This window comes from Pongo abelii, chromosome 1, assembly GCF_028885655.2.
Source record: "Pongo abelii isolate AG06213 chromosome 1, NHGRI_mPonAbe1-v2.0_pri, whole genome shotgun sequence".
NCBI lineage: Eukaryota > Metazoa > Chordata > Mammalia > Primates > Hominidae > Pongo > Pongo abelii.
Genome location: NC_071985.2, coordinates 44,497,344 through 44,785,701, shown reverse-complemented (window position 1 = coordinate 44,785,701; position 288,358 = coordinate 44,497,344). Strand labels below are relative to the sequence as shown.

The 288,358-nt window shown below is 47.2% G+C and overlaps 1 protein-coding gene and 1 pseudogene across 21 annotated transcripts; both read left to right on the top strand.

Moving 5' to 3' along the window:
- Window positions 1-86,171: 86,171 nt before the first annotated feature.
- On the top strand, window positions 86,172-274,264 carry NFASC (neurofascin). Of its 21 annotated transcripts, none has more exons than XM_054522310.2 (32): window positions 86,172-86,302; window positions 176,338-176,446; window positions 199,901-200,081; window positions 206,317-206,334; window positions 207,774-207,879; window positions 209,932-210,128; window positions 210,571-210,693; window positions 213,379-213,549; window positions 223,956-224,067; window positions 224,497-224,681; window positions 226,317-226,448; window positions 228,974-229,117; window positions 229,814-229,925; window positions 230,292-230,458; window positions 230,906-231,053; window positions 232,312-232,436; window positions 233,322-233,366; window positions 234,630-234,731; window positions 235,024-235,221; window positions 236,032-236,102; window positions 237,459-237,681; window positions 239,691-239,806; window positions 241,561-241,765; window positions 243,067-243,189; window positions 244,288-244,461; window positions 246,932-246,946; window positions 252,804-253,040; window positions 256,813-256,929; window positions 258,234-258,386; window positions 265,095-265,226; window positions 268,333-268,402; window positions 271,829-274,264. In XM_054522310.2, exons 1-32 carry the CDS (start codon window positions 86,196-86,198, stop codon window positions 272,058-272,060), a joined length of 4,350 nt encoding a protein of 1,449 aa, XP_054378285.1. In that variant the 5' UTR covers window positions 86,172-86,195; the 3' UTR covers window positions 272,061-274,264. The 21 variants fall into 21 exon arrangements, with proteins under 21 accessions (XP_054378285.1, XP_054378185.1, XP_002809609.2 ...); XM_054522282.2 differs by lacking the exons at window positions 239,691-239,806; window positions 241,561-241,765 and adding exons at window positions 144,454-144,505; window positions 217,826-217,876 and having other exon boundaries at window positions 86,224-86,302; XM_054522207.2 differs by lacking the exons at window positions 239,691-239,806; window positions 241,561-241,765 and adding an exon at window positions 217,826-217,876 and having other exon boundaries at window positions 86,176-86,302.
- Window positions 200,162-206,304, top strand: LOC129048232 (large ribosomal subunit protein uL13-like; annotated as a pseudogene).
- Window positions 274,265-288,358: the final 14,094 nt, after the last annotated feature.

The following is a 288,358-nucleotide window of genomic DNA, read 5'->3' as shown; positions in this document are numbered from 1 at the left end:
CTTTTACTATGGGGAGAGGGATGATTTGTCCAAATGTTTTCTTACTATTTGCTGATGAAATGCATGAGGCAAAAAGAAAATCTGAGGACCTCACCATTGTGTCATTCCTCAGGTCCCAAGGTCCCTTGCCAGTTTTCCTGTTACCCTCCACCTTTCAGAGTCTCCTTGGGTTAGTGTCATGTGTAATGTCCAGGGTGTTTAGATGTACTGAGCAGGAGGTATAGGGAAAAGCATGTCTATTCCATTGTTCCAGAAGCAGAAGTCCCCAATCCGTTGTTTTTCCTATTTCACAAATGAAGTAAAAGACTCATCTATGTGTGCCCCAGATCACAGGATTTGGAGTAGAATGTGGAGTGATTACTATGGAGCTTTTCCTCCTGCCAGAAACCAGAGGGCCCAGAACATGTAAGAACCAGCAGTAGGGGCCCCAGTCATTCATAGGATGTTATGTGCCCCAAATCACACAGCAGGTAAATAGCAGAACTAGAATGTCATCTCACAAGGTATGGTTCATAGACCACCTGCATAAAAATGTTAAGTATGTCTGTTAGAAATGCAGATACCTTGGACCCTAGCCTAGACCTTCTGCAGAAGGTGATTTTGTTTGTGTGCCCTTTAAAGGTTATTAAGCACTGCTATGAGAAAAAAGAATTCCATGATCTCTTGGCGCTCCTTAAACTGAGACTCCATGATTCTCTTGAAGCAATCACCCAAATCGCCCTGCATGGGTGACAGCCCATGCTGCTTGTTTAATTTCTGGTAAAACTAGCCTGGCAAGCAAGGCCAGCCCTGGCTTACGGGAACACACCATGAGCCGTGGGGGTCAGAGAGCTTTCTCCATGGGAAGGAAGACTGGGAGGGGGTGCGGCGGGAAACCTAGTCAGAAGCAGCAGACAGTGGAAGACTAATGGGATTAATACTTGGGATTCATTAGCCAAGGATTCTGGAACTTTTCCAGTCCTCTCCAGCAAATGGCCCAAACTGCCCCCTTAATAGCATTAAGTGAAATTACAAATCAGAGACGGTGGCTGATCAATCTCCTTGGGGCTTCTCTGCAGCTTTTGTGCAGTGGGGGTGGGGACAGTCCTTCAGTGGAGCCACTGCTCCTCTGCCAGCAGCTGCAGCACTTGCTCCACTTGGTCAGTTTCCCTCTTCCCTGGCCTGGAAGAAAGGAGCCAGAACACACAGGTCTGGATCACCATCAAAGCTTCTTCCTCACCCATCTTACTCCCTCCCATCCCACAGCACAAAAGCCACCAGTCAAAGGGGAGCCAGGCAGAAGCAAAACGCTCTGTCCCAGAAATTTCCACGGTCATAAAATTTAGATTGGGGTGGTGTCCTGGGCAGAGGAATCACGGTAGAATGGTGGCAGGAAAGGCTTTCTTTTTCAAACGTAGCTGAGCCTACATGCCTTGCGAATCTTAGAGGCTCAAAGAGAGAAGAGCAGCCTTCATCCCCTGGGTACCACTTCTCCTTCCAAGTCCAGGCTCTGGGGCAGGGAACCCCCCGGATGGAAAGTTTCTGATGGAATCTCCCCACAGAGGTCTTGCTGCCTCATCTGATCACCTGCTCACATTCTCCACCTCCTTAGCCTAACAGATGGGGTTTAGTGGTCATCCATCATTCTCTCTCTCCTTCCCAAGACAAGCCTTGATCACTTCATCACCCACATCCTTCCTTTCTTCTAGGAAGAAGGATGGGAAATAAATTAGTCAAAGTTCTCCAGAGAATTAGAACCAGTAGGATATGTGGATATATCACAGGAGATTTATTCGGGGAATTGGCTCACTCGAGAAGTCTTGAGATATGCTATCTGTAAGCTTGGAGAACGAGGAAAGCAGTGATATAATTCAGTCTGAGTCTGATAGCCTGAGAACTGGAGCTCCAGTGTCTGAGGGAAAAAGAGGATGGATGTTCCAGCTCAAGAAGAGAGTGTAAACTTGCTCTTCCTCTACCTTTTTGTTCCATCTGGGCCCTCAGTGGATTGGATGGTGCCTGCCTACATTGGTGAGGACGATGGTTTTTACTCAGTCCACTGATTCAAATGCTAATCTCTTCTGGAAACACCCTCAGAGACACACCCAGCAATAATGTTTTACCAGCTATCTGGGTATCCCTAAGTCTAGCTGACCCATAAAATTAGCCATCACAGGAAGATAACCAAGGCAGGTCCTGAAGTGAGAGCAGATGGGTAAGCAGTCTGTGTTGTTCTGCAGTGGCTGAGCCCCTGAGGGGACCAGGGCTGCTGTGCCAGATGAGGAGTGCCCAGCTCCAGGGATGCTTCTATGTTGGCAGCAATCATTAAATCTGCCTGCCTGAATCTCACTGGCCAGGCCTCGTCTCCTGCCAGGTACAGCGTCATTGCCCCTCACTGAGACCAATCAGCAGCACAGTCAGCAGTAGAGTGGGCCAAGAGCAATTTCTTCATGACATTTACAAAAGGAGGGTGGGATTTAGCACATTGTGCATTTCTCTGGGCTCCCTAACGGTCTGATGGCATCCAAATCCCAAAGGTGGTGACCACACATGTGAGCATATGCAGTGCCTGCTGAAGCTGCCTACAAACAGATGTGCATGTGTGAGGAAGCTCGGGTATTTCCGGGTACCCAATAAATAATCTTATCTATAATACATCAAAACGGGAAATCAATTCTGGTAATTACCCTATTTTCTTCATTCTAATATACCATTGATTATAAGTTGCATCACTGATTTAACAGCTGCCTCAAAAAGAAACTTTACAATAAACATGCAGGTCTATTTTAAGACACATCCCCATTTCAGAAATGTTAAAATGTGTACAAGGAAGAGGGGAGATGCATATTATAATTAAGAGAAAATGGTAATGGGGAGATAGTCAAACCAACCGCCTGATTGAATTAATCAGTAAATGCAGTTAGTGTGATTCATTGGAGGGTTTTCAGTGTGTTGGTGGGCACCCTGACTCAGCCACCCTGAGATAAATTATTGTGCTCCCCTCTTAGCCAGCTCTCAAGGGTCTCTTCCCAGAGTAACTCCTTGTATTCATTGTCACATCAGGCATCTGATTCTAACTAGGTGACTCTCAGAAGAATTATAGGCAAGAAGATGCCCTCCTCTCCTTTCATCTGGCATTGACTTTTGAGCTCAGTTCCTCCCCTCTATTCCCCAGGGATCCAGATCTCCTGGGGTATCACCATCATGAGATGCCCATACCTCTAAGCTCCACCAAAAAGCACTGGGCATTCTCTTCCTACCCGTTGTCCAGGTGAGGAGCGAGACCATTATCATTTGCCTCCAGCCTGACTCTCTCACATCTGTCCCAGTGCACCCCAGTGTGGAGCCTGTAGCCACCCTGTCTGTCCCTATCTCTCCAGTGCTCTGGGATTCCTCTTGCCCCCACTCTTCTCCAGTGCTGTTCTCCTAACCCTGAGGGCCTTGATGACCTCGATCACCACCTCAACTATTGCTCTGAAGATGAAATAATGTGGGCTCTGGACACATATTGGATCCTGTGATGGACCAACAGCTGATAACAGGCCAGCAGGACACCAGGAAGGTCTAAGGCAGAGGTGTCCAATCTTTTGACTTCCCTGGGCCACATTGGAAGAAGAAGAACTGTCTTGGGCTACACATAAAATACACCAACATTAACAATAGCTCATTAGCTAAAAAAAATTGCAAAAAAACTCATTATGTTTTAAGAAAGTTTACAAATTTGACTTGGGCTGCATTCAAAGCCATCAGGGGTCACATGCGGCCTGTGGGCTGTGGGTTTAAAAAGCTTAGTGTAAGGCTGGGGAAAAAGCACATTTTTGAGAAAATAAAAATCATAATTTTTTGTTTTTGAGACAGGGTTTCACTCTGTCACCCAGGCTGGTGTGCAGTGACACAATCACGGCTCACTACAGACTCGACCTCGCTGGACTCAGGTGATCCTCCCACCTCAGCCTCCCGAGTAGCAGGGACTATAGGTGTGTGCCATCAGGCCTGGCTAATTTTTATATTTTTTGTAGAGATGAAGTCCCACTATGTTGCCCAAGCTGGTCTCAAACTCCTGAGCTCAAGCCATCTGCCCAACTCAGCCTCCCAAAATGCTGGGATTACAGGCATGAGCCACTGCACCTGGCTGAAAATCAGAAAATTTTGATCCACACTGGGGACAGGGAATAACTGGTTAGAAACTGAGTGAACAACAAGGAGGATGGAGTGGTCTAGAGAGAAACTTAAGAGAAAGAGAGAGAGAGGTCATATGCAGTGGTTCATGACGGTAATCCCAGCACTTTGGGATGCTGAAGTGGGCGAATCGCCTGAGCCCAGGAGTTTGAGAGTAGCCTGAGCAACATAGGGAGAACCCTGTCTCTACAAAAAGAAAAACAAACAAACAAAAAATTAAAAATAGCCAGGCGTGGTGGGGCACGCCTGTGGTCCTGGCTACTCAGGAGGCTGAGGCAGAAGGATTGCTTGAGCCTAGGAGATTGTGGTCACAGTGAGCTATGATCATGCCACTGCACTCCAGCCTGGGTGACAGAGCAAGACCCTCTTTCAAAACAAAAGACAAAAACAAAACAAAACCCAACCAACAAAACAAAACAAAAACAAAAAGAGGAGACAGTCTTTATGAGGGTGCTACAGAACAGCCCTGCTATGAGGAAGGTAGAGCACATTTCAGGAGTCCCTTATAGTCTTCTTTAGATTTCTAAATTTTCTATTTTTATTTGGTCTTCCCATCTTCCGTTCACTGGTTATCAACCTGGGTTTAAGGTACTGGCCCTGCCTAGGAGTGTTTGGAAATGCCTAGGACAGTTGTGGCTGTCACAACTGGGGCTCTACTGCCATGCAGGGGGCAGGGCCAGGGATGCTAAGAAGCCTGAAGCTCTTGGTATTGCAGGTGGAAAAATTGCCTGTCCCAAAGACAAGACACAGATTGAGAAACATAAGTCCCTGCACTACCTCACCTAGCCTCTAGGGGTGCTCTTCTCCCCCTGCAGAGCTGGCCTGAGTTTGCCCTGACTCTGCCATCCCCTATCAAACTCAGCCTGATTTGGAATTTTCAAATGGAAATTTCTAAAGAAACTAAGAAGACAGATGGGAAATTATCAAAGAAAGCAACAAAGCATAAAAAAAGAGGAGCATCAACAGATTTCTGAGTCTAAGGAAGCTCAAGTCTATTTAGTCTAGTCTTTTTTTTTTTTTTAACTCACAATTTTCCTGATTGAAACAATTTACTAGGTGCAGAGGCCTCATTTCTTTCCTTATGCTAAGGACACTACAGCCAGTCACAGCTCAGGCTGGCCCTGATACTGGCCTGGTAGAATGTTTAAGCTTTCTAGAGGCCAGTCTCTGGATCTTTTTCTGGGTATGCCCCAGAAAGACCATGGGCTCAAATCACTCCAGTCTCAAGCTGCTTTGGCCTTCTGGCCTTTTCTCAGTCTTTGACCCCTTGCACTGGCCCCACACATCAGGTCTTTCTGAGCAAGGTGTGGCCTTCTCTTTGCCTTTAGAGTAAGGGTCAAGTAATGCTAGCAGCTGTGATGGAGTTCTCATCAACGCTCATGGTTCCAGACAAGAACAGTTGCTTTTTCACTCACTTACAGCCTAAAACCAGTGGTACCAATTGGTGGCAGGTCTCCTCCAAGTGGTAATTCTGAACCCTAGGCTCTTTTCATCTGGTGGCTTCTCCATCTTCATCATGTGGTTTCTCCACATGGAGCTTGCAGAAGAGGAGAGGGGATGGAGGATTGCCTGAACGTGGTTTTCATGGGCCAAGCCTAGAATTACCACACATGACTTGTGCTCATATTCTACTGGCAGGAATGGAGACACATGCCCCCAACCCCCAGCTGCAGGAGATGCTGGGAAATGTAACCTAGCTGTGTGTTCAGGAAGATGAAGAATTGGGTTTGATGACCAGTCAGCAGTACATTTCTCCACCTCCCCAGGAATGGGCTTCTAGAAGGCCTATTTTCCTTTTTCTCTACAATTTTTTGGCAGGTCTAAAGCAATGTCCTGGTTATGAATAAGTGGCTGGTTCCTCAAAAAGTTAAACATAGGATTATCACATAATCCTACAATCCTACTAAGCTTATACACAAAAGAATTTAAAACAGGTACTCAAACAAATACATGAACGCACATGTTCGTAGTAGCACTATTCACCCTAGCCAAATCCTTATCGATGCAATGAATGGATAAACAAACTGTGGTACAGATATACAATGGAATATTATTCAGCCATAGAAAGGAATTAAGTATTGATACATACTACAATGTGGATGATTATGCTAAGTGAAAGAAGCCAGACAAAAAGTCACATGTTGCATGATTCCATTTGTATGAAATATCCAGAATAGTGAAACTCATACAGATGGAAAGAAGATTGGTGGTTGCCCAGAACTGCGGAGTAACTGCTTAATGGAGACCCTTTGGGGATGATGAAAATGTTTTGGAACTGGCTGAAGATGGTTGTTGCACAATGTTGTGAATGTATTAAATGACACTGAATTGTTCACTGAAAATGGTTAATTTTATGTTATGTAAATTTTACCTCATTTAAAATTAAATGATTCTAAAAGAAAGAACAAATGAATGGATTTTTTGCTTTGTTTTTGTTTTTAATGAAGCCTAGTTTTTACGTATTATTTGTTGTTAATTTTTCTGGTCTGCATCACATAAGATGGTTCTTAGCACTTGACCTGCTCCAGCAACTTAACTCCATCCTGTACGCCTTCTAAAGACATTGGAGAACCAACTAATTTTTCCTTAACTCCATGGACTCTCTCCTTGAGTTTGGTTTCTGATCATATAAAATGCATTTCTGATACCTAGAATAATTATGTTAGAGTGTTCATTTGCTGAGCAATGACGATTGACATACCCAGGGCTTAATTATTTTTAAATTTAGCTCATAGTCTCACTTCCATCCACTTCTCGAGGCTCCTCAGCTTCTTTCCTCTCCTTCCTGCCCTCATCTGATAGCTGCCCCCTTCCCCCACCTCTGGGTGCTGCTTAGGAGGTGGGAACCTATAACGTTTTCAAGCTTTCCTCTCACCAGGTCCCAGTCTTTCCTGGGCTCATCAGTCTAGTCAAATATCCCCTATAGTACTAAAAATAATTTTAAAAATCAATCGTATTCTACTTATGCTTCAAATAAAATAGCACTTAGCATGATGTTTTGTACTTCTTTTGATATAAGACATTTCATTCTTCTAGACTATAAGCTCCTTGATGGTAAAAACCATGCCTGAATTACGTTTATATTCTTAGCACTTAACACAGTAGCTGATTATATAGTAGTCGCTCAATAAATATGAATTAAGTGAATGAATAAAATGTAATAGCATACAGATAAGAGAAAGGCTATTTTTTCATGTGAATAAACAACCCAATTGAAGCCATTCTCTTGTAGAGAGAGCAGCTTTTTACCTGAAATCAATGGATTGTTCATTCCTGGAGACCAGCACAAAAGAACCATTATCTAGGGCTGGCATGAATTATAAGCAGGCAGGCTCAAGGAAAAGAACAAGCTTCGTTATAATAAATGGGAGTCTAGAACTCAGTAAACAGTGAAAGGGGGCCAAGGAGGAGAGATCAGAATAGAGAAACCAGTCCCACTCACTGGGGGAGGGTGGGCAGGCACTGCTATGGACAGTGGGAGACATTCCAGCCAGGGCGTGTACTACTCTGAGTGTGTGTGGGGGCATAGGAGGCCTATCAAAGGGAAAAAGAGAGGGTCCCAGCGGTGCTTGACCATTGTGTGCGGGTGAGATGGTGAGGTGCTGTAGCAGGCACCAAAGGAGAGCCAAACAGGCAGGTGGTCAGCATCCAGGGGAACTGACAGCAGGCTGGGCCCTGGGCAAGATTTCTGGGACGAATGATGGGATTAAAGAATCCTGGGAAGATGAATGAGAGTAAGGCCGGGCTTCAGCCTTGGAGGAACTGAGTTCTTACCAGGTTTCCTAGGCAGATATTCAGGCCCAGGTAGGGGTGTTTAGTGAGAACTTGGACACAAACAAGGCCTTAGAACTAGGTCATGCAGTCAGAGCAGGTCTGGGTGACTGACCTCCTGGACTAGGTAGGGCTCCTTAAACTCGCTGTGACTGAGGCCTGGATATATCTGAGATTGAGACAGGACTGGGCATGCAGATGAGACTCAAGTGCCTCTAATGTGGAAGGAGGGGCTTCAGGGAGAGTGGAGTCATTATAAGCTAATGGCGAAAATCAGACTTAAGTGGTTGCCAAGCTGGATTCAGTGATGAGGCTGTGTACCTATAAATTACTCCACACGATTTAATGTGTACACATTTTAAAGATTTTCTTTCCCCATAGCAAAGTAGATTTACAGTCTGAATGACTGAGCTTCTTAATTCTAATAACCTTTTTTAGAATAAAAGTATATAAGAGGATGGGAAGTAAAAGCCTATGTCCTGAGGTCCAAGAAGGAAGAGGAGCCCTCTCTAATCCCTGCAGTGGTAAGTGCGCCTGGGTGTGAGTGAAGAGGGCCTGCTGCTGACCTCAGCCTGGAATTCCGGTTTCCAGTGCCTCCTCTCCCCACCTGTCCAGCAGGCACCCTCCTTACCTGGGGTCTCCAGACCAGTAACACTCTCTGTTCTCTTACTCAATGGTTTGTTTGATTGATCTACTCTTCCTGGTTGTGTTCAACCGAGATCTCAGCAGAACAGCTCCAGGACAGTATCCGAAAGACCCTCAGCACGTTCTGAGTGGAGGGCTGTCTTGCCAGAGGTCAGGCTGCCCCCTTTCCTGCCTGTTATTTGAGCAGGGTACTTTAGTCATCTCAGCAACTCTGTGAGCTACCAGTGCTTTTTCAATAAATCCCCTTTTCAGATTACATCAGTCTAAGCCAGTCCTGATGTTTGCAATCAGGAAACTGAACAAATATAAAAATTGGTGTCTTAAGGGATGGCAGGAAACAGACACTCAGAGAAGTAAGGTGTGTCAGGGCTTGCTATCTGCCTAGTTGGAGCTGAATGCAGTGAAAACCCAGCAGGGAACTCTAGCAGCCTATGGCCCAAGTGAGGAAACAGCTCCTAAAGTTACCCAGTGGTCCCAGACTGAAAAAGCCACTTCAGGCAAGGATATGGAGGTCCCATAGCAGATGGTCTTGGTATCTGCGCCATGTCCCCCTTGTTCTCCTGATTTCAGTGCAGCTGTGATGATCTTGTTCAAGCGTGTGCCAGTTTCTCTTTCTGCTTTTGTGCCTCAAGCCTTTCTCCAAATCAGTGCAGCTAGCCCCCAAGTGGGAGGAACTTACCATCCCTGAGGGCAAACCTCAACCCAAGTGGGATGGGAGCTGGTGGATAAATGCTCTGATTCCTTTCCATCCCAGGACAATTCTGAGGTGCCTTCTGCAACATGCTTCAGAAGACCCCCGGTGGAAATAAGCCCACACATTAAGGAGCTCAGTCATGCTCCCTTTGTTATAAAAATTTTCCATCCTTTCCTGTCTCCCTCTCCCTGCTCCCTCATCTGCTTTTTGACCGACAGCCCAGATAAACGACCTGCAGCCAAATCTGTGTCTCGAGCTTTCTTTCAGGAGAGCCCAAGCTACTACCTGAAAGTGCGAGAAGAGAAGAGGAGTTAAAGGACTAAGTGGGAGATGGGAGATCGGGGGTTGGCAGTAGCGTTGCTTCTTCCAGCACTGGGAAGCTTAAGGAGAAAATGAAAAACTCAAACTCATGAATTTCAGCCCAAGGCATAGACAGAAACCCAGGGACTTTCTAAGACCCACTGAATGGGGTTCATATTTATTTATTTTTAGAAACGAGGTCTTATTATGATGGCAGTGGCTGTTGCCATCACACTGGCTGCAGCAGGGAGGCGCAGCTGGGGCCGCATACTCCATGGAGCCAGTGGGAGCCCCGCCCCTTCTGAGTTGGGACGCGAACTCCCTGGGTGCTGCTGTAGCAGCCCAACCCGCAGCTACAGACCCAGGCCTCCTGCTCTATGGAGTGGGCTGGAACCCCAGCCTCCTGGGCGGGGGCTGCAGGCGGCCAAACTGCAGCAGTGAATGGGAGCCTCCCTGTGCCCTTCGGGGAGGACCAGAAGCAGGGAGGATCTGCCTTCCCTGGTGCGGCTGCCACGCCCTCCCAGGCTCAGGAGCCGGGTGTCTCTGCAGCCTGCACCCTCGGGGCCCCAGGAGGAACCCCTGTCCCTGCAGGTTCCGGGGTGTCTTCTCCTGCTGCCTGGCCCCTCTCCACTCCCAGTGCCTGCTCTGATCTTGGAGCCGGGTTTGGGGCCGAGCCTGGGGGCTATGAATAGCAGCAGAAGGCAGATTGATTTCTGGGTGGGGAAGAAGGGGAGTCCCCAATAAGGCCCCACCTTTGGGTCAGGGAGGGCTTGAAGGCTGGGGGCCAGGCTGCCAGTCCTGCTGACTGGAGTGGGGACTCGTGGTGCCTCTTCTGGGCCTCCGTTGGCCACCCCTGGACCTATCAGCACGGACGGACGCACTTCCTCCCCTCTGAGGTCCATAAAAGCCCTGGGCTCAGCCAAAGCAGGGCTGAGGATGGCCAGAAGACGAAAAGAGCAGAGAGACTGGGATGGGCAGACAGATGGATATGGGATGGGATGGCATGGGATGGGATGGGCTGACTTGCAGAGAGGAGCTACACTGTCTGCTGAGAGCTTCAGAGACCTGCAGAGATATCCAAATGACTTGACTGCAGAGAGGAGCCACCCTCTCCAGGGCCTCCTCTCTGCTGAGTGTGAACACTCGTCAGGAGGACTTCCCTACAGAGAGGAGCTACCTACTCCTCTGAGCTGTTCTAACACTAAATAAAACTCTTCTCCTTTTTCACCCTTCACTTGTCTGCATACCTCATTCTTCCTGAATGCAGGACAAGAACTTGGACAAAAGTGCCGTGGTCACAGAGGGTTCCAGCCAGAAAAATCAACACCCCAGAGATCCTGTAACAATTATGTTGCTCAGGCTGGTCTCGAACTCCTGGCCTCAAGCATCCTCCTGCCTCTCAAGTAGCTGGGATTACAGGCATACACCACCACACTCAGTTCAGAATGATGTCTTATGGCTCATAGTTGCAGGACTGAGATAGTCAAAACCAGTCACAAAGTTTGATCCTACAGGTGGTCAAATTATAAATCTAGTTAAAAATCACAGCTTCTCCACATTTCTAAAGTGAAAGATAGAAAAGACTGATCAGAAAAGAGGGGGACCACAACAGTTGCAACAGGATATATGGGAAGATTTGACTGGGCTCGTAGTACCTTGAGCTTCTCACCCAGGCTGAGCCTGTTTTGCCAAAAGCAGTAGCTCCTCCCCTTCTATCCAGTGAGGCTTATCCCTGCCTTGCTTGGAAACTTTATATGAACCCGCCTTATGGAGCTACCTTGCAAGGGGAGGAGCCACTACCCTTTTTATCTCCATACTGGAAAAAATAATTAGAGACATTCCAGCATGGGGCAGTGGTGGTGGTGGTGAATTACATAGTTAAACTCTGGAGGAGAAAACATACACACCACAAGTGTTGTATGACATTATTTATTTGAATCATCAAAGATCTGGAAAATTCATGTAGGAATGGATTATAAAAAAATAAAATAAAGCCAAGGAGAGAACAATAGAGTATTGAAGTACCTGGATTTGAAGATTTAGGGACATTTGCTAGAAATTCTACATTGAATGTTCTGTTCTAAGTTGCTAGGAGTGGTTTTAATTCTGTTTGGTTAGCTGAAACATAGGCTCCACATTGATTCCCACTAAATGGAGTTGAGAAGCCAGAAATCCCTTGGATGTAGGGAAGAAATGCATAGAACTTAGAAGATAGAAATGGATTTATGTGAAACCCACCTATTCCCTCTGAGAAAACCCAGAAGAGTTTACTTTCCCCATGTTCATCAGGATGTCTAATAGGACACGTCCTGCTGTTGGAATTATAGTTAAAGTCAATGCTTAGAATAGCAGATGCTAAGTACACACATTCTAATTTTTTTTTTTTTTTTTTTTTTTTTGAGACAGAGTCTCACTCCATCACCCAGGCTGGAGTGCAGTGGCATCTCTCGGCTCACGGCAACCTCAGCCTCCTGGGTTCAAGCAATTCTTGTGCTCGGCCTCCCAAGTAGCTGGGATTACAAGCACTCACCAACAGACCAGGTTAATTTTTTTTTTTTTTTTTTTTTTTAGATGGAGTCTCGCTCTGCCACCCAGGCTGGAGTGCAGTGGTGCAATCTTGGCTCATTGCGACCTCCACCTGCCAGGTTCAAGCAATTCTTCTCCCTCAGCCTCCCAAGTAACTGGGACTACAGGCACACACCACCATGCCCAGCTAATTTTTTTTTTTTGTATTTTTTTTTTAGTAGAGATGGGGTTACACCGTGTTGGCCAGGCTGGTCTTGAACTCCTGGCCTTAAGTGATCCACCTGCCTTGGCCTCCCAAAGTGTTGGGATTACAGGTGTGAGCCACTGTGCCTGGCCACACGTTTTGAATTTAGAGTCAACAGCCTCTATAAATGGCATACTGCAGGGTACCACACCCCCACCCCCACCCCGCATCCCCACAATGTTAGCCTGTGGGGAGTGTAGTGTACACAAGAAGAAATCATTCCCTCTCTTCACGCCCTTGTGGGAGAGGAAAGGAGAAGGGGTACTTCAAGAAGATCCCTTGTAGAGACAGAAGCAGAGAAGATGGCTGTTTCCTGTCCTGGCTGGAAGTCTGCTTAGCTGACCTGAGCAAAGGAAAGGAGACATGGAGAAAGATGATGAGGTGAGGCGTGTGCGTTGTTGGGGGAAGGGGCAGTAAAGCAGCCTCCTCCCACCACTTGGCATGGTAACAATCCAGGTGTTTCCCCATAGCTGGGTGGACAAAGCGGAAGGGTGAGGGAGCTGGTCTTGAGTGGTCAGTGACACCACACAGGAGGACTGCAGCCCACCAAGGGGTCCCGGCAGCTGGAGCCCAGGGTTGATGACATTAAGTGGGGGCTGAAGGGTGGTGGAGAAACGAGGCTAGCCCAAGTCAAATCTCCAGGGTCAGGGAAATGAGCAGTGCAGGGTCCCCACAGGGTCCACCAAGAGCTCACATACAGAGCAGACACCCAGCATTTGATGCCTGCCCACAAGGGGCTTGAGGACTGGCCAGAGAAACTGCAACAGCAGACCAAAAGAAGACTTCAACCTCACTCAGTGAACAAGGGAGATGTCTGCCTTTTTCCTTCTTGTTCCTCTTCACTCAATTGTTTAATATCCCCAAACTCCAGGACTGGCAAATAGAGACCTGATTTGAGCTATGATGGAGGGTCACGGCTCCTCACTTCTTTCCGTCCCTGATTCAGTTCACGGACGTGGAGTTTTTAGCAATGGGAAGGCCAGGTACTCTGGAGGGAAAGTGCCGCAACAACAGCACAGTAATGCATTGTGAGTCTTCTTCCAGCTCCCCTAAAGGGGTCTGTGGCCATTTACCAGGGTAACTATGTATTGATCAAGGTAACTGAATGACCCAGACCTTTCAAGGATTATTGACACTGGATCTGGTATAACATCAATCCTGGGGACCCAGAACCCTTTATCCATGGGTTAATATGAGGTTTTTGAAAGCCAGGTGATAAATGGATTTCTACCTGAGTCTGTGTCATGGTAGACCCAGTAGGGCACTTACGCCATCCCATAGTTATTTTCTCAGTTCCTGACTAAACTATTGGAATAAATAACCTCAACTGGCAGACTCCCCACCCTGGCTTCTGACCCATGAAGTAAGGGCTATTTCCACAGGAAGGACCAAGTAGGAGTCTCTGGAGCCCTTCCACAGCCATGGGGAATAGCCGAGATTAATGGCTTCTGCTTTGAGAGGGGCCCAGAGCAAGAAAAGTTTCTGTTGCACGTCCAGGTTGCCATGCAAGCTGCTCTGTCCCTTGCCTCTCATGACCCAGCAGATGCAATGATGATCAATGTCTGTGGCAGATCAGGCTTCCATATGGAGCCATTGGAAAGTACCAATGGGAGAATCACGGTGGGGACCCCTGGAGTTTTGGGACAAGGACATCATCTCTTTGCAGTAATTGTTCATGTAAGAAACAGCTCTTGACTTTCTACTAGACCTCATAGACTGAACACAGTACACCTGGTGACCATGCAACCCAAGTGGCTCATCCAGAATTGGGTATGATCTCATCAACAAGCCAAGAAGGTCATGCCAAGCACCACCACATCATCAGGTGGGAACAGTTTATTTGGAACTGGGTCAAGCAGGTCCTGACAGTATGAGTGAGTCGCATGTGCTTCACTCTCCCAACAGCCCTGCTCCTGTTACACTGCCACCCCACGCACATACCTGTAGCTTCACAGGGAGTTCCCTGTGACCTGTTGACTATGGAGGAACAACTGCAGCCTGATTTACAGGTGGCTCTGCACAATGTGCTGGCATCACACAGCTGTGGACTGCAGTGGCATTAGACCTGCCCTCAGGACCAGCCTCAAAGGACAGCAGAGAGGCACATCCTTCCAGCAGTACAGCATGACCACTATTCTTAAAAGAAGAGATGGCCCGAGGTAAGCGTCTAATGTGATTCATGAGCAATAGCTAGGGATTTAGCAGATGGCCAGGGACTTGGAGAAATCATGATAGGAGAATTAGGGGCAAGGTGGTTTAGAGAAGGGGTCTGTGGATGAACTCATACCCCCAAATTACAATAACTTATAGTCTTTCTTCCACCTCCAATACATCTCCCACTCTGCCCTCCAAGCGATCTTGCTAGCAGGCTAATCTAATCATGTCATTCCCCTGACAAGAATTTTAATGGCTCCACATTGCTTATGGGATAAAATACAAACCCTTTGCAAAGCCTGCCCCTTGTCTATCTAGCCAACCTCATCTCTTACCACTTCCTTCCCTAATACTTTGTGCTCCAGGCTGATTCCCAAAAGCATGCCTTTTTTTCTTCAGGCTTCTGAACCTTTGTCTGTGTTTTTTCCTCTGCCCAGGTGGACTCTGCCCTATTCATCCTCCAGGTCTCAACTCAGAGGTCACCTCCTCCTAAAATTCTTCCCAGATTTGCCCAGGCAGATGCAGGACGGTTACTGTAGTAGACTCCAAAGCCAGACTGCTTCAATCCTGGCTTGGTTACTTACTAATCGTGTGACCATGGACATATTATGTAACCTTACTATGCCTCAATTTCCTCACTTGTAGAGTGGGCAAGGTTGGTGTGAGGATTAATTAGTATATAAATATTATTAGTAATAAAATAATAATTAGGTTTTAAAATAATACAACATAAATATTTAAGTAGGGCTAGGCAGCGTGGCTCACGCCTGTAATCCCAGCACTTTGGGAGTCTGAGGTGGGTGGATCACCTGAGGTCAGGAGTTCAAGACCAGCCTGAGCAACGTGGTGGCACTCGCCTGTAATCTCAAGTACTCTGGAGGCTGGGGCAGGAGAATTGCTTAAACCTGGGAGGCAGAGATTGCAGTGAGCCAAGATCATGCCACTGCACTCCAACCTGGACAACACTCCATCTCAAAAATTAAATATGTATATACACACACACATATATATACACACACATATATATAATATATATATTCCATCTCAAAATATATGTATATATAAATATACTCCATCTCAAAAAATATATATCTATATTTATTATTTATTTTTATATATAAAAATATGTATTTTTAAGTAAATAATACATAAAGAGAAATATAAAAGCAGAAGTGGGCCTGGCCTAAAGTGACTGCTCAGTGTATGTCATTGCTGCCAGTGAGTGCTGTTTTCCCTACACAGCCCCCAAATTTTATGCACATGCCCAGGCAGACAGGGTAAGGGCACTCTTCCCCCTTGGTGTCTTTAGTTCCCAGCAAGTGCCTGGCACATAGCAGGCTCTCAATAAGTTCTTACGGGATGAACAAATGACATCTGGCATCAGAATCAGAGGTACAGTCCCAGTTCTATCATTTACTAAAAACCTTGGACAAATTATACACGATTAAAAGCCTCAGTTTCCTCATTGGCAAAAAGACAGCGAAAGCACAAATATTACTTTGAACCATATGAAAGTGCCATTTCTGCTGGTCAAAACCAACTGAACATCAGCAATTTCATGTGATTCAATATAATTCTTCCAGCTTAGAGCTGAAGGGAGGCCCAAGTGAGGTAATGGATATGAGAGTGATTTATGAGCTGTAAAGGGCTGTACAATGTCACTATTGATTATTATCATATATGTGTGGCAAACTAGAGATGATGTATTTGAGTAGAAGAATCATTTCATTTAGTTCAGTTTGTATAATAAATAGCAATCTGGAGAGACAACTTTAAATTTTAGATTCACATGACGGTGTCATCAAAGCGGATTTGAACTCAGGACTCTTGCAGCAGAAGGGCCATGGGTTTGAGTGGGTCCCCACACCAGGGGAGGAGCACAGGGATGTCCTGTGGAGAGTCATGGATTGCAAAGAGGCAGTGGCCTGCTTGTCTGCCTGCCTGTTTGCATTTAGCATTCTATGGCTCTTGGAACCCCCTCAGGGATTTTTCCAGCACTCTATTTCCTCCAAGAGCACACATTATATTTGTTCACACTCACTCCACCTCTCCCAGATTCCCAAGGTGACAGCCTCCCTGGAATTCTTGATGCAGCAGGAGCTCCACAGGTGAATGTCAATATGCACAGGTCCACAGGAGCCCACAACTTGTAGACAACCCTCCATACCTAGGGATTCTGGTGAAAGAAATCTGTTTGCAGACTTAGGCTTCTCCCAGAAAATGCCCTTCTTGCTGTCCTTTTGTTGGCTCAGATCGGTGACTATGTCGGATATGATATGAGGAGAAGGGTTGTGCTTGATGGACTTCTGAGATCCTGGCAGCCAAGCAGAGTCAGTGTCTAGCAGAATCAACACCAAGCTTGCTTCTATATTCAGAGCCCCTTAGTTGCAACCTTTGTTTATCTTTTGCCCTCTGGAATTTCCTATATAAAAAAGACTTTCCTATGTAAAGAAGACTTTCAGCCAGCTGTGGTAGCTCATGCCTGTTATCCCCACTTTGGGAGGCCAAGACAGGCAGTCACCTGATCACTTGAGGTCAGGAGTTCGAGACCAGTCTGGCAAACATGGTGAAACCCCATCTGTACTAAAAAAACAAAACAAAAAAAAAAACAAGAAAATAAAAACCTAGCTGGGCGTGATGGCATATGCCTGTAATCCCAGCTACTCTGGAGGCTGAGGCAGAAGAATCACTTGAACCCAGGAGGCAGAGGTTGCAATGAGCCAAGATTGCGCCACTGCACTTCAGCATGGGTGACAGAGTGAGACTGTCTCAAGAAAAAAAAAAAAGACTCACAATTACTTAAACTTAGTGTGTGTTTAAGTCATAGAATCATGCACTGCCAGAGCTGGAAGGGTCCTCAGAGATCATCCCATAATTTACAGCTGAGAAAACTAAGACCAAACCAGAGTTAAGAGGCTTGACTAGAAACTAGGGTTATGGAATTCCAGACTAGTACCCTTGATGCTATACAATATATTTTAAAACAATAGCTATCATAATGTGGGTGTATGCCATATGATAGTTCTGCGTTCACCTAAATCTGCCCCTTACCAGGTGTGTGATCTTGGGAGAATCACCTGATCTCTCTGAAAGCCTCAGTTTTCTCATCTCTAGAAAACTTCTCAGTGTTGTAGAGAATGAAATAGCATGTGAAATGTCCATGATACACGGAGTGCTCATTAAAAGTAAGTTTCATTTCACTGTGGAACAAAAAGCAAACTTAGTGGAAGGATTGAGAAACAAGTAAGAGGATTTGGGGTAGCCCTGGTTGGGAGAAAGGGGAAGGGGAGTAACACCCCAACATATGTGATGTCAAACCATTTTATCCTGCTTTTGTATAAGACTGGGATTTTCCCCCAATTCAATTAAATTCAGAGAACATTTATTGAGCACTTATTATGTGCCAGACCAGGTTAAATTTTACGGGAACAGACTATAAGACAGTGTCCCTCCATTCTGGATGGTGAACATCTAGCTTGGAAGACAGATGGGTAAAGAAATAGCTGTGATGTTATTCTGCATATGATGTGTGCTAACAGAGGAGTGTACAATGGAAAGGGCATTCCAGGCAGAAGGAACAGTTTGAACAAGTGCCTGGAGGCATGAAAATCAATTGGAGAATGTACCAGGTAGGCATAGGCTTGGCAGCCAACAATAGAAAACTCAAAATAGCAGTGGCTTAAGTAAGCTAGAGGTTTATTTCTTTCATACATAAGAGAAGTGCAGAGCTAGGCAGCCCGGGGCTGGTGTGGTAGGTAGTTCCTGAGTCATGAGGAACGCAGGCAATGCAAGATGACTTCTTACAGCACGGACTCCAGAGTCACACTGGCCTGAGTTTTAGTTCTTTCTCAGGCCATGAGATTTTGAGGAAGTTACCTTTCCTCTCTGCTTCCTCATCTGTAAAATGAGGATAATAAAAGTATCTATCTTTGAGGACTGCTCTGAGGATTAAATGATTTAATAAAGGAAATGTGTTTTGAACAGAACCTGGTGCAAAATGGTGCCATATATATCTTAATATTCCACTTTTCTGCTCCACATCCTTAGCACATGGCTTTCATTCTCAAGGTCATCTCACGGTCCAGAATGGCTGCAGGAGCTCCAGCCATCTCATCCCAATTCTGGGCAGCAGAAATAAGAAAGGGAGAGAAGGACAAAGGCCTCTCCCTTCAGCTGAGTCAGTTTACTTTAAACAGCTTTTCAGAAGTCTCACATTTCTCTTCTGTTTAGACATCACTGCCAGAACTTAATTGCATGGCCTCCTGTTGCACAAAGGCTTGGAATCATGGTCTTTTAGCTAGATTCTCTTAGAAAGAAAGAATGGAGATGGATTTTGATTGGCAATTTGCAGTCACTGCCACAGGAAATAATAGATAAGCTCTAATAGTTGGGTTCCACCTTAGGGGTTTAGGGTGAGGTCGCAGGAGATGAGGCTCAGACAAAATTGTGGCTAGCCTTGTCTGCCATATCAGAGATGCGAGGGATCTGTAGGGAACTGAGCTTGGAGCTATTTTCTGGCAAGTCATCAGAATACAGGTAGTATTTGGAGCATTGGGGGAGTTGAAGATCCCTTAAGTATCACAGGCAGGAGTGAGAAGAGAGATAAGGAAAGAGGCGTATTCAGGTTCTAACATCACAGAGTGCCTGCCTAGGGGCAGGGATTCAATTTCTGGTTGGTGAAGGGCAAGTATGTGAAAAAGGTACCTTCCTTTGAAAACCGTCTCCCCACATCTTACAGTACTGCTGCTGCTTTTTTTTCTCTTGCAACAATTGTGAAATCTTTTAACAGATTTTCATCAGTCTTAATATTGACATCCAATATATTACTTTAAAAAATGAAAGGTGCTACTTTTCAGGAATGTTCTCTCTTGCACTTCCCTCACTCCCAATGAAGACAGAAGCTTGGAGAACACCAGCATCTAGAGGAGAGGAAAAAGAGGGGTTAATGCATGTGGTTAGGACTCTGAGCACCCAGCTTACTGGTTACGTTTACGGAAAACACCTGTATTCTGCACAAGCGAGTTTGCTAAGCATGGGGGTGGAGTGGGCCAGGTGTGCCCATGTTCATCCTAGCTGTGGTTGATGGCAGAGTGGTCATCCAGTTGGAGACCCTCTGGAAACCAGGCCTGCATTTGATGCTCTACTTTTATGCTCAGGGTCCTAGGACCCTCCCCATTCTTTGAGAAGTAGCAATCACTTACTGACACCACTGGCAGCTTCTCTGCTGAGCCCTTTGTAGGATAAAAGGTCAGGTCAACTTTTCTCCAGGAGCTGAAATTCTTTGTTCTCAGAGCACTGCTCCTGACCTGGCATCCCCTGCTGCCTTCACCCAGGACAGCAGACAGACTAGCCAGGATGATGCAAGCAGGGTATCCAAGCTACATTTAACTTCAGGGAGATGGAGATACATCAAGGAGATGGAGTGTATTCATTGTCTGTTGCTGCATGTCTATTTACCCCCAAATTGATTAGCTTAACATAATAATAAAAACATACATAATAAAAAAAATAAACACAGTGTGTGGGGGTCAGGAATCTAGGAGAGGCTTGGCAGGGTGGTTCTGGCTTGAGTTGTCTCAGGAGATTGCACTCCAGATGTAGGCTGGGCTGCAGTCATCTGAAGGCTTGATTGGGGCTGGAGGAGCCACTTCCAAGGTGGCTTACTTATATAATGGGTGGTGCTGGCTGTTGGCAAGGAGACCCAGTTCCTGTCCTCATGGACCTCTTCGGAGGATGCTTGGGTGTCCTCATGACATGGCCATTGGCTTCCCCCAGGGTGAGAGACCCAGGAGAAAGAGATTCAGGCAGAGACTATCCTTTTTATGATCTAGCCTCAGAAGTCACATGGCTTCACTTCCGCCACATTGTATTCTTTAGAGAGAAGTCTGGCTCACATTCAAGGGGAGGAGAATAGGCTGCACCTTTTAAAGAAAAATGTATTTTTAAAGTTTGCAGAAAAATGTAAAAACCATAATATAGGGATTGGACCTTGGGAAGCCTGAAATGAAGCAGAAGGGAGACTTACAAACTTCACCCTCAAGCCTCTAGGACTTTAAAGACAATGGTGGAAAATTATGTTGGGTTGGGTTGTCACTGGAGGATCCTGTGATGTAATCCAGAAATTTCCACATGCCAGGTGGCTCTGATGTTGTCTCAGTAAGGCCTCTATTTAGTTAATGCTAATGCTCCAAAGCCCTCAAATTACAAATTGGTATTGCTGTCAAGGTCTATTGCTTTCTTACTAGAAGGTGGCTTCTTCTGGTATGGAAAGGGAAACTAAAGCCTGGAGAGGTTAAGCAATTTGACTTCTAGTCCTTTATTGAGGCACAGGCAGTGGTGGGGAGGGTCCTGAGTCAGGCAGTCTAAACACTGACCTCTATACCCCACCTCTCCAAACCACAGCATCTCTCTCCTGATGCTCTGAGAAGCTAGCATTTGTGGGAAACTTCCAATATGCCCACAGTGTGCTGAGTGCTTTTATGTCATTTTATTCTCCTAACCACCCACTACGGTAGGTACGGAATCCCCCATTTTACTGATGAGGAAACTGAGGCACAGGTATAACAGGTATAAGCAGCCCAAGGTTATTCAGGCACTAATGTGTAAGGCTGTGATTCTAAGGCAGACTGACTGACTACAAAGCTAATGTTCTTAATTCCTAGACGCTCCCACCTTCCAAGTGTCCTGGCTCCTAGAATTCCATCTGTTCTCCCCCTCCATGGCTCCATGGAACCTGGACATCTCAATTTCCTCCCCAAAAGCTGGAGTTCTCCAAGATGCAGAAGCCAGAGGGCTGATGTTCCTGTGCAGGAAGAAGCGACGTCCACGCCCACTGCCCCCACTCTCTCAGCAGATTCTCATTTTCAGAATCCTGGAAACCAGAGCTAGAAATCTGCCTCCCTCTGTTTACCCAGAGTACCAATGTCACCAACCCCCTTAATTAATGTTAGGGTGCTGGGTCATGCATAGCACAGTCAGTTCGGTCTCCAGTTCTGGCAGCAGCTGCAGCCAAGGTCAAGAACAATGGGGCCTGGGTTAGCTCTTACTCATCCACCTAAATGCCACTGCCCACGCTCTCCGCTCCCGCCCCACCCGCTGAGCAATGGCTGCCAGGGCGGCAGGAAGTCCTTCTCCCCGAGCCTGGCGCCCTCCAGCGGTGGGCGCAGAGCCCTAGGCTCCAAAACTAGGAAGCTGGCTCAGCCTGCAGCTAGGCAGCTGGGGCATCTTCACACCTAAACCAGCCTCTAAACGGGCGCACCTGGACAAAAACCAGTAATTTAGAAAAGCCTGTGTTTCTAGACATCTCGCACTGCCAGCATTCTCCACGAGAAAGGAGCTAATAGGATCATCTTTTCCTATACGCTGGAGACTTAATGAGTCCCTCACCGACCCAAGGCTGACCTGTAATCTGAAAGATGACCACGAAAAAGAGGAAATTTCAAGCCTAAAGAAAGGACCCCACTATGCTGACATTTAGGCATGAGTGTGGGTGGCATTGGGGCAGGAGTCCTATGTGCTGCTCAAATCCCACCATAGAGTCAACTGGCAGTGCGGCCTCTGTCTGACACAGCTCAGGCTCTCCTGCTCTGAGGGAGTTTAGCAGAAGGTCCCTTACCCCACCCAGTTCTGCAGCCCCTCTGAGAAGTCACATAGCTGATGCCCTTGGGGGCTGGGTGTGTGCCTTCTCCCACCTCTCACGCTGCCTGTGGTTCCAGGAGCCAGCTGCGTTTAGTCCGATCTCTGTTTGTGCCAGTTGTACTCTTTTGTAATCACATATTTTTAATTAAATACTATATAACTTGATGAAATACAAGTAAAAAGAACGTTTCTTTAAAATTTTTTTATTTTAATTTTTGTGGCTACATAGTAGGTGTATATATTTATGGGGTACGTGAGATGTTTCGATACAGGCATGCAATGTGGAATAATCGCATCACGTAAAATTGGGTATCCATCCCCTCAAGCATTTATCCTTTATATCACAGGCGATCCAGTTATACTTTTTTAGTTATTTAAAAATATACAATTAAATTATTACTGACAAGAATTGGGTCTATAAAAATTAGTCTGAATACTTTGGAAAGAGCCTCTACAGGCAATTTATCTTTTAAAAAAAGAGTAAAACGTTTTCTGTTGAGGTGTGGTTGAATTGTCTGTAAAAGATTAGTGGGAGTAGCAGTGGGGTGGGGAATTATAAAAATCCCAAGGACTCTGCATTCAGGTTGCTACACAAGCATTTTCTTTCTTTTTAAAATATATGTATATATATTTATTATACTTTAAGTTCTAGGGTACATGTGCACAATGTGCAGGTTTGTTACATATGTATACATGTGCCATGTTGGTGTGTTGCACCCATTAACTCGTCATTTACATTAGGTATATCTCCTAATGCTATCCCTCCCTACACAAGCGTTTTCAAGTCGCTGGGTAGAATAGAAATGAATCTCAGCTGATGTATTATGGGTACAGTTTATGAAAGAAAGATGAGGGGGAGGAAAGTGCATCTATACTTATAAAAAAGTCACGGTCTGACATCAAGAAATTAGCAAATGCCCATTTATAATTTTCAAGGTAATGTTTAAGGTAGGCAATATTTTTTGCATATGTAGATGGCAGCCTGTGCTTACAGAGCCTAACAAGGGAAGAGGGCACGGCAACCCCAAAGTCTAATTAGAAAATCAATGCATCCAGCCCTAATTGACAATGCTAATCATCTCTTTGAACTAAAGTGTCCTAGCTGCATTAGAATCATTAGAGCCTGTCAGCAAAAGATAAGAGTTTAAGATTTCTGCAAGGAAACAGGGTTTTTTACTCAGCAGACCTGGACTTAATCAATATGTCCAATATGATGACCCACGACCTTCCTCCAGTTAACAAATGCTTATGCTTGGTAATAGACTTCACACTCTGGACTCCTGATGGCTTTGCCTGCTGTGAGGCTGCCTCCCTCTGGACCTGCATGGCCATCTTGGTGCCTACAACTGAGCAGTGCAATGAGGTTGGAAGAAAACTTTACCAGGGAACCTGCTTTTACTGTAAATTCTTGACCGTAGCCCTCAGATTGGCACCCAATACTGCCTGGCAATTGCACTGTTTGTTTTCTGGGGAAAAGTTTAGCACTATAGGAGATGACTATTTGATACCTTTTCTTCTCACTTCAAGCTTCTCACCTCTGTTCCTTCACTGCTTACTCTCCTGGAACAAGAGAAGCCATCTGACATGCACTGTCTCATCTTTCTCAAACTTTGTCCCTTTTCTCCACTCTTCACTTTCTCTTGCCTTTCTGTTACAATCAAGAAAGTGCCATGTGGGCAGGGACCATCTCTGTGTTATCTTCAATAACTAGCCCAGTGCCTGGCACATAAAGGGCTCTCAAAATTGATGAATGAACAATATGGCATCCACTAATAATATGGCATGACTTATCAGGTCACTCAATTGTTTATGATCTTCGGGAGGAGAGGAGGGAAGACCATAGCATGTTGACTTCGGTATCCGAGATAATAAATAAAAATAGACTCACTGCTGTCTTCATCATTTATGGATGCTGTACTCAGCTCGCCTTTCCAGACTCACTCAAGCTTTATTTCATCTGTCATTGTGTTTGTGTGTGCTTCTCCCACAAGGTTGTGCTCTGTATGTCTGGATCCTCAGCATGTAGCAGTACAATGCTTGACACATACATAGGTGGGGGCTCTGTGAAAGAGAGATGAATTGTTGAGTGTCCCCAAACCCTACAAGTCACTCTGGATTCCTTTCTTTCCTGCTCTTCTCACATCCAATCCATGAGCAGACCCATTCACTTTTTATCTCTATGCAGGATCAGCACACTTTTTCTTATAGGCATGTGGAACATGGTCTCCATTGCAACTACTCAGCCCTACCATTATGATATGAAAGCAGCCACAGACAACGTATCAATGAATTGTCATGGCTGTGTTCCAATAAAGCTCTATTCACAAAAACAGGTATGAGGTCCGGCGCAGTGGCTCACGCCTGTAGTCCCAGCTACTCAGGAGGCTGAGGCAGGTGGATGGCTTGAACTCAGGAGTTTGAAACCAGCCTGAGCAACATGGTGAAATGATGTCATTGCAAAAAAAACAAAAACAAACAAAACGAAACAAAAAAGCAAAAATTAGCCGGATGTGGTTGTGTGAACCTGTAGTCCCAGCTACTCAGGAGGCTGAGGTGGGGGAATTACTTGAACCCAGGAGGTCGAGGTTGTAGTGAGCCATGATTGTGCCACTGCACTCCAGCCTGATTGATAGGGCCGGACATTGTCTCAAACAAACAAACACACAAACAAACAAAACAGGCATGAATGGGATTTGGCCCCGTTTGCAGACCCCTGCTCTATAGTACTGCTTATCTCAAAACTGTTGTTAGCAAAAGAAAATAATACTGAGAAAAGAAGACATCCTCAGTGTCTTCCATTCTCTCCCAAAAGTAACAGGGGAAGAGTTATTTAACCTTACATGGTCATGGGTATGTGCTTAAATTTAGAGGGGGAACTTCCCTTCACAGATCAAATAAGCTCTTTCCCTGGCCCACGAATAGGTCTCCCATACCCTTCTTCCCTGATGGGCTCATGTATTCTAGACACAAAAGTTGGTGCCCAGCATTGCCACTTATTAACTGGGTGACCTTTCCTAAGTTGTTCAACCATTAAGACTCTGTCTTGTCTCATTTTCAAAGTTGGAGTAATATTGCTACTTTCCTCATTGAGTAGTCCCAACAGTTAAGGGTGATCATGCACATACCTAAAATGCTTAGTACTGTGTCTGGCGTTGAGCAAGCACTCCATAGCAATTGTAGTGGTTGTTATTATTATTATCATTACATATTGATATATATTTCTCCATATATAAACACAGCAGAGCTCTGTGGTTAAAAGCATGGGCAATTGAGCCAGTCTGCTAAGGTTTGAAACCCACCACTTATTGATTGTGTGAACTTGGGGAAATTTCTTACTCAGTCTGCACCTCTGTTTATCTAACTTGTAAAGTTGTTATGAAGATTAAATGAGTTATTGTATATAAAGTGCTTTGAAAAGTGCCTGGCAAACAGTAAGCACTGTGAAAGTGTTTGCTATCATCACCATCATCATTAACATCAACATCATCATCAGGACCAGGACAGAGTCCCAGAATCCCCTGGCCTTCAGCTGCCTTGGGGTCCAGGCATCATGTTAATTGCTCAACTCAAGGCGTTCCAGTATAAACAGTAAGTGGACCCTCCTTCTTGCTTTGACAGTGTCTGAGCTCCCATGCCCTCCTATGCAGAGCAGGATTCAAAAGCTTCTTCCATTTTCCTTTCCATCTCCTGCCAAGAAAGCATCTTCTTCTTTCCTGTCTGCTTTAAGCCGGTGGGTAGGGTACCCTCTCTCTCCATGCTTCTCTCCTCCCCTCACCCCTTCCCCCGAGGTTATTTGTGTCCCTGATATTTATTTAGCTCCTATAATCAAACTGCTTGTGCTGTGATGATTGGAGTCATACACACTGAGTAAGAATAGAATTCAGTCATTAGCTTCCTTGGAGACCTTACTCACTACTACTGCTCACAGCCTGGCGTAAGGGGGTGGGGTTCACCCCTCTCCTGAATTCTTCCAGCATCCGCTGAAGTAGTTCACCCCCCTTGGCATTAAGTACTCAGAAAACTGCCTCCTTTGCCCTTTATACCAGATAGACTCCGCTCCTACTGGCCTTTCTTTCTTTCTTTCTTTTTCTTTCTCTTTCTTTCTTTTTGAGATGGGCTCTCACTCTGTCTCCCAGGCTGAAGCGCAGTGGTGAGATATCAGTTCACTGCAACCTCTGTTTTCCAGGCTCAAGTGATCCTCCCACTTCAGCCTCCTGAGTAGCTGGGATTACAGGCACATGCCACCATGCCTGGCTAATTTTTTGTATTTTTGGTACAGATGGGGTTTCGCCATGTTGCCCAGGCTGGTCTTGAACTCCTGAGCTCAAGCGATCCCCCCACCTTGGCCTCCCAAAGTGCTGGGATCACAGGCGTGAGCCACTGCGCCTGGCCCCTACTGATTTAGAGTCTCCATTGTGGAATCTGTGATACTCCCACTATTCATGGGGGCTGAGCATCTTTTAAAGGTCAATGGATGCTCTTTAATTCTTACAGGTTTCTGGAGACAGATCTCTAAGTGATCAATGCGGCCTGATTAAGGTCAGCATGAGAGCAGTAGTTGGACTACTTCAGGCATCGGTGGAAGAAAAAAAAAACAGGATATAACACTGGATACATTCTCGTTTTCCATTTTAAAACATTTAATTAGCGAATGGCATGGAAAACTCTTCTTCTTAGAAGGTATGAAATACTCCAGTTAGAGAAGAGTTAAAAGAAATACACCTCCATAGCACAAAATGAATGCTCTGTCATTAACGAAACTGTTATAAATTTCATTTCTCTGAACAGTTGCTTGTTTATCTCTTCTCCCCACCTCCAGGCAGCCTTGGGCTTTTTCAAAAGTCTAATGCAGCTCGTGTGCAGTTTCTGCTTAGATTACTGATGTTAATTATCTCCTCAGCACCTCTGCCTCTTTGTTCAGAGCTCCAAGTCTCAGAGGTTGGCCCCATTTCCAACTTGCCCCAAATAGCTCTGAACTTCTTTCTAAAAGAGGTACTCCCGCCAGTGTCTTCCCTCGGCTCTTTCTCCCTTGCCCACTCAGGTTCCTTCCTTTCAGTGAGAGAAATCTTCACTTTATCATCTGACTTCTGAGGGAATCAGGCCTTTCTTCCTTCTGAATAGCCATCAAACAAAACAGAACATGAATTAAACGAGCCTCTTCCCACTCAAAGAAGGAGCTGTGTGCTGTAAGAGCAAGAGCTGAGGCTTCTTGGTTAACAGGGTGCACGAAGCAAATAGAAAAGAACTTTACCTCGCCAGCCCCCGCCCCTTCCAAACACATGGGATCATGGATAAAACAGAACTAAAGAGAATTTGAAGACACAGTCAAACTCAAAATTAAGAGAGAGAAGTCCCCAGTGCTTGAGTAAGAGAGCAAAAACTCAAAGTCAGGGTAGTCAGAGGTTGCTGAATCCAAAATGACTCATGGAATGATCAAATCAACTGGGACTAGGGTTCCAATACCTGACTGGGGAGCAGGGTCTTGGCTGCAGGCCCCATGTGGTGGAGTTGAATGGTCATAAAGGTAAAGATCATGAGAGCTGGTGTACCCATGAAACAAGAATAAGAAAAACCCCACAGGCCATCTTGAAAGTTGATGAGGAAAGTTTGATATTCACTGTGGCCATGGGTATTATAACAGGTCTCTATCAGTCCATTCTTGCACAGCTATAAAGAAATACCTGAGACTGGGTAAGTTATAAAAAAAGAGGTTTCATTGGCTCACAGTTCTGAAGGCTGTGCAGGTAGCATGGCTGGAGAGGCCTCAGGAAACTTTCAATCAAGGCAGAAAGGGAAAGGGAAGCAGGCATGTCTTCACATGGACGGAGCAGGAGAGACAGAGAATGGAAAGGTGCTACACACTTCTAAACAACCAGATCTCATGAGAACTCACTCACTCACTATCATGAGAACAGCAAATCTTCCCCTATGATCCAATCACCTCCCACCAGGCCTCTCCTCCAACCCTGGGGATTACAATTTGACATGAGATTTGGGTGGGGACGCAAATCCAAACTGTATCAGGTAATGATAGCCATTATGAATAAATTGGCATCCTGAACCAAGTGATGGGCTTGATTTCTAAGTTCCTACTACTTACATGAGAAGGAACCTCAGCTGAGAAATCAAAATTTAAACCAGCCAGAAGCAGTTGAACCTTGTGGGGCCCTACAGATGCCTTGTGAGAAGTGGACACTTCTGGACACTTCCAAAGCCCAGGGCACATGGGAATCCCATAGGAGGTAATCTCTACTGAAGAGCTACTCACCATCAAATATCATAATCACAGAAGAAAACAAACCACCGAAAGGAATTTTCAGCAGATACATCAAATCCAAGAATTTATACCCCAATATCTGGACAAAATAAAACCATTTGAAAGAAATTTTAATAAGTACCTTTAAAATGTTAAACTATTAAGGAAGAAAGAAGCACTAAGATGATATGAATAAGACCATACAACAAAATATGTAATTGTCAAAAAGAACATATAAAAATTCTGGAAGTAAAAATCCAATAGTGAAAACCTAAAAATTCAATGGAAGGATGAATAGCAGCCTTTTCAAGGCCAAAGAGAGAATGAGCTACGTTTTTAAAAGACTAGATCTGAGATAACAACCTAAAGTCAGGTTAGGTTAGTTAGGTCAGGAAGACATGATATGGGAGAATGTTGGCCCTGTTGGAAGCCTTAGAACCCATTTTCAGGTCCAATAAACCCCTGGATCTCCTCCTAGTCACTCCTCCTACCTCCTAGTTCACTAGGAGTGAACTTCCTCATACACATTGATTTATGCATTCGCTCTTTCAATGTATTTTTGCTGAGTATCTACTATTTGTCAAGCACTCAAAAAGCTCACATGGTTTTCAACAGTGTTAGACATAAGAATCACACCGAATACCTTGCTAAAAAAATGCGAATTCCCCGAAAGATTCAGATTCAGTGGTATAGTCCAGGAACACACATTTTTAAATTAGCATGCCAGGTTATTCTGATATGAGCGATTCTTGACTCACACTTTGAGACACACTGGCCTAGTTCTTCCACAGGCTCAGAGTGGCTCACCATTTATTCCCTGTGCCACCAAAGCCTTCATTCTGCTCAGGCTTTCTGTGGAGACTGCAGAGCCAAGAGAGAAGGTGTGGAGTCTGGTGGCCTCATTCTCAGGAATGTGGGCCTCCTTCCTCTCCCACCTTCCTCTACAGAGGAAATCACAGCTCTGGGTGTAGGTGTGTTCGCAATGAATGGGCCCTAAGACTTTCTATAGGGCCATCAGCCACATGCTTTTTCTTTGAGCCTGTTTGGCTGCTTTACTAATGGACTCTGATATTCTTGTCCCCCCTGCTGTTCCCCCTGCTCAGATATAATGTCTCCAGCTATGAGTTCTGATGTCCTGCCTTCACTATCCTCAGAGGAGATCAGTGATTCTGCTTGGTTTCACTGGACTAGAGAGAGAGGTTGAAGCTAGGCTTTCTAAGTACAAGAAAGCCCACTGGACCACATGTACACATGTGTGACAGATTCAACCTGTTTGCAGAGACACTGATGCCAGGCAGGCAAGCCCCAAAGTGGGGCTTAGTCCGTGAGGGTTCTTGGCTTTCTCCAGAAAAGAATTCAAGGGCCAGCTGGTGGTAGAAAAAAATAGCTTTATTGAAGAGGTGTTACAACTCTGACTACTCCTGCAGAGTGGAACTACCCCGCAGGCAGTGTGCAAAGGGTAGCTCAGGGCAGTTTTGCAGTCCATTCTTCTTCTTGGGCTTTGTCAGCTGCTTGGGAACCCAAATTCTTTCTCTCCTTCTCATGTTTTGTCCTTCCTAAATTTCTTGCCCACTCATCTATGCCTACCTGGTCCTTAGCTTTTTATAGATATGGCCCACAACAGATTAGTTTCTCTTTAGAAAGACAGATTTTCAATCCATTGACTGTTGTATTTTAAGAAGTTTTAGAAATCATCTAACAGAACTAACTACCCTGCCTCAACCTTCTCCTCTCCATTTTACAGGTGTGAAAATTGATGTACACAGAAAAAAAGTAACTCCTTGTATTTATTCCGTTCACAATCAAACATTAGTGTATCCCTCATCCTCAATGTCAGTTAAACCCAAGGCAAAAATGTGTAAGATAATGTAACAGATGCAAATAACAGGCAAACATTTGAAGAGAAAGAGGCCTCAGAAATCTGCAGATAAATTATCCGCTGAATCTCTAAGAGTGACTTGGTTGTCGTTAGTCTCCTGTTTCTAAAAAGCACAAAATGTCTTTCTTTTCACATGATCTCATTTATTTCCAGAGTAGTCTTGGAATTCAAGAGGGTCAAAGATAATTCTTCCCTTCTGCATGCATGAGAAATCAGCTGAGCCCCAGAAAATTCATTTGATCTGCCCATGGTTGTATTGCCAGGGCTTTGAACCCAGGTTTCTGACTACCAAGTCCTTGTCCTTTGCATCCCTGGTTATTCCACTGTGAAGAGCCACTTTGACAGCCCAGAAAGACAGTTTCCTTCCCTTTGGGGAAGAAGCAGGCTGCAAAAAACACATCCCATTGGCCAGTGTCCTTCTCCCAAGGTGGAGGTGTCTCTGACTTTGTTCTCATGGCTGACTTTGTCTCCTGATTTTGTTCCTTTGATCAAAGACCTGGCCAAGAATGTCAGGGTAATGGCAGGAGATTGCCACTGTGAGAGAAGAATGTTACTTGCACCATGTAGCCCGGGGCTGTGGACCATGGGGCAGGACATGTCACTTCTAATTCTACACACAGGAGTCTGGGGGAAATCCCTTGGCTTCTGTCCACTCTTTCTGCAGCCCAGCTTTCCCCTTGCAATGTGATCACTATATTGAGTTTTTTCTTCCACTATTTTTTTCTTTCTCAAGATCCATGAAAACAGTCTGTCTTCTTCCCGTTTTCTAGACCTAAGAAAATACCCCAGAACAGAAACCAAATAAATGGAGAGCAGCAATTCAAGAGATTTGTGATCTAGTCAGCTGCCACCCAGACGTGGGGAAAGTCACTTAGACCCTGTGTGCCTTAGTTATTCTGAATGTTCAGGGGGAAAAGCAAAATATGCCTTTGCCATTTCAAAGGCTGATGTGAGACTGAAATGCGAGCATAAGTAGGAAAAAGGCGTGAAAACATGAGCACCATATAAACACAGCATCAGTGGATCACAGCCATTGTCATGACAACAATCAATCCTCAGCTCCTAGAAAATTTCTGCTAACCAGAATTCCTTCAGGGCTCCTCTTTCAGCAGGCAAATGATTTTGAATCAAGCTGATATTGGGAATTTATCTTTTGATAAAGTAACTTCTGTCCTGTGCAGTTCCTTCAGCCCCATCACCTTCCCTGTCTTTATCTACATTATCACCTTGAGACTTGGTCTTCTGGAAATAATCACCTTGAGGGCTTTTAAGATCTCCGCTCATCAAATAAAGCATCAACCATGCTCACTAGGCTGTGCTTATGGTGGGAAGAAAGCAGAGTCAGACGTTTCAGAGAGATATGTAACGAGAGTTTGCAGAATAAAACTTAGTTACTTAGAAAGCTCAATTTACCAGAACAATTCATTTCATGAACATTCCAGTTAGTTGTGCTGCATTGTTACCTCCAAAGGTTTTCCAATAAATGTTTGTTGAATTGAAAGGAACTCCACAAACCTTCTCTTCTCACTCACTGGGGCTGAAGAAGAATGAAGAATGGAGCCCTGCCAGGGCCCTCCAGCCTGTGCTTCTCCCATTGGCAATGTCTCAGTAGACAGTACTCTAGAGCCACCTCCCATGAGGCCCTGAAACAGCCAGTAATCCCAAGGTATAACAGCATCCCCGTGTCCTATTGGCAACTAGAACCAGTCACCTAGCCGGATATGGGATGACCTTATTGAACCCTATTGGTTCAGTGAAAAGAGGAGCCCAAATGGCCCGGAGGAGTATCAACTTCCAATTTAATGAAAACATGGCTGTGTATATGAAATGGTTTGGATTTGTGTCCCTGCTAAAATCTCATGTCAAGCTATAATCCCCAATGTTGGAGGTGGAGCCTGGTGGGAGGTGATTGAATCGTGAGGGTGGATTTCACCCTTTGATGCTGTTCTCCTGACAGAGTCCTCAGGAGATCTGATTGTTTTAAAAGTGTGTGTCATTTCCCCCCTGCCTCCCCATTCTCTCATTCTCCTGCTCCGGCCATGTAAGATGTGCCTGCTTCCCCTTCCCCTTCCGCCATGATTGTAAGTTTCCTGAGGCCTCCCTAGAAGCTGTTATGCTTTCTATAAAGCCTGCAGAACCATGAGCCAATTAAACTTCTTTTCTTTATAAATTACCCAGTCCCAGTTATGACTTTATAGCAGTGCAATAAAGGATTAATACAGTGCGTATCTTTGTGGAAGCATTCCTCCCTTAGAAACTAGGACCTCCAAACCTGCCAAGAGCAGGAGAATGTGCCCATCAAAGAAAAATGCAGTAAGTGTATGATTAGGTGTCATTGTGAGCGGTATCACTCCCACCTCTTCCTCTTGGGTTTCAGCCAAAATATATCTTGGCTTTGAGGAAAATGGCACTATCTTTTGGTCACAGGTTTAAAGCATATGTGGTATCCTATAGGATGACAGCCCAATCTCTCAGAGTGTTGTCACCCAGCTCAGGTCATAAGTGAGCCTCTACTGATAATTTTCCTTGTCTATCAGATCAGCTGCCTCCAGATGATGGGTACAAGGCAAAATATGAATTCTATGGGCATGAACCTATTACTGTTCTACTTTTGTATTAAAATGAGTCCCTTTGTCAGAGGCAATGTTGCATAAGATACCATAATGATGAGATTCTGTAGGTCTCCAGATGATAGTGTTGGCAGAAGAGTTTTGAACAAAGAAGGTAAATCTACATACAGAATGTGTATCTATTCCTACGAAGACAAAGCCCTGCCCCTCCAAGGTGGAAGGAATTCAATAAAGTGAAGTGATAGGCTGGTTCCCACAGGGATTGTGTGTGAGCAGAGCTCAGTGTTTTGCTCTGCTACTGGCAAGCTGGGGACTCAACGGTGGTGATTGACAGAGAAGCCCTGTGAAGGGAAGTGAGTGCACTTCTGCACTCACTTCTGCACAATGGCCTCTATACACATGGGCCGTGGAGCAAGCAGCAAAGTGGCTGGGGAAAGAAGTCGACCACAGCTACAAGGACTGTCATCTTATCTAACTTGTTTTTGGAAGCTTCCTCTGCAGTGAGGGCTCTTGGCTTAACGTTTCCCAGGGTCATAAATGTCTTCACCACCTTCACCTACTCCAAGAGTTTTATCCACATACTTTTTCCCAGATCTCTTTGTCATAGCAATCTCCAACTCTTAGTCTTTCCAAGCCCCTGACCAGTCAAGCTAACCTGTTAGCCACTGCCCATGAGACTAGATAGATTCCTACTTCAATCCACCTTTCCTTCCAAGCAAATCAGATATTTTGCCCAAATTTCTGCCCACTGGGTAAGTTTTCTTTATCACTGCCTTTCAGGGCCATCCCTGAGTAAGGTTATACAGCATCAGCCATTCACTTCTGGCTGGTGCCAGGAGACAAATAGACTTATCTATGAAGCAGGCCTACAATTTTTCCTTCTTCTGTTAACTGATCAGAGAGAATTTCCCATGTGGCCATTTATGTGGGTTGAGATGGTGAAATAGTGGATGTGGATGCAATGGGACTCTCAGTCAATGTATCCTGTGCCTCCCAGACCTACTCAGGCCTGGTTTCACATAGACAAACTCTACTTAACAATGGAATGCTGCTGCACACAGCTAATTTTATGATTTAGAGAATGAGACAACACTGAATTCATAATGAACAGCTCAGGTCACGTAATCATTCAGTATCATTTAGTCAAATGTGCGGGATCACTTGGTATTCTTTAGTCAAAGTATCTGAATACTTTAGGTACCATTGGATCTGCTGGGTCATAAGACCTAAGTGGTACAGCAACTTGTACATCATCCTCTATTGCTCTGGGACCAGCCCTAAAATGGCAACCTCATGATTACTGAGTAAATGGGCCAGAGTAGAAGACCCACATGTTTCTTTCAAAATTCAGAGAGATCCACCAAGTACTGGGCCTTTTTCTTTGTGATGCACAGTACAAAATGGAGGAATTTAACTTTAACTTTGGAAGGGCTACCCCAAGGCCGTCTAAACCGCTGAATCCCCAGGAATTTCATTCATGTGTCAGCATCAGGCTCCTAATGTTGTGGGGTTTCTCTTCCTCCCTCTGTCATGCCTGTATCTCACAAAGGCTTCAAAGGCTCTTGGGGCATCCTGGCTCACCCATTGCAGTTGACATAATGCCATCAATATATTGGAACAGCATGAAGTACTGTGAAGTATAAAGGCTACTCTGGATTATATTAGGATAGAAAGCAGCAAAGTTGCATAACCCTGAAGATCATGAGTATATACTGTATAGACTGCTTCTGATTGTTCTTGCTAATTAAGACGGAGGGAAAAAATCATTTTTCAAGTTAATAGCTATATACCAGGTGGCATTGCTCTAGTAAAGATACAACCATAACAGGAGCTGTAGTCAGCAACAGTGACCTAATTAAGCTCAGACAATCCATAGTAATTATCCACAACCCATATGATGTTTCCCCTAACCAAGTAGGTATTAAACAGGGATATGGATATGATTGGAGCCATCATTCTCTTTTTTTTTTTGTTTTTTTTTTGTTTTTTTTGAGACAGTCTCGCTCTGTCACTCAGGCTAGAGTGCAGTGGCAGGATCTTGGCTTACCACAACTTCCACCTCCCCAGTTCAAGGAATTCTCATGCCTCAGCCTCCTGAGTAGCTGGGATTACAGGCGGGTGCCACCGTGCCGGCTAATTTTTGTATTTACCAACATGGTTTCACCATGTTGGCCAGGCTGGTCACGAACTCCTGACCTCAAGTGACCCGCTTGCTATGGCCTCCCAAAATGCTGAGATTACAAGCGTGAGCCACCACACCCAGCCCATCCCTTCATCTTTTAAGGTTTTGATGGTGACTCTAACCTCCAAATACCCTCAGGAATGTGGCATCGCTTTTAGTTTATTATTTTTAGCCGGTGGGAAGATAAATACTGTCAGCTTCCCAGAGGCTTCCTCTTGGCCTTTCTCACCTTAATAGTTTTCATTCCATGGCACAGGGAACCAGCGTGGGATTCTCCCAGTTGCCATTTATGTCTATTCCGGTTACACCTTCAGGTACTGGAGAAATAACCACAGACTCAGTCTCCGGGCTTGCTAGAGTCATTGTAAGGCAGCTCAAGACAAGATTTCATTTATCACCAGACCCTTGCAAGTCCCCACTCTGGCTGATGGACCATGGTGATTTTTAGGATCTCCAGAGATTAGCATCACTTCAGAGTTAGTATCCAATAACCTCGGCAAGGTCTGCACATTTCCCTTCTCTCGTGCCCAGTCACCCTAGCAAATCGCCTGTCAGGTATCTCTGGGGAAGGCATGGAGGAAATTTACTGAGTCCCCTGTGGTCATATTTCAGGGCTCTTTCTTAAAGAGACCTGACCTCTCTCTAAGTCAAAGGATTCTAAGCTTGTGAACCACCTTATCTTTGTGAACTAGGTGAAAAGTTTTTGGCTTTATGTCTGCCTGAATCAGGTTTCTGTCCACCATAACTATAATTTTCCCAATTATATGGATCTATGCTATCTAATGTGGTAGCTGCTAGTCACGTGTGGTCATTGAGCACTTGAAATGTGGCTAGCCCCAATTGAGATGTGCTTACATGGAAAATACACATTGGATTTCAAAGACCTAGTACAAATAAATAATATAAAACATCTCATTAATAATGTTTTATGTTGGCCAGGCATGGCTTACGCCTGTAATCCTAGCACTTTGGGAGGCCAAGGTGGGAGGATCGCTTGAGCCCAGGAGTTAGAAACCAGTCTGGGCAACACAGGGATACCCTGTCTCAACAAATAATTTAAAATCAGCCAGGGCTGGGTGTGGTGGCTCATGCCTATGATCCCAGCACTTTGGGAGGCTGAGGCAGGTGAATCACTTGAGGTCAGGAGTTCAAGACTACCTTGGCCAACATGGTGAAACCCCATCTCTACTAAAAATACAAAAATTAGCCAGGCATGGTGGCACATGCCTGTAATTCCAGTACTCAAGAGGCTGAGGCATGGGAATCGCTTGCACCTAGGAGGCAGAGGTTGCAGTGAGCCGACTGTGCCACTACACTCCAGCCTGGGTGACGGAGTGAGACTCTCTCTCAAAAAAAAAAAGGAAAAAAAATTAGCTGGGTGTGGTAGTGCATACCTGTAGTCCCAGCTACTTGGGAGGCTGAGGTGGGAGGATCACTTGAGACTGGGAGGTTGAGGCTGCAGTGAGCCATGATCGTACCATTGCATTCATGATCTGCCTGGGCAGCAGAGAAAGACCCCATCTAAAAATAATAATAATAACAAATGTTTTATATTGATTACATGTTGAAATGATAACTCTTTAGATATGAGTTAAAATACATTATTAAAATTATTATCATCTCCTTTTTTAACTTTGTTAATGTGTCTACTAGAAAATTAAAATTTACAAATGTGGCTCACATTACATTTCTTTTGGGCTATGCTGATAAAGATCAATTTGCTACTACCTATGATCAATGTGCTGCAACCATAAATCCATGTGGGACAAACAGTCTGATTACTGTTCTATCCTTCTGTCATATTGGAGTAACTGGGCCCACCTTGTCTCTGATAGTCAATCACTGTTTCTGATTGTCACTGTGAGTTCCTATTACTACAGTTAGTATTACAGACCGTAATGTAATGGCAACATCTCACTGTCATCCCTAGTCTGTAGAAGCTACCACAGAACTTTTCAAAGATGCTGGTGTTCTTACTGACGAATTTTTAAATATTTTGTAAGGGAAGTGTCCTCTGTGCCTCAGGGGAGGGATTCAGCAGATTATATAATATATAATAGATACATTTCAATTTCCCACCTCACCAAACTTCCGATTCTTTGATTCTTTCCACAATATGCTAGGGAAGTTCTGGCATACTCAGCCTCATTAGATGTAGGGCATTGTTATATCAAAGATTGAATTACTTAACCAGGCAAACTATTAGAGCCATTCCCAGCTGCTTAAGCTACATCTTGAATCCCAGGTGAATTCACCTATATTGCCAAATTTGAGCCAATCCAACTAGATTTCATCCTGCTTGGTCTACTACTCTTGGAATCTACTCCCAAACATGTTCACCAGGTTTCTGCTAATACAACAAAAAGACATTGTAATTCTTTTGGAGTATAACTGTCTCCTTCTGGAGAAGATCTTTCATTTTTTTCCTCTAAGCCATAAGATTTCTCCTGGGCCTGGAGGCAATGAGATAAGGTGGGGCCAGGTCTTTAGGACAATAGACTGCCTCTTGCAAGGCAACTACCCTATGTGAAATAGAAAAGTCTATGCAAGGGACTACTTTCTCCAGTAAGGGTAATTCAGGGGCACTTAGGGGGCCAATTATCTCAGTTTGTTTGTTTGTTTGTGACAGAGTCTCACTCTGTCATCCAGGCTGGAGTGCAGTGGTGAGATCTCAGCTCACTGCAACCTCTGCCTCCCAGGTGCAAGCAATTCTCGTGTCTCAGCCTCTTGAGTAGCTGGGATCACAGGTGCGTGCCATCATGCTCAGCTAATTTTTGTATTTTTAGTAGAGACGGGGTTTCACCATGTTGGCCAAGCTGGTCTTGAACACCTGGCCTCAAGCCATCCACCCGACTCAGCTTCCCAAAGTGCTGGAGTTACAAGCTTGAGCCACTGCTCCCAGCCAGGAATTTCAGTTTCATTTGTGTCATTCCAAATGTCCTCTTCCCAATCTCAGGGCCCAATTCTAGCACAGACGAATGTTAGATAAGGTTGTACATTTAAGAGGCATTACAAATCTTCAACCCCCACAATTATATCTTAGGCCTGACCCACAGCTTTGTCTTCCCTGAGGCTTCATGAGATAAGGAATTCTTATAAGGCCTCAGTAGAAACTTTCCGGTTCTACACCCATGTCTTGAGTTGCAAGTTCAAGGTTCAAAGCTTCTCTCTCTTTCTCTCTCTCCCTCTCTCTCAAACTCTCCAGCACAGTCAGAACTAGCCAGCCCATCCTGTAATTACTGTAATCACCACTGACTGTTGCCATAACAGTGGTCACATAAAACTGCACCTTCCACTAGCTCTCCATCCTACATCACCATCAGTAATAATATGAGTCATCTTAATGCTACTTCATGCCACACCATGTCCAATTTCCATCCACCATAAGGTCATTTATGCCTTCATTAGGTAAGTGAGAAACCTAGTTCCCAAATCTCATTTTCAAGGTTGTTCCTAGGACCACTTCAGTTACCAACTATTGCATTAGTCAGGGTCTCAGCAGGAAGCAGCATCTACACCAGATGGTTTAGATAAAGGTATCTTAATGAAGAGCTATCACAGAGGCATGAGCAAGGTTAAGGGGGCAAATGCGGGATGTTAAGGAACTAATGGCTTAGCAACTGTGTGAAGCCATCACTACTTCAAGGGCTGACAGTGGAAGCAAATAATGTCACCAAAGGAAGAAGTCAGAGGTAGTCGTGGAGGAAGGGACACAGGGCAGGAGCTGCAGTCCACGGAGGGCCACAGCCACTGCCAGAGATGTAATACACATGCAGGGAAGAACTACTCCAACCTCACTGCCAAAGACAATTGGAAGCCAGAAGACAAAGGAGCCTCGGCAGCGCGATCCAGAAAAAGGGCAAGTATCCTGGGCCTCAAGCAGCATAAAGAAGGGCTGAGAGTGCATTTCAGGTAGGAGGGCAAAAGCTCTCCAGCTCTCCAGGTATGGCACTATACATGAACCATCTCCCTTAATCCTTCTAACCTAATATTAATAAGGCATAAACTATTATTATGCCCATTTTACAGATGAGGACATACACTCAGAGAATAGCTTGCTCAAGATTATACAAATAGTCAATGGTGGGGCTGCAACTTGACCTGGGCAATTTGAACTTGAGTTTTTGTATCATGCTGAATGAGATGAGTTAGGCTAGAGTAGAGGGTTCCACTAGAGGAGAAGTGGAGACATTTGGGGCCAAAGCATTGAAGACTTGAAATCTGCTCTAAGGAATTCTGTAGCTTTCTCTCCAAGTTGTAGGCAGGTACCACACCTGTTCCTGCAGTGCTTAATCAAGCCCTGCAGGAATTAGGAAATTTATTCACCTTTGCTGCTGCTTCTTAGTAACCTGGGCCAGATAGTCAGCCTTGAAGAAACTGCCTCTTGCTCCTGAGTGTGGAAGATGTTGGCCGTTTGTGCTCCCCATTATCCATATCCTTTTATGAAGTATGCTATCATATTACTCTGGGGGAGCCTCCACCATTCCTCTTGGGTCGTGAGTTTTGGGTTGAGGTCCTAAGCAAGTCAGCATATGGCATTTTCCTCAGTGACAATGATTGGCCCAAAGATGGATCCAAGCTCCTCAGGAGACTGAGGCAGGAGGACTGGTTGAGCCCAGGAATTCAAGACCAGCCTGGAGAAAACAGCAAGACCCTGTCTCAGTAAATAAATAAATAAATAAATAAATACATACAATGGGCATATGACCCAAGTCAGGCCTAAAGGAGCCAAGAAAAGTCAATTCCTAGAACTTCATCAGAGTAATAATCATCTGAAAAGAATTTGGGGCATGGCTTTTACTGCCAGATTTCTACAGATGAAGCCAAGACTGAAGCCAACACAGAAGAAAGGCGAACTGAGACATGACCCACATCACATCCCTATAACAGGCTTGAGCCTTCATCCAGCCATAGCCACAGCCTGGCAGATCCCTGGACTTTTTGTTACATAAGCCATCAATTCAGTTTTTTTGCTTACGACAGTTTTTTGCCTTTTGTAATCACAAGGCAAATGTGGCAAGGTGAGCAGCTGGCCCCACCTTCTCCAGAAAGTGCTCCAATATTTCCCTTTATCCCACAGATTCTAGAAGCCTGAGGAGTGAGTCCCAAGATGGAAGAAACCTATGTGATGGCAGAGGGTGAGACGCCCCGGAGAAGAGGAATATATCCCCTAGGATGAGAGACAAGATAAACGCTTGAATCAACACACTCCTCCACAGAGGTATATTTAGTAAACTTTTTTTCTCACAGGGCTTGAAAGATCAAGATTGCTTTTTAAAAAATAATAAAAAGAAGCAGCCACTGTGGTTTCTTTTGACACCAGCCCAATTTCGTGCCTGTCACAATACTTCCAAATAACATGTGTAAGACTTCCCTGGGCTGTCTCTTTTTCCATGAAACCCAAAGCAAAAAACAACAACAAAAGTCTGCAGTTCCAGCTGCATAATAACGTTTGGTCAGAGGCTTCCTGAGACCTCTAACATTCCTGGATGGTTTATAGGACCTGATGTTTTCCCTGCAACTGCAAAATGGCTTTGCACAAATAAAATGTGGGCTAACAGTGTGAACCCACACTGACGGCCTAAACTCCCAGATTCATAATTTAGTGCCCTTGGAGAGCCTCCAAAATCTACCTGGTCCATATTTACACCTAAAAAATATAGAGGCCATCAGAATCTTCCTCATGGAAGACAGAGCCATTGGGCTACTGAACTTATGTTTCATTGTAGCCCTCAAAGACTTCCTGCTCCACCCCACTTCCCACCCTATTCCCCTCCGTGCAAAAATACTCCCCAAAATAGCTATATTCTCCTGCACTCTCGGTTTCTTTCTTCTAGGCACAAAAGTATATCTTCCAGAAAAAAAGTGTATCTTATGCCAAATTTGCCCTTCTATTTATAGTTTTGATCCCATTTTACACTGAGGACTTGGTCTTCAGTTACTCATTTTCTCTAATTTTTAAAACAAAGTATTTAATCAACTTTATGGAAGTATAATTTACATACAGCAAAATGCAACCACTTTAACAAATGGGTGAGTTTTGGCAAATGAATACATCTGTCTAACACTTAGCACCACAATCAAGATATAGAACAGTTCCATCACCCCAAAAAGCTGCCTCATGCAATCAATTCCCCTTCAAATCTGCCCCCCACTTCTCAGTAACCACTGCTGGGGTGTTACAGATCTGCCCTCCATCATTATAGATTAGTTTGTGCTTTAAGAGAATGTCACATAAATGGAATAATACAACATGTAATTTTTTATGTTTGACTTCTTTTGCTCAGCATAGTGCTTTTGAAATGCATCATATTGTGTATGTCAGTAGTTCACCCTTTTTATTGCTGAGTGGTATTCCATTGTATAGATATGCTACAATTTATTTATTTTTAACTCTGCATATTTACAGGGTACAGTGTGATTTTTTTTTTTTTTTTTTTTTTTTTTTTTGAGACAGAGTCTTGCTCTTTCGCCCAGGCCAGAGTGCAGTGGCACTATCTTGGCTCACTACAGGCTCCGCCTCCCAGGCTCATGCCATTCTCCTGCCTCAGCCTCCCGAGTAGCTGGGACTACAGGTGCCCACCACCATGCCTGGCTAATTTTTTTGTATTTTTAGTAGAGACGGGGTTTCACCATGTTAGCCAGGATGGTCTCAATCTCCTGACCTCGTGATCCGCCCGCCTCGGCCTCCCAAAGTGCTGGGATTACTCGCGTGAGCCACCGTGCCCGGCCTACAGTGTGATATTTTAATACATGTATACAATGTGTAAAGATCAAATCAGGGTAATTAGCATATCCATCACCTTAAACATTTATCATTTCTTTGTGTTAGGAACATTTAAAATCTTCTCTTCTAGCTATCTGAAAATATACAATAAGTTGTGGTTGAATAGTCATTCTACAGTACTCTAGAACACTGTAACATACTCCTCCTAGATAGCTGTCATGCTATAACTGTTAACCAACCTTTGGCTATTCCCCTCACCCACCCCTACTTTTCCCCTGCCTCTGGTAACCACTCTACTTCTATGAGATCAACTTTTTTAGCTTCCACATATAAGTGAGAATATGTGCTATTTATCTTTCTGTGCCTGACTTATTTCACTTAACATAATGTACTACAAGCTGATCCATGTTGCTGTGAAATGACAGCATTTCATTCTTTTCTATGGCTAAATAGTGTTCCATTGGGTATATATACCGCATTTTATTTTTTATTTTATTTTATATTACTTTAAGTTCTGGGATACATGTGCAGAACGTGCAGGTTTGTTACATAGGTATACACGTGCCATGGTTCTTTGCTGCACCTATCAACCCATCATCTAGGTTTTAAGCCCCGCATGCATTAGGTATCTGTCCTAATGCTCTCCTTCCCCTTGCCCCCACCGACAGGCCCCAGTGTGTGTTGCTCCCCTCCCTGCGTCCATGCGTTCTCATTGTTCAACTCCCACTTATGAGTGAGAACATGTGACGTTTGGTTTTCTGTTCCTGTGTTAATTTGCTGACAATGATGGTTTCCAGCTTCACTCATGTCTCTGCAAAGGACATGATCTCATTCTTTTTTATGGCTGCATAGTATTCCATGGTGTATATGTACCACATTTTCTTTATCCAGTCTATCTTTGATGGGCATTTGGGTTGGTTCCATGTCTTTGTTATTGTAAATAGTGGTGTAATAAACATACATGTGCATGTGTCTTTATAGTAGAATTATTTATATTCCTTTGGGTATATACTCAGTAATGAGATTGCTAGGTCAAATAGTATTTCTGGTGTTATATCCTTCAGGAATCACCACACTGTCTTCCACAATGGTTGAACTAATTTACATTCCCACCAACAGTGTAAAAGTGTTCCTGTTTCTTCACAGCCTCGCCAGCATCTATTGTTTCTTGACTTTTTAATAATCGCCGTTCCGACTGGCATGAGATGGTATCTCATTGTGGTTTTGATTTGCACTTCTCTAATGATCAATGATGATGAGCTTTTTTCCTATGTTTGTTGGCCGCATAAATGTCTTCTTTTGAGACGTGTCTGTTCATATCCTTTGCCCACTTTTTGATGGGATTGTTTGTTTTTCTCTTGTAAATTTGTTTAAGTTCCTTGTAAATTCTGGATATTAGACCTTTTTAGATGACCTTTGTTAGATGGGTAGATTGCAAAAATTTTCTCCCATTCTGTAGGTTGCCTGTTCACTCTGATCCTAGTTTCTTTTGCTGTGCAGAAGCTCTTTAGTTTAATTAGATCCCATTTGTCAATTTTTATATACCACATTTTCTTCATCCATTCATCTGTTGATGGACACAAGTTGATTCCATATCCTAGCTATTGTGAATACTGCTGCAATAACCAGGGGAGGGCAAACATCTCTTAACATACTGGTTTCCTTTCCTTTGTTTTCTTTTTCTTCATTTTTTTTTTCTTTTTAAAGGACACAGCCTCAGGAGGTCCTGACAACCTGTGCCCAAGGCGTTCCCCTTTCCTTTGAATATATACCCACTAGTGGGATTGCTGGATTGATATACCACAATTTATTTATCTATGTATCTGTTGATGGACATTTGGGTTGTTTTCAGCATATACAATCTTTGTGTGGCCATGTTTACATTTCTCTTGTAGAAATACCTAGAAGTGGAATTTTGAACCGTATGGTAAGTGTATGTTTACTTTGTAAGAACCTGGCTGGGTGTGGTGGTTTGTGCCTATAATCTCGGCACTTTAGGAGCGCCAAGGTGGGAGAATTACTTGAGCCCAGGAGTTTGAGACCAGCTTGGGCAAAAAAGTGAGACCCTGTCTCTACAAAAAATTTAAAAATTAGCCAGGCATGGTGGCACATACCTGTAGTCCCTGCGACTCAAGAGGCTTGAGTCGCTTGTGCCAGGAGTTTGAGGTTGCAATGAGCCGTAATCATGCTACTGCACTCCAGCCTGGGAGAAAGAGTGAGATCCTGTCTCAAACAAAAAGAGAGAGAGACGGAGAGAGAGAGAGAGAACCTGACAAATTGTTGTCCAAAGTGGATATACCATTTTACACTATGCCAGCAATATTGAGAGTTCCAGTGCTTCACATCCTAACCAACACTCAGTATTATCAGTCTTTTTAACTTTTGCCATCTTAGTAGATCTGTAGCAGTATCTCTTGGGGTTTTAATTTTCGTTTCCCTAATAACTAAAGATGTTGTGCATCTTTTCATGTGCTTTTGACCATTTGTATCCTCTTTATTCAAATCTTTTGCCCATTTTTTTGTTCTCCTATTATTGAGTTGCATTAGCGTTTTGTGATACTTATGTATTTGAGAGTATGTATAAATATGACAATATATTTATATGAAATATATAAATATTTTCAGTATTTGTATTATATACATATGTCTTCATTTATGTTTGTTTTCATTTTCTTAACAGTATCTTTCAAAGAGCATGATATGGTTTGGATGTGTGTCCCTGCCCAAATCTCATGTCAAATTGTAATCCCAATGTTGGAGGAGGGGCCTGGTGGGAGGTGATTGGATCATGGGGGCAGATTTCCTCCTTGCTGCTCTTGTGATAGTAAGTGAGTTCTCCTGAAATGTGGTTGTTTAAAAGTGTGTAGCACCTCCCCCTTTTCTCTCTTCCTCCTTCTCCAGCCATGTGAAGATGTTCCTGCTTCCCCTTCCCCTTCCACCATAATTGTAAGTTTCCTGAGGCTTCCCCAGCCATGCTTCCTATACAGCCTGCAGAACTGTAAGCCAATTAAAGCTCTTTTCTTTGGAAATTACCCAGTTTCAGGTATTTAGGTGTTTTTTTTGTTGTTGTTGTTGTTGTTTGACAGAGTCTCACTCTGCCACCTAGGCTGGAGTGCAGTGGGATGATCTTAGCTCACTGCAACCTTCACTTCGCAGGTTCAAGCGATTCTCCTGCCTCAGCCTCCCAAGTAGCTGGGATTATAGGCATGGGCCACCACACCCAGCCAATTTTTGTATTTTTAGTAGAGACAGGGTTTCACCATGTTGGTCAGGCTGGTCTCGAACTCCTGACCTCATGTGATCCACCTGCCTTGGCTTCCCAAAGTGCTGGGATTACAGGTGTGAGCCACCACACCCAGCTAGGTATTTCTTTATAGTAGCAATTAGAATAGATTAATACAGAGCACAATTTAATTTTTATGAAGTCTAATTTATCTCTCTTATATTTTAACTTTTGCTGGTTCCTTCCCTTCAGCATAGAAACACATTCGAGTCTTGTCTAATAACTAACAAAACTAAGCCAAACAAAAACAAGATAACCACCACCTCCAAAAGCCCTTTATTGAACTCATATCCCTTTCTAGCTACTGGCATGTCCTATTTCCTCCTTTCACAGCCAAACAGCTCAAAGGAAAAGTCACCTTTTACTGTCTGGACATCTTCTAAAACCTCATTCCATCTTGAACCCACTCCCACCACTCCACTGCAACATTGGCAGAGTCTTTTTAGATTCAGAAGTATAGCCACATTCTAACATCTAGGGAAGCAAGTGCATACAAATATTACCACCCTTGGTTTGCAAGGGCAGGGCTGACAGCAAGGCTGGACAGAGGTGGGGCCTGTGCAGTTGGGTGGTGGGGACTGGAGAAGCCCTTTGACTACTTTCTCTTCATATTTCAGAGTCTTGCTTTCTCTTGGTTTCTTCTCATATCCTTTGTTGCTGTCTACATAATCATCCCATCAACACATTACCTTAAAAATGATTGATGAAGGCTGGGTGTTTTTTGACAGGCCAAGGCAGGAGGATCACCTGATGTGAGAAATTCAAGATCTTCCTGGGAAACATAGCAAGGTCCGAAATCTAAAAAAAAAGATGAGGAGTTACCTATGGAGATGCACTTGATGAGGATGATCTTTCCCTGCTTCCACTGCTTCCTCCCAGCCCTTTGGCTTCACAAGCCCACGGCTCTGTTCCCACCCACTCCATCAAGTAGACTTCAGGTCTCATCTTTCCTGACTTCCTTACAGTGCTGGTCAGTGTCAACTACTTTCTTAATCTCTGTCACCTCCTCCTTCTTGCCTAGAAACACATATTGAGTACCTATTGTGCAATAGCTCAATGACAAAAAATATTCACCAGATTATGTATCTGATGATGAGAGACACAGATCCTGCTCTCAGGAAGCTCATGTCCTAGTTGGTGAGCCATCTTTCACCGTAGTATGATATACAAGGGTGCAGAGGAGTAGCACCCAAGTCAGTTTAAGGGCATTAAGTCATTACGGGAGCTCCAAGCACTGGGAACAGCACCTTCAAAGGTGTGTGAATGCAAGTGTAAAATAAATCAAGTGTGAGAGAGCAAGTCATCTACAGAAAACAGTTCTGATGGGTGGGGCTTAGGGAACTGGTGGGAAGTGGCACAGGATGTTAAGAATAGCACTGCCTTTGTATTGCAGAAGTGCCTATCTAGCCACCAAAATCCAATCTCCTAGAGATGGCTGGACTACTGGACTATTGCAACAGTCCAATAATTTAGGGGACTATTCCCCAGCCTCCCTTGCTATTAGGTGGAAACACATGGCTATGTTATCATCAATGGGTTGAGAGCAAAAGTGGTATGTGTCACTTCTGAGCCAGGGCTTTTTAAGAGAGTGAGTGTGCCTCCTTCTTGCTCTCTTTCACATTTGAGAACTGGATAGAGACAAAAACAAGGCCCTAAGGAGACAGTGGAGCCATAAAATGAGAACAGTTCAGATTCCCGAATGACTTTGTGGAGCAGAGCTTCGTTGCAAACCTGAACAACTGGCCAATATTGTTACATGAACAATTAAACTTCTAATGTGTTAAGCATGGAAAGTGTTAAGTCATTTTTGTTGTTTCAGTATAACCTACCCTACCTAATACATTCTGATTATGGTGCATTTGTGAAAACTTTATAAAAATAAATATATATATGTATATATTTAAAAATTGAGTGAAATACACCAAAATGTTAGTAATGATGGTTGTCTGTGGGTGGTGAAATTATGGGTGGATTTTATTTTCTCTCCAGTTTTCTGCCTTTTCCAAATTTGCTACAATGAGCAGTATTGTTTACAGTCATGACAATGTTAAGTTCTCTAAATTTACAGAGTTAAGAAAGTTACAGAGTTAAGAAAGAATCTCATTAATGGATGCATATAGATATCTATTCAAGTAGTAGATTTAAGGGTAGGAAAAAAAAAAAAACAGAGGAAAAGGCAAGAAAGCAATTCAGTTCCACGTGTATTGAGGACCTAGTCTTGTAAAGACAAGGAGTAGGGACACAACAATGCAAAGCTCCCAGTCCCTGCCTCTCCTGGATTCTTACTCTCCAGCCCCCAAGCCCAAAACATGGCTCCACCCCATGACACGCCTTGTTGCTGCTGGTGGGTGGCAGGGAGGAAGGTTTTCTTTTAGCTTCCTTTTGTGTTTTCCTTCACATAGTTTAGGGAGGCTGAAAATACACATGAAGTTGACAGAGAGAGATGGGGGGACCAGAAGATGGAGAAGGGAGAGCCAGGTGTTGGAAAGGGGAATGCCGGTGGGGCTTTACAGATGGGACACACACTTCCTGTCCCTCCCACTTCCTTCCTAAAATTTGCTACTCCCTTGGCTTCTGTGAGAACACAAATTCCTAATTATCCGTCTACCCCTCTGGCCACAGGCTGCTTTTTCTCTGTCATATTCTTGGTTACTCAAGCATCCATCTGAGGTCTCCTCTCTTCTCACACTGCCTTCTGAAGGGGTCTCATCACACCAGCGTCACCCCACGTCTACCCTCCAGCTTAGCAACAAGTCCAGATGGAAAACTGCCAAGGCGGCAACACAGTGGAATTCCACCACCTCCCTCCCTCCTTCCTACCCATAAGCCTAGCTCACCACCATTTTATCCAACCCCAAAGAAACCCAGGTGTTATCCTCAATCTTCATCCCTCTCCTCCACTGATTACCAAGTCTGTTCCTTATAGTTCTTTAAGATCTTTTGAAAGCACCTAGTTCCCTTCATCCCCACTGCCATGGCATCTATTCAAGGCACATCATCTCTTGTGTGAATTTCTATAACAGTCCCTGAATTCATTTTGAGACCCTCAAGTCTCTCCATTTTTCACACATATCCAAGAATGTATGTTTCTATGTTTCTCTGCCTTTAAAACTATGAATTATTTTTCTTTCTTTCTTTCTTTCCTTTCTTTCCATTCCTTCCTTCCTTCCTTCCTTTTCTCTCTCTCTCTCTTTTTTTTTTAGAGACAAGGTATTGCTCTGTCACCCAGGCTAGAATGCAGTGGCACAATCATGGTTCACTGCAGCCTCAACCTCCTGGGCTCAAGCAATTCTCATACCTCTGCCTCCCAAGTAACTGGGACTACAGGAACATGCCACCACACCCTGCTAATTTTAAAAAAAAAATGGTTTTTGTGTAGAGGTGGACTCTTACTATGTTGCCCAGGCTGGTCTCACATTCCTGGTCTCAAGCAATCTTTCCAGCTTTTCCTCTCAAAGTGCTGGGATTACAGGCATGAGGCACCACACCTGGCCTGAAATATTTCTTCTATATGGAAAAGGACATTGGGAATAAATAATACATTAACATCAGTATACATACCATTCAGAATTAACAAATGAGAACATTTTCTGCCGGTTTTCTCATAGGTATTTCTAAAACACAGATTTTAAATTTTTATAATGTTACTTTCTTGATTAAAAAGTTTCAGTGGCTCACATATACACCATGGAATACTATGCAGCCATAAAAATGATGAGTTCATGTCCTTTGTAGGGACACGGATGAAGCTGGAAACCATCATTCTTAGCAAACTATAGCAAGGAGAAAAAACCAAACACTGCCTGTTCTCACTCATAGGTGGGAATTGAACAATGAGAACACATGGACACAGGAAGGGGAACATCACACACCGGGGTCTGTTGTGAGGTGGGGGGAGGGGGGAGGGATAGCATTAGGAGATATACCTAATGTTAAATGACGAATTAATGGGTGCAGCACACCAACATGGCACATGTGTACATATGTAACTAACCTGCACGTTGTGCACATGTACCCTAAAACTTAAAGTATAATAAAAAAAAGTTTCAGTGGCTCTAAATTGCACTCAACATAACTTCTAAGCTCCTTAACCTGTCTTTCCGGACCACCTGTGGAAGTATTTTGGTCAATAAGCATGTGGGCTCTGGAGTGTACCACCTACCAGCTTATGTAACCAATCAGTGACTTAACTTCTCTGAGCCTCAGTTTCTTGTCTGCAAAATGGGGATAATATTGTGGGGCTGTTGGAGGATTAACTGAGATGTGCAAATTGCCTAGCAAGGTACTTGGACCAAGGCGCAAGAAAAAGGTGGAAAGAGGTGGAGAGAGGAAGCTTTTGAAGGAAGGGGAGAAGAAAACAAGAGAAAAAGATCAATAGAGTTTGAGGAAAGAGTTGGACAAGAGGGAGAAAGAGGATTAGAGGAGAGATGTCTAAATGGAGGTAAAGAAAATGGGAAGAAAAAAATGTCAAAGGAGGAGCTACCTTTCCAAGAGAAAACAGCCCTTCTCAGGATGAAAGGGGACTGTGAAGTCTGGGAGCATTTAGTATGATAATTAGGGCTGCCGAGCCTGGGGTGGATGTGGGTGAGGGCTGTGCTGGCATGGGTCCTATCCCAGGGCTAGACCAGTTCCACTAGGGGGCAGTGTGGAGCTCTTGCTCTTTGGCGGTAAGTAATTCACCTTCTCCCTGAGGGTGCTGGGGAAACAGCCTCCGTTGATGCCAAGTCACTTGGATAGATTCTGCTACTTGTTATTTGAGGGATAGGACAGGCATCGAGCTTTCTGGAGATTAATTTTTGATTTATTGGTGGTAACAATGATTTATTCTGATACACCCCCAGGGCAAAGAAAGGGCTGTAAATATTTTAAATGCTGTTAGTCGGTGACAAGAAACATAGCCGGTTGGGGAGCAGAGCAGGTGGGAATTTCCAATGCCTTGCCTAAATTACTTAAAGCAAACTGTGAACCCTAGCTAGCTTGTTTAAGACAGAGGCTGGGGGAGGGGGTGAGAAACATATTAAATTATTATCTTATTAACTCAGACAACATCTTATGTTTTCTCCGCACAGTCCATTTGCTTTCCTTACAAAGGCATTGGATTGGATTTCACAGGCTGCTGAGGCAATGCAAGGAGGCAGCTTTCAGACTCCTGGAGAGAGGAGGCTGCACGAGCGTGATCAGGACAACAGCCACGCGGCCCATGCTCTCCAGCAACATCCAAGGAGCCCAGGATGCAGAGCAGGGCCGGTGGTGGGGAAAGCCCTGAACGAGAATCCCAGACTGGTTGCGTGACCTCAGATGAGGCACCTTGACCCTGAATCTCAGTTTCCCTACCTGTAAAATAGGATGATAATTCTTGCTGGTGTGGCGGAGTGGAAACTAAGTCTGGGAATGTTTGGTTTGAATATTAGAAGAAACAGGCCAGGCACAGGTGCTCATGCCTGTAATCCCAGCATTTTGAGAGGCTGAGGTGGGTGAATCACTTGAGGTCAGGAGTTCAAGACCAGCCTGGCCAACATGGCGAAATCCCGTCTCTACTAAAAGTACAAAAACTAGCTGGGTGTGGTGGTGCGCACCTGTAATCCCAGAGTAGGCTGAAGCAGGAGAATCGCTTGAACCTGGGAGGCAGAGATTGCAGTGAGCCAAGATGGCTCCACTGCATTCCAGCCCAGGCGACGGGGTGAGACTTGGTCTCACAAAAAAGAAAAAGAAGGAGAAGCAGAAGAAGAGGAAACAGCCGCATAGAGTAGGCTTTTTCACCTTCTTCTCCCTGGGTCCTCATATCAGCCCTGATTGCCAGGAAGAAGAGAGGTGACGATTTCCTCTCACATAATAAGGAAATTGTGGCTCAGCGATGAACTCCAGCTCACTTGGGGAGTGAGAGGAATGCCAGGAGTCAGTCGTGGGTGATGGGCAGCGCCGGGCTCTCTGGGAGCTCCTGTGGTCATCTGGCTTTATCCCTCCTCAAAGAGCCGGGAGTAGGGGAGTGAGGCACTTGCCTCAGGCATGCAAAATGTAAGGGGGTGCCAAAAAACTCAGTAATCAAGATAAATAATATCTTAATGTGATATTTTTAAAAATCAAAATTAGTGCAAAAAAATCCATAATGAACAAAATATCTAATTTTTAAATAAAGATAAGATCAATCCTTATCTCATAACACAAGCTGTCTCTTCTGCCTGAGCACAAAGGCAGGGATGCCCTGGGATGGAGGAAATACTGCGTGGGACTCCATATTGGGGTTTTATTCATCTTGGCCTCTCAGTTCAGGGGGTGACTCTTTTTTTTCTCTGACCTCCAGCTTTCCCACCAGAGGCAGGAGAGCCAAGCAATCTGCCCTTAGGCTCTGGAGTAAGGTAAGCCTGGATGTTAATCCCTGCTCCATTACTTATTAGCTAGGGGACCTTTGGATAGTAGCTTGGAATAGTGGCTTAACATCCTGTAAACCTCAGTTTTCTTTCTTTCTTTTTTTTTTTTTTTTTTTTTTTTTTTTTTGAGATGGAGTCTGGCTCTGTCACCCAGGCTGGAGTGCAATGGTGTGACCTCGGCTCACTGCAACCTCTGCTTCCTGGGTTCACGTGATTCTCCTGCCTCAGCCTCCCGAGTAGCTGGGATTACAGGTGCATGCCACCACGCCTGGCTAGTTTTATTTTTAGCAGAGACAGGGTTTCACCATGTTGGCCAGGCTCGTCTCAAACTCCTGACCTCAGGTGATCCACCCACCTTGGCCTCCCAAAGTGCTGGGATTACAGGCGTGAGCCACCGCGCTCGGCCTTAAACCTCAGTTTTCTAGTCTGTAAACCTCAATTTTCTAATCTGTACCTGCCTGGCTGGGTTATTGTGAAGATTAAATAAGAAAATGTGCATATGACACTTAACAGAGGACCTCTGCCATTATAAGTGCTCAATAAACATTACTTACTGTTTTTCCCTGTAAATTAGGTATCATTGTCCTCAGTCCCAAAGTGAGATAAATGATATGCTAAAGAGATATGATAATACCTAGAAGGAAGGAGAAAAAAAAATCAAGCACAGTGTCCCATTCCACTGCTTGACGCCTCCCGGAAGACAGTACTATCTACACATCTCTCTGTCTCCTGAAAGAATTCTGGGCATAGTCTGGGTGTTTCAGCCAGGCCACTCCCAAGAGAAGTTCAAGGTTGAACCCAACCTGCTGGACCACAGGGAGTCTCCTAATCCCAGCCACACATTCCCCAGAGCAGGTGCCACAAGCCCAGAGACAAGTCACCATGGGAAGGTGGATGTCAGGGCAGCTGAGCCCTGAGGGTCTTGGTAATGAAAAGCTCCCACCAACACTATCACTGGTCCTGCTTCCCTTTTTGAATTAGATGCTAAGGAGCCTAGAGCTAAATTTACAGCCCATCTTTAGCAAGCACATAATACTTCACTTCATACATTTGGTATGGAAACCTCCATCTACAATTCCTGCTGTTATTTTCCCTTTGTCTCATTTCCTCTCAACTTGTTTTAATGTACTTTACGCTGCCTTAAATCCATTTTGGAACAAGGTGGGGAGTAGATAAATACATCCTAACTGTATTTAAACAGCTTTCCATTGTCTATGTATATATTCTTGTGTATCTCTTTTCTAAAAATTACTGCCTGCTGATGCCTGCAAATGGCTGTGTTTGCGTGTGCTAATTGTGTAACTGACTGGATTTAAAATTGAGAGCTTTGATGAGTACCCAGGAAGCAAGGAAACAGGGTGTTTTCATTTTCAGTATAAAAGGGAGGGTTGGGCCCAGGTGTCTGCCTTAGGAATAGTCAGTTTAAGGCAATGCTTCTCAACTGGGGCCAGTTCTACCTCCCGGGGGCGGGGCGGGGGGGGCGCTTTTGGCAATCTCTGGAGGCATTTTTGGTTATCACAACTTAGAGGGCAGGCATCCAGCATTGCTACTGGTATCTAGTAGGTAGAGGCCAGGGATGTTGCTAAACATTCTACAACGCACAGGACAGGCCCCACAACTAAGAGGCACCTAGGCTGAAACATCAATAGTGATGAGGCTGAGAAACCCTGACTTCAAGGTAGATGAGTTCTAGAAGGAAGAAGGAGCAGAGGCTTGCAGGTACCGAGGCTGCTCTGGGAACCCTCAGGGCCAGGAAGAGGAAACAGCGGAGAGGGCCCCAGCTCCTTAGTTACCAGGAGAACCCAGAATCTCTTACGGGCCATGGGAGAAAGAAGAACAACTCATGAATGAAACAGATTCCTCAGGTGTCCAGGAGGAGTGAGACTTTTGTTGTCTGGGAAGGGGGAGCCTTTCATCTGACACCAGATAGCTTTTTTTTTTTTTTTAAGACAGGGTCTCACTCTGTCATCCAGGCTGGAGTGCAGTAGTGCAATGTAGGCTTACTGCAGCCTCAACCTCTGAGGACCATCTGCTACACTGAGTCCACCAATTCAAATGCTAATCTCTCTGGGGCCCAAGGGATCCTCCTACCTCAGCCTCCTGAGTAGCTGAGAGCACAGGTGTGCGGTGCCATGCATGGCTTATTTATTTATTTATTTTTGTAGAGATGAGGGTTTTCCTATGTTGCCCAGGCTAGTCTTGAACTCCTGGGCTGAAGCGATTCTCCTGCCTTGGCTCCCCAAAGTGCTGGGATGAAAGTGTGAGCTGCTGCACTTGACCTCAGCAGCAGATGTCTTCTAGTTGCCCCTGTTCCTGCCTCCACTGGGATCTCTGCCTCAAGAAGCTTCCAGCTTTGTTCAGCCCCAGCAGAGAATGAGAAAGCAAAGAAAACTGAAGAAGGGGCATTGATTTCCTGGCCCCTCTCCATGGGGCTGCCTCAGGTCAGGTGAATTCCTCCACTGAAGTCACAGCTCCTCTCAAGGGGTCCCTCTCCATAATAATATTTCCTTACAGGCTCTGGTAATGATTTAGTGTCATCTTCTTTCATCCTTCTAGGTTAGGGATGGTCACAGCCCCCCACTTGACTAGTGCTGGCATATTATGCCATGTCTCATGGTTTCCCCATACCCTGCCGTATTAGGGTTCTCCCGAGAAACAGACCCAACAGGAGACAGACAGATAGATAGATAGATAGATAGATAGATAGATAGATAGATAGATAGACAGATAGATAGATAGATAATAGATAATTAGATAGATATATGATATATTATTAGACAGATAGATATATAATTAGGTAGCTAGATGATAGATACACAGATGGACAGATAGATTATACAGATATTAGGTAGATAGATGATAGAAAGATAAATAGATTACATAGATGATAAATAGATGAGATAGATAGATAGATAGATAGATAGATAGATAGATAGATAATAGATAGTGATATAGTTTGGCTGCATCCCCACCCAAATCTCATCTTGAATTGTAGCTCCCACAATCTCCACATGTCATGGGAGGGACCCAATGGGAGGTAATTGAATCATGGGAGTGGGTTTTTCTCAAGCTGTTCTTGTTATAGTTAATCAGTCCCACGAGATCTGATGGTTTATAAAGGGCAGTTCCCTTGCACACTCTCTTTTGCCTGCCACCATGTAAGATGTGCCTTTGCTCCTCCTTTGCCTTCCACTATGATTTGAGGCCTCCCCAGCCATGTGGAACCGTGAGTCCATTAAATCTCTTTTTCTTTATAAATTACCCAGTGTCAGGTATTCCTTCATAGCAGTATGAAAATGGACTAATCCAGATAGATAGATAGATAGATGATATATAGATAAATATTGGTTCACACAATTATGGGGGCTGAGAAGCTCCACTGTCTGCTGTGTGCAAGCTGGAGACCCAGGAAAGCCTGATGTAGTTCGAAGGCCTGGGAAGTGGAGGGCCTGATGATGTAGATTCCAGTCCAAGTATGAAGACCTGAGAACCAGAAGTGCCAAGGGCAGTAGAAGATCAATGTCCCAGCTCAAGCTGTAAGACAAAAAATGATTTCAACCTTCCTCCACGTTAGTATTCCGTTCAGGCCCTCCATGGACCGGATGGGCGCACCCACATGAGGGAGGACCATCTGCTACACTCAGTCCACCAATTCAAATGCTAATCTCTCCTGGAAACAACCTCATAGACACACCCAGAAATCATGCTTAACTAGATAGCTGGGCATCCCATGATCCAGTCAAATTGACACATAAAATTAACCATCACACCTGCCTATACCTCGTAAATAGTCCCTTTATTAAACTTTCCTCAAATTCTCCTCATTTGAGTGTGCCATCTGTTTCCTTCAGGGATCTTAGATGACACATATTCATTCATTCGTTTATCAAATGTTCATTGAATGCCTCCTGTGTGTTTAGACACTGTTTTAGGTGCTTTGGCTACACAGATAAACAAAATAAACCTCCCTGTTCATAGTCCCCTCACCTTCTAGACAGCACAGAGTAGCGCCTGAGTCTGTCTCGCTTCTGGTTGGACAGTGTCACTGTGCCTGCCTCAGCTCCATGCCTGAAGAGTGTGCGGCCTGAGTGAGGGCTGCTCGCAGGCCAGCTGGGCAGCATGCAGAGGTAATGGGCCCAGGGCAGCAGGCAGCAGGCCACAGCCCTGACCTTCACGGCTCCGCCACCAGCCAGCTCTGCACCCTTGAGCAAGCCACTTGGCCTCTTTGGTTTTCATTTTCCTTGTTTCCAAGGTGAGTGACTGCACTAGAAAACCGATTTGCAGATTTCCAGTATTTGGAATGAGAATTTCCTGGTCTGAGTCGTGCCCAAATCCTGGTTTGGGGGCGGCAGAAGCAGGCATTCTGTGCCAGCTGTATATATCCTAAACATTCCAGAAGGAGCCCTGGTGAGGGTGAGAGAAAGCTGAGATTTCCAGGTCCTGCTGTTGGCTGTCAGAGATAAGGCCCCTGCTTACCTTCTTGGGTACAGAGGTAGGGCAAGTTCCTCTGTGTCCTCTGAGTACCCCTGACTCCCTCACCCCTGCCATGCCTACCATTCCTTTCTCTCAGGGCTCTATCTGTTCTTCTAGGTCCAGGTACTGCAGGCCAGGAAGCTGCAGGAATGCAGGGAAGGCAGTCCCTGGTCCCCTCAGCACACCCAGGGTGGCCTTGCTTGTGCCAGCTGGCAGGCCCAAGCAGCTTAGGCAACCATATGCACAAAGCTTTCTGTATGCTACCAGCCAGCAGGGCCTGCCAGAGGCAAATGGTCTCCCCTGCCTTGAGGCAGTGTTGCATCCAGCCATCTCAGACTTGCAGGCATCTCTTCTGCTCTGATAGACCTTCAGGGCTGGACCCAAGCAACCTCATTTTAGAAAGCCAGTAGAGATTGAAGAATGGGTAACTGGGCCACCAGCAGTGAGCAGTGATCCATGCTGGGAATGAGTAAGCAAACATTTGGTGAGTCCCCTGCCAACCACTCCTTTCATTGTGCCAGGCACCTTCATAGACAGCATCTCACTTAACCCCACAACTCCTTGGTGAGGTGGGTAATCATACAGCCCTTCATGGATGAAGACACTGATCTTAGAGAGGAAAGTGACTTTTCCAGGGTCACACAGCCAGCAAATGGAAGAGCAAGGATTTGAACCCAGGACATTGGGCTCTAAACCCAGAGAGCTTCCCATTATACCATATGCATCTCACTGTACAGAGACAACACTCTGCTCCCCAACCCCAGCTCCACCCTGCTGCAGGATCTGGTCCCTAATCTGACTCCTTGGTCCCATGGGAAATGGTAAAGTTAAAGTGGGAGCTGCTGCTTTTCGGCATCTAATCTATCAGGACTCTCTAGGCTCTCAAGCACCTTCGAGCCAGTCAGTTTAAGAGATGGGGGCCCCTTCAGGAAAGCAACACCCCTGAGGGCCTGCCCCTTGGCATGTAGCCTTCTGGCTAGGGCCCACCCCATCTAATCCTGGGCAGATAGATGGTCAGGTCCTGTGGGCATCTTCTCCTGACATCTTCTAGTGAAGAGAGAGAAAGACAACCGGGGCACTGGCCCAGGGTCTAAGCAATCTCCTATCAGCCTGGCATCAGCCTGGGCTGTGGCTGTAGCAGGTGAATTTTGCTAACCCATCAATCAGGGACAAGGCTACTTTCTCCTTTTGAGTCTGCAAGAGCCCAAAGGTGAGAAAATGCTCTTTTCTTTCCATCTAACCTCTTTTCTAGGCTAGGATGGGAGATTCCCTCCTTCTCCCACCTCTCTCTCTGTTCCTTTCTTCATTTTTTCTCTTCCATCCATATCTTAACCCCCCTCTCCAATACAGACTTAGTTATCAACTTCCCTTTTGCTCTCAAGAACCCAGTGCATGCTTTATCATGGCCTTATCATCTGCTGCTATAATTGCAACTTATTGTCTGTCTCCTCCAGCCTCTGAGCTCATGGCTCTGCCCTGGCCCAATGCCTGGCAGAGTAAGGGTCCCATACAAAGAACCCTTGGGAGACCCCAGTGCCTCTGTTTGCTTCTGTCCACTGGTGTTATGAACTGCCTGCTCTGTGCCTGGCTCTGGGCTTGGGACTAGAAGAGACTTCTTGGCACTAGAAGAGGGAGGAACCAGAAGACTGGTCTCTGCCTTTGAGGCTTATGGACTACACATCAAGACCCTCCTACTACCATCAGGAAGGGCTTGTTCAGTAATCTAAAAAATATTATTTAGCCTTGCAGAAGGAAGAGATCAATGAGCACAGAAGTTGTTAGAGAAGGCATTGAGGAAAAGGTGGAATCCTGAAGAATGTGGGAAGTTGGATCAGTGAAGAGGTGGAAAGGAGAGGGCACAGTCAGGGCGGGGTAAATGGAAGTGACTAGTCTGGCCAGGTCAGGCTCAGCTCTGGCGAGAGGTGGGAGAGGATGTAAGGTAGGTTCCTGTTTAGTCCCTGGGTGTCGAGCACCTACTATGTGCTGCACACTAATTGAGGCATGTCACATACAGGCTCTCACCTGCTCCTGAGAGCAGACCTATGGGGGAAGGCAGAGCAGGTAAATAGCAGGGGATGTAGAAGCTCTGAGCAGTTCAGCAAACTATTCAAGGTCAAAAGACAAAGGCACAAAGTCAAAATCTAAACCAAGCCCTTCTGGTTTTGTGGTACTGGGCTGCCTTACTCCATTCAGGCTACTATAACAAACTACCATAGATCTGGTGGCTTCTCAACCACAGAAATGTAGTTCTCACTCTTCTGCAGGCTGGGAAGTCCAGGATGAAGGTGGTCGTGGATTTGATGTCTCGTGAGGCCTGCTTCCCTGGTTCACAGATGGCCATCTTCCTACTGTAACCTCACTTGGTGGAAGGGGTGAGGGAGCTTCCCAGGGTCTCTTTCATAAGGGCACTAATCCTATCCATGAAGACTCTGCCCTCATGACCCAATCACCTGCCAAAGACCCCACCTCCTAATACGCTTACATTGGGGGTTAGGATTTCTTCATTCACTTTATGAGAGACACGAACATTCACTGCACAGCACGATGCTCAATGGATGATGGCAGTGGTAGAACAGGAGCTGGACATTCATGCATTCATTCAACAAGTATTTCTTGAACACTTAATAGCTGGGTGCTTGGGCTATGGCAGTGAGCAAGACAGGTAGAGTGCTGCCTGCATGGTGCCTGCAGTCTAGCAAGGAGGCGGGCTTCAGATTTCAAGAATTATAAAAATATTTAATGGATGTAATTTAAATATGTACTTTTTGTAAACATAAACCTCGTTTTAAAAATAAGACATATATATATAACTTTGAACAAAAAGCACAGGGTTCCATGACATTGCGTAACATGTACCAGTGGGTTCAGAGTTCTCTATAGAATGTACTTAAGGACGATCCTTGGAGGGGGCTAGGGATCTTTTCTTAAAGCTTTATTGCATAGCAAGCATTTTGTTCTCATATACAGTGGTGTGCTGGTAAATGTTGAGCAACCTGCTGGGGGATGGGGAGAATGATTTGTAGTGTGTGCCAGTTTCCTTAGTGTGGAGGCTCCCTCCATGGCCAATTTCATGCTACCAATGTGAAATCTGAAAGCAGCATTGAGAACAGATGCACACAATCAGCTCTTGTGAGCCAGCTCTGCCACACCACTGAATTATGCTTATTGGGGTGGGGAGCTTTGAAGGGATTGATGGAGATTATGGGGCTCTAAGGCACCCCCAAGCTTCTCCTTAGTGCTGCCTCTGGGCTATCCTACTCTGGAGACACAGAGAGGATTGAGCCTGGCCTCCTCCCTGGGTCATGTTTGGGGACTGTGCTGTGGGTCACCTGATGACCCCTGCAGATGAGCACGGAGTCCCAGCCTTGGTACTCTCCAGACCCCGTGCTCCCAATCAGGGCGTCAGATCTGGTGAGGTTCCTTCCAGGCCCCCATACTGTCCACACACGGCACAGTCCCTCTCACGCATCTTCAAAACACTCTGCAGCAGGTGGCCAGGGTGAGTGAGATGTCCCTGCAGACAGCATTTGTGACATTGACAATGTTTGTGGTATGTGGGTTGATGGGACAGGCGGTTGCCTCATAAAGAAAAGATAATTGGTCTTGGAGCCAAGAACTTGAATTTGAATCCCAGTTCTGCTGCTTACGGCTCTGGAACTACAGATAAGGCAGGTCACTATTCTAAGCCTCATTCTCCTGCTGTGGGAGTTGAGGAAATGGGTGATATTAATCCTTGGGCATTGTGGAGGGCAGAATGAGATGGCATCTATGAAAGCATCTGCTTGGTGCTGGGTAGGTAGAGCTTGAGTCCTGGGCCTTCATGTTTAGTTAACTGTAATCCATGCTTACATTTACCTCCCACCAAGTCACAGAGTCACAGAATCTGGGCATTGGGGTGGCCTGAAGGGGTTGTAGATTTCTTCTTCCCACCCTATTAAGAACTCCTGTTACAGTAGCCCTGATGGTAGCCACCTTGTCTCTGCTTGATTAAGTCTAGAGGTTGAAGTTGGCTACATGTTGGAGACCCAGACAGCACTCAGGGTTAGTAAGTTCTTCCTTTCACTGACTTGAAAGCTTCCTCCTCTGTGTCCATCAGCAGGCCTTCCCCTGCATACTCACATACACTCTGACACACATCAGTACGAGCATAAATATTTATGACATGTAGCTAATGCAGTCAGCTTATAGGATTCCCGAAGCTTCAGATGGGAGCTTTTTACACGAGAAGCCCTTTATCTGGGGAGGGGTTCTGGATGGGGGAGCGGTAGATGCAGGCTCAGAGATGGTCCTCTTGGCTTCTCTGAGTGTTCTGGAAGCCTGCCCTTCACTGCGGCAGCCCGAGTGTCTGAATTTGCAAGGAAGGTTAGCTGGCAGCTGCCACTGTAGGCTCTGAGCACTGAGAATCAGCCAGCCTTCAGAAGCTTTCACTCAAGAAGCCCCTCCTGGGTTCTGCAGGACCAGGCCTCAGGAGGATGGATCCCCGGTCAGAGGGTCTAAAGTGCTTCTCACCCTGGCCTCCTTGATGCAGAGCCCTTTGAGAGGGTAGAACAGAGGGCACTTACACTCACCCCCACTGGCTTCTAGATTTCCTCCAGAGCTGAGTGCCGGGAGGAAGTCTTAGATGACTGCCTCTAACCCTCAAAAGGGCCCCTGGTAAAGTCACCCCAGCACATAGCCCACACACCAGGAACTGCAAATATTACAAAGACTTCATATAGTGTAGCTCAGGGCTCATCCACACACAGGGTCAGTTCCTCCCGTGGATGGCTGGTCAGTGCCCACCGTGTGGCTGTATCATCCTCTAGACTTGGGGGTGGGGCTGGGGGTGAGGAGTGGTGGTCAAAGGAGTGAGAGAGCGAGACTCCCTGAAGAGCAGTCAGGCTTGGGCATGAGGGTGCACCTGCCCAGTGGGATCTTTTCTGGGGAGCATCAGCAGGGTAGAGCTCGGGCTAGCCTGGCCATTGGAAACTGTGCCCAGCCTGAACTGGAGAGGAGAGTGCTCCCTGGAAGGGAGGAGAATGACTTCCAGCTGGACTCTTGATGAGGAAGGTTTTAGTCACCCCAGAGCCCCACTTCCAATCCTCTCCAAACCTGCACGCTGAACTGCTACCTCTCCCTTCAGGGTCTTACGCTCTGCACATCTATTTTACCAGGATCTAAACTCATTCCTTTTGCACCTTTGATGAAACTGGTCTCCTTTCTCCCACCTTGGACAGCTAGGCTGAGAAAAGGGAGAGAGCAGAGTATCCAGGCTGAAAAAGACCAGCTGTGTGAGCTGGACTGGGAGCCCCAGGTTCTCATTCACCATTAAACCTGAGCCAGAGAACCATCTCCTCCAGAAAGTCCCTCATCCCCCCACCCACAAAACCAGTGCAATTCCCCCACCCTCTGTTCTCCTAGCACCCTGGCCAGCTCCCAATCGATCACTGCTAACAACATTGCATTAATTTTGTTCATGTGACTGTTTTCTCCAAAAGACTGTAAGCTCCTTAAGAGCAGCATCTGCACACTGTTTGTCTATCTTTGAACTCAGAGTGCCGCCAGGGTTCAACACATAACTATTCATAAATATATAGTGAAAGTTTCCCTGAACTTGCGAAGTTCACAAAGGAAAATTTAAGCCTCAGTATACACATATTCATGGTTAAGGTAGGGGTGGGATTAAAGTGCGGTGAGAAAGAAGAGACCTGCCTACATTTTTACATTTTCCAGGGGGCTGGTAGGATGAAGCTGAGGAACTGGGGCTACAATGATGGAATAAGGTGCGGAGTTCTGAACTCCTGGGCACACGACCAGCTACAGGCCACCCCTCTGCCTGTGTGTTATTTCCACAGCGGGAGAGGACCATGGTCTTGCGGCATAGAAAGCAACTAGACCTCCAGATGCCCAGGACCAAGTGCTAGTATCCGCTGGGTGACTAATAAAAGCAGCAGTGATGTTTTTTTTTGTGTTGAGTGACCTTCCATCCATCACCTGGGAACTCAAGATGTCTCTCTGGGGTTCCCACTCTGCTCTCAGCACTCAGCCACCACAGAGGTAAGCAAAATCCAGGCCCCTACCTTCTAGGAGCTCCCGGTGTAGCTGGGGTGAGACTCCTAGTGCTCTGATGGGAAATTTGCCAGGGTATAATTACAGAATGCATTGTGTGGTGTGACCGTGAGTGTTCTGGGAGGTCAGGGAAGACAGGAATGACTCTTTACCAAAGGCAGATGGCATTCTTGGTGATCGAAAGAAGTACAACACAATTCTCATGGTAGATGTACAGAAGCAACCAAGGCACAGAGCAGCAAAAAAAGAAAAGAAGAAAGGAAGGAAGAAAAAGGAAAAAAGGCAGGAAGCAGGAAGAAAGAAAAGGAAAAAACAAAAAGAAAGAAAAAGAAAGGAAAGAAGGAAGGAAGGAAGGAAGGACGGGAGGGAGGGAGGGAGGGAGGGAGGGAAGGAAAATTCCACAAGCTACATGTTGACAGCAGGGAGAGGCCACCTCTATGGGCTTGAGAGAAGGAGTCAGAAGCTTGAATGAGCCTTGAAGAAAATAAAGTATTTAATTAGGGAGAGAAGAGCAGAAGCAGCAGGGCAGATCCAAAGATACGTGGGTCACTGAAGGAAGAGATAGGAATATGGGTGCTTGGTCTGTGCCTAGAGACTTGCCTCCCTGTCAATGAATTTTTTTGAAGAGTTTGAAGTTAATGCATGCACACCGTAAAGAATTAAAACAGTGTAAAAATAGTATTGATTCAAAATCTAAGCTCCCTCCCAGCCTGACTCTTGGCCCACAGTTCCTTTCTCATGTTAAACTGGTACCTGTCTCATGGGTTATCTTTCCAGATATTTCTAGGGATATAAAAGCTTATATTTTAATGCAAATAGCCACATACTACACATAGTGTTCTATATCTTGTTGGTTTTTTTAAAGAGATGGGGTCTTGCTATGTTGCTCAGACTGGAGTGCAGTGGCTATTCACAAGTGCAATTACAGGACACTATGGCCTCAAGCACTTGGCCTCAAGCAATCCTCCCATCTTGGCCTCCCCAGTAGCTTGGACTACAAGTATGTGCCATGACACCCAGCTTGTTGATCTTTTCCTTATTGATTGGTAGGAGCTTTTACTCATTAAAGGAACCTTTTGTTCATGATGTTGCAAATATTTTCTCACTCTGTCATTCACGCTTTTATTTTTTTATGGTGGTTTTTGCTACCATAGTGGAAATGTATGATCTGAGCTTATCAGTTTTTTCTTTTATGACTTCAGGGTTTGAACCATACTTAGATTGTGCACACTTCAAGATTGTAAAAATATGCTCCCAGATTTTCTTTTGGTACTTGTATAGGTTCAATTTTATTTTAAAATATTTGATTAGTGATCTAGTACTAGTTTTTCTTTTTGACTTTTGCTTAAATTTTTTATTTAATCCTAAATTTATTTTTAATTATTATGGATACATAGTAGTTGCACATATTTAGAAGTAGTTTCAATTTTAGGAATGACTCTGCTTTTTTAAGTTACAATGTATCTTGGATTTCATCCTTACCATTTGATGAAAGTCATCTCATTCTTTTTCACTGTGTTAATAGTTACTCTATCACATGGACTTACTATAATTTATTAAGTATGGTGACTCATGACTGTAATCTCAGCTTTAGGGAGGATCACTTGAGGCTAGGAGTTTGAGGTCAGCCTAGGCAACATTAAGACCCCCATCTCTAAAAATAAATAAATAAATAAATTAGCCAGGAGTGGTGGCACATGCCTGTAGTCCCAGCTACTCAGGAGACTGAGGTAGGAGGATCACCTGAGCCCAGGAGTTTTTCAGTGACTTATGATCATGCCACTGTGCTCCAACCTGAGCAACAGAGTGAGACCCTACCTGTTTAAAATAAAAGGGGAATAAGGCTGGAAGCATCACACTATCTGACTATACTACAAACGTAAAATGCACTACAAAGCAATAGCAATCAAAACAGCATGGTACTTACTGGCAGAAAAACAGACACACAAAACAACAGAACAGAATAGAGAGACCAAGAATAAATCTATGCTCTTACAGCCAACTGATTTCCAACAAAGGCATCAAGAACATGCATTGGGCAAAGGCCAATCTCTCCAATAAAGGGTGCTGAGAAAACGATATTCATATGCAGAAAAATGAAACCAGACTCCCTATCTCTCACCATATCCAAAAATCAAATACAGATGGATTAAAAACCAATGTAAGGCCCGAAACTATGAAACTACTGGAAGAAAATTGGGGAACCCCTTCATGACATTGGTCTGAGCAAGGATTTTTTGAATAAGACCAAAAAAGCACAAGCAACAAAAGCAAAAACAGGCAAATAGGATTCCATTAAACTAACAAGCTTCTGCACAACAAAGGAAATGATCAGCAGAGTGAAGTGACGACCTACAGAATGAGAGAAAACATTCATACACTTTGCATCTGACAAGGGGTTAATATCCAGGACACACACGGAACTCAAAGAATTTTAAGTCTTAAACGATGGCTTTAAACAAATTTTGTGAAAATTTAACCATCAGGTCTGGTATAAGCCAGCTCCAGGACACCACTGGGAGGGTCCCTGTTTTGGAAGTTGGACTCTGTCCTCCTCTTGGTGCCCTCGGAGATAGCAAGCGAGGCTGCTCTGTTCTGGAGGCTCCGTGCCCCTGAGGCCTTTGACTCCCTTTACCTGCGTTCCTCCCAGTGAAGCCTGGCCCCGCTCTCCCAACACCAGTGTTCTGCTGCCCCCTAATGGCAGCTTCTGCCATCTGCGGCTCTCCGGGAGCTAGAGCTACCGCAGAGTCCACCAGCTCCGCGCCAGGATCAGAGACCCCTGAGCAGGTGAAACAATCTTCACCTTCCACTCCAGACTTTTGGAACCCAAGGAGGGCTGGGTCAAAGTACCCAGGACCTCAAGCCCCGCTGCCCCTTGTCCATCCCAGAATCGTGGTTTCCCACTGCTCTCTGCAGTGCCGCGGCGAAGTGATGAGCCCGGCACTGTGGCGCCACCTAGTGCCTCTGCTGGGTCAGTGGCACCTGCACCTGCACTGCCAGCCCCGTGCTGGGCGTCCCTGAGAATTCCGACTCAAGAACTGTAGTTTGTTGGGTGTTGTTTTTGCTTTGGGGCTCAGTGGGAAACTCTCACCAGTCACCTGCATTACAGCCTGGGGCTTCCTGTCACTTTAGAGCAGATAAGAAGAGGAGGGAAAGAAAAGACCTCAGATGCACAGCACCAGACCTTCCTCCACTTGGTGGGGCCTTCTCACCACGAATAGTGAATAGTCCAACTAACAACTAAAAGCTCCAGCTAGGAGGACCCTGGAGCTCCCCTGAGCCTGTGGCCGTCAAACGGTACTGACCAAGCCCATCAGTAAGCAGTGCATTTTACAACGCAACAGTCCAGGACACCCCTGCGTTGAAAGGGCTCTGGAAGCAATACTTACCTTTACTATGTATGCATAGCGTATTTTGACACTTCCATTACTTTCGATTCTAAAAAAAAAAAAAAAAAAAAAAAACACTTGCCACAACTTAATAACTGAATTCACAGTTCATTAATGGGTCACCACCTACAGTTTACAAAACAATAATCTAGCCCTCAGTTCACTGAGAAGAAACAGAGGACAAAGAACAAATTTGCCCAATAGCAAATTAGGGGCAGATTCAGATCTAGGATCTAGAATCCAGGTCTCTGATGTCCAGTCTCATCACTTCAAGGCCTCCTCTGGGCTCTGTACCAAGTTCCTTTTGCACTGAAGCACAGAGCTCTGTCTCTCTCTGTGGCCCAGATCTATATAGGGCAGACTGTCAGGATCTGACTGCAGGCCCCTCTGTGCCCTGGAAGTAAGGGGCTGTCAATTGCTGTTTCTCTTATAATGAACCTCTCCTGTTCTAGCACAAGGCGGCAGCAAAGAGAAGCAAACGGCCTTGATAATTGGGAGGAAAAAGGAGAAAGTAGACTCTGGGCAGTTCCGGCAACCTAATAAGTAAATGAGTAGCATTAGCGTTTTGCTTGAGATCAAAAGCCAAAGGGCAGTATTTTGTCAAAGACCCTTGGAACTTGGAACTTAATTTTAAAAGTTAAGGAGGGCCAGGCACGGTGGCTCACACCTGTAATCCCAGCACTTTGGGAGGCTGAGGCAGGGAGATTCCTTGAGTCCAGCAGTTTGAGACCAGCCTGACAACATAGCGAAATCTTGTCTCTACAAATAAAAAACAAAAAATTAGCTGGGTGTGGTGGTGCACATCTGTGGTTCCAGCTACTTAAGAGGCTGAGGCACGAGGATCCCTTGAGCCCAGGAGGTCAAGGTTGCAGTGAGCTGTAATCATACCACTGCACTCTAGCCTGGGTGACAGAGCAAGACCCTGTCTCAAAATAAATAAAGGCTAAAGGGTGTTGGGAATACTCTAGTGTGAACAATACCTGATGCACTGTTTGTTGCATGAGTGTTGATAAAAATATAAATCCATAGTCTTCCTAGAGAGTATATGAATTTTATTTTAAATTTTTTAAATGTTCAAACCCACTGATGCAGAAATTCCACTAAAAGTTATATATAAAGTGCTAATTTTATACATACAAAGTTGGTCACCACAACATTTGATATTTTTTGACAGAAAGAGCTAAATAATATCTACATGGAATTAGTTTTAAATCTTGTGTACACCAAAACCAAAAATGTAATACTATGCAGCCACTAGGTAGGATGATGTAGAATGTGAAAAGCAGTTTACAAAATACTATGTGTAACATACTCCCATCTGTGTAAAGCGCCCAGGGATTCTCTAGGTACTGGGGTGAAAGTGGGGTGCCTCTCTGAAGAATGGAGTCATCATTCAGAATCACCTGGGGAGATTTTATAAACCACAGTCTTCCCCAACCACTCACCCCAGGAAAGTGTGATATGCCCCTTTGGGAGATATAGTTACATTTGAGAATCATTGCAGGAAGGGAAAAGGATAGAGAACGGCTGGAAGCGTACACATAACCATTTCTGTGTATATGCATGTGAGATAGTAGGGGGATGCTTCCCAGAATGACAGCATCAGTTTTCTCTGAGTGGTGAGATTTTCAAGTGTTTTTCAATAATAATAATGATAATAATGATACTTAGAATAATCATGATAAAAATAGTTTGTTTCATCATCTACCTGTTGACGGACATCTGGGCTATTTTGAATTTTCACCTATTACAAATAAAGCTGCCATGAACACTTGGTGTACAGGTTTTGGTGTGAACATAAGTTTTTATTTCTCAGATATAAATGCCCAAGAGTGCAATTAAGGCTTGTTTTATGGCCTAGCATATGGCCTATCCCAGATGTTCCATGTGCACTTGAGAAGGATGTATATTCTGTTGTTGGATAGAGTGTTTCATAGATGGCTGTTAGGTTCAGTTGGTTTATAGTGTTGTTACAGTTTTCTATTTCCTTGTTGATCTTCTGTCCAGTGGGTCTGTCTATTTTTGAAAGTGGGTTGTTGAAGTCTCCAACTATTACTGTTGAATTGTCTATTTAATTTCTGTCAGGTTTTGTTTCATGTATTTTGGTGCTATGATATTAGGTGCATATATGTTTATAATTGTTACATCTTTCTGATGAATTTAATTTTTGTCATTATAAAATGCCCCTGTTTGTCTCTAGGAACATTTTTTATTTTGAAGTGTGTTTTGTTTTATATCAATCAGTATAGCTGCCCCAGCTTTCTTGTGGTTGCTGTTTGCATAATATATATTTTTTCCACTTTTCTACTTTCTATTTGTATATTTAAATAAAAAGCATGTTAGATAATCTCTGTCTCTAGGAACAGGAAAAGATTTCATGATGAAGACACCAAATGCAATTGCAACAAAAGCAAAAATTGACAAATGGGATCTAATTAAACTAAAGTACTTCAGCACAGCAAAAGAAACTATCAACAAATTAAACAGACAACCTACAGAATGGGAGAAAATTTTTGCAAACTATGCATCAAAGATCTAATATCCAGCATCTATAAGGAACTTAAATTTGACCTTTGTCTAATATCCAGCATCTATATATAAGTTCCTTATAGATGCTCTCATTGTGTAAAGGGATTCTCTAGGTCGTGCACATGTAGCCCTGAACTTAAAATAAAAGTAAAAAAAAAAAAAAAGCAAGTCTACTGTAGACAGCATATAGAGTTAGATGATGTGTTTTTTTCCCAGTCAGATAATCTTTTGATTGAATTGTTTAATCTATTCATATATATTGATATGGTTGGATTTACATCTGCCATTTTACTTTTTGTTTTCTATGTCTCATGTCTTTTTTGTTGCCCCATTACAAAGTGGGCAAAACATGAACAGACACTTTTCCACTTTTCAAAAGGAGACATACATGCGGCCAACAAGCATATGAAAAAAAGCTCAACATACTTGATCATTAGAGAAATGTAAGTCAAAGCCACAATGAGATACCATCTCACACCAGTCAGAATGGATACATTAAAAAGTTGCTGGCAAGGTTGCAGAGAAAAAGGAACGCTTATACCAAGTTTGTCCAACCTGCGACCCCCAGGCCCCATACGGCCCAGGACGGTTTTGAATGTGGCCCTACACAAATTCATACACTTTCTTAAAACATTATGAGATTTTTTTTTTTTTGCAATTTTTTTTTTTTAGCTCATCAGCTATTGTTAGTGTTAGTGTTCTTTTTTTTTTTTTTTTTTTTTTTTTTTGAGATGAAGTCTCGCTTCTGTCACCAGGCTGGAGTGCAGTGGCGCGATTTCGGCTCACTGCAACCTCTGCCTCCTGAGTTCAAGCGATTCTCCTGCCTCAGCCTCCCAAGTAGCTGGGACTACAGGTGCCCACCACCACGATCAGCTAATTTTTTGTATTTTTAGTAGAGACGGGGTTTCACCATATTAGCCAGGATGGTCTTGATCTCCTGACCTCGTGTTCTGCCCGCCTCAGCCTCCCAAAGTGCTGGGATTACAGGCGTGAGCCACCGCGCCTGACCCGTACACATCTTAAGTCATCAGGATTACCTTTAGGTTTACACTAGCTTAATTCCAGTGATACATATAAATGTTTCTCATATATAGTTCTATTCCCTTTCCTCCCTCTTCTGTGGTATTATTATTAAATCAGATGTCTTATTTTTATTTTATTTTTTTTTTTGAGAGACAGGGTCTCACTCTGTTGCCTAGGCTGGAGTGCAGTGGCATGATCATGGCTCACTGCAGCCTTGAACTCTTGGACTCAAGCAATCACCCTGCCTCAGCCTCCCAAGTTGCTGGGACTACAGGTCCCAACTAATTGGCCACGACGTTTATATAACTTTTAAATTTTTTGTAGAAGTAGGGGTCTTACTATGTTGCCCAGGCTGGTCTCAAACTCCTGGGTTCAAGTGATCCACCTACCTTGGCTTCCCAAAGTGCTGGGATTACAGGTGTGAGTCACAGCACCTGGCTGAGGAGATTTTTAAACATACAGATTTCTGGACTCCACCCTAGACCTACAGAATCAGAATCTATATTTTTTTAAAGCTCCCGGGTGATTCTAATGATTGGCAAGTTTGGGGATCTCTTTTCTAGAAGGTGAGGAAACTGAGGCTGAGATGTAGCACCAGCCATACTCCCAGGGGATGACCAGCCTGTGCCCAGAGCCCAGGCCTCCCAGCTCCCAACCCGTACTCTTCCCCGCACGCCCTGCTGCTTCCCCATGTGACTGCCCTATGACCTCTCTGTCAGTTTCCTGCTTTTGGCTCCTGCCAGCTTCTCAGAGAGGTAAAATGGATTAGGAGGGGAATCAAGTGCCTTGTAGATTATTGTGCCTTCATGGAAATTTGAGGGGAAAGTTGGAGACCTTGTACAACCTTTTCCATGATGACCAACAAGGACCTGGATGAGTCATTCCAAGAAAGGCTTACTCCCCTTTGTTATCTATGAGGAGCTAATATCATAAACTAAAGAATAATCCACCCACTCATTCATCATTTATTAAGCATCTAGTATATGCCAGGAGTTAGGGCAGGCATTATAAATAAAAAGATGAATAAGATGCAACTCCTGTTTTCAAGATGCTCATGAAGAACAATGAAGTAAAGAATACATGGAAAATATTTAACCTACTCAAAAAGTTTTGTAAACAGATTTTTTTTATAATAACTTATGTGGTAGCAACATCTGATTAACCTGAAAATATTTGGTAGGAAAACCTGAGCTGAACTGACATAAGTTAAGGAAACGAATCATAGCTGTATTCATCTTACTTAGTGTGAATATTCATACATTTTACTGCATACATATTAATGTGTTTGATTTACAAAGTTATGCCTCAGACCTCACTGGAGTTGTGACATAGTGTATAGTATCTGAACCAAATAATCTTTCTAAAATCTGAAAAATTGTGAATTCTAAAATACATCTGGCTCAAGTATTTCAGATAAGGGATTATGTATCTGTATTTTTTAAGTTCCCTTTGGTTCAGGAGGAATTCCAGAGCTTTGAAGTTCATGGCCATGGTATAAGGCAGAACTTCCAGAAAGAGCCTCTGAATGACCACTGAGATACACATGTAAGAGCTTCAGCATTTCTATGTGGGTCAGCCAGGCTACAGCCCTTTATCTTCTATTGCTACAGAGCACTGGACTAAACTTGGCTGGTGAATCTTCTACAGCATCGTGCCATAACCTTGGATATGGTCTCACCAACTTTGGCAAGGGGCCAAAGAAACAACCGGGACTGTATTGACCCCACAAAGCCAGGGCGGACCCCTCTGCAGGTGCTGGGCAGTGATTCTGAGCCTCTGTCCAGCAGTCAGTGCCCAAGTCAGGTTGGGGTCTGACAGGAGGAAACAATTTCCCCAGCAGCTATGTGCAACTCAGCAATGGGAAATCCAGGCATGAAAACATGGAGAGTCCAGGGTGAGAGGTAGGCAGCAAGGTGCAACTCTAGACAAGGGGCTCAGGACAGGCCTTCGGTCCCAGATAAGAGGACAGGCAAGGGCAAGCAAGGACTCAGTCTGAGAAGCTGCCAAGGCAAGAGCTCAGTCAGTGGGGACAGTACAGATGACCAGTTACCTGCCTGAGATTAAAGCAGGGACTGGGCCTCAGGTACGAGGCTGGGCCTGCTCAGTATCAAAGCTGCCTGGATCTGAGTTGCACTCTAGAGAACTAAGTCTTTCCCTACTAAGGTCTAGTTCGACCCCTGAGACTGAACATGGACCAGATTCAAGGAAGGTTCCCTCTGTGGGCAGGGCCTGGCACCAGAGACCAAAGGTCCACAGAGAAGAGAGATTAGAAATCCCTCCAGTCCTAGATACCCTAGTGACTTGATTTGGTCCCTGTGCAGTAGAGAATGACCTTCCCCACAGAAAGGTTTGACTCTTGCCCAGATGCTGGGAGGTAACCCCTAAGCCCGTAGAATATCCTGCCTGATAAGGGTTTGTTTGTTTACCCGCAGGTCTGTGGCCATGCCGGGTAGTTTGAATGCTAACAATGCGGTATATGGAATTGGGGGCAGGAAGAAGGTGTTAAACCACCCAGTATCAGTTTGGTTTCTGGAGGGGCTGGAGACTAAGATGAACCATGTGTGCGATCAGCCACACCTACATGATTGACTCCCAGTAAAAAGCCCTGGACCCCAAGGCTTGGGTAACCTCCTCTAGCTGGCAGTACTCTCCGTGTGTTGCCCCATATCACTGCTGAGAGAAGTAGGCACTGTCCACAAGTCTTTCCTGGGAAAGGACAACTGGACACTCATACCTGTTCTCTCCTGGCCCAGCCTTATATGTGTAATGGTTTTTGTAAGTTCTCCAGGTCCTTCTAGTAAATCACTGAAACTGCAGGTGGTCTTGGGGAACTCCCAAACTCCCAAATGGGGCAGTCCCGTTTTCCTTCCTAAAACAGACCCCAGATGGACCCTGAATGCCAGGCCTTTTCGTGTCATTCTTATTCCTCCAGGCGCTCCACCATCTCAAGTGCCTCAATGACCGGCTGAATCCCTCTGTAGATCAGTGTGCCGTGGCAGCCAGTCTCTTCATCCCCACGACTGGGGCTAGGGGGAGACAGTGCAGCTATGTGAGTGTTCCATCTGCACCCGGTCACAGAGTTCCGTGTCTATTTCTGGCTTCCAGGCCACTTTCCAACAGGAAGTCCAATTATGGAACTAAAATGTGACTTGGACATTGTATATTAGCAATGATTTTATGAGTTCCTATATAAATAACTCACCCTTAACCCCCCCGCTCCCCGCTCAGTGGAGGAGCTGCCTGATCACAGTGAGATCTCCAGCAAGTCCCTTCTCATCTCCAGGCTTCAGCTTCCTCCCTATAAACTAATACCTACCCTGCCGACTCTATAGCTCATGAAGACTAATTATAACCTAGTGTCTGTAAGTGCTTTGTGATATGAAACTTCAGGAAAGGACATTTTCAGAGGGAGCACAGAGGGTTCTGCCCTGACTAGCTTTAGGTAAAAGCCAGAACTTTTGTCTATGTTTCCTATGTCTCCATTTTCCTTAGAAAAATATTTTATTACCAGCAAACTAAAATAACAACTTTCAAGAAAATTTAAAAAATAGAATGTAGAGCCCGAGAGTACATTCACTTATGCTTTGTGAGTTACCCACCCCTATTTCTTTATAAGCATAGTTTTGATTGCCTGTAACATGGAAAAAGGCTCTCTTCCCTTCACATTTTCACCTAAACCCCTTCTTTTCACCAAGGGAAGTCAACCTTAGTCGTGATTTCACTTTCACTGTGATCCTTGCCCCGATCGCCATAATTCTTGGGGCTTTCCTGCCCGCTAGTCCCTACCCTTGGTTGTCCCAGCTGATCCCTGCATGGCACAGACACAGCATTATCATTGGTGAAGCGTTTTTCCAGAGCAACCACAGCCCAGGTGGTGAGATAGGCGTCATTACCCTGTGGGCTCCCTCAGGTGCCACAGCCTGATCCCTCTCAACTTCTCTAATGAGCTGGAAGACAGGAAAAATAACCTCATGAATATGCAGGTGCCATTTCCTGAGATTGGGATCTGTCCTCATCTCTTCTTCCTAAGGCATCCTTGCTCCCTCTTCTATTTCTTCCCCACGTTGCTCCCCACCCAGAAGAATCAATAAAGACAAGAGGGATGAAAAAGCCTTTTCACCACCAACCCCCAGGAAAAGAAGCAATTCACAAAAAGCTAAAAATCTAAAGTTTTAGCCCAAACAGTCATGCAAACTTTGCTTTCTACTTTAAAATGTATCTACATTTGCTTAAGACTTATGCAGTTGGTCCTTGAGCAATGCAGGGTTAGGGACCCCTGCACATTCAAACATTTGTGTATCTTTTGACTCTCTAAAAACTCAATTACTAATAGCCTATCATTGACCGAAAGCCTTACCAATAATGTAAGTAGGCAATTAACACACATTTTATGTGTTAATGTATTATATGTACATTGTATATATATTATAGGTTATGTGTATTATGTACTGTATTCTTACAATAAAGTAAGCTAGAGAAAAGGAAATGTTATTAAGAAAATCTGGCTGGGTGCGGTGGCTCATGCCAATAATCCCAGCACTTTGGGAAGCTGAGGAGGGCAGATCACCTGAGGTCAGGAGTTCAAGACCAGCCTGGCCAACATGGTGAAACCCCATCTCTACTAAAAATACAAAAATTAGCCAGGTGTGGTGGCGGGCACCTGTAATCCTAGCTACTCCAGAGGCTGAGGTGGGGGAATCGCTTGAACCTGGGAGGCGGAGGTTGCAGTGAGCCGAAATCACGCCACTGACCTCCAGCCTGGGTGACAAGAGTGAGACTCCACCTCCCCCACCAAAAAATGAAAATCTTAAAGAAGAGAAAATATACTTATTTACTATTCATTAAGTGGAAGTGGATCATCGTAAAGGCCTTTATTCTCTTGTTTTCTTCATGTCGAGTAGGTTGAGGAGGAGGATAAGGAGGGGTTGGCCTTGCTGTCTCAGGGGTGGCAGAGGTGAGAGATAATTCACATATAAGTGGACTCACACAGTTCAAACCCATGTTATTCAAGGGTCAGCTGAACAGCCATATCTCATTTTACTGTGCTTCATTTTATTTTACTTCCCAGATACTGGGAAGATGCCATCTAGGACTTTCATAGCTACAGAGGAAAAGTCAATGCTTGGCTTCAAAGCTTCAAAGACTGACTCTCTTGTTATGAGCTAAGGCAGCTGGTGACTTGAAGTTAAACCCAACACTCATTTACCATTTTGAAAATCCTAGGACCCTTAATAATGATGCGAAATCTACTTTGCCTGTGCTCTATCAGTGGAACAGCAAAGCCTGGATGACAACGTATCTGTTTAAAGCATGGTTTACTGAATATATTATATACATGTGCCTGTGTGTGTGTGTGCGTGTGTGTGTAGGGGGAGGGGGGAGAGAGAGAGGGAAAGAGAGAGAGACAGGGTCTCACTCTGTTACCCAGGCTGGAGTGCAGTGGCACAATCTCAGCTCACTTCAGCCTTGACCTCCTGGGCTCAAGTGATCCTCCTACCTCAGCCTCCTGAGTAGCTAGAACTAGACACACACCACAACACCTGGCAAATTTTGTTTGTTTGTTTGTTTGTAGAGACAAGGTCTTACTGTGTTGCCCAGGCTGGAGTTTACTGATTATTTTAAGCCCATTGTTGAGACCAACAGCTGAGAAATAAAATCCTTTCAAAATATTATTGTTTATTGACAATAACAATAAAACTGGTCACCCAAGAGCTCTGATGGAGATGTACAAGGAGATGAATGTTGTTTTCATGCCTACTAGCTCCATATCCATTCAATAGCTCACGGAACAAGGAGTAATTTTGACTTCTGAGTCTTACTATTTAAGAAATATGTCTTCTAAGGCTATAGCTGCCAAAGATAATGATTCTTCTAATGGATTTGGGTAAAGAAAATTGAAAACATTCTGGAAAGGATTCACCATTCTAGATGCCATTAAGAACACTCATGATTCATGGGAAGAGGGAAGAATTTGGTTCCAACCCTCACGGATGACTTTGAGGGGTTGAAGACTTCAATGGAGGAAGTAATTGCAGGTGTGGTGTAAACAGTAAGAGAACCAGAGTTAGAAATGGAGCTTGAAGATGTGACTGCATTGCTGCAATCTCATGATCAAACTTAAATGAATGAGGAGCTGCTTCTTATGAATGAGCAAAGAAAATGTTTTGTTTCATTTTGTTTTGTTTTGTGACAGAGTTTTAGCTCTGTCACCCAGGCTGGAGTGCAGTGGCACAATCTCAGCTCACTGCAACCTCTTTCCTCCCGGGTTCAAGCAATTCTCATGCCTCAGCCTCCCAAGTGGCAGGGACTACAGGCACCTGCCACCACAGCTGGCTAATTTTTATATTTTTAGTAGAGACAGGGTTTCACCATGTTGGCCAGGCTGGTCTCAAACCGTTGACCTCAAGTGATCTGCCCACCTCGACCTCCCAAAGTGCTGGGATTCCAGGTGTGAGCCATCACGCCTGGCGAAAAGTGGTTTCTTGAGATGAAATCCATTCCTGGTGAAGATGCTGTGAACATTGTTGAAATGACAATAAAGGATTTAGGATATTACATACATTTAGTTGATAAAGCAGTGGCAGCTTTTGAGAGGACTGACTCCAATTCTGAAAGAAGTTCTACTGTGGGTAAAATGCTATCAAACAGCATTGCACGCTACTTTAGTAAAAGGAAGAGTCAACTGATAGGGCAAACTTCATTGTTATTTTAAGAAATTGCCACGGCCATCCCAACTTTCAGCAACCACCACTCTGATCAGTGAGCAGCCATCAACATGAGGCAAGACCCTCCACCAGCAAAAAGATTATGACTCGTTGAAGCCTCTGATGATTGTTAGCATTTTTTAGCAATAAAGTATTTTTAAATTAAGGTACGCACATTGTTTTTAAAGATGTGCTATTGCACACTTGATAGACTACATTATAGTATAAAAGTGACTTTTATAGGCAGTGGGAAACCAATAAATTTGTGTGACTTGCTTTATTGAAATATTCCCTTTATTGTGGTGGTCTGGAGCCAAACCTGCAGTATCTCAGAGGTATGCCTGGTAGTTTTTGGTTAAAAGCACAGACTCTGAGGCCGGGCACGATGGCTCACACCTGGAATCCCAGCAATTTGGGAGACGGAGGCAGATGGATCACTTGAGGTCAGGAGTTAGAGACAAGCCTGGCCAACATGGTGAAACCCTGTCTCTACTAAAAGTACAAAAATTAGCTGGGTGTGGTGGCACATGCATGTAATTCCAGCTACTCAGGAGACTGAAGCAGAAGAATTGCTTGAACCCGGGAGGCAGAAGTTGCTGCAAACTGAGATCGTACCACCGCACTCCAGCCTGGGCAACAGAGGAAGACTCCATCTCAAAAAAAAAAAAAAAGTACAGACTTGGAACCATACCACATAGGTTCGAATCCAGCTCTTCAGTTTGCTAGCTAGGAGACCTTGGGTAACATATTTAACCTGTCTTTAGCCTAGGTTTTCTCATGACATTGTAGTAATGATTCAATGTGTTTTATCTGTTATCAAGTTCTTAGAGACATGCATACGGTAATCACTACTTGCCTTAGCTATTATTATTTCAGTATAAAAATACATAAAATTACCTACTAGCTAGATTACAAAACTTTCCCTATTCTACCCATGTTCTCATTAAATCTGAGCCAAAATGATCCATGAAGATAGTTCATGTTCTAGAACTCTTGTTGTAGCACTGATACCCCATGTTGAAACGCACAGAAGTAGAGAAAAGTTGGCCCCAGAGCAATCCCCGCCAAAGTCCCTGTAGCAGCGTGTTTGATGCCAACCGGACCAATGCTAAAACCCTTTTGACTGGTGCCAAAGCCCAGCCCAACCTTGTGTGACCGCAGGTTTCCATCTCTTACTGCTCCTGAACGCAGGCCTGTTTGTCAGCCTTGGTCCTGTCTTTGCTCATGTTGAGCTCAATTTGGTGCATATTTACTGAAGAAGGGAATGTGGAAAGCAGGATAAAGGAAGTTGCCAAGCCAGGATGTGTCCATGTAAAGGCACATCAGACCTTGGCCTGATTCACAGATACTCCGAGTGTAAGTCCTCCGAAGAATAGTCCTCCTTGAGGCAAGGGGAAGGGCTTTGTGTCCCTTGTAAGTCATCATTGGCCACTGCAACCTCCACGCATCTCAGGGAGAGGCAGGTCCTACAGTGGGATCAAGGCTTCGGGGAGGGACACAGGTGTGACCCCTTCCCCATTAGCTGCAGCACTCACAGCAGCTGGGGGATGGGAGCACCAGCTCTAAAGTGGATATGGCTGGGTCACTAGCAGTGTCTATGTCTGGTTTCCACTTTTTAAGAACGCATCATGCATCATGAGGTTGCTGTGGGAGCTATGACACAGAAATTCTAAGCTGGAAGTGGCAATAACAACAGGGACACAGACATGTGACTGAGTGTCCCCAGGGCAATAATGTGCTGGAACCAGCTTATGCCAGCTCACAGGAGCCAATTGTTAAATTTTCAGGAACTTTGCAAGCCAGCTGTGAGAGACAGCCATCAGGAGACATTAAATTATATAAACTTACAATTAAATAATTACATTAAATGAAAAAGTAGAAATAACTCAAAATCCACCATTTTCTAATGATTTTACTGTGTTTTACTATTATCTATGATCTTGAGGTTATTTACGTTCATAGTAGCTGTATGGTGGAAATGTGATATAATGGTCTCTCCTTCATCACATTGAGTGACATCATGTTGTCATCTTGAAGTTGACTATGGCAGGGGAATTTACACCACAGAAATCAGAAAATGCTACACCTCAGGGTTTTTTTCTTTCCAGTGAACCAGTTGTTAAATATTTACCAGCACACCACTGATTCAGAGGGACTCATTCTTCCCCTAATATGCACCAACACACACAATAGCTGAATGCTTATCCATGGAGAGGTTCTTCCTGGGCAAGGATGGATGAGCAGCTTTTGTTTGCTCTTGGAGTTTTTTAAAGCTGAGTCTGAATAACAAAAGGGGTTTCTTTTCTCTCACTCCCATTATCTTTGCAGGTAGGATTCACCTGGTCATAGCACTTGGTTCATATGAAGCAGAGGGAACTTATGGCCCATGAAAATGTCTCAGGTACTTTTAATATTTTCCTTAAATAATGACTGTTCATCAATTTGTTTAAAATGCTCTCTTATGTCTGAGAGGATGTGGCACCACTTATTTCAGTCCCAGCTTCAATGAGGGGGTGAATGATGAGGACTTATTACAAGTCAGAAAGTCCCTAAGGAAATATAAGGAAAATATCATTTACTCCAGCTCCTAACACCTAAGAACTGAAGGAGTGAGTCCATTTGGAGCCCTGAGAAGGAACAAGATTTAATTGTTAAGGCTATGTTATTTATAAAGCTTAATAGAGAAATTCTTTGTTGCTAATGAAGTCTTAGAGGACCCTTAAAAGGAAGCCTGCACAATTACATGTAAAACTGTGACAAATCTTGTATTTGGAAGCATGCACCATCCCATCTGCCACTGTCAGATCCACTCTCCCAGGTCTACCCAGAGGAGGTGGGAGGCAGGAAGGCCACCCACCTCGGGCCTGGCCTCTCAGGTGTGGAGTTTGCAGACCTGAAATATGAAAGCTTATTTTAAACAGACAACTCCTCCTGCCCACTTCCCAGGGATTCTGTGCTAATAAATTGGCATTAATAAGATAAACTAATTGGGGGTGTCCAGGCCCACAGGCTGGGTTCTCAGCTGCGACCTCCTGGCTCCATGCCCTACTCCTGCTGATCCTGCCAGCCAGCAGAAATTGTGTTGGGGGTGGAGGCAGGGGCAGGACAGGATAGAAACAGACGAGTCTGGGGTCTGGGGTCTAGGGTCTAGAGACTGGAGCACAGTACCCCTGACTTGCTACAAAGTGAAGGCGAAGTCTCCTTTCCTTTTCCCCAGCTGGGTGGGCTGGCCCAGTGCAGGAGACATCCTTAACCATTTGGACTTACAGTTTCTTTAGCAGAATAAAATAATAACCTACAGGAAGTGAAAAAGACCCTCAAGGTACAGGGACCACATTTTCCTGATAGAAAGCTGAGGTACTTCTGGTAGGTACTAGCTTAAAAAAAGAAAACTGAGACACTTTCTGTGACAAAGGATTTTCAGACATTTGCTATGTGCAAGAAGCAGTGTCAGAAAGACAATTTAGAGGCTGAAATGTTGCAATAGATAGGACATTTCCATGGTTTATTGAAAACAACAGAAAGACCATCATAAATCTTACCTTACCCAGAAAAATCAGTGGTTGCCATGATGGAGACCTTCTGTGGTTGCTACGTGAAGACAAATATTTTCTTTGGCTATATTTCAATAGCCAGCATGGTTATTTCTGTCTAATATGTTTATTTCTCCAGGAAATAATTCTAGCCAAGTAATGTCCATTTCAAGAAGGGAAACAGACACTAGTTTTTAGGCTATGAGGACGTCAAACCTCTTTGTATTTCCCTTCTTCGGTCTGTTCATTCTCTCTATATTTGATGATACCTACCCATAGTCTGTTTACTTCATTCGGCCTGTATTTACTCATCGAGAGGCCATTCTTTACAATGTGTTTTCAGATGTTCTCATGCCTGTCTTAGACTATAAATGTCTGTGTGTAATTCTTTGATCAGCAGCTAGCACAGCACCGCACACAGGGAGGTACTTCATTCATATGGGCCCACTCTGAACAGTTGTGCAGGTCACAGCACTGCACAACTTCAGCTGGGCCCATCATAATGTAGTCCAGTGCTGTTCAATAGAACTTTCTGCAATTATAGCAATGTTCTTTAATCTGTGTCATTCAATACAGTGGCCTCTAGGTACATGCAGCTCTTGTACACTTATAATGTGGTTAGTGTGACTGAAGAGCTGAATTTTTAATTTTAGTTAATTTAAATTTAAATAGTCACATGTGGCTAGTGGCTACTGTCATTGGATAGCACTGTCTATATTCATAGCAGCTCTGCTTTTATTCATACTTTTATTCATCATGCACTCATCCATAGCTTCAGCTATGAGCAGTGTATAGTGCGGGACTCTGTAGATACACTGAGAGGAAGATGGTCCCTGTTCTAGGAAACTTCCAGTTGGAAATGCAGTGCAGTAAATGCTATGAGGGAAGCCCTTACTGTGTACACTGCTGCACAGATGAGAGGCTGAGTCTGGCAGAGTAAGAGTTTTTTGTTTTGTTTTGTTTTGTTTTTCACACCAGAGATGTTTAAGCTGAGTCTTTAGAAAGGAGTATATCACAAAGACAAAGTGAGTAAGGGCTTTCTGGACAAGATATTGTTTTAATATATTTTGTTTTGGGTTTTTGTTTGTTTGTTTGTTTGTTTAGGGACCAGAATGTCTCACTATGTTGCCCAGGCTGGAGTGCAGTAGCTATTCACAGAAAGGATCATTGCACAATGAAGCCTCCAATACCTGGGGTCAAGCAATCCTCCCACCTCACCCTCTCAAGTAGCTGGGACTGTAGGCATGCACCACCCCACCAGGCTTTTAATATGTTTTAACCATTTGATTAAGATGAAATGAATGCCTTTGTGGTTAGCCGGGCACAATCACTCTCAAGACTATTAGCACAAATATGTTTGCGAGACAACTGCAAAAGGAAAAGCTCTTTTGATAAAGGTTTTCTAAATTCCAGGGTTCCCACCTGGGGAGGGACCATATTTCCCTGTCTAGGGACAGGATTATGAAGCAACCCACCTAGAAGATCAGTCCTCAAAGTCCTCCAGAAAACCAAGGTTTCATATGTCTAGAGAGAGAGTTTGCGGTTGGGCTTTTCTTGCTGGTTGGCTCATTAAAGGTAAGAGAGAGAGAAATAGCTTCTTTTACTACTATTGTTAATAAACAGGTGTAGGCCTGATATGGTTTGGATCTGTGTTCCCACCCAAATCTCATGTCAAATTGTAATTCTCAGTGTTTTAGGTGGGGCCTGGTGGGAGGGGATTAGCTCATGAGAGTGGTTTCTCATGGTTTAACATCATCCTCCTTGGTGTTGTCATCGCGATAGTGAGATCTGGTTGTTTAAAAGTATGTGGCACCTCCCCTTCGCCTCTCTTCTTCCTGCTCTGGCCATGTGAAGATGCCTGCCCTTCTGCCATGAGTAAAACTCTCTGAGGCCTCCCCAGAAGCTGATGCTGCCATGCTTCCTGTACCACCTGAAGAACCGTGAGCCAATTAAACTTCTTTTCTTTGTAAATTACCCAGTCTCAGCTATTTCTTTATAGCAATGAGAGAACAGACTAATACAAGGCCTTTCATCATGGTAGAGAAACACTCCAAAAATCCTACTCTTTCTAATATATTTATGCAGGTGAAATTCAAAGGTAGTCTTTAAAGGTGGAAACATGCTCTGTATAAAAGCAGGCGGCGGGGCAGTTCCATCCTTTGTCTCCCTCACTCTTGGAGCAGGGACAGGTCTAATACCCAGGCCTAGAGTCAAGGTTGGTTAATGGCTGTTCCAAAGCTTCTCTCTCCTCCTCTCTAACTTCCCCATTCACTGCCCCATCTCAACCAGGAATGGAATTTCTCCTACGTACAGTGGAAGACTAATTCTATGTACCTTGGGGAGGTCTCTGCATCTGGAAGGTAAAAGCTCTAACATATGCACATTTCCAAGTGACCTCATAAACTGAGCTCTATGGCTGGCCCTCAGCAGTGGTGGACAAGAGGCAACTCCCAAGGAGATTTTTATTTTTTAATTTCAAAGTGGGAAGTAAGAGAGCAGATGGAAAGATGCTCTCCAGCTTGGAGATGGGCTGACTGCTTCCTTTCCTTTGGCTACTCCCCAGCATGGGGGGAAGAAAATTCTAGGCACTTAAGAATGTGACAGGTGTTGGGGGGTGATGAGGACCTGCAGACAGCATGGGGTCTCCACATCTGCCACTGCTTTGGATCACCAGCATGTGTGCACTGGCCAAATGGGAGAAGGACCAGAGCCCGGCTCCTGGATCCCTCCCTCCTTCCCTTAATGCTGTGTGCAAATTAGGATGCAACCTTCCCTCTTGGCCTAGGGAGAGACTAGAAGATGCTGAGGGAGAGATGAGAGAAGAGATCAAAGAGTCTAGTAGCTTCTTGGGGGACCTATGGGAAATTCCTAGTGGCTTTTCCCATTGGCTTTCACTGCACCTGTCTTCCTGCCCTCCTGCATTATGGGGGGGCCTATATTCCTGGAAGTTTCTAAAATTTGCCCCTCTACATTCTTTCTGAACATGCTACTCTGCTTGCTTTTCTGCATCCTCATCCACCTGCTTTGCTAGAGCTCAGCATGACTATCACTCTGCTCTTGTTCTTCCTCATGATAGTGACACACGATTGCTCCCTTGACCCCCTTTGTGGCCAGGAACTGGAGTGGCTCGTTTCACTCAGCCTGCTGATGGCCACTCCTGGCAGAAGGGAGTGTGCAAGTGAGTGCGGGAACCAGAGTGAACGAATGCTAGAACTAGCCGGTCACTCCTCTCTGTTGGGAGCAAGCTCTGTGTGGGCCCTGCAGCAGCATCCAAGTGTGTTGCAATGAATGCTCTTTCAGCTCTGCTGTCCAGAGACGGCCAAGTGTCAATCAGCTCAGTGGAAGGTCAGGGTGGCAGCCCCTGCCCTCTCAGCACCCGGGTTCTTGTCCAGTGTCCAGGAAGAATCAGGTCCCATGAACTGTTTGAAAGGTGATGAGTGCGGAAGACTTTATTGAGCAGTGGTTGGCTCTCAGCGGAAAGGGAGCCTGGAAAGGGGATGGGAAGGTAATCTTTCTCTGAAGCCTGACCATCTCCATCTGGGCCCCTCTCTGAAGCCGTACTGTCTGAAGTTAGCCATGTCTATCCATAGTCTCTGATGTTCAGTTGCTTCTCTGCTCACCACTCAGCCACTTGTATCCTTGCCACTCGGCCACTTGTGTTTCTCTGTCAGCTAAAGTCTTTTATGGGCACGGGATGGGGCAGGGCAGGCCAAAAAGGCAACATTTGGGAGGAAAAGTAGGGTCAGCTATATCCACTTAGGGCCACAGTTCCAGGCTTAAGGGCGGGGTTTAGCCGGGAGCCCAGCCCTTTTGTATCAGTGGCAGAGTTTCTGTCCTTTGGCACTTGTTATACAACAGGTCGGCATAAGGGAGTGTTGTGCAGTGGGAGAGGGTACACCCTGGAGACTCTAAGATCTTTTTCCAACTCCCAATTCCACCACTTACCATCTACAGAGTTAGGAAGCAGTCCCCGAAAGCATCCTTACTTCTGACCAATTGCAAGCTCAAGCATTCCCAAGACCCCTCTTAGGTCAGTAATTTACTAGAAGGACTCATAGAACTGAGAGCTCATAGGCTCATAATGGTGGTTTATTACAGTAAAAGGATACAGATTAGAATTAGCCAAAAGAAGAGACAGGTCAAGCAGAGCCCAGGAGAGTTTCATGTGCAGAGATCGCAGTTGTTCTCTCTTGATGAAGCTGGGGACAGCGCTAAAGTCTCCCAGGAACAATGTGTGACACTGCATGCAAAATATTGCTAATCAGGGAGTTCTTCCAGTCCTTAGTGTCCAGGGATTTTATTGGGGCTCAGTCATGTAGTCATGGCTGACCATCCAAGTGGTTGACCTTAGCTTCTAGCCCCTCTGGAGGTTGAGCTGATACATGCCCAAAGACCCCACCATCCATCATTGTTGGCATAGACTACCTGGTTTGGCCCAAGACCCCCAGGTAGATAACAGCACTCTTATCAGGTGAGATAATCCAAGGACTCAGAGATGACCTCCCAGGAGCCAAGGACAAAAGTCAGATCTCTCTTGGGGCAAAGCTAACACTATACCACATCCCATCTGTGTGATGCTGTACTTTTATTAACCTCACTGGGCATCTATTTCCTCATCAGTAAATTGGGGACAATGATCCCCACCTCATTGGGGTTTCTGAGGATTGAGTGACATAATATATGCAAAAGGCCTAGTATGTGAAAGGCTTCAACAAAAAGTAGGTCCCTCCTAGTATGCTTAAGGGCCTTTGCTCTTATCTTCTAAACTAACCCAGGGCATCATTCCCTCTCTCCTCTTCTTCCCACCCTGTCTCCCAATTTGCTTTCCCTTTTTCCCCAGAAAAGGATAATACCTTTCTTCCCTGTATGTCATTATTAACTTGCTTTTTAAAAAACAAATGTGTGTGTGTTATCATTGTTATAATTTTTAAAACTGTGCTATTGCATGGATTATTATAATGGATGTAATCATTGTCCTCTTGAGCCGCACTGAATATCCTTGTGCATACACATCTTTGTGGATTGGGCCAGTGATTTTGAAGGCTGGATTCTTCGAGGTGGCATTGACGGATCAAGGGTATAGTTAAAGTCTTGATGGTACTGTTGTATTGCTCTCCCAAAAAGGCCATACCAAGTTAAACCTCCACCAATAATGCACGAATCTGCCAGTTTCCCCACACTTCCTAGGGACCAGTGTGGAAGACGATGGCTTCAAGTGTCTGAGACTCATGCCTGGGGCTTTCTTTTGGTCTGAGCCCAGGATGAGGCAGGGCTTATGGAATTTCGTTGGGAGGAATGAAACACTAGGGAACGTGAAAATCCTGTGACTTGCCATTCACCATGACAGAGGACACAGTGAGTGGGGTTTCAGGCCCGGGTTAAAAGTCCATACCTGCTGAGGGTTCCAGCCAGAACTAGAGGTGCAAACCCAGGGAAGAAAAAGAAGCAGGAAAGCCAGATAAATATCAGGAAAGAAAAAAAGCAACCACTTTCTGCCCTCGGTCCTGAGTGAGTCTGTTCCTGACACAGCAGCAGAACAACCTGCAAGGTGCGTAGGCCCCTCTTAGTCCCCAGAGTCCATCACCAGCAGGGGGTGCCTCTCCCTCCATCAGGACTTGCCTGCAGCTCTGGGACATCACCCAGGCCAAGGAAACACCTTCACCCTCAGGGCCTCTGGGGGTCTACATGCTCCCTTCAGGCCCAGACTTAATTTCTTTATACTAAGGCCATGAAACTTGAGTCCCAATTCAGTTTCAACCACCAAACCACTGTGCGGGGTCCATCTCTCTAGGCCTTCGTGTATTTGCTGTTTAAAAATAATGAAGAAAGGGGAGGGAAGGCTGAACAATAATTAACATTTGTAAAGAACATTTTAGTTCAGTACCTTATCTCATTGACGCTCACTCTATGCCCATTTTACATATGGGAAAAAGACTTAGAGAGGTTAAGTGAACTGCCCAAGTTTACCCTGCTGGTAAGCCAGGACTTTCTTGGTAAATCCCGTGATCCTTCAACTTGACCATATTAGAAGATTCTAGTATTGGTGAAATCTAAAAATCGTAGGGCCCATCTTAAAATAGCAAAGTAGTTTTAACTAGGCACTCTCAGATGCATCTGGGCTTTGAATTATTATTTGGGCAGGTTCCTTGAACTTTGGTGTTCTCATTCAGAATAAAAGACAGTGGTGCCAGGGTAGGAGCTATGAACACAGAAAAAGTAGCCCTTGAATGGGGCCACAGAGGGGTGCTGCAGGGGACTGCAGTTTTGGATGAGGAGCTGAACTAGAAGCTTCCAAGTGCTCTTCCAAGACTAAGATTCTATGATTTCCTAACTGGGATCTTTCCACTGTTTCAGGTGGTAATTCTGAGCTCAGGTCCTGTGCACAGGACCTAATGCAGTCTTCATGTCAGAGCTAGAAGAGACCTTGGGCGACCACCCAATCAACTTTTCATGGTTCAGTTGTGGAAACTGAGGTCCACAGAGAAATGTCTTGCTATCATGTCAGATAGTTCTCCAGCCACGCTGAGGTCTGAGTCCCCCTAGGGCAGAGGAAATCTCCCATTTTTAAAAGAAAGCCCTGCACTGTTCACAGTAGTCACAACCTCTCTCACATCCCTGAATCAGAATCCAACGACTTGCCAATCAACAAATGTTGCTGGAGAGTTTACCACCAACAAGTCTCTGTGCTAGGTCCTGAGAACACAAGCTGTCCGGCAACTTCCTACTCCCTAAAGTCACAGTCTATGGTGGAGCAGCAGACACGCGATCCTGTTGGGGCTTCAGCGTACTTGCTCCTGTGTGCTTCGCACGTAGTAGGTGCTCAGCGAACGGAAACGGGGGGACTAGTTATCACTCTCAAGGCGAGCCCGCAAAGAGGCCTCAGGTGAAAAGAGAAAGGAGGATTTTTTTTCCGGCCCCGGCTCTGCGCTTCGCTCCCCAGCGCGCCAAGCGGGGCTGCGTCCGGAGCATCCTTCCCGCCGCCTCTGTCCTGGTCCCCGCTCGGCGGCCGCTCGGCGCGCGAAGGGAGGGGCACGGGGGCGCGCACGCAGGGTGTCGGGGGCGCGCCGGCCGCCCGGGGACGCGCACGGGTTGGTCTCTGCCCTAATGCGGCGGCTGGCGGCGAGAGGCGCTGCAGGGGACGCGGGGGAAGTGGCGGCGCCGGCAGCGCACAGCTCGGACAGCGCCCAGGGCCGGAGCCCGAGCCCTTGGAGGTAGGCGAGCGCGAACACCGGAGAGATGGGGGTAGAGAGTCATGGAAACCCACCTAGCGACACCCCCTTGTTCCCGCCCTCCTCTGTCTCCATCCCCTGACCTGTCCCCCTCCCCCTCCGTCCACATTCCCATCCCTTCCCCTCTCCACACTGTCACCTGCCCCGAATCCATCCGATTCTGTCCGTATACCCACCCCATCCCCGTCCAGCTCCCAGCCCCCTGCCCACCCCAACACCCTTTCTATCTCGTTGGCCGTGTCCCCTCCCCCTTCCCGCATCCTCAACCCTTTCCCTTTCCTCTCTGTCCCCGCCTCATCCGTGAGCCCTGCCTGCCCTTGTACTTCTGTTTACCTCGACACCCCACTTTGGATGACCCCATGACTCCTATTTTTCCCACCGCACACATCAGCCCCTTCTTGCCTCCCCTATTCTCTTCCCCATCTCATGCACCTACCAGTTGGTGTCCTGTCTCTCCATTTGCTGCCTCAGTTTCTGTCCTCCCCCGGTTCCCCCTTGCACGCCCTGTCCCAGCCCCTTCCCAGCTGCCTCTTGGTGTCCTCCTGCATCACAGTCCCTCTCAAGAACCCCGCCTTCTCCCCGCTTTGGCTGTTAGCTGGCCTGACACCCGTCACCTTCCCTCACTGCCCTTCCTGGTACTGTGTGGAGCCATATAGCCTGTACCCAGCCCTCCCTCAGTGGCCCCTGGACCCTCCTTCCCTGCGTGGGGATCTTGATTGTGGAATATAACCCCTTTCTGCGTGTTTGATCCTATCTGTGGCTTGGGGAAGAAGAATGCTGGGGTTAGTAGGCCTCTCTCTTACGTTCCTCTCCAGCCATGCAGCCACTCCACTCCTCTAGCTGTTCAGGTTTGTTTCCTAGATGGATTGGGGGAGGGGGTGCTAGGCATTGGGAAACTAGGATGGGGAAGGGGCAGGGTCCAGGCGAATGACTGAGCAGACTCCTCCTGGGGCTTGGCCTGAGCCCTGATGTAAAGGCCTGGATGAGGAGCCCTGCTGGAGGGCTGGAGAATTTTGGATTTTAGAAAAGATTCTGCTTCAGCCTCCAAGTCAGCACTTTGGCATCTGGAGCTGTCATGAGTGTGGCCCATGGGCTGGGCCAAGAGTGGGCAGAGTGCTGAATCACCTAGAATCTGGTCCCCATGGCAGCCCCCATCTTGTCCTGAGCCAGGTTCTGCTCCTGACTCCTTCCTTGGCATTTTGGCATGGGGTGTGTGTGTGTGTGTGTGTGCATGCATGTGTGTGTGTGTGTGTGTGTGTGTGTTGAGCAGAGATGCCTCATCCCTCAGTGTGGGGGAGAGGACAACAATACCCCTTTTCTGCCTGCCTGTGTCCCTGGCATGAGGGCCTACTGTGTCTCATCTACCCTTGGAAATGTGCTGGGCCCTGCTGGGCCTCAATCAAATCTCCAGCAAGGCAAGGGCAAGCCACAGGGCTTTGAGACCTGGTTGGACAGGAGTTTAATTGTTTGTGTGGAACCAAAGCCAGCCTCAGAGCCCACAGAACTTAAAGCAATAGGAGAAAAGCCCAGGGAAAATGTGTGTGAAGAGTGGAAGCCTCTGGGGATAGGGGCCATACCAGCTGTGGGGTGGGGGCAGTGGAGGAAGGCAGGCAGAGATCTATCCTCCTTCTGGTTTGGGGATGATTGGATGTGGTGGAATTGCATTGCAGGAAGAATTGAAGGAGATGAGGGGCCTGCTACGCAGCTAATACATTTCACCTTTTGTCTTGACTGAGCTGGCACTTCGGAAGGAGTAATTTCTCCCCTTGTCTTTGGATTCAACTGAAGGGGTGTGTGTGTGTGTGTGTGTGTGTGTGTGTGTGTTGTGTGATGCGTGTATAGAGAGAGAGAGAGAGAATTATGCCAATAAGGAAAGAGACTCACTCCCACTTAGCCCCAGAAATTGTGGTTGCCACTGTGGAACAGGGAATGGCAGCCTGATTCCTGTCTTGGGGGCTTAGACGAAACCCAGAGGCTTAAATTGAGGCGTTAAGAGCAAATTGCAGACAACAGACTCTGTCCCTTCTCTGCAAGGCTTTCTCACTTTAGGAATCCAAATGGTTGGACTCCTTCAGCTCCTGTGCAGTAAACTCTGAATGGGCCTCAGGCAGTGCCCAGCAAGGGGATGTACTGCTGGGGGCACTGGCTGCACCTTGCTTTGTCACCCTTCTCCGTCCCCTCTCCAGCGTGAGAGGGGGTGGGGCTGGAAGCTTTCCCTGGCATCAGTGCCTAAGGGCTGCCAGCTTTTCCTGGTACAGGGAGAAAGCATTACCTGCAGCCGTTGTTGAGAGCTGATTGGATTAAGGTTCTGATGTTGAAATGCTTGATTGGAGCTCAGGTGAAGTGGGGGATTCTGATAACAATGTACATATTTCCTAGTTTTGTGCAATGAATCTCACCCCTCACCCCCTCGTTTGGCATCAGAAAGAGTATGGAGAAATAAACCAAGGGAGCTGGAGCAAGACCTTCCAATTGTACCTAGCCAGCTCGCTGTGGGCTCAACTGGCTGAGCTCACAAGGGCTGGTTCTTTAAGGCACACATTGAAGAGGCGGCTGAGAGCTGGGGGCAGGGTTCTGGCTTTGCATTTCTGGGGTGGGTGGGCCAGAGGAGGGTCTGATTGCTGTGGTGAGTGAGAGACAGGATTCCAAGGCTCTGATCAGTCTATTGCAACTTGTTTCCTACCTCTGGCTCCACTCTTCTCCCTCAGGCTTTTTTGGAGGCCAGAGGCACCCTGAGATCTTCAAGACCATGCAGGAGCTGGAGTGTGAGAATCATCCCTTTGTCTTTAGAAAAAGAAATTCTTAGGAAATCAGAGAGGGGGAAGCAGAAAAATTCTGTTCTCAGTCTTTTTGGCTGGGGTGATGTTTGGGGTGGGGAGGGGAGAAGTGAGAGGAACATAAGGCCAGTTTCATACTTATTTAACAAAGATCCATTAAGCCCTACAGTGTGCTGCTCTGCTAGGTGCTGAGACCATAGAGATGAAAAGTAAGCCAGGGTCCAATCTCTCCGAGCTCCTGGGCAGTGGAAGAGGAAGACAGATGATCAGACAAATAACATAGATAAGCTTGAGCAAGAGCATCCAGATAAGGATGTTACACAGCCGGATCTTTAATTCCAGTGGTATCAGCACCCTGCTCTCCACAGCTATGAAGAGGGCTTGGCTGATCCTATCCAGAATGGTAGCTCAGGGCTGACCCTGAAGTTGACTGTCAGGAAAAGGGTAGGGGACAAGATGAGTTTCAAGGTGTTGTCAGATCCCCAGCTTGAAGGGCTAGAGGGGTAATGTTCTGTGTGTAGGTGAACCCGGCTAGATGTGGCTAGAGCCTGATAGGGGAATACCCAAAGGGAGCTCTGCGTTGAGGTAGAGGCTGCTTAACTCTCCCAATCCCATCTTCTAAGCTCTTGTATTTTAGGAGTAAAGTGTGGCTGGATATGCTTAGAATGTCAGTGAGTCAGAGGAAAGAGGCTCTGGGAGCTACTCGCGTGTAGGCAAGATGCACAGGGATGTGCTCAGAAGCAAGGCGAGGAAAAATATTGTGAGCCCTGCAAGGTTCACACACCTGCAAGGTGTGTGAAAGGATTTGGCATTATGGGGAGGTCAGAGTCAGGTGGGAGTCATTGATGGGGAGGGCAAGTTGTTGGTAAGCAGAAGTCCTTAGAAGCTATACACTTGACCACAGATTCCCGCAAATATCCATAGCCAAAGTGGGAAAATAGCCTAAGGAGAGAGACTCTCAGTTTCATCTGTCTGAGTAGCCCCTCTTTTCCCCCACACACCCATTTTTGTTCATTTCATCAATATGTCCTGAGCCTTTGAATCTGTCAGGTACTGTGCAAGCGATTGGGCATGTAAGTCAAATTGGAGACACAGAAATGAAACCAAATTAAAACTCAGCACAAGAACTGCTGTAATTGAGGTTAGATGAATTCCTGGTGTTGTAGGAGCATGGCTGAGGGGTCATAGTGAGCAGTAGGATCTGGAGTGATTGCACCAAACTGTCTGGACAGACCCCTGCCTTGGCTTGAGCAAGTTGATGACAAACCTTTGGGCACTTACAATGCCCAGCTAAGGCCCAGGCCTAGCTGCAGGGGCCCAGGCATAACTGTAAGGGCAGATGTTGGATGCATATGGCCTGGTCCCTGGACTGCAGAAGAGGGCCCAGGAGTTAATGGCTGTGCGGGGTGCTTGAGTAGGCACTTCCACAGCTTTGCTGACCCAGGACATTGGTTAGATTGTGCCAGCTTGAGAACTCTCAGGCCACCCTTTTTTCGTTAGGTCTTGAGGCAAGCCAGAAAAAATAAAAGTGGAATAATAACAATAGTCACCATTATCGAGTTCTTTCTATGTGCTAGGCACCCTACTCTGTGCTTTATATGCATCATTTCATTTCATCCTCAAAGGGTTAACCCTACAAATGAGATATTGTTAAGTTGCTGGTTTTATAGAAAATGACAGATTCAAAGAAGCTGTTACTTGTTGAAGATTACAGAACAGGTGAGTTGCAGAGCTAGAATCTAAACCTTTATTTGTTTGACTTCAAAGCCTGTGCTCCTCTCCCATATATTGTACTAAGCCCCACCTCCCACCCCCCACCCCCGCCCCCCCGCCTCCAACCCCAGGTAGAAAAATAAAAAGCTAGGATGTTTTATCCACATGCACAAGGCTTTCTAGGAAAATCTGTTAGAAGGATTCAGTTAGAAGGCATTTTTGAGTGCCTTACTTTCTTCTGAAAGATAGAAATGTGGTTCCTGCTTTCAAATAGAAGAAATAAGACTGAGACAGGTAAAACACCTTGAGAACAAGACAATACAGGGTCTAATTAAACCTTCATTCGTGCCTCAGACCCTGGACAGTAAAATTTCAAAGAAAAGCATGATTTGTTAGTTGGATTAGGTTGTTGGAGTCATGGAGGTGACATGGCATAGTAGAAACCATTCAGCCTTTGCAGCCAGACAGATCTACGTTCAGACCCTGCTTCTTCTACTTGCTAGCTGCATAGCTGCAGCTCATCTGCAAAATGGGGATATTAATATGAACCTTGCAGGGCTGTTACAGAGATTAAATGTGAGAGGATAGTGAAAGGCCCAATGTAATACCTAGCTGGTAGTAAATATTCATCAGATGCTAACTGCTGTACACAGAGGTGTTGGGAATGGAACTGAGCCTCGAAGAACTGGCAGAATTTGGATATGCAAGAGAAGCAGAGGGTATTCTAGATGAAAGAACCAACAGGTGTATAAGCAAAAACTTGGGTTCAGATTCTCTGGGAAAGAAGTGACCTGCCTCATCCTGCCCGTTCTCCCCTACCCTCGCCCCACCTTCTCCCTAGTCCATGCAGCAAAGTCTTGCAGGAAAAGGACATCATCCTAAAAGGCATGAGGGGCCTTCAACTTCTGGCCCCATTGTTAACTGAAATGGATTTCTTTCTCTGTAAAATTACAAGATTGCTGCAAGTTCCTGTCCCACAGCCCGTGTTTCTGGGATTTATATCATTGATTAATTTCTTGTCGTGGCTTTCCTCTCCCACATGCAGTGCCATGAAAAAGTTGGAGTGCCTGGGGCATGGTAGGGTCATCCCCTCACCCCCCTATCATCCCCTCCTGGCTCCTGCTGCTCTCTTCCTCCAGGAAGCAGCTGTCTTAGCATCTGCCTTCTCCTCCTTCACCTGCTCCTCCTCACTCCTCCCCTCCCAGGCTGGCCCAGCCCCTCCTGAAAGGCCTCCCTGGCAGCCCCTCTCCCCGTTATTGTGATGCTAATCATGTTGTTATTTTTTTTGAGATCCAGAAAGAAGGCCCCAATCTGTTCTAATGAATTTAATTAGAGAGGGGCTTGGAGAGCTTCAGAACCTCTTACCAGGATCACAATAAACAGAGTTAACAAGATAAACAGCCTGGGATCAGCCACTCAGGGGTTGGAAAGAAGGATTTCCCGGTCAGTCCTAGAATAAAAAAGTCGTTGGCACCCAGAATTGGAGGAAGGCTGCGTGAACAGTGGTCCTCCAAGTGGGTTCCCTTTTGGCCTGTTTCTGCCTGCCCCACCCAGCCCCTCGTACTTAGCTTCATACCTAGTTCTGACTTTAGGTGGCAAATGAACCTACTAAGAAGGTCTAATTATTCTCATCATCATCACCAAGCACCTGCTATTTGGGTCAGGGATACCCATCATCTCCTGGAGCAATGTGGAGGCTTATGAGACCCTGTATCCTGCCCTAGAGGTGGTAAGAGATATGTGTCCAAATACAAGTAATATTTGCTAATTCCAGAATGTAAGTTCTAGAAAGCTGACGGAAGATCACATTGGGCTCGGGTGATCTGGAAAAGCCTCTTGCAAGAGGAAGTACTTGAGCTGGGTCTATTTTTATTTTATTTTTTTTTTTTGAGACGGAGTCTTGTTCTGTCACCCAGGCTGGAGTGCAGTGGCGCGATTTTGACCCACTGCAACCTTGCAACCTCCACCTCCCAGGTCAAGCAATTCTCCTGCCTCAGTCTCCCAAGTAGCTGGAACTACAGGCATCCACCACCACACCCCGCTAATTTTTGTATTTCTTGTAGAGATAGGATTTCACCATGTTGGCCAGGCTGGTCTTGAACTCCTGACCTCAAGTGATCCACCCACCTCAGCCTCCCAAAGTGTTGGGATTACAGGCATGAGCCACCGCGCCCAGCTGGTGGATCTTGAGATATCAAGACTTGAAGACTTTCTCCAAGACTACTGGAGAAAAAGCACGTGCAAAGGCAGGACTATGCAGAGGATCTTTGATTCATGAAGGTAAATGGCATGGTTTGGGTGGTGGGTGCATGTAATTCAGTAATGAGGGATGTGTCTGGAGCAGTATATGGAGACAAAAATCATAGAGAACCCTGAGTGCTGGTCTTTACTCTTCTAACCTGGTTGCACTGCCATCTCCCTGCTTTGCTTCTCTGAGCACATACGATGCCCAGCTCTGGGAAAGGCCTTCTAGGATGGGAGACTTCTGGCCTTCATGCTGAGCTAGCTTTCCTGGATCCAGTTTAGGCCAATTGGAGTGGATTGAACAGATGCTAAGTTTTGTTCTTAGATCTTGTGATTTTCTGGGATGAGAGTGAATGGCTGGCAGAGCGATTCCAAGAACTTTTCTCAGTGATGAAAATTCCCTTTTTCTTTACTGATGCTGGCCAATTTGCTTTGGCAGTAACATTTTAAACAACTATTTGGTGAAAGCTCCAATTTCAGGGTCAGAGAATTTCATCACTCTTTTCTTTATATTACTAAGAATTCTCTGAGTTGTGTATTTGGATATGTGTGTGCGTGTATGTCTGTGTGTGCGTGTGTGTGTGTGTGGTGCCTATGTTAGAAGAATTATTCCAACTAGGTCTGGTTCTAGTTTTATCTTTATTTGCAGGGTAAAAGTCATTAAATATTTCTAGGCCTTTTTTCTTGTTCAAAGGTGGAAGAATCTCCCCTAAATCTTACTGTGTGTTGACCATAAGCCAATTATTTGAGAATAACAGGATGTTAATTATGAGGAGGTATTATAGCTATCTATCATTTTGACAGGAGGTGTAATATTGAGGTAAAATTTTAAGTCTGTCTCTCTGCCACCTAATTCTTGGAACATCTTGACTCATGAGACCAGCCAGAGTTTTATTTGGGGGCACCACCAATGTTTATGCTTCTTGTTACTTTTCCTAGTCTGTCTGGGCTTGTATGTAATTAGTAAATGAAGTTAGTACATTTCTGTCAGGTGTTGACTGACCTATATAAGATAAATTTATATGCAAGACGTTGTCACTGCCATTGTTATAATACCCATTGTGTGGTATTTTTCCACATGTTGGAGGTGAATGCCTTTATGGAGGAAAATGCCTCCAAGGCCATAGATGATATTTCTATGCTGACGTAGGTAAGGGCAGAAACTAGATATCTTTCCGATTATCATCACACACTGAGTGGAATTGAAGCCTTTGTCATCCACATTGGGAGCTAAACCAGGATTCTGTGGCTGGTCTCAGCCCTGGGATGTGCCCTGGTTTTGTTTTTATAAGATATTCATTGCATTTGCAGTTATTATTTGGAGACCCTGCTATGTGCATTGCACTCTTCTAGGTGGAAACTTGTTCTGAGAGAAACATCAACTTAAAAAATGTTAGAAATGTTTTAGTTCAAGATGGTTATTTTGCTAATCAAGAAATGAAGACTCAGAAGTGTGGCATGACTGACTTGTGGCTGCATGGCTGGTTGCTGGCAAAAGCTAGTTCTGGCAAAACCCACATATGAACCTGGTAATGATACAAGATGATTGATAGGTAATTAAGTTTCTGAAGCACAATCTAAACTAGAAGTGCTTTGGGTTATCAGAGAACAGAGGAAATCAGTGTAGATTAAATTCTTTGGGGAAGGTTCTGAAGAGAAGTGGGGGTTGGCTTGGGCCTCTAGAGATGGGTAGGACCTGAATAGGCAAAAATAAGAAAATGGCATTTCTAGTGGGGAAAGGAGTGCCCACTCAAAGGGATAGAAGAGGGAAACAGCTAGTGTGGTCAGGCATGGTGAATTGGCCAGGCTGCAGCAGTGGAAGAAGCGGTCTGGGGCCAGACTGTAGCGAACCTTGGCTTGCTAACTGAGGAGTGAATTTTTTTGGAGTTGGTGAGGAGTATTTGAAGCTTCATAGCTGAACACTCTCTTGCTCTGAAGACAACAAGATTGTGGTGTCAGAAGAAGTGGGTGGGAAGTCCCTTCCCAGGCACCTGGTGGTTTCTGAGGGGATAGTTCCTTCTGAAGGGTGTTTGGGGCAGAGGGGAGTGCTGAAATACGCTGGGAAGGAGCTTGTCGCTGTCCAGAGTGCTGACCTGACCTGAGAGATTTTTCTCTTGAGTGATGCTGCACTGGAAAGTAAAGTCGGGGAATGCTTACAACCAGCCAAGTGGATCTGGAGAACGATTCTGCCTAGGACTAGGCAGCATGTGGGCTTTTTGTCGGTAAAATAGTTACGGTATCTGACTTCATAGTCCTTGTGATGAAAGCAAAAGTATGGAGAGACTGTGTGTCCACGTATACATGCTAAGATGGCCCAATTTGTAGCCTTGTAAGTTTTGCCTTAGAACTTTTGTGTTTACATGAGAATTCCAGCACATTGCTTCTTTCCTTATGAAAATGCACACCCTCTATTCAACATTCCACGGAACACCTAAAGCCTCCCCAGCAAACCAGGGGAGAGCAGCAGAACTTCCCAGAACACCCTACTCATTACTTCAAATGAAACATCTGAATGCTTTATATTAACGCTGTCCAATAGAACTTTCTTTGATGTTGGAAATGTTTTGTATCGGCACAGTCTAACATAATTAAGCCACCAATTACATGAGCACTTGAAATGTGGCTAATATGACTGAAGAATTGAATTTTGAATTACATTAAATTTAAATTTAAATAGCTACATGTGGCTAGGGCCTACTGTATTAGACTTCACAGCTCTATAGAGTCAGAATCTTTGACTTTTGCCACTTACCTCTCCTTATTGATCCTCATACCTAAGCCTCTTTGACTTAGATTAAAGTGGACTTTTGAGTGGGGGTAAGTTTGACAAATTGTTGGAGAAAGCCCCATGCTGAATCCAAACTGAAGTCTGTGCCTGGCTGTGAGTTTTGCCCTGACTTTCTTGTTTTCATAATGAGAAAACAAGAAAGTTTTCCATTCAAAAGCAGAGGGAAGGCTCCTTGGATTCTGTCTGGGGTCTCAGGGACCTGATCTAAGACTTTTTGGAACCTGGAACGGGAAAGCTATGCGGTGTTTATGGCCCTGAAAAGCTGGCCATGGGGTGAGGTGGGGTGGGGTACAAATAATGTGCTGTGGTGTCAGATGTTTGCAGGCATCTCAGCAGAGAAAGGTTCCCAGTCCTGATCCATCTCCCACTGCAACTCTATGTATCTTTACAGTCATCCCGTTTGTCTGGTATAGTGGACATGGCCCAGGGTGGGGGTACAGGTGAGCCTTTTTCTGTTTTGTTTTTGTTTTTCTGAGCCATTTTTGCCCCAAGGAAGAGTGAGTGTTAGAAGTATCAAAGGGTGATAAATGCTTACAAATGCCAAGCAAGAGGTAGGTAATAATAATCTGTCAAAAGACTGGAGCAGAAAATTTCCATAGTGTTGGCACATGCCAGCCTCCATAGGCCTGCCTCACCTTACCATAAACATGCTTGATTTCCTGTGTCTCTGGTCTTAGGCTTGCTATGTATAAGTCTGATTTCCTAAACCAGGATGCATGCTTTTTGAAGGTATTTCTTATTGTCTTCTTGTTTTCACCAATAGAATCTCAATGTGCTCATAGTAATCCCTAATAAAGACCTGCTTGTGAGTCACTCTTTGTTAGCATGGAGCAGTGGGTTTGACCCCTAGAAACTGTGTGCACATGAATACAAATAATATTTATTGAGCCCCTGCTGAGCATAAGTCTCTGTGCTCAGTACTGCGGGCATTGACAAAGGAGGAGCTGAAGATGGTTGCTCCCAGTCTAATGGGAGAGCAAAGGCAGGCACGTATGAAACACACACCACACACGCACACACACACACACACAACTGATAGGGAAAAACAAAGACAAAGGCAGTAGCGGGGATCCAGAGCTGCGGGTGGGGTTCAGGGTGCTGGAGGGGCCAGATTACATGTGTGTCCCTGTCTGGCCTCTCAGGGATTCCCTCCTTCATGAGGGAATGGCTTAGCTGGTACCAGCCACCTCCATGCCTGCAGTGACAGAGCTGCCTTTATGGTTGGTCAGGCAGCTTGCTCTCTCACTGGGCTGTACCAAGGTAGGGCTGTCCTGAGCTCGCCTCTTCTCTTCCATGGTGAAGAGCACTTAGAAGAGGGTAGGGACAATGGGGAAGAGGGCTGTGGAAAGGGAAGAAACTTGTTTTTCTTTTTGTCACTTAAATGGTGACAGAGCCTTGCTCTCAGACTTCCTTTTAGTCACAGAAGAGATTTGATGGGTCTCCATCAGCTCTGGCACATGGATCCCCGGGATGCAGGCCCAGGTGCAGCTCTGAAGGAGCAAGAGAAGCAGAGCTTGGTAATGTGGCTCCCCGTGATCACCCAGGCCCCTGGCTCTACTGTCTTGAGTGTGCCCTTCCTGGTGGGGAGTGGGTGGGCTGCATATCCCAGTTGGGATTGGGGAAGGACTTCTCTGGCTGCCTCACAGGGAGGAGTCTGCCCTTCACCATCATCCACATAGTGCTTCTCAGTCCTCCATATGCACACAGATCACCTGGGATCTTGTTAAAATGCGGGTACAGAATCAGCAGGTCTGGACTGGGTTTGAGATTCTGCTTTTCCAACAAGGTCCCAGGTAATGCCAGTACTGCCCGTCTGCAAACTGCGCTTTGATGGACAAGGCCCTATGCATGGGTTCTCAACCCTGCCAACATGGTAACATCACTTGGGGAGATCTTACAATATGCTGATACCTGAGACCCAACCTGTGCCAAAGAAATTGCAATCTCTGAGGGTTGGGTCTAGGTACTGGGATATTGTAAAGGCCTTCCAGGTAGTTCTACCATGTAGCCCAATCTGAGAACCACTGGACAGTTTTTCTCCTCCTTCTGCTGTGCTTTTCACGTGGCTATATCTTCCTTACAACAAGAGACTGTAAGTGGCTTGAGGTCAGAGAATGTCTTACAGCATATTACTAACACCTGCACCACAGTAGTAGTAGTTCTCTGATGTGTGGGTGGTTAGTTCGGTTGATTACAACATGATGCCAAGGGCTCTGTCACTTGGTGCCACGACTACCACTTGCACAACTACCGCTGCCCTGGCCACCACTCCTGTAGATCCACCATCACCCATGAGGGATCAAAGAATGCAGCTGGCTTAGAGCAGGCTAGCTCTACTCTTGGAATAGCAACTCTAAGTGGGTGTCCAGTGCCTGGAACTAAGTCAACTTTCAGTAAATATGTACCAAATGGATGATTATTCCGGTGGTGGGGAGGGCAGAGACTGAATTAGGGATCAGAAGGCTGGGGCTAAAGCGACTAGCACAAACTGTTCAACCTTCCTTAGCTTTCATTTTCTCAGTTGTAAAATGAGGATACTAATGCCCACTTAATAGGATGATTTAAGTAATCATAGAGAAGTGGTCCTGTAAATGCTAGTGTTGTACAGATAAATGGTTGTATAAGAATTCGTTTCCAAAGTGGCAGGGCTAAGCTATAATGTTAACCCTCTGACTCATGTCCTAACAACCCTCTGGGGTCTCACTATGTGTGCCTGCATCTACAGAATAACAAGAAGGCTATGGGACATGCAATTGACTGGATACCTACTCTGTATCAGCGACTGTCCTAGATGCTTGACTTTGTCATCTCATTGACTCATCACAACCCTGATTGGATGTTATTATTCCCATTACACTGAGAAAATGGAAGCTCAGAAAGGGAACCACCTTGTCCCACATAGCACATGGGTGTGTCTAATTCCAAAGTCTCCTAATCCCAGCTCATTACCCATCAGGAAACTCTGGGTTCCAGCACAGGTTGATGATCCCTTTGTTTGAGAAGCCTCCTTGTTTGGCTGTTGCTTGTATTAATTAGTGAGATAAGAGTCTGAGTATCACAGAGACTCCAATCTTCTGTTACGGAATGTTAGGATCTGACAGCATGGGTGCTTTGTGAGTCTTGGCTGACACCATACCGTAAAGCCACTGTTCAGTGCTCCTGAGGCCCTGAGGCTGAGGCTGTGACATTTTCCCCATAGAAGAATCACCACCTGCCACCACTGTCCTCTCTCTGCTTGACAGAGCCATTGAACCCAGCATTGGTCTGTTTCACTTACAGGTTTACTTTTGATTGCGGTATTAAAAGAAAATGGGAACATGCAAGGGGGACAACCCCATGAGCCTTCCCTAACCATCTTACTTCCAGGTGTGATGTCAATAGAATGTTTGTATCACCTGGTGCCAGTCCCCCCATCCTGAGGGGTCGGTGACTCCTCTCCTCCAGTAGGTTTGGCACTGAGAGGAGGCCTGATGTCTGCTCTCCTCCTGTCCACCCCTTTGGCTTCTGCAGTGATGCTATTGCAAGGGCACTTCCTGGCAGAAGTCACTCTAGCTAACCTCTTCAGAAAAGGAAATAGGGAGGGTTGATTTGCATGGTCTGACCAGTTAGCGGGTGGAGCCCCAGTCCAGCTGCTTATCCATCTATACCTGGAGTAGATCTTTATCTCAAGACCTTATTAGGTATTTGCTGAGGCTAACTGAACCCACACTGAAAAGAGAACAATATATAGCTCACCAGACTGGAAACTCAAGCCTGACTACCTAGGAACTGCAGACATGCAATGGGCTTCCAATATACATTTCTAATGCTTCTCCCCGAGGTCTGACTAAGCGTATCTGGTCCACATTTGTTCTCTTTATATCTTCTAATTTGGCTGATTCTTCTCTTATGTATTTCATGAAATTCTTCAGGGCCAGTTTTACACCATCCAGAACTTTCTTAAGCTTTGCTTATGAATTGTTCAAAGTTTACTTAAAGTACAGAGGGTTTAAGCACTGTATTGCTTCAATTTGTTCTCTGCTAAGTCCCTGCTTTTACATTGTGGCTTTCTCCTCCTTGTTTCTCTTTGAGTGTCCCTAGAGCTTTCTCTGTCTGTAAACTCTTTTTCCCATTTTTGAGTGTACATGGTCAGTATGTTGCTCCTCTGGTTGGAATAGAAACTTCCAGTTAGGCCTGGGCCAAAAACAAATCCCCTGTCACCCAGAAGCCTGGCCCATTCTGTGTAACACCATTAAATGCTCCATCTGACCACAGAGGCCTGGGGTTTTAATGCTTAATCTTTTTATTCCCACTGACCTGTGGTTATTCCAGCACAACCTGTCCTTTTATTTTAGGAATCAGCATGAAGCCTAGTAGGCTCCTGGGACATGGATGGGCTTCATGAACTACTGGGGCTTGGATGGGTTTGGCTGGTGGGCCCCCAGGATCATGCCTCCTTTCCTCCTCCATCTGGCTGCCCTCAGCAGTAGGGCCATCAGTGTGTTGCCTTGCTCAGACACCTGGGATGGGAGTTGTCTGCCATTGGTGTGGAGGGAAGCTGAGGCTTAAAGGAATGGATGCTGTATGCTGGGCCCTCCTGGAAGGCTGATGTGGGAGTGGGTCAGGGCTGGGTCAAGTGCTGGCTCCATTCTGAGTCAGAGTAGGAAAATCCTCTTTGAATACATCCCATGATTCCTCTGTGTTCCTGAAACCTTGACAAATAAAGAGAGAGCTTTTATATGGCACCATAAAAAGTTGCAGCTGGGGCTTCTGAGAGCAAGAATCCTTTGTTTCTCAGCAGGCTGGTGACATCATCCAGGGTCTACCCAGATGCTGGTGTGTTGGGGACAGACCAATATAGGCCAAGGACTACTCAGCGGTGGCTAAAGATATTGTGCTTGCTGGGACTATTTCCTTTTTTAATTGAACATGTTATTGAGATGGTTAATCTACTTAAGAAATAATACAGAGAGATCCTATGTGCCTTTACGCAGTTTCTCCCAGTGGTAACATCTTGCAAAATCATACTACACTCACAACCAGGATATTGATGTTGATACAATCCACCGATCTTATTTTGACTTTTCTAGTTTTACTTATACTAATTTCTCTGTGTGTCACTCAGACTGTTTTTGCTCCAAATCATTTGTCTGCCTTCTCCCCTTTCTTCCCTCTCCAGGTCTGTCTCTCTCTCTCCCTCCCTCCCTCCCTTCCTCCCTCCCTTCCTTCCTTCCTTCCTTCCTGCCTCCCTCCCTCCCTTCTTCCCTTCCTTTCTCCCTTTCTCTCTCTTTCTTTCTCTCTTTCTTTCACAGAGTTTCACTCTTGTTGTCCAGGCTGAAGTGCAATGGCATGATCTCGGCTCACCTCACTGCAACCCCTGCCTCCTGGGTTCAAGCAATTCTCCTGCCTCAGCCTCCCGAGTAGCTGGGATTACATGCATGCACCACTATGCCCAGCTAATTTTGTATTTTTACAAAATTAGTAGAGACGGGGGTTTTTAGTAGAGATGGGGTTTCTCCACATTGGTCAGGCTGGTCTTGAACTCCCGATCTCAGGTGATCCGCTCGCTTCGGCCTCCCAAAGTGCTGGGATTACAGGCATGAGCCACCGTGCCCAGCCCCAGGTTTGTTTCTCTAAGGTGACATTGTCCAATGCCAGAGTGCATGCATCTGGTCTTGGAAATAGAATATGGAGCAAGAGCCAGGGCCTGGAACCACACTGCCTGGGTTTCCATTTGGCTGTGTGTTCACCAGTTGTGTGATCTTCGGCAAATGACTTACATCTTCCCTAATTTTCATTTGTAAAGTGGAGAGTTAAGTAGGGCTTACCCTTCATGGGTTGTTAGGATTAAAATAAGTAATGCACATTAACCCCTTTGCCTAGTGCCTGGCAAATTAGAAGTGCCCTGTGAAAGTTAGCTGTTGTATTCTTGCCCCACTTCCCTTCCTGAGGGTAGCTTCATGCTCTGCCTTATTCAAGTACACCTGATGGCTTTGGTGAGCAACCATAAAATGTTTTTGAGCCTCAGATAAGTGCTCAATTGTATGCTAGATACTGTGGGTATTACAGTGGAGACAAAGAGGCAGTTTTTGCCTAAAAAACCCTTGTATTCCAGTAGAGAAAGTACGCCAGGCATCCATGCATGGTAAAGATAACTACACAGGTACTAAAGGACAACTGCAGGCCGGGCGCGGTGGCTCATGCCTGTAATCCCAGCACTTTGGGAGGCTGAGGCAGGCAGATCACTTGGGGTCAGTGTAAGAATTAAAGAAAGAGGAGAGAAACAAGAAGGATGGCTTTTCAGTCAACAGGGACAGGTTTATTTTAAATAAACTTGAGAGGGGCAGCTGGCTGAGTTAGGTCAGAGCCACACTCTCTTACAGACTAAGAGTTTTTAAGGATTCTAGGTGGGAGAGTTTATCAGAGGCTTGGACTGCTTCTGTGCCTCTTTGTTGTGCTTATTTGGGAGGGAGAGTTGTGTGTCTGTTCCCATACATCTTTCTGTAGGCGCAGGCATATCCCCGAGTCTGCTTTTAGCTTCCCTATCTTAGTGCACCTGAAGAGAAAGGAATGTGTTTATTAAGGCCCACTGTTTTACTGGGGCCCATTGTATGAGGGTGAAGTTTGGTAGTTACCCAAGGGACTTTCCCCCTACTTCCCTCTGTGCCTGAGCTGTCTTATCTGTGTTTTACTGTCCGCTCTTTCTGGCTGCTTGTAGTTAGAAGAGAAATGTTTTCCTTGAAAGCATGAGGCTAGAAAGGGAGCTGGAACTTAAAGTGGGGATGTATGTCCAAGATGACGGTGCTCCTGCTCTGTTAGTCAGGAATTCAAAACCAGCCTGGCCAACATGGTGAAACCCCGTCTCTACTAAAATACAAAAAAAAAAAATAGCCGGGCGTGATGGTGAGCACTTGTAATCCCAGCTACTTGGGAGGCTGAGGCAGGAGAATTGCTTGAACCTGGGAGGCGGAGGTTGAAGTGAGCTGAGATTGCGCCACTGCACTCCAGCCTGGGCGACAGAGCGAGACTCCGTCTCAAAAAATAATAATAATAATAAAATAAAGGACAACTGCAAATGGCTGGTTCAGACCACAGGAGCTCCTGGAGTTTAGGAAAGGGAGAGGGCATTTTATTTTAATCTGTGGTACCTAGAAAGACTTAAAGGAAGAGATATGGGGTGGAACCTTGAAAGATGGAGCTCTGGCCAGGCATGGTGGTTTACACCTATAATCCCAGCACTTTGGGAGGCCCAGTCAGGAGGATCCCTTGAGGCCAGGAATTTGAGACCAACCTGGGCAGCATAGCGAAACGCCATTTCTACAAAAATTTTTTAAAAATCAGCTACGCGTGGTGGCGCACCTATAGTCCTAGTTACTTGGGAGGCTGAGGCAGGAGGGTCACTTGAGCCCAGAAGTTTCAGGTCACAGTGAGCTATGATTGCACCACTGCACACCAGCCTGTGTGATAGGCTGAGACCTCTGACTCTTGCTCCCAATAAGCTCATGAGGTTATGTCTCCATGGGAGAGGGGCTGGAATTCAGAAGAAATGGACAGTCCAGTTATCCTCAAGCCCTAATTGCCTTCGTGCTGGCCACACCTACAGGGACAAAGGATGGAAGGAGGAAGGGATGACTTCTGATTTAAAAATAAGGCCCGTGGCTGGGTGCCATGGCTCATACCTGTAATCCCAGCATTTTGGGAGGCTGAGGTGGGAGGATTGCTTGAGCCCAGGAGTTTGAGGCCAGCCGGAGCAAGACAGTGAGAAGTGAGACCCTGTCTATACAAAAAAAAAAAAAAAGAGGGCCAGGGAGGGTAAGGAGACTGACACAAGAAGATTAGTCAACAAAACAGGTAGAAGTGAGGTGTTATGTTTCAGAGTAGGGAATTGGAATCCATTTCTCATAGTAAGCCATTTTCCTGTGATCTAATTGTATCCTTATGCCCTTGTTCCACCAGGTTAATACACTAAGCCAATATATTATTTCCTCCATAGAGATGGGGAAACTAATGGTGGCCATTCGAGAGTGCGGCATGAATTAGGGTGGGGCCATGCCACGGTAGCCATCTCCTGACTTTGGCCTGTGGATCTCTAGCCTAGTTCTCTCCTGGGCCTCTGTGACCCAGGTCTCAGCTGGTGTCTAGCCTGAGGTAAGCTCTGGATTCCTAGGTGGGGGATGGAGGGTAATCCACCTAATTTAAGACCTCTTCCAGATCAAGCAGCCCTGGCACAGAGAACCATGTGACCATCACTGCACCCTCCCAGCTGTGGCAGGGTTCCAAGCCCTGGTCTCAACAGCCACGGGACTTGGTGGCCAAGCCTGGGAAGAGCCCATTGTCTTCTTGCATCACCACTGGCTGTGTGGCTGCTGGCTAGCTTGCTTGTTCATTATTTGTTTTGTGGAGGCTGCCCTGAGTCCTATATTCAGCCACAGCTGGGCAGCTGGCACTTGCTCAACTTTTGCCCCAGTCTACCCTAGAATCTCAGTGGTGCTAACGGAAGACTGCTGCCTGTCTGTGTGTATGCGTGTGTGTGAGTGTCCGTGTGTGTGTGTGTGTGCGTGTGTGTGGTGTGTAGGAGAAGAGGGAGAAAAGAAGGTGTTAAGCCTCCTGAAAAGGTAGGAGATTTCTGTCTCCACTGGGGGCCTGGTTTTGGGTTGAGAGAACTCAGATGTGTATAAGTTGACCACGGTTATTTGCCTTAACCACCAGTGGGAGGACACATGGGCGGTCATAGGGTCTAAGTGTGAGTGGCCTGTGACTACCCCATCCTGGCTATTGTCATAGCAGCAGCAACAGTAGTAATAATAATAGTTAAGTTAAAATAATGGCAGCTACCAGATATTCAAAGCTTACTATGTGCTAGACAATGTCCTAAGTGCTTTAAATATATACTATCTCACTCCACATTCTATTTACGACATTTTTTCAGCTGCCCTGTTTTCCAGGCAAGGAAGTGAAGCACAGGGCTACCTTCCCATCTGGTAGCCCAGGGTTCTCTAGCCCTGATCTATTTGTAGGATACGTTTGCTTCCCCATGCCCCTCCACCTGCCTACCTAGGCTGCCTATGTGAGACAGAGTGAGGAAGGAAGGCCAGGTCTACTTCTTTTCTTACCTTGGGGCTGCCGACTTGCTCTGGCTGCAGAGACTCCTCCTGGCTCTTTCCCAAGGCTACCAGCCTCTTTTCCTTTATGTCTGCTCACTCATTGGCTATGCATTTGGGAAGTCAGGGGGTTGCAGAGGACTTGATTCTCTCCTGCCACTCCCCCTCATCTACCTTTTTTCCCCAGAAAATTCCACAAACCCAGTGGGTTAAAAGTGGCTCCTCCTTGGCCCTGTGTTGGATCCACTGCCATCTCTGTTTGGAGGCAGACCACTTGATATTTTACTTCTTTTCCCATGAGTGGTGGGCGTGAGTGGTGAGGGGAGTATTATTCAGTTCCTCTGTTTGTCCCATTCTGAAGTGAAAGCTCACAGGATCCCTCCAGGTCAGAGGAGTTCAAGGACATTAGTCACAGTTAATGGTGTTGATAAGAAGATGAATACAAAGAGAGGGTGGAGGGCAGTATGGGGTGGCAGTAGGGGACTCACCTCTGGCTCTGCTTTTGTCTTCCCATTACCCCTTTGTACTGGAAACAGTATAATTCCCCCATTTCCCAGCAGGAAACACTGAGACTTAGAAGGGCCCCAGGAGGGAAGCCTGGAGAACCCGTCCTTTCCCTCTCATCCATTCTCTGTCCAGGAGCTGACACTGCCTCTTAGCAGGTGCTCAGTTGGTAAGGCCCAGTGAGTTGGATGCAGTCCCCTTTGTCATCACTTTTGGCAATTTTGTATTTTTTGAAACAGGATCTTGCTCTGTCACCCAGGCTGGAGTGCAGTGGCACAATTATAGCTCACTGTAATTAACCTCCCCGGTTAAGTGATCCTCTCACCTCAGCCTCCTGAGTAGCTAGGACCACAGGCATGTGCCACCATGTTTAGCTAATTATTTATTTTTTAGAGACGGGATCTCCCTATATTGCTCAGGCTGGTCTCAAACACCTGGGTTCAAGCGAACCTCCTGCCTTGGCTTCCCAAAGTGTTGTGATTACAGGCATGAGCCACCACACCCAGTGCAAATTTTATTAAAGTGAGACATACAGTAAAGTACACAGATTTATACTTTCTACTTTTTAAATGTTATTTGTCTGATTATAAAGGTAAAAATCATAAACTTTGAAAAGTGACAATCAAAAAACCCCAGTTGCTTGGGAATAACAACCATTAATACTTTATGTGTACTTTTTCTGTTGGTCTTCTAATTTGAGAGTTGTTGCTAGAATCTGGCTGTTGGGAACAGAGCAAATAAGGACAGGGGTCATGGAGGGCTCGTTGCCCTCTTCTCAGGATGTTTCCTGGCTACAACCCAGCTTCTGATCTTCACCTGCAGCTTAGAAGCAAAGCGTTCATGATCACCCCAGCCCAGCTGTTAATAAGTTAAATAATCTGCGATAATACCGCAGAGGCCATTATTTATTGAACAGCCTGCTTTGTTCAAAATACAAAAGTCAAGTTTGACATGTGGAATGAGATTCCTAGGGCTTGGAGGCAGGCCTGTCCCTGGGGACACCAGTTGGCCTAAGTGAATTCTGTGTGCTCACACACCTCTATTAATAGATTGGTGTCTACCTTCAGTCTGCTTCTTAGGCCTCCCTTTGGGGCTTGTGATCAAAGCCAGAGGGTGGGAGCCCTGAATGGGAAGATGTGGCCCCATTCGTGGACTTAGCAGCCTCAACCATGTGTGTCTGAGCCTCCCTACCAAAACTGGCTTCTGCTGGGGCCTTGAGTTATTTTATGTGAAGTGCTCACAAGAGTGCTTGGCACATTTTGAGAACCTTGTGTTAGCGAATACCATCACCATCAAGGTCACCATCATCTCCTTATCCAGGCTGGGATAGAAACTGTCAGAACTTCAAGAGACGTTAAAAACAGTCTCTTCTGTGGTTCTCATGCTTTAGCCTGCATCTTGAGGCACTGGTGGGGAGGTGGGGGGTTGTTAGAACATGGATTGCTGGGCCCCGCCCACACAGTTTCTGAGGCAATAGGTATGGGGTAGGGGTCAAGAATGTGTGTTTTTGACAGGTTCACAGGTTCTGCTGATGCTGCTGGTCCAGGGACCATACTTGGAGAGCCACTAGTCCAATTCCCTCATTTTGCAAGTGGGAGCCTGAGGGAAAGAACTCAGTAGGGAGCTTAATACTATTTGGTTTCAGAGCTGGAACCAAACCCAGGTCTGCAGCCCAGTGCTCTAACCACATGATGTTCTCGTCATCCATCCCCCTGGTTCTCGTCATCCATCCCCCATCCGCCCGCAGTTGGGTGGTAAGCGACTGCCTTCCCAAGATTGAAATTGTCTCAACTCTGGAAAGCAGGCAAGAGCAGGCACAGCAGGCCTCTGAGGGCCAGGAGTCCCAATCCTAACCCTGCTGTGGTCTCTCTTTTATGATGTTTGGTCATTCATCCATGTATGTATCCAATAGCGTTTACTGATTAAGTACCTTCTGTGGAAAAAGAGCTGTGTCTGGCGCTGTGAGGATACCTAGACAAACAGGGCATAGGAACATCTCTTCCTGTTCAATCCCTTGGCACTGCCGTTTCCTGCAGTGGGCTCTGGAACCTTCTCCTGAGGGGCACACAGTGAGAAGAGAGGACTTGGAGTAAGGAGACTGGATACTAATCCTTGCTCTGCTCTGACTTAATGGGTGACCCCAGGTGACCTCTCTAGGCCTCAGTTTCTTCATTAGAAAATTCAGTGAGGCAATGAGTGAAGTGATGGTGAACAGAACTCCTTTCCCAGCCTGAGATTTTACAACTCTGGGGGCTTTCAAATAGCTTGTAATGGCAGCTGTCTTGGCTTCAATTTTTAATCATTTATTTAGTACCTTGTCCCATGTTTTCTTCCTTAATATGGAACAGACCGGACTCTCCTGGTGTATAAGGTGTGAGGAGCTAGAGGAGGCAAGATGCCTCTCATGCCTCCACCTCTCAGGTGTCTTGTTATCTGCTGAACACTGCCAGCTGCAGTGGTGGTTGATAAAGCTTGGCTGTGTGTCTCCACCTAAATCTCATCTCAAATTGTGATCCCCGGGTGTCAGAGGAGGGGCCTGGTGGGAGATGATTGAATCATGGACACAGACTTCCCCCTTGCTATTCTTGTGATAATGAGTGAGTTCTCACGAGATCTGGTGGTTTAAAAGTGTATGGCACTTACCCCTTTGCGTGCTCTGTCTCCTGCTCCGCCGTGGTAAGACGTGCTTGCTTCCTGTTCACCTTCCGCCATGATTGTAAGTTTCCTGAGGCCTCCCAGCCATGCTTCTGTACAGCCTGTGGAACTGTGAGTCAATTAAACCTCTTTCTTCATAAATCACCTAGTCTCAGATAGTTCTTTATAGCAGTGTGAGAATGGACTAATACAGTGGTTTTGCCCTCATAGTTTTAATTTGCTTTTCTTCTTAGTCTATTGTTTATTTTATCCGTAATGAACCAGGAAACATATGGAACTTCATAGAGTTAATGAGGAGCACAATAATAATAATAATTCTACAAATTTGTCTGAAGATGATGGCTACCAGATTGTATTCATTTCACCAGAATTTTTACATGACACATCAAGATGTTTCAGTACTAAAAAAAAAGTGATAATTATATCTGAAGTGGATTTTCATTTACTGGGAATAAACACTATCTACAACAAAGAAGTGCATGTAAATCAGTCTGAAAGCTTCTCTTTTTTAGAAGCAAAATTTAAAACTGACAAAGTACCAAGTGTATGAATTTCCAACTTCAGCATGTGAGAGCAGCTTTCAACTATTTTAAACCTTAACATTTGATGAAATTATTGTAATATAATTTGACCCCCAAGCCTGATGTAATATGACATCTAAAAATGTGTTAACAAATCATGCTTTTCTTTTTTTTTTTTTCTTTTTTTGAGACGGAATCTCACTTTGTCACCCAGGCTGAAGTGCAGTGGCATGATCCTGACTCAAGCGATTCTCATGCCTCAGCCTCCGGAGTAGCTGGGACTACAGGTGCATGCCACCATGCCCAGCCAATTTTTGTGTTTTTAATGGAGATGGGGTTTTACCATGTTGGCCAGGCTGGTCTCGAACTCCTGACCTCAAGTGATCTGCCCACCTCGGCCTCCCAAAGCACTGGAATTACAGGCATGAGCCACTGCACCAGGTCAAATCATGCTTTTCTTATCTAGTTAATCTGAAATAAATTGAACAGTATGTGCCATTGCTAAATGGGGATAAAGTTGAAATTTGCCTTCATGCATATAATAATCAACATTAAATATTGTGTTAAAACTACACTTTATAAAAAATTTTCATAGTAAGCTGATCTAAAATTACATATTTTAAAACTTAAAATAACAAACATTAACCAAATATTCTAAAATTCCCTTGGGGTGATCACAAGATAAAAAAGATGAAAGGATTAGAGAGAACAATCTCCAGGATTCTGGCTTTGATGCTCTGGAATTCTAAGATGGTACAGGGTCTGAAAATCATGAAGAACAGGCGAGTATAGTAGTTTGCTAGGAGTGAGGGATGTAATGTGCCACCCATGCCCTAGGATTGTTATTGGAAACAGGATTAGACACAGTCTTTGAGAGTCTAGATAGCAGAACTAAAACCAAAGAGCAGCTTTCTGTCCAGTTTATCCAAGAACTTTCTAACCATGGGAATCACTGGATCTTAGAATTGGAAGGAGCATTAACGATCATCTGATCCCATTAGAGCTGCCCCCAAATAGAAAGTGGAGTAAGACTGGGTTTGATGGTTCATGCCTGTAATCCCAGCACTTTGGGAGGCTGAGATGGGTGGATCACCTGAGGTCAGGAGTTCAAGACCAGCCTGGCCAAAATGGCGAAGCCCCATCTCTACTACAAATACAAAAAATTAGCTGAGCGTGGTGGCACGTGCCTGTAGTGCCAGCTACTTGAGAAGCTGAGGCAGGAGAATCTCTGGAACCTGGGAGACAGAGGTGGCAGTGAGCTGAGATCGCGCCACGGCACTCCAACCTGGGTGACAGAGGGAAACTCTGTCTGAAAAAAAAAACAAAACAGAAAGTGGAGTGAGAACCCTTGTGAGAAGTAAGCGCTGCATCTTAGGATGTGTTTAAGCAGAGGCTGGTTGACCCATGCCTGGGACAATGGCCTCTGTTTGGGCCTTCATGGCTGGAGCCTGCCTGAGGCTCAGAAATGAGCATGGCCACATGGGCAGTATTCCCTTCCATCCTCTCCTACCAGCTAAGAGTTATCTTTGGCAAAATTCAGTCCATAGATGGGTGAGCTCAGGGCCTGGTCCTGGGACTCCGGGGGTACTGCTGTGGCACCATGGAGCTCTCACCAGCCTCCTGGGCTTGCCTCATCTGGGTGAGCTGGCTTGTGTGTCTTCAGTGACATGAGAATTTTAGGTACATGTTTTGGGGGCGGGGCAGTGACCTTTGAAAGAGAGGCTGATGGTCTGGTCTGGAGGCAAGTCCCATGGACTTGAATTCAAGACACACCTGGGGCCTTGCCTAGCCCACAGCATCTACTGCCTTGTCAATAGACAGTGTTCCCATGCCACCTCCTCCCAGCCTGGCTTGATACTTTTATGACCCCACTAACAGATGGGAAGCAATGCTGTGGAAAGCCCAAACCCCAGATAATCTACAACCCCCATTTGGTTTAGGAATGATCTACTGGATGTCATTTCTAAAACACAGATTATCCTTCCTAATTTTTATTTAGTCGAGGCTGAAAAAAATATTTTAATATACTTGGAGTCCATATTAGAAGTGGCTAGCCTAGAATGTGTTCAGGCTCAGAAAGAAGCTGTCCCAGACCTGAACATTTGCTGCAGATAATTGAGGATTGCTTTTAGTTCCCTGTAATCACATTAGCTCATATTTTTGTATGTTAATCCTCTTCAACTTTGGTTATTTCCTCTGTGTGTATGTGTGTCCCCCATATCTCCCATTTAGACTTGACTGGCTTCCCAGAGCCGCAGCCTAGAGCCTTCTTTCTGCATCTCTTTTTACCTAGGGCTTAGTCACTGGCTCCTGTAGTACTTTGAGGTGTAGTTAAGCGGAAGCCAACTGAAACATAGGGTTTATAACCTGGAGCCAGTGCTTTGTGTTCTATTCCTATCTGGGGAGACCTTTGTTGGGTATATGTGCATGTGTCCTAAACACAGCTGTTCACACAGCTGCTATCTCTTGGTATTGTGCCAAACCCATGCCAGCCCCCTATATTGCACTGAACTGAGAGAAGACTCTGATGCTCTTGGCTTGTCCCACTTGGAGAGAGAGAAAGGAGTCCCCATGGTGAAGGTGTGAATGAGTTTCTCAGCTGGGTTTCTCAAAACACCCCCTTTCTGCCTGCTATTCCTTCCCATTGGGGCCAGCTAGGCACACCCCTGGGTCTCTCCTGGCAAGGGGGAACCCATCTGTAGGGGAGAGAGGGGGAGGAAAGAGACAGGCCACAAGAGAGCTGATTGTGGGGGCTTCTGCTTGGCTTCTTTTCTGCTCTTCCTTGGGAAGGGCTCCAAGAAAGCCTCCTGCCTGTCTCACAAACCTAGACGTAGCCATTAGCATAATCTCATAGCTAAATTGTTCACTGACTGCCACTAGGCTGCCCATTCCCCACCCCCACCCACCAGCCTTTTTGCCTGACCTATTCATAGACTCTCAGCAAGAGCCAAAACTCTTGGCCAGTTATCAATGTCTCTTGTTTGCTCTGTTCCTTGGGTAGTGGGCTCATCAAGGGGATGCACGAGTTGGGGGCTGCGTGGGAGTAGCCTCACCTACTTCCATCTCTGTCACGTCAGGCCCCTTCATTTTGGGTTGATGCCTAACCCAATAGATGAATGCCTGTCTTGCCGGTAAGGAAGCTGGCACCTGGGAACTTAGCATGAGACAGTAGACCCCGGTTGCATTGCCTTCCCCCACCCTCCTGACCTGGTAAATCCTCTAAGCTGACCTAATTACCTGCAGTAGGGAAAGCATATGGATTCCCAGCAGATGCTGCAGTTTGAGGAGGGGGGAGACCCTGGGACAGGTGGGTGTGCACATGACTCTGGGATTAACCCTTTGGCTGCTGCCTCCTTAGGATAGCATCTCCTTTCACTTTGCCATCCTTGTGGGAATGAACAACTCTGGAGTTCTTTCAAGTTGGTTAGCCCTCTCCAGGGCATTCATCTCTGGGACACAAAGCATCAACTTAGTGCCAACTTAGCACTGACTTGGGGGACTTTCTGCTCCTTTCACTTGGCACTGATCATCAGTAGATGGGTCTATTTAGCCAGAAGCCCTAATCTTTGCTTCTTCAGGGTTCCCTGTTCAGTCCCCTGGCAAGTCCTTGATAAGAAGTAGTTTTCCTCTGAGCCCTCTCCTGGCCTCACTCTGGGCTAATAGCTGCTTCTCCAAACCCAATACCATCAGAGAAGCTGAGATACTTGGGAGTGGTATACAAGGTACCTTCACCCAGCTCATCACGCAGTGATTGAGTGTGTGCTTTGCTAATAGTGTCTTATATTGTCACAGTGCTCTTTTACTTGCATTGGAGAGCTTCCTGACAGCACTGCAAGGTACTCTTGGGAGCCCTCACAAGGACTCCTGAGACTCAGGCTCCATCAGTGAGTGAGGGATAGAGCCAGCATCTATCTGCTGTTAGTGCACCTGACTCCAGCAACAGTGCTCTTCGCACTATCAGAGCTGCTGCATTAGTGTAGATAGAGCATATGTATGATGAGACTTAGCCTTTTACCTCAAGGGCATTATCTTAATTTGGAAGCAAGGTTTACCCATGCAGAAAAAGACTTAAGAATACTATTCCATGCTGAAACACAACTGATTGTATAACTGGGAACCAAGGGACAGCAATGGGATTGGGAAGGAGAAAGGCCACTGTTGACTGGAGTCATTGGGGAAGGCTTTATGGAAAAGGCAGACTTTAAGCTAGACCTTAAAAGATCAATAATATTTTGATACATGGTGAAAAAATGAAAAAAGACTTTAGAAATTAGGACCTAGGAAAGACTGTGGTGGGAATGGGGTGGGTGAGATATGGGGAGAAGGAATAGTAAAGAGACCTCTGAGCACAGGGCAAGGTGTATTATTGAGCAGAGGGGCACTGAGTGAGGGCTGAATTCCGAGGTCAAGTCAAACGCAGTTGGACCCAAGAGACTGGAGGAGAAGAGGCCAGGGCTACCTCACACAAGGACCCTTAGAACAGGGACACAATTCTAAAGTATTGCCTTGGACCTCACCCTCCAACCCTTGCTGCTGTGGTCCCACCTGCCCTCCATGCTCCTAGAAGCAGGAGTTTTAGACCCAGAATCCCTGCTTGTTGACATAGCTAGAGATCCAGCAGATATTTTGAGACCCACTGAATGAGGTCTCCAAAGTGGAAACCATGTAACTGGGATTGGGCAGGAAAAGCTTTCAGGGAGGAGAAGCACAAGAAAAATATTTATGAAAGACCATCCTGTTGGACCTTTTATATATGTTTCATTAACTCTTACAATGACCCTATGAAGCAACTATTATCATTATCCTCAGTTCACACAAGAGGAAGCTGAAGCTCAGAGAGATTAGAGTAACTTGCTCTTGGTGACACCGCCAGTCCACGGCTAGGGCCTTTTGACTCATAATTGCTGTTCCCTCCTGCTTCCCTGCTTGTAAAAAGAATGAAAAGGTATGGTCTTTGCCCTCGAGAGCTTGCAGTCCAATTGGAAGAACAAGTTCAAAAGGCCAAGAAGACCCCTAAGAGTACTGGGCAACAGGGTGGGGAAAGTGAATATACAGACAGATGGGAGAGCCATTGTGAGCTGTTGCAGACAAAGCTTCCTAAATGAAGCTACACTTTGGGACATCAGTGAGGGTGGTGGACAGGGAGAAGGTCAGTTCTGATGGAGTTGGTCACAAAAGTGCCAAGGAGAGATGCAGAACAGGTGTGTGTGTGTGTGTGTGTGTGTGGCTGTGTGAAGAAACGTCTGCCAAACATATGTAAAAAAGAAACTAGAATGATCCCCCATGTACCTAATGTCTAAATTTTAAAAATAATTTATTGAGGTAAAATTTGCATGACATAAAATTAATAATTTTCAAGTGAACGATTTAGTGACATTTAGCAGATTCACAATATTGTGCAACTATCTCCTCTCTCTAGTTTCGAAACTTTTTCAACATCCCAGAAGATCACCCCATACCCATTGAAAAGTCGTTCCCCATTCTCCCTCTTCCTATCCCCTGGCCATCACTAATCTGCTTTCTGTCAGTATAAATTCGCCTCTTCTGGATATTTCATATTAAAGAAATCATACAATATGTCGCCTTCTATAGCTGGCTTCTTTCACTTAGTTTTCACTAATGTTTTCAAGGTTCATCTACATTGCAGCATGCGTCAGTACTACATCCCTTTTTATGGCTGAATAATATTCCCTTATATGTATATACCAGGATTTGTTTCTCCATTCACCTGCAAATAGATTTTTGGACTGTTTCCACCTTTCTGCTATTATGCATAGTGCTGCTATGAACATGTAAGTACATGTGCTTATTTGAGTACCTGCTTTCAATTCTTTGGGGCATATATATACCTAGGAATGGAATTGCAGGGTCATGTGGTAATTCTGTGTTTAGCTTGTGGAGGAAATGCCAAGCTGTTTTCCAGAGGCTGCACCATGTTATGTTCCCACCAGCAGTGCATGAGGGCTCAGTTTCCCCTCCTCTTCCTTGCTAGTGCTTGTCTTTTGACTGGAAGATGACCCCTTACAATTTTACACACTGAACTCAGCACAGCAGGTGCCACCTTTTCCTCAAAGTGGGCCCAAAATCCCACCCAGCTTGGGCCAGGAGCCTTGGCTGCTTCTCGATTCTGCTCCCATACTCGCTCTGGCGTCGTCAGCCCTGTCTTCTCTTAGGTTGGGAGACTGAAATTCTAGAAGTTGGAATATCCTGCTGTGATGGTCGTCGGAGCAGAGAAACCCAAAATATATGCAGTTTCCTGCACGGCGTGCCCCTGCCTGCCTAGCAGCAGGTCAGTTGGCTGGTTTCTGGGCTGGGCTGTCCTGCCTGCCCCTCGAGTGCCCTCTGTCTCCCCTGTCGCAGCCCCCAGAAGCCCATTGTGTGACCACATGGGATCTCAAAGTCTGCTGATCCTGCTGCTGGGATGTTTTCAGTCCTGCTTGGGTGCCCCAAAATGTCAGCTGGCTTGAAAGGGTGTACATTGCTACTAGGGTGGTGTTTTTGTTTGCTAGGGCTGACAAAACAAAGTACCACAACCCTGGTGGCTTCAGCAACAGAAACTTATTTCCCCACAATTCTGGAAGCTGGAAGCCTGAGATCAAGGTGTTGACAGGGTTGGTTTCTTTTGCAGGGTTCTCTACTTGGCTGCAGATGGCCACTTCTCCCTGCGTCTCCATGTGGTCCTCCCTCTGCAAGTGTCTGTGTCCTAATCTCCTTTTTTTTTTTTTTTTTTTTTGAGATGGAGTTTCACTCTTGTCACCCAGGCTGGATTGCAATGGCGCGATCTCAGCTCACTACGGCCTCTGCCTCCCAGGTTCAAGCAATTCTCCTGTCTCAGCCTCCCAAGTAGCTAGGATTACAGGCGCCTGCCATAACCCCCAGCTAATTTTTGTATTTTTAGTAGAGATGGGTTTCACCATGCTGGCCAGGCTGGTTTTGAACTCCTGACCTCAGGTGATCCACCTGCCTCAGCCTCCCAAAGTGCTGGGATTATAGGTGTGAGCCACCGCGGCCGGCCTAATCTCCTCTTCTTATAAGGATACCAGTCATATTGGATTAAGGCCTACCCATGTGAGCTCCTTTTACCTTAATTACCTCTTTAAAGGTCCTGTCTCCAAATACTGCTCAGTCACATCCTGCACCCATATCGGGATAGAACACCAAATATGCATAATAATAAGGGAGGGGGAAGGGCATCTGGGGAGGCCTTGTGGTTCCTCTGGGCTCCTGTTTTGGTCTGAGTGACTCATCCAAGCAAATACAGAACAGGTGGAGGGGAAGAGAGTCATGATGGCAACGAAGAGGGCGCTGGGGACTTCGGGGAGGCGGGAGAAGCAGTGTCCGTGATCAATAATTTATTCCTGGATACTAGGCAGGAGGGCGTTGTCATGGCAACAGGCAGCTCCAGCAGGGACTCCTCTGGAGTCCCCTCTCCTCACTCCCTCCGCTCTCCCTCCTGCCTTCCCTGCTTTCTCTTGCCTCTTCCCTTCCTCATCATTTTCCTTGACTGTCTCAGGAGCCTTTTTGCGGAGTGGAGACTGCCTGCACCTGCTCTGTGTAGGAGCTCTGGGGCTCCCAACAGCCATAGCAGCTCCTTCCCCCACCAGGGTCGTAACCCTGACTCTTCTTTCTGGAAAGACCCCAGTGAGGGGCCATCTCACTGATTCCCCACCACCAGGCATCTTGATTTAGTGGAAGCACATGGGGCACTCCTTTATCTCACAGCCGGTTTTACCACCTGTCTCTTGCCCTCCGCTATTCAGTTGAATGCACTGACATTTTTTTTTTTTTTTTTTTTTTTTGAGACAGAGTCTTGCTCTGTCACCCAGGCTGGAGTGCAGTGACGCAGTCTCAGCTCACTGCAGCCTCTGCCTCCCGGGTGCCAGCGATTCTCCTACTTCAGCCTCTTGGGTAGCTGGGATTACAGGCGCATGCCACCACGCCTGGCTAATTTTTGTATTTTTAGTAGAGATGAGGTTTCGCCGTGTTGGCCAGGCTGGTCTTGAACTCCTGACCTCAGGTGATCCCCCCACCTCGGCGAATGCACTGACTTCTAACCATACTCTGCTCACTGTGCCAGGTGCTTCTGTCCTCAGAGAGATCCCCCAAGCCAGGCAGCCGGGCAGGGTCTTCTCCCACCTTAGCCCCTAGATGGGACCATCCTTGGGACTACTCATCATTGGCCACAGCAGTTGGTCCTTCATCTCTTCCTCCTGGCCTCAGCGGATAGGAAGATGCCAGGAGCATATGGCCAACCAGAAAGTCTGTGTACCTCACTATACTCTAAGCTCCATGGCAGGGATTTTGTCCTTAGTGCCACATAGTGGGTGCCCAGTAAATTATCTGTGCTATGTTGTGGAAAACATGAGACAGGTCTGAAGGATGTCTGAGACAACAACTGGGTCTTGGGTCTCTAAACCAATATTTCCCAGAAGCTGGGTCTTGGGTCCCACAGCTGCACTGAAGGAATCCATTGAATATTTAAAGTTGTTTTTTATGCACATTAAAATTCACTGCTCCCCTGATTTACTGGCTGTCACAACTAATAAGGGATCTGGGCCTAAAATAACCATTTAAGACTTAAGGTTATTAGTCTTGTAATTGCTGCTAAGGGTCTTGTCTTTTCTCTGAGTTTGTAAATCCTCATGCACAAAGATTAGGAAAACATACCCCTAAGCTGGAGGCTGCCAAGGGGGCTGGGCAGTTGGAGACCAAACTCAGCTGCCTTCCTGGTGTGTTGGTTTCCTAATAAAGCCTTGAGCTGGGGGTGCAGATATAGCCGTGGAGCATCTGTGAGCATCCTTTGGGATCAGGGAAGAAAGGGAGGGGTTACCCGGCAGAAGAGTGTGGCGTGGGCTGCCCTCATGACAAGCAGCTGCCAGTGGAGAAAAGAGCCTTATCTTCAGGGAAGGGACAGCTCCTTCCCAGCCTACAGGCTCACACCCTGATGGCCCAGAAGAGATAGCAGTGATGTTGTAATCAGATGGCCATGATACTGCAGGCAGAGATTAGAGTCACCAAGAAAACTAGCTGTATTGGAAATGTCTTCCTCTGGCTTATCTCAGGAACTGTTCCTGCTTCTCCCTGCAGGGGATCATTTTCCAACATGCCTCTTTCTAATCCTCATCAAAAAGCATTTATGAAAGGCCTGATAAGTTTTGGTGTGGTGAAAGGTCAGGGCACATGGGCTGACTGTCACTGGAGTATGGGCCAGTGTCCCCTGTGCCACCCTCACTTGTCTGCCACCTGTGAGGGTCTCAACACTGCTGCCTGTGAGAGCTGCCAACCAGAGCCAGCAGCTGCTGCTCTCCCATACCAGAGCACTCCTAGCAGAATTTAGCACAGAAATTCTGCCCACTTCTTTTTTCTTTGGGGAAAAAGGTAAAATACACTTCACATAAAATTGGTTAAAATTTACCATTTTAACCATTTTAAAGTATGCAATTCAGTGGCATTTAGTACATTTACAATGCTGTGCAACCACCACCACTATCTAATTCCTTAAGACTTTTATTACCCCAAAAGGAAACCCTCTACCCATGAAGTGGTCACTCCCCATTCTTCCTTCCCCTTAGCCCCTGGCAACCATTAATCAGTTTTTTCTCTATAGACTTGCCTATTCTGGACACTTCATATCAGTGGAATCATACAATATATGGCTTTTTGTGGACTTAGTATCATGTCTTCAAGGTTTATCCACATTGTAGCATGGATCAGTCCTTCATTCCTTTTTGTGGCTGAATAATACTCAATTATCTGTATATGGCACATTTTTGTTCCTCCATTCGTCCAATGATGGACCATTTGGGTTTTTTTTTTCTACCTTTGAGCTATTGTGAATAGTGTTGCTATGAACATTTTGTGTACAAGTTTTAGTTTGAATACCTGCTTTCCTTTTTTTTTTTTTTTTTTGGAGACAAGGTCTCATTCTGTCATCCAGGCTGGAGTGCAGTGGTGCAATCATCTGTCACTGCAGCTTTGACCTCCTGGGCACAAGCAATCCTCCCACCTCAACCTCCTGAGTAACTGGGACTACAGGCATGCACCACCACACCCAGCTAATTTTTGTATTTTTTGTAGAGGTTTCTCCATGTTGCCCAGATTGGCCTGCAACTCCTGAGCTCAACTGATCCACCTGCCTTGGCCTCCCAAAGTGCTGGGAGTATAGGTATGAGCCACTCCACCTGACCTGAGCACTTGCTTTCAATTCTTTTGGGTATATACCTAGGAGTGGAATTGCTGGGTCATATGGTAATTCAACATTTGGCTTATTGAGGAACTGCCAGACTCATCTCACTTCTTTTTTTTTTTTGAGACGGAGTCTCACTTTGTTGCCCAAGCTGGAGTGCAGTGGCATGATGTCAGCTCACTGCAAGCTCTGCCTCCAGGGTTCACGCCATTCTCCTGCACCAGCCTCCCAAGCAGCTGGGACTACAGGCTCTCGCCACCACGCCCGGCTAATTTTTTGTATTTTTAGTAGAGACGGGGTTTCACCATGTTAGCCAGGATGGTCTCGATCTCCTGACCTCGTGATCTGCCCACCTCGGCCACCCAAAGTACTGGGATTACAGGCGTGAGCCACTGCACCCGGCCTCTTCTCACTTCTTGACACATGCCAGTCTCTGTCTTCTTTTGAGCGAGTGGACAGCCTCCCTGTACCCACTCCAGACTCATGAACTTTGGCAGCCACTTTTGGTTCGTTTCTGGTTCCCAGCCCCTGGTCAAGACGCAGTGACGTGAGTAGACACAACATGGGGATCTAGCATTAACAATGGGGTGATTTCTAATTATTTTTAGTGGTGTTACCAGATCTTATTTACTCATACATGTGCTGTCCTCTGAAACTGTACCATGTTGCGGGCTGCATATTTGTTCCTATAATGAAGCCAGTGCTCAAAACCTTGTTTCATCCTGTGTAGGAATAGCCTTCAGAGTTCTTGCCTTGATAATCATTCTTTGCTTTTGATACTAAACAGTATTCCCAACTGCATCACCCACCATCTTTCCCGTTCTTGGCTCTATCTTTCAACTTAAGAAAAAAAATTACCATCTACCCTCATAGGATAAAGATTTGCCACCATGGGGTCCCATCAAAAGAATATACTGTAGGCTTGAAAGCAGTTCCAAAAGAAAAGCTTCTGAAATGTTCTAAGCACTGGCGGGTGCATTGTTGGAATATGTATATAGCTTCCCAAGGGGACTTCTTTGAAGGAGACAGCACTAATTTAAATGTATAAATTCTGGTGTGTTCATTTAAAAGTTCAGCTGGAAGGCTTTATAGGCATATAATAAAAAGTCGATGTGAATGGTTATTGAATTATGTACACCTCCAGGAAATCAAAGAGTTTTACTTTAGGAGTTTTAGAGAGATCAAGTTTAAAATATAACCTGGGAGTTTGGTGGGATGGTTCACACAAAATAGTATTACCCAGCTGCTAGAGAGGAGAAGGGTCAGTGGGGAGACCAAAGGCTTAGAACAAGCATCTCATCTTCATAAGGGTTAGGAGGTCACTTAGGTAGTCTGGCTAGGAAGGGGACGTTGCTATTTTTATTATTCTCTATCTTTGGAGGGCAGTGTGAGGAGGGAGGCTGGTGAGAAGTACAGGTGAACTGGAACCTTGGTGAGTTAAGTTTTAAAATTTTTTGAATAGCACATAGAGATGTGCTATAGCCTAGACTACTCAAGGCTTCCCTGTAAACTTTAAATATTTTAGCCAGCTTTGGAAGCCTGGCAGAGAAGCTTTGGACCAAGCACATAGGCCAATGTGCTGGGTATGTTTGACCTACTGGATGTGATATTTTTCCTCCTCGTTCAAAAACTAAAGTCAGCAGAGAATGGGGTAGAAGTAAAGTCATCTGGAGAGTAGACTGGAGGGAAGTGATGGGTCGGAGTTTAGTCTGGTTCTTTCGAGATTTCAGAGGTACACTGGAGATTGGTGACACTGTCCCCATTTGACAACCAGGCCTGGGAAGTGGATGACAAGGTCAGCGGAATTTCAGAGCCAAGAATAGATCCCCAGCTCCATGCCATCACCACAGTAACTCACTCCGGGGTTTGAAGAATATCGCCCTCTGGGGAAATAGCGCTTCTGAAAACTGTTTCATGTCTTTGTCTCATTTATCCCAGCAATCATTTATTTGGGGTCAGATATTGATGGATTTGACAGCAAAGTAGGGAAGGATGTTGCAGTGATTTTTAAAAACATTTTTATTGTGATAAAACACAGTTGTCTATATAATAGAAAACTTGCTATTTCAACCATTTTGTAGACATACAACTCAGTTACATTTAGTATATTCACAATGTTGTGTAACCATCACTACTTTTCTGTTTCCAGAACGTTTTCACCCCAGATAGAAACTCTGTAACCAGCTAGGCACAGTGGCTCAGGTCTGTAATCCTAGCACTTTGGAAGGCCGAGGGGGGTGGATCAACTGAGGTCAGGAGTTCAAGACCAGTCTAGCCAACACGGCGAACCCTGTCTCTACTAAAAATACAAAAATTAGTCAGGCGTGGTGGCGGGCGCCTGTAGTCCCACTACTCAGGAGCCTGAGCCAGGAGAATCGCTTGAACCCAGGGGGCAGAGGTTGCAGTGAGCCAAGATCGCGCCACTTCACTCCAGCCTAGGTGAAAAAGCAAGACTGTGTCTCAAAAAAAATAAAAAAAGAAAGAAAGAAAAGGAAGGAAGGAAGAAAGGGAAAGGAAAGGAGGGAGAAAGAGAGAAAGAGAGAAAGAAAGGAAAGAAAGAAAGAAACTCTGTAACCATTAAGCATTAACTTCCTATTATCTACTCCTCCCAGCCTTTGGTAATCTTGAATCTACTCTCTGTCTCTATGAATTTGTCCATTACATTACATATATTTCACATAAATGGAATCATACAGTATTTGTTCTTTTGTGTCTGGTTTATTTCATTTAGCATAATATTTTCAAGGTTGAAATGTATCAGAACTTCATTCTTTTTTATTGCTGAATAATATTCCATGGTATGAAGGCACACCATTTTGTTTATCCACTCATCTGTTGAGGACACTTGCATTGTCTCCATCTTTTGGCTATTGTGAACAATGCTGCAATGAATATTGTATATAAGTACCTGTTTGAATTCCTGTTTTCAATTCTTTTGGGTATACGCCTAGGAGTGAAATTGCAGGGTCGTATAGTAACTCTATGTTTAACTTTTTGAGAAACTACCAGGCTGTTTTCCAAAGTGGCTGCACTATTTTACATTCCCATCCAGCAGTGTACAAGTGTTCCAATTTCTCCACATCCTCACCAACACTTGTTATTTTTCATTTTATTGATTATAGCCATCCTCCACACATCCTATAGTAGGTGTGAAGTGGTATCTCATTGTTTTGATTTGCATTTCGCTATAATGATTAGTGATATTGAACATCTTTTCATGTGCTTCTTGGCCATTTATGTGTCTTCTTTGGAGAAATGTCTGTTCAAAGTTCCTTGCTGTTTTTAAATTGGCTTTTGGTCTTTTGTTGTGGTTATTGTTGTTGGGTTTTAGGAGTTCCTGATATAGCCTGGATATTAAACCCTTATTAAGTGGAATAAGCTGTATCTTCACAGCACAAACCCTCAGCCTACCCTAGAGAACCTTGGGATTTGCATCTGTTTTCTCCCATTCTGTAGGTTGTCTTTTCACTTTATTGATAACATCCTTCAATACATAAAAGATTTACATTTTGATGAAGCCCAATTTATCTCATCCTTGTTGCTGGTGCATCGGTGTTACATCTAAAAGTCCATTAACAAACCTAAGGTTATGAAGTTTTACTTCTAGTTTTCTTCTAAGAGTTTTATGGTTTTAGCACTCATATTTGGGTCGTTGACCCATTTTGACTCAGTTTTTATATATAGTAGTGCCCCTTTATCCATGAGGGATACATTTCAAGATCCCCAGTGGATGCCTGAAACCATGGGTAGTACTGAACCCCATATATACTATGTTTTTTCTTATGCATACATAGCTATGTTAAAGTTTAATTTATAAATTAGACACAGTAACAGATTGACAGCAATAACAAATAATAAAATAGAAAAGTTATACTGTAATAAAAGTCATGTGAATGTAGTCTGTCTCTCAAAATATCTTAATGTACTGTATTCACCTATTTTCAGACCACAGTTGACCTTGGGTAACTGAGACCTCAGAAATCAAAACTTTGAATAAGGCAGGGGAGACTACTGTAGTGTGAGGTTTGTAGTTTGGGGTATAACTTCATTCCTTTGATGTGGAAATCCAGTTTTCCCAGCACCATTTGTTGAAGAAACTGTTCTTTCCCCATTGAGTGGACTTGGTACTCTTGTCAAAAATCAGTTGACCATAGAAATATGGGTTTATTTGTGGACTCCCAATTCTATTCCATTGGTATAAAAGTTTTTCCTTATCCCACTACAACACTGATTTGATTACCATAGCTTTGTAGTATGTTTTGAAATCAGGAAATGTGAGTCTCTGACTTTATTCTTCTTCTTCAAGATTGTTTTGCCTAGTTGAGGCCTCTTGCAATTTCATATGAATTTGAGTATAATCATTCTTGAGCATAGTGCTGGTTTCTGTTGGCTGAATACCCAGAGGTAGAACTGTGGGGCCACAGGATAGAAGTATGTTCAGCCTTAGTACACACTGGCAGTTTTACAAAGTGATTGTGCCAATTTACCCTTCTGCCAACAGTGTATGAGAGTTCCATTTGTACCACACCCTTATCAATATTTGATATGCCAATCCTTTTGTAAAATTTAACCTTTCTGGTAGACTGCCCTAAAACTATGAGTCAAACATTGCTATCTCCTTCAAGGGGCAGCCAAAGTGCAGTCATCCACAACTTTGCTCAAGTGGACTTTCTCCTAGCACTGAGTCTTGGAGAGTGCTTCTTGCTCCCTTCCCCATCAGCAGCAATCAGGGTCTAGCTCAGCTCTGGAGGCTGGAGCTCTGGCTGGCGGCAGAGGCAGAATAAGCTGTATACTCACACTGCCAAACCTCAGCCCACCTGAGAGAACCGTGGGATTTGGGGTGTGTGCGTAGTAGGGGCAGAGAGGATGATCAAGGGCTGCTAAAGGAAAAATGGTAACTGGATGCCGTCTTGGCTGCAGGAGTTGGATATGATTCCAGTGTGGATGGGGCTTTTGGAGCTATGCCGAGCCCTTGAGAGGTCAGTTCTTAGGTAACCATGCTTCCAAGAATTAAGAAGCTGGCAGACCTGTCTCATTTGACCTTGAAAAGGCTCTTTCAGCTACCTATCCTGAGTCCGGAAAGCGCAAAAGGCTTTTCCCAGCCCTACAGCACCCTGGGGCTGGAAACTCTCAGGCCTGTGCCTTATACTTGCTCAGCTCTAAAGGCCTTGAGGCAGTGAGCACTCTTTCCACTCACAGCTTGCTGCATAGCTGAACTCAAGTTTAGTAAACATTCACTGCAAGCCTGTGTGTGCAATACATCAAACTAGGCACCTTGGAAGCTGCAAAGGACGTAATATGAACTCTCTGACTATAAGTTTTTCATCATCTGGTAGAGAAGGAAATATTTGCACATATCACTCCAATGAATCTTTGCTTAGTGAGGGAGATACATAATGTCCTTTGGAAGCCAGGGCAGGAGAGTTCGTGTCCCACACTGAGAGATCTGGTGCACCATATCCATGGTTAGTGCGTGGACATGAAGGGTTGGATTGGCTTCCTGGAGGAGGTGGCATTGGTACTGGGCCTTAGAGGATGAATGGGATTTGTTAGGCAAATTTTACTCCACAGATGGAGTAAAGGAATTCTAGGCAAAGAAACAAAAAAAGCAGCAGTGTAGATGTTACTATCCTGGACATTTGGAGAAAAACAGGTGCAGTCAGATTACTGAATGCTGACAAGGGGGGACCCCTAGATGTCAGCCTGGAGGAGCTAGATTTTATTTTGCAGAAACAGGGAGTCCCTGTAGGATTTGCACATGGAAGATTTATTTAGTGTTGCTCCTAATTGGAGAGCATTCTGGTAACAACAGGGAGACCATGGGACTCCTCCACCCACACAGAAACAGAAATACAATACCCATATCCAGATAGACATATGTGTCCACAAACACACATACAGGAACTAGGACAAACAAACACACTGAGACCTAGAGACCCACATATCAAAACACATAGCCATACTATCAGAACTCACCACACACACACACACACAGACACTACACAATCTGTAAACCCAAGAAAACACACATTCAATACCACACGCATGTCCTGAGATACCTATAGACACATGAAGGCTGACAGGTGCCCACATGTCCTGAGTCACACTAAAGCACACACATACAAGTCAGATAGATCCCCTGTGCCTGATAGACACAAATGCCCACCAAGCCTGGCAGGTATACATGCACATTTAGACTTATACATACACCAAGACGCTTACACACACACACGGCGAGAACATGCTCACACTCACTGAAGCCCCTCCCCAGAGACACACATGCCATCCATGCACTTACAGTTACTCGCTCATGCATAGGCATAGTCACAGGCAGACCCACACAGCAGCCACTCCAAGCAGAGACAGAGACAGGCCCTGGCAGGTACCGATTCAGCCCATGGCTACCTGGTGGCACCTCACACCCTCCTCCAAGGCTCCCTTCTAAATGACTTGTCTCTTGGCTTCCAGCCCTGGGTCATCCTGGGGTCTCAGCCCTGGACAGGCTCTCAAGGCAGTCGCATCCTACCTCCCACTCAGTGCTGAGATTTCTAAGCTCCTCTGACAGGGTAACTTAGCTTCTGCTTAAATATTTCAGACAAAATACTTTGTGGTGGCAAGTTTCCCGTTGTAATAGCATTCACTTTCCATGCTGGAAAGTGGGGATTATGCACCCAGGGATGAGACTGGACCCTTTGCTGCAGTAGTTACAGTCAGTGAGCAAATCCAGCTGGAGGGCCTCTGGCCTGCTCAGTCCACCCTGTCCCCAAGTCCCTGTGGGCTACACTTGGCCACAAGATCAACAGTTCCCCTGAGTCATTGTATTGCTGATCTCTTCTGGTGTGAGAGAGCAGGTGGGCTGGATGTGGCACACCAGACCTCTTTGGAGGGAGCTGTGGCTGGCAGGGGAGTGAGCCTTGGGGAATGGGGGGAGCACGACCCGGCTGCCCTGTCTAGGATGCCTAGGACGTGCTGGCGCTCTCCCCCAGGCAGGCCAGCTGTTACTAGAGCCACTCTGCATTGGCGCGGGCTGTCCTCTGTGAATGTGACCCACATTCAGGCCTGCCCAGCAGCTGTCTTCCCCCACCACATCCCTCTTTCTGGCTGCCAACCCCTCCTGGCTTCCCGTTCCCTATCGGCATTCGGCTCCCTGGGTTGAGAAGGGGGCCGCTGTCCACAGGTGGCTTTGGGAGATGGGGTGGGCTGGTGTGGCTGCCGGTATGAGGAGAAAAGCCACAGAAACTGCAAAAGCAATGGCTTCCAACACTGAGCTGAGCTCAGAGCAGGCAGAGAACAGGAGGCAGGAGCATGGGGGCAGCTACCCTCTGGGTCTGCCCACCCCTCCAACCCCCAGGCCATCCAGCAGGGGGTCATCTGGATGCCACCTGATTTTCTCAGCATTTTATCCCCTTTTGTTCCTCTTCAGTGTGTGATCAACCTGATCTCTTCATTAACCCCTCTGTACTTTGCTGATATGGAAAAGGGCTGCCTCTTCTGGGGCAGGACTTTGCCCCTGACCTAGGCTGCTCACTCTGTTCTGGCTCTGAGTCTTAGGGCCAATGCCTTCCATCCTGGTTGTGCCTTTCCCCTCTATCCTTCCCATTCCCTTACAAACTCCGTTAGCCCTATATTCATTATAGGCAAGAGAAATGGCTCAACAGGAGCCCCTGTGAAAAGGCCGGATGGGGGCTAGATGTGGGGCTGGAGGGAGTCAGGGTGGCAGTGCGGACTCTTGACTTGAAGCTCAGTATAAGCCAATAGTGGGATGTGGTGGTTGAAGAAGCATCACAACATGAGCCTGTCCCAAAGGGCTGCCCCATGCACCCTGTGTGGGGAAATTATGCCCTGCCCTGGGCGCCATACCACAACAAGTACTTTATCTTGTTAACAGAAGTGATTTATGTTGACATTGCAGAACACTTAGAAAAGATAAATAAGCACAAAGGGGAAAAAAAGCAAATTATCCATAATTTCACTGCTCAAAGATAGTCATTCTTCTCCTATATTTGTAATGTTTTTCACTCAATCTTCCATTTTATTAAAATATTTCACTATATTATTTTATCATTTTGATAAAATATATCATATTTCATTGCTTATGAGAGTATTAAGAGTATAGGCCAGTTTCTTAGCATTTACCATACGTATTAGGTATTGTCATTTAGAGAATCTTTGTAACTCGAGTTGATACTGTGATCCCAGTTATACAAATAAGGAAACTGAGGCACAGTTGTCCAAGGCTTGCCCGCACTAAGTAACTTGCCCAAGGCAACACAGCCAATAAATGGCAGAGCCAAATTTTGAACCCAGGTCGCCTGCTCCAGAGCTCTTATAATCTCCACACTGTACTGACTTTCAAACCATGGGCGTGCCGTAGTTTGTTTATCATTTCCAGTAGTGATGGTTGTTTAGGTTGTTTCTAACTTTTTCTTATCATTATAAACAATATTCTGCTGAATATTTGTGTGACTTAAATATTTTAATTATCTTTGATTATTTAAGATCCATTCCCAGAAATGGAATTTATGCAATGAAGGGTATAAACATTTTTAAGATGTTTTCATGTTTTTCCAAACTCCCTTCTGGGAAGGCTGTTATCAGGGGACGCCTCCTCCAGGAGGGTAGGAGAGCTGAGCCTTACACTCTAGGAGAATCTCTGACCCAGTGAAGTTTGTCCATCTCAGAGGAAGCAGGACAATGTGGTGAGTGGAAATAGTTTCATGAGGGGAGGTTGAAGGGACTGGAGATATTTAGCCTGCAGAAGATAGGGACAAGGGCCACACACATGGCTGTAATCAAATGTGTAATGGGCTGTCAAGTGAAAGAGAGAGGTTTGTCCTGAGGCTCTCGAGCAGAAGTGGACCGGGGGACCAAAGTTGCGGAGAGCCATTGTTCTGTGCGGGAGCCATTGTCCTGTGCAGGGCCAGCACACAGCCCTGGATAGAACAGGGTGGGTATTACATAAAGGTTACATGACCAGCTGCCACCCCTGGCTTGGGTTCATGGAGGACGTGTGCATGGGGGAGGGCCAGGACCACCCCCGCCACACTGTGCTCCCCTACAAAACATGACGTCTCTGAATCTTAACAGGGGGTCTGCTCCCCACCCCACCCCCGCCTTGGGGAGCCTGGCCCGGCCTGGTACGTCTCTCTGTCTATCCCCTCAGGAGCACAGCCTGGCTTGTGTCATGGGCCACACAACTCTTCCATTATGCATAAGGGGGACCCAGCGGTGAGCGAGTGAGCAAGCTGGCCGAGGGAGGGGTGAGTGGTTATTAATAAACAAGTGTATTGTGTGGTGTTCCATTCATGGCATTCTCAGAGGACATGGTGGGCTTGAGATAATAAAGCCCTGTTTATGCCATGGAGGGCTGGGGAGGTGGCCGGTGGGGGGTGACAAGGACCAGGGAAGCCAGGAATTATTTTGATTCCACCCAAGTCAGGGCTGCTGTGTTTTCTCTGAGGCCAATTTTCAGGGAAAAGAAGGATCTTGCTGGGATTTTGCTCAGGCCTAAGTCTGCCAGCTGGGATGGCCTGGGGCCTAAGAAATGCCTGGCTTCCCTCCCCACCTGTCCCCATGGAGGGAGACTGAGAAGATGCTGGATGAACCAGACCATGGCTCCTTCAGGAGAGAGGTAGGATGGCCAACTCTGCCCTCCCTCTTGGCCTCTCATCCTTACCCCATTCCTCCTGCTTTGGCCTTCAAAGACTCTGAAGCGGTGTGTGCTAGGATTGTGCATACTTTCCCAACAAAGCTAAGACTGTGGTTGTGCACAAGGGCTGCAAGAATCTTCCTAGCCCAGGGAGTGGATTGGTTGGGGTTAAGATCTGAAATATGAAGTAGGCAGGCTTGAAGGGGAAAGAGGTGGTGGTACTGGTCTCCTGTCCTAAATAAGCTGACATTTTAGGAGGAAGGGAGGCCAAGGACAAGGCTCCAAAGCCCCTGTATGGGTGGGCAGGGGAGCTTTGATTTGAGGAATGAGGGTGTCTGGAAAAGTGAGATGCCGGAGAGCATTTTGGAGGAGGGAGAATCAGTGTTGTGCATCTAATTGTGAAGCCTGTGTTAACTCTGTGGCATGTCTCTGTCCTATGTTAGTCTTTTCCTGTTCCCTCCTTTGGCCATTTGCTCTGGGCTCCACCATCTCAAACCAGCTGTCTCCCTCCTAAGTCTCGGCATCTCTGGATCTCTGGATCTCAGGCCAGGAATGCGGAAGCTGCTGGTTGGGAGGAAGTGAGAATAGTCCCTTTTGCTCTCAGCTGGCTTCTAGGGATGGAGAGCAGTTTCTGGGTCAGAGGAGCCTTGGTTTCCTGTCACTTCGTGCTAAACCAAAACAAGAGTGAAGACAGAGCCCACACAGGCTTGTGTCACCTGGCCTGGCTGATGATGTTCACTTTGACCTTTGGAAGTGGCTTTGGTCCAGAGCTACTCTGAGTTAGGAGACTTTCATGTCAAGACAGCTCTGTCTACAGAGATGTGTACTGGTTTGTTGTTGGTTGGGAGGGAAAAAGGAGGCTAGTGGAAGGGACAGTCTGTCTTGTCCTTTTGGGTACAGGGCTCCCTGAAGCAGGGGTTTGGATCCAGTGACTTTAAAGTTTTGTTTGGGTTGAAGATTCAGTGACCGTACTTAACCCAGGAAGGTTCGAGGCTGCATTAGGGCCAGAACAAACTGATGATCCCAGGTTATTGGAGTATTGCCTGCCTGGCTCAGACCAATTCAACCTTCCCAGAGGCAGCCAGACCTCACCCCAGGATACAGTGTCAGGAACATTGCGGAGTGCTCCCTCAACCGTTTACACAAAGCAAACGGTACAGTTTTCCCTGAGCATCACGCATCCCGGGCCTGAGTGCCACAGGATGATGAGGAGGCTCTACAGAGAATTGCAGCTCCTTCCTGGACTTTCCTTGGCTCCCACAGGCACTGTGGACACTTGCTTCCCATCTCCCTCCCACTGTCTGAAGGAGCAGTGACTATTTTTAGAAGCATCTGCATGCTCCTGGGAGCACTGTTTCTGTGGTTTATTGCTGGGCTGAATGCACAGGAGCTGGTGAGACAGCTGGGGCTGGGGAGTGCAGGCTTGTGTGTGGTCAACTCAACTGCAGTCAGCCGGCTGGGCACCTGGCCTGGAGGAATGACCCAGTGTCCTCCACCAAGCTTTCTGGGGGCTCCTACTAGCTCTGTTGTAACATTGTCATTTGCTGTGGGAGGCTTCCTGGAAGGTGAGGGCCTTCATCATAGAGTTGGGCAGGCTGAGTCATCCTTGGACAACCCTCTCTCTGAGGCTGATGTGCTCAGGGTGCAATAGGAGGAATTGATGAGATGGCCTCCCCCAGTGATGGCAACACCATCAACAACTATAATCACAATGGCTCCTCTTCACTGAGAGCCTTCTCCATGGTAGGCAGTGCTCTGAGCATTGGATGTCTGTCCTCATATAAACCTTCCAACAACCTATGCTATCTTCATTTTAAAATCCAGGATCCTGAAACCCAGAGAAGTTAAGCATGTTGCCTAGTGTCACACTGTCGGTGACTGAGCCAGGCCCAAGAACCTGCTCTTTTAGAGCCCCTATGCTTGGAGTCTCTTGGAGCTTGCTGCCATGTTGCCTTTCAGTAGAAGGCAATAAAGTAGGTTATTTTGGTGTCCATAAGAAGGACTGAGGTCAGATGCAAGGAAATACTTCCTGACAGTGATGGGGGCTGTGTGAAATGTTCTTCCTTCCAGATCTTTGAGAGGCACCTTGCATTTCAGAAGGGAGCTGTCTTGCAGGCTGGACTCTGGATTAATGACCACTCAAGAGATTTTCTCTCTTGGGATTTTGGCAGCTCTGTTTTCTGGACCCTGGGCCAGCAGTGGCCTGCCATAAAAGATGCTGGACCATGTGTCGGTAAGAACAGGGAGCAACCAGCCAGCAGCTCTGGGTACACCAAGTACCTGGCTGGGATTTAGAGTCCTAGGAAAAGGCCAGGGAGGCCAGAGAATCCCCCAGGCTTAGAGAAGAAGCCCGAGAGAGAGAGAAACCACTCCCGTGGTTTAGTGGACATTTCATTTCTGCCTTTGAGTCAGATGTGCCTGTTCACCCAGAAAGAAGCCTTTGGCTTCTGCTGGGGCCTGTGTTCCTGGGCCTCCCACCACAGAGCACACAAGAAGCTGGACAGATCCCGGGGAATGCTTCGTTCTTTACCTAGGACACAAGCATCTGTGGGTCATGTGTGCTGGGGACAGCTGCTGGGGGCCCTCCAATCTGAGGCAATGAAGAAGCCAGAGAAAAGAGCCCCTCAGTGGGCTTGGTGAGCCATCTGGATGGGGATGGGGGACTCTTCTTTGCCAACCAGCTGGGCTGCTGTAGCTTTTACTTCCCCTCTGTCACCCTGATCTGTACCATGGCAGCAGTCTCAGGAGAATGTTCTGGGGGTGGGGTAGGGGCTGTGTCGTCTCCCTCCAGGAGCTGCAGTGGGGAGCAGGGCAGCTAACACCCTGCAAGTAGCATGGCGCAGTGGGTGGACAGGTGGGGGTGGAGCCAGACTGCTGGGGAACTGTCCCAGTTCAGCCCCTAGCTGGGTGACCTCTGGTTTCATCATCTGTCAAGTGTGATATTAATAGCATCTGCCTCTTGGATTTTGAGAAGATAAATGAACTAATCCATGAAATCATTAGAACAGGAGTAGGAAGGAGGAGGCTCTCTGTCCAGTGCTATGCAGCCTTCGTTCCCCTTCGTTCCTACCCTGCCGAAATCTTCCTCCGCTGGGGGACAGGCCCATGTTGGAGGTGTCCTCACTGTGTCTTCTGCTGCTCGGCTTGGCTCAGGTTAAATAACCCATGGTCTCCACGTTGCTTCCTGCTGCCACTCCCTTTTGTCATAGGAGCCAGTGCAAGGCCACATGCTAAATTCCAGTTCTTCTGCCCCCTGGGCTGCCTTTGGCCCCATTTTGGGTCTCTAGAGGTGAGCATCGTCTTCTGTTGTATGCCAGGCTTCTGACTTCCTGTTCTTCCTCCCAGCTCAGTAGTATCTGGCTGCTTGGCGGCCTGGGAGTGGAATCACGTGGCTTTATTCCACCCGCTCTGCCCTGTGACAGGCTCTCCAGGGCCCTGCCCCCAGTTCCCATTCCTGCACTTCCAACCCACCATCCTGAATCTACTTCCCTCCACCCTCGGGCCCTGGGTCCTGATGGCATCTGCCCCAGATCCTTCCCGCCTCTGCCGGTGCCCTTCTACCCTTCCCACCTAGGCCTGGGGCCTGGTCTGAATGTCATCTTGGTTTAGACTTCTCAGGGATTCAAGCACAGTTTGCATGCCTAAAGCAAACTTCTCTTGACATTTAAAGGGGGGCCCGGTGATAGAGTCAGCCCCACATTTATAATCCCTTTGGAAAAGGAGAGGTAACTTTCCACTTTGCTGTAGACTGAATAAGGTCAAAATGAGAGGGGTGGGTGGTGGGGGCAGGTAGCATCATACTTTCTGGCTACCCTCAGTCACTGCTCCATTCTTTGATATGTCTTTATTTAGTCCCTCAGTAACCTAATGGAGGCAAATACCACAATCCCCATTTTGTAGATGGGGAAACAGGTTAAGTGACTTGCCTAAGGTTACACAGCAATTAGGTAGAAAAGTCAAGATTTGAGTGTGGGTCTGCTTTGTTGTGGTGGTTGTTGTTGTTGTTGTTTTTTGAATCATTCAGCCTCTAGAAGAAAGTGGGTTGGATAAGGTGCTCATATTGATGTAGACACATCTGCATTTTGATTACCCTTAAGCTGGATTTCTGACTGTGAACAAATCCAAATCTCCTGTTCACATTGCATCTTCCTCACTCCCCATCCCTTGGCTATGGGCCCTTCTCTCATAAAGAGGCCTGGGAGGCACTGAAGGGAAGAGGGGAGACCCCAGCCTTCCACTGTTTTCTGTCAGCCTCCAGGTTAGACCAGGAGCCTGGTGACACTACTGAGGCTGTCTGCCTCCCAGAAGTCACATGTGCTTAAGAGGTGACTATATTTTGCTGGAGGAAGTGGAAAGAAGAACAGAGTAGGGAATCTGGAGGTGCCTGAGTCATACGGGATTAGAAAGTTAAGGTGCTTGTTTTCCCTAAAAACAGTCTAGGAGGAAACATTCTGCAAAATGATTGCAGATTGTTGGGAGGCCTCGAGGGCTGGAGAGGTGCAGTCCAATGAGATTGCTCGGATCTCCAGGCCCGGGTTCTCTTCTGAGCACTCCCCTCCGCCCCCTCTCCCTGCCACGCCCCTCAGGTCCCCTGCTGTGGGTTCTTTGTAGGAGAAGATGTAAGTGACATGGTAATGGCCCTAAGCACACACCAGAAGCCAATGGTAGATACCAGCCACCCTGTTCCTCCCCACTCCCACAAATCTCCAACCAAGACAGGATGTTATTAACTAGTTTTTGAGGGAACATTTGGAACTCTAACTTCTATCAGCCTGAGGAGAGGTCTGATAGGGTCTTTGTTTGACTGACTCTGAAATTCCGGGGTTGGTGGAGAAAAGTGGAAGGAGGAGGGGTCTGCAACCCTCTTAGACTCAGCCTAGAATTGCCTGGTAATACACAGTCATTTGGGATGTATTGTCTTCCTTCCTGAGCCTTTAAGATAGGCATCCTAAATTATTAGTAAGGCATGGGGCTCTCTTGCTTTATTTCTTAGGGATTTTTTGTTTGTTCATTTTTGTTTTTTTCTCAACTTTGAAAATCAACTGTATCAAGGTGTAATTTACACTCAATAAAATGTACTCATTTTAGAGTACAGATGCATTTTGACAAATGTATATGCCCCATGTAACCACCACTCCAATCAAGATGGAGTATATTTCTATTGCCCTCTAAAAATCTCCTCATCCAGTCTACAGTCCACCCCCACCCCACAGCCCCTGCATATTTTAAGGATGCTTTCAGCTCTAGGGAAAAAAGGATATAAACTAAAGCCAAAATGTTGCCATTATGATATATCTTTCTTTTCTTTCTTTTGTCATTATTTTCTTATTTCGTCATGGTAAAATATGCACAACATACAATTTACTGTTTTAACTATTTTTAAATGTACAGTTTGGTGGCATTAAGTACATTCATTTGTTATATAACCATCATCACTACACCCATCTTCAAAACCCTTTCATCCTCCCCAACTAGAACTGACCATTAAACACTACCTCCTCATTCTCCCCTCCTTCCAGCCCCTGGCAACCACCATTCTACTTTCTCTCTCTTTGAACTTAACTACACTAGGAACCTCAATAAGTGGAATCATACAGTATTTGTGCTTTTGTGTCTGGCTTATTTCACTTAACGTAATGTTGTCAAGGCTTATTATATTGCAGCAAGTATCAGAATTTTATTCCTTTTCCAGGCTGAATAATATTCTACTGTATGTGTTGTCAACTGAAGAATCATGAGACTCATAAATGTGGAGAGGAGAGCTTTATTTTTTATAAAGAGTTGCAGCAGCTTGTAGGCTCGGAAGCATAGCCTCTGGTAGAAACCAAAAGCTGGCACTTTGATGGAGGGAAGGGTAGAACAGGAATTTATGCCAAATGAGTTGGCTAAATATATATATATATAATATATTTATATATTTATATATAAATAATATTAAATGTTAAAATATTAAATAATATATAAATATATATTTAATAGATTATAGGAGGAGCTGTGAATTTTCACAAAACGGGGGATGCACACATGCACAGTAAGCAAACATGCATGTTACATACATCTCATGTTCACTTTGGAATGGAGACTTCACATTTAAATGCATTAAAATTAGGCTCTGTACACCCAATGGTGAAACGGAAGGCACAGAGGCATCCTATACACAGCGTCTGTGAAAAGGCCAGAACCAGTGCATGTCAGTGGTCTCCTGTTGGGAGGCAATGCTGGTCACTTGTATCAAAACTGCAAAATGGAACAGAGAGGCAGTTGGTTGAAATCGGGGGTGGAGCAAGTCTTTGGAAAGGGCAAGTTTCTATTTAACCTTTAGGAAGGAAACTCCGATAGTAGTTATTGAGGTGGGAGGTATAATGAGGCATGTCTGACCTTCCATCCCGTCATGGCCTGGAACTCAATTTTTAAGGTTTCTATGGGGGTCCCCTTGGCCAAGAGGGGTTCCATGCAGTCGATCGGGGGGCTTAGGCTTTTGTTTTTATTTATCAATATATACTACATTTGTTTATCCATTTATCCATTGATGGACATTTGGGTTGTTTCCACCTTTTGGCTATTGTGAGTAACGCTGTCATAAACATTGGTGTACAAATATCTATTCGGGTCATTATGGTATTTGAGTGCTCAGCAGCTCCTCCTAGCAACTTCTCCTGGTTCAACCTGCCCTCACACCAGGACCTGGAGTGGGATGCATTTCTGCTTCTCATCTGCTGCCCTGTCTCCTCTGACCTAGTGCCTGTGGCAAATGATGTTTCAAATATTGCAGCCCTTGATGGGTACTTCCGGACCCAGGCTTCCCAGGCAATAGAGTTTGGAGTTCCTTTCCCCAGAAGCTTTCTTTTCAGTGTGTCTAGGTTTCTCCTGGCCAGCAGCTGACTTTCTGGAGTTTGACTCCATTAAGCTTCTTAATGCAAGAATACAACAGAACGTCTTTGTTTCCTCAAGGAAATAAAAGAAACTAAATTTTATCAAACATCTATTAGGTGCTGGTTCAAGGTGTCAGCACTAAAAACTTCACCTTCTTTTATACAGCAGCCCTGTGAGATAGGGTCAAAATTTGTTTCAAGGGCAAAGAAACTGAGGAGAGTCTCAGAGAGGTTAAGTCGCTTGTCCAAGATCACAAAAGCCAACACTCTTTCTCTACACCAACTAAATATTAGTAAATGCAGTTTTTGCCATTAAAAAAACATAATGGCAAAAACCGCAATTACTTTTGCACTAACTTAATAACTCCCTGGTCTTGTAAATGCAAATGTGCGAGAGAAATTTCCTGGACGTTTTCTTTTACAATGGAAATCAGGCCTGGAGTTCCCCTGATAATTTGGAAAGAAAACCCCTTGGACTTTCTTGCCCTAGTTCTGGTAAAATATGGAAGTATAATTAAAGTTTTGTTTTGTTTTTCAAAATATACAGAAGTAAAGAGTGTAGTATAATGAATCCCCACGTGCCCATCACTCAGCTTCAGCCATGATCAACACTTGGCCAGTCTTGTTTCATCCAGCGGATTCTTCTCTTTGATCTGTGGGATCCTCCCAATTCATGTGGTAGCAGTTGGTGTGTTTTGGAAGAGGGTAGGAGAGTCAGCAGATCTGGGCACCATGGAGCTAAATCCTTCCCAGCTGGAAGAGTGTTAACTGCCACCAGTTGAATCCCCTCTGATGGTTCATTATTCATCTGGTTACTGAACACCATCCAGGAGGCAGGGGGACAGATCTTTGGAGAGGCCTGGCCAGAACTGGTGGGGTGGGATGCAGAGAGGCTTCCCTTTTGAAGAGCAATTTCTTCCTACAGTTTGATTTTTATTGGAGATTCTTCTGAGTGGAAAAAAAGAAGGTTATTTGAGGATAACCTCCCCCTTAGGGGAATAGCACTTGAGCCAAGCTAATCTGACGGCAGAAGTAGGGACCAACCAGTGCAAAACAAGTCTGTGGCTTCTTCAACTAGATTTAATGAACATTTTTATTTTGTAAATGAAATTTAAAATATCTGCAGCGTGCCAGACACTAGGTGCTTTGAATGCAGCTATGACAAGTTGGTTAATCTACTCTCAAAAAGTTTGTGGGACAAAAAAATAATAGCAAATAACTAACGTTTGTTATGTGCCAAAGTACTTTATGGAAATGTGTACATTGTCTCATATTACTACTCATCTCCCCCGCAAAACAGTCATCTGTAGGATAGGGTACAGTGATCTCTGTTTCATAGACAAAGAAACCAGGGCTCGGGGGGCTACTGAACCCACGCAGCAAGCAGGGGTGGAACCATGGACTTTGCTGCTGCTGCTGTCTGTGCAGGGTGAATGTAGGACAGGGAGGACCAAGGGATGGGAGACAGGAGAGATGACGGGAACCGTCTCTTAGGCTGCAGAAATGTGGTTATGTAAAAATCTCACCAGATGTGCTTTCTCATAGGATCTGGGGGCAGCCAAATGGTACATTTTTCTCTTGACATTATAGAGGACTGTGGGATTTATTTTTATTTCGAAAACAGGGCAGTTCTTTTGGAAATGGGAAGGAGTGAAGGCTGGAACTTGAGAAAGTGTTCTATCCTGAGACTGCAGAAAGGGGTGGAGAGAAAGGAATTCAGTTGGGTTTGTTTGTTCTGCTTTTATTTAAAAGAAGATTTAGCATCTTTCAAGGGAAAAGAGCTGTGGGAATAGAAGAGGTAGTATGAGGTATAAAGGGCAATTTCTGATCTGGTTTGACCTTGCTCAGTGATCAGATGGTTTGGGGTTCTCATGCTGTGGGCTCTCGGCTGTGGGCACAGCTGGTGGTGCTGGCCCTCTCATTCTGGGGTGAAGCAGCTTGGCAGGCTCATTCTCTGCACGGAGGCCTACCTTGTGAGTGTGAACACATTTTCTAGAGCCAGAACATTGACTCAGCTAGTTATCTCAGTAGCAGGGGGAGTGCACAATTTATTTTAAAAGAAAACCTGAGAACCTCTTTTCTTCTCATCCCAGGAAGCCCCTCATCCCTGTCCATGTTTAAGCCATCACCTACAGGGTTTAGGTTAGACTTAGACAGCTCTGCCTGCGTGAGCTAAGAGCGAGCTGAAACACTGAAGTGAGGCCCAGTATGGCTGAAATATCTTAGGAATGAAGAAAAAATAAGTGTAGTAATTGGCATTTTAATGTAATTTTTTTCCCATTGTAATATTTAATTTCTTTTTTTTTTTTTTTGAGAGAGAGTCTCGCTCTGTTGCCCAGGCTGGAGTGCGGTGGGGCGATCTCGGCTCACTGCAAGCTCCGCCTCCCGGGTTCACGCCATTCTCCTGCCTCAGCCTCCTGAGTAGCTGGGACTACAGGCACCCACCACCACGCCCAGCTAATTTTTTGTATTTTTAGTAGAGACGGGGTTCCACCGTGTTAACCAGGATGGTCTCGATCTCCTGACCTTGTGCTCCACCTGCCTCGGCCTCCCAAAGTGCTGGGATTACAGGCATGAGCCACCGCACTTGGCCTTGAGTTTTTCACTGTGAGATGGGAAGAGGTTTCATGTGGTTCAGAGGTAGGGGAATGAAACCTCTCAAGTTCCTTCCAGCTGTGGGATTTGGGGTTTTTCATTTTTTCCTAGTTGACCCCACCCTGAGTTCCCAGGTATTTTAAAAGCAAAATTTTGTGCAGGATCAGCTTCAGAGAGAACCCAAAAGAAAGTCCTATCTTTTGAATGTATGTATCATGTCAATTTGCACCTTGCTGACTGAGACAGGAGGCAGATGAAAGTGGATGAGGACACGTCTTTCAGGAGTTTCAGGCCTCCCAAGCTAGCCAGAGAAATGCCTGTCTCTTTTCAGAATAAGGGAAGAGTGTAGCAGCCCTCCTGCCCTCCCTCCTGGGACTGAAACTCACAAATGTCGGTTGCTATGGATACGGGCAACTGAGGCTCCCCTGGGGCAGGGGCAGAGGTGGAGGTTGTTTGTGGCAGTGATGCAGGGTGGTGTCGCTGTGTTCCCCACAATGGTGCCTCAGCATGGCAGGCAGGGACCAGCTTTGCTTGAGCCTCTACCTTGGCCTAGGGAACCCAGGTTGACCAGCAGGTGCATCTGTTGAGCCACCCCTGGGGGCATGTGCACCTGAAGTAGGTGACACCTGTGCAGAGCTGCTGGGCATTAAGTGGCAGGTAGGGCACAGTTCAGGTTGGGGAGGCCTGTCTATTGGTGACAGATGCATAGATCTCTCCTCTTTTTTCTGATTGTATTAAAAGTAATGGCAAAAATTGCAATTACATTTGCACCAACCAAACAGAGCCTGCCAGGCTAATGCTAGTAGTTCCTCTGCTCCCTGGAGCTCATTTCTGGGTTGGAGTCACTACCCAGTTGAGCTTTACTATGAGTGGGGCCTTGTCCTGAAGGCAGAAGGCAGCAGCAGAAGGTAGGGAAGAGCTTCTGGTATGAGAGTGGAGACAACCCCTGCCCTCAATGAGCTTCAGTCTGATGGGGGAACCACGGGTTCCTGAAGAACACAGGCTAGTGGACAAAAGACAGAGAAAGAAAAACCTATCAGTCCCTTGTTTCTGACAAAGATTCTTTGCTTGACTAAACTTTAGCCAGGTTCCTGAACCTTCCGCTAGGCCTACCTCAGCACTTCCTTGTAAAATCCAGTTTTAACAAGAACCCTGCTAAGTCAGTTTGACAAGAACCCCCCACCTTGGGTATCTGATCACCCTTGATATCTGACCAGGTTCCTCATCCTCCACCAGGATGATGTCTGATCATCCTCCCCAGGTGATGTCTGATCACCCTGGCCTGTTTGCAGCAGGAATCCTGTTCGGTCTGTTTAGCCAGAATCCCCCTTACTCCTGATGTTTCCTCTTAGTAATTTTCCATCCACCGACCCCCACCCTGCTTCTTGGCTACAAATTCCCACTCACCCATGCTGTATTCAGAGTTAAGTCCAGTCTCTCTCCCCGACTGCAAGACCCTGTTGCAATGCTCCCTGCACCTATCTAGATGGTCCTGAATAAAGTCTGCCTTACCATGCTTTAACAAGTGGCATTGGATAATTTTTTTTCTTTAACATTTCAACCCACCCCAACCCCTGGCCATGCCTCCCTTCATGCTTCCCATAAAGACAGACTCATCTCCATGGTATACAAGGCACTGCATGATCTGGCCCTCCCTACCCTGCCTCACAGTTCCCCCTGCTCTGCCAGGCTGTCTTTGGGCTTTTCCTCAATGTTCCAGCCAGCTCTAGCCTTGGGGCCTTTCCTTTTTCTTCCTTCTGCCTTAAGCTGTTCCCCCCATCACCTCCCAGTTCGCCCCTTTATTTTATTTAAGTCTCTCTTTGATATCACTTCCTGAGCACCCTATGTAAAATCTGCCCTTTCTTTCCCCACTGTGTATTTCTTCACAGCACTTCCCCACTACCTGCACTTCTGTCTCTGTTTATTGTTTCCTGGCCCGTCTCCGCCACTGGAAGGTCGGCTCTGTGAGTGCTGGGACAATGTCTTGTTTACCTCTGAATCCCATTGCCAAGAGCATTGCCTGGCACCTGTGAGGCCCTCGATAAATATTTGATGAATAAGTGAAAACTGTAGCTCAGTGTTTCTCACTGAATTCTGGGAGAATGTTTACCATGTGCTTTTCTATGATTTTACCAGTTAAAAGACAAAACTTCTGTTTTACAATTCTAATTTGAAATTGAAAGATGTTTTTCATAAAAGTGGATTTTGGTTTGTTAGGATAGTGTTTCTCACACTGGGGTATGTAGACCCCCGGGGTTCTCGGGTATGCTCATGAGAGTCTGGGAGGTATTCTTTCCTTTGGAATATACCTACATATGAGTCAAGTTTGAGAAAACCCGTGTATAGCTGCTGGAGGCCATGGATAAGGGCTGAAGGTCAAGCATAAGGGCTAGAGGTAGGGTGTGTTGGAGGTGTCTCCAGAGGACTTTCTAGAAAGCCGATCTTAAACAGTAGTTACAAGGAAGGGGTGAGCCTCAACACAGGATAGAATGGCACTGGATAACTTGTACTGGGAGCCCAGCTTATGTGAATGCAGAGAAGCCGTATGTGGCAAGCACTATAGGTCATAAGGGGCTTGGCTGAAACGCGGCAGCCTGTCTGAGTAGGAGTTTCAACTTGGATAGAACAAGGTGCAGAGTTGAGTTGAGGGCACTTCATACCCCCAAAGTTGAAACTTGAGTGACAGCTGTGCAGGGCTGGGACGGCACTGGAGCAGTGACCCGTAAACTCTGCTTTCTACCCCTTCCCCATCACTTACATCCCATTGAAGTCATGTCAGCATGAAGGCCCCACCAGGGAGCATCGACCCCGCTCCGTGGCCTGTGCAGCTGGGGTGTGGAGTGTATGTGCGCAGGAGTCAGCTGGCAGGTGGAAGATGACCCAGCCCTCCGGAGGATGGTCCCCAGCTCACCAGCTTGCAGTCCTTTGTTTAACTGGGAACCTAGCAGGCCAGAGGTCAGCATTTTTCTTGGAAGACTGTCAAAGCATGCCTGTAGCTGAAGAGGAGCAGGGTCAGATTCCCAGGGAGTGGGCCAGCATAAGGTCCTATCACTGCTTAGCTCTGCACCGTCTGCAGTCTGGCTGGTGCCAGCAGCATGGGATTGGCAGGGCAGCTTCCATAGTCTGGCCATAGAACCACAGGCCTGAGCTGCTGGAAGTCCCTTTACAAGCCACATAGTGACCTCTGTGCTACAGGGATGAGGTACCTGAGGCCCAGAGAGTTACTGGAAGATCTGGGACCTGAACCCGGATGTCCTGACACCTAGCGTGGTGCTCCCTCTGCCGTCTCCTGATCAGGACAGGGAACCCAGGTGGGTAACCCAGTGGGGAACCCAGCATAACAGTGCCTCAACACCTTGGTTTTTCCCTCCCCTGCATCTCACACAGAAGTATTAAGGTGACGTTGGGAGGCTGAAATAAATGCATCCTATTCTCTGTTGGAGTGACAGTGATTCTCCTTGGACATGTAGCTATAATGTGGCTCTCTCACCCTGTCAGGGCCTTGGGTGCTTTCAGGGGTGAGGGGTGTGCGTGGAAGGACTGTGATTCAGGGACTTTCAAGCCTCAGTGTAGCATCTATATGTGGGGCAGCTTGTACAGAAAGGCTGCTGGGCCGGGGGAGAAGGAGGTCTGTGCCACTCAAGGTGCTACCTTTTCTCTGTCAGCTGCTTTTTCCACCTCCCCCTGGTTCTTCAATGGTCAGCAATCTCATTGGTGGTCCCTGAAGTCAATACCACTTGGATATTGAGAGCCTCTTCTTCCCTGGCCCCAGAGTTTAGGAAGGCAGGCGAGGGAATGGAGCTGAGGTAGAGAGAACCACCTGCGGTAGAAGATAGGCTGAGGGTGTGTTCTAACTTCTTAACTTGGCAGGGAGTGATGTCTGGATGTTAAGACCTCTGCTTTTGGAGTCCAGGACACCTAGATTTGTACCTGAGCCCCTCCCCTGACCTTGAATAGGCTACTTACTTAGCCTTTGTGAGCCTCAGCTTGAAAAATGGAGTTAATAGCCCCTCGCACATAGTACTGTTCCGAGGATTAGCTGAGGTCATGCATATCAGCAGAGTACTTGTTTGAGTGCCCAGCGCACAGTAGGCATATGTGATCATGTGATAACGTCATCATCACCATCACCACGTGATGGCTGGGTGCCTGCACTGCACCCACCAGCATGCTGGGTGCTGTGGGAAATAAAGAGTGCCACACTTCAGCCATAGAACGCATAGTCTTACTAGAGAGAGAATCACACAGGAAAGAGAGGATGTGCCAAACTAAGATTGAGAGATTTAGATTATGGGATGTTGGGGAGAGATCCATAAAGAAGTAGCCAGGCACAGTGGCTCACACCTATAATCCCAGCACTTTAAGAGGCTGAGGCAGGAGAATCACTTGAGGCCAAGAGTTTGAGACAGGAGGATCACTTGAGGCCAAGAGTTTGAGACAGGGGGATCACTTGAGGCCAAGAGTTTGGGCAGCATTATGAGACCCCCGTCTTTTTTAAAAATTATGTAAAATAAAATAAACTGGAAAAGATGATTTTAAAGACCTTTTGAGGAGCCAAGGGTGGGATAAATATTCAAAATAAATATTCAAAATAACATTTCACTTTTAGTATCTCCTCCCACCCACCCCTCACCCCTAAAGTGAACATTTTAGAATAACACAGTGTGGAACAAGGAGAAAATCGTTCCAGCCGTGGGCCAGCAGAAGTCCTGAGTGGCCAGGAGCCCGGGGAATAGAACCTTTCACCTTCACCCTCCCCTTTGCCCTGCGGGGGGGAAGCATGGTACACTGGACACCTCCTTGCCAAAGACCAGAAAGTCTGCGTGGCTAAATGGAGAAAGAATTTTCCACCCTCTTTGCCCTCACTGGACTTTGTGGGATGCTAGAAATATTTTGCAACCCACCGTCAGAGAAAGAATTGACCAGGGCTGGTGCCAAAATATTCAGTACATTCAAAAGAGTCTTTTGTTTTGTGAAGAAAGTGACTGGGCTGGGAGCCTCGTCTTCTGATTTGACATCACAGCCTGGTGGGTGGGGCCTTCTGCTGATCCTGTCCCCACTCCCTGGTTCAAAGTTCCTTAGCCTAGTCAAGATTCTTTAGGAAAGCTAAGTTCTGGTTCCATTTGTGAGTTCCACAACCTTAGACACATTCTTCACCCTCTTTGGCCTTCACTGCTCATCTGTGAAATGGTGAGACTATTTCACTCCTGTTGAAGGGTGAGTTCTTGTTCCCCAAGAATGACCTCTTGTTCCATTTCCAGCTCTCAGGTCTGAGCTTCCATGAAGTGAGTGTTGCCCCTTTCCAGATGGGCACTCTGTGATGTCAAACATGTAATTCTGTCATTATCCGAAACACGTCTGAGCTATGCTTTGGAAATCGCTTTTGAGGCTGCAGCACATTCTTTGAATATCCTCAGGGATGGGCAGTCTTCTTCCTTTTAGAGGGAATTTGATTTCTGCAAGCCGCCTAATCAGGACAATAAGTCTAGGCTCAAGCTAAATGAAGATACTTTTAGTTCCAAACAAATGAAGCTGATTTTGTTCAGCTTCTAAACTGACTCAGCAGTCAGTTCCAAATAAAGTTTCAAAAATGCTTTAAGCAAGAACTGCATCATTAAAACAGCAGGTGGTAGGCTATTATAACTTTTAAGGACAGCACTCATTTGGACTTTTAAAAATTATGATTTTTTAAAAAAATTAATTTGCTACTTTATATTTACATCTCATTTTTGTAAAAAGTAATTATCCTCTTTATTCTTATTCATTTGCTAATGTGTTTTTATGTGTCTGGCTGTTTATGCTTTTTATTTCCATAAAAATGTGGCTTACTCAGATCACTATTAGCTATAAAAACATAAAATGTCCTAGCTCAGTGGTTCTCAAACCTATCTCAGCTTGTTCAAACCTAGATTGCTGGGCCCACACGCAGAGTTCCTGATTCAGGAAGTCTGGGAGGGGCCCAATAATTTGCATTTTTCATATGTTCCCAGATTCTGCTGCAGGACCACAGGTTGAGAACCCCTGGTCCAGCTGAGGTGCTTTGGTCATCTAGTTCAACTCCCTTGTACAAATCAGTAAACTGAGGCCCAGGGAGATGCAACTCCCTTGCCTGGTGTTACAGAACTAGTTACTGACAAAGTTGGAACTAGAGCCCAGGGATTCTGTATGCCCATTCTAGTGCTCTAAAATGATCATTTCTTGGCTGAAGACTTTATAACATGACTGTAGGTTCTTACCATTTTGCAGGACCCTATCGAATTCGAATATTCCAGCCTGTTATCCTTTTTAGTACAACTGTGTCATGATTTTTATTTCATCACAGGAAGAGCCTGTGTTTGATTTGCCTCATTAAAAAAAATTGTGATAAAATATACATAATATAAAATGTACCATTTTAATCATTTTAGTTGTATGGTTCTGTGATATTAAGTACATGTATGTTGCTGTGTGCATCTACATTGCCACCATCCATCTTCAGAACTTTCTCATCTTCCCAAAACTGAAACTCTACTCATTAAACAATAACTCCCTATTCCCTCCTCCCCCCAGTGCCTGGGAACCGTCATTCTGCTTTCTGTCTCTATGAATTTGACCTCTCTAGGTAAGTCATATGAGTAAAATCATATAATATTCATCCTTTTGTGAGTGGCTTATTTCACTTAGCATAATGTCTTCAAGATTCATCCAGGTTGTAGCATGAGTCAAAATTTCCTTCTTCTGAATACTGAATAATAGACCTTTATTTGCATGGATATACCACATTTTGTTTATCCATTGTCAATGGACATTTGGGTTGTTTCCACCTTTTAGCTTTTGCAAATCATGTTGCTATGAACATGGGTGTACAAACAGCTCTTCAAGTGCCTGCTTCCAATTATTTGGCATATCTATACCTGGATATGATATGGAATTGCTGGATTATATGGTAATTCCATGTTTAATTTTTTGAGGAGCCTGATTGGCTTTTTTTTTTTTTTTTGAGACGGGGTCTCACTCTGTTGGTGTCACCCAGGCTGGGGTGAGATCATGGCTCACTGTAGCCTCGAACTCCCAGGCTCAAACAGTCCTCCCACCTCAGCCTCCCAAGTAACTGGGACCACAGGTGTGCACCACAACGCTCAGCTAATTTTTTATATTTTTTGTAGAGACAGGGTTTTGCCATGTTGGCCAGGCTGGTCTCAAACTTCCAGGCCCAAGAAATCAGCCTGCCTTGGCCTCTGAAAGTGCTGGGATTACAGGCATGAGCCACTATTCCTGGCCCCTGATTGGCTGTTAATTCTGGGAGTTTGAAGCTGGAAATACAGATCTGTTATTAACAAATTGGTGGGTAAACAGAGCCTGAACAGTCCCTGGCTCTTACCCATCTGGTGCTACTCTTGGTGCTCCCCTGAGGCCTTGTGATAAAAGAGACCCTGTTATTCACAGTTCATGGCCAGAGGCTGCAAATGGTCTCTAGGGTTTTCTCTCTTCTCCCCCTTGGCTGTCTTTGATTTCCGTGTCACCAGTTTCCATTCATATTTGTCTCCCTCTTTGCTTTTGGGCAGTTATCTGCTTGTATTTCTGTCTACCAAATCTAGCCAGCCCCAAAGCATTCCCACTGTAGTGCAGAATCAAGTCTGGAACCAATGGGTCAACCTCATTACACTTGTCAAAAGACAAAATTACAACAAATTCAGTTAAAGATCGAATTGCCTTTTATTTGTGATCCTAGAATTGGGCAATACCTCACTCTTTAAAATAGAATGAATGTTCCCATGACCTGAGCAGAGGAGGTTGGCTTTATAGGCAGAAAAAAGCTGAAGAAAACAGTCACAAAGAACAAAAAGCAGATTGGTCATTTCAAACGAACTGTCCTTCTAGGGTTAAAACAGAGAAGACTTCCTTATGCTGCTCAGGTTGGCTGGAATCTTCTGGATTTTTGAAAACTGGCCCATTTCAAAGTTCGGTTTGATTCCATGGCACTGAGCACAAGTGACCTCGCATAAACTTTGTTTAATACACAACACCTTAAATTCTCTAGATGAAATGGGATTGTAATCTAAGGAGGCAGTATGCCAGGTCATGGGGTGGGAAGACCTCCCATATAGTAGAGATTTTAAAATGCTTACAGAATTAAATGAATGAGTATGACAAGACAGCGAGAATGCTGTCAGGCAGAGCTCTAGGGCTGGCCATTTTGTAGGAAATAGCCAATTACATGGGTTGGTTTTAACTACAACCCAGCAGTCTGGGGATCCACCACCTCTAGGGAACCCTGTGCTGCCCTGGAGTTAGAGGAGGCAATGGGGAAGCCTCGTGCTTTCTGCTTCTGAATGATCCCAGCTTGAGAGTTGGAGCACGAGTCTTCCTTGGGGTTCACCCTGGTTGGGATGCGGGTCCCGTGGGTTGTCAGGCAGTGACTCCAGGAGTCAGCCGTGTTTCGGGAGCTCAAGGGCAAGAAGGACCAGGCTTTGGTTTTGTTGATTTGAGGTTCCTGCCTAAGTCTGCAAAACCTCGAATTTCTCTTACCTGATTCCAGGGAATACTGTGAAACTCTAAAACCAAAACTATTATTTTTTACATTTAAGGAAACTTAAAATGATACATATTCTTTTCCTAGGTGATTTACAAAATCCTTCTGTCAATGAAGTTAAGCTAATAGCAGCCAAGTATAGAGCCCCCATAAGGCTTGTTTCCACATCACCTTCCCAGCTTTCCCAGGATCAGTTAACTGAGTGGATAGGTTACTTTAAAGAAAATGTTTTGAAGCAGCATGATGCCTATTATTGATGTCATCAGAAATTACCCTTTTGGCAATAGTACAAGTGCTTCATTACGCAGGTTAACAGGAAAAGTGAAGCAAGTGTGGTAGTTAATCCACAAAATCCATGTTGGCTCAGAATAGCATCATGTCAGGTTATTTTGTGACAGCAGAAGCTACCACCTTTCTGAATAGTCTTATGGTGTTCACTTTTACCCATACATTGGTAAATATCTTCTCAGCCCTGGGGACTTTGTGTTTCCCTTCCTCCGGGCTATGTTCCCTGAAGGAGGTAGTCTAGATGTCCGCCCCTAGTGTGCAATATCCTTGTTTCCTTTCCTCAGTTAGAATGGAGGCTTCTCAGAGATCCCAGATCGCAGAAACAGTCCGGGAAGGCCAATGTACTGGGTGGTAATTCGTGAGATTTATCTGGCGGCTGGGAGCTGTCATCAGGTTTTCAGAGTACAAATTTGTATTAATAGAATCCATTAACATCAGTGCTTGCAGCAAATTGTAACCAGACTCCGCCTTATCACAGCACCATGCTACTGCTTCAGAGGGTAATTCCCCTCTGGCAGCCGACTTCTCTTTCCTCCTGTCCTGTGTGTAAAAATGAGAGGATGTTTATTTCCTCGGGGCTGTAACAAAGTCATCAAATGAGACCAAAAAGGTCTTTGTGGGCCTCCCCTATCTCTGAGAGCTGCCCTGGTGCCATCTGCTTAGGGTGAGGCTGAGCACACAGGCAAATTAGTTTACTTGCCTGACAGAAGATGTAGGGTAAGAGTTGTTTCTTATTTAAAATCCCCTGAGGTGGAGGCTGTGTGATGACCCCTGGGTAACACCCATCCCTTCCTGCATCCATCCATTCACTCAGGTCGTGTTGACTGCACATGTGCTCATGCTGAAGCAGCCCAGAGTGCAGAGCTGTGAGACCTGGTACGTGCCTGCCCAGAGCCCCCATGTGATTGAGGGATCCAGACTGTACTATATGAAAACCTAGGAAGCAATGCAGGGCAGGCCTGGGGGCAACCAACCCCATCCTTTTATAGGTAAATAAAGTGGGCACGGGAAACTTAGCTTTTTCTCTTGAATTTGGTATGATGAAAAATCAGAAGGGGAGAAGGGAAACATTTTCAGTAGCTTAAGTGAAGGTCCTTGAGAAAAAGGATGCCTGGTGTCCTTGGAAAGCAGGGAGGCCCTTTTTTTTTTTTTTTTTTTTTGAGATGGAGTGTCACTTTGTCACCCAGGCTAAAGTATAATAGCATGATCTCGGCTCACTGCAACCTCTGCCTCCCAGGTTCTAGCTATTCTCCTGCCTCAGCCTCCCGAGTGGCTGGGATTACAGGTGCCCACCACCACACCCGGCTAATTTTTGTATTTTTAGTAGAGACAGGGTTTTGCCATGTTGGCCAGGCTGGTTTCTAACTTCTGACCTCAGGTGATCCACCCACCTCAGCCTCCCAAAGTGTTGGGATTACAGGCATGAGCCACCGCGCCCGGCCAGGGAGGCACTTTTCTAAGAAGTGGGTGGTAGAGGGAGTGACAGTGGCATGCATCCCCTGATGCTCGCCCAATGATCTCATCCTGGTAGTGGGCCAGGCCTTCTCCCAAGGATAGTAGGATGAGCCAAGAAGGTATTACTTCAATTGAGGGCCAGAAATTTGGGTCTCCATTGAAGCAGCTAGACATAAGGTGCCTAAAGTCATACTTGAGGGTAGAATGTAAAGGTCTCTTCCCTGATTGAGTCCTAGGTCACTTGGCATCTTGGCATGGAATCCCTAGAAAGCAGAACCTCGGGCAAGGCTTATGTGTTACAACTTCATTAGGAAGTGCAATCCCAGAGAACAGAAGTGAAGGAAAAGGCAAGAAGGGCGAGGACAGGATGAGCCAATATGAGGATGCCCCCACTTCCTCGTCTCAAACCCAACCAGTGGCTCAGGCTATTGGAGGTGTAGAGATGGACTGTTCTTAGGGACAGTGCATCAGGAGAAGGGCCACCCTTTCCCACTGGTTAAAGGTTCAAACCACGGGACATTAATTCCCCTGAATTTCTGGGTTGCACATGCCTGGGCTCTCTGAATAGGTCCTGCTTTATCTCACCCCTCATTGTCAATAAGAGGCCCTAGGGCTAGAAGCAAGAGGTGCAGGAAGCTAGGCATACGTCGTGGCACTGTGGGGTGGTGCCTGTATGAAGTGGGTAGCTCTTGTAGAGATGGTCACCACAGCGGTGTTTGGAGTCCTGTAAATATATGCCCGAGAGCATCTGAAATGGCACTGGACCACACACCTCTATAGCACTGTGGATGGGCATCAGGATAGATTTTCTTTCAGTACTGCCAGGAGTGTGGGGCACAGAGTGGGGCTGCAGTAGTTTGGTCCAGGAAACGTTATTGTTTTCCTATGGGGGACTCCTTGCAGGCTTGATGAAATGCCTGGCAAGTCCAGAGCAAGGACACGGAGATGAAGAGGCACGTTGCCCAGGCAGGCAACAAGCATGGCTGCCACTTACCTGCTGCAGCCAAAACTTACAGCCAAACTAACTCAGTCTATGAGAAAACCTAGTATCATAATCTTCTCCAGCCCTAGCCTCCATGGAGCCCTGTACCTAGCCTAGGAAGAAGATACCATGGGCTCCTCTGTTATTACTGAGCATCAGGAATGTGCCTTGTATGCTGTAGGCATGCATTGTTTTAAGTAAACGAGTAAGCCCCATAGCAAGCAATTTTAATCACAGAAAGGTGGCTCAGAGTTGGTAAAAAGGAAATATGTTAAAGGAAAGTGAGTTCTCTGATGCTGACTACACATTTGAGGACTGTTTTTGCTAGGTTAGCTTAACCCTTCTTTATCCACCTTGAATAGTTAACCCCTTCCTTTCCTGAACTCTTAACGACTTTCAGTTCCTTAGCAAATGTAGCAACACTGTCTGCTATTGTATCCGCTGTCTATTGTTGCATAACAAGCCACCCCAAAACTTAGTGGCTTAAAAGAACCGTTTTATATATTCACAATTCTATGAGTCAACAAGTTAAGCTGGGCTGTGTTGGGAGAGTCTTCTGATGGCCATGTCAGGTGTCACTCATGTAGCGACAGTCATCTGGTGGCCCCAATACAGCTGGATGATCTCAGATGGCCTCATATGGCTGACATGCACTGCTGTCAGCTGGTTGGTCTAGGGCTGTGCTGTCCAAAATGGTAGCCACTAGCCCATGTGACTATTGAGCACTTGAAATGTGGCTGACCTGAATTGAGATGAGCTGTAGGTATAAACTCTCCATGTTTAATGTAAACTATCTCATTAATAGTTCTTAATAGTTCTTATGTATTGATTAGAAGCTGATAATATTTTGAATCTTGGGTTAAATAAAATACATTATTAAAATTGAATTGACTTCACCTGTTTCTTTTTACTTCTTTAATATGACTATTACAGAATTTGTAAAAATCTCATTTGTGGCTTACACTATCATATCTCTATTGGACAGTTACTGGGTTGGGCTAAAGCACGCCCACCTAGCATTTGACCCAAATGTTCTAAGGTTCTAAGGAAGTCTGTACCATCCATGGCTACAGCAAAGCAAAACTGTACCATGTGTCTTGCAGAAACTCAAGATGAATATTGTTAGGAAGCAAAAAAACAATGATTAGATTTCATAGTAATCCCATGAGACTTGAACTAAAGAATCTGTAGGAAGCAAGAATGTAAGGGACAGAGTAAATAGATATTTTGGAGCCAAAATATAGGAGTTGGGTGTGGGAGACTTGGAGAGGGAGAAGAAGCTGCTTTTCAAGTCTAGCTGGTGAACATGCTAGATGGTGTTATTCACTGATAATGTGACTGTAAGGAGGAAGAGAAGATTTGGTAGAGATGATCATGGGTCTGGTTTTAAATATGTTGTTTTTAAGGTCCCAGTGGAGATCCAAGTGGAGATAGTTACTGAACAGCTGAAAATATAGATTTAATGGTGGGAGAGATGCTTGGACATGAGAAATCAATATGGGAGTCATCATTGAACAGGAGGTGATTGCAACCATTGGTGAAGATAAGATTCCCCAGGGAGATTGTGAAGACTAAGAGCATCTCTGAGAGTGGCACCTGGGAATGCCCATGTTTGAAGTACAGAGAAAGGAAACAAACCTCTGCAGAAGACCAAGAAGTGATCTAGCAGCAGGGCCTAGTACCAGATCTAAAATTGCTAAAGAAAGAGAGGAAGCAAGATTCCATGGTGAGCCATGTGTTGTTCATCTTTTTGTTCCCCAAAGGGCATTATACAAAGAAGACACACAATTAATGTTTGTCGAATTAGATTAAGTTGCATCATATTGCGCTGCACTGTATTGCACTAAGTCAAGCTCTGCTGCCTCCTGGGCTGCTCTGGCAGTTTTAGGCTTTCCCCCACTCTGTCAAGCTTCTCCCCCTTTCCCTCTCTTATTCACTAAGTCCATTATACAGTAAAACTTTGTTGCCCAACTAAACATTTTAGGAACTTAGTAAAAGCTGATGTGAATTATCTCACCAATTCCCATTTGCCTGCCTTTAGATGGTTAACAATGCCCAGATAGCAGATGCTGAAGGAAAAGGACATTAATGACCTCTCATAACAAGCAGTCTGGATGTAGGTGCTTTCAGGTTTGGGGCAGGACTTAGGTTATAAAGGACCCAGGCTCTTTTTGCCTGGCCACTTTGGAATCTTCAGCTTATCAACTCTGTCCCTGGATGTATCACCTCATAGTTATAAGGTGGCTGCCATATTCCAAACATCATGTCCTAAAACAGTCAACTTCTTGGTAGGAATAACATATCAGGCCTCTGCTGTATCTTTGGCAGAGGTAAAAAAATATTTGTCAAAAGTTTCCCCAGCTGACTTCCTCATGCCTCATTGGCCAGCTTGGCCATATGCCCATCCTTAAGCCAACTACTGGCAAAGGGGAGTGTTATTATCATGCTTGGCTTAGCCAAATCATGTCTTATCCCTTGGAGCTGGGGAAGAAGATGGGAATGGCTGTTGGGTAGGAAATGAATTTTGTCTTCCATACTCATTTTTAGGGGGTGGGGTTCCTTGTAATTTAGTTTCAGAAACATTCAATTCAACATTTATTGAGTGCTTACTTTGTATCAAGAACAGTTGTTTTATCACTGAGGCAAATATTAATTACAAAGAGCTTAGATATTAACATGCTGATTAGATCCTTCTGCCTACCACCTCTTGTTGGCCCTCTGTTATTCCTTGGAATTCTTTCTACTTGGGATGCTAAACCAATCTTCTGCACTCCTGGCCTCCCCTTCAGCTCTTCCCTTTAAAACATTTTACCACCTATTCCCCTTTTGACTTTTAATCAGTCTCCCTCAGTCTCACCTTCCATCAGTCAACCTCAGCATCACCTTCAAGCTTGTTTTCTTACTGTTTTTCTTCCTGCACCATCCACTGTCTTCTGAGTCATGCCTTTCATTATGCCATGATTCTCAGGAGTCATCTGCTCCTCTGCTGACTATTCCCGATTTGGACACCGTCCCTAGCTCCAAAAGTTCTGGTGATTCCCCATTGCCTATTACATGAGGTCTTTAGCCTGGCAGAAGGTTATCTACCTAATTACTAACAGTGTTGCCTCCAAAAGAGACTTGGGTGAGAGAAGGGAGCACTGAGGGGTTTATTCACTTAATCTTTATTCTTTGAGTCCTTTTACTGCTGGAATGTCTTCTGTGTTGCTTGCATAGTTTAAAAAAACTGAAAACCTCTAGTCTAACATTCCAAATGTTCTGTGTTTTTTCCAGTTCCTCTCCTACTACTCTTTTACACAAACTTTCCTCTCCATCCAAACTGGTATCCTTCCTGCCTATAAGAAAGCCTTGAGTTATTATTGCTCACACCACAACTCAATATCATATGACCCCTGCCTGTCCCTCCTGACTTACCTGATTTCTGCCACTACTCAAGTTTTCAAGACCCAGACTGTCTACACTTTACCCAACAGCCCCGTCCCATTTCCTGCCAGCCCCTTCCCACCACCACCAGCTTCTTTTAGTTTCTTCCTTCTCTGAAATCCTGCTTCAGTTTTGCTGTAGTACATCAGGGATTGGCTCTGAACGTGTTTGCCCCTTTGTGTCATTCAACCTTGTTTTTTTACTACTGCCTGATAGAGGATGTACATCCATTCTCACAGCTTTTACTCATTCACCCCCTGATTTTTGCTGATGACTGTGCATGTGGCTGGACTGACCACAACAGTGGGCAGTCAGGATTTCAGCTTACAAAGATGGGCTTTAAGATGTGATCTCCAGAAATGCATTGCCTATAAACTGGAACACCTGAACTATTCATTTCACTTTTAGATGTTTACTTCCTGGTAATATCACTGATATTGTAACCTTGAGGCATTATTTAAATACCACATTGTTACTTTTCAGTGCTGTATTTCCAAACCAGTACTCACAAACATCCTCATTTTTTAAATACTTAAGACCCTATATTTGAATTTGAGCATCTATGTTCCCAACCCCCTTTATGTAAGTGACTCCTCTAACATCATAATCACCTTCTTGGAGATATAGGATCTTCAGTCTTGGGTGCCTTCTTCAGGTTTCTACTTTCCTCCCCAATCTGTAAGAGGTTGAGAATGAAGGGAATTGGTTCTGCAAAGGGGATCGGTGTCCAATCTACTGGATTCCTTGAGATTATTTTGTTTAGGAGCTTCTGAGCTGCGAACAGCTTTGCCCACTCTCTGGCCTGGAAGAGATGGCATGGAGAAGGCCAAAAGGAACAATCTGGAGGAGAGGAAGTGGGGTGGGGTAATCAGAAAAGCTGAATGCAGACAGCTGAGGTGCATCGCCTGAAGCTGCCACAAAATCAGTGGGAGGGGGAACATTGCAGCCCCCGCCTGTGGCTGCTGCTTGTTGGGTTTAGTAATTGTATTCTGAGTAGCATTTAGACTGGCATTTAGATGGGTCTAGAATGTGAATTCTTGCAGGGGAGGCAGCCAGCACAGTCCTGCTTTGTTCCAGTTCTTTGAGGACTAAGGAAATAATTTTTAAAACAATAACCCTCCTTCCTGGGCTGTCACTTGTTTGTTTGCTCCGGTGACTGCCCAGCAACTCTTTGGTCTCTGTTATTTGTGTTTAAACTCTGTGTTTCTACCCACAAGTAGGAATTGGTAGAAGGAAGAAGGTTTGGGTTCATAGGAAAGGCTGGTGATGTATTAATTGTGCCATTCCGTGTATGTTGTACACTCAGGAAGGGCCACAAGCCAGGGTCTCTCATTCATTTGTTTGTTTAGTCATCCATTCATCAAACACTTTCCAGGTCTTGGTTTTGTGTCTAGGCCATTGTAGGAACTATTTGTGACAGCAAAGAAGTAAAATATATGGTTTTTGACCCAAGAAACTATAATTGGCATATAAAAAAATTATTATTATTAATGGCAGCTGATGCCATTTATTGAATTCCTTGTACTCTGATCAGAAACAAAGCTAGAGACATTATAGATATTGGTCAGTTTAATCATCAGACATTTCTTGAACGCTTTTCATCTAGGCACTGTGCTAGGGGCTGGGATAGGGCAAGAAGCAGCCAGGGGCTTGAGTCTGGCAGGAATTACATGAGTAATGGTAGGTATGCAAAGGGGCCTTTCCATTCTCAAAGGTGCTCCTTCTAGCAGCATCAGATTACCTGGAGCTTGTTAGAAATACTGACTGTAGGGTCCCCCGCCCAAGACATGCTGATTCAGAACCTGTGCATTTTAACAAGGTCACTGGGTGATTCATTCATGTGTACATTGAAGTTTGGGAAGCACTGGTGAGTAGCCTGGGATGTAGCTTGGTCTAGGCTAGGATATCAAGGAAGGCCTTTCTGAGGAAGTGACTTTTAAGCTGAGATGTGACAAATGAGTAGAGACTAGCTAGACAAGACAATGACAGATGGAGGGTGGGGTGAGTTCCGGGCAATAGAACTGCCTGTGGGCAGGCTGGGACTATGAGGTCTTGTGTGATAGTGATAGCAGAGCAGAGGAGGAAACCCCAGAGCAAGGCCTTGTAAATCAGGCTAGAGTTTAAACCCAGTGATACGGAGAAAGGATTGGAGAGAAATCTTGTTCCCAATTTATAGACAAGGATGGGCTGAGAAATTTGCCCAAGGTCACGCAGCTAGTACTCACTGGTAAACTAATAAGAGCTGGAATTTATATCCAGTGCTCTAATTCTAAAGCTTATTTTCTTTTTCCTTTTTTTTTTTTTAAGATAGGGTCTCACTCTGTCACCCAGGCTGGAGTGCAGTGGCACAATCATGGCTCACTGCAGCCTCAACCTCCTGGGTTCAAGTGATTCTTCCACCTCAGCCTCCCAAGTAGCTGGGACTACAGGTGCGTGCCACCATGCCCAGCTGATTTTTTTTTTTTTTTTTTTTTTTTGAGGCAGAGTCTTGCTCTGTCACCCAGGCTGGAGTGCAGTGATATGGTCTCACCTCACTGCAACCTCCGTCTCCCAGGTTCAAGTGATTCTCCTGCCTCAGCCTCCCAAGTAGCTGGGATTACAGGTGTCTGCCACCACGCCTGGCTAATTTGTATTTTTTAGTAGAGACAGGGTTTCACCATGTTGGCCAGGCTGGTCTCGAACTCCTGATCTCAAGTGATCCACCCGCCTTGGCCTCCCAAAGTGCTGGGATTACAAGCATGAGCCACCGCACCAAGCCGCCTGGCTAATTTTTAAAAGTTGTTTGTAGAGATGGTGTCTCACCGTGTTGCCCAGACTGGTCTTGAACTCCTGGGTTCAAGCAGTCTTCCCACCTGAGTCACCCAGAGTGCTGGGATTACAAGTGTTGAGCTACTGTGCCCAGCCTAAAGCCCATTTTCTGAACCACTGCATTAAGGTCATTAAGAAGACAAAATATACAGATGATAAAATTTTGAATGCAGTTTTGTATTATTTAGGATTTGAAGAACCTTATAATAATCTGGCTTAAATTTAAAAGATGATCAAATTTAGTATAAAATAATAAAACCCATGAGAACCCAGGAGGAAATGTAAGTTCCATTTGAGCACACATTTTTCCCTCGAGTTTCTTAGGAGATATGGTATAAAAGGAAACCCTCTATATAGATCGCTCTTTTTATCTGAAAGAATGAAGTAGACTTCTCTCTGGGGAAGAACTTTTTATTTTTCTTATCATTAAAGTGTAAGAGGAAGCATGAAGTGATGGATTGTGAGGGCAGAGCACTCTATGGCTGATCTGGGGTCACTTCTTTCTCTAGGGCTGCTGGGCTGAGCGAGCCCTGTATCCTTTCTTTCTGTCTATTCCCAGTGGGCCAAAAGGCAGGCGGGGAGATGGGGGAGCAGAGACCCAGTGCAGCCTTGTGTCCTCCACATCTCTGTCCAGACATGTAAGGGCTGAGCATTGGCACCAGCTCAGACACACAGATCTCCTTTCAGGAGACTCACAAGGTCCCGTGTGGTTCATTGATTTCTAAAAGGACTAACTGGCTGACCCAGCCATTTTGGAGGAGCAGTGAAAGTAGACCCCAGTCCTAGGTGTTGGAGGAGGTTAAATGAGGAGATAGGAGCCCTCAGGTTCTAAAGCTATTCTAAAGCTATTGGAGGATATGACCTTTAACCTTGGGGAGCTTCCAGTCTAATGGCAGAGACACAGCCCCTGCCTTCAGACAGCTCCAAGTATGATGGGGGAGGCACAGCTGCTGCGAAGTCCAGACTGGAGGGGAGAAACAGACCTGCCCCAGGGAGCTCCCAGGCTGATGGGAGGAAGACAGCATAGATAGAAAGTAAATAAGCACATACGTATCAAAGGTACTGAAGCTATTAAAAAAAAGTCATAGCACCGCTGGCTCCATGCAGCCATCAGAGGGCTTTGGAACATGACAATCTGCTTCTTCTTGCCTTTTCCTGAACCACTGCAAAAGCCATAGGTGCTCATTGCATCTGCAAAATTAGAAGCCAGTGGAGACAGCAACGTCCTCTTCATTAAGTTGGTTTTCTCTGCCCAGGGTTTATTTGAGGTTTCTGCTCATAGCCCTGGCAAGAGAGGAGAAGCTCCTGGGGCTGAGGCCAGCAGCTGGGCAACACTCAGGCATCTCTCTCCTTTCCCCCAGTCCAAGCGCCAACTCCACTGCACAGCCAAGGCCGGTGGTACCAGTAGGCGAGACATTTGCCGGTTCCTGCCTCTAGAGAACAGCTGTGCTTTCCGGCAGACGTTCCAGAGCCCTGTCTAGCATACAGTATATTTGTCTGGCCTTGGCAGAAATGGAATCCTTCTGTCTCCCTGCCCTTCCTTCTCAACAGCTCCCCTGGCAGCCGTGACTGCTGATGTTAGGGAAAGAAAGAAAGAGAACTTGAGGTCTACTGAAAGGGATGTTGGATTCATTAGGAGGCACTTGCTTTTGTCCCATAAATGACTTACACATCACCTTGAGCAAGTTCTCCGTTTTCCCATCAGTATTAAACCAAGGAAGCATGGCAGAGAAGAAAGGTCACATGATCTGAAATCCTGAGACCCAGGTTCAACTCTTGGCTCTATCACCCCTAGCCACATGACCTTGAATAAGGGGATCCTATTTGTCCTCAGATAAATGATTTTTAAAAATCATTTGAGCTTCAGTTTTCTTATCTGTAAAGTGGGAGTAATGATAATACGTACTGTACTAGGTGGTTAGGATGATCCATTATAGTGAATGTGTTGAAATGCTTTGAAAATCTTAAAGCATTTAATAACCAGTGTTATTGTTGAGGAGGAGATGGCTACCCTTCCCTTTCCTCCACTCATGGTGTGATGTTGATGATATTGAAAAAAGGATCAGACATGAAAATGAAAAGTTTATTAAAATATAAGATTAAGACTAGCCAGAATAAATACTCTGTTTGAGAGCCTGAGCAGTAGGAACAGTTAATTCATGGTCAATACTGTGCTTGGGCTGAGGGGGATAAAGGATAAATGGAAAACCAGATCTCAGGTTCAAAGAATTCACAGCGTACTGAAAGCAATAAGAACTAAGAATGAGAACAGTAATACATAATATTAACTGCTGCATTTAAAATTCCAAGTGCTGGGAGCTTCAGAGGTGTCAGGAAAGGCCAAATGAAGCAAACACTTTTTATTCTAGCTGCATGTATAAATGTATTCATTTATTCAACAAATATTTTTGGACCACCTTCTATAGACTGAACACTATTCTAAATGCAGAGAATATAGCGGTAAACAAAACAGATAAAATCCCTGTCTCTCAAGGAACTTATTTTTATGGGAAAAGACAGATAACAGGGAAAATTAGTAAAATATGTGTACATTAGGTGGTGCTAAGTGCTAGTGAGGTATAAATTAAGCAGGCAAGGGAGACAGGGAGTGCTGGGGGAGGTGGTTTGCAATTTCAGGTCAGGCAGCCAGGGAATTCCTCACTGAGAGGGGGACACTGGAACGAAGGCCTGAGGGAGAAATATAGGCTAGCAGGCAAGAATGGTAGCTTAGACCAGGAGAGTAGCAGTAGAGGAAGTGAGAAGAAAACAGATTAGTTTTTTTTTTCCAAAGTGGAAATGGGGTCTTGCTGTGTTGTCCAGGCTGGTCTTGAACCTCTGGCCTCTAGCGGTCCTCTCCTCTCGGCCTCCCAAAGTGTTGGGATTACAGGTGTCAGTCACTGCATCTGGCCCAGATTCCTTTTAAAGATGAAGGCACTAGGATTTGCTGATGGCTCGGGTGTAAGGTGAGAGAGAAAGAGAGGAGGCAAAGAGCACTCTTGAGGTCTGTCATGAACTAAAATGGGAAAGGCTGTGTGTGGTGGGGCAGGGAAGTGTGGGGAGGAGCTGTGTTTTAGTTAGCAGCTCCGAGATGCCTGTTAGAAATACAACTGGACATGTCAAGTAGGCGGTTGGATATGTGAAGCTCAGGGGAGAGGTCTGGGCTGGAGATTTAAAACTGGGAGTTTCCAGTATAGAGATTGTATTTCATACTGTGAATCCAGATAAGATCACCAAAGCAGAAGAGAAGAGATCCTGGGAGAGCCTGGGGCACTCCAACCTTAGAAGCTGGGGAGAAGCAGAGGAACAGCAATGAGAAAGGAGGAAACCCGGGAGGTGGCAGTATTCCAGATGCTAAGTGAAGGATGTGTTTCAAGGAGGATGGAGTGCTCACCTGTGTTAAATCAAGAACGATGAGAGCTTAGAGTTTATTTATTTACCATTGGACTCAGCACGTTGAGGTCATGGATGACCTTGATAAAATTTGATTGAGTTGTGGTGAGGGAAATCTTGATTGGAATGGATTTAAAAGAGGTTTGAAGAAGAGAAATTATAATCCATAAATGTGGGCAACTCTTCTGAGGCCTTTCCTTGTGAAGGAAAGAGATTTAGGCAGTAGCCTGAGGGGAGAGTGGGGGCAAGGGAGGCTCCTCAGGTTGGGATAAATCACAGCATGTTTGTAAGCTTCTAGGAAAGAGCCAGTGAACAAGGAAAAGTTGAGGAGACAGGAGGTAGAGAAGGATTGCTGGAGCATTGCCCCAGAGCACTGTCCCTGGAGCAGACAGCTCACCCGCGGTAATGGAGAGAAGGTGGCACAGAGGGGCAAAGGCAGGCAGCCAGATGCGTGAGGGAGCGGCACCTGTGGAGGTTCTGTTTTGGTGGCTTCTGTTTTCTCAGTCAAAGAATAAACAAGGCTCTTTCCCAAGAGTAAATGAAGGGAGAACCCCAGTTTCTTTAAAAAAAAAAAAAAAGTGTGTAATCCCAACACTTTAGAAGGCCGAGGCGGGAGGATTGCCTGAGCCCAGGAATTCGAGACCAGCCTGGGTAACATAGTGAGACCCTGTCTCTACAACAAGTTTTAAAAATTAGTTGGGCATGGTGATGCACACCTGTAGTCACAGCTATTCAGGAGGCTGAGGTGGGAGGATTGCTTGAGCCAAGGAGGTCAAGACTCCAGTGAGCTGTGATTGCACCACTGTCAGAGTGAGACCCTGTCTCAAAACAAAAAAGGGTGTAAAGAAAAAAAGAGAGAGGAAGAACTTATATAATAGAATAAAAGAGGCCTAATACATATATCAACTCATACGTTGGCCTTACTTGGATTCTGACTCAAACAAACAGTAAAAATAAAAAGACATTTATGAGATAATTGGAAATTTGCACCATCAGTGGATATTTGATCCTATTAAAATGATTAATATTGGAGGTGAAATAATGTTATCAAGGTTACATTTTGTAACAGAGTCATTGTCTTTTAGACATAGATGCTGAAATATCAGTAGATGAAATCAGACAATGACATGGATTTACTTCAAAATAATCCAGTGGAGGGGTGGAGAGAAGGAAAGGTGGGGTGTAGACGAAGTGTGCTTGCCTTTGGGTCAATAATTGTTGAAGTTGGCCAATGTGCAAGAGTCATTATGCTTTTTCTACTTCCATGATACAAATTAAAACAAAGGAAAAAAGAAGAGGGAAGGAGATACTGGGTGCTTAAGAGGAAAAGGGAAAGTTGGAATTGCCATCTGGGACTGCCAATGAGGGGGAGAGGCATGTGACTGTCAAATGCCACGAAGGGCCCACTTGAGATTCAAGAGCATAAATTAAAAGTGAAGCCAGACGGCAGGGAGGTATGTGTGAATGTACTTCCCCAGCCATGTCCAGCGGCATGTGCAGGCACAGAGTAGGTGGAGGGTTAGATTTGACCAGAGTTCTCAGTTTAGCCAACAAAATATGAGCATTGAGAATACCATTCTCCCATCATATTGATGATGTCTCTGAGGACCAGAATTATGTCTGTGCTTCAGCGACATTGGGCTAATTTGATTAGATGATTGCCAAGTCCCCCCCACCCCCACAAGTTTTGACCAATTTTAATACTCTGTCCTCAGCACTTACAAATGATGTATTTGGTTGCATGAGCAAGACAAAAGGAGGGTGGTGGGTAGAAGTGGCTCTAATTGCCTTGTCTCTCATTTTTCTACCCTTCTTTCCAAAGTGGAGGGTGCTCATCTTGGTTTGAGTGATCCCTCCCAGTGTGTTTGTGGCTGGGCCAGGAGTAACAGTCATGCCTCTTTTGAACAATGACCTCCCTGCTTTGCATCCTGGTTTTCACTTGTTAGCTTGGTCTGTGGAGGAAATCATTGAGGTCCAGTAGGGAAACAAAGCACTGCCTACAGAGGCCAGGTGTCTCCCATATCCCTGATTATAGCTGGGCCTTTGTGGGGTGTCCCCCTCAGCCCCTCCTGTTCATCAGCTTGTGATCTTTCCCAAGACTATTCCTTCTGAGGCAGGAGCCTGGCTCTCATTGGCTCTTTTCTTCCCAGGTCCTACTTGCAGGATTGGGGGCCCAGTTGCTGTGACTTACCTGCTCCAGCTTCCTTGGAGAGAGATGTTTCATGAATCAGAACATGTCTCTGGCCAGGTCATGTTGACCGGTACAAATTTGTCTCTGACTCATGGCATATTTTAAAACAAAGACATATTGAACATGTAAACTAAGTATAGCCAGTATGGTTTTTATACTAATTTTTCTTTTGAGAATTATAGCAGTTTTCTGAGATAATCACAAGGGGAACTTTTTAAAGAAATCCCTGTGTCGTTTGCTCATCTTTGTATCTTTCACAGGGTTGTTCACTAAGTATTTGCTGAAATTTTGCTATGTTGCCATGAACTAGGTTTCAGCATGGCATAAAAGGAGTGTAGACTTGGGAACACCAACCTGGGTTTGATTTTGGCTTTGCCACTCACTAGCTGAGAAACCTTGGACAAGTTAAGTTATTTAACATCGCTAGGCTTCAGATTTCTTCTTCTTCTAGTTTTTCATGTGTGTGTGTTTGTTTGTTTTGAGACAGGATCCCCCTCTGTTTCCCAAGCTAGAGTACAGTGATGCAATTTTGGCTCACTACAGCCTCCGCCTCCCAGCCTCAGATGATCCTCCTGCCTCAGCCTCCTGGGTAGCTGAGATTACAGGCACGTGCAACCAAGCCCGTCTAATTTTTGTATTTTTAGTAGAAACAGGGTTTGCCATGTTGCCCAGGCTGGTCTCAAACTCCCGGGCTCAAGTGATCCACCCGTCTTGGTCTCCTAAAGTGATGGGAATACAGGCATGAGCCACTATACCTGGCCAAGGCTTCAAATTTCTAATGTGTAAAGACAGGATAATAGCGTTTCCCTTGTTGGAATGTTGGAAGGATTAAAAGGGATGGTTACTCTAGAAATGGATGTCTGTTCTTAACTTTCCGTCACTGCTGTTGCCTTTTTTGACAAGCATGGCTGTGAAGGGATTAGAATGTAGATATCTCTGTGACCTCAAAGAGATCATTCCTCTCTGAGCTTCATTCACATTTCTTATCTATCTCTGCACCGCTTTTCACATGACATTGAACGATGGAATCCAATTAGAGATTTCTGAGATCTCTTTCAGTTTAGATAATCTAGGTTTCCTTTGCCTTATTGAAACAGCTTTTCTTTTATTTTTAGAGTTCAGGTGCACAGCATTGGGTTAATCATAATTGTTGGTTCATGAGTCACTCTCATCATTGGTCCATGCAGGTCCCGCTCTTTTTCTTTCTCTTTTATTTCTGCTCCTTCCTTCCTTTTCTTCCTATTCATCCATCCACCCATCTGTTTGCTTATTTATTTATAATAATATAATAAGTATCTACAAACCTACCACCCCCAACAAAACTAGGACCTTGATAACTAGCAAATGTCTAATCTTATTATTCCCTCGCCACCACCAGAACCACCAATCTATACTCATTGCCTCCTCCACTACCAGAAGCAATTGTTATCTTTTGATTTTATTTTTAATTAATTATTATTTTTTTGAGATGAGGTCCTGCTATGTTGCCCAGGCTGGAGTGCAGTGGTGCAGTCATAGCGCATCATAGCCTGGAACTCCTGGGCTTGAGTCATCCTCCTGCCTCAGCCTCCTGAGTAGCAGGGACTGCAGGTATGCACTAGCACACCTGGCTTATTTTTAATCGTTTGAGAAACTGACCTGCTGTTTTCCTTAGAAGCTGCACCATTTTACATTCCCACCAGCAGTGCACAAGGCTCCAACTTCACATCCTTTCCAGCTTTTGTTATTTTCAGGGTTTTTTTTAATAGTAGCCATTCTAATAGATATGAGAAGGTGTCTCGTTGTGGTTTTGATTTGCATTTCCCTAAAGATTAGTGACTTTGAACATCTTTTTATATGTATGTTAGCCATTTGTGTATCTCCTTTGGAGAAGTATCTGTTCAAGTCCTTCGCTTTTTTTGTTGTTGAGTTGTAGTAATTATTACCTTGAATCCTGTTTTCTTTTTTCTCTTTGCTTACATTATCTTATTGCATAGGATTCTAATTCACATTTTGACTTATATGTCATATTTCATTGTTTGACTCTACCACAGTTTCATTATCCTTTTCTCTGTTGAACTTTTAGGTTTTTCCTAGGTTTCTGCTGTGGTGAATAGGACTGCGAGGAACATTTTTGTACCTGTGCAAGAGTGTCTCATGGGTATATATCTAGGAGTAGATTTGCTCAATCAGTTTGTGAATGTTCAACATTAGAGGTGATACAAAACTTTTCCCAGAGTGGTTGCAATATATAAGAAATATATAAGCAACAAATAAGAAATCCTTTGCCAACACTTGGTATCATTAGACTTAGTAATGTTTTCCAATTGAATGAGTGTAAATTGGTTTCTGATAATGGTCTTCATTTGCATTTCCCAGACCACCAATGTGTTTATTAGCCATATGTATTCCTCTTTGGCTCCTGCCTAGATGTCTGTTGGATTGTTTATCCTCTTATTAATCTGTGAATGTTCTTTATAAAATATTTAAAAATATTTTCATAGTCACCCATCGTGAGGTGTGTGTATCTTCATTGTCTTCTAGGTTTTAACTTCTCATATATCTTAAGGCTTTTTTCTTCCAAACGAGGTTTACTGAGTTATAAGTTACACAGAACAAAATTCACCCTTGCTAGGTGTATAGTCCTATGAATTTTGCCAAACACATAGAGTTATGTAACCACCACCATAAGCAAGATACAGAACATTTCCATCATCCCAGGAAGTTCTCTTGTACCCTTTTTTGGGTTAATTCTCTCCCCTTAATCCCAACTCTGGATAACCACTCATCTTTATTCTGTCCCTAGGGTTTGCATTTTCTAGAATGTCATATAAATGAGATCCTACAGTATGTCACCTTTTGAGACTGGCTTCTTTTACTTCATGTGTCTGAGATGCCTCTAACTCGCTGCATGTATCAGTAGAACATTGCTTTATATTGCTGTATAGTATTCCACTGTATTGCATACCATGGTTTATTTACTCATCTGTTGACAGACATATGGCTTGTTTCCAGCTTTTGACAATTATAAATAAACTGCTATAAATATTCTCATGTAGGTTTTTGTGTGGACATATATGCATTTTTTTTTTTTTTTTTTGAGACGGAGTCTCGCTCTGTTGCCCAGGCTGGAGTGTGGTGGCGTGATCTCAGCTCACTGCAAGCTCCGCCTCCCGGGCTCATGACATTCTCCTGCCTCAGCCTCCCCGAGTAGCTGGGACTACAGGTTCCTGCCACCACGCCCGGCTAATTTTTTGTATTTTTAGTAGAGATGGGGTTTCACCGTGTTAGCCAGGATGGTCTTGATCTCCTGACCTTGTGATCTGCCCGCCTTGGCCTCCCAAAGTGCTGAGATTGTCGTTTCTCTGGAGTACATACCAGAAGTAGGAATCCCAGGTCATATGGCAACTGTATGTGTAACTTTTGAAGAAACTGCCAAACTGCTTTCCAAAGTGGATGTACCATTTTTTATTCTCACCAGCAATGTATGTGAGTTCCAGTGGCTGTACATCCTCACTAGAACATGGGATTATGAGAAGTTTGTTTGTTTGTTGTTTAGCTATTCTAACATGTGTATAATGGTATCTCAATGTGGTTTTAATTCGCATTTCTGTGTTGAACATCATTTTGTGTTTGTTTGCCATACATATATCATCTTCGATGAAGTGTCTGTTTAGCAAAATGATCTTTTGCTCATTTTTATTAGGTTGTTTGTTTTCTTACTATTCTACTGAGAATTTTTAAATATATTATGGAAGCCCTTTATCAGATTATCAAATATTTTCTTTCAATCTGGGGCTTGGGTTTTCATTCTCTTAGTAATTCTCTCAAACAGCTGTCTTAGACTCCCCTAGTCTGGACTAGCCCTCCCTGCCCCCTCACTGTGAGGCAGGCATACATACCTTCAGATGCATGCTCGACCCTGGGTTTCCCAGTGTCACCAACAATTACTATGGCACCTTGCTAAGACATTGGCTCTCCGCATTGCTTACTGTCCTGTTTGGACTGGTCTAATTGATAAGAGTGCTTACATCTGTTTTGAACTTTCCAGAGAGAATCGCTCAACTCCCTTGCATTTCAAAAACCTTCTCCTCTTGCTAATGGCTTCAGAATGCAGGTCCAGTTATACTAAAATAAGTTCCCTGTTTTAGCTGAATATGAGATTCACTTAGCAAAAGAAGTTATCAAGGAAGGTTAACACATCTCCTTTCTTGGAAATGTCATTATTGGACTCATGATGCCTTAGCATTTGGGCAATTTATTCTGAGGAGAAATAGCTTTTAAATATACCTGGGAAAGTGTTTTAGTGTTCAGAATCTATAATACATACTAACACATAATGAGAATAAATGTGTGTGTGCGTGTGTGTGTGTGTGTGTGTGTGTGTTTGTGTATGTATGGGTTTTAGTTTTATTGTTTGTTTGTTTTTGAGACAGGGTCTCGCTCTGTCACTAGAGCCAGAGTGCAGTGGTGCAACCATGGCTCACTGCAGCCTCGACCACCTGGGCTCAAGTGATTCTCCTGCTTCAGCCTCCCAAGCAGCTGGGACTACAGGCACGCACCACTATGCCTGGCTAATTTTTGTATTTTTTGTAGAGACAGGGTTTCACCATGTTGTCCAGGCTAGTCTCAAGCTCCTAGGTTCAGGCAATCTGCCCACCTTGGCCTCCTAAAGTGCTGGAATTACAGGCATGAGCTACCATGCCTGGCCTGAGAATATATTTTTACAATATTTTCGTCCAGTTTATATTACTTTATGTGGTAGCAGATTTTTTCCCTAATTTGTTTATGCTTTAACTAACATTAAATTGGTTCTGCCAAGAGAAAAATATAAGGTATAAAAATTGGAAAGGAAGATATATTATGATTATTTACAGATTATATAATTATTTACATAGAATACAAAAAGAATCAACTGAAAAACTATTTTTAATTAAACTTTTTTTTGAGAGTATTATAGATTCACATGCAGTTGTAGCAGATAACACTATACTTTGCCCAGGTTCCCCCAGTAGTAACATTTTGCAAAACTATAGTACAATATCACAACTAGGATATTGACATTATACCATCAGGATCACCAGAAGGATCCCTCATGTTGCCCTTTTATGTGTGTGCCCATTTCCTACCACCATCTCCCCCTTCCTTAACCCCTGGCACCCATTAATCCCTTCTCCATAATGTTATCATTTCTCCTATATAAATATATCATTTACATCATATATATCATTTCCACTATAAAAAGTCACAAAGTATGTAACTTTTGGGGACTGGCTTTTTTCATTCAGCATAATTCTCTGGAGATTCATCTAAGTTACTGCATATATGAATAGTATCAATAGTCCATTCCTTCTTATTGCTGGGTAGTGTTCCATGGTGTGGATCTACCACAGTTTGTTTAACCATTCACTCATTGAAAGACACCTGGATTGTTTCTAGTTTTTGCCTATTATGAATAAAGCTGTTATAAACATTTATGTACAGGTTTTTGTGTGAACATAAGTCTTCATTTTTCTGGGATAAATGTCCAGAGGTATATTTGCTGGGTCATATGATAGTTACATGTTTAGTTATTTAAGAAACTGCCAAACCGTATTCTAGATGCTGTACCATTTTACATTTCTACCAGCAACATATGAGTGATCTCATTTCTCCACGTCTGCACCAGCCTTTGGTGTTGTCACAATTTTTTTTAATTTAGTCATTACAATAGGTGTATAGTGATGTCTCACTATTTTTTTTTCTCATTATGGTTTTAATTTGCATTCCCCCAGTGGCTGATGATGTTGAATGCCTTTTCATGTGCATATTTGTTATCTGTATTTCTACTTTGATGAAATGTCTTTTTATGTCTTGTGCCCATGTTCTGGTTGGATTATTTGTACCTCTACTGCTGAATTTTGAAAGTTCTTCACATATTCTAGAACTAGTTCTTTGTCATATGTGTGGTTTCTCCCACTCGTCATCTTCTTTCACAGATAAAAGCTTAATTTTTGTGAAGTTCAGTTTATCCATAAATTTTTCCTTTTATGAATTATACTTTTGGTGTCAAATCTAAGAATTGTTTGCCTAGCTCCAGATTGCAACAATTTTCTCCTATTTTTATTGTACAAGTTTTATAGTTCAACATTTTATGTTTAAGTTGGCCATCCAATTTGAGTTTGTCTTTGTATAAGGACTTAGGTTAAGATTCCTTTTTTCTTTCTTTCTTTCTTTTTGCCTAAGGATATCCAATTATTTCAGCATCATTTGTCGAAAAGACTATCTTTTCTCCGTTGAACTGCTTTTGCATCTGTATCAAAAATCAGTTAAGTATATGTGTGGTTCTATTTTGGGTTTTTTTTTTTTAATTATGTTCCATTGATCTATGTGTCTCTTCCTTCACCAATACCATGTAGGTTTGGTTACTGTAGTTATATAATGAGTCTTTAAATTGGGTAGACTGATCCTCCTATGTTTTTCTTCTTTGTCAAATTTGTTTCAGCTATTCTTGTTCCTTTTTATTTCCATATAAATTTAAAAATAATTTGTCTAGCTGTTAAAAATTTTGTTGGGATTTTAATAAGGATTGCATTAAACCAGTATATAAATTTGGAGATAATCTGCATCTTTACTGTGTGGAGTATTCCAGTTTATGGACAAAGTAGGCCTCTCCATTTATGTAGATATTTGATTTCTTTAATCAGTTTTGTGTAGTTTTAGCATACATGTCCTATGCATGTTTTGTTCATTCTATGCCTATTTTTATAGATTGTAATTTATTTAAAATTTCTGTTTCCGTATGTTTATTATGTGCATATAGAGATAGTTGATTAATTTTCATGTTGTCTTGTATCCTGCAACTTTGGTGTTTTCATTTATTAGGTTTAATTTTTTTTTTTAATTTGAGAAGCAAGAGCTTTTTCTCTTGTCCAGGCAGGAATGCAGTGGCACCTTCTTTGGCATCTTCTTAGCTCACTGCAGCCTTGAACTCTTGGGCTCAAGGGATCCTTCCACCCCAGACTCCTGAGTAGCTAGAACTTCAGGTGCAAGACACCACATCCAGGCTTGCATCTGGATGTGCTGAGTTGCACCTGCAGTTCTAGCTACCTTAAAATCTTTTTAAAGTTTTTTCGTAGAGAGAAGATCTTGCTGTGTTATCCAGGCTGGTCTTGAACACCTGACCTCAAGCTATCCTCTTACCTCCAGCCTCCCAAAGTGCTGGGATTATAGGTGTGAGCCACTTTGCCTGTCCTCATTTATTAGTTCCAAGAGATTTCTTTTTTTAATCAGTTCTTGGGATTTTCTATGTAGACCACCATAGTATCTGCCTATAGGGACAGTTTTATTTCTTCCTTTCTGGCCTATATGCATCTTATTTCCTTTTCTTGCCTTATTCTATTGGCTAGAACTTTCAGCACTGTGTTGAATAAGTGTGGTGAAAGCAGATATCCTTGCCTTGCTGTTAATCTTAGAAAGAAAGCATTTGGTCTTTCCCCATCAAGTATAATGTTATCTGTCTATTTTCTAAACGTTTTTTTAAAAATCACACTGAAGAAATTTCTCTCAATTCCTCTTTTTCTGGGTTTTAAAAAAATCATGAATGAGTGTCTAATTTTGTCAGATGCTTTCTCTGCATTGATTGACATGATTGTGTAATTTTTCTTAATTAGCCTGTTAGTATGGTAGATTATACTGATGGGTTTTAAAATATAGAACCAGCCTTGCATCCCTGGAATGAACCCCATTTGGTCCTGGTGTATAATTCTTTTTATTTATTGCTGAATTCTGTTGGCTTATATTTTGTTAAGGACTTTTTTTAAATGAATGTTAACATTTTAACTTTTTGTTTAAGAAATGGAGGTCTCAAGATATTGCCCAGGCTGGTCTTGAACTCCTGGCCTAAAGCAATCCTCGTGCCTCAGCCCCCTAAGTAGCTGTGACTACAGGCAGACACCACCTCACCTGGTCTGTTAAGGATTTTTATGTCTATATCTGTGAGAGATTTATTGGTTTATAGTTTTCTTTTTCTTTTGTTTCATCTTCTTTTTAAATTTTGCACTATCTATGTCTGGTTTTGGTATAAGGGTAACACTAACTTCATAAAATAATTAGAAAGTGTTTCTCCTCTTCTATAAAAGAGATTTTATTGAATTGGTGTTAATTCTTCTTTAATAATTTGGTAGAATTCTCTAGAGAAACCATCTGGCCTGAAGGTTTCCTTTTTTGAACGTTTTTAAATTATTAATTTCATTTTCTTAGTTATAAAGCAATTCAGATTATCTGTTACATATTGGGAAATGTGGTAGTTTGTGTTTTTTGAGAATTTGATTCATTTCACCTAAGCTCTAAAAGTTATGTGTGTAGAGTTTTCATGGTAGTTTCTTATAGCCCTGCAGGGGCTGTAAGTCTGCAGGGGCTACAGTGGCATCCTTCATTCATTCTTGAGACTGATAATTGAGTCATTCCTATTTTTTTGTGTTTTTCATTTTTGCTAAAGGACTGTCAATTGAAGTGATTTTTTCAAAGAAGCAGCTTGTTGTTTCATTGCTTTTCCTTATTGTGTTTGTTCTCTATTTTATTGATTTCTGCTCTTTATTATTTCCTTCCTTCTGCTTGCTTTTAGGTTTTGGGGTGGGAGGCTGGCTCTTCTTTTACTAGTTTCTTGAGGTGGGACCTTAGATGACTGATTTGAGGTGTTTCCTGTTTTCTAATGTGTGGATTTATAAACTTCCCACTGAGCAGTGCTTTAGCTGTGTCCCTTGGATTTTGATATGTTGTATTTTCATTTTTATTCAGTTCAATGTACTTTTTCACTTCAATTGAAACTTTCTCTTTGAATTATGGATTATTTAGAAATCACATTCACGCCAGGCACTGTGGTTCATGCCTGTAATCCCAGCTACTCAGGAGGCTGAGGCAGGCGGATTACCTGAGGCCAAGAGTTCAAGACCAGCCTGGGCAACATAGCAAGACCCCCATCTCTAAAACTATAAATAATAATAAATTAGTTGATGTGGTGGCATGCACCTGTGGTCCCAGCTGCTCAAGAGGCTGAGGCAGGAGGATTTTTTGAGCCCTGGAATTTGATGCAGCAGTGAGCTATGTTCATACCACTGCACTCCAGCCTGAGTGACAGAGCAAGCCTCCATCTCTAAAAATTAAAATTTAAATTTAAAAAAAATTGTGGTCTAGGCACAAAGGCTCATGCCTGTAATCCCAACACTTTGAGAGGCTGAGGCAGGAGGATCACTTGAGCCCAGGAGTTTGAGACCAGCCTATGGAACATAGTCTAGAGAGCCTATCTCTAAAAATAATTTAAAAATTAGCTAAGCGTGGTGGCACGTGCCTATAATCCCAGCTACTCAGGAGGCTGAGATGGAAGGGTCACTTGAGCCCTGGAGATAGAGGCTGCAGTAAGTTGTGATCATGCTACTGCACTCCAGCCTGAATGACAGAGCAAGACCCCATCTCAAAAATATTTTTTTAATTTAAAAATAGAAAAATAACTTTCAATGTGGTGGGATTCAAAATTAGTATGCAATAATTATTTAAAATAGCTTAATGAACAATCAAATGCATAGTAATAAACATGACAAAAATGTTCGTAATTTGTACAACAAAATTTTAAAATGAAATTGAAGAATTCCAAAGAAAATTTGAACAAATTAAAATTCATATCACATTCTTAGAGTCAACATCATAAATGTCAATTCTAAGTTAATTTATAATTTTAATATGACTCCAGTAAAAATATCATTTGGTTTTCTTTAAGAAAGAAAAAGTCTGGCCGGGCACGGTGGCTCAAGCCTGTAATCCCAGCACTTTGGGAGGCCGAGGCGGGCGGATCACGTGGTCAGGAGATTGAGACCATCCTGGCTAACACGGTGAAACCCCGTCTCTACTAAAAATACAAAAAAATTAGCCGGGCGTGGTGGTGGGTGCCTGTAGTACCAGCTACTCGGGAGACTGAGGCAGGAGAGTGGGTGTGAACCCGGGAGGCAGAGCTTGCAGTGAGCCAAGATAGCACCACTGCACTCCAGCCTGGGCAACAGAGCGAGACTCTGTCTCAAAAAAATAAAAATAAAAATAATAATAATAACAAGGCAGTTTTATATGAATGAATATAGAAAGATATCTAAGATATTTGTTAATGGCAAAAAGCAAGGTAGGGGAAAATATGTATAGTATGCTAGAATTTTTAAAAATACATGTATATGTATATGTGTCTCCATAGACTCTCTGGGAGGGTACACAACAAACTAGTAACTGGTTGGCCAGGGACAGTGGATGAGTGGAGCTTGGGAAGCTGTGGGACAGGATTGAGAGGACAATGTTCTAGGCTCATCTCAAAAATATACTATGTATACTTTTGTATCATTTGAGTTTCATATCATGTGAAGGGATTAATTATTCAAAAAGTAAGGAAAATAATTTTTTAAATGTTTAAGTAAGAATCCTGAGAACAGAGACAGAATGATCTTTGTGCCCTGAGCACAGACCAAATATTCAAGGGGTAGAGACACATGAACCACGAGTCAGGAGAATTTTGATTGTGTGCTTGTTTAGAAATATGCCCTTATGGAATTAGGGAGTTCCAAGATGAGAAAGTGTAAGAGATCCCGGGACCAGCTTATACTTTGTGGCAGAGGGAAGGACAGTCTGAGAATAAACGTTTGCTAAGGAATGATCTGTAAAGAATCCCCAGACAGGCATTAAGATATGAATGCTGAAAGAAAGAAGTGTTGGAGCTGGTTAGCAACCCCAGACACTCCCTGTCATCAGTCCAACATGCTGCATCCTGCCTTTGTTGCTGGGGAGTGTCTTCCACACCTACTCTCCTTGCTTCCAGCCCAGACCTCATTCAGAGGAACCCAGCAGGTGTCTGCAGCATGGCTGCTTCATCTGACCTCCTGGAATCTAGGGACAGCACCCAAGTGCCTAGCAAACTGACCATGGTGTCTGCCTTGCTGTGACCCAGAGCTGCTCTTCTTGCAAACTGCAGGATATCAGGTGCCTTCTTGGTCTCTAGTCCTCCCTGGAGTATCAGGTATCCTTCCTGGAACCTTCCTATGCCTGAGTCAGAGGAACAGTCTATTTCCTGGATTCTAAGTTTCACTTTTAACTAACCCTAAAGTCCTATGACTGATGATAAAAGCACTGGTGGTCATTGCGATTTCATTCATCTTTAAGGATTATCTGTCTGTCTGTCTATGTATCTGTCCATCTATCCTCAAATCACAGCCCTCATTTGATCTCCACAGCAATCCTATAGGTAGATCTGATCTCTAAGTTTTAAATGGCAGCAAAATATTTGTACGAAGATTTTGTTTTCCAAGTACTTTCCTCTGTTTTATCTCATTGCTTTCCCCTGACACTCTCACATAGGTAAGGAAGGATTTATTAACCCAGATATATCAATGAGGGTATTGGAGAGGCAACTGTAGAATAGTGGGCCTTTGAGATGTGGGTTTGACTCACATGTGGGTTTGACTCCCATGGATTCTTTTTCGTTTTTTTTTTGTTTGTTTTTTGTTTTTTTGTAGAGACAAGGTTTTGCCATGTTGCCCAGGCTGGTCTCGAACCCCTGGGCTCAAGCCATCCACCTGTCTCAGCCTCCCAAGGTGCTGGGATTACAGGCGTGAGTCACTGTGTCCAGCATCACATGGATTCTTTACACCTATTTCCTCAGGCGTAAAATGAGGATAATAATATCTACATCAGGCTGGGCACGGTGGCATATGCCTATAATCCCAGTACTTTGGGAGCCAAGGTGGGAGAATTGCTTCAGTTCAGGAGTTCAAGTCCAACCTGGGCAACATAGTGAGACCTCATCTCTACAAAAAATAAACAAAATTAGCCAAGCGTGGTGACACATACCTATGGGCCCAGCTACTTGGGAGGCTGAAGTGGGAGGATCACTTAAGTCCCGGAGGTCAAAGCTGCAGTGAGCTGTGATTGTGCCACTCTACTCCAGCCTGAGTGTCAGAGCAAGGCCTCATCTCTAAGATGATAATAATATCTACATCATGTCATAGTGGATTACTGTTAGGATTAAATGTTTATAATGTCTGTCATTCAGAAGAGTTTCAAGAATTAATATTGCAATGATTTCCTGTTTCTTGACCTGTTCTATCACTTAAAATATTTTTTTTACCTTGAAAATGTTTTATGGAAGAGGAGAGAATAATATAATGAAACTTATGTATCTCTCATCCTTGTCAATAATTATCAATATAAGGCCAATCTTGTTTCAGCTATGCCCCTACCCACTTCCCCCTTTCTTTTGTTAAACAGTTTTCAAAACAGTGAGGCATTTCCCTGACATCCTTCAGATGTGACTAATGGCTTATTTAGGATTATTTTAAAATATTATTAGGAATTCATAGATTTAAACACATTTGTTATGTTTCTCCCTGTTGCAGTTATTATCTTTATTGATGCTCAGCTTGACCAGGGAAACTTTATTCTTCTTGGTTTCTGAGTCCTTTTGACATGACTCTACTAGTCTTTGACATGACTCTACTAGTCTTTGACACTCTGTTTGCTTTTTTGGTATGACAGTATGTTCTAGGCTTATCTTGTATGTTTGCTGCATCAAATTTGGAGTCAGTCATTTCTCCAAGGAGGCACAATTCCTTTTTGGGGAATGGTATTTAGAATTCATAATCTGATTGCTAGAGGTGCTCATTCCTACTAGGATGGTCATTGTTTCTAGGTCTTACAGTGAACAGAGCTAGGAAATGTGCATGCACACATGTGTGTGTGATTAACCTAAAACATATGAAGGACATACTGATACTCCCAATTCACAGCCAAGACTACAGAATTTTTACTCAATCTCATCAATCTTTTGTATCTCCTTTCAACCAGCAAATCTTGTTTCCAAGCAAGATCAACAGTATTACTCATTTGATTTGTTCCCAATGAACATATAAAATCTCACAATAATAATATTATAGTACCATCAATAATATGATTATTGAAAACAGTTTAAGATTTCTTGTGGGGCATAGGGTAGTTCTTTTTATCTTTGTGGTACATCCATCTAAGGCAAGCTTGTCAAGCCCACAGGCCACATGCAGTCCAGGATGGCTTTAAATGCAGCTCAACACAAATTAATAAACTTTCTGAAAACATGGATTTTTTTGCAATTTATTTTACCTCCTTTTGGTGTTAGTGTATTCTATGTGTGGCCCAAGACAATTCTTCTTCTTCCAGTGTGGCACAGGGAAGCCAAAAGATTGGACACCCCTGATAAGGGGTACACAGTACACCCTGATAAGGATACACAGTCAAATTACTAGTTTTAATCTATGTGTAATATGCCAACCAACTGGACTCAAAGGTTCGTTTGTTTCATTTTATCTTCATTTTTACATAATTCTTTGAAAAAAAATTTTTTTTTTTTGAGATAGGGTCTTGCCCTGTCACCCAGGCTGGAGTGCAGTGGCATGATCTCAGCTCACTGTAACCCCCGCCTCCCAGGTTCAAGCGATTCTCATGCGTCAGCCTCCCGAGCAGCTGGGATTACAGGTGCCCACCATGACACCCGGCTAATTTTTGTATTTTTAGTAGAGACGGGGTTTCACCATGTTGGTCAGGCTGGTCTCGAACTCCTGACCTCAAGTGATCTGCCAACCTGGCCTCCCAAAGTGCTTGGATTAAAGTCATGAGCCACCGTGCCCACCCTCTTTGAAATTTTTTAATTATGTTTTGTAATTATGTCAAATATTTACATAGTCCAAAGCAAATCCATGTAACAAGGTCTGTTCAAAGTCCAGCTTCTGTCTGTCCCCTGCACTTCATGTCTCCCTCTCCTTGTAGGGTTTTTTGTTTGTTTGTTTTTGAGACAGAGTCTTGCTCTGTCACCCAGGCTGGAGTGCAATGGCATGATCTTGGCTCACTGTAACCCCTGCCTCCCGAATTCAAGTGATTTTCATGCCTCAGCCTCCCAAGTAGCTGGGATTACAGGTGTGAGCCACCACGCCTGGCTAATTTTTTGTATTTTAGTGGAGATGGGGTTTCACCATGTTACCCAGGGTTGTCTCAAACTCCTGAGCTCAGGCAATCTGCCTGCCTCAGCCTCCCAAAGTACTGGGATTACAGGCGTGAGCCACTGCACCTGGCCCCTATAGGTCTTTTAAAATGTATTTTATGCTTCATCATTTTATTGTCTTTTTTAAAAATACAAGCAAATGCATATATATTTTTGCATTCCTCCTCTCTTTCCTAAATAAATGGTAGCATATTAAACATTATTTTCTATCATGTGTTTTTCATTTAACAAGAACCTTGGAGATTGTAGGTATATAGGATATATTTTGAATAGATTCCTGGAATTGGGATTGTTGGGTCAAAGAGTAAATGCCTACTTATTTAGATAGCTATTTTCACATTCTCCTCTACAAGAGTGGATTATACCATTTCCTGCAGACACTTTTTTTGGGGGGCAGATGGAATCTTGCTCTGTTGCCCAGGCTGGAGTGCAGTTGCACAATCTTGGCTCACTACAACCTCCACCTCCCAGGTTCAAGCCATTCTCCTGCCTCAGCCTCCCAAGTAGATGGGACTATAGATGTGCCCGGCTAATTTTTGTATTTTTAGTAGACACAGGGTTTCACCATGTTGGCCATGCTGATCTCGAACTCCTTAAGTGATCCGCCCTCCTCGGCCTCCCAAAGTGCTGGGATTACAGGTGTGAGACAACATGCCCAGCCTCCTGCAGACACATTTTAATGTTATAACAAATGACTAAATGGAATATGTTATTGCTACCAAGAAAGGTTATATGATTGTTCAGAACTGGACTTGAACCCCGCTAACTAATGATCTGATCCACTCTATCATGCCTTCTCCCCATGTTGCAGATTAAGAAATTGAGTCACACGTAGAGAAGTGTCCTACTCTAAATGACATAACAAGCTAGGATTTAAAATTTGCATCTCCTGACCCTAAAATTGGATCCCCTTTTAATGTGTTATGGATTTATTTATGGTAAACTGGGTTTGCTTATCTGTAGACAGAGAAGAAAAACATAGTTCTCCTAGGAAGCTAAAAAATTAATGAGATGATTATGGGTAAATTCTCCCCTGGTGGAGGAGAGAGTCTTCAAGATACGGCTGAACTTCTTGTGGTGAATAGGGAATCAGCAATTAGACTGTGGTATCAGGGCACTAAGAAATGATCTTACGGATGAGAAGACAATCACCCTTGCAGGATCTGTCCCTTTTTTTTTTTTTCCCCAGAGTGCTTTGAACTTCTTTGAACAAAGATGCTGTCATGCTGTGCAAAACTTTACAAATGGATGTGGACAAAGATGTAATTTCCCCAGTGAAAGAGCAAGCTGCAAACCACAAAGCCTTTTTTATTTTCTTCCTTTCTTAGAGTAACCCCGGGGTTCTCCTTTGTGCTTGCTTGAGACAGGTTGATTGACTTATGTGCAATTTGGGACTCTGGAGTTTACCTTCCCTCCGCAGCCTGGAACGGAGCCTCCTCTGGTGTTGCAAGGAGGAGGCTGAATGAGGCAGAGAAGGTAAGTAGGACTTGGGCCTGGGGTATGTGTCATTGGAGGGGTGAGAGTGAGGGGACATTCTTGCCTCCTGCCCCTTCTCTTTGATAAGGGAAGCCTGTTTGCCTGGCCCCAGGAATCTTCTGAGAGGCATTTCCTTTCTTCTCCCCAGAGACAGAAGCCCTGAGTTGCCACAGAACTGCATGGCCAAGGTTCTCCTTGCAAGGAGGTTGGTGAGGGTAGCGTTTAAGCCTTCCCTGGCAGGGACAGTCAGCCAACATTAGCGCTGGCATTGTCCCAATGTCCACCTAATTGAAAAATTGGGAAACAACTTTGTTTGTGACCCACACCCTACTTAGCCTGGGCCTCCACAACCTGGGAGCTCCTGAGTGACAACCCTGGCATATGGGAGACAGTCCGAGAACCCCTGCCCTGGGCGGGGCATTGGGCCCTGGCAGATGGACAGTTATCCAGGCGCAGTAAGCAGCCGAGGCCCACAGCACTAAGCCATGCCCTGTGCCCAGGGTCTGCCTTGTTCCATTCTGGGTTAGATTTTGCTGCCACTCCCAGCAACTCCTGTTTCATTCTCAGGCTCTGGTAGCCGGGGAGGACATGTGACAACTGAGGGCTGCAATTTTAACGGAGCAGTAATGGGCAATAGTGACAGACTGGCCTCCTGGAGGCTGCTGGGCTGAGAGGGTCTGGGCTGGAAGCCTGAGCAGGGCAAAATTTCCTTATTCTTTGAGTTTGGGCATCTCTACCTCATCAAAGGTGTCTTTCTCACTCCACCTCCCTCTCTTGTTGTCTTTTGTCCTCCCAGAAAGAGTTGGGGCTGGGGTGAGGGGCGTGGAGAGGGTTGAAAAGTGGAAGCTGAGAGTGCCGATGACATGGACTTGGGTTCCAGACACATCTGCTGGAATTCCAGATCCACTTGCTTTGTGACCTTGGGAACGCTGAACCCCTCTAGGCCTCAGTTTCCTAGTTTATACAACAGGGATAATAACCAACATTTTGTGGTAAAGATTAAAGAGTAAATATATAAACAGATAAAGAGCCCTGCAGAGTGCCTGGCTCATTTAATCAATGAGGGTTATTATGATTTCTCATATCAATGGCAATTCAGATATGCTTTTTTTAATCAAGGTAGTTTCTTGTGTGGGCCCTTTTAGGGCTACCACTTATCTCAGAACAGTGTCAGGTTTCAGAGACCACCTGGGAAATTCGTCTGACCTTAGGGCTTTTTCACCCTGTCATTGTTACTAAACATTGAACTTGAACATACTGACTGATAGTGTGTGTTTTGGCAGGGGTGGCGGGGGCAGGGGGGGGCATGCCATTCTTTTACTACACGTGGAGGAGTATGATTGCAAAAGCGGAGTACCCGTTTATTTAAATGGGTACAAAGTATATATGAAACTGGATGGGGACAGAATCGGGTAGTTAATGCAGCTCTGTGTCACCATGTCCTCGCTCTTGGCACTTTCCCATGCACCCTCCCCACTCTGTATCCCTGTCCCTCCACAGCTCTCTCTGAACATTCACTCTAGGTAGCCTGACCAGATCCCCACCTAAGGAACCCCGGGGGCTGGCTTCTCTGATGACAGCAGCCTCACTGTCCGACAGCAGATATGGCTGCCCTGGAGTCGTGCCCTGCCACCTCCTGCCTGACCAGAATAAATTTGTTCTGGCTCGTACTTCTGGACACCACCAGTCTAACCAGCAAAACCGAATATCGGTTCTGAGCTTAATCTTTTTAATAGTGTTTCCATTTACATTAATTGTATCATTTGACTGTCAACACAATTCAGTGATACGAGCAAGGCTGCTGTCATCATTCCCATTTGATTGGTGAATAAACTAAGGCTCTCTGAGAAGTTATTTCCCCCAAGGTTTCGCAAAACTAATTAGCAAAAGAGCCCCTACTAGGCTTGGATGCCCTGAATTGTAGACTGTTTTTCTCGCTGTGACATCACACTGCCTCCTCCAGTCTGAGGCACCCACAAATCATGAAGGGGGAGTACCAATCAAAGGACTTTCAGACACACAGAGGAACCTTAAAAAAGAAATAAGACTGCAGAGACTACTTGCCAGCAGGATGTATGGCTGTTGAGCGTACAGTAAGTTCTGAGAGAAGGGAAGCTGGCCCAGGCTTCTTTAGATGATGATAATCGTCATCATTATAATAATCAGCATCTCAGCACTCCCCGTGCACCAGGCACTGTGCCCTGCACGCCATCCTCCCACAGCGGCCCCATGAGGTAGGGCCCGTTATTACCCATGTTTTACTGATGGCAGAATAAAAGTACACAGAGGTTAAGGAACTTGCCCAAAGTCCCCCATCTAAGAAAGGGCCTGGATTCAAATCCTGTGGTCCAACTCTGGCACCTGTGTGGCAACCATTTGGGTTTGGGGCTGGCTGTGTATTTAGGGTGGCTCATTCCAAGATTCACTGGAAACACTGCATAGCTGTTTCTGAGCAAGTGTTCCCTGGGGCTGCAGGTGTGAGCTCTGAAACCACCTAAGGAGGAAGCCCTCCGTTTATCTGCATCTTCTCCCTTTGTTGGAAGCCACTGCCATATGGAGCTGCCCCAGGCATCTGCTCCTGAGCCGCCCTTCCCTCCTCCTCCCACTCCAGCATGCAGCACCCTCCACACTCAGGCTTTGTCTCTCCCCTTCCCTCCCGCCACCCCCAGTACGTCCACTCCTTGTCAGCTCCCATCACAAGAAGCAGACACTGGCCCTCTGATGCAAGGCAGAGAAACCACTGAGCTTCCCCAGGCCTTCAATTTCCCAAACGGATCTATTTGATTAATTGCACTCACACTCCTAAGTCCCTCTGCCTGTCAGAGAGAAGCTGGGCCTCCTCTCTCCAGAAACATTGACATAGGCCCCCTCGAACAGCATGGGCCCAGGACACAGCTGTGGATCACTGAGGGTGGGGCCATGGAGCTTCATTAGGAACTGTCTTCCCCACCTGCTGCCCCCAAACCGATTTCAGGCACCTGAGGCAGTCCCTGTGCTTAGCCCCATTTTCCTGTGGGCACCGAGACCTGTAGGGTAAGTGTGGGGGACATGAGTGTCAACGGTAAAAGCTACTGCCCTAATAGCTTGTGCTGTTTACCTCCTTTCTGCTGCAGTGATGCAGTCATGTCTAGACCCCTCTCAGCCTTTCCTGCTGCCTCGCCAAGCCCATCTTTCCACCAGAGGCTAGGCTGTGAGGTTTGAAACAGCATGTCACCTGTGAGTTTCTAATAAGAGGACCACCTGCTCTAGCAAAGGGAGGCCCTTCCAGGGCATAAGACACCAAGGTTTCCTCCACACCACTGGAGCTAAGAGTCTTTGGTATAAGCACTTGTAGCTGCCAGCGCTTTGCAACCAGACTTCTAGACAAATGGTGCATCTTATAACTCAGGAAAATCCTCATTCTATCTGCTGCCTCCCCCTTTTTGCTCCCACCTCCCCTCCCCCATGCCTCCTGTATTTTCACATCTCCTCCAGCCTGTAGAAGCCTGCCAGGATAGCAGTTGGATCCAGACTGATGTCTGTATGGGATGTAAATGCAGAAGGCTGCAGGGAGGGAGAGAAGGAACAGGTGCTGCTCCCTCCTGCTGTCTTAGTTCTTTCCTCTCTATGCTCCCGCTTATCACATCAGACAGGAATTTTAAAAATGCAACCAGGGATGTGCTATCCTTGAAATATCAGCAGCTAAACCAATATTGGCAGCTGAATTGATGTCAATTCAGAAGACCCAGCTCCCTCTCTGGGGCTGACTCCAGCTGTTTGGTTGATGTCAGAGCTGGTGGGACATTGGTGGAAGAAGCTGGGGTGGAGTGCTTTGCTTGTAGAAACCATGGCAAAGGCAGGAGAGAGGGGAGCCCAGAGGGGATTTGGCTGACCTGGGATTTTATAGGAGCCTCCCTTTCTCTCTGGTCTAAAGTAGACTGCCTGTGCAGATAACCATCTGTTGGCTCTAAGAGTAAACAATAATTCCTTAGGTATAGAGCTAGGGTATGGTGTCTGCACAGGCATCGTCTACACTGTAGATCTACAAAGTCGATGTGAAACCCCGTCTTGTCCAAAGCCTTATCACAAATCAGTATACCAGCTGTAACTTGGGGGAGAGGAGAAAGGACCAATTGTTTATTTTGTTTGCTTTGTTTTGTTTTGTTTTGAGATGGAGTTTTGCTCTGTCACCTAGGCTGGAGTGCAATGGTGCAATTTGGGCTCACTGCAATCTTTGCCTCCCAGGTTCAAGTGATTCTTCGGCCTCAGCCTCTTGTGTAGCTGGGATTACAGGTGCCCGCCACCATGGCTGGCTAATTTTTGTATTTTTAGTAGAGACAGGGTTTCAGTGTGTTGGCCAGGCTGGTCTTGAACTCCTGACCTCATGATCCACCTGCCTCGGCCTCCCAAAGTGCTGGGATTACAGGTGAAGAAAGGACCAATAGTTTTTGAATGCCAACTATGTGCCAGGCCTTGGATTAGATGCTATACATGTACATTAGCTCGTTAATTCATTTAGGAATTGTCACAGCAACCTTGTAATAAATAAGTGCATTTATCCCACTTTTAAAGATAAGAAAACAGACTCAGAGAGAGAGAACCGCGGAAGACCATGTAGCAGGTAAATGGCTAGGTGGGATGGAAACTCAGGTGTGTGTGGCTGCAAGTCACATGTGCCAGCTGGATTAAACACGCTTCCTTGTGAGACTAAATCTCTGCATCTTGTCTGGTATGTTTCCCCTGGTCTGCATGGCTTCCTAGCTAGTTTGTCATTCACCAGTTTATTAAGCCCGGCCCTGTTCTGCTTTGAGTTAATACTCACTTCTGTGAAGCGCCAAAGAAAAAGTAAAAGGCTCTTCCTTTGCCCTCAAGAAGCTCATAATCTGGCTAAGGGACTGAAAGTCATCTCTCTTTTCCCCAACCCAAGTTTCTTCTGCTACAGTCTTGCCCCTCTTTCTTTCCCTGCTCAAGCTCAGCCCATGGTTTTCAAATGGCTTTAGGACTATGGTCTGTTGAAACTAGGCTTGCAATCCGCCCAGTAGAGGACAGAATAAGCAGCTTGATTTGAGTGATGTCATGAGCAGATGTGTCCAGATGGTGGGTCCTCAGATGGACAATGGTCTGGATTTCAAATGGACAGCCCACTCAGGGAGCCTGGCAGGGCCCAGGGTGAGGAAGCTGGGGTTGGAAATAAGGATGGCTGGTGGAGTCACACAGATATCTCTTGGGAAAGCTGCTCAGGGAGGGAGAGGTTTCTGGCCATTCTAGAGCCACCTTCCTTTTGTACAGCATTTTATAATTTACTGTGGAGATAGAGACCAGACAGTTTGTGACTTGCTCAAGGTGACATACAAGATCTTAGCCCTAGGTCTTTTTTTTTTTTAACTAACCAATCTTCAATGTATTAAAATTACAAATCCCCAAACCTAATTATTCCTTAAACTTTTTACTTCAATCAACAAATTTTACAATTTTCTTCATGAATCTTATAGATTTTAGCAATCACTTATTTGGTTTCATTAATAAACTTAGTTAATTTAATTCCTTTGAACATTTGAAACCCTATGTGTAAATTTATCCATTTTCCTTTTCAGAGTATCACAGTTTTTTTCTAACAAAGCCTTCCAAGTCCTTATGTAATTCTTTTTTCATATATATATATATATATATATATTTTTTTTTTTTTTTGAGAGAGGGTCTCACTCTGTTGTTCAGGCTGGAGTGCAGTGGCACAATCTCAGCCCACTGCAGCCTCAACTTCCTGGGCTCAAGTGATCCTCCCGCCTCAGCCTCTTGAGTAGCTGGGACCACAGTTGCACGCCACCATGCCTGGCTAATTTTTGTATTTTTATAGAGATGAAGTTTTGCCATGTTGCCCAGGCTGGTCTTGAACTCCTAGACTCGACCAATCCACCCACCTCCACCTCCTAAAGTGCTGGGATTATAGGCGTGAGCCACAGTGCCTTGCCTTATTACTATTTTTAAATGACAGCTTTATTGAGATACAATTCATGTTATAATATTTACTATATAAATTATAGAATTCAGGCTGGGCACAGTGGCTCACACCTGTAATCCCAGCACTTTGGGAGGCTGAGGCGGGTGGATCACTTGAGGTCAGGTGTTCAAGACCAGCCTGGTCAACATAGTGAAACCCCGTCTCTACTAAAAATACAAAAATTAGCTGGGCATGGCAGCGGGTGCCTGTATTCCCAGCTACTCGGGAGGCTGAGGCAGGAGAATCGCTTGAACCCGGGAGGCAGAGGTTGCAGTGAGCCGAGATGGCGCCACTGCACTCTGGCCTGGATGACAGAAGGAGACTCCATCTCAAAAATAGATAGATAGATAGAGAGATAGGTAGGTAGATAGATAGATAGATAGATAGATAGATAGATAGATAGATAATACAATTCAGTGATTTTTAGTGCCCATAGACTTCGGCAGCCATCATCACAATGGATTTTAGGACATTTTTATCACCACTCCCAGCCCCCGCAACAATCTATGCCATTGTTAGTCACTCCTCTTCCCCACCTCCACCCCCAGCCCTAGGCAACCACTGATCTATTTTCTAGAGATTTGCCTATTCTGGACATTTCATATAAATGGAATCATACAATATGCGGTCTTTGTGTCTGGCTTGTTTTCCTTAGCAAGATGTTTTGAGAGTTCCCCACATCAGTAATTCATTTCTTTTTATGGCTGAGTGATATTCCTCTGTGTAGATACACTGCATTTTGCTTATTCATCTGATGGAATTTCTGGGTCATACTGTAGCTCTGTATTTGACCTTTTGAAGATCCCTAGACCTTTTAATGCTAATTCCAAGGCCCCTTTCTGGACTTCTACCTTCAGCTCCTTACTCTCTACCACCTGGGTCCCTCCTCCTTATCCTTCCCAAATCTTGGGTCCCCACCCTTAGGGACCTGTCACACAAGATTATCACTCCCCACCTCACCATCCCCCTCCCTCTGACCACTCTTCTTTAATGACAGAGCCCCTGGAGACAGCTGCTGCCTGACACCTTGATACCCCACGCCTTCTCCACCCACTTGGAGCCAGGAGGGGGTGGGGTAACTTCACAAGCCTCTCCCTCCAGCTGTGAAGAAGGATGTGTGTCTAATTGCTGTGAAAACTTCCTCCCTGAGGGGAGCAGACAGGGAGCCAAAGCAAGTGAGAAGCTGGGTTCTTGAATTATAGAGAGGTGGGGGCTCTTCTCCGTGGTGGTGGGGTCAGAATTCCTCCGCAGAGGAGGGAGTTCGCTTCTTGCTTTTCAGCGGGTGGAGGCAGGCAGTACACCCTAGCAGTAACACCTTAACTTTTGTTTTCTTTACATCCTGTTTTACCTGCTAATCTTTATATGGCAGGAGACTGGTCAGGCTGTCAGTGACTAGCAGGGCCAGGGAGTAGGGCCTGAATACATCCACTCACAGATAATCCACAAATCTTATTTAAGCCAGCCCTTCACAGGGTGTTGGGTCAGCTAATCGGGAGGGTATACTGACTACATTTGAGCATCTTTTCCATTTCATGCATGTTTCCTAGTCCTGCCCCTCAGAGCATGAATGAGTAAGCAGTAATGAAAAACCCCACAGCCCCAAAGACCCGTAGAAAGCTGGCTGGATTGTAGCGTCGGTGATGTCCTCCCCAGTGTACCCAGTGACTGCCAGTCTGTGTGGTGTGGGTGTCAACGACAAAGCTGCGCTGTAGACCAGGGACACCTATGCACTTTGGGCTTCCTTGCTGTGCCAGGCTGCAATGTGCCAAGCTCCAGTTAGTTGGCCTTGGGTCAGAGACAGCATGAAGCAGCAACCACACTTTCTCCATATATAGAGATATAAATACAAGGACGTGAGTTGTAGCATTGTTGTAATGGGGGGAAAATAAAGAAAAACAATTTAAAGGCCCATAACAAGTGGATGGTTAAAAGATTTGTGGCAGTCCCACACAATGGAGTTACAACAAAGAACACAGACGTCCCTGTGTCCAAGCTATATGGCTTGATAACTCAGCTAGTTGTGGTGTGGCAGTGAGATGCAGGCACCTCCCACCCTAGAAGTGGCTGCACTTTATTGGTGGGTTCAGGCTTTTTGTGGGGCTCTGGTCCTGCTGGTGGCTTATGAATAACACGGTGCCTCATAAAGAGCTTTCGCCCTAGAGAGCCTGGTGTGAATACGAGGTATTCATTAGACCTTCATTGTGGTCACCTGGAGGGAAAAGTCCCTTTCTTCTTTCCCAACCCTTCCCTCTTCCCCAGCTTAATAATAGCCAAGAGGTTTAGGTTTCAACCTATAGATTAGTTCCGAGTGTTGAGCAGGAAACAGCTGTTTTTCAGCCAAATCCCTAATCCTAAAACCAGGTGTCCCCCTCCACCCCCTCCCCAGGAGGGAATCAGGACCACCTGATACCATTTCCCTCCCCCATCCCCCTGACCCACATGAACTTAGCCAAGGCAGGGAGAGACAGGCTAGGCCTGCTGAGTGCTATCAATGGTTAAACACACAGCCCCTCACTCCTCCCAGATCTCTCCCCCTGACAATGAAGGGGAGCCAAGCGTGAAACACAGCCACCGAGCAGATGGAGACCACCCCCTCCAACCCTGAGGAGGGAGGAGGGGGAAGCAGGGAGTCAAATCCCATATACAGGGTTTCCTGGGCTAAGTGAAAATTCTAGAAGACGATGACTGGTTGACCCCACACTGGCCAGGAAACTGGGTTTCTCTCCCTGAGTGTTGGGGAGGCCAAGGTCCTGAAGCAGGCTGGTGAGTGCTTTCCTCTGCTACCAAGTCCTGCCCTGGAGAGTTTGGTATAGTTACTGCCTCTTCCAAAAGGGGAGGTGGGAGGATTGTGTGGGCAGACTGACTTTCTTAGAAGATGCTGAGACATGGGGTCATTTCATCCAGGGTAAAGAAGGAGATATGGTGAGATTTTGTGGCAGGTGCTCCCTGGGGAGTGGGAGCTGGGTAGTCCCTCCCCGCCTCTTCCCCTTCTAATCTTATTTTCTTCCAGATATCCCTCTTTCTCCGCTTGCTTGGTGTTCTGTCTCTTTGGGATGGGCTAGGCATCAATAGGGGGCAGTTTGAGTTTCCTAGGAGACTCATAGCTCTGGCCTTCAGATGCCTGTGAGCTGGAAGGAATGGAGCACGGCTGGGTCACCATCTGTTGCATCGTTCCTTCCTCGGCATGGGAGAGATGGAAGGGAGGTGGCCATGGACATCAGAGGGCAGGAGGGGAAGCGGGGGACGGTGGCCCTCAGTCATGCCTAGCCGATCCCTGGGCTGAAGGCAGATTTCAGAACCCAGTGCAGCCAAGCCAGAGCCTCAGGATGAAAGAGAAAGGAAGAGACTGAGAATGGAGGTGTTGGCGATTCTGAGGCTCCTGCCTGGGGTGTCTGAATCCCAGACTGGGATTCAGAGTCTGTAAAGTGGAGCAAATAGGGTGACGTTGAGTGTGGCCCTGACAGGTCAGACAGAAAGCTCTGAGAGTCAGCAGGGGGAGATTTGAGAAAGAAAGATGAGCATGTCTGCTGAGCTGGGGCAGGCTCTGCTACAGGGACAGGATGCTGGTTAGATGTTATTGTTAGGTTATTGCTGCTGCTGTTATTATTCAGGCTTATACTGTACAACAGATCTGTCCTGTGTTATAGCAACCAAGGATTTATTATACTGATTCATTGAGGAGCTATTAAAATCTCCCAGTAATAGGAAGTATCTGATAGGATGGCTGTCCACTCATCCCACGTGTGTTTATTGTACTGTCTCAGGGGAAACAAGACATGGACTCTGAGCTTAACGTCAGAGTCCAATGCAGGAGATGGATTTGGGAATAAACTCACCGCATGAGGCAGGAGGAAATGACCAGTGGAACACAGCATGGGGCATGCTAGGAAGCACAAGAGAAACTGCCACCTACTTTCGGTGGGAAGGCAGGGACCCTGTTGTGGAGGGGTGGCCCACTTAGGGCCTTGGAGAAAGGGAATTTGCACTGTGGAGAAGGAAGAGAATAGCGTTTCTGGCGTCAGCAAAGTGGGAACAGAGATGGCAGGAGGTGCAGAAAGCACGTGGCCTGTACAGGCCTGGAAGCTGGTATGGAGATATAGGAGGGCAGATGCTGGGAGAGAAGAAGCCACACAGGGGTCAGGAGCTGGGTCATACCAGGGCTTGAGGGCTGCTCTGAGAAGGCAGATTTTATCCCTCAGATCCCTGGATGACTTTTTCTGCCAAGACAAATGTAATAGAGGCTAGGCCCAGGCAGGACACACACTGGCTCTTTATTCTTTAAGAAGAAAAAAAAAACAGAATATGAATGAGAATGTAGTTATTATAGTGTTAATAACCTGAGCTGCTCTGCAAACATTATTACTTTGTATTAGGAACAAATTTCTTGACAAATACATATGATCATCAGTTCCAACTAAAAGGAGCTGCTGCCTGTCCACATGGAACCCTCCATCCCAATGAGGGATAAATCTGAGCTCTTTTCAGATCTCCCGTGTACCCACATGCATACTCCTTAATTTTGTATACTTCTTTTTCCTCCTATTTCAGCTCCTCTCTCTCAGTCCTGAACAAGGTGTTTCCAGGCAGCTGTAGTAATAAGCCCTGCTACATTTTTTTATTCCAATGGAGAATGGCTGAGTTTTGCATTGGCTCTGTTGGGCTTTTATTATCTCTTTGTTCCCCAACAATTTCCTGTGGCAGTGATGTGTGAATGTATTTCTCAGTTGGTTCTTGTAGTACTATTCTAGTCATTTGATTAGTTTATTCTAAGAACTAATTGCTGGCATGTGGCCTTGGTAGCAGTAATCTGTTGGTGTATCCCTAGGTACTAATTCATGTGCACAACCTTGGAATACCTGACGAACTGTTTCATTCATGGCTCTTAGACTTTTCAAACTGAATATATTCTATTCCATGCTTGTGATCTCCCTGCATCCCAGTGACTGCCAGACTTACTCTCCCTTCTGTATTCTTGGTGTCAATTATTAGAGTCATCCTAGTCCAGTTTCCCAACCTAGAAACCTTGATGCCATCCTTCTTCTTGCATCTACTATCAGTCAGTCATCAGATCCTATTCTAACACAAAAACAGTCCTCAACAGGCTTTGGAGAACATTAAACCATCCTTCTATCATGATCTCGCCTTTTCTGTCTCACTCTGACCAGGGCCACCTGTGGAATCTGGACGAAGGCAAGTGAAGTGAAGCGGGAGAGGAGACATGGGCTGAGCAACCTCACTCTGGGCTTCACTCCCAGAATAAGGGGATACTATAAGGCAGAGTGTGGCCTGCAGCTAAGCCCCGGAGCAGCCCCTGACAGGCAGAATATAGGCCTCCCTTGGGTCAGGTTTACCCTATATTCAGAGAAAACATAAAGGTCTTGCTTTTAGTGACATCACTTGAGTTTGTCAGGAAGGAATGCAATAAGAAAAAGTAAAAACAGCTTTATGTTCCTGTGCAGTATTTCATTTAGTTCTTATGACAACCATCTGAAAAAGTCAGTAATACAGTAATATTTATTTCCATTTTTGAGATTTCTTAAAGGCTTGGAAAACAAGTAATTTGTAAAAGAAAAGCGGCAGGATTAAAACCTTTACTTGGATCTTGCATTCCGTAAATATTCCTTGCCAGGGACTATGCTGGCCACTGGGCACACAGGAATGAACAGGGCACGGTGTCAGCCTCAAGAATTTCACAAAGATTGACAGCTTTTGCGAAAGGCATTTAAAAAAAAAGAAGAATTTCACAAAGTGGGGAGAAAGATTAAGTCAGAAGTTAGCAAACTACAGCCTCTGGGCCAGGTCCAGACCAGTATCTGCCTGTTTTTGTCAATACAGTTTTATTGGAACAGAGACACGCCTGTTCACTCACTGTCTGTGGCTGCTTTCACACTGCGAAGGTAAAGTTCAGTAGTCGTGACAGAAACTGCCTGCCTCACAAAGCCTAAGATAGTCACTATCTGGACGTTTACAGATGTTTCCCACCCTTAGTTTAAACATAGTTTTACCGCAGTGTGCCATGTGCCCCAGAGAGGCAGGTTTGTGGTCGAGTGGCACAGCAGGAGCGCAGGATTCTTCACTTGGCAGATGTCTGAGCAGAGTCTTGAAGACTGAGTAGGAATTGATCACATGGAAGGAGGAAAGATCCTTCCAGGCACAGGGGATCACATGTGTAAGGTATGGAGGCACAGATGGTGTGCTACAGCATGCAGTTAAAAAGCATTTTGGGATGGTGGTGGGAGGGTTGGGGGGGCAGTTGGAGAGACCTGCAGGAGCCTGATCTCCAAAAACCTTGAGTGCTGCACTCAGAAGTATGGGTCTGGTCTTATAGATTAATGGGATGATATGGAAGGGTTTTCAGAGGAGCACTGACATGATCAGATCAGGGGTTTAGAAAAGTCACTGTAATAGCAGCATGGAGAATGGATTGGATGGAGGAGACCAACTAGGAGGTTATTGCCATAGTGTATAAGACATGTATGTGAAAAGTGAGATGGGGAGAATGCAGGGGAGATGGAGAATAAGCAACACTGGGAAGTAGACAGTCTGAGGGCCTTAATGCCTGGGTGTGGGCTATGAAAAGGGGTGGGTTGTAAGGGCAATTCCCAGGTGTCTGGCTTGAATGACTTGGGTGGGTACCACCAACAAAGATGGGGACTGGAGATGGGGCACATGACCCCAGTGGAGACACTGAATTTTAGGCAGAAAAAGAGAATCCAGCCATGTGATCAGTGTTGCCATGGAGGCTATAAATGCCAGACCCAAGATGGGGCCTCAAAGTGATGTCTCAGAGTCCAAGGAGGAAAGAACGTTAGGATAAATGGAGTGGTTAACAATTTTTAATACCTCCAGGAGGTTTGGCAAAATAAAGACTGAGAACACTAGATTCAGCCAGTGGGAGGTCAGGAGAGGAGAGTTAGAGGAGCATGAGGAGTGAATGGGAAAGGAAGAAGCCAAAAAAAAAAAAAAAAGCTTTCAGAAGAGAAGAGATGGAGAAAAAAATTCTAGTATGCATATATAAGGAGGCTGTGGGATACAGAGAAGGATCTTTTTGTTATAAGATAAGAGAGGCTGGGCATGGTGGCTCACGCCTGTAATCCCAGCACTTCGGGAGGCTGAGGTGGGTGGATCATCTATGGTCAGGAGTTCGAGGCCAGCCTGGCCAACATGGTGAAACCTTGTCTCTACTAAAAATACAAAAATTAGCTGGGCGTGGTGGCAGGTGCCTGTAATCCCAGCTACTCGGGAGGCTGAGGCAGGAAAATCACTTGAACCCAAGAGGTGGAAGTTGCAATGAGCTGAGATCACGCTATTGCACTCCACCCTGGGTGACAGAGTGAGACTCCATTTCAAAAAAAAAAAAAAGATGAGAGAAACTTGAAGATGTTTCTCTGCTGAGGCAGAGAGCCAATTGAGAAGAGTTTGGAAGTTCTGGGGAGAGCAGCATTTCATGGTCAAGGGCAGATCCATGCGGAAGCTGGGGCTGGTCCAGGTAGAGGTGGGCAGGAGGAAGGACACTTTTTTTTATACAGAAAGTGGCAGCATAGGTAGGCATCAACCAGCATTCTAGGGGCATTTCTGATTCTGACAGCACTGCCAGTTGCAAGTGAGAGAAAATTCAACTCTAATTGGCTTACAAATTAAAGAGAATTGTTAATGTAAATGTATGTGTAATTAAAAACCCACAGTAAGACTTGTTTCAGAAAATGCTCAATCAGTAACTCAAACAAGGACATGAAGGATTGAGTCTTCCTATGTCTTCTGTCTGCCTTCCGGGTTATCCTCAGATTCCACGTGGAGACCCCCTTTCCCACCCCCAACAGCTCCAGCCTCTCCTCTTACTGAAGATGACCACAGGGTCTTTTTCAGAAGAGAGGGGAAACTCCTCTTTCCCAGAGGTCTCAGCAGAAGTCTTCATGAATCACATTGCCGCCTGCTGGAATAGATGCCCATTCCTAAACCAGCTGTGGTAGTGAGAGGCTGGGGGATGGTAATTGGCTTAAACTAATCAGGGCCCAGCCCTGGAATTGGTGTAGGATTGCTCTGAGAAAGGGGTAGAGATGAATTCTCCAAAGAAAAATATGGGCACTGTGGATGGGAGGAGGATAGTATGGGTGCTGGCTAGGCAGCCAGTAAATGTACACTAGAGTTCTCTGTGTGCTGGACATTGTGCAGGTTGAACAAGACACTGTCTTAGCCTCAAGGAACTCATGGTGCAGTTGGGGAAACAGACAATTAATTGACACTGAAATCTAGCACTCATTATAGTGAGTATATTCCAGAATGCTCTAAGAGCACATAGGACAAGGACCTAATCCAGCCTTGGTGGGAAGGGATGGTGCCGGGAAACCAAGGGAGACTTCCCAGAGGAGGTAGCACCTGACCTGAGCCTGGAAGATGGCAAAGAATTAGGAGAAAGAAGGAGAGCAGTAAAGGCAGACTAGGAAAGAAGAGTGATTGCCGTAAAGACAGTGTGGAGGTAAACAAAGACCACCCACATGAGAACAAGCGGAAGCTATTTATTCAGAGCTTGCTACAGCAAGGGAGTCAGCCACCATCACCTGCATCTGACAGAGACTCAGAGGCAGGCAGGGGAGTGGGAAAGCTTTGTCATGAGTGAAAGGAAGGCTCCAGATGTGTCTGGGAAACTGGAGATGGGCAAACTAGAAGTGGGCATCTTATGTGACTGGTTTGGGAACATATTCAGCTTTCCTGGTCAGTTCTGAGTTGAAAGTGGCAGCAAGAAATAGGGGAGCTGACAGCACTGAGCAAGCCTGACTGTCCTGGGCTGGGTGCTGCAGAGCTTGTGTGTCAGGACTGTACTGTCATCTAGGGTCTGGCCAGTGTCTGATCTGTTCAGTCTGCATGGGGTATAAGTAGGAGTGATCCGAAATGGGATAGGGGAAGATGAGACTGGGCACCCCAGTCCTCAACACAAATGCAACGGCTAGCGTGGGAAGGCTGGGGGATTTTCCAAGGCCAGCACTACAGCCTTAGCCTGGCATGTTCCTCCTCACGCCCATGCCTTGCCATTGCCCCCATGCATCACGGCCACTGGGCACAGGGTTTTTGAATATGGAACATTAGGCTGCTGCACAAGGTTTCCAGTTCTTTCCTCCCACACTATCTTTATGTCAGTCACCCTCCTTTCCCAGTCTGCCTTTACTGTGGTTCTTCCTTCACTCAACAGTCTTTTCTTCAAATAAAACCTTATATGAAACCCCAGTATAAAAACAGTGACTGTTGGCAGCTCTGGGGAGCATGGGAGGGGGGGTCCTGAGTCCCACCTGTTCTCCTCCTACCCAGTCCTCCTTGAAGAAGGCCCCTGAGTCACTTTCGGAAAACCCACCAGCTCCTCTGGACCCAATGTGAAAACTTAGCACTAACAGATTCTCTCTCTCTCTCTCTTTTTTATTTTTTTTGAGATGGAGTCTCGCTCTGTAACCCAGGCTGGAGTGCAGCGGTACAATCTTGGCTCACTGCAACCTTCGCCTCCCAGGTTCAAGTGATTCTCCTGTCTCAGCCTCCCAAGTAGCTGGGATTACAGGCGTGCACCCCCATACCTGGCTAATTTTTTATATTTTTGTAGAGATGGGATTTCACTATGTTGGCCAGGCTGGTCTCAAACTCCTGACCTCAAGTGATCTGTCCACCTCGGCCTCCCAAAGTGCTGGGATTACAGGTGTGAGCCACCATGTCCAGCACTAACAGATTCTTAAGAAATGTTTAGCTCTGTCCTCACCGCTCTGGGTATTTTATGTTTTACCCCAGAGGTGGCCACGAGGCTGGCTGCACAGGGTGGGGGTCTTGTTGAAAGAGCGTGGGGCGTCTGGTGTGCAGGCTGAGGGCTGGCTTCACTCAGAGGCTGTGGAGCCTCCTACCTGGCCTGCCCGCTTCCACACTGGTCCATCAACATTCCGCCCTCCGTGTGGCAGCCACAGTGGTCTTTACAAGCAAATCTCACCATGTCACTCTGGCTTCAAACCCTGCAGCCGCTTCCTATCCTATCATGCTTAGAATGTGCTTCAAGCTCCTTCCTTTGGCCTTCAGAGCTCTCCGTGAGCACGCCCTGGACTCTGTCTCTCTGACCGTGACTTGTTCCATTCTTCTCCTTGTGCCCTCCAAGCTCCAGCCATGCTGGCTTCTCTCAGTTTCTTGCATGGGGCAATGTGATTCCTGCCATAGGGCCTTTGCACAATCAGCTCTTCCTGCCTGGGATGCTTTTCTGACCTGTCTTTGCAAGGTTAGTGCCTTCTTACCATTCAGGTCTTGGTGAGATGTCAACTTCTCACACAGAGGCCTTCTTTGACCACTCACTTCACTTTATCACATCACATCAATCACTACTGTGGTTTCTTTCATTAAAAAAAATACTTCTAGAGCAGTTTTAGGTTCAAGGTACAGAGAGTTCCCATGCACCCCATCTTCACATGTGCACAGCCCCCTCCATTATCAACATTTCTCACCATACTAACATGTTCGTTACAGTCGATGAAGCTACATGGACACATCATTATCACCCACAGCCCACAGCTGATGTTAGGGTTCACTCTTGGAGTTCTATGGGTTTGGACGAATGTATTATATAATGAACAAGTATCTACTATTAGGGCATCATACAGAGAAGTTTCACTGCTCTAAACACCCTCCTCTGTGCTCTGTCTATTCATCCCCCAACCCGCACCCCCAGCAATCACAGATCTTTCTACTATCTCTATAGTTTTGCCTTTTCCAGAATGTCATGTAGTTGTAACCACACAGTGTGCAGCCTTTTCAGACTGGCTTCCTTCACTTAATAGTGTGCCTTTCCTCCATGTCTTTGCATGGCTTGGTAGCTCACTTCTTTTGGGCACTGAGTAATATTCCATTGGGTGTACCTCCATTTCTCCATCCGCTGATGGGAGGACATCCTGGTTGCTTCTGTCTGGGTTTTGGCAAAATTATCAACAAAGCTGCTAAACATCCGTGTGCAGGTCAGTTGTGTTTTCTCTGTTGCACTTATTGCTACTGGATTTTTTGTTCAACATTTATTTACTGTCCTCCGTGCTGGGATGGAAGCTCCATGAGAGCAGAGGGGCTTTGTCTCTTGTCCATGCAATTGTTCTCTAGAGTAATCCCTGCCGTCCAGTCGGCTGTGTGAATGAATCCCTGCCGACTGCAGCCCAAAAGTCTGAGATGGCTTCCCCTCCAGGAAACGAAGAGCTGCCAGCTGAGCCATGTCTCGGCACTGCCAGTCTTCTCTCCCTGTCACCTCAGATGTGTTGTGACCACCAGGACAGCCTGCCCAGAATGTGGCTGCGGGAATGTGAGGAGCTCCCGATGGCGACAGCTCGTGGGAGCCACGGGATCTCATCCGTCTGCCAGGGACAGCTTGTGGAATCAACACCAGGGGCCCCCAATGTGGGGAAAGAAACCAGGGCCCAGAAGAAAAGGAAAAACAGAAAAGCAGGCTGTGACCGTGGATGCATCATTATTACAGCCACTTACTATTCATATTGTCATGTCGTGGAGGTGGACAGAATGCTTCCCTCATCTCTTTGAGCTCAAACCCACTCAGGGGCAGCAGCTGACATTTTTTAAGCATTTACTCTGTGCCCCATGCTTTACCAAGTGTTTTACATAGGAATTGTGTGATAAATCCTCACAGCAGCCTTCTAGGATTGGTGCTATTGTTATCCCCATTTTTCAGATGATAAATACAAAGCTTCCAAGCTTCAGTGCTCGCCCAAGCCCCCCACCCCGCCACCGGCTCCCATACTTTTAAGTGGGAAGTGGCCTCAAACCAGGCGGTCTAACCATGCAGCCAATGCTCTCGAACTAGACAGGACACCACCATGTCCAGAGGTCTTCTATCAGGCAGATCATTAGCAAACTCATGTGTGACATCTTGGACATTTTGAATCTGAATCTCTCACAAGCCTTGCAAATTTAAAGGCCTTGTGTTCAGGCAGGTTGCCCACATGTGTGGACCATCCCTGTGTGAGATAACAGGTTCTAAGGGCATTAAAAACAATCTACAACCTGATTTGGCCCCTGCCTAGAAGATTGAGGACCTGGGAATCTGCATGTTTGAAGAGTGTCCAGGTGACTCTGAAAAGCATCCAGCCTTCCTCCTGTGTGGGAATGTTGTCAGTAACACACCTAACCAACGCCATTTGGAGCTTTTATGAAACAGTACTTAACATGGCAGAACATTTCACCTTCAGGTAGTTCTATTCTCTTTTCTTCCTGTATGGATGGATGTGTGTGTGTGTGTGTGTGTGTGTGTGTGTGTGTGTGTGTGTGTGTGTGTGTGTGTGTGTGTGTGTGTGTGTGTGTGTGTGTGTGTGTGTGTGTGTGTGTGTGTGTGTGTGTGTGTGTGTGTGTGTGTAGGGGGATTGGGAGACCTCAGATATACACGAGCTGAATTAATCATGTTCTCCAGTACTTAGTATACCAGCCATCCACAAAGGATTTATTTCTTTGTTGTATTTATTTTTGTTCTTTTCTGCATTCTCTCCCTGCCCGCAGCAATGAGCCCTCCTCTCATATATTTTATATCCTTACAACCTGCCTCTTATGTTATTATATATAAAAGGATCCTTCAAACATATCATATTTAGAGTATGTTTTTTCACTAATGGTATTGTGGCATGGCTGCATTTATCAGACAATTCTTCCCGTGACTCAAGGAAGCACCTGCCTCTCTGAAACATCCTCCTATTTGGTCCTAGCTTTGCCCCTGTGGAACTAAACAGAAAAATTCTACACTCTCTCCCAGCATGTGAATACAATCACTGTGGCCCCTCTTCTTCAGGCTCAACCTACTCCGCCACCCCCGTCCTCTACTTTCCCTCCTAGGATGTGGGAGTTTCCTGGTCCTCCCTGGGATGATCTCACTAGAATCAACCACCCCCACATCTGGATGTTGCACTTCTCTGCACCTAAGCAGTCACCTCTGGTGTGGTTGGAAGGGCTGGGAGAGGAACCCGAGAGGCGGCATGACTGGGCCATAGGGCAAGACTGTGCAATGACTAAGGTTTAACGGGAAATGTGGACTTGATTGCTGTAGGCTAGCAAGCCTGTCCCTTCCAACTTTCTTCCTGGTCATCAGGACAGGGGAACTGTAAGCCTTGCTGATGTGGGGGTACCTTCAGGCAGGGCATCTCTGCCGTCACTCTGTGTTGGGTTCTTTGAGCTCAGTACTAGAACTCTCATACTCAGAAAGATGGTAGATTCACTCCTTCCTTTGACTTGGATGGAAATTCCCTCAGAATGGATGGTAAGGGTTGCAAACCATGTGCCTGTCTTCCGTGCTGAGTGAGCCCAGCCTGGGGAGCTGAGGGCCCTTATATGCTCACATCAAATAACCTGTCCTCTTCATCCTCTGTCCCATCTTTATGAGCACATAATGGAGGCCAATATTATACTTTTCTTTTTTATTGAGGTGAAACAGAAACCATTTTAAAGTGCACAACTCAAAGCCAGGCGTGGTGGCTAACACCTATAATCCCAACACTTTGGGAGGCCGAGCTGGGTGGATCACCTGAGGTCAGGAGTTTGAGACCAGCCTGGGCAACATAGTCAAACTCTGTCTCTACTAAAAATACAAAATTTAACTGGGTGTGGTGGTACATGCCTGTAATCCCAGCTACTTGGAAGGCTAAGGCACGAGAATCACTTGAACCCAGGAGGTGGAGGCTGCAGTGAGCCGAGATCATGCCACTGCACTCCCGCCTGGGCAACAGAGTGAGATTCTGTCTCAAAAATAAATTAATTAAATTAAGTGCACAATTCAGTAGCATTTAGTCCATTCACAATGTGTGCACCCACAACTCTAGCTAGTTCCAAAACATTTGCATCTCAAAAGGAAACCTCATACCCATTAACCAATTACCCTCCTTCTCCCTTCCCCTCTGCCTCTGGTCACCAAGGACAATCTGTGTTTTGTCTCTATGTATGTATCTGTTCTACAGATAAGACCTAGACATGTCATATGTATGGGATCATTCCCTGTGACTTTTTGTGCATGGTTCTTTCACCGAGCATGTTTTCAGGATTCATCCACATTGGAGCATGTCAGTATTGAATTCCTTCCTATGGCTGAGTCATATTCCAGGGTATATACATACTGGAATTTGTTTATCCATTCATTCCTTAGAGGACATCTGGGCTGTGTCCACCCTTTGGCTGTTGTGCATGATGCTGCTGTGAACATTCGTGTACATGTACTTGTTTGATGCCTGTTTTTAATCCTTTTGCACATATACCTTAGAAGTAGAATTGCAGAGTCATATGGTAATTTTATGTCTAACTTTTTGAGGAACTGCCAAACTATACATTTCTTTTTTAAATAGCAACCTTACTCTGGTACTTTTCCTGTATATAAAAAGAGAAAAATGGGTGGAAAATCCCTGGACTAGGGGTCAAGAAACCTGGGTTCTTTTTCTACCTTTGCCACTGACCAGCTGGATAAACTCAAACCAGTCACTTCCCTTCTCTGGGCTTTTGTTTCTTCATCTGAAAAGAAAGGGGATTGTATGAAACTAGTGTTCTTTAAATTCTTTTCCTCTTGTAAGATTTTGTTGGAAAAACTGGGTTCCAGAGAGGAGAGAGGGAGAGAATTGCTACACAGCTAAATGTGATTATCTTGAGATTCTTTTTCCACTCTGTTGTTAAATAGTGAGTTTAAAATATCCCATACAATTGGGCTTTTTTTTCTTGCCAATGTGTATCTGATTTAATGAATAGCTTCTGGCTTCCTAGTTCTATCAAGAGTCCCAAAATAAAATATCTGTCTCTTTCCCTTCACTTCCTACTGCTTGGCAGCTCCTAAACCAAACATGGTGGTCATGGAGCCTGGATGGGAGCCATCCCCGCTGCCCCTGCTGCGCCTTCCTCTAGCGCAGGTTCCCTCAGCACTAAGGGTTCAGCTGCCTAATCTGAGTCTGGTCTTTGGAGATGTATAAGCCTAGGAGAGGCATTAGTGGATTCTTTCTGCGACAGTATAAGGACCATCTTAGAGAGTTGGGAAGGTGAGCCAAAGACCTCCTGTGATGCCTTCTAGCCAGAGGGTCCCTCCTTGGGAGATTTTCTACTCTCTTAACCCTCTTTCAGCTTGTTGGTTTCCTCTCCAGAAAGCACTGTCTGTGTAGGGACGGATTTTTTTCTTCCACTAATGAGTAGCCTTCACAGTATGCCACCGAGGTCCACAGCATGTGCTCTCCTGCGCCGCCTGGTGGTTTTCTGGGGAAGCGTGAGGTTTTAAAAAGCACATGATGGTCCAAATGGCTTCTTATTTCATCCATTTAATCATTCGTTCATTTTTTCATCCATCCATATATCGATCCCTCTCACAGTCTCGAGGATCTGCTATGTTTTAGGTACTATGATCGATTCTAAGAATAGAACAGTAAACAAGACAGGGTACCTTCCCTTATAAAAAAGCTTTCATTTTCATAGGGGAGGTAGACAAGTGGCTTTTGGAATGAATACAAAGTGAAATGTGTCATAATGGGGGAAGTAAAGTGTGTTCAGGAGCAAAGATGAAGGACACATATGTCATACCTCGCAAATACTAACAAGAGCGGGCAGACACAGAGTGTTCTTGGCCAGAGCTTAATGGTGCAAAAGTCAGTAAGCAAGACCAAGCGTGATGTACTGAGGGAGCTGGTAGAAGAGCAGTCTTGGCTGGAACACAGGATACAAGGGAGGGATGAGCAGTGAGCTAGCAGAGGGGATGCATTATGCAGGACCTCTGAGCCATGTCAAGGACACTACCTTTAACTCCCAAGCAGCAGTGAGTTATTGAGAGTTACGCTAGGGGAGTAGCACATTTCTGTTTGCCTTTAGAAATAACAGCTTTGGTTATGAGTGGAGAGTAAATCAGAGGGGCATATCACACTGCATCCCATAAATGTGTACAATTATTATGTGTCGATTAAAAATGTTAAAGTAAAAAACAAACCACGGGGGAAACGTGGACGTGGAGAGCCCACTTAGGAAGCTGTTGCAGTAACTCTGGCATGAAATGTTGGTGATCAAAACCACGGTGGTGGCAGTGGGAAAGGAGGCAAGTGGATGGAGTCCAGAAATATACACAAAGTTGAGGGTTGGTGCTGGGCCCAGCTTCTAGGAAAGAAACTGCAAAAATGTGAATAAGAATCCTTTAGTTTGCCTCATATCCTGGCACAAGGGAAGTCCCTTGTCCTATTGCAATAATCAGTGACCTGCTTTTTGCTCCAGGTCTCCAGAAGGATGGCCTTGTCTCCCAGGATCTCTCGCCCCCTCAGAGAGCAAGCACTGGAGTCCTGTTCTTATCTTCTGCACCCTCAGTCAGGGTGGATGGGAGATGGTGCATGTGCACAATTGAGAGTGGGCTTGAATTTGCTGCCGAATAAAATAGGAGCAGGAGAATGATGTGTCCACCTGATAGGTAGCTATGAATCTAGGAAAACGGGAAGAATTCTGGAGAAGCCACCGCCTGCCTTCCTCTTTGACTTGGCACCACAGTAGAATAACAAACTGGACCAGTTTTTGAAAGTGTATGTTTCAGAACCTCAGGCAATCTTAAAACACTGTATTTGAGTCTCAGCTGTAGGCCATTCTTGCTCTTGTCTTTCTAGAGGAGGAGAAGAAAGGTTTGTCTCTAAGGATCCATTCTAGGTTCCTTGGACAACCATTTTTAACACCATCCCTGTAAGCCCTGGGATGATTTCTTGTGCTTGAGGATGAACACTGAATCATCATACATGTTTTTTACTCTACCAACCACCTGAAGCCCACTTCTTCCTGGTCATCGTCTCACCACTGCCATTATCTATAAAAAGGACAATATCAGGGGCCACTGTTCCTTAGCTGCACGCAAAAACGACAAAAAGTCCTTTGTGCGCCAAGTCTTCACCTATCTAACCCATGATCCCCAGTCCTGCCAATGTCACCCTGCCCCCTTCGTCCTGGGATCAAAGGACATCAGTGCGATCTCATCTCTGTGCCTCTACCACAAATATGCTCAACCCCAGGCACACTCAGCACATGTGGTTCAGAGAGGCTGTGAGATTGGTGCATTTCTTACCAGATCGGTGCATGGCGTCTTCTGGTTGCTGGGCCTGCAGGCCAATAGGCCAGTGTTTGTTTTCATGACTGTTCTTTGCAGAGTTGCCCTTCCTTCTCTAACTGGTTTTCAGCTGGGGGTTTTGCCCTCCAGGGAACAATTGCCAATGTCTGGAGACATTTCTGATTGGTAGTGGTGAAGGCTGCACTGGCTTCTATTGGGTAGAGGTCAGGGATGCTGCTAAACATCTTACAATACCCAGGACAGTTGCCCAGGCCAAGAATTGTTCAGTCCCATGTGTCAGTAGTGTTGAGGTTAAGAAACTCTGCTCTATCTAGAACATTACTCTGACCAAGGGGGCCCTTGGGTCCTCCAAAGCCCTGTAGAATTGCTAGAGCAAACCACAAGTTCGTGAAAAACCCACTTGCTCTTATGTTTCTTTCCACAGCTGAGCTCTGTCCGGGAAGCCCAGTTAAAGCGGCTCGAGGTGACAAGACCCCGAGTGCTGGGGAGCAGGGAGCAGGGCCGGGTGCCGAGGATGGCCAGGAAGCCACCACCGCCCTGGGTCCATGCAGCCTTCCTCCTCTGCCTCCTCAGTCTTGGCGGAGCCATCGAAATTCCTATGGATCGTGAGTCCTGCCCTATCCTCTTCTCTTTTTCTCCTGATTTTGGGCAGAGGGGTGGGAGGGGAGGGAAGGTCAGAGGAAAGTTCAGATCATTCAAAGAAGGTTGAGGAGAGGGGAAGCAGTGGATTCTGAGATTCAGAGCTGGGTTTCTCTCCAAAGAATTGACACGGGCTCATGTTTGGAAGTTTGAGACTGTATGTTGCAGAGCCAGTTTCTCAGGGCTGTGGCTGAGCTGATGCTTGGGGCTCCTGGAGCCAGCTGAGTGGGACCAGAGGTGGCAGAGTTTGGGATTCTGAGTGTCACTTGGGTTTTTCCTTCTGCTCACCTCTCCAGGTCCTCTGTGGTCTTGACTTGCCCATAAAAGCAGTTTCCAGGGTCAAGTGTGGTGGACCAGTTCTTACTTGCCTTTCTAATGTCTGATATATTCAAATCCACACCCTTCGGGCCCTCTTGGCTGGAGTAATCAGGAGGACACAGGCCTCGGAAGGGCTGGGAGCAGAATTATCTTTGCAAAAGACATGGCTAAATTAGACATTAAAATAGAGCTCCATTATCATGCCGCATGGGAAAACCAGGCATGGATTCCTTCTCATTGTTTTCAACTTTCCCGCAGTAAAGATAAAAAGTAAAATTGCTGTCATTCTGTTTCTCATGGAGGGGGCATTATTTGACCATCAGAATCATAAAGTAAGGGGCTTAAAATGCAAATCTAACAGCCATGTCTCCACCAACCATATCTGTTGCTGCGTTCATCAATGGCCCATGTATTGGCAGCCAAGCTCCTCAGCCCTGCCGTTAGGTGTGTACCACCTTTACCACAACTCTGACACGTCTGGCAAAATGTCTTAGCATCCCCAGGCTAAGATGTGAGCCATCTCTGACCCCTGTTCCTTGTGTCAAGGAACAGAGGGGACCCACATGACACTAACATTGGCTTGGGCTCTCTCCAGTTAACAGATGTCTGGGGAGAGAGGCAGGAGAGTAATACAAACTCTAAAAAGTCCTCCCTGAGCTCTCCAAAGCCAGACCCCTGGTCCTGGAGTTAGCATAGTTTGGAGAAGAGTTGGAGGTATCTCAGCCCTCCTGGCACCCTACTTCACCAATAATAGCTGCCCCAGAGGAGGGGACACTTTGGATGATAGAACACCAGTAGTAACTATAAGTCAGACCCAGAGGTAAGATGGGCAAAGCCCCTCCTGCCCTCCCAATACCCCCAGGCATGTGGACTTGAATGTATGTGTGCATATGTATGCATGCCCACACACGTGTGCACGTGCACAGGGTGGGAGGGAGGGAGGAGAGGAGAGTTGTGAAAGGACCTGTTCCCATGGTAACTGTCTGCGCGGCTGGCTCGAGGAGAGTTTCTCATTAACAGTCCCAGGCAGACAGTCTAATAAGGAGCCCGGTAAGACCAAGTGCCCGGAGGGAGGGTGTGCAGAGGAAATTGGGTTATCAGGGAAGTGGTGAAGGCTCGTTTCTCTTCTGCCACTTCTCCTCTCTCACTCACCTGCTGCTTTGATCCCCGGGGCCAGTGGGTGAGGGGTCCCTGCAAGGTGAGCCTATAAATAGATGGCTTTGGTGTCTATCTTAAGAATCTGGAATTCTAAAGCTCTACAGGAAACGGAGACACAGCAGACACCCCAAGCAGTCAGGCTCTCCAAAGCCCCACCTGTAGGGTAGAGCTGAGAGTGCCCTGATCTCCCCACCATCTCCCCATTCCAGTGTCCCTGGGATGACCCCCACCCCACGTTGTGTTCATGGAAACTCAAGCCTTTGCTAGCTTAGAGTCGCACAGCAAATGGGCGGTGGAATCAAAAAAGAACCCAAGTCTCTTGACCCCCAAATTTGGGACCTGATATGTCCCACCCCTACCTGCCTCCTTTGAGTCCTTCTCCTTGGAAACCACTGGAATTGCAGGTGTCATGCACCAGGAAGTGAGCTAAGTGCTGCACGTGCCTCATCGCACATGGTTCTGGCAGCTAACCCTCAACATAGGTGTTATCCTTAGCCTGCGGGTTAGAGACAAGGAAGCGACAGAGCCGGGATAGGACCACAGCGCCTCTCTGATGGAGAGGGAAGTCCTTCTGCAACGCCATTCCAGAAGCCCTGGCTGTGTCAGGGCAGGAGACCCAGGATGCCCGGAGCGTGCCCCACACACATGGCACCTCCCCGGTTGCTGCAGGTCCAATGGCCCTGGCAACATGTCCAAAAAGAATCTGCAGAAACTGAACACACTTTCCCAGTGGCCACCGAAGATGACAGGGGATGAGGGGGCAGGTCCTGGCACCCTATGGCTGAGGCTATCTCCTGGGCCTCCTGTACTGCTGGACTGGAAGGTGGTGGTCATGCACTGCGAGGGCATCGGCATTTCTGGCAATTTCTATAGAAACAAGTTAAAGTATCTGGCCTTCCTCTGCAAGTGAATGAACACCAACCCTTCCCGAGGCCCCCACCATTCCCGGGCTGCCAGCCTTCTTTTTTGGCAGACCCTACGGGGCATGCTACCCCACAAGACCAAGTGAGGCCAGCCGCCCTGGACCGCCTCATGGTGTTTGATGGGATCCCACCGCCCCTGACACAAAAAAGCAGATGGTGATCCCTGCTGCCCTCAAGGCTGAGCATCTGAAGCCCACGAGAAAGTTTGCTTGCCTGGGGCACCTGACTCATGAGGTTGATTGGAAGTACCAGGCGGTGATAGCCACCCTGGAGGAAAAGAGGAGGGAAAAGGCCAAGATCCACTACCAAAAGAAATAGCAGCAGAAACAGGCCCAGAAGAACGGGGAGAAGAAAATCGCAAGTCCACAGGGGTCCTCAAGACCCATGGGCTTCTGGTCTGAGCCCATAAAGACTGTTTATTCCTCAAAAACAAACAGAAAAAAGAAGCTGAATGCAAGACAGAAGGCCAGCCCTTCAGAGAGGCCCCGGCTGCCCTGGGAAGAGGCTGTCCTCAGCGGGTCTCTCCATCTCGCTGGGCCCAGCACCACAGACCTCCCATGTGTGCTGAGCTGAGCCCACCCTCCATCCAGCCCTGGGCTGAAGGAAGATCAGGCATTCTTAACGTTCTCGCCCTGCCAGGTGTTCTTTCTACTCATTTGCCCCTTCAGCAGACATTATCTGTGTCTCGAGGGCAGGGGCACTGCTTCTGTTTTGGAGAAGCTGGGCGCCGCAGGCATCCTGGAGCAGAGCCCTGGACCGCTGCACAATCCCTCTTTGAAGGCCCAGCCTCCAGCTCCCACTGCTGTGCCAGCGGAGTCACACGCACCCCTCCCACCCATCCCTTCCCTCCTTCCCTCCTTCCCTCCCTCCTTCCCTCCCTATCCAGCCCCAAGGAGAACAGTATGACCTTTGGAAAAAGCCAAGGGTCGCCCCATCAACTGGAGTGAGTTTGCCAAAAAGTGAGTCTGCTGGCCCTTCTGTCCCTGGCCCTGCATCAGGGGAGAGCATTTTCCTTCCAGGAGTGGCAGAAACAATTCCTCCCCACCTTCCTCACAAATAACACTGCAGGATGGCCTCAACTCACATGCACACTCTCACACATACATGCACATTCACACATACACTCACACTCACGCTCACACCTGCTCACTCATGCACACTCACACACCCAATCACACATATCCTCACATGCTCACACTCATGCACACTCACACATGCTCTCACATACCCATATGTGCTCACACTCATGCACACTCTCACTCACACACACCTCAATCACACACACTCACATGCTCCCTCTCCTGAGGGATGGGTGCCAGGGGTCGTAGGTATCACAACCAGGGAAAGAAAAGAGGCACACGAGTAAAGAAACCTTGCAGACCGAGCAGGCGTCTGCCTCACTGCCTGCAGAGCTGGCTGGAAGAGCTGTGGAATTCACTTTCCACTGCTCCATAGAAGGCAAGTGATGTGACACTGGTTGGGAGCTTGGTCACCCTCATCCTTAGACAAGCTGTCCCCACTGTCTTCTCCCTGTGGCAGCTTGTCTTCTGGGTTGGTTCTGTCCCTGTAAGAAATTCCTTAGTAGCACAGTAGTGGCTGCAGATGCCATCCCTTTAGTCAAGTAGATTCTCCAGAGGCCCCTGGCCTGATAGTATGGGGGCTGGGGACAGCATCCAACCAGCTCTTGCTGCCCTGACAGTCTCCAGCACCCACAGTCTCCCCTGTCACTCACCCTTCTCCAGAATGTCAAGGAGAGCAGAGTCCTGAGGCCCCAGCTGGCTCGCTCACCTCTCTGGACAAGGATGGATTTGTTAAAAACAAAACAAAACAAAACAAACTCTGAACTGGGCACTGGGAGTGCTGGTTCTCCTTCTAGCTCTGCAGCAAACTTCCTGTATGATCTTAGCCAAGAGACTTCTTCCTTGGATCTGGAGATTCCCTGGACAATGTCTAGGGCTCTTTCCATTGAGTCAGCCTTCGATTCTATAAAAGAGAGGCTTGAAGTCTTGAATAGGCAAAGGAGGTCCCTTGTCAGGCTTGCTAACCAGGGTGAGACCCCAAAAATGTCCTGAATGAAGAAGCTAAGGGCCTGGGCTAAGGGCCAAGGGGAGCGGGTCCCAGTGACAGCCCTGCCTCTCCTAAGAATGGCCCCTTCTCCCCGCCCAAGCCAACTGGCATTCATCTTTCTAGAGTTACCTTTCTTGGGGCCCTGGCAAGAATATCACATATGGGTGAAGATGCTGCAGAGACTAGCTCGAGGGAGCATGTGTTCAGAAGCCATAGATTTTTGCTTCCCCCCTGGACTTTTCATTCTTTTGTCTCCTGCCCAGGCAGCCCTGGGCAAATGGCAAAGCAAATGTCTCTTCAGTCTTCTAGGGGCCACACGAAAAAATTATTTTGGATCTTTTCATAAGTCTTAGTCTCAAGACTTTCCTTCATGCATAGCATGTACAGCAGGGCCCTTGTCCTGCCACACTCTGCCCCTGCTCTGGGGTCTCTCTTCCCTCCCCTGCTGTAGCTCTTCCTGCACCTCTTGTTCTGAGCTTAACTCTGGCTTCTCCAGGCTGCCCTCTCTAAGTCCCCAGAATCCTCGCCACATCTCACTCAAGTCAAGTAGGAAGGCTTCAAAGTCACCATGGCTTTGCCCTGATGCTGGCAGCTCGCAACTCCCCACAAGGAGCCCTCACTCTGAAAAAGTCAGCCTGCAACAACAGTACAATAGTCTGCACCTGCATGAAATGAGAATGCCGTGTTACTTTCTGATATATTCATCAGGAAAAGACATTTTAAAGTCACAGCAACACATGTTCCCTTTTCTGCACATTTTAACCAAGACCTTGTCCCCACAAAAAGCACACCATCTAAAACCTTCCTGTCCAGAGTGTGGTTCACACACCACCAGCATAGCATTGCCCGAGCACTTGTCAGAAAGGCAGAGTCACAGGCCCCACCCCAGCCCAACTGAATCAGAACCTGCATTTTAACCAGCCCCCAGGTGATGCATGTTAAAATTTGAGAAGCCCAGACCTCAGATACATACATCCACCTGCACAGGAGCACACGTATACAAGCACATGCACCTTCAGGTAGGAGCTGGGGGAGATTTGTGCCACGTGCCTCCTTACCTTCTTTGTGAAAAGCACAGAAAGGAGCCGTAGCCTCTGCTTCATCCCTGGAGCCTCCCATTGAGAAGTGTGATTTCTATAGGGCAATGTACCATGAATAGAAGCAATGTACCACGAAAGGGGCATTTCCCTCTAGAGTCTTCCATAGGATGGGAAAGGAGGAGATGCCAAGGAGAGAAGATGTTGTGGGAGAAGTGAGGCCTCGGAGCTTTGCCCTTCAGCAGTGGTTCCGATCCACTCCCTTCCTGGCACCTGTCTTGCCCTCAGCCTCTCCTGTTCACTGTTGGCTGAGGAGCCCACTTCCCTCAGTGCCATCAGATGGAGGGAAATACCTTCAGGGCCTCTTTCAAGCAGCATTGTCACTTTGGGACATGTGGACTTCCTGGTGACACCGTCCTTTGATCAGAGCCAGTCTTTCTGCCCAACTCTGTGGTTTTGGTCACCCAGGGGAGGCGTCACCTTCTCCACAAGGCACTCACTGGGTCCGTTCCCCAACCCTGCTTGGTTCTTGCACTGAGCTCTGCAGCCAGGAGGAGAGAGCCATGTGCTCAGCACCCTTCCCAGGCACACCCCACCCACTCCCTGTGTGCTGGGGCGTGAGGACGCCTGGGGCAGTTGTGTGCATAACAATGTTCTTCTTTTCTCCCTCTCCAATGCTAACCCGTCGGAACTAACAGCAAGCATTCAGAATGAGCGTAAGTGCCCTGCGTGCCTGTCTGTGCCTGTGCCTCTGGGAGGTGGGAGGGAGGAATGAGGCATGAGGTGTTACCTGGGGATTAGTGGCCTGCTGGGACTTCTGCTGGGGCCTCTTCACACCAGAGCCCTGTAGTGAGGTATGTTACTGAGCGGGGAGGAAGGAGGCTTGCCTGCAGCATTCTCTTGCTGGGAAAGACAGAAGGGCACGTGGTAAGAAGAGGGTCATTGGACCGAAGCTCATGTGCACCACAGCTGTTTCCCTATCCTCCAGTGGCTGGCACAGGACCCCAGGGTAGAACACTGGCACTTGGGACCTAGAAGGGGAGGATCTGGGGAGTTCTTGGGGACTGAAGGCCCTCTCTGCCCTAGCCTTACCATAGTGTGGCCATTTGTTGAGCCTCCAGGGCTCAGAACCACCATGACCCCTAAGTTCTGAAAATCTAGCTGCTTTTTCTTTCTTTATTCATTCAACAGACGTTTACCAAAAACTATTGTGCATTGTATGTTGTGCTAAGCATTGTAATGTAAGGATGAGTAAACAAGTCTGGCCTTCAGTTTCTCCTTGGGATGCTATGGGATTTTTTTTTTTTTTTAATGGAGTCTCGCTCTGTCACCCAGGCTGGAGTACAGCAGCACAATCTGGGTTCACTGCAGCCTCAGCCTCCTGGATTCAAGTGATTCTCCTGCCTCAGCCTCCCGAGTAGTAGCTGGGGTTACAGGTGCTCACCACCATGCCTGGCTAATTTTTTTTTTTTTTTTTACTTTTAGTAGAGATGGGGTTTTACCATGTTGGCCAGGCTGGTCTTGAACTCCTGACCTCAGAAAATCCACCCACCTCAGCCTCCCAAAGTGCTGGGATTACAGGTGTGAGCCACCGTGCCTGGCCTGTGGGACTTTTTTTTTTTTTTTTTTTTAAACAGAGTCTCGCTCTGTCGCCCAGGCTGGAGTGCAGTGGTGTGATCTCGGCTCACTGCAAGCTCCGCTTCCTGGGTTCATGTCATTCTCCTGCCTCAGCCTCCCGAGTAGCTGGGACTACAGGCACCCTCCACCACGCCCGGCTAATTTTTTTGTATTTTTTAGTAGAGACGGGGTTTCACCGTGTTAGCCAGGATGGTCTCGATCTCCTGACTTCGTGATCCGCCTTCTTCTGCCTCCCAAAGTGCTAGGATTACAAGCGTGAGCCACCGCGCCTGGCTGCCTATGGGATCTTTTTACAGGGATTCTTTTTATGCTTAATCTTTGACACCCACCTTCTTTCCTGAGGCACCATTTAAGGAGCTGGGTCTCTAGAATGGGGCCCTGTTCACCGCCCCCCACACCCCACCCACTTGCCTGCTTGCATGTGTGGCACCTGAAGCTCTTCATCTCAGCTGGTCCCCAAGCTGGACCCCAGGGAGGTCCCTGCAGCCCTGACCATGCTCCCTGTGCACTGTTGCAGTGACGCAGCCACCAACCATCACCAAGCAGTCAGTGAAGGATCACATCGTGGACCCCCGTGATAACATCCTGATAGAGTGTGAAGCAAAAGGGAACCCTGCCCCCAGGTGAGTGGAGGGGAAAAAGAGTGCATTGAAACCACCCGCTTGCCTCTGGGCCTGATGATAACTAAGGCCAATGAGGCAGCTGGAAAATTAGACTCATCCATTCCAAAAAATTTCCATAGGCACCTACTAGTTGGAAGGCATAATTGAGGTACCAGGAAATTTTGCCAATAAGGAAACTGGAGACCAGAAAACAAGTGGCTTAAGTTCATACCAAAAGCCAGGACTGGATGTTCAGTTTTCTGACTTTCCATATAACATTCTTTCCTCCACCCTGTGTTCCCATCATCTGCCCCACGTTTAGCTTATAGGAAGTTCCTCTTCCAAGCCAACTCGAGTCTTTCATTCTGAGCTTGCCTCTACCTGTTAATGTGCTCAATAAGACCAAATAAGATGTCAACAGACATGAATTAAAAGCCTGTTGTATGTATCTGGGCTCTGTGTTAGGTTCTGTTACTCACGTCTTGTTCGACCACCTAACAGTGCTCTGGGGAAGGAACAATGTCCTTATGAAGAGGAGGGGAAACAGGGGTACAGAGGTCCAAGGTTACCCAGCTTGAAAGGGGCAGAACCCAGATTTAAACTCATGCATTTCCACCAAATGATAAGCATCGGAGACATGGCAGACGTTATTATCTGCCCCCATCCCCATCCTCAAAGTAGCATCTACAGACTGAGCCTTTCAGGAGCCTCATGCAAGATTCAGACCCATATGTGACAGGACCCCATCTAGGGTGTGTCTGTCAGCAGGAGAAATGAGGCCAAGCAGAGGCAGCCAGGTACGCAGCAGCTTTATTCTGGCCCCCTGGGTTCACACAAGACAGTCTCGAACCCAGATCTCTGAGCCTGGGAACCAGCAGGGACTCCCTCGCTGGCCGTGGGAGTCACACTGAAGGGTTAGTCAGGGTAATGGTAACCTCGCTTGCTTCTGAGGTTTGGTCTTCCCCCATGGTTCCTTTGCAGAGACAATAATCCTGTGGCACTGAGCAGCCCCTGCTGTTCCAGCTGCTCCTGCTTTCCCTGCTTCTTTTACAAGTTAGATCGTGGGCATCTGAGGATGTGAGGCCTTGGCTGCAGCTCCCAGGAGGAGCAGAGGGGGCCATTCTGGTGCTCTTCACCAGTGGCTCGGTTCTACTAGGCTCTGCCATTTCTTTAAAAGCTGCCACTCTTTTTTTTTTTTTTGAGACGGAGTCTCGCTGTATCGCCCAGGCTGGAGTGCAGTGGTGCGATCTCGGCTCACTGCAAGCTCCGCGTCCCGGGTTCATGCCATTCTCCTGCCTCAGCCTCCTGAGTAGCTGGGACTACAGGCACCCGCCACCACAGCCAGCTAATTTTTTGTATTTTTAGTAGAGCTGGGGTTTCACCGAGTTAGCCAGGATGGTCTCGATCTCCTGACCTCGTGATCCACCCGCCTCGGCCTCCCAAAGTGCTGGGATTACAGGCATGAGCCACCACGCCTGGCCAAAAGCTGCCACTCTTGGGCTACAGGGTGTGGTCACTGCTATATAATCTGTACTCACTGAGCAGGGCACAAGTAACCTAAGCCATTTCACTTTGGCTTTAAAATGGATTGTAAAATTAGGGCGGCAGAGGAGCAGAGCCAGCTCCCTGATGTATTTAGGTTGGGTGGAATATGAATTCAAGTTTGCATTCTTAGTAGAAGGTTGGAAATGTCCTGGGGTGGAAGAAGCGGCAGATTCTAGATTCTAGAAATGAAAATCTCTCCTCAATGATGTGTTTAACATAACCCCCGAGTAGCTACTTGAGTATCTAACACTTAGAGCCACGAGTCCCAGTCTTAGGTGGGTAGAAATACTAACGTCCAGCCCCTGCCCTGGACAGTCACCTGGGTGGGACCTGGGACTTTGCATTTTATTGAGCTCTCCAGATGGTTCTTCTGCTCAGCCAGGCTGAGACCTGTTGGTATAGGGGTGCCACGATGGGACTGAGAGAGGGAATTTTGGTACTGAGCCAGGGACCAGGGATCTGAGATCTGCCTGGAGCCCAGAGCCCACCCCATTCGTCTTGGTTGCCCCTGCTCCCCACTCTCCACAGCTTCCACTGGACGCGAAACAGCAGATTCTTCAACATCGCCAAGGACCCCCGGGTGTCCATGAGGAGGAGGTCTGGGACCCTGGTGATTGACTTCCGCAGTGGCGGGCGGCCGGAGGAATATGAGGGGGAATATCAGTGCTTCGCCCGCAACAAATTTGGCACGGCCCTGTCCAATAGGATCCGCCTGCAGGTGTCGAGTGAGTAGCGTGGGGCAGGGCTGAAATGCCCTGCTCCTGGGTAAACGGAGAGTAGGGGATGTGGAAGGCCGTTCCAGAAGGGCTGCCCCTGCCCTTGGCCTGCAGATGCCTTGGTGTTCTCTATGCATCTTTCCCAACTCAGAATGATTCCCTGAAAAGGAAGCTCCCAAGGCTTCCTTTTGAAGTTGTTGTCTGCAACAATTTCACTGGCCACTGGGCACAGGAGAGGGGAAAGGAGGGGAGCCTTGAAGATGCCTCCCTTCTCCTGCCTCTCAAGGGCAGCCCCTCGAGTAGGCTCATGTGCCCTGTCCCTCTCTCTTGCTCCCTCCTTGTCCAGGTGCCCCTTCTGTTTCTCCTCTTTGCATGCCTGCCTCTGACCCTGCTCCTTGCCCCGGGCCCAGCCATCACCCTCACTTTATCCTCTTTGTCCACTTCTCTCCAGAATCTCCTCTGTGGCCCAAGGAAAACCTAGACCCTGTCGTGGTCCAAGAGGGCGCTCCTTTGACGCTCCAGTGCAACCCCCCGCCTGGACTTCCATCCCCGGTCATCTTCTGGATGAGCAGCTGTGAGTCTTGGGGGCCTAGTGTTGTGTTTATATCTTAACCTTAGGGAGTGGGGTGGGTGTGTTAAATGGGGAGGGGCTTGCCCAAGCTAGAAGACCTTGATTTGTGGGAAGCAGATGCAATGTGGCAACCAGGCTGAGAACACAGGCTCTGCAGAGAGAGGCTGCTTGGGCTTATTTTCTAGCCTGGCTGCTGTGTGATCTTGAGCAAGTGTGATCTTGAGCAAATTGCTTACATCTCTGGGCCTCAGTTTCCTCTTCTGGAAAAAACAGAGCTAATCATAGTACTTATCTAATAGGATTATTATAAGAATAAATGAGTCAATACATCCAAAGTGCTTAGAACAGGGCCAGACACACAGTAAGCACTTGGTAACATGATAATGAAAATGAAGAGCAAGACAGAAGGGATTAGGGGAGAAGAGGAGAAATGGTTTTTCCAATTGGCCAATTGAAAGTGGTTAGTACCAAACCACCTCTTTCAATTATTGGCCGGTCTCGATTTATTCTGATTTGCTCTTCTGGTAGGAGGAAGGGTGAATGGGGAATTGCAACCTTTCATAAAGGAGGGATGGGGAGATAGGGTATCTGGAGCAGGGACAGAGTAACATCATTCAGTGATTGTTCTGGCTCAATTTTGGACTGAGGCTCATTCATCCTCTCCGGACCTCAGTTTCTTCCCATGTTTTCAATTTAAATAAAAGGAGAAGCATTAATAAAGGTAAATAGAAAACTGCTATCTCTCTGTGTGTCCTTCTGGCTTCCTGTCCTCCCTCCCTTCCTGCCTGTCTGCCTCCTCTCCCCCTCCTTCCATCCCTCCTTTCCCATCTATCCAGCCATCCATCAACCTATATCTCCACCTACCTACCTGCCAGTCATCCATCCTTCTATCCATCCCTGAATTCTTAGCAGCCTACTTTGAAAAGAGGCTGCCCTGTTGATGAGGCAGCATTGTAAGTTATTTTGCAGGTTGAAGATGGCTTTGTGCTCAATCACTGTCTCTCTCTTCCCCCATCACAGTGTACATTTGTGGGGAAGGCTGCCCGGCCACAGGCTGCTGGCCTCATATGTTAATTCACAGTTCAACCTCTCCTCTCTCATTTCTCCCACATCACATTCACCACCAAGTTGTGTTCACTCTGCCTCCCAAGTAGATCTTAGACCCTTCTCTTCTTTCTATCCTCATTGACATCTCCCCAGCCCCGGCCACCATCAGTTTTTCCCTGGGTTACAAGAATTATCCATAACAGGCCTCCCTGGTCTTTCTAAAAATGTGATACTTAACTGATAGTTTCATTCATCTGCTTAAAGCCCTTCATTGGCTCCTCCATCACCTCAAAATAATGGTCCAGATCCCTTTCCCTGGCACCCAGTCCCATTCCACATCTGGCCCTCTGCCTCTCCAACCCTTGTCTCACCTCATCCCCTTACACCACTGAGTGGACTATGTACTCTTAGCCTTTATCACACACTCTTCCAGCTCCTTAGAAACCTCAGCTCTTCTGTCTTTTCTGCTGGTATAAGATATGCAGGCTTCAAGGCTCAGCTTAGGACCCCCTAGAATGCACTGGGTTCTTTTTTGTAGTTAATCCCCTTCTAACTGGTGTGTTCTGCTCACCACGCTGCATTGCAATTGTTTATTTATCTGCTGCCTCTTCTACTAAACTGGAAGTTATTTGAGGGCAGTAACAGTCTTGCCCATCTTTCACCAGCACCTAGCACAGTGCCTGGCACATAGTAGGCCTACAGTAAATCAGGAATGGTTTGAAGAGCTGACCAGCCCATTGTGGGGAAGTTGGCATCATTAACCTTGTGCTTTAAGAAATGCTGACTTAAAAAACAATTGTGGGGATAGGAAGGAGATAGCTGTGAGTAGTCAGCTTTAGGTATATTCTAACTAACCTAACAGCCTGGAAACCTGGTCTTTTGGGTTTACATCAGATATAGCACTTGAAAAAAAAAAGAAAAGAAAATATAGTCAACATTTTCAGCCACTCCAGTTATATCATTAATCAGACATTTTCATATTTTAACATCTCTAAAATTGAAAGGCCTCTTAAAACTGATGATGTACATCATTGATTGGTATATATCTTACAGTTATAATCAGTAGTGCTTTCTTCTTAGGAATAAAAAACAAAGGTATACATTATAATTGATGATTACATTTTTATTAAATGCAGCAAAGCCAAGTTCAATTTCATTTAATTCAGCAAACTGTTCAGTGCGTCCTGTATGCCGAGTCCTAAGACAGGTGCTGGGGCATAAGATGAACAGATCGTGGTCCCTGGCCTCAGAGTGCTCTCGCTGCTAGCTTGAGAATTTGAACCTTGGGGAGTACCTGAAGGCTTGTGTTCCTTCTACTGGTCCCACAGCCAGTGAGATCTTTTGTGGTGTGAACAGGAAAGAGAAAAGTGTGGTCATAAAACATGGACATGGTGGGCAGGCAGGTCTGCATCTAAAATCCTGCTCTCCTCTCTGCCTTTGCAATGCTGGACACATTACATCTGCTTTCTGATCTTTAAAATGGGAATAAATCATACTTCAGAGTCGAGAGGATTAGACCAAGTAATGTCAAGCTCCTGGTCGCCACCTGACCCTCTGTAAAGTGTTCTATCGCCAGGACTGCAGCGGTGATGATTGCTGTTATTGCTACTAACCTGCTGCTGTACCTCTGCTTTCTTATAGCCATGGAGCCCATCACCCAAGACAAACGTGTCTCTCAGGGCCATAATGGAGACCTATACTTCTCCAACGTGATGCTGCAGGACATGCAGACCGACTACAGTTGCAACGCCCGCTTCCATTTCACCCACACCATCCAGCAGAAGAACCCTTTCACCCTCAAGGTCCTCACCAGTAAGTGCAGGCCCCTGTCCCGGGGCTGGAGGCCAAAGAAAGAAGCCCACTGACCCCACCCAGCCCTAGGTACCTGAGTCTAGGGGGAGACTTGTCCTTGAGGCCTACCTAGAAATCCTTCCAGCTCATGGTGCCTGAGCCACTTCAGCTGCTCTTAAACAATCTCTCTTGATTGTGAAACCTTGAGTTAAACTTGGTCCTACTCTAAGTCAATCCTTCTCAAATTCTGGTGGGAATCAGAATCACCTTAGAACCTGGCAGCGTACCCAGAACCAGCCTATCGCACCTCAACAGCCCTGAGCCTCTTTGTTCTTTATGAGCCCTCCAGGTAATTCAAGTGCACCCCAGAGTTTGAGAACCACTGATTCCAGTGGTCATCTAGAACCCCTCTCTGGACACAGCTTGATTATTTCTTTTATTTCTTCTCATTGCTTGGTTATCTTTATTTCTATAAGAAACCCATAGCAGAAAATATGAGAATTAGTGGAGACACCAAAATAAATTTTATTTGATTCTGTAATATGTATATGCTGAACCATATGGAATTGCTATGTTTGTAAGTTGCAGGCTTATGTTTTAGTTTTATTTGTTTTCGTTTCTATTCCCTGATTCTGTTTGGCTGGTACAAAAGCAAATCAGCATTTCCCGACCCATTATAGTGTTGGTGGCTCTCCCTTGAGGAGAGAGAGAAGCTTAGTCAGAAATGTTCTTCTTGGCAAGGACAAGGCAGCCTAGAGCTTTTGCTGCAAAGTCTCAGCCCACTCAGGACGTTGGAAGTTGTCTATGTTGACGTACACCATGGATTTGTAACACGTCTTCCATAAAGGAGCCTCCCAAAAAACAGACCTTAGTCTGACTCATGCTGTGAGTGTTGTTTTCGATGCTCTGGACAGTGAGGATTGTCGGGGAGGCCAGTAGAGAGCACCATGTGGGTGCTGGCAGTTTGCAAAGGTCAGAGAAAATAGGCTGACCCTGGCTTCCTGGAGCCCCTGCAGAGGTGGTGGACAATCGCTCCCTGGGTGGGTGTGGGTCAGGAGAGGTTCAGGTGAGATCACTTCTCATTCAGGACAGGTAGGGGGTGTGACCATTAGCGTTCTCTTCCTTCCTCCCTATCCCTGCTGATGGCAGAGGCAGGTGGTCCTGAGAGCCTACACAGCCCCATGCTCCATTTCCACCATGGCACAGAGGTGGATCCAAAAGGAAGCAGCTTCGTTTCTTCTTCCCCTTCTCATGTTTTTTTTTTTTCACCTTTTCATTTTCTTCCTTTTTCTTTTTCACTTCCTTCTTTATTTCTCCTCCCTCTTTCTTTTTCTTTCTTCTTTTCCATCTCTCCGTTCTGTCTTGGAACTCCATTCTGCCCTCCTCTAATCATCGCCTCCTGCCTTGCAGTGTCCCCACGCACTGATCTGTGTTGGTGCTGGGCTGCCGAAGGTGGTAGCCGGCAGGTTGCCTGACACCTGCAGCAAGCCCCTCGCGTTCCTGGCAGGGTGACCTGGCGTCACTCTGGTTGCTTCCCTGTCCCTGACTTTCTCATTCCTGACCCAAGCCCAGGGAGACCCCTTGGAGGAGAAAGTTGGTTTGTCTGCAGTGTCTCCTCAGTCCACATCAGGGTGACTGCCTGCCAGCTGGCTGGGCTGGGGAGGACAGTGTAGTCTGCCCAGGACCTCGGAGTGGCCTCAGCAACCAGGACAGGACTAACAGCATTGGCAGGGGGAGGAGCAGGGATGTCAAGAACAAGATAACATGCTCGTTGAGCTGAGCCTGGACAGCCATCAGCATCACCACCGGGGCCCCTCTCTCCTTGCCCGGACGACGCTAGAAATCGGCCTGCTGCTTTTGGAACTGAGTCAGTTGACCTTCTGCCATCCTTGGCAGAGCCCATCACTGTCACACAGAGTAGAGCAGAGGCCAAGAGACTGAGGTGGTGAAGAGTCTTCCTCTGTAGAATTAACTAACTTCCTCTGCAGTTAGAGATTTAAACAACATGTAGAAGTTGGACTTTCCAGAAACACTCTTCTCTACCAGAAGAAGTAAGGGATGTTTGTTAATTCTTCATTTCTGGGTCCTCTATTCCACTGAAAACTCTTTCCTCCGAATGGCGAGAACCCCCCTAGGTGATTGGAACAGAGCCCCATCAGCTTCCTGGAGTTCTCCCAGGGGCAGCTCTGGCTGGGAGCAAGTTCTGGGCATCTGAGCCAGCCCAGAATTAGGCACAGTTGCTTAAAATAGCACAGTGGTGCTCTCTCTACTTTCCTGTCTGGAGAGGACACAGGCTTTCTCTTGTACCTTCAGAACCAGGTCTGGGGTGGGAGGCAAAGCAGTCAGGCAGGGGCAGCTTCAAAGGCCCTATTCTCACCAGGCGCTCCTGTCACAGTTTGCCCATTTGGGAAGAAATAAATCTCATCATGTCCCATTTTTATTACCTGCATTGAAGGAAGTTGACAATGGTATATAATGCAAAATACTGGGTAATCTGAAATCATTTTTAAAATCTGGGATGCAGTCAAAGATAAGCAGTGGAGTTGGGCTACAGAGCTGGGCCTGTCCCACTTTGCCTATGCTGTAACAGGTGCTGGGTGCCTCCTGATGCAATAAGAGGCAACTGTGGTAAGCGAGGAGGGTCCTCCCTGAGGCAGACACCAGAGCACACCCCTTCTTCCCCCAGTGTCTAAGTGACATTCTTGGAGCAGTCAAAGAAGTTTCCCTGAATTTCTCACATGTGCTCCAGAATTCACAAACCATGAGGTCAGTTCTGGGCGTGGGCCACTTCTCTGGTGAGAGATAGGTTACATTTCACCTGGTGACATGGGAGCATGAAGGAAGGGCCCTGTCATCTGTATGTGCCACCATCCACCCCCCAGGAGAGGAACAGAGTTGCCTCCCAAGCCCAGCTGCAGCCCCCACCTGCCCTTGGGCCACCCCATCTCTTCGTTACATTGTGGATTCGTTCCTGCCTTTAGCTCCAGATGCACCCAAGCAGACTTCCCAAACAGGCTGGGTCTTTAAAACAAACCCCATCTTAAGAGAGAGTTTTGAATAATGAAAATCTTCCTACCAGGTGGCAAGCAGATTTGGGATGTAATGCAATGCCAGTCCCAGAAAAGGACTCTCATACCTCTTGCAACTAGTTGTAATGGGATTGGATCTGTCATCAAATATGCAAATGTTTTGGCAGAGCCCCTGTCGTCCCTCAGGCAGTTGGACTGTGTTCTGGGCTCCTCAGGGCCATCTGCTTGGCTTCCAGTCAGCTGTACCCCACCCCCTTTTAGTACTGTCACAATTTGAACCCAGTTGCTGGAAGGGACCAGAGGTAGAGAGGGAAAAGCTCCTTCAGGACGCTGGTGTGATGATGTGTCCTCTTCTGAAATGTCTTTCTCATTAAGGAGTAAATGCCCACGAGTTTGAATTACCTAACATTGGAACTGAAGCCACTGATCTTGCTCCATGAGGAATGTCTTCAATCCTGCATAGTCTAGAGAGCTTCGAACCTCCAGAACGTTCAGCAGGACTTTCCTAGTCTGAAGTGTAGAACTCACAGCTTGCACCTTCTCCTGTCCCAAGCTCCATTTCTAAATTCTAAAGCCTGAACCTCAGGGATGTTCTCCCCACCTCACTGAACCTCTCCCGGCATCCTCACAAGGAGGGCTTTCTGCCAACAGAGACATCTCCAAGATCATAGTGATGCCCACCTGGTCAGACTCCAGTGACACATATTGCTGGGTGTGGCCAGGGCCCCTTGGCCCCACTCTTTTGGTCATGACCTCCTCCCATTTACCACCAATCCCCTGCAGCTTAGCTTCTGCCCAGGCAGCACTTTGCTCTTCCCCAGAGCTCACTAACACTCCTTTCTCTTTAGCTGCTCCAAGAGCTGGCCTGACCCAGAGTCCTGGGAACTGAGGATTTTGATAAGAAGGAGTTGTTCAAAAGACGGCTACAGGACACCACTAATCCTTCTCTCATTTGTTTGAAAATATAGCAGGACCAAATAATTAAAGTTCAAACCTAATTTCTTTAATTTAAAAAAAAACATTATTTTATTATTGCCTTCTTTTGCAGGATTTAACCTTTTTTTCTCCTTTTGTGGGCTCTTTTATGTTGCTTGTTCTTCACTGAGCGTATTGCCTTTCCAAATATGCCGTGTCTTTCCTTTGCAAAAGACCACTGCTGCCCTCTTCGGTTGTTTTTGTGGCTTTGCATTTGTTTTTTCTCTCCCCATTTATGCCTCTGTGACTTCTCCGTGGCCTCCTGTTTGCTCACCCTCTTTTGTTTATTACAGACCACCCTTATAATGACTCGTCCTTAAGAAACCACCCTGACATGTACAGTGGTGAGTTGCAGCGGTAACCTTGGGAGTAACCTTGCCTGTGCTAACCCCAGTTTGCCTAACTTGACTGATACCACGTCATTAACTCCTGCTGGGTGGCAGCTGGCCCAGCCAGGGTGCCAAGGTGAAACCTCCAGAAGGCTGACTGCCAGGAGGCAGTGTGGGGGTTTGAGGTGGCTCACCTGGTGGTGTGGTCTCCTCTAACAGGCATGCCTCAAGTTGCTGAATTCTCAACAAGTTGTTCAAACCAGGGTAGGACTTCAAAAGAACTTCTTGAAAAGCAGGAACTTTTACTGAAAAAGTAGAAGCTTAGGAATCAAGAATGGATGAAGGGAGACTATCTTAAAATAGGTGAGTTCCACAGTGAAGAGAAAACAGGAAGTCTGGTTCCTATTGGTAGTTGAAAGAACACAGAAAGCTTGTTAGTGTGTTCAGTTAACTCTAGATAGGAATTGCCTGCTTTGTAATCTCACCTTAGTTACCAGGAGTACCATTTCACAGTGAGGTCCCACATCTCTTTAAAATCCATCTGGGCAATAGGAGTAAGAGTCTAGCTCTGAGTTCTCTTTCCAGATGAGTATAAATGAGGTGAAACCATCCACTGTACCCTCTCACCTAGGCCTCTCTCCTCCTCTGGTAGTGTATGCAAATCAAATGCTCACCAGTCCACACTTGCGAGACATGGAACAATTACAATGAGGCATGGTTTTAACTCATCACACAGCTGGTTGCTCCATCTGATTAATAGGGTAATTGGCTATTTCCACACCTGAGTTACCCCTCACCATAGCTCAAGAATGTCTTATTTTCCCTGAGCAGCCAGAGGCACCATCATTTGCTGGCTCTGGTGAGGCAGCTGGCCCCCATCATTAGTTATGCCACAGAAGCTGAGGCTGCATGGTCCTCAAGGGACCTCACTGTGGGCTGAAACAGATAGGAAGTGTCTGCACTGTGATGTGCTAATATAAAGGATGATGAGTGACTGGAGGAGGGGATGGGATGAGGGAGCATGAGCCAGGGAGAGAGGCAAAGGCTCTAACTTGGCACCAAGCAGCTAGAACCACGCTGAGATCCTGCCAAAGAGATTTACTACCCAAGGAATCAGGGGACCTTTGTTGGATTCTAAGCATTGTTTGTTTTCAAGATAATGGGGCCAACTACCATTGTGTTAAGAGCCCCAGAGCCCTAGTATGGAATGGGCCTTGTTCTAAATTGGATTCCAGGTAATCTGTTATAGGAAGTATTCTGTAAGCCTGAGTGCATCAGAGCCAGAAGGTCCCTTAGAGACCATCTGGTCTAAGTTCCTCACTTTATATAAGATAAGCCGTGCAGGGGAACATACACACAGAGTTGTTTTATCAATGGAATAAGTTTGAGTGATTCCAGTCACTTAAACCAGTTTGTGACCATTGATCAAACTATTATTGCAAGAGAATGAGTGGGAGTTATGAGATCCATCCAGGACTATGAAACAAGCAAAGCTTACAAGAGTTTACCTGGAGATTGACCCCTTGTCCTCAATCCAGGGTAGGATGGAGCTGACCCAAGCATGAAGCTGCTAGAAAGGATATAAAGTCAAAGGGAGACACATTTTGAACAAAAGACAACTAGGCTGATGCTTCTAGCAAGAAATCAAAGGGAAACAGATGGAAGAAGGATGACTTGTTTCTGGAGTGCAGGCATCTGGACAGAGAGACTTGATGAAAAGTGCCCAGGGCATGTCTGTGTTTGGCTCTGAAATATGGCATGTCTCTTTTGTAGCAGGAGGGCCACCCCATACTTCTATTTTGTTTTAGTGATTTCTAGAGTGGATTGGTGTCCTCTGAACACTGCCAGGTGCCCCCTGACCTGCTGAGTGGCAGGAGAATCTGGTCTGAGATTGTAACTTGCCGCTTAGGATTCAGCCAGGTGAGGAGACCAAGTGGTTAAGAGTGTGTGCTCTGAGGTAGACTGCCTTGAATTAAATCCAGGGTCCAGGACATACCATTGAGTGATGCTAAGTAAGTCATTTAGTGTCTCAGAACTTTAATATTCTCATCTGCCAAATGGATGTATTACCTGTCTCATAGGATTGTTGTGAAAATTAAACAGGAGAATGTGCTTATGGTTCCTAGTATGTGTTGGGCACATTCTCGATACTTAAACAAGTGTTACCCATTATTGGTTTTAAAGGGAATGGTTTAGTGTTGACTGTATCCTGGATAGTTCTTCTATGATTCCGAAATTAAGAAGGACAGAGAGAACTTAAAGAGAAACCAAGGGGTGAAAAGCAGGTGCAATTATAGGAAGAAAGTACCATAGAGGGAGAAATTGTAGGGCAGACCAGAGAAACAAAAGTTGTTCAAATCCTCAGCTGTGCTGAGAACTGCATAAGAAGAAAAGCTCCAACTACTGCATATGAGATTTGGGTTAAACTTACAGGAGAAATTTCCTGGTACTGAAAGGTATCAAATATTACTAGACAAAGAGTTTTTCCTATCTTCTGGGGTTGTTTGGTCAGCCATTCCTAGAGCAAGAGAGGTGAATGAGATGCCAAGAATCTGGCCCCATGAGTCTCTGGTTCTCAATTCTGAGAATCGAAAGCAGCAAAGTGGTCTGGATGTAGGATACAGATGCCCCTAAAAGCTGTTTTTGGTAGAGGTCATCAGATACGTCTGAACTTTCTTGTCCTGCTAACACATAGCACTTGACAGAGGGGGGCAACTAAGGTTGTCAGCGGTCTTGGTGTTTCCTCAAAAGAGATGATCGAGAAGCATTTATCATTGGACCTTTAAGGCCAACATGGTTGAGGCATTGTCATCTCCTGTTGTCTGCTAGCTGACCATATTTCCCCAGAAACCCATGAGCCCACTCTGAGCCACAGCTTACAAGAGCAGGAGAGGACTGACTGTCCCTGGGCAAGAAGTCAGATGAGCCAGCAAGGGAAGATCTTCCTGAATCCACACAGATATGAGCTTTAGCATATGGACTCTGAGTTTGATCAGGCATTAGGTCAGACCCCACTCTGAAGATCAGGGCGAATAACCAATAGTCTCCAGGGATCCCTGCCTCCATGATGAAAGAGGGTGTCCCATGATAAGATGAGACAGTCATCTGCCACCATTTAGAGTTTCGTCAGTAATCAGTGTTGTCTCAGAGTCTTCCTGTCTCTACTTCTCCAGGGAAGGAAATTAGGCACCCTCTTTGAGAACAGTGGCTGTCAAAGCCACCAGCTCTATTATCCTTCCTGAATTTTCATATGAGTTCCTCCTGCTGCAATTGACTGCATTTCTTCATAACCTTTCCTTTAGGGCCAGCCATCTCATTCCTTAATGATATTATGTCCCCCAAATCTTCTTCAAGTTTTCCATGCCTTTAAGAATCCAACTGAGGTACCTTTAGAGCTGCTGAATTCCCTCCTCAGCTTCCTTTTCTCCACCTTGGGCCCGAGTTTTTTTTAATAGCCACTGAGGAGAGATGGGATCTTAGCTGAGACAGTGAGAATAGTAAAACATAGTGGAAGAGTTTCACCAGAGCAGCTCACTAAGACAGAAATATCTTTCTCCTTTACCTCTTTTGCCCTTGCATTTTCTTTGGTTTGAATAAGAAAGATATTCCTGAAGCTGACTGTCAGAAGTAGGAACAAGTGGGATGCCCATCTTTAGACAGAGAGGCAATGTAGAGTGGGTGGAAAGCACAAGTTTTTGGTGCTAAATGGCACAGAATCCAAAACATAACTAGCTTGTAACCTTGGGCAAGTCTGTTGACTTCACTGAGCCTCAGTTGCCTCTGCTGAAAATGGGGATACAACTCTCCAGGTTTGCTGTGAGGATTAAGCATAAATGGTGGTGTGGATGGAGCTGTCAGCACAGTGCATGGCCCCTAGCAAACGTTCACTGAATGGTGGCCCTGATTATGACCTCCGACTTTTAGGATGCTCTTCCCTTTTTTTGAACTTTGGCTTGTTTCCAGTAGCTTCTCCTTCTTTAGGATAATTCTGTTGTTGCAAGCCTACATCCTACATATGCAATATTGCTATAACCTTTTTATAGTCACAGCTACAGCGTGTCAAGGCACCCACAGCAGGACTCTGTGCTAAATTTTCCTCCTTCCCATCGTTATTGCTTTGCTGGGTCGTGTGTGCTGGTGGTGTTGCATGTTATGGTGTAAATTAAATGTCCATGGGGTCACAGATTGGTTTCTGCAGATTTCATCCCAGTGTGGAAGGAGTGTGACGACTTAGCTGGGACCTCTTCCACATAATCCCAGGGTTCCCAGCTCTTGACGGATTCACGAACCTGACAACAGAGCCTTCTGCCCTAGAATCTCCTTTCCTCATCGTGCCCCTGTGTCTTGGTTGTTTTGGTGATTCCGTGATGGTGGGTGGGAGGAAGCTGTTGGTGTCAGGCTTCCTTGGTGCTGAGAATTGGATGCTACAAGAGTTATAGATATAGATGATAACCAATTAACCACATAATGGATTAACCCCTTCAGTAGTCACTGTTGTAATGTTTGTGCTGGTGGGACAGATGAGGCATCTACAGAAAGAGAAATAATATGGGTTAAACTGCTGCCTTATTTTTTGTTCTCTTCTTCCCCTTCAATCCATTCACCTTATAAACCTTCATTGAGCATTTGCTGTATGCCATGTATTGTATCATCAGCCTCGTTACCCTCTGCATATGTTTCATCCTTTCTTCTTTTGACAAAAAGATAAAATAGAAGCAAACTCTATGAATTGCATTCCACCAGTGCCGAGGGAGAGAGTTGAGTGCCCCAGAACAGGAGCCCCGCTGGTGCAGCCAGGCCCCAGCAAACCCAGCAAGCTCCTTTAGGAAGCACCAGTTACATCTGGATAAAGTCCCCCCGCACTCTCTCCTCACTCTACCAGCACCGATTAAACCCTGGATAAGTGTCTTCATCCTCACCCCAGGTGTCTCTGAGGCCTCCCAGCTCCTGGCAGCTCTGCCTCCCTTCCACCTCTCCCTTGTCCAGCTGAGTCTAAGACCCCATTAAACCCATGGGTGGGCTCGGCTTTTATTTTTGTTTTTAGCCATTCTTGTGTACGATCGTACACCTTGGCCAGGGGGTACTTCCTCCAGTTTCCCTTTTGCCTTGGGGTTTCTGGATGGAAAATCCTTGTTCTTTTCCCTTCCATCTTACCCATTCCCCTAGAGCTATACAAAGAGCTCTGGGGGAAGAGGTGAGGCTCAGGGAAGGTGGAATTCACTCTGTCATGGGTGGGCCCATGCTGGCACAACCCTTCTGCAGGGAAACAGCCATCCTGAAAATGCCAATCTCTGTGAGCCACCTGGCCTTCGAGACCTGCATGAATCTCGTTGATTTCAGACCCATGACTGTTCCGGCCTAGTTGCATTATAGATCATCACCTCCTCCAACTTGGCGGCCACTTTTCTCCCACCCCCTCCCCGAGCAGCTCACATGTAATTACTACTCTCCTCCCCAGCTGTCTTCTCGAGTCATTAGTGAGGAGGCAGAATGGTCTTGGCCCCAGAGTGATTTCCTGTCATCTCTGCTCATTAACTCTCTCCATGTCTTTGCTAAGCCATTAATAACTCTCCCTGCATTTCTGATTGTTTGTGCGGGCTTTGTGACTCCATCCCAGCACCTTGTTTTCAGGGTCCCAAAGAGCAGGTTGTCTGTCCTGTGGACCCAGTACATGCCTTCTCTGCTTCCAGATCCCTGCCTGGGGAGAAGGACCGCTGCTGAGTTGGCCTGCCCTGGGGGCCACACAATGGCCTCTGGGATCCCAACACAAGCTGCTCGGGAGTAGATCTTGCACTGCTCAGACAGCCCCTCCCCGTTCCAGGGAAGGGGAGATTCCCTGAACCTGAGGGAAGCTGGGCTCCTCCAGGCAGATCCTTTCAGAACCTAGAGCTCCTCTCTCTCATGTAGGTGGGGCTGAGGAGCCCCGAGCTTCCTAACACACCTCACTTAATGACGCCCAAGTCCCTGGGGTGGTTTCGGCTGGGAGGATCTGGCAGGGGCAGTGATGCCATTTCTCTCTAGCCTGACAGCGTTGGCCTAGTGGGGTCTGCCTTCTGGAAGGAGGCTCATGGGAGTTTGTTCTCTCCTGTTTCAGCCCGAGGAGTTGCAGAAAGAACACCAAGCTTCATGTATCCCCAGGGCACCGCGAGCAGCCAGATGGTGCTTCGTGGCATGGACCTCCTGCTGGAATGCATCGCCTCCGGGGTGTATGTGCAGTTTGCAACCCCTCTTCTAGCCACCCTCCAGGAGGATGAGGATGGGAGCTTGTTAATGCCACATTTAGTGCATATCAGTAGCACAGCAAAAAGAGAAGCAAACAGCCCCTAGTGAGCAGGGTGTTGCAAACCATAGTCATCTCCATCCTATTCTGGCCATCTCCGTTTTGGATAATGAGGAAAGAAGGTGATTAGGCATCCCGTATATGCGTTAGAATCTCGTGGGACCTTAGCTAAGCCTTCAGGCTCTCTGTGGCTGAGCATCCTCCTCGGTACAGGAAAGGTCAGCTTTTAGAGGACATGCATCCTCCTGGGCCCAAGTATACTTTTAGGCCACCTGGGTGTCCCCAGCTGTATAGAAGAGGAGAAAGGCCACGTTTAGTGATAACTTCCTTGTTTCCTGCTTGGCACTTCTCCTAGCCCAACACCAGACATCGCATGGTACAAGAAAGGTGGGGACCTCCCATCTGATAAGGCCAAGTTTGAGAACTTTAATAAGGCCCTGCGTATCACCAATGTCTCTGAGGAAGACTCTGGGGAGTATTTCTGCCTGGCCTCCAACAAGATGGGCAGCATCCGGCACACGATCTCGGTGAGAGTAAAGGGTACGTTGTGTGTATTTCTCATTATGATTATGTTGCCAACCCTGAACACCATGCCCACCCTTCCCTCTGAGGGTGGTTGGGGGCAGAGTGAGTCGGAGAGACTTCCAGCCCACTGCTCAGTGGCAATGGCGATCTGCCACGGATGGTGTCACTCGCTGGACGTGAGAGGGTGTGTACATGCCCGTGCATGGGGCAGGGGGTGTTAAGGAGATCCACCCTAGCCATCACCCAACTCTCCTTGGTGCCAATGCTCCCTCAGCAGGTGAATTTCCTCCCACGGCCCATTTGGATCATTCCCAGAGCCTTTTTTTCCCTTTCGTTTTGCATTCCCGTTCGTGTTGTGTCGTGTGAGCCTGTGCTGTCTGTGTACCCATGCATGATGCTGTGCTGCTTTTTAAAACTGGGGAGTGGTCATGGCCAAAATTATTTTTTAAAATCACTTCCTTCCCCCCAAAGCAAAGAGGGCCCACCTGAGTGATTGCAGGCACCAGAGCACACGTTGTCATGGGTCCCAGCCATGTGTGGCAGGCTGCACTGGTCACTGTTTGGCCTGGGGCTGTATGGATGGTTGAGATAATGATGTTCGAGACTAGAGTACAGAAACTTTCTTAGCATGCAGTCAGTTGATCTTGTGACCTTGGCTTCAGCACCATACACAAACTAGGGAGTTCTTAGACTTTGAGGGGTAGGGGGTGAGTATCAAAATTGTTGATAATCTGATCTGAAAGGCTCACTTCTCAGAAAAATCCACATTTCCACATATTCACAAAATTGTCCAAACAACTGAACAAGGTGGCCAGCTGAGAACTGCTCTAGCTGGGCGTGGTGGCTCATGCCTGTAATCCCAGCACTTTGGGAGGCCAAGGTGGGCGGATCATGAGGTCAGAAGATCGAGACTATCCTGGCCAAAATGATGAAACCCCATCTCTACTAAAAATACAAAAATTAGCTGGGCGTGGTGGGGCATGCCTGTAATCTCAGCTACTCAAGAGGCTGAGGCAGGAGAATTGCTTGAACCTGGGAGGCGGAAGTTGCAGTGAGCCAAGATCGCGCCACTGCGCCCCAGCCTGGCGACAGAGTGAGACTCCATCTCAAAAAAAAAAAAAAAAAAAAAAAAAAAGAACTGCTCTAACCAAAGTTCAGTGCCTGAAGAAATGTTCATTAGGCTTTTCCTAAATGGTCTGATCTTGCAAAATAGAGATCCAGAGGGACCAACTCAGTGCCCACTTTACCACCTTCCCTGGCAGTGGAGCCATTGGATGCACACCTCAAACACTGGTGACCTCTAAAAGCATTTGCCAGCCAGGCCTCCTGTGAGGATTCTGATTTAGCAGGTCTGAGACAGGCCCTAGCATCCCTTTTTTTAAAAAAGCTCTTCAGGGGATTCTAGTGAGCAGCCCCAGTTTAGAACTATTGTTCTGTGAACTCAAAATAGGCAGATCAGCATCTGCGCAGCCAAGCCAGCCAGAAACAGGCTGGACCAAGTTATCCCTGTGAGGATGAGCCCTGGGGCAGGTGGTGAGCACCTGGTACTGGGACTCAGGGGCTCCTGCCATACTAGAGGGAGACTGCTTGGCTTCTTCTGCCTGTCCCATGCCATCTAACTCCCCTGCCTATGTCTGTCTTGTCTTCCAGCTGCTCCCTACTGGCTGGACGAACCCAAGAACCTTATCCTGGCTCCTGGCGAGGATGGTAGACTGGTGTGTCGAGCCAATGGAAACCCCAAACCCACTGTCCAGTGGCTGGTGAATGGGGAACCTTTGCAATGTAAGTAGCGAGCTGTTGTCCCATCTGACTCTCATCTCTCTCCTGTCAAAGGCTTCAGATCCCCGTCACTGTAGCCAGTGCTGGTCACACTAGAAGTTCAGGAAGAGAGAAGTCCACTGGTGGCTGTTTCTCAGCCACCCATCTCTTTGGACATCTCAAGAGGCAGGAAACCTACCCTCTCTTTGTGTGAGAGAACAGGAGGCCTGGAACTCTGTGGTCATATTCCCATGCTTAAGGGATTTCTGCTCCCTTGGGGTCTTTTAAATCTCTGCTTTCTCCCTCTGAACAACTTCAGAGCCCAGTTGATGGCCTGGGAACTGTGGCTGCATCTCTGGGTGGTTGGACTCTGAGTGATGGCTGGGGCTGGGAAGGTAGAGAAGAGCTCAGTAACCCATTGTTGGTTACTCAAGTTCCGCTCTCTGCTGAGGGCAAAAGAAGAAGCAGGGTTGTACAATAATGTGAAATATTATGGTTAGATATGAGGAAGAACTGTCCCCAGAAGAGCAGATGCACAGGTGCAGTTTATTGAGTATGCTTAGACTTTGGGGACATTTAGTCCTGCCCAGGTGGATGGAGTAGATGACTCCAAGGCCCCTTATAATCAGTGGCCTTGGTCAAGTTTTCACATCATAGACTCTCTGGTTGCATTTACTTTTCAAAATGTCCTGTCCTTACTTTCTCTAAGTGGTCAGAGGAAATGTAAACAATGGTATCAGCCAAATGGGGGAAAAGTAGATGGTGAGAACTCAGAATCTAACTCGAGAGCAGCAGCTGGAGAAGCAGGTGGAGAGGGGGGACACAGGTAGAGGAGAGGGTAAGAATTTACCTTTTTAGACATTTATTGTATGCCACATTCTGTGCTAGATGCTGCACCCCGTTGTTGCTTTACTCTCAAACATTTAAGGTAAGGAAATAAGGTTCTCCTCAGTGCAATGAGTTGCCCAAAATTGCATGGCTGGGAAGTGGTGAAGCTGTGCGTTGCTGTGAGTCTGCAATACAACAGCACCAGCTAGTACTGAACCTAGTTATCCCCAGTAAATGTTACTCCCCAGCTACAAGCAGAGATATGGACACTGCCTGCCCTCTGCAGTTCTCTCTGTCTTAATAGGACTTTGGGGGTAAGCTAGGCAATTGCTCTAAACTTTACAGCACCATTCAATAAAGGCAGCCCAGGACTTGCAGCTGAGCCTCAGTCCTGGAAAGGTCACCTGTCACTCTCCCCAGGGAACATGTAAGGGGAGTGACTGGGGGGGATATTGGTTGCACGAGAATTTGCCAGGCAAGGAGGTGTACAAGTTTCTGGCATTGCCTTCCTTGGTCCCTTTTTGCTGAGTAGGGACCCGGGCATAGATGATAAGGGTGCTAACCTTGTCTTCCTTTCCCATCTGCTGATTCCCCGGTTCTGGGCTCAGGCTGGCTATCTGTGGAGTGGCACCTGCAGGGCGACTCCTGCATCCTCCACTGACTTCCTCTGTAGGTCTGAGTGATCTTGAATGCGTTCATGGACTGTAAGCTAAGTCATCAGCTTCCTAGTCCAGAAATCTTAGGAAGGAAAGTCACTTTCTAGTGGTTAAAGATGAGAAAAGTGGCAGTTCTTTACATTTCTAGAAAATTTTTGTTTTTACAGCTCATTATTGTTCTCTTATCTTAGCCTTCCTTAGAGTAGGAGAAAGGTGGAAGTGATTGTTCCCCATCTTACAGATGAAGGAAATGAGGCCCAGAAAGGTTTGTTGATTTACCCCAGATCCCAGAGTGAAGTGGACCCCCAGCCCTCTCCAGCCTCTGCTCTCTGCATCCCAAGCCAGCAGTACTAGAACTGTGGGCAACAATATCCTCTCTCAGTTTAGGACACATTTTTGGGGAAGAGCTGTGCGCTTTGTCAAATATAAGGACTCATCCATTTTCAAGAGCCATTGGCTTATGGGTTTAACTTTGTGAACATCTGGAGCATGCTCTCTTCAGAGGATGGGAAGGTGGTAGGTTCTGTCTATTGTATACTGTTTTGTCCTTTTCAAAACACACTTAAATATATGCACATTCGATTAAAATAATAATAACAGTATGTGTTAGACCTTCTGTTCATCATTTTGTACATGCATAAAATCTCAGGTTATCTTCACAAAAACCCCATGAGGTGATCTGTTATTCCCATTCTGCAGACAAGGAAACTGAAGCTCACAGAAATTGAATGATGCTGGTAGGAAGTGATGTGGTTAGAACCAAAACTCCTTTCTGTTTCCAAAGCTAATGCTCTCAACCACAACTGCCCAGTGGGTATGTAGGTCGAACAGGAATTCATATTCCATACTCTAGGCTAGATTAGAAATAAACCCCACAGGTTCAGAGAAGGGCTCAAGGTCACACACAGCTCAGCAGTGGCGAGGCCAGAAACCCTGTCATCTGGCCCCCCACCTGGTGCTCCCAACAGCACCCCGCTTGTTCCTGGGAGCCCTGGCCAGAGCCCCAAGTGTCCTTCACCCTGCCCTCCCCATCTCTCATGAGGAGCGTCTCTTTCTTGTCTGTAGCGGCACCACCTAACCCAAACCGTGAGGTGGCCGGAGACACCATCATCTTCCGGGACACCCAGATCAGCAGCAGGGCCGTGTACCAGTGCAACACCTCCAACGAGCATGGCTACCTGCTGGCCAACGCCTTTGTCAGTGTGCTGGGTGAGTGTGCCCTTTGCAGCCTGTCTCCCCCTCCTCCCCACTACTGCGCAGTTGCCCTGGGGCTTGGTTATGTCATGGGGCACACTTTCTTCTCTGGGGATCAGCCAAGCTGGGTGAGGTAAGAGGATGGTGGATAGGGGAAACATGGAGACGGAAAAAAATTTGTAAGAGGGATGGAGGACTTAAAATTCACAAAGCTGGATGAGCAGACAGTTAATTCCAACAGAGCAGTCAATCTTAGTCTTCTCCCTCCCCTGATGAGATAGAGTGGGACTGTCCCATCTCCTTGGTGTATCCATGTTGACTTCCCCTGGGTTCGCAGCTGGATCTCGTGGTGGGAAATGGTTCTGAGTATATTTGCTGCACCCTCTGGGCAGGGAGAGGGTGGTGGGAGGGGTAGCTAGGAAATGCCTTAGGGCTGTGGTGGGGCAGCTACGGAACCTGCTGGATAATTTAGGGAGACCGTTTGCAAAAGCTGGATTTGGATGTAGGGTAGGTTGAGGGCAGAGGAAGCAATAAGCTTCTCCTTCCCCACCTAATCCTTAGGGGCTTCCTGAAGGAGGGAAGGTTGATAGGGGAAGGTGTCTCAGTGCTTGGGAAGCTGCTGTAAGCAGAAGGCATGCAGAGGTGAGACCGAGGGGGAAGAGATGGAAGAGTTAGACTCGGCACTCGAGATCGGTTCTCTGGGAATTTCAGATGTGCCGCCTCGGATGCTGTCGCCCCGGAACCAGCTCATTCGAGTGATTCTTTACAACCGGACGCGACTGGACTGCCCTTTCTTTGGGTCTCCCATCCCCACACTGAGATGGTAAGTTCCAGGAGATCAGGCCTTCCACAGCAGGGGTCACCTGTCTCATCTTCTCCTTCCCATCTGGCCCATAGTAGGTGTTCAGCAAGACCTGGGAATCTTAAAGGGTCAAAGCTGGGAGGAAGTTAGCAGATCATCTGGATCAACCTCCTCATTGTACAAAATGGGAAACCAAGACCTTGAGAGGGATGGAGGCTTGCCAGGGCCACCTGGTGGTTACAGGCAGACCCTCCGAGGCTCAGGGCTCCAGCCTCCTAGCATGGGGCTCCTTCCACAGCCCCCATGGTCTCTCTTGATTGGCTGCTGCCCCTGCCCTTGGGCTGGTCCTGTCTCAGGATGCTGTGTGTTCTGCTGCTCTGTTGTGAGGTTTAAGAATGGGCAAGGAAGCAACCTGGATGGTGGCAACTACCATGTTTATGAGAATGGCAGTCTGGAAATTAAGATGATCCGCAAAGAGGACCAAGGCATCTACACCTGTGTCGCCACCAACATCCTGGGCAAAGCTGAAAACCAAGTCCGCCTGGAGGTCAAAGGTAAAGGAGAGGGTTCGCCAGTGGGAGTTTGGAGAGGGACAAGGAGGCCATGCTAGCAGTTATCCACATACAATATTCACATTGAAAATGCACCACACCTATCTTTAACCTGGAGTGGGCTGCCCAGTGTGCACCTGTGGAGTCCTTTTAGGATCAGTGTGGTCCAAAGAGAATTAGGAAAGGAAACCTTCTGCTCACACCAACTCCCCACTACCAGCCCAGAAATTACATTATATATTCCTGAGCCAGATGGAGAGGATTTGGGGCATTACCTGCTTTGGGGATTACCCACCCAGAACTCTGCTCCATTCATACCATGGCATACTGTTTGTGCCCCGCTCCTTAGTTGGCCCAAGGCCTCGAGGGCAGACATATGCCATTTTGTGGCCGCATGGGGATGCTGGGCAGAGAACAGGCCAGTGGTGAGTGCTCTGGGCTTCTCCACAGACCCCACCAGGATCTACCGGATGCCTGAAGACCAGGTGGCCAAAAGGGGCACCACGGTGCAGCTGGAGTGTCGGGTGAAGCACGACCCCTCCCTGAAACTCACCGTCTCCTGGCTGAAGGATGACGAGCCGCTCTATATTGGAAACAGGTTTCTCTTCCCCCTTTCCCCTTCCTAGTGCTAGTTTGAGGCGCATTTTCTTTTCCCTTGCTGTTGGTGACACATGGAAGAACACAGGGACAGGGAACCCATGTCATGCATGTCACCAAGGAGCTTCTGCAGAGGGGCTGATGGCCTCGGCAACTCCCCTGCTTCAGGGGAGACCCCCCCCCCACCAACCCTGCACAACCTCCCTCTCTCCCACCAGCTCCCTGCTTCTCTCTCCTACACCTCCTCTCTCTCCCTCTTCTCAATCTCTTCACTTCTCCTCTCCCTGTCTCCCCTCACTTCGCCTCTTTTCCCTTTCATTTTAGCCCCTGTCTTCTCTTTTCCTCCTCCGCTGCATCCCAGGCTCCAGCCTTTCAGCCCTATTTGCAGTACCCCTAATCTTCAGCAGAGGGCAGGGTTGATCTGAGCCAGCTCTCAGCCCTGACTGAACCTGGCATGCTTTCACTACACCCACACCTGCCCCGCTCCTCAGATCCTAATTTCATTGGTGTAGGGTAGGACTTAGGACACTGGCAGTGTTTAAAAGTCCCCCTGGGGGTTACAGTGTGCATCAGGGTTGAGAACCGCTGTTCCGAGCCTCCCTTCCCAGGGCTTACTTTGCTTTACCTTCTTCCATCTCGAGGGAGCAAAGTTGTGCAGGGCCCTGCAGTTGGACATGGTACCAGCGGTTTCTAGCCATCATTTGACTTTTTGCAGAGGGTGTTCCCCTCTGCAAACCTTCTGGCACTCAGTGCTGACAGCTCTACAGCCCCATCCTGCTCTGCGGCCTCCCCTCTTTATAGGAGACAGTTCCTAGGAGCCTGGGGTCAGGCTGGCCTGAGCATAGGTGCAGAGGAGACAAGTCTGGGCTGAAGACAGACAAAGCTACAAGTATGAGAGGAGAAGGAATACCAACCTACCTTGGGGTCATGGGCCTCATGGTGCCCTAACCTGGGAGGGGTGCACAGCACAGTAAAGGCACAGAGGCAGGCACACGTACGGAATTCGAAGGTGGCAAACGTGCTTCACGGCCACTTGGGCTCTGCCCACTCTCTGTTCCCCTCCATCAAGTATGATGAATGCTCCAGGTGACTGTGAAGACCTCACCTCTGTCAAAGCATTGAGAGGGAGCCTCATATCCCCCAGAAGGAGCTTCCCTTGCCCTCCTGACTCGAGAGCCCCCTCTGGGGAGAAAGCAATGGGCAGCACTGAGCAGTCCCCTACCCACAGTTCTCCCAACCCTTCCTCGGTACCTTTGCAGGATGAAGAAGGAAGATGACTCCCTGACCATCTTTGGTGTGGCAGAGCGGGACCAGGGCAGTTACACGTGTGTTGCCAGCACCGAGCTAGACCAAGACCTGGCCAAGGCCTACCTCACCGTGCTAGGTAACTGCCACTGCCTACCCTGGCACTGACCAGCCCCACCCCCTCCCCAGCAGCCAGAGAAGCAGTGGCCCGGGACAGTTCCGAGGGCAGCGACTGCAGTCAAGTGGCCAGGTCAGGCGTGGTGATCTCTTCTTGCCTTGTGATGTCAGGGTTAGAGAGCTGCCAGTTTCAGAACAAGCTGTGCTGGACAGGTTACCTCCTGAGTGGAGTCATTAACTTCCCCATGTCTCAACTGAAAGGGGCCTGAGTGATACAGAGAAAATGAAGAGGGGTTTCTCGTTGTGATCATTTTACCTTTCTTACAGCTAACTCCACCACTAAGTCAATTAAAACAATCCATCCTTAAAGCAAGACTGAGTTTGTGTTTGTGCTTCCAATGACCTCCGCCAGCCTTCCTTTCCCTCCCGCCCCATTCCTGGGTTCTGGTGACGTTTCATCACGTGCTATGCACTAAGCAAGATGATGCCGTGTCTTCCTGTCCTGCACCCAGGCTGGACTGTAAATACTAAGCTAACCTAAACCAAGAGGAAGGAGGCCTCTCCCTTCCAGGGAAGCAAGTCCTCTGTCACCTCTGCCTCCCCGTGGGTGCCCTACTGCCACTAGCATTGGTGCAGTGGAGAGGCACAGTTGCAGGAAGGGTGGGCCCAGGCACGATAGTCACATTGGGATGGGAAGGAAACAGAGGTGCCGCCCCCAGCTGTGGAGGAAACACAAATGGCCTCTATAAGGGTAGGAGATTCCCCATGGAAGAACGGGGACAGCCCTGCCTAGAACACCTCAGCCCAGGGGCAGCTGTTTAAGCCTCGGCTGCCTACCCCCATCCTTCTAGAACACCTTTAACGCTGGATAACCTGCTAACCTGGATAACCCGTCTTACCTTTGCAGCTGATCAGGCCACTCCAACTAACCGTTTGGCTGCCCTGCCCAAAGGTAATTCCCACTAATCACAGTCCCCTGCCGGTGCCCTCTCTCAGCACCCAGGGTGTGGAGTCTGGGAGAAGGAAGCCGCTTTAGGAAAGGGTGACAGTGTGTAGGTTTGTGGGAAGCACTCCTGGCTACATGGGACCTCCTTTCAGTTGCCCACGTCCACCTCCCCAAGCCCAGGGCACGGCCCTATGCTGGGCTTCCTGCTCCTTACAGGGTGAGCTCGGAAGTTCTCGGCTGCTGTTTCACCCTATCCCTTGCCTCCATCCACACTCACCGCTCCCTCAGGGTGGCCAGTCCTCCCAGCAGTCTTTCAGGTCCTGTTTGCAGGGAATGCGAAAGCCTGCTCCCTTCACATCACCTGGAAACTCGTTGTTCAGCCTCCCTGCATCTACTGCTTTCTATCCATTTACAATCTACACACACATGTCACACACACGTGAACGTGGGCCTGTGGGACTCGCCTTCCAAGTCCTTCTAGTGACCATCTGAAAGATGGAAATACCTGGTTCAGGGAGTCAAGATGGAGAGAAAATCTTGCCTCCCCTACCACTCAGTAGCCGGGTGTCTTTATCCCAGGCCAGGATGGCACTTAGACCCACTAAAGCAGTCCCAGTGAGATTCACGCCCCAAAAAGGTGCTGCCCTCACCCCTGTTTGCAAGCCTGCCAGGCTCCTGTCCTGCTGTCCATCAATGAAATGCCTAGACCAAGTCTCCATCTCCTCCCTGGTCTGGTCCTCTCTCTTTGTTGCCCCCACTCCCCTAACCCATCTGCCATGTTCAGCAGGCCAAGCCCTCTCCTGGGCTCCCGTCTCCTCAGAGCCTTGGCACACAGAGTAGAGGACAATTAATGTGAGAAAATGGGACAGAATCCCACACTCCCTCTTCAGCCTTCCTAAGTGTTGTGAGCGTGGGTCTGATGACGGGTGGCATTCCTGAATGCTTGCACTCTCAGAAGATCCAAGACGGGATGGCGTTGGTCCCAGTTCTGTCTGCATAAGCCCCTTTATTTCCTTGTTCCACGCCCATTGATATTCTTTGGCGGGGGTCGGGGGGGGGCTGGGATTTCAGGAGTCTCCTCTTTGTTTTCCCTTGGGCCCCAGTGGGAAGGGAGTGGTCCCTGTGCTCACCCCTCGGGTCAGGCTGGGGTTGGATCCAGCTGGTAGCGAAGACCTAAGCCCATCAGGGAGCTGTCCAGGGCTAGGGCCGTCACAAGGGTGGACCCACTCTAACTCAGGAGCCCTGCGTGGTGTCTTCTTCTGTCACCAGGACGGCCAGACCGGCCCCGGGACCTGGAGCTGACCGACCTGGCCGAGAGGAGCGTGCGGCTGACCTGGATCCCTGGGGATGCTAACAACAGCCCCATCACAGGTAGCTCAGGGCCTTGCGCCCCAAAGCTGGAAAAGAGGGATGGCAACACCCTTAAACCGAAGGCCTTTCCTGGTTTCCAGCCCCACTTCTGCCTCGCTTGATGTGTGTCCTGGGCTAACCTCAGAATGTACAGAGGCCTTGGTGTCTCTTCCTGTGCCTTGGGAAGAATTCTCCCTGTGCCTTTGTGTGAGAGAGATTATAAAGATCAATGGAAGCCAAGAAGGAAGTGCTTTTAAAGAAGACCACTGCTAACTGAGCTCCCAAAACAGCTCTGTTTTCCTTGCCCACTCAGACTACGTCGTCCAGTTTGAAGAAGACCAGTTCCAACCTGGGGTCTGGCATGACCATTCCAAGTACCCCGGCAGCGTTAACTCAGCCGTCCTCCGGCTGTCCCCGTATGTCAACTACCAGTTCCGTGTCATTGCCATCAACGAGGTTGGGAGCAGCCACCCCAGCCTCCCGTCCGAGCGCTACCGAACCAGTGGAGCACGTGAGTACCCGAGGGCTGCCAGAGAAGGCTCCGGAACCCCACACCCCAAATTCACACTGAGATCCCCCCATTCCCAGCCATGTGAACTTAGGTTACTTAACTTCTCCACGGCCCGGCCTCATCTGTGAAGCAGAGAGTAATAGTAACACCTACATCACAGAGCTGTTGTGAACATTTGAGAATGTGTGTCAGGTACTTACTATGATGCCTGGCATGTAGTAAGCACATGATAAATGCTAACTTCCATTTTTATTATTAGTAATTCTGGATTATCTGCTTTAAAGGGGAGAGCTGTGGCAAAGAGATACAGCAGAAATACATAATTCAGTGTGAGAAATATATAAATTGGTATTACATCAGATTTCTTTTCCTAACACTCTTGGGTAATATTTGGATTTCTGAAATCACACCAGCTCATAGAGAGTAGAGATGCTGCCCCCCAAAAATGTTAAATGCCAGGGATAAGCCAGTCTGGCATGAAACATATTTAGTGGATAATCCACAAAGGAGCTAGTCCACATTGAGTTGGCTTACTGACCACCGACAGTGTGGAAAGCCTTATGATAAATGCTGTCTGGTAAAGGATTAAAATTCAGAAGAAATTAGCCCTGCTCTGGGAGTTTAAATCTCAGGTCAAAAGGCACATCATGCACAGAGTAAGTTCATTTACACACCAGACCCAACGTGTACATAGATGCTGAGGAAAGACAGAGCCCAGAACAGACCCATCAGGTAGGACAGAGGAAGGTTCCTTACCTTGCCCTGGAAAGGCACAAATTAGACTTGAACCTGTGTCTGTTTGGGTTCCAGCCCCCGAGTCCAATCCTGGTGACGTGAAGGGAGAGGGGACCAGAAAGAACAACATGGAGATCACGTGGACGGTAAGAGGCCCTCCCAGCCCCGATGGAGCAGCTCACCTTGCCACATGCACCGGGAGCCCCTCTCCCTTGATGCCCCGAAACTATGAGGCCACGATGTGGTTCAGACTCTCTGGCTGGTCTTGGTGGCCATTCTTCTTTGAGAAACCAAGCTCCTCTCTGAGTTGGGCATCCAGAAACCAAACGGGACAAATGTCTAAGCGTAAGATTTCAGAGAGGAGACGGGAGCAGAGGGGACCAGGGTCCACCGACTGCCAGTCTAGCAGAACGCGTAGAGGAGGCAGCAAAATCAAGCAGACTTCTCTTGAAGGAGGAGGGACTGGGGTTAGACTTTAGAAAAAATGTAAGCACAACACCAAACCAAGTTCTGGTGTGTTCTACAGCCCTTTCACTGGAGATTTGTGGGAGCTGGGGAGAGACCAACATCTGAGATGTGTCCAGTACAGGCTTTCTCTTGGTCAGAGAATGGACTAGGTCATTCCAAAGACTCCCTCTGGTCTTAGAAAATCCCATCTTCATGCTGGCTCACTGACTACATTTTCCAAACCCAAATTGGAGTATGTGGTCTCAAAATGACTTTTTTCCCAAACCACTTCCCAGTCTGAGAATGCAGACGCAGCCACTGAAATATTAACATTTCTGAGCTTCTGCCACGAGTAATGGAAACTGGGAGATGCAGTGTTTGAGATCATGACCTTCCCTGTCTTTCTGAAGGCTGCTCCCACAGCAGCCTTGGCCAAACAGGGCAACAGCAGCTGGGCTGAGCCCAGATTCAGGACCCTGGTCTGTGGCTCTGTATAGCAGGTTCCCAGAGGACTGATTCCTGGGCCAGGCCCTTAGAAAATAAAGAGCAGAATCACGCCCATGTTTAAAGAACTCTGACCTCTTGGGAAGGACAGGACAGACACATACAAATTCGGTAGAACTAAAGTCCATTCTGGAATTTTGAGTTCATTAGCAGGAGCCATGCTGTGGTTAACCACAACTCATTTCTTCTGACTTTGGAGAAGTTTACCTTTTGTCTATATTTTGCTTTATTGTTGCTCCTGTCACAGGAAGGAGTTTTGTTGAAAATAAAACTTTTGCACCTGCAAATGTGGGTGGCTTTCAGAGTCAGAGTAACTGGGTCTCAGGCGAAGCCTCTGTCACAGAAAATCTGCATGCTGCTGGGTTCACAGGACCTTGGGCTTTTGGGGGACTCACTGGGGTGGGGGATGTGGCCTTCCCTACCCTGCAAGGGGACAGGCCAGTGTTGGGCACATCTGGAAGGGATGCCTGGCACAGCAAGAGAGGGCAAGCTGTGGGTGGATCTGGGCCCCTCTCTGGCAGCCTCCCCAGCCTGTCTGTCCCTCTGCCCAGCCCATGAATGCCACCTCGGCCTTTGGCCCCAACCTGCGCTACATTGTCAAGTGGAGGCGGAGAGAGACTCGAGAGGCCTGGAACAACGTCACGGTGTGGGGCTCTCGCTACGTGGTGGGGCAGACCCCGGTCTACGTGCCCTATGAGATCCGAGTCCAGGCTGAAAATGACTTCGGGAAGGGCCCTGAGCCAGAGTCCGTCATCGGTTACTCCGGAGAAGATTGTGAGTAGTCTCCTCCCCGTCTCCCCACCAGGACCCTTGTGGCTAGGTCTCACGAGGCCACGCACACAGGCCAGGAACCTTGGGGTGGGTATGGGAGGACAGCCAGTTCCCAGGAAGGAAAAACGTCCTGTAGTGACCTAGAGCAGACAGGCACCCAGTAATGTCTGGAGTGGAAATATCATCATCCGAACGTAGTTGGAATTACTGAATGTCATCACCTAGTCCAGAACTCTCATTTCACAGATGTGAAAACTGAGGCCCAAAAAGGGAAAACCCTTGGCAGTGTTCCATAGTCATCAATGTCAGTCTTGAGAACAGAGCCCAGGTCTTCCGATCCCCTGGCAGTCTGCCTTACTGCTAAGCCATGCTAGCACCAAGAAAAAACATCAGGACTACCCATCCTAAAGAGCTATAATCAGACACCTCCATAGGAAGCAGGGCAGCAGGCCAGAGATTCCCCTGGGGAAGCCTTGAGGGATCAGGAGGCCTCCTCAGCACCAGACAGGAGCACCCCAGACCAGCCCCTCCTGGTGCTCCTGCTGCGGTTCCCAGCCCTGGGAACTGAGCACAGAAAGAGAAGGTCTTTGGTGGCTGGCCCCTGGTAAAACAACAAGATTCTGGTCATATACATGGACATATATGCCTGGCTTCCCAGACGGTGGTGGCCTCTCTGTCCCCAGCACATCAATCCTGTGGGCTGCTAAACAAAGCAGGGGTGTCTGGGAGTCCCCTCCTGGTTGAGGGCCTTTGTGCCCTGTTGGGTCTGGGTCTGATCGAAGAAGAGATCATGTAGGTGGATGGAGTGGGCAGAAGGAAGGGAGGAGGGACAGTCTTGAGTGGGGGGAACTTAGAAGGAGCAGTCAAGAGTAGGGCCAGTGGCGCTCCTAACAGTGAGATGGAGGAAGGGAGGGCTGGGTCCTGGGCCCCACTTTCCCAGAGGTGATTATGGATTGGACTCACAAGGGAGATAAGCAGAGAGGGTCAGTGGGTCCTCTGTCCATCCCACTCCTCACCTCCATGGTGGCGGGCACTTCAGACAGGAGCCCGATGGGACTACTAGATGGTAAGTGCAGAAAGGGTGGCATCTGGTCATGGGTTTTATGGACTAGCCCACAGTTTCCGTTGCATGCTTCTACCCTGCGGCCCATGCCCTGATGGATTAGAAGGGACGAGGCAGAGCTGCTTTTGCAGCAGAGTGGAGAAAACAGGGACGAGAATCAGTTATGGGGGAGGGAGGGGCCTTCCCTTTCCAGGTAGTCGCAGGGTCCGAATCACTTCCTGAACTAGATTAGGGCATCTTCAACCTGTGGGTAATGTTTTCTGCCAGGAAACAGATGCACTCTCAAAAGTAACTATTTATAACGTGTGGACAGAGTTGGAGGGAAAACGGCAAGATATGTAATCCACCTTAAAGGCTGGCAGCAGCAGGAAGTCATTATACCACTCTGAGCCTCCATGGACGGGGATAGATGAGTCCACAGCCAGCAAGGACTGCCCTCAGGAGCCGTGGCCTTAGGTAGAAGAGTACAAGGCTGTCAACCTGTAGCCCAGCAAAGAGGAACCCAGGGGAATTGATACCCACCCTTCCTCTCCTCCTGCCCTGGGGCCTCCTGTTGGCACCTGCTATTGGTTAAACCCATCTGGAAGCCTGAGAACAAGGGAGCTCCGCTGATAAGGTCCAGCGAGGGCAGCCCCCCAGGACACAGAGCAGGGTGAGGAAGGGTGGAGGACGAAACGAAGGGGCAGATGGAAACTACCCAGCACAGGAGGGGGCAAATGACTGCCCTCTAAACATGTAGGCAGAGTCCCTTCCACTTGGACTGCCACCCTTTTGTCCTGAGCCTTCCCCACCACTTTTTCAAGTACTGTCTGATGGAGGAGACATGGCCTCTGCCCTCATGGAATGCCCAGTGTTGAGTGGAATGCAGGTATAGGCCAGCAGAGAACAAGTCAGAAGCAACCCTAGAGTCCTGCCTGCATAACCAGCTCTCTGTCCCGACACATTGCAGATCCCAGGGCTGCGCCCACTGAAGTTAAAGTCCGAGTCATGAACAGCACAGCCATCAGCCTTCAGTGGAACCGCGTCTACTCCGACACGGTCCAGGGCCAGCTCAGAGAGTACCGAGTGAGGAAGCCAGCTCCGGACTCACCTAACCACCCAGCTCACTAACCAGGGCCAGGGGTAGCAAATGCGGGGCATAAGATATTTGAAAGAAATCCTAGGGATGTTTATTGAATCCAGGGTTGACTCAAGAAGATAATGTCTAGGGTTAGATGTTCAAAAATATACCCAGAAAAAAAAATTCTATATATATATATATATATATATATATGTATGTATGTGTGTGTGTGTATATATATATATATATATGTGTATATATACACTCAGATGTGTCCAGCAGATATGCTGAGAGATTGTGCTCAGCAGAAAATCACATGAAAGGTAGTGGGTTTGGGTTGGTGTTGCATAGCACATTGCGTTTGGAATACATGCGTGAGTGGGCACACATGTATCTTCAGAGCAGTGTTGAGGCACCGCTGAGCTACTCCCCTCCCCTCTCCCAATAGCCCCTACTGGGCTCCTTATCTCCTAAGCCACAACTAACAGGCAAAGCCACTGAAAGCGTGCAAATGCCCTCCCTGTTGTCACAGCCAACTCCAGATAACCCAGTATATGGACTGTCAAGGCCCTTGGCTTCTCTTGGTCCTCCCTGCCTGAGAGCAGTTTCTGCTCAATCGTCCATCCTCTTCAAAAGGGTGAGCTCAGATGTGAAGAAGAGAGAGGGCGCCCAGGGTATACACGGCACTCCCTTCTGAGTAGCGCTAATTAAAAGTTGGCTGGAAAGTGAGGGAGGCAGTAACTGTGATTAATGCAGGTTCTGTGGCCTCCGGGGTCATCAAGAGTTGGCTGATGGACAGTTGGAGGCAGAGCAAGAGAGGCTAGTCTCTTCCCGGGAAATGAATTTGGCCAGTAGGGGAAAGAAGGCAACGTGATGTGTACACTTGAATGAGCTCTTCCCCACAGTTGACTTGCACCCTTAACCTACTTGCTTAGAGATTTTTCTGGCTAAAGCTTCCCCATGGGTCCCTCTCTAAGTCTGGACTCCTTCCTACCTTGCCACGGGCAGCCTGGGAGACACTGGCGTGGCCACCTGACCTGTGGCTTCTTACCCACTGCTAATTAGAGACCTCATGTTGCCCAAACTCATTCCACCGTCCCTCCAACACCACCATCTTCCATAGCTGTCCCTTCCCATCCAAGCTCTGCTACCATGCAGCCTGGCATCCCACTGACTTGGACATGTGACTGTCTCATCCCTAAAGGTCTTCCAACAATATGAAAAGAAATCATTTTACTTCAAAGGATTAAATCAACCCTTTCTCATATTCAGACTTCCGGGGGTAACTTGCTACCTTTCAACTGCTGCCTGCCATCAATCTAAACCATACTAATCCAATTCAAGGTGATGTGGTCTTTGAGCACAGAGTGGAGCTTTCCATGCCTGGACCCTTGGCTCACTATTTTTGGTTCTGGCACGGACTCCCTGAGCAACCTGGTACCCACCTTGGAAATCAGTCTCATGATGGAGCAGCTCAGATGTAAGTTTGGCCAACTTGCTCATTCCCCAAAGACGTGGCATGGATCCGAAAGTAATTGGAACCAAAACCCTTATTTCTTGTTTAATATAAATTCATGTTCAGGAGTGGCTAATGAGTGGGGATTAAAAGGCTGCTTCCTCAGCCTGGATAGGACTGATGAGGTCATTTGGGACTTGGAGGCTGTAGCAAGCAAAGGAAAGACCGGTCACTACCACCACCACTAACAACTAACCCGGCCCTGCCTGCCTGACCCCTCACCAGCCTGCCTCTGTCCCGAAGGCCTACTACTGGAGGGAGAGCAGCTTGCTGAAGAACCTGTGGGTGTCTCAGAAGAGACAGCAAGCCAGCTTCCCTGGTGACCGCCTCCGTGGCGTGGTGTCCCGCCTCTTCCCCTACAGTAACTACAAGCTGGAGATGGTTGTGGTCAATGGGAGAGGTGATGGGCCTCGCAGTGAGACCAAGGAGTTCACCACCCCGGAAGGAGGTAGGTCTGGCCTGCAGCTCTTCGGGGTGGGGCAGGAGAAGGGTGGCACACACCTCGGGCCTGGAGAAACTCCAGCGTGGCTCGGCATGGATGGCACAAGGCAACTTCTGCGAGGCCTCCAGGAGCGGATGACCTGCAAGCTGAGCCGGTACAGCCATTCCCAGAGCACCATCGCCAAGGTGACCTGCCCTGCCAGGAGGTTGTATCTCAAGAGAAGACCTGTGAGGTCTGCTGACATAATTCCAGACGGGTTATGCAGACTGATCCCCGAGGGCACGGCGGGCGCCTGGGCCGCCCCACCACCTTCCAAGGCAGAAGGCAGCATGTCCATCCTGACTGCCTGGAACCATCTGATTTGTTTGCCAGCACCCAACACCTTCACGGTTCTCCCCCCACGTTCTCAAGAAGTCGTCACTGAAATAGTCGGCCTGTGTGTGTGGTGTCTCTGCAGAGGAATATCCAAGTATAGCCCTGCCTTCTGCAGGCCTGTGGTTTCACATGGCCCTGGGGTCAAAACCCCTATTTTTTGTTTCACATAAATTCAAGTTCATGAATTAACAGATGACTGCAGAGTTCCTGGTTCATCTCCTTGTTCTTGCCAGTCTTCTTTTATCTGCTTTGCATCTGTTTCGTCCTCCTCCGTTTCTCCTCCCTCCCTCTTTAATTGTTATTTTCCCCATTTTTCCTCTTCTCTTCCTCCTGTCCTCTGTTCTTCCCTCTTGTTCTCTTTATCCCTGTCTTTCCCTCCCCCTGGTTTGGTTTGCATCATTGGCCTCTCCCCAACATTCCTGCCCTCCCACCTCTTCCGGATGTTCCACCCTGGCTTTCTGTCTCCTTACCCCTGAATCCAACATTCTCAGCTCAGAAGCCTGGGCCTGCTGCCTGGACCCAGTGATGAGAATCCTTGTCTGAGGATAGGGAACTGCAGCCTCTGTACAAAACAGCTGTAAGTGGTTCTCTACCTAGGAATGGCTCTGCCCAATTTAGAGGTATCTTTGCAGAATCAGAGCCTAACGTGCTGAATCCAGGGTAGTTGCTAGAAGAAAACCTGATTTACTTCTTCCTCTCTTAAATAGCAAAGTCTGAGCTATGTTTGTCCTCAGACCTGGAGGAAATGGCATCCTGGATGGGGCAATGGGCTCCGGTCATCTCACGGTTCTCCCAGGCTTCAGTTTAGCAGTGTCCAGCATGGGGGTTGTCCAGAGGTCAATGCCTTCATACTTGTGCTTTGTTTTTTGTGTTTTCCTCATCCTCCCTGCCCCCTCCCCCTCATCTCCCCTGCTCTCTCCTCCTTCCCCAAGTACCCAGTGCCCCCAGGCGTTTCCGCGTCCGGCAGCCCAACCTGGAGACAATCAACCTGGAGTGGGATCATCCAGAGCATCCAAATGGGATCATGATTGGATACACTCTCAAATACGTGGCCTGTATGTTCTGCCCTTCCCTTTCTCTTAGATAATCTGGGAACCAGAAACCCCATTCTCACCACTTTTCCTAAGGACTCAAGGTAGAAAGCCTGTGGGTGCAGATGGCATTGTGGAGGGATGGAGGGGCCAACGAAACAGTTCCCAATAGGATTAGGGGAGGCAGATGGGACTCAATCCCTGCTCTCCTTACATAGTTCTGCCTGCAGGGAGCTTCTAGTCTCACTGATGAGACAAAGCGAACTCCAGTCTAATGAGGGAGACAGCCATGCCTTTAGGGATCTTTTGTAGTCTCCAACACGTACAGAGTCTAGAAGAGAGAGTTCCTCAGGTTCTGGAGCTTCCACCTGATGGGGTAGATAGTATACTCACAGGAGTCCACAGACAGTCAGGACACCCCTTGACAAGATGTCATTTATGATAAGGCAGCTGCATGTAGAGCTGCCCAGTGACTGTGGGGTGACCCGAATCAGGAGCCTGGGTTGGAAAGACCCCACCTCATGAGCTCATCATCACCATGCAGGGACAGGAGTGCCATTACATTTGAAACACTTTAGGGCTTCAAAAGTAGGTAACATATACCTTGTTAGGAAACTCAAAGAGCCAAATGTTGTGTTGTTAGCAATTTTAATAGCCAACTGTGTGCTTGTATGCTGTTCTGAATTGATCTCTGGACCAGACCCTTTCACCCTCTGAGGTCCATTGAATAGGCATTTTACAAAGGAGGCATTAAGAATCAAAAGGCCTAGTGGCGTTGTCCTAGTTCTGTTTGAAAGGAAGAAAGAAAGTGAAGAGTTTTGTCCTTGTTGAAAGGGCTTAAGAATTTAAACGGAATCTTTCTGAATCAGCCACATAACTCTGCAGTGAGTTAGAGACAACAGGATCAGTGAAGAAGGATTAACCCTGGGTATAATCAAAGAGCCCGGAGGGAGTTCTTACCCAGTGCTCTGCCTTTGAACCAAGCCTTTAAGATCACCAGGCAGGTGCCATCATTTCCCTTTCCGGCAAAGTCAGGAAGGTGTTTTCCCTCCAGCTTGCAGATTATATAACCCATCAATAACTGTTGCTAAAGTTTAATTCCACTTACCTCTCTCTCCCCAGTTAACGGGACCAAAGTAGGAAAGCAGATAGTGGAAAACTTCTCTCCCAATCAGACCAAGTTCACAGTGCAAAGAACGGACCCTGTGTCACGCTACCGCTTTACCCTTAGCGCCAGGACACAGGTGGGCTCTGGGGAAGCCGTCACAGAGGAGTCACCAGCACCCCCGAATGAAGGTAGGTGCATGGCGGCAGCCCCTGGGGTAAAAGGTCCCAGCTAATTCAGAGGCCTAGAGAAACACTGAGATCTGTAGCTGGCTGCCTGGGATGGAGAGGAAATGAGACTTGCAAGTCCTCAAGCCCTCGGTAGGTGAGAACCCATCTTACATGTGAGAGGTAGGTGCTGGCATTGTATCTGGAGCTCAGCTCTCCTTGGACCACTGTGGTCACACCTGGGTCCCCACTTGCCCTGACTTGCTCAGTCACTTGACATCTATCATCTTTCCTTCTTGTAGAGGAATAAGGAAGAGATCATGAGTTGAGAAATGAGAGAAATCATAATGAATCCAAAGAACAGTGAGTGTTCACCTCTTGAGGGAGGCAGGAATATGATTGTGAGTGCCCCCATGAGTGCTCTGGGGACAACCTTCTTTCTTCGAAGGCACATGGGTTCAAGGAGGTAGGGGAAACCGTCATGATGACGCTGCTTACTGGCATCATGAGTAAAGCAGAGAATGTGGTCCTTCCTTGCAGCCTGAATTGGATGTGTTGTCAGGCTGCAGAGAGGAGGAGGAGTTAGGAAACAGCCATTTGCCAAGCCAGCTTCACAAAGAGCAAATGAGTTCATCTCCTGGGTCCAGGAGTCATCTGGCAGCATTTCAACCCCACCAGAGCTGCACCTGCCTGAGGACTCCACTAGAGGGGGCTCCAGGCTCACCGGCACACACGCTGGCGGTGGGGGAATGTGCAGTCTGGGACCTCTCAAGGAGGCAAGGCTGCAAAAGCCTCAATACTGGCACACCCCCTGGGAAAGGCTGGGGACCCCCGTGTGTCTCCAGAGAGACAACGGTCTATTCAACAGCCATTTCTTTAGTACCCACACTGTGAGGTGCCAGACATTGCCACACACAAGGGATATACAAAGGTAATAAGCAGCTCACACCATCTAGAGGGGGAGCCATCTATAAGAATATCTAATTGCATGTCTAAATGAGGGCGCGCAGTGGCTGGGCAGAGGAGGGAATTCAGTCTTCATGGGAAGACTCCAGAGAAGAGGTGATGTGAGTGGGCACCCTGGAAGCTGACAAGTCATCGTGTCTGGTGCTTTCCACAGAAGGGTCAGGTCCCGCGGCCTGGCCCAGGCCCAGATGGGGTCTCCTGAATACCACCCCTACTCGCATTCCAGGAGAGCATCAGTGCTGCCTTCTCTGGGGCTACCAGGCCTGCTGCGTCACCCTGGGATCCCAGGCAGCTTCACAAGTTGCCCATATCCTTCCCCAGCCCACCACTCTAGCCAGCAGACCAGTGCTGAGGCGGGAGAAGAGGGGCCAGGCAGAAGCAGAGAAAGGCTGACAGCCCACTCGGCATCCCTCTCTGGTATCAGAAACCAGGAGTGAGTCACACAACCAGCTCTCCCTCCTGCTGTGCTCTTCTGCACTCTCCCAAGCCCCTGCGCACTCGGGAAGTTTATTAGGGCAGGGGGACTTAGGTTAGTGACTGATATGTGTCTGTTACCAAAGGCCAGGCCAGACCATGATGCACTTTCTTGATTACTCAATTCTGCAAGTAGATAGATAAAGAGAGCCCCTTCTTCCCTCCCTATGTGCACCCCAATACAGAACATCAGATAAACAAAGCCCTATTGTCCAGCCCCAGTAACCACCACAGAGAATGTTCTGCAGCCTCAGGGGACAAGAGGACAAATAGAGGCTTTTTTCTTAACTTAAGGCTTTGCAGAAAATTCAAGAATTTCACTTAGGGCTCTCAATCCAAAAAAAAAGAAAAAGAAAAAAGAAAGGGCTCTCAGTCCAAACTTGGGTTTCTAACTTCATAAAGTCCAACTGGAGGGGAAGAACTGGAGTGACGGAATACCAGGAGAGGGGCTCCAGGCTCCATCCTTCAAAGTTCCCGCCTTCCAAGGTTGCGATGGTGTGGAGCGGGTGCAGCTGAACACGCTCCCTCTTTCCTATCCATCCCACTATTCAGCATCTTCCCCCAAAGACAGGAACCATCCTTTTGACTGGAGTTGGTGTCCTCCCACACCACCTACTCCTTATCCCCTCAATTCCTGGCATCATGGAGGGTCACCCAGCCTGCTCAAAGGTCATGCCAACCTAGCCAGAGCAGGACATGCTATTGAGGACAGAGCTGGGAACATAATGCTCTGAGTGGACCGTCGCTGCAGCCACCTCCTAGATGTCCAGTCCTTGAATCGAGGTAGAAACAGTGTGTTAGAAAGGTCTCCAAGGCCCAGGTGGAAAGGTTTCTGTAGGAACATGCCTGACTCAGGTGGAGTTGACCGTGAACCCTGAATGCCAGTTGGCATCCTCAGGCCAGCAGCCAGCACCTGGCCACGCCGTCTGCATAAGGTTTTGGCTGGAACCTTCTCTGCTTTGCTTGTCCTGTGGTCTCACTTGTGCTCTGTTTTCTCTTCCCTTTTCCATCCTTTCTCCCTCTGTCTGGCCATCTTGGGCGCTGTGTTCTGAAGCTACTCCAACCGCAGGTACCGTACCAGCCGCGGAGGTAATGAGGCATGGCATGGGGCAGCACAGGCGGAGCCCAGCCCAGCCAGGGCAGACAAGGAGGGAGAGGCTCAGGCTGAAAGCATGCTCCAGACTCACCCTTTCAGTGGTTGGGAAGCCAGACTGTCAAGAGGGATGTGTGTGGAGGATGGGACCAGAGGAGAGCAAGCCCACTTTCCCCCCTTCCCAAACTATTTGCCCCCTGCTGAGAAGGAGAATGGCTCAGCAGGGGTTCCACACACACCGGCCCTGACCTGCTCTCTGGAGCTGCAGTTTGATTCTGACACTGAGTAGATTACTTCCCTTTAACCACCTGAGCCCTTGCCTGTGCTTGACAGCTCAGAGCAGTGTCCCCAGCTGTGGCCCTAGAAGGCGCGCTGCAGCAGGAGCAGGGACAGCTGGCTCCTGGTGGGGCTGCCATCTCCTGAAAGGGTGAGCGCGCTGTGCATGCCGGCTTCGCATGCTGCATGGGGGCCCGGCACCGGCTCTGCCAGCCACCACGGGCTCTGCCAGCCACCACGGGCTCTGCTCAGTGAGAACAAGCAAGCATGTCCATGGATAGGGCCAGGTGCTCCAGTTCCTGGAGTCTCAGCAGGCACCGTGGGCTGATTATCTCCTCACCCTTCAGAAACCCAGCTTTTCCAAGTCTTTATGGTTAAGAACAGTCTCCACTCTCGGGGTGTGGGAGGTAGATCTACAGTGGACTGAGGTGCTGGGCAGCTCTGGGCTTAGGACCTGCTAATCAAGTTACTCCTCTCCAGTCCTCATGTCATGGGTTTGAGGGTCATCAAAGGGCTCTTCATCACAGTCGGCCTGTCCCCAGGCTGGAGAAACAAGGCAGGGGACGCCAGGGTTCCTTTCCAGGCCCTCCTCTGAGCCTGAATTACATCAGATGGGAAATGAGAACAGGATTCACCCTGGCAGAGCAAAGGCTACAAGCAAGTGCTCACCAGAGCCTCCTTACATGCCAGGCAGTGGAGGGAGGGCTGAGGACCAGGCCAGGAATCTGAGGGTTGGCTTATGAAGGGGATGCCACCTTGCCCAATTCGATTTCCTCCTCGCCTTTGCTTATTCATCCCCACCCCCATCCTAGGTTGATTCTATTTCTGTTGCACACCCTGCTTCCTTCAGTTTGTGTATGTTTTGCAAGCAGATCTGTGGATTGGTGAGCTGCCATCATCCTTCCCTCTCTCCCTCAGTCCTCAACATTCACCCACCACCCCAGTGCCTCCCCACAAGGTCTGAACACCCCTGTGAAGATGTGAGGCAGAGAGGTGATCCCAAGCCTGGGGAACAGGGTGAGAGCCATCCTTGCCACACTGGGGGCCTCTCTAACTTCCTGCTTGAAGTTTACATAAGTCTCTCCCATGACGAAGAGGAAACGCAGGGAGGGCACTAGGCGAATCAGCTGCAAGCTCAATGGGGAAGCAGCTCCCCGTCCACCTCCCCTGTTCTGGCACCCTGGGACCCAAGGCAGGTGGGCCTGGTGGCAGGCAGTCCGTCTTGTTCAGTGGGCATCTGTGCTGGCCTGTGCTGTCCCTCTACTGAGTGGGTGAGAGGTATCTTTGCAATCACCCCACTTCCTACTTCCCATTTAGAAAAGATCTACACTCATGCAGCATGAGATCACGGTCTCAATCAAATGTTTCCTGGGCTCCGGCTTCCACGTGACATGGCAGTGGAGGCAGATTGCACTTTTTTGGAAATGAGATGTGCTGATAACATCAGCTGTTCTCAGCTTTAAATGCGTAAGAACCTTCTGCACAATGAGCAGGTGCCAAACAACGAAACTCGGGTTTCATGTTTTTGACGTGGGCCTGGCGTCTGGCCCACTGCTGTCTTCCCTCTCATCCTCTCCAAACCTGGGCACTATTTCCCCAAACTGCCCTGTTCATCTCTCACCCAGTGAAGATAATCCCTCTCATCCACCTGTATCTGCAGTCTCTTAGGATTGCTGCCCATCTGTCTGACAATCTGTGATTTGGCCGGGGTAGTCAACACGCCATGTGGACATTTTTGGACTAAACCTCCCACCATGGAATGTCTGGGAAGTGCTGTCCTCTTCTTTGACCCAGCTCAGTCTGCAAATGTTTGGTGAGCTCTTGATAGGTGCCCTGTTCTGTGGCAGGTTCTGGGACGGAAAGATGAATGACACATGTCATCTCTCCTCAGTGTTCTCCATCTCATGTATGGTGCTCCCTGAAACCCTCCTGGAAAACCCTTGGCCGCGGCCAGGGTGCCTTCCATTGTGCATTAGGTAACAAACCTGTGAGGTTGATGCTGCCGTCTAGGAGGGCCCTTGTGCTTCCAGCTTTAGCCCACTCAGGATCCCCCCCTTAGCTAACAGAGAGTCTCTGCCCCCTCTCCTCGGTCGCCAGGCTGATGGTCTCCACTGAGCGCTGGCCAGGATTGCTTCCAAACCTGTAGCTCCTATTGCGGCAGGAAATGACATCCTAGCCCAGTCATGTGTCTGCCCAGCCTGGTGCTGCTCTGTTGGTAAGCCCTACTTCTCAGCTTCATTGCTCTTCTATCCTCTCCTCCACCTCAGCCCCAGGGGATGAAATAATCTGAATCTCCTTGGACCTGAGCAGTGGAAGGTTTTCCCCATGGAACACTTGTCCTCCTCTTGTTCCCACCTGTACTAGCCCCCTGACAGCTCACTGCTTGACTCTTCTGCACCTTCCCTCAGAGGCTTTTCTTCTTTCCTCCACCCTCCCTAGCTCTCTGGAGGCCCTGTCTTGCCTTGGGACAATAGACACAGCTAATGAGTGGGTCAGAGATGTGCCAGCAGTGACCTTAGCCAGCTGAGGTTGTATCCTCTATAGTAACTTTGATGGTGGGAGCCCCGGGGAGGCTGCCGGAAAGTGACCCCTTTCCTCTCTCTCATCTCTTGCTCCCTCTTACTAAGCCTGAGCCAGACAGGAAGCAGCTAGGTAGCCATCATCAGAGAAAAATGCTTCCTTTCTGTCACACTTGGCAGAAGTGGCCATCAGGGGAGGGGACAATGCAGTGTAGAAACATCTTCAGAGCCATCTCTCATCCTTGCCTCTGCCCAGCAGGGCCAGTGAGGAAAATGCTGTCACCTGGGCTCTCTTGACACCTCTGTCCCTCAGCTACTCACTGGAACATCCTGGGAAGAGTGTGCCCCAGCTATGGCCTTGTTGGGGTATGAGTGTGTGTGTGTCTCTGCGAGTCTGAGGACCACATGAGAGAGTGTAAACTTTGGGGAAGACTGACTTGGATTCTGGGGCCTGGGAAATGTAGCGCCACTGCACCTGTAGGAGGGGAGGCCCAGGCTCCTGCACTACACAGTGTGATGATTCAGGTTAAAAGGGAGTGTTTGCTTTTATGTTTTGTTTTGTTTTCTTGAGGCAGAATCTCGCTCTGTTGCCCAGGCTAGAGAGCAGTGGCGCGATCTCGGCTCACTGCAACCTCCTCCAAAGGGAGTGCTTTCTAATGATGCCTTTTAGATAGTCATGAGAAGGGCTACCTTGTGAGCATTTGATTTGTCAGAAATTATTAGAAAATATACTATTGATAAGGAACTCCGGCAGGTGCGCACTTTGGGAGGCTGAGGCCAGAGAATTGCTTGAGCCTGGGAGTTCAAGACCAGCCTGGGTTCCATGACAAAACCCCATCTCTACAAAAAATACACAAATTAGCCAAGCATGGTGGACCTGTAGCTGGACCTATAGTCCCAGCTACTCAGGAGGCTGAGGTAGGAGGATTGCTGGAGCCTGGGAGGTCGAGGCTACAGTGAGCCATGATCACACCACTATACTCCAGCCTGGGTGACAGAGCAAGATCCCATCTCAATTTAAAAAAAAAAAAAAATCAGAGCAGTCCTGTCCAAGTAGACAAAATAATTTCTCCAGGTCTGTTCCAGCAGCACAGAGCAGCGGAAAGAGCCCATGTGTGTCTATGGCCATGAGAGCTGCAGGGAGCAGGCCTGGGAGAGAACTGACCTTTGCCACATGGGTCTCTCAGGCTTTCCCATGTATGTGTGCACAGTGTGTGTGTGTGTGTGTGTCTCGGTGGGTGGGGATAAGTGAATTCCCTCATGTTGAGTGTTTTTAGTACTGAGCTTATATTCCAGGCCTGAGGCCATCCTGGACTGAGCACAGCCCTAAATAAAGAATCTGAGAGGGAGAGTTGCCCCACTGCTCACCCCTCCCCACACCGCCCTGATGTCTGTGGGTTGACCAGGGTTTGGGGAATATAGCATTGAGAGCTTTGAGCCTGCCCAGGAACCTCTGGAACATGTGGGGCATAGTCAGCTGCCCAGTGTGACTTCAGTGGCCAGCACCCTCGGGGCACAGTAGTACCTCTGATCTTATTAGTAGGGAAGCAGGAGTATTCCCTCCTTCTCCAAAGAGGGACTTATAATATTGGAGACCCAAGGGAATGAAAGGGCTTTTGTTGGGCTGGCTCTGGCTGAGAAGGCTTAGGATCACTTCACTCTCCCTTAAAAAAAGCTCTCTGGCAATTCTTTCTCTGGCATCCCTCCCTGCCCTAGCCCCTTTCTCCGGGATATTATTTTCCTGAGAGATTTGAGGCTGGGTGGGATTCCTTGGGAGTGAGAGTTAGCTGCCTTTGTTTTAAAGTCCCTGCCTACTTCTCCATTAGCATCAACACTAGAAAGTGGAGTGCTGTCAGATCACAGGAGATCGAGTGCAAGGAGGAGAGGTGGCTTTGTCTCTCTCTGCTTGGCCTCAGTCTCATACTCTCAGCTTTAGCAAATATTAGATCTGCGGGTAAGGATAGGGCGGCCCTTTCCATGAACTTCTATATCAGGAAAGAAGACCTGTGAAAAAGTTGTCACATACATAAGCTTAGCCCTCCCAAGCTGACCAACATCCAAGGATAGCTTTGGGTGGGAGATGGGTGTCATGAGAGGGTTAGCCCAGATCTGAACAATTCTGTGCCCCATGAAGATTTATGCGGAAAAGAAGCCCAGCATGCGCCTCACTCTGCCTGGGACTCCTCTGTCTGCTGTGGGCTGGGAAGGTGGTGCTGCTGAGTGCGGGCCATTCCATTAGCTCCCTCTTCCCATGTTCTCATGTGAACAGAAAGCACTTGGGGTACCTGGACCCGAAGTTCCTGGAGAGAGAGGCAGTTATAAGAAGTCACTTTGGATTAGGGTGGTTGCAGGAAGGGCCGCCATTGAGCAGAGAAGAGAAAGAGAGGGAGGAGAGGCAGGGGAATGACCAAGGAGAGCCAAGACCGGAGGAGGGCGAGGGCAGGCAGAACGCTGTGCAAGGCTCACCTGCGCGGAGTGGAGATTGTTCCCTCTCTGTCATCGGGTTTGGGTGGCTGTTTGGGCTCATGCAGGCATGACAAAGGGTGATTTTGGAGTGATTGGTTGGGAATGGCAGGCCACTCTAAGCCTCTGCTGGACAGGGCCCCACCGCCTGCCCACCTCTAGGCTGGGGCTCCAGGGCTGGACCCAACTGGTGCTGCTTGGGCCTGTGTCTGGGTGGCATCTGGCCAGTGTTTGGCCTGGGGCTCCATGCCATCCCTGGGGTCTGAGCGATTCAGCGCGTGCCCCCTTCCCATCTCATCCTCACGCATCCTTGGCTGGGTGCATGCTGGGTGTTTCGAGCCACGCAGACCATGAGAAGAAAATGAAACACACACAGGGCTTCATTCTCTTCCTCCCCCATGGTTGTGTCTTCTGTTGCTGCGACCCGTCTGACCCAGTCCGTTATGCTTGGGGAGGCTCCTGATGACTAAGCCCCATCTCCTCACTGGGCTGCCTGCCTTGCACGCGGGGGCCGTGTGTCCAGGCTGGGCACAGCCAAACCAACCAGACTCGGCTGTTTTACATTTCCCTCTCAGCTCCTCCCACATTGCCCCCGACTACTGTGGGTGCGACGGGCGCTGTGAGCAGTATCGATGCTACTGCCATTGCTGCCACCACCGAAGCCACAACAGTCCCCATCATCCCAACTGTTGCACCTACCACCATCGCCACCACCACCGTCGCCACAACTACTACAACCACTGCTGCCACCACCACCACCACCACGGAGAGTCCTCCCACCACCACCTCCGGGACTAAGATACACGAATCCGGTACTGCGCATCACCCATGCTCCCCATCCCCTCCTGGCCCGCCTCCCCAGCGGCCTCCAGACGAACCCACAGGCTCCCCCAGCTAGGAGGTGGGGTCTGGAGTGGTGTTTACCACCACCTCCCTTTGTGTTTCCTTTGGAAACTCACCCGTGACTAGATGCTCAGTCCCGTAACCTGGAGGCCCAGATCTCCCCAGCCTGGCCCTGACACACACACACTCCTTGGGTGGTCCTCCACCACTCAGTACCCCAAATTCTAGCCTCAGATCCCTGTTCCTTAACAGACGGCCAAGCTCCTTGGGCAGGGCCCCCAGGTTCCAGATGTTAGGACCGCCTCCAGCTACATTTCAGGCAGTCAGCTCAGAGCCGAGCACTCCAGAAGGAAGACAGTGTGAGGAGGGGAAAAGGACCAGATACTGTACAACTGGCCTGAGGGAGTTTCCTGCCCTGGCCACGTCTGCATCCGGCCTAGAGGCTGAGCAGCAGGGAGTGGCTGTGCCAGGCAGCTCTGTTCCCAGAACCCCTGTTCCTTCCTTGTCTCTCCTTCCGCGAGGAACATTTACAGACTTTTCTTTTACAAAGTCAAAGCTTCCAGGAAACTGTATTGCCAAGGAGTCCCTTAATGCCCACTCACATTCCCCAAGCCCTTAAATGCAGGCATGGAGGGAAAATTACAGGCATTCTCAGAGCCCCTGGTAAGAATCGATCCCAGGGCTGGTGCGCTGAGCCACGAGAATGCACTGTTCCTGTATCGTGCAGCCAGGCCAGGAAGCTCTGTTCTTCCAGTTCGGGGACACCCCAGGGGAATTCAGCGATCCTTCCAAGCACTGCGCATCAGTCTTTTATTACCAACAAGGGGAAGTTCTGTAGCTTCCTGAGCCCACAGGCCAGCTATAAAATCAGCGTGAGGCAGCCAGCAGGGCTGGCAGGAAGCACCCAGAACTCTTCTGCCACAGCTGTAGAATTGTAGGACCCAGTGGGCACCACCTTTGTCTCCTGGGCAAGTCCCTTTACCTTCCAAAGCCTCCTTTCTCCCACCCTGCTCCACTTTTCTCGGCCTCCTGAATGAGGATGGAGGCTTAATAGACATGAGAGGATTTTGTTTTTAGCTCAATGACATGGAGTTAAGTGAGCTGTCAGGGAAGACGAGAGACACAGCTGCCGTGAGCTCCTGAGACCCTGAAAATGCTGGTTTGCTTCACAGGTGCCATCTAGAACTTAACAGGCACTTTTGGAAAAAGTTGGCTGAGGAGGAACCTGCTGGGGTATTAGAAGCTGCCACCAGCGGGTTGGTGATTGATGTTCTTTGGGGCCACGGTGAGGCATCTTTTTCATTAAAGTGGGGCTTTGTGTCCTACAAGTGCTTTGAGTTCAGAGAAAAGATGAACCAAAAATGAAGAAAGGAAGTGGCTCTTGCTCCCCCAGCAAAGAGTTACTTGCCTTCTGAAACATAGGCCTTGTTGCCACATAGGACCAGCCCCTCCAGAGTCTCACTCCTCAAGTTCTGTGAGACGCTGCAGAGGACCTGGCCATGGCCTTGATCTTATCTAGACCTTGGGAACACCCCTCAACCATCCTCACCTCCCTTAATGCAGCAGAATGGCCGTCTAGGACTTTAAAAATGAATGTTCACCTTTATCGTGCCTTACATCTTGGGAAAAGATGTTTCATAAGTTTACTCTTCTCAGGGTGAAATAGGCCTTTTTATTTGTCCTTCGCCTGTCTTTTTCAGATTTCAAGGGAGATTCCTCAATTCTTACATTCCAGGAGTCAGTGAGACAATCCATGCTTCCCCTCCCTGACCCTTTTTGTGTTTCTTGGTGTTGATATCTCACATGCTTGGTCCTTCTCTCTGAACTTTTTAGTGCTTCCGGGTCATCATCCTGGTCTCTCTGTGGCAATGCCTTCCTCCAGCTCCTACCTCTAAATCATCTTGGCTTCCCATTGCCTGGCCTTTTCTAGAAGAACCCCAATCTTCACAGCCTTTAAAACAGCCAGATTTGAGTCAATTTCATATTGGTGGCCAAACTGTTTAAACACAAATTCTCTAGCTATTTACAGGGCTCAGAGCTGAGGAGGAAGAAACTGAAGTCCCCAAATAATGACTAATCACAATTCATTCTCACCAGCAAGAGCCATGAAATTCTAAGGAGCTGGAATTTGGGATGGCTTCAAGCGGCCAGTACAATTGAAGCGTCTGGCAGACAGGCAAGGAAGCCTACCTTCTGCCCTCCCCATGGTGCCATCAATGGAATCGCTTTCTTGGCCCCTCACTTAATATGAATCATATTCACCTGGGGCAACCAACACCTGACAAGGTTGTAGTGCAGAAGGCACCTCTTTGAAGTGAAAACCAGGAGATCTTTTATCACTTCCCCAGCCCTGCAGGCTCAGTCACATGTCAAATAGATAATGAATAAATGCATCGCCAATGTACTCTATTCATTTATTTTTGACAAGTGAGTTGGTGACAGTGCCCCCCTTGCATGCTAATAAAATATACAGGAGCCACACTTGTAAAGTCTTTGAAATACAAGGCTTCATGCGAGTACTCCACTATTAAATCTTTGCTGGAAAATGGAGTAACCAGACTGCTGGGACTCTTGCAAAATGATTACATTTGAAGATTAGTGCCATTCTCCTCTACACAGGCTATGGTTTCAGACAGCACCATGGCTTTGATAAAGTGGCTCCCAGCTCATAGGAACTTGATAATTAATGTCCTCTGTGTTGCATAGAGATCAGGCATCAAAAACTTGGTGGTGCTGAGAAGCCAACAGAACAGGATTCTTCTGGCATCTGGACCACTGAGGGCTGGTTGTCAAGGAGTTATCTTCTCTTGGTCCCATCTAGTCCACGCGAGGGAGAGGAAGGCTTCACATTGTCTTTACTTGGGCCCCTGAGATTCTAGGCTTTAGACAATCTGAAGCTGTTAGACACATCAGCCAGGCTTCTCTCTGACCAAGAACAACCCAAGGGGCTCCTTAGACCAGCCTCACCTGTCTGGATCACCATTCTCCTCCAGCTTCAAAAGTCCATCCTTCCTGCAAATCTCATCAAGACTCAAGGCTCTTAAAGATAACCCTCTCCTTCCTGCAGCACTTCTATGCTTGAAGGTGAAGGGGCTGGCACACATCTCCTCTGTGTGGCCTCCTCCTCCTGGCCACACGGCCTTTTTCCTGGCCCCTTTCCTTACACTGTTGACATGACAAGGGATCTGAAAAGGGAATAAGTCCAGGTTAGAGCCTCAATGGCACAGATCAAAATCCACTCTTTCTACAAAAATTAGCCGGGCGTGGTGGCGGGCGCCTGTAATCTCAGCTACTTGGGAGGCTGAGGCAGGAGAATCGCTTGAACCTGGGAGGTGGAAGTTACAGTGAGTCGAGATCACGCCACTGTACTCCAGCTTGGGCAACAGAACAATACTCCGTCTCAAAAAAAAAAAAACAAAAAACACTCTTACATTCCTAACCCTACCTATGTGGACACATAGTCAGTTTCCAGCTCTCCCTCGGAAGTCCTCCCGACTGTACCTGCTTGTCCCTGGACAGCGACCTCTGGCCTGGCCACCAAGGCTGCAGCTTGGAGCTCTGTCAGGCCCTGTGCACAGCCATTTCTGACTCTCCCCTTTCCTAGATGACTGTGTGTACATGTGTGCGTGCGCGAGCGTGGGCATGTGCGTGCATGCACACGCTTGTGTGTGTGTGTGTGTCTCCATGTCTCTGGTGCCACTCCCTCCTCATCACTAACTCCTCTTCTAACCCGTCCACCAGCCCCCGATGAGCAGTCCATATGGAACGTCACGGTGCTCCCCAACAGTAAATGGGCCAACATCACCTGGAAGCACAATTTCGGGCCCGGAACTGACTTTGTGGTTGAGTACATCGACAGTAAGCATTGCTGTGCGGGGTGGTGGTGGCGGCAGCGGCGTCGACAGCAGCGGCGGGTAGTGGTAGATGCCATTAAAGAGATCCTGTGAACTCCCCCAGGCTCAGAGAGGCCTTTTAGCCTGGCTTAATTATGGCTTAATGAAATCGATATGCACTCAGGCGGCAGTGAGGTGGGAGGAACAGGCTCAAGGAGAAGGAAGGGGGCTTCTCAAGCCATTAGTGGAAGTCTAGGATTGCATGTCTGGAGGACCTGTGTAAAGGGGCCCTTCATTTCCTGCCCAGGATGAGGGTTCTGAATAGCCCCCAAATGAGCCAAATGTGTCCTCTGCATTGATCTCCTTAACTCAGGCTCCACTAGACTGGGTGAGCCAGTTCACAGACTTGGGCTATAACCCTGCTTTACTCCCAGAGGAATGCCAGCGGCCCCCAGTCAGATCCACAGACCAGAGCCATTTGGCCCAGCCGGTGGCTTGAGCTGAGTTGCTCATCCTTTACTGGAGCTTGGGACCAAGGGTACAGATTCGTTGGACTGCAGAGTGTGGCCCCTGAGTGAAGGACCCTGTTCCTACAGGGTCAAACCCACCATCCTGGCGTCTTTAGTATGTGCTCTAAGCAATTAAGCCAACTAACCCAGCCAGCAAATCCACCTGGGATAGCCTACCCAGAGACCCTCTCAGGAGAGAGCAAAACTGACTTAGTTCTCTCTGGTTGGAGGAGGAGTTCACATCCACAGCACCTGGACTCCATAGTTTGGTCCATACTTTTTCAGGCTCCTACTACCCCTATTCACCCTACAGTCTACATGCACAGGCACACACTTTTCCTGATGTGGGAATTCACCACATGGTGAGAAATGAGAGGTGAAACTAGGAATGAGAGCCAAGAAGCAGAGTCCCAGCTCATCTCCAGTTTTCATGAGGGATGCTAACTGGCTTTCTGGCCCTCACCAGCCAGATCCATGTGAAAAGTTAATCGCTTCCAGGGCAACAGAGCATCTGCTGACAAGCTGAGAGTTTAAGGAAGTAGGTTATAATATGTCTATGGTGAAGACTGTGGTAAGGAAAGAGAACTTCAGGAGAGGGAACGGTGTCCCCAGCTGAAGGGTCATTTAAAAGCATTAGTATTGCATGGACAGGCATAGGGAAGCTGCCTGGAAACCTCCTGGTCTGCATGGTGGACTGGACCCGCGGTTCCCTGGTCCCTTCCCCCACACTTTCTACCTTTGACAGGTGACCAGGACCTAAGCACTGGCTCTCCAGCTCCTGGTGCCTGGCTCTAGGCTGATTGAGGTTTCTGTTCCCCAGGCAACCATACGAAAAAAACTGTCCCAGTTAAGGCCCAGGCTCAGCCTATACAGCTGACAGACCTCTATCCCGGGATGACATACACGTTGCGGGTTTATTCCCGGGACAACGAGGGCATCAGCAGTACCGTCATCACCTTTATGACCAGTACAGGTGAGAGGGGACCTGGCCTGGCCATCCCCTGCGAGCATGGGGCATTTCATTCTCATCCTCAGCTTCCTGCTTGCCTCTCTCCTGGGAAAGAAGACTCATCCCCACCCCATTTCCCACCTTGCATGGCGTGTCTCAGCTCTTATTATGCATCAGCTGAAGGCTCCCAGGAAGCCTAGAGGAGCCCAGTGTGCATGCGTAGTGGAGAGGAAACAGTGATTGTGGCCCTGTGGGGGTCAGAAGGAAACAAAGGATGTTTAATGACAACAGAGAACACTTAGCCCCCTGCTGTGCCTGGTGTGTGTGCACATTTGGTCACTGTCTGTGGGTGTGGGGGCTGCAGGAGAGTAGTGCAGCCTGACCCGTGTGCACAGGGGCTGGCTCCCTTCATGCAGGATCAGGGGCCTTGATCTAGAAATCGCTCCAGGAGATCAGTGCATTTGTTTGTTGCTCCCTTGCCACCATCATCTATTGTTAAAAATTTCAAAGTGAGTGACACAACTTGTTTGGGGCTTTGTTTTTGTCCCAAGTTTGTCTTGGCCTAAAAGTAGGTGACTTTTTGTCATGCAGGGAGAGGGGAAGCAGCTCTCCAGAACTGGAATGGTTCTGGCTCTATAGTGGCTTCAGCTGTGGATGAAGAAACATCTTCCTTGTGCCAAATGAACAGGCCAACTGGGGCTCAGCAAAGGGTACAAGTTTCAGCAATCTCTGTGCTGGTAGGGGTAGCTGGCAGTCCGGATACTTACAGGGCACTTGCTGGTCTGAGTGTATGTAGCTTTAAACTCAGCTGAGCAGGCTGCCAAGCGGCCTGTATGCTAAGCCCTGGAGCTAAGGGTAAGGCTGGGGAAAGAGATTAAGAGAGAAAAGGATCAGTACCTTGCCCCCAGGGGATATCCTAATCAGATGCAGGTCATTCGATACACAGCATAGCGGAGGGGAAAAAACACACAGTGATTTATATGAACTTCTGAATGTTGACTTAAATATTCATTACTCCTCCTGCACCTGGCCTGGCGAGGCTGATCCTGGTAGCTTGCATCTTGGGAGTCCCTGCCCATCTGTGTAAACGTCTCACCCCACCCCTTCTATCCTAGTCCCTCCTGGTCCAGCATCCTGTCTTTCTCCCTGTGTCTCCGCCTGTCCTGCACATTTGCATGCCATCAAGGCTCAGAGGGTCTGAGAGTCGGGCTCCCTGATTGAGGCTAGCCAGGCCGACTCAGACAGGATGTCTGAGTGGCCAGCCTGTCCTGTAACAAGGGGAGCCAGGCCAGGCAACTGGACAGTGGACCGAGCAGAGCAAGTGGCTGGACTCTGTGTAGTTCAGATGAGGTCCCAAGCTGTTGCTCACTGGTATGTGCATTTGATTTTGCTTCATTACATACTGGAGTCCAGCACAGCAGCAAGAAGCAAAGATGATATTTGAAAACAGAGTTCCATCCTAGGGAAGACTGCCAAAACCAGGGCAGCCTGCTTTCACAGTCTGACTTCTCCAGGTCCTAAGCCCTAGGGCTGTGGGTGAGGGTTCCGGCCCTGCCCTCAGGGATGTCCTAATCTGATTTGGGGTATTAAGCACATGACAGAAAAATGATTGATACTGGGTATGCTTCTGAACCTAAATACTCGTTTCTCTTTTCCTGCACTTGGTGGAAAGGCTCATCTTGATAGCTTGCTTTCCAGTGATGAAGCACTCAGCCCTGGCAAGTCTTCCCAGACTCCTCCCAGCGAGAGCTGGAGTGGGCAGATTGATGAGCCCAGCTCTGAGTACATATTGTCCACTTCTCTCACAGGCTGGCTGGAAATTACTATCTGCAAACCACACAGGGAAAGGAAATATTTTCACTTTCTGAAGTCTGTGAGTGTGTGTCCATATCCTTCAAAAATACACATTCTCTTTCCTGTGGATGGACTCCAGAGCCAAGTCTATGCAATCCACAGATCTCTGTGTTTCATTAAAGCAAGAACTCGTGAGCATCTCTGGGCCCTGACCACTGGTCATTTAGACAACCACAGGCAGTCACTTTAGTCTGCAGACTTGAACGCGCTATAGCAGTTCAGGAAGGAAATTGAAGGAAACCACTGGGAAGGCTGACAGCCTCTCTGACCCTCACCAGAAAAATCCCAATGGGAAGTTAATCACCTCCTTGAAGCGTCTGAAGCCAAAGAGACCTGGGGGGCTACAAACACATAACCCTGGACTCCAAGAGGCCCATCAGCCCTTCTGTGCTGGGGCGGGATGGGGTAAGGCAGGAGGATGGCGGATGCTTAGAGTGGGCCAGCAGTCAGATAGCAGCCTGCCTCGGACCTCAGGAGAGCAGGGAGCAGGGCCTCAGGGGACCTGAATGCAGTCATCTTCTGCTGTGTTTGGGAGAAGCATCTCTTTGGTGGGCCAGGATGGGGCAAGGGGTGGAGAGGTGTCAAATGGTGCTTAAGTGAGAACAGCCAAGCCAAATTGTATTTGGGGGAAAATCCATCCCCGTTATATTTGTTAATCTATCCCTATTTCTAGAACATAATTCTGCAGACTTTGAGTGACTGGCCTTTCTTCCCTGGTCAAACCCAATTCCTCCCAGTTAGAATTAGGAGTCATCAGAGCTGTCTGCTTTGCAGGTGTATTGCCCGTTTCTGAGTGGGTGTTGCAGGGTGAGGTGTGGAAGGCACACAAAACACGTCTTCTAGTCCAGTGTAAGAGGCGTGGGGGCCGGACGAGAGGATGCTGTTCTGGCTCCCGTCAGTTACAGCTGAGAGTGGCAAGTGTAAACACACCCTGGTCTTTGCACACTGATATTACTGGATCCGTTAGGAATCTTGAAACAAGTTTAACAGACCCATTGAGTATGGTGTTGACAGTCAAATATAATTGCTCTGGGGCCTTGCTAAAATGCCTTCCTCTCAGAGTCCAGGTCATGGAGTCCCATTATAAGTGTGATCATTATGTTCGAAATTTCTTTTGGTCCTTGAGAAACTAAATCACTTTGATGGGATGTGGTTGAGCCCACCTTACCCCAGATCCCACTAGGTTTTGAACAGCCTTCTGTGTCCAAACTTCACAGGAAATTCTTTCACCTTTTCAGTAAGGACGGAAGGTAACATTTGAACTTCACCTGGTACGTCAGGAATGAAAAGCCACATTTGCTTCCTAATTGCCCATGTGGCCCCTTTCCCCTGGAATGATGACTTTCTTTCCCAAGAGGAAGGAAGTCTTGTGGAGACAGCTGTCAGGGTGCAGCAGAACAAGCACCAGGAAGATGGTGGTGCAACTAGGCCGTTGACTAAGTCGTTGCAGATACACAAACCAACCTCCTTGCAAAAGGTGGGTACAACTATCCAAACACATGTTGAAGTAATTCCTTCATCCCAGTGCCCAGTTCTAGCACATGGGCAAGCCAGTATCCATATGACCCCTAGCTGATATCAGGGGAAAAACCTAAATCAGTATGCCAGGTTAACTGTATTATAGTAAGATTAAATTCACCCATTAATCAATAAGTAGTCACTGACTACTTGTTATGTGACCAGCATTGTGCCAAGTACTACGAGGCTAAAAGAGATCCCCCGTTCTCAAGACTTTAATAGTATAATTGGAAACCAGGACCCAGGAAATAGAACAATTAAATGTTCCACTGCATGGAGCAGCTGGGGGTGAAATCAGAGTTCGGAGATGGTGTGAGTTGGAGCAAGGGGAGAGTCAGGGAGGAGGGTAGAGTGTGCAAAGGTGGCAGTGAGCTAGGAGGGCGACAGCCTGGGCTTTGTTGGGCAGGAGGGGCGGGATGCACGGAAAGGAGACTGGAGCTCCCAGAAGGCCAGGCTCAGGAGCTGAGCCCACACAGTGGGGAGTAAGGAAAGGTGGCACCATTGGAAGCCTCCTAGGAAGGTGGTAACAGGATGTCTCATTGTATCCACAGGAAGTGGCAGGCACAGGTGAGGGGACCCCTGGAATAGAATGGAACAGTGAGAGGAATATGGGAGGCATTTTGGAAGAAGTGGCAGCTCTTAGAGATGGGCACAGTGGTGAGGCCTCTGGCAGCAGCAGGAGAGCTGGGAGAATCAAGGCAGGGGGCAGGAAGACGCAGGTTGAATTTTAAGCACATGCATCCAAGGAGAGCTGTAGGAGGAGGCTCTGGGCTTATGGTTGTGGAGGTGGCTGGAGGGATGATGGGGATGAATAAAGGGTCACTGGTGCTGATGAGAGTTAAGGAGGTGGAGGTCAGCTTGGGAGAGGCCCACTCAGTGGTTACAGCTGAAGCGCTAAGAATAGAGGGGCTTGAAGTCAGCTTGCTGGGGGTACAGAGGAGTTGGCGGGAACTGGAGGGGGCGGAAGAGCATAGAGCGTACCAATAAGAGGGCAGCATGTGAGCTGGAGCTGAAAGTTCCTCAAGGGTTTTTGTTTTAAGACACAGGAACATTTAGGACTTTGAGACCAGCCTACACAACATAGCAAGATCCTGTCTTTACTAAAAATAAAAAAAAGTTAGCTAGGCATGGTGACATGCACTCGTAGTCCCAGCTACTTGAGAGGCTGAGATAGGAGGATCACTTAAGCCCAGGAGATTGAGGTTGCAATGAGCTATGATAACACCACTGCACTCCAGCCTGGGCAACAGAGCGAGACTCTGTCTCAGAAAGAGAAGAGAAGAGGAGGGAAGCGGAAGGGAGAGTAGGGGAGGGGAGTAGGAGGGGAGGAGAAGGGGAGAGGATTGGGGGGGGAAGAGAAAAAAGGAGGGAGGGAAGGAGGGAAGGAAGGAAGGAAGGATTAAATAGATAATGATAGATCTATATATATTAAATGGTTATAAATGCTATGAAATAGAGATAGCAGCTGGGTGGGAATTGGGGAGACGGGCTTTGTTTAAGCTGAGAAGGTTCAGGAAGACCTCTCTGAGGAGGTGCCAGTTGCCAAGGCAGCCATTAGAAGAAAAAGCAGCAGATGCAAAGGCCCTGCAGTAGGAATGAGAGCAGCCAGCATGGCTGGAGCATAAAGCATGAGGACAGGGTGGTGGGAGGTAGGACTAGAGAGATGACCAGGGCCTGCTCTGATGGAGCCTGACAGGTCAGGATAAGGAATGAAGAGTTTTCTTCAATAACAATGAGAAGCTTTGCAGGGTTAAAGCAAGGAAGTGATTCAGTCCTACGTGGGGGGTTGGAAAGATCACTCTGACACTGTGGCGGGGGCCTGCTGGGAGCAGGAGTGGAAGCAGGGATGGGACTTTTCTCTGCAGCCTACCTAGATCATGGTACTCACAAGCCTTGTTCTCACAGGCCTCACCTGCTTTTCAGCCCGGGGCTGCCCTGGGCAACCAGAGTGCAGAGGACACTTGTTCATCAGTCTTCACCCCGTATTGAGAACTTTCTTGGTGCAATGCCCTTGACTGGGCACTAGGAAGGCTGTAAAAACAGTTTCTGCCCCCAAGAGGAGCAAAGGGTGGGCTTGCACCCAGATAACTGCCCCACAAATGGCATGTGCTGAAGACCTGGGGGCACAGGTGCTGTGGCCCTCATGCTTTTCCCTGTGCTCCTGGAAGGAGGCTCAGTGCCTTGGTGCCAGCTCCATGGTTCTTGGGGCTCCTGCTGTTGTGTGCCTCTCCCCAGGTGTCTCTGGGCTGGCTGGTTCCAGGGTTACTTTGGGTGTATTCAGTTCCTTAGATCCTTCCCTTCTGTCACAGTCTCATGTTCTGTGACAGGCTGCGTTTCAGGAGAGGTTGCTTTTGTTCTCCAGCCGGTAGAAAGGAGAAGGTTGAGTTGGTACTGACCACACCCCCCTCCCAAACCCAAACCCAGCCATTGGGCCATCAAGGACACCCTCAGATGACTCCTTAGCACCTGTTCTTCGGGCCCTCCTGCAGGCCTTTTAAATCACAAAGGGATCTGCCCACTTTGAAACAGGTCTCCACATACGCTGGACGTGGACAGAGAGGGACTCACTGTCACAGGAGTTGGAGGGGGCACATCGGCTTGTCAGAGACCACCGGGGGGGTCACCCTGTGTGGAGTAGCCTGGAAGTGGCATGGAGTGAGCAGAAGGCACAGCCCCAGCCCCACATCGCTGCTGGCCTGGCTAGGGGTACCCACACCAGGATTGCCTTTGCTGTCAGGAAGCACAGGATCCACTAGAGAGATGTGAAAAGATAGGGCATCCTGGGCCTCCACTTGGTCCAGTCCCCACCCTCAGGAAGCCTGGATGGCTTCGGAGCCATGCTGGTGGGCAGGGATGCTGCTGTGCGCCTGTGCAGGCCTGCGAAGGTGTTCTCATAGCAGGTTTTTGCAACGTGGCCATGGCCTGCACTCCCTGATGGGTAGCTTGCCGGCTCCCATTTCTCCACCCTGGACTCATCCATGGGGCGTCATATTTCCATGGCCAATCCGTGGCCATCCCTCAGTCCCCATTAGGCTGTGACCAGCCGTCTGGTTTCCAAGAATGCCGTGCTTCGTCCCTATGACACGTTCCCCTTCCTAAAGGACCTGTTCAGCCTTCTGCTTCTTATTTGCTCCTTGTACCCTTTCCTTTGCCTCTTTTCTGATCTTTTGACCTTGGCTCTTTAATTATTTTCTTTTTGTCCTTTAGCGGGGTAGTTTGGGCCAGGGGGCTGCTAGGTGGTAGTGTTAGGCTCCAGGAGAAACATCCACGTGAAATAGCTGAAGTTCTTCCCTCCGTCTCACTCCTCACTGTCTCCCCCATGAAATCATTCACGGGTTTGCTTCCGGCCCTCCCCGCCAGCTTACACCAACAACCAAGCGGACATCGCCACCCAGGGCTGGTTCATTGGGCTTATGTGCGCCATCGCCCTCCTGGTGCTGATCCTGCTCATCGTCTGTTTCATCAAGAGGAGTCGCGGCGGCAAGTACCCAGGTGAGACATGCGAGAGGCGTGGGCTTGCAGGGCGGGGCACGTCCACCTTCCCGTGAGTCTCCAGGTCTCCAGCCAGATCCGGGGAACGTGTTCTCTCAGTGAAGCCAGCCCTTGCCCAGCTTGGAAATACAATCCTCTTGCCTGTGCATCTTCGGACTGCCAGCAAGCACTTGAGTTAATTAAGTTCGCCTGAGTTGGGCGGATGGCACAGTCCAGGCAGCCTCAGAGAGGGGATGGAAGGAACCCTGGCTCCTATTAAGAATGACCTTTCCTCCCCTTGACTCACCACCCATCTGCTCTATAAATTGGCTTTTTTTCAGCCTGAATCTCATTAGGATCCTGTGTCCCAGGGAAGCAGAAAGGAAGAGAGGCATTTTCCCTAACTGTGTCCCAGAGAATGGGGAGAGGAGGGGCCTGGGCAGAAGCAGCACCCACATGAGAGAGTTCCAGAGGTGGGCGCTCAGCAGGACAATGGTGTAACCGCCGACACCACTAGCAAGGGTCAGAAGCGAGGACCAGGGAGAGGCTGAAGATGGGTGGCACTGGTAGGGACCCCCGTGGCCCTAAAGCACTTTGGGCTTCCCTAAAATCCCAAGGATACCTCAAGATCCTTCAGTCCCTGGCCAGGCACAATGACTCACATCTGTAATCCCAGCATTTCGGGAGGCCAAGGCGAGCAGGTCACTTAAGGTCAGGAGTTTGAGACCAGCCCAACCAACATGACGAAACTCCGTCTCTACTAAATATACAGAAATTAGCTGGGTGTGGTGGCAGGTGTCTGAGGTCCCAGCTATTCAAGAGGCTGAGGTGGGAGGATTACCTGAGCCTGGAGAGGTCAAGGCTGCCATGAGCCGTGATTGTGCCACTGCACTCCAGCCTGGGTGACAGAGTGAGACCCTGTCTCAAATAAATAAATAAAATTTTTTAAAAGATCCTCCAGGCCGGGCGCAGTGGCTCACACCTGTAATCCCAGCACTTTGCAAGGCCGAGGCAGGCAGATCACTTGAGGTCAGGAGTTCGAGACCAGCCTGGCCAACATGGTGAAACCCCATCTCTACCAAAAATACAAAAAATTATCTGGGTATAGTGGCACACGCCTATAATCCCAGCTACTCAGGAGGCTGAGGCAGGAGAATCACTTGAACCTGGGAGGCAGAGATTGCAGTGAGCCAAAATCGTGCCACTGCACTCCAGCCTGGGCAACAGAGCGAGACTCCGTCTCAAAAAAGGAAAAAAAAAAAAAAAAAAAAAAGATCCTGCAGCCCAGACATACCAAGGTCAAGGACAAGGACCTCTGGCATTCTTGTTTCTGGAAATATTGATTGTTTTTTACACAGGAACAAGAGAGCCATCTGTCTGTGATGGGGTGGGTAGGGACAGGAGACAGGATAATGGATGACCCTGAAAGCAAAAATCTGGCTGGACTACAGAGTGAAATTTCTCCCTGCTCCAGAAAGCCCCATCACCAAACACAACCCATGCTCCCCAAATGCTTCCTTCTCCCCATCTCTTAGAACAGGTCCTCCCCCAGGACCCCCCTAAAACTCAACACAAAGGAAATAGAAGGGAGAGGAGACTCGATTCTTTTTCATTCCCCATGTCCAAGTACCCACAGACTAGGACTCTGAAGAGCTGTGCCTTAAGTGAGGAAGGGCGGGAAATGATGGTCCCTTACTGGTGAGCGATGTTTTCTTTCACTCTGTTCTGCTGTGCTGGGCCTGTCTGGTTCTGTAACAAAGCCTGAGTTAGGGAAAAGGCTGCCTCCTCCGTCTGACAGTCAGACTTGGGTGGACTGAGTTCACACCCGTTCCAGGTGGAAGTGGAATACTGGAAGAACCCAGCAGATCAACTCTGAGCTGCCCTTTGCCCTTTCAGAAAGTATCTCATTCCAAACAGTTCTTCGAAACTAACCTCTTGCCCTCCAGCTACAGAGTAAGCCCCTGGTCCCTTAAAAAGATGAGTGAACCAGGAGCTACAAGGCCTGGTCGCTAGCCTTCCCTCCAGTCTTCATTCAGTCACTAATTAGTTACGTGATATGCTCTTCACCTCTCAAGGGTTCAGTTTCCCTCATCTAAAATGGGGATGATTATCCACCTTGTATCTCAAAAAGGACACAGAGGCCGGGCGCGGTGGCTCACGCCTGTAATCCCAGCACTTTGGGAGGCTGAATGGGTGGATCACCTGAGGTCGGGAGTTCAAGACCAGCCTGGCCAACATGGTAAAACCTCATCTCTACTAAAAATACACCACCTGCCAGGCGTGGTGGCAGGCGCCTATAATTCCAGCTATTTGGGAGGCTGAGGCATGAGAATCGCTTGAACCCGGGAGGCAGAGGTTGCAGTGAGCCAAGATAGCACCACTGCCAAAAAAAAAGATACATAAAGAGGCTTTCATGTAAGTGCCCGCTGTGCATCCGCCTCTGTGCTGTGCACTAGCAATACCGGAGGAAAAATGATCTCTCCTCAAGGGCACCGTAGCTGACACCGAAAGAATGAGCACAGAACAAGGCAGAGCCTTGGCTGAATGCTCACACATCACAGAGGAAGTGGAGGAAAGCGGGCACGCCAACAAAGGGGTCACAGAGAAGAGACACTTTCCATCCCATAGGTGTGTATGGTGTGTCTTCTCTGCTCAGGGCACTCTGCTAGGAACTGTGAAGAAGCACACAGACCCCCACCCTTGAGGAAAGAACTAGCCTTCCGTGATAGGCATGAGAAACGTCCACAAATAGTTACACCACAGAGCAGAGTAAGAAAGGTGCAAACAGTGGAGTGTTTGCCTTTGGCAAAGGAAATGATCACATCTGTTTGATCTTTTGGGGAGACTTCATGGAGATGTGGTGGGGGGAGCTTGGTAGGAGGAGATTTCAGTTGTCAGTAGAGATGTAAAGAGACCCCTGGGGCTGAGAAGGAGGCGGCAGAGTCAACTTGGCAACTGATTGAGTACAGGAAGCAAAAACAAGGGAGGCGTGGATGGTGCCTTGTTAAAAAAGAGTGTCAGTGAGCCCAGGGCGGTGCCTTCTGGCCCTGCATTCAGTGGAGCCCTGGAGAGCAGGGGCATGTACTTAATCATCGTGTCTGTGTCTTTGCTTCTCCTTTTGACCAAGTACGAGAAAAGAAGGATGTTCCCCTTGGCCCTGAAGACCCCAAGGAAGAGGATGGCTCGTTTGACTATAGGTGCGTGATCTCCCTCCTCCTCTCTCAGGCAGGCTGTCCTCCCTGTCCCTGAGGCACCACCCTCACCTCAGAGCAGCTCCGCTTGGCTAAGAGGCCATGAGTAGCTGTCCTTGCCCATTGGGCTGTCATTCTGCCTGTCTGGTGGCGCTGTGGTGGAGAGTGCATGCTGCTGAGTTTACTCAGAGGCTTCTCATCCTGAGAGTGCCAGACGAGGCTGCTCCCCCAGGAGACACTGCCTGACGCATGCGTGCATTAGTTTGACAAACAGCATTTCATTCATTCAACTGCACAACTCAAATGTGTCAAGCTTGCTATTTATATCTTTCCACCTTTTCACTCTGAACATGAGCCCCAGGACCCTCTTGCCATGAGATGAGCTCAGCTCTCATGCTGATTCTCTGCCCACACTCCATTCCTAACTCTGAAGATAATGACCCTGGGAGGCTGTGATGTCTTAAAGCCTCAAGGAATGAAGGTGGGGTGATTCTAGGTCATTTCTCCTTGAACTTGGTGATATCTTTGGGCTCTAGACCGGAATGGGCCTTAGAAAGGCATCTGGTCCAATGCCCTATGTCCCAGATGAGAGGACTGAGGCCCAGACCAGGAAGCGAATGGTCTAAGACTCTTCCAAGGTCCCCACCCGGTGAGTTAGTGGCAGAGCTGGAAAGGCCAGGTCCCGCATTTCCAGCTGGTGCTGCTATTCTATACTTCTATACCCGTGCTCCCGTCCTACCTGGATGCATCTTTGTATGTGGGCTTAACAACATTGTTGTCGGTCCATGGAGATGGCGAGTATGTTCTGAGCTGAAGGATGATGCAGAGTGGGCTGTGGAGTGTCATTCCCAGACCAAGTGCTATGGGAGGGAATGTCTGATCAGAGCCCTCCCTTCTCACGCCACCCAGTTACTGCCTGGGCCCGGGTCCCCTTGTCCTCTGCTGCAGTCTCCTTTTCCTGTCCTGGGCCTCTGCCACTCTGCCTATCAGCCTGGCAAGCATAATCAGATCAATGGGTGGTGGAGCCACTGCCCACACAGGAGCCTGTCTGCAGGCTTATGGGCCATGACTGTCCACCTAGTCCCGACATTCCCGGAAGCATCCTGAAAGGGCAGGCATAAGAGCCCCTTTCCCATCTTCCCTGGCAGGGCCCAGCTTCCCTGTGGGCTGAGACTTCCCTGGCTTTTTGTTCCAAAAGCCACAGGGCTTCTCCTCCCCCAGACTCTTGGTGCAGCCAGAGAGGAGGTGCTTGGACCTCCTCCAATACAGGGCTGGGCAGCCCGTACTGCGAGGAGTTGCTTCCTCATGCACCTCTCCTGCCCCAGACACCAAAGCTGTCAGGCAAAAACCCCTGCCTCCTCCCCGCAGACACCGATGCTGGGTCTACACGCACAGGAGCGTGCCTCGGCCTGCACCCCTACATGCACACACCTCTCTGCTTTGGCTCTGGAAGGTCTGCAGCATCCGTCCTAGAGCCCTCCCTTGGATGAGTCTAAGAGCCCTAACCTGGGAAAAGGCTGAAATTAATACATCAGAGAAAGAACTAAGTTTCTAGAGGGGGTAGGCCTAGGGGCAAGGAGTGCCGTTCCTCTCACTCCAGTCTGTGTCTAAGTGGCCGACCACCTTTCCCATGGGGCACCCTCTGTTTTTCTCCCCCATGTCCATCCACCTAGACCTTGAAGATGTCTTGGAAGTGAGGCCGACAGGTGGCCAGACCAGGGCCACCCCTAGTCATTCTGGTTTCTTTCAAGCTTCCCTTAGGAGAGGTCTGTTTGGTCTGTTCTTTTCAGACCTAGATCCCCTGTCCCCTCAACAGCCTGGCATGCTACAGATCTCTTCTCCCCCTCTTCCACTGGCTGGGCCATCGCTGCCCAGTGGCTGCACTTAGCTTAGCTGCCTGGAACCAGAGGAGGAATTCCCACAAATCCCATAGCACGGTCCTCATGCCCCTGCACATGGGATGGAGGGCCCTGGGAAGGAGTGTGCATGCGAATAAGACCTGCAAGTGGGGTGAGGAGCCTGGCAATTCCCCTCCTCCAGTTGGCAAACAGTGACTTCCACTTCCTGCACAAACTCAGCGCAGCCCCAGAGAGCTGCCTCCCTCACACCATCTCCCAACGCACGGCTGTCCCATGAATACAGTTAGGCTGTATTCATGGGACAGCACTGTGGGGAGTGGGCTAATAGCTTTCCATCTTCTAACACAGCCCCGGCTCTGGCTCGCTGCCCTCCCCTGACAGCTGTCTTTGCCCGACACTGCTGTTAGAAGTGAGAACGCGCTGCCCACTATAATGGCAACTCAGCTGGTTGTCTTCCCCACGTCCAGGAAGGACTGGGGGTGGGTGGGGAGCTGGGGGCAAGGCAGGGTGTGGTGTGCGTCTGCTCAGACTGCCTGGCACCATTATGGTCCCACCGCTGAGACCCAGACTCCCACTGCTCATCCTGAGCTGCCTCCTGCCCAGGAACTGGGCTAACCTCTGAAGTGCAGCCAGCACCACCTGGTCCTCACTCTGAGCCTTTCCAGCCAAGGGAAGGGACTTGGTGCCTGAACAGACGCTGGCTCAGAGAGCAGCCCCGCACCTCCTCAGGAGCGCAGCAGACATCCTGACTGGGTGGCTGTTCCCAGCGGCCCGTGCAGCTTTACTCGGCAGCCTCCCAGCTCTCTCTGCACAAGGGGAGCTTAGGGCCAGGGCCTGTGGGCCTCAGAAGGGGCTGGGCATGATCCTCTGAGCCTTGCTGTCTTCTCTTGTTTGCTGGCATCACCTGCTTACCTGTGTGCCCCACCCCCACCACCACCACTCTTGCGCACCTGTGCTTGCTAAGCCCAAAGCAATAACGTCTTTTTATAGATCAACAAGATAGCTCAGCGAAACACACCAAGACAGACAAGCAGAGAGGTTGGGGAGAGGTTTGTTCCTTTAAAAGCCTTGCTTTTTGTCAAGGCGAGAGTGTTTCCCTGAAGAGTCACGGGTCCTGGGAGATCAAAGCTGGGCCAGCCCTTCTTGATGGACAGACTGAGGCCCAGGTCACAAAACCACACAGTGACACACTCGGGACTAGAACCATCCCATGTGGTCTCACAAGCAGTGGCTCTGCCTCACCATGGGGTGGCCATCCTCTGTCCACTTCCACCACAGACAGGGACCCAGTCTCATGGAAAAGACCTGGACCAGGAGCCCAAAAGCATGGGCTCCACTCCCTGCCCTGCCCTGCCCTGCCCTGACTTGCAACCTCACCTTAGAGAAGGTGCTTGTCCTCTCTAGGCTTCTGTTTCCCTTCTGTAAAGCAGACTGGACAGGGGAGGGTGAAGCGGGGGCTGGACTGGGTGGTCTCCTGGATCCCATCCTCTCTGAGCTGTGTAGGGCATGTGTTGGCAGGAGGCCGGCTGCCCTGTCCCACCCCACCTGAGATTCTCTGTCTCTCTTTGGCCAGTGATGAGGACAATAAGCCCCTGCAGGGCAGTCAGACATCTCTGGACGGCACCATCAAGCAGCAGGAGAGTGACGACAGCCTGGTGGACTACGGCGAGGGTGGCGAGGGCCAGTTCAACGAAGACGGCTCCTTCATCGGCCAGTACACGGTCAAAAAGGACAAGGAGGAAACAGAGGGCAACGAAAGCTCAGAGGCCACGTCACCTGTCAATGCTATCTACTCTCTGGCCTAACGGAGCCCACCCAGGCACAGCCACCCCTTTGCAAGTGGGAGGAGGGGAGAAGGGGAGACAAGACCACTGCAGACCTACCACAAAGCCACCACCACCTTCAGTAACAAGGGTACGATATGAGGGTCTGCCAAGCTGTGAGGACCAGTAACCACCAAGCCACCCACAAGCCCCCTCCCAATGACCCCCCTTCAGCCCCGGGTGCCACCAGTGTGGGAGAGCTGGAGCCGTGGCTGAGCTCAGCTGGAGGGAGCCTGGCCCCTCGCCCGGTCTCGCAGCCACCCCGAGCGTTCCACCACACTGTCCGCCCTTGGCCTCGGCACACGCTCACCATTTCTGTTGGTTATGGGACTTCTCATTGTCTTAATTTCGCTTTGTGCATCTTCCCCTCCAGACCCAATGTCTCCGTTTTCTTTTCCTTTTGAAAAAGAGTCCCTGGAAAAGAAAGAATAAGTGGATTCTCCCCCAGGAGACCATAAAGATAGGCAAAAAGGATTGAATCCGTACCAGAACACGTAGACAGGCTGTAGTATTCAAACCACCTCTGGGCCAGTGCATTTCCGAAGGATGCCTTTCTCACCATATACCTCCCCGGCCCCCAACCCCTCTGCCTCGGCCTTGTCAGTTGCTGAGCTGGGCTTGGCTCCTTTCTGGAAAATGACAGTATTTTTGGCAGGGAGAAGGTGTGCAGGCCTCCTTGCTGCTCTCTGATTCGGTTGGGAGGTGTGTTTACCTCTTGCTCCTCATTCCTCCCTTGCCCTTTTCTCTGGAGTATCTAAGATGTGAGCTGCACTGACTCTGAAGACGTTTGAGGAACAGGAGTGGGCACTGATAGAAAGGACTTCAACGCCAGTGACTGTGTACCTCAAGCAGAAGAAAATCAGGTGTCTGGTCTTGGGGGCACTGTGCTCACCTCTAGAGAGAAGAAAAAGGCTGGGTTTGGACTTCCTGCCTCCCCACTGGTGAAACCCAGGATGTAGATAGAGGGCCACATCCACTCTGTCCAGAGTAGAGGGCACCTGTCCACGCGGCCAGGGCCCACGCTGCCACCCTCGAGGAGATGGAACCCTGTGATGCAAAAGCTTTGCTGGTGTTTTTGGGGCATAAGGCACTGCTCGCCTTCCATCTCTAGCAGTTAGATATCATCTTCTCAGCCAATTCTGTAGGACACTGAGGCTCTTGTTTGACGTGGTGTGTGGATGGGACTTGCCCCAAGACCGAGCAGGTCTGCCCTTTCATTGGGGTGTATACATATCAGGGGACCCTGAGGTGGCACCGTACTCAGTGCTGTGATGCCCCCACCTGGGGAGGACTCAATGCTCTTTGTATGCCTTATGCAGCGCTGATCTGTCCCTGGAGTTCCCAGGTTCCCAGCCCCTCCCTGCAAGCCTTGAAGCCTCCAGCGACGTCTATTCTCCAGGAGAGCAGGGCAGCCTATGCAAGTGTTCCGGCAGGACCAGAAGCGGCCACTCAACACACGTCCTCACCAGTCACCCCAAATGGAGACACTCGCAGACCTGCAGTTCTCAGACCGAAGGTGCTGCCTTCATCCTCCCCACCTAATGCATTTTTGAAACCAAAGGTACCTAGCCTCAGAGACAGAGAAGGAGAGGGGGAGATCTTGAGTCTAAGAGGAACCCTTTAGCTGTTTCTGTAGCTGAGGTCAGTTTCAGGAGGGTGAAGCTGATCCCCAGGAATGGATCAGCTGCCATGGGCACAGCCTCCGATTTGAGCCTCCAGCTGCTAGCCAGGGGGCCTGGGCCAGACCAGGGCTCTGTCCTTCAGTGACTTTATTAAAGCAACATTTGCCACATGTTTAAGCCGCAAAGGTATTAGCAATGCTTGCATCATTAATAATCATTCAGTTGAAGGTCAAGCCCATAGACACACACTCTCTGTCTGCTGGTAAGAAACCATAGCCCAGAACTGAGCCAATAAGGTTGTTTGAACCTGAGAGTGTGTGATGGTCGTTTGGGCCAAGCCTCAGCTAGGGCTGCTGCCTGGACGCCTGAGGGGCAGCTTATCACAGTGCAAGGGGACAGGGTAAACAGCAGGGGGTGGGGTGTGAGCTTGGAGGGCCCCTCCCCTGGATTTCCTCCAACACCTGCTTGGATACTAGGCCCACTGTCCCTGAAGGGAATGTCAGGGAAGTGTGCCTGTGAGCTGAATTAAAGGACTGGCCTTTCCAGAAAACGCTTTGGATCTGAGCAGAGTAGTCAGTTTCTCAGACACTCATTCCATACTGCACCATCCATGCCAGTGTACCCATTGCACCGAAGACAGGCTCTTCGGGCAGGAAGGGACGGTGAGCAAGTCTGCCACACCACCTGGTGACGGGGAAGGGCTGCTTCCCTCGTAAGGGTCTTGGGGAGAAGTAAGCCTGCAGCCTGCCTCTGCACCTCGTTCCACTGTCCTGCCAGGCTCTGTACTGTCCTTTGTGTATGAAGAAAATGCTATTGGTCCTCTCTCAGGCTGTTCTGTGGGTGCTGAGAGCTGCCCCCCATCACCAGGCAATCACACCCCTCTGAGTAGAAGCAAATCTGAGGCTGAAGAATTAAGTTTTCCCCAAGCAAGGAAGGCAGGTGGTCAGAGAGCTCAAACGCTGAGGCGTGGGGATTGCAGGATTCAGGAGGCAGCTCCATTGGGGAAGAAGAGGGCGCATTTTCCATGGAGCCCATGTCAGAGTCCACCCCAGCTCAGCAGGAAAGCAGAATTTCCCAGTACTGCCTGCCAGCTGGGTCTCCCAAGCAACTACCCCAAGACATACCAACAGTAAAGCCAGGACAGCACCATGCCATCGGTACTCCAGTCTTTCTGGCTGGGAGGAAAGTGCTGGGCATCTTACAGTAACTCTAGAAGTTCCTTTGACTAGGCTGCAATCCCACCTGTGTGCTCAGCCCTAAGCGCTGTGGTTTCCTGTGCTCTCATTTGTCCATTCATTCATTCATTCATTCATTCATTCATTCATTCAGCAAATAATCTGAAATCCAGTCTGAACTAAGTCCTGAGCTGTGGATACCATGGCGTGTGAGTTAGATGTGGTCCCTGCCCTCACAGGGCTGACAGTCCTGAAATCAAGTGCTGGGACACAGTGGCCATTGAGCTGGGAGCATTCTTCCCTCTACTGCTTAAGCCACTGATGGCTACGAGCTTGAAGAGAGGGATTCTAGGGGAGAGCTTGGTCCATCTGGTCACCAAGGCTGGGCAGGACAAAGCAGTCAAGAACCACGGTGTGGCTTGAGAAACAGTCCTGCTTCCTGAGCCTCTTTGCTCTGCCTCTTGGGGCAAGCTCCTTAACCTGTCTGTATCTTTATGCCTCTGTCTCCCATTCAGTTCCTCCTTGAATACCTCTTTCTACAGAGAGGCATGGGCTCCCCTGAAGGATTGTCGAGGCCAGGGTTTGGGAAGTACACTGCCACGGGTCAGAGGACAGCTGCCTCCCACCTTGCCTGGGTGATGGTGAATGGGACTCATCTTTCCCTGCCTTGCTTTTGAGGAGATGGTTGAATTTAAGCTAACAGGAAAGCCAAACCAGCACCCTCCTTTGTGCTCTGAGAGGTTGGAGACATCTGGTCCACCCTGTCGCCCCTGCCCCGGCAAGCCCTGAAGTCGGGAGAAGTGACCACAGGTCTGAAAATCAGCCAGTGCCAACATTGCTTGCCCTGCAAGGTGCAACTGAGCCCACATTCATAGTTTCCCTGACCACAGCCTTGGGAAGAGGGTGGAAACCCCCGAGGATGTGTGGGTTTCCCAGCTAAGGGACAAGCTCCCCTGCCACACCCAGTGCCCACGCATGCTCGCATACATACAGCAGACCACAGCCCTGTTGCCAAGCAGTGCTTCCAAGGGACAGCGATCCAGATTCCAACATTGTCTTGGAGAGGGTTAGTCCACATCTGAGTTGTGTGAGATGAGATGCAAAGGGCTCTGTGTGGGTGAGGAACGCAACTTAGAGAAGCGGGAGAGGCCACCAGGGTTGGGCCCTGTTTAGGTAATTCCTGTTGGCAACACCTAGAGAGAGCATCTGAGCTGAAGGAGTGGGAAACTTTGCCCCAGCAATGGCAAGGGCAGCGGGCTCTTTCTGGCGCCCTGTGCTGGAGCAGGGCCAAGTCTTAGGGCATCACAAACAGCCCATTTGATGGAGGGAGCAGGGACATAGCACATTTTTGTCTGTCTTTGTGAGGCTGCTTTGCTAACTCTCTGAGGAGAGGAAGCCTCTCAGGCTTTCCATCAGCTGGGGCTAGTGCCAGAGAATCCCTTCTCAGTGGCCAGCAGGTTCCTGGGAGGCCAGCACAAGGCACCGCTCCCCGCTCATGACACCTTGGTGCAGAGTGACCTCCTGCCCAGTCACCACTCCGGCCAGCCCCAGCCAAACACACAAAAGCCCATGGTTGCGGTTGCATCTACCCCATTAGTTGGCAAAGGATCCTGCTTGAGCTCTGCGTGGTGGCCAAGGAGTAGCATGGAGGAGGGCCCTGATTTTAAAAAGGAAGAATAGAGAGGCCTCAAAACAATGAAACCAAGAGCTTGATATGTCAAGAGGAGACCAAGGCCCTGGGAGGCATAGGCAAGCCGGGCAGAGTCAGACCAGCGCCCTCCCTTGACTGTCTCCTAGCATTCCCCTCCCTTAACCTAGACAGGGGCTACCCCATGTGAGTTCAAGCCAGACTTTGTGGCTGTCCCCAGCCTGCACAGCCCAAGCCCAGGGAAGTGTCCTTTCTTTCCCTTCCTTACTAATAATGGGCCTTCCTGAGACACATTCAGAGAAGGATCAGAGAGAAAGGAGAACCATCCAGGAGAGCCACAAGCGCCCACCAAACAGTGTCTCAAGCCTCACCTGAAGCTGCTGTTCCTCCTATCAGCATACTAGTATTAAATGAGTGTTCCATCATGAGGAGAATGGAAATAGGTACAAAGGCATCTAGCTTAGGACAGAATCGGATTTCAGCATGTTAAGGAATCCCAGAGCTGATCTCATTGAAATGATTTATCGTACAGACAAGGATATGCAAATCCACAGAAGTGAAGGGATTTTTGCTCAAGATCACATAGCTGGTAAACTAAGGTAAGGTCAGGGCTTGAACTTGGGCCTTCTGACTCCTTGTCCAGTGTTCTTTCATCTCACCACAGCTGCCTCCTTTGAAGCAGAGGTATTAAGATCTGTCCTTCTGGTTCACCCTCTCATACCTCTTTACTGCCTCTCCCACACCCCCCCACATGCCTGCCAAAATGAAAGACAAACAGGATTGTTTCTGAGACTAAGATCAGTCTGTCTGTGATCAGCCTGTGTGTGGTTCACCCAGCCGTGCAATTAAGGGCAGACCTGGGCCAGTGGAATAGAACAGCTGATTGGTGTTTGTTACTGTGAACCCTAGACCGTACCCCATAGAATGGTGTCTCTTGCTTTGTAACACATCAGGCCTTCGGCGTGCTGTATTCCTCAGAAGTGAGGGCAACTCTGTCCATTCTGCCCATGGCCACAGGTGCAGAGAGAGGTAGCAGGGCCCATGCAAGCTGCCACCCTGGGATTTGCTGGGCTGGAGTTCAACAGATGTAAAGACTTCGGTGAAGCAATAAACACAAAACTCTGGGAGAAGATATCCAGAATTTTGTACATTACTCTGTTTCTTTTTCAAAAATGAGGCAGATCAGATGCCCCTGAGCTGCCCCTTTTTTTCTGATTCCCAACTGCAATGTCCTCAGTCAGTGTTGTCCCTCTGCCTGGCTCCCCAACTCTTTGCCAACCTCTTCACACTCCCCTTGAGCTGAGCATCAGTCGCCTGTGACGTGGCCACCTTCTGTCCTGCTCCCACTCCCGACCCATGCTGGACCCCGGAGGACCTCCTGCCCCGCCCCCACCACACACCCATATCCCCCACCATTCCAATTTGTTCTTTCCCGTGGGGAATTTTTTTTCCCAGCGTCTCCATCCCTTCCTACATATCCACACACACACAAATTGGTCTGATCTTTTTTCCATTGGTTAAACATTTAACTCCATGCCAGACCTTGGTTTAACCCCTCTCACATCATGTTCGTTCCTTTTTTGCGAGTTATTTTGCATTAACCAACTTTGTCAGTGACAGATGCGTATCTGAGGGTGTCACGCACGACCTTCAGCAGGGAAGACTTCTGGGCCGTGGAGGACCGTCTAATACATGGACTTATAAACTGACTGCATGAGCAATGAAAAGGCCAAATTATTCTGAATTTTTTTTGAATCACTGTAAAAAAACTGATTTCTTTTGTATAGAGAACACTAAACGTATAATAAAAGTTGTTCAAAATGGACTCTTGCCATGTGATTTGCTCATTTTCTTGATTTGTTCTTGTTAGTGGATAGGAGAGGGGTGTCAAAGGGCTGATGGCAAAAGTGGATCAAAGGGTTTTTCATGGGTGCCAGACAGCACACTCTTCCAGAATTCTACCATACCATCCCCCTTCTAGAAGTTGTCCTTATTCTCGAAGACTCACTTGCACAATTTGTGTTTTAAACATAGTGTGACTGGTATAGGAATGTGTAATGTGTACAGTCATGGAGACACCCTCTGATTCAATGTGATGTGTGTGCACATCCACCATTGAAAAAGTGCCATGCTAGGGAAGTCGGGAGAATGGGAGAAATTTGCCATGGTGCCCCATCTCCTAGCCCCCTCCTCTTTCTGCCGCTTGCCCTTAGGTCGAACATCAGCGTATGCCCAGCATTGTGCCTGGCACAAGGTAGACATTTCATATTGTTGAAAGAATAAATAAAACTGCTTACTACAAACCAAAAATCCCTCTCAGTAGTCTCAAAGGAATCTTGATCAACAACCAAATAGGGGCCAGGCACGGTGGCTCACGCTTGTAATCCCAACAATTTGGGAGGCCGAGGTGGGTGGATCATTTGAGCTCAGAAGTTTGAGACCAGCCTGACCAACATGGTGAAACCCCGTCTCTACTAAAAATACAAAAAAAAAAAAAAATTAGCTGGGTGATGTGGCGCATGCCTGTAGTCCCAGCTACTCGGGAGGCTGAGGCAGGAGAATCGCTTGAACCTGAGAGGCGGAGCTTGCAGTGAGCCGAGATCGTGACACTACACTCCAGCCTGGGCAACAGAGCAAGACTCCGTCTCAAAAAAAAAGGAAGGGAAAAGAGACAGAGGGGGCCGTGTTGATTGTTGAGAGGCAGTGCTCGCGGCTTTCACCATGTCCCCTGGATACTGCCATAACATGTCTGTAGCTGTGCTGGTTCTCACTGAGGAGTGGCCAAAGAGCCTCACCCAGACAGGATAAGACATGAGGGATCCCCAGACATTGTAACCCCCCTCCCTTTCCTTGGGGTGGTGTGGGGGTTGGAGTGAGCACTGAGAGGTGGTTCTGCTCTTGTAGAAAGTTAACGGATAGTTTCTAGGCATAGGCTCTAATGGGGAATGAGGGCAAATGAATTCCCATGAAATTGCAGACCAAGTCTCTTGGACAAGGAACCACCGAGTAACTGTCCGACCCACCTGTGTTTACTCTCCCTTCAAAGTCCTCAGAACAGACAGGGTGGGTGCAAAAAAGAAAAAAAATGTCCCCAGAACAAATCATTGACTTGAGGGATTATTGCTTCATTAGGCTAAAATGGGACCTTATTTCCAGGTCTGGCTCTTCCTGAAATGTTGGGTAACTCGGGGAAGTCACACACCTCTGAACCTCCCTATTTACTCCTTGGAATATGAGAAAGATCCTTTCTCTCTCTCTCTCTCTCTCTCTCTTTTGTTTCTGAGGGGTTTTGTTTGTTTGTTTTGAAATGGGGTCTTGCTCTGTCACCCAGGCTGGAGTGCAGTGGTGTAATCACGGCTCACTGCAGCCTCGATCTCCCAGGCTCAAGCTATCCTCCCACCTCAGCCTCCCAAGTAGCTGGGATTACAGGCACCCGCCACCGTGCCCAGCTAATTTTTTTTGTATTTTTTCTAGAGACAGGGTCTCACTATGTTGTCTAGGCTGGTCTTGAACTCGTGGGCTCAAGTGATCCACCCTGCCTCAGCCTGCTAAAGTGCTGGGATTACAGGCCTGAACCACCACGCCTGGCAGGAAGATTCTTTCTCATCCTTCTCAAGTTCACATGCTGTCTTTGAAATTTGTCCCTCACGTCCATATGCACTGTCTCACCCTTAGTCCAAGCCCTCGTGGCCTGAATTGAGCGTTCCTGCCTCCTGTGTTGCCTACTCCCTCATGAAACTGTAGCCAGAGGGAGCTTCTAAAATACAAATCTGATCATGTCATTCTTTTACTTGAAACCTTCATTCGCTACATTAGATAAAATCTAAACTCCATCGTTTGGTATGTTAGACCTTTAGTGATCCGACCCTCACCTCTCCATCCTCATTTTTCACCACTCCCCACAAGTACCCCAAACTCTAGCCATTCCAACTATTTCCAGCTTTCCCTGACAGCAAAAAAATTCTCACACTCCCCAGGGTTTTCAATTCAATTCAAAAGTATGTTTTAACAACCTACTCTGTGCCAATTAACAGCATAAGATAAGTAGAAAGCCCAGACTGTCATGAGAGAAAGTCAAGTAAACAAAAGCGACATTAGAGTGTCTTGGGCAAAGGGCTCAATAAATATGGGCTCAGTGGATAAATTATGGCCCAAAGGTGGGTCTGTCTGACACACTCTTCTCTTGACCTTCCACACCACCCCCCAATCCTTCTGCGTTCCTCCTCCTCTTCTTCTCCTTCCTGTTTCCCATTCCAAGCCCCTCTAGCCCCTTTTCTCCTTATAGGCCATTCCTCTGAGACTCCTTGAAGGCAGCTCAGGGAACACTGTCTGCCCTAACAGCCCTGCACGCACACACACACGCGCGCACACACACGCGCGCACACGCGCACGCATACACACACATGCACATGTACACACATGCAAACACGCACACACACATGCTGAATGCACATGCACGCACGTACATTCACGCACACGTGCACACACATGCACACACACACACGCACACGGGCACACACGCGCACACACACACACATTTGCAGTCTGGTTCAGACCCCTTCACTGTGCCCCTAGAGCACCTATTTTATGTCTAATGGAGTCTGGGATACAACATTCATTGTCTTTTTCTTTTTTTTTTTTTTTAAGAGATAAGGTCTCAGTCTGTCACCCAGGGCTGGAGTGCAGTGGTGCTATTATAGCTCTCTGCAGCCTCAAACTCCTCAGCTCAAGCAATCCTTCCATCTCAGCCTCCCACGTAGCTGGAACTACAGGCACTGCCACTTATGCCAGCTAATTTATTTTATTTTCTATAGAGATGGGGTATCACTATGTTGCCCAGGCTGGTCTTGAATACCCGGCCTCAAGCGATCCTGCCACCTCAGCCTTCCAAAGCACTGAGATTACAGATGTGAGTCACTGCACCCAGCCTCATTGTCTTTCTTTCACTAAACTATGAATGAACATCCTGAGTACAAAAGACCAGTTTTTCACCTGCATCCCACAATTAAGTGCTTGGCACATGGCAAGTGCCAAGTGCAGGACAAAATGAATTAATATGAATAAATGAATGAGACAACATTCCTTTGAAAAATAGTGGCCAGGTGAATTCGAGCTTTTCATATCATCCTCTTTGGATATTGGATTCTTGGATATGATATTTGGGGGCAACCCACCGGCTCGGTTTCTAGAATAGGCACCTCCACTCAACGGAACAGAAGTGGAGAGATGAGGCGAGAGTGTTGTTTGAAGAAAGCCAGCCTCAATGCAACTGAGGCCAGACAAAGCGCTTGCCCGTCTTCAGAGCCCCAGGGACCCACCAGAATATCTGTCATCCCTCAGTCTCCTGAAGGCTGCACCTCCCAGCCCATTAGAAATGCTAATCTCCAGCTTGGAGTGGGATTAACAGGCCCAGTGGGGAGGGCACAAGCCATCTTCCCATCTTTATTAAGAGTGAAGGCTGTTCCCCATCTTGCCCAGCTGCCCACAAAGGGCTGGAATCTGGGAATTCATTACAGCCTTTCTCATCAAGGAGGCCTCTCCTGTCCAACATTATTTTAGGTGGAGAAAGGCGGGGGAGGGGGACCCATTTCAGCATCCCCCTCCCCACTTAACGCATCAGAGCCCATTTGTTTGATGTCAGTTCCTGCTGGAGCACCGACCAGGCAGTGGGCCTCAGAGCAATTTGGAGCCACAGCTGCGGCCTGACAGCCCAGCCCCCAGCCCCCAGCCCCCAACCCTCACTCCTACTCCCACCCCAGAATTTGCTGCTGATTAGCCCCAGCCACACACACACCCCAACACCCCCCCCACCACCAGCAAGAAGCATGGCTTTGTGTAGACCTGGGACTCGGTTGAGTCTGATAAGGTCTGCACACAGACCCTCCGCCCTGGCCAGGGCTCACTGGAAACTCACCTCACCCACACTGAAACCAAACAGGAGTTCTGACTGCTCAGCTTCGCGCAGAGACCACTGCAGAGAGCGAGAAGCTAGAGGACCAGGGATTCTTCCACACTGAAACAAACACACACAAGGACATCTCCTGTGCTTAAAACCCCAACTACCCTCTCAAAAGGCTGAATCCTAGTAAACAAAGGGTCCAGGCTTGATCTGGGTAGAGAGGTTGCAGATAGCATCTGGGGAGAGCTTTGCATAATAGAGAGGGGGAGATTTTGGACCTACAGGGCAATCCAGGGGGCAACAAGTGAGGAGCAAGAAACAGCAGAAAGGAGATTAGAGGAGTGGTTCTCAAAGGGTGGTCCCTAGACCGGCAGTATCAGAACCACCTGGGAACTTGTAGCAGTATCAGAACCACCTGGGAACTTGTAGCAGTATCAGAACCACCTGGGAACTTGTAGCAATTCATATTCTTAGCTGGGTACAGTGGCTCACGCCTGTAATCCTAGCACTTTGGGAGGCTGAGGCAGGTGGATCACTTGAGGCCAGGAATTCAAGACCAGCTTGGCCAACATGGTGAAACCCCATCTCTACTAAAAAACACATTCTTGGGCCTCACCCCAGATCTACTGTATCAGAAACTCTGGGATTTGTGTTCTCACAAACCCTCCAGGTGATGCTGATGCAGGCATCATGCTTGAGGTCCCTAGATGAGAGGGACACACTGAAAAAGCTGTGTATGCCTGGATGTGACCCTTCTTCATGTCCCCCGAATTGGCAATCAAGCCTACTATATTTGTGAATTTGCTTCTTGGGAATGGATGTTTTATGCAAGCTAGCAAAGTTGCTGGATTTTACATCCAAATTGATGCAGGGCACACAGACTGCAGAAGAATAGAGGGGTCAGAGCATGAACCCCCAGGAATTAGCAAAAATTGTGAGGGGGGCTTGGACTTTCACAGTCCATGGAACTGGCAGGGAACTGAGCTGTTTATACATTACTGTCAAAGAGGCAAGAAGGCACCAGATGGTATTTGGGTCACAACACATTTACATTTAAGTGACTTAAGAGGAGAAGGGGAACGAATATTGTTGAAACCAACTGCGTGAGGCACAGTGATGTGCACTTCATGCAAATGCTTTCTTTTAGCCTGTACACCAGTCTTTTGACGTAGGTAGCTTTACATCCTGTTTTGCATGAGGAAATTGTGACTCCAAATAGCAGAATAATTTTTTTTTTTTTTTGAGACTCAGTCTCACTCTGTCGCCCAGGCTGGAGTTCAGTGGCATGATCTCAGCTTACTCCAACCTCCGCCTTCCTGTTTCCAGCGATTCTCCTGCCTCAGCCTCCCAAGTAGCTGGGATTACAGGCACCCACCACCATGCCCAGCTAATTTTTGTACTTTTAGTAGAGATGGGGTTTCACCATGTTGGCCAGGCTGGTCTCGAACTCCTGACCTCAGGTGATCCACCCGTCTCAGCCTCCCAAAGTGCTGGGATTACAGGCGTGAGCCACTACACTCAGCCCAAATAGCAGAATAATTTGCCAAAGGTAAATGACAAAGCCAGAACTAGCTGCCAGTTTGGTCTGACTGAAAAACCTCCGCTTTCACTACTGTGCTTGGGGTATGAATTGGCCTCCCTGTGAAGAATCAGCCCTGGCGCCTGTGCCTCAAAGGCATCATGCCAGAGCAGCCCCTGCCAACTCTCCAACATGTCCCCGCAACCATTCGCCCCCCTCCTCCGCTCTGGGTAGCAGGATGTGCAGGCTCCTGAATGCCCCAGGGGAGCCCAGGAGAAGGTTGTGGGTGCCATGCAGCTCGTGGTCACATGATGAGGGGGCAGCGAATTACAGGTGCTCAGCTTTCTCCAAATGTGCCCTAAGTACCAAGTAAGAGCCAGGACTCTGTAGACAGGTCAGGCACTAGCTGTGTGACCTCAGGCAACTGACTGAACCTCTCTTTGCCTGAGTTTCCTCATCTACAAAATAAGGGTTGTCATTGTAGCTACTTTGTAGGTTGTTGTAAGGATCAAATCAATTGAAATGTGAAAAGTGTCTGAGGCATAGGAAGCACTATATAATAATGTATTACATTTAAATAAACGAATGAATCACTTCACGCTTTCCCCTCTGCTGTCTACCCAAATGTTCTTCCAGACTCGACGCCCTCCTTCAAAAACCCTCCCCATCCTTCAAAGCCGGCTCAAATCCATTTCTCATAATCCCCTTGGCCCACAGGGCTGTCTCTCTCGAGAGCTTTTCTCAACCTTCTTGCTCCTCTAGCAGGGACTTATCTGACATTGCAGGGACGTTCTCCTGTATCTGGCCAGGCTGCAAACCTGTGGAGGGCAAGGCCAGTACTTCATGCCTCTTGTACCTTTGTGGCCCCCAGTCCTGTGCCTCACACATAGTGTGTGGGGGTCCATAAATACATGTTGACTGATCCTTGGGACCCAGCAGTCCCTGCAGGGTAACCAGATCCTATTTGTATTCAAGCTGTCTGCATTAATGTATTTATTGCCCAGCTAGTGGTTTGTCCATGGAGTATTGGGGTTAGGGGCGAGGAGGGGGCAGGCAATATTTCTCTTCCTAAAAGCAATTTTACCAGGTTCCAAGTGGCTGGATGTAAGGGCCAGTGATGAGTGTTGAGAGCTGGGGTTCACTCTACAGCCCCATTAATTAACTTTCCCCAAGTCCCTAAGTGCTCTTGCCTCCCGTTAAAGGCCAGCAACCCACCGTCATTCATCAGAAAGGACAGTCCATCCTTCACTTCCCTCCCTCCTGCTCCTTCTAGCTCCAGCCTGGCTGTTAGGACACAGCATGACCCTCAACTCACCCGACAACCCATGTGGCAGAAGAGGATAAGGCTGGACGTCCAAAGGCCTGGGTTTGCCCCAAGAGAGAATGACCCCAGGACAGGACTCAGCCAATGTCCTTTTCACAAGCCCCACAGCACTGGTCCCCATGGACGTGGATGCGGTTACCTCTCTGGGGTCATTTTACACCAAGATATAGGAGCCTGACTCTCAAGCTTAGAGCTTCTTTCAGGCCATAGGCATTCGGGGTTCCTTCCTTCTCAACACTGACAACACCCCTCTTCAGGGAAGGATGGTCTGGCAAAGAACGACATCAATGCAGTCAGCCCTAAGGCCCAGAGGAGCTCACGTCTTCCATCCTTCTCCCTACCGAGTCCCAGCAACAATCTCCATGAAAAGCAAAAAACACACAGAAAATCTTTCCTTCCAAATTACTGCATCAACCTCCTTCCCAGGTTTTCTGCAGGGCGTGCCCTGGTGTGGCCGGCATGGGTGAGGCCACCGGCTGACTGCGGGGGATGTGCACAGGGCCCACCCAGGACCCCAGGAGAGCCCCCAGTCCCCTCTCAATTATGTGCCTGTGGTTCAGACCCATGGAATGTCAGGGCTGGAGGGAGCCCAGGTCCACTCCCCTTGTCTTACAGATTCCACACATCAAGCGCTAAATCCAAAACTGGCTCCCACACCGCACAGCAAATGTACCACCCCACCTTCCACATGAGCTAATGCGTCCTCAGAGAAAGCAGACTCACATTTCAAATGACAGCCACCAGACCGCATCTGAAAGAGCTGAGGGCTTTTCTGGGAGGAAAAAATACACAAACTTAGAAATAGACTCATTCCAAAGCCAAATAGCAATCATCTGGGATTTTCGGCTGCCCCAGACCCTCCACAGCCCACGATCCTCCTATGAAAGCAGGCAGCTAGGGCTATGGCCAGTTTGGGAAAGTTGAAGGCAGGCACAGGCAAGATGGTAAATCTCAGGCAGCTCATCCCATGCTAAGCTGAAGAATTTGTAGGTGTGACTTTGGTTCCCAGAAGCAGACAGACTCCAGACCAGGGCCTCTACACCCCCTTTCTTCCGTCTCCCTAACCCCGACGTGCACCTCCTTCCATTTACCATTCTCCAGCCCCTCCTCAGAGCCCTCAGACCACTCTCGCAGGTCCATCAGTGGCTTTTAAGTGAGCCCCCAGCTTTCATCCTATTAGTGAGCCTGGGAGTAATTACGACTTCATTAGCCAAATAGGTTCTTGGTTCAGAGACTCCCTACTACAAAACAAAACACACACCCGCTCCCCTCCATCTGAAGTCTGTCCCCAGAGGCCTGCAGCTAACAATGCAGCGGCTTCAGGGAAAGCCAGCAGGAAGGGGGGGAAGGAGAGAGGGGAGGCCGGCCATGGAGAGGAGGCCCCCGCCCTCCTCCAGGGCGCATCTGTCAGCTGGTCCCGGAGAGACCTGTGACAGGGAGAGGGATGACACTCCAGCAAATGAGGCCGTGACCCCTCCGAGCTGTCTGCTGTCCCTTGCCCTCTGGCCTTGCTCACCCCTCCAGTTATGGGCTTAACCCATGGCCAGTGCACTTCGCAGACGGGCGGGCAGCCTCCTCAGCTGAAGGGTCTCTGGGCTAATGTCCAGGGCCTCCAGAGGGCAGGGTAGTCCTGGCTCCCCCGCCCCATCTCCCACCCTATACTTCAGCTGCTGCAGCTCCAGAAGCAAGGAAGCCGTGGGTCTGCCAGAAAGGACAAAGCTGTGCCCCCAACCTCCCTGGCCAGGGGAACTTTAACCAGCCCACGGCCACCAGACCAGGCAGGCAGGTCCTGGGAAAAATGCCACAACCCCCAGCCTCTTATCTGTCATCCCACACCTCAGCATTAGAAAGAGTTTTCTTTGAGTCTGTATGAGTTCTGCATTGCAATTAAAACCATCCACACTTGGGCAATCGCGTATCCTCCTTCTCTTTTCCTATTCTTTTAATGGATTTTAGGAGCATGGAGTCTAATCCTCCTGCCTCTAAGTGGGACCCAGCTAGCCTAGTCTATGCCAAATCTTCCTGAGTTTCTCTAGCCAAACAATGCTAATCACAACGTCCCGCCTCTCCGCCAGGTCAGGTAAGCATCCAGGATGAGGCCACACCTGCTCCCATCACTCTTTTTGTTTTTGAGACAGAGTCTCACTCTGTCACCCAGGCTGGGGTGCAGTGGCACGATCTCAGCTCACTGCAAGCTCCGTCTCCCGGGTTCACGCCATTCTCCTGCCTCAGCGTCCTGAGTAGCTGGGACTACAGGTACCCGCCACCACGCCGGCTAATTTTTTGTATTATTTACTAGAGACGGGGTTCCACCGTGTTAGCTAGGATGGTCTCGATCTCCTGACCTCATGATCTGCCCACCTCGGCCTCCCAAAGTGCTAGGATTACAGGCGTGAGCCACCGTGCCCAGCCTCCATCACTCCCATTGCCCACTCTCTGCTAGGAGAAGGGGCAGGCTCCCTGCAGACCCTACAGCATGTGCCTCTTTGTCCATGCAGCTTCCAAAGAGAACTGGCTGCTTCTTCTGGGGGCTTTGCAAGTGACAGCTGATGAATTCTCATTCCTGCTGAGGGCCCCTCTGCTTGGGTCCTCCACCGGCAAGATGCCATCTGCTGAGGCTGGACCCAGAGGCAGAGGGATAGATGAGATGACCTCCAGACAGCCTTGCCATTTACAAGACTCCAAGCTATGTACAGCCTTGACCCTGGCTCTGGCTCTAACTTGACCCCATTCTGTCCCCAGGTCCAACGACTCAGCCTCCATCTTCCCCCCCGCCACCACCCCAATCTACAACCAGCCCAGAGGCCAGGCAAGAGGACCCCTGCTCCTTGCCCTTCAAGGAAAAGGAGTCCTCAGAGGCCGGCCCAGCTGTACACACTGCGCCCCTGCTTGTGTTCCCTGAAAGCAACCGTCCTTTTGTTAATTCTGCCATTTCCCAAAGTGCCAGGAGCATCTCATCTGACAGCCACAGCATCTGTTCTTCTCACTCTCCAGAAGGTTGGGTGGGAGCCGTGCCAGCTTTTCTCCAAGGCTCTCCCAGCCTCACGTTCCTTCCACCTGAGTTGGACAACCTGCTCACCTGGTCCCCTGGGG

What these genes read in the sequence shown, in the direction of transcription:
- NFASC (XM_054522310.2), top strand. Translation starts at nt 86,196, where the DNA reads ATGCGGCGGCTGGCGGCGAGAGGCGCTGCAGGGGACGCGGGGGAAGTG. An exon ending in GATCTCGGTGAGAGTAAAGG is followed by an intron (nt 224,682 to 226,316) that starts GTACGTTGTGTG and finishes CTTGTCTTCCAG; the next exon opens with CTGCTCCCTACTGGCTGGAC. An exon ending in CCCATCCCCACACTGAGATG is followed by an intron (nt 229,926 to 230,291) that starts GTAAGTTCCAGG and finishes CTCTGTTGTGAG; the next exon opens with GTTTAAGAATGGGCAAGGAA.